This window comes from Sturnus vulgaris, chromosome 5 (genome assembly GCF_052056855.1).
Source record: "Sturnus vulgaris isolate bStuVul1 chromosome 5, bStuVul1.hap1, whole genome shotgun sequence".
NCBI lineage: Eukaryota > Metazoa > Chordata > Aves > Passeriformes > Sturnidae > Sturnus > Sturnus vulgaris.
In genome coordinates this window covers 65,952,741-66,241,098 of record NC_142247.1, presented here as the reverse complement: position 1 = coordinate 66,241,098, position 288,358 = coordinate 65,952,741, and the positions used below count along the sequence as shown (strand labels likewise).

The 288,358-nt window shown below is 37.4% G+C and overlaps 1 protein-coding gene across 1 annotated transcript; it reads left to right on the top strand.

The window, feature by feature from the left end:
- The first annotated feature begins 81,488 nt into the window (after window positions 1-81,488).
- On the top strand, window positions 81,489-246,458 carry SEMA3A (semaphorin 3A). The gene is made up of 17 exons (XM_014884314.2): window positions 81,489-81,663; window positions 129,147-129,304; window positions 131,929-131,991; window positions 148,181-148,300; window positions 178,866-178,959; window positions 185,818-185,937; window positions 208,523-208,665; window positions 209,793-209,907; window positions 210,005-210,074; window positions 211,149-211,293; window positions 216,829-217,048; window positions 222,144-222,235; window positions 224,870-224,911; window positions 230,443-230,600; window positions 234,691-234,758; window positions 240,500-240,642; window positions 242,156-246,458. The coding sequence occupies exons 1-17, from the start codon at window positions 81,552-81,554 to the stop codon at window positions 242,609-242,611; spliced, it is 2,319 nt and encodes a 772-aa protein (XP_014739800.1). The 5' UTR covers window positions 81,489-81,551; the 3' UTR covers window positions 242,612-246,458.
- Window positions 246,459-288,358: the final 41,900 nt, after the last annotated feature.

The following is a 288,358-nucleotide window of genomic DNA, read 5'->3' as shown; positions in this document are numbered from 1 at the left end:
TTGGAGTGAGAAAGAGAGAGATTACTGCATGTTTAGCTGTGTTGCTCTCAGCATGGGCAGAGAGGGAAGGACAGAGCATAAGATTATCTAAAGCAGGGCTGCCCTAAAATGTGTGTTCATTGCCAGGGCATGTCAGTAAGGATTAAGCACTGTTAACATGGCAGTTTGCACAGCTGCTTGAACTAAGTGTCATCTCATCTATGGCTTTTGGGGAAGATGTGGAGAACTCCAGCAGGGAAAATAAATGTCTGTGGTATTCAGTGAGGAAGTGTTACTCTTGGTTAAACTCTCCTGACCTGAGAGCAGCTTTGATTTCTGCATTGATCACTTGGCTCTGGTATTTTGCTTAGCAGACTGAGAAGCTGATTTCTTTAGGATTCCTCTTTTGGGAGACCTCACTCCCAGATGAGATGAAAATAGCCCTTGAAATCTGTCTTTAAAAATCTGGAGTAGCAGAGATTGCCCGTCTTCCTTCCAATGACAAACCTCACAATAAAATATTTCTTTGAGCAGGGCTCCTATTGCCAGACCATTTTCAGTCTTGCAGATTCAAAAGTCATTTATCCAGGCAAGTGTATTCCCTGGCACAATGAAGGCCAGAAAAATAGATATTATGTACTCTGCATCATCAGTTAGATCAACACTGTAGTTAATTTTAATATTCAATTTCTGCTGAACAGAGAAAGGAGGGATTAGGCAGTAGAATGAGATGCAGTAGATATACCGGTTCTTCTTGTGTTTGATTCAATAAGAGGTTACAGTAGGGATAAGTGAAATAACTCAATCACCTGTTTACTTTCTGATTCCTTCAGATAGCAAAATGCATCCATGTGTTCGTGGTTAAGGTGCCAGAGACTTTGGTATTCAAACAACATTAACATAAGGAAAAGTAGGCCAAGAACTAGGCAGTGTAGTTTACTTCCTTATTTTTATATTATCTTTTTTTCTTTCACAACTGCATGGCTACACCCAGAGAAGTAGTAATTATATCCAGAACCCAAAGAAGTCCATCATAACATGAAAATGTTTTGACATCATAGTCCTTGGTTAGGGAAATTATAATGATGGCAGAGGTTAAAGCCACAGTGTAGGGCAGGCAGAGAAAGAAGAATCTCAGAGGAGAGTCTCTTGCTCAAAAAAAGTACAAAATTCTCCCATTTCAAAGGAGAATTGTCACAAGGTAAGTCGCCTTACTTTTATTTTTTTTTTTTTGCATGGGGATGTTTTTATAAATGTTTTTCAATTGCTTTAAAACCACTCATGAGTGAGGTAGAGGAGAGGAAATAATGAGAAACAAAATCGGTGGAAAAACAAGTGTTGATGGTGTGACAGGGCAGTGAAGTAAATTTATGAACTGATTTGATCATGGATATTAGCACCTCCTTTCCTTCCAATGTGAGTCAGAATGAACATAAACATCACAGCTATATGGAAAAATGCAGCACTGGCGCGGGGGGATGGGGACAAAGGACAATTAAAAAACCTTACTGTTTTTGCAAGTTTTTCTGTTTGCATTTTTTTTAACATTTACTGAGAAAAAAAACACAAACTGTTGAAATAGCTTTCCCATTTTTCTTTTGACTGGGAGAAGAAAATAAGAGGACTAAACACAGTTTGTGACACACCAATAAATTTTGAAGATAAATGTTTCTATTTTTTTCATAGGTATACCAATGAGCCATGATCTTCTACGCTGTGAATTGTATTATGTCAGGATAAAAGTACTTTGTATCACATTTTATTAACTTTTCAAATATTCTTGGATTGATAGACGAAATGCTCTTCTTTACCAAAGGTGATACACTCTAACATTTTCAGAAGCCAATTCACATCTCTTATCTTTTTGTCTTTTTCTGTGGAAAGAGAAGACACCTTTATGATGATGTTAGTAATACAAAGCATTTGTCATGAGATTGTCTAAGAGAACCATGTCACCTGCAGAAAAACAAAATATGCTGAGTTAGAAGGCAGGTATTTCTATGATGAATTAGGTGTTCACTTTTCATCTTTAAGAAACTAAACTTAATTTAATAGGTTTCAAATACTAATGGACATTGATCATTTCACTATGAGTTCCTCAGCCAAATCTTATATTTCAATTGTCTCAGCCATGTGATTGTTCTTTTGTGCAATATAACAACCTTGTTTCTGTGAGTTCATTGCAACTGGCAAATAACGAAGGGAGCTTGGATTCCAGAGCACAGTCAAAATTTGCTTTATACCCATGACTAATGTCAAATCTGAACTCTATCTAATAGAAATATTGAGTAACCTCATGTTGATCTCTTCTTGATGCCAGCTCTGCCTAGCTATAATAGCTGAGGTCAGATCACTATCCCTGATTTGTATGCTCTCCTCAAAATTTTCTTTGGTGAGGAAGAATCCCATTTCTAGTTCAAGCTGGCCTAGTGCAGTGAAGTTAAAAACATCGTCCATATCCTGACATTTTATAGTCCTCAAGGCTGCAGGAATTCAACAGGGCTTAATTATTAAATTGCTATATATCCAAATATTTTCATCTATATATATTCTAAGATGTTTTTATCAAATAATTTTTAAAATATAAAATGTAGACATGTGGGTAGCAGAATATGCAATGAAAAAATTTTATCATTATCTTAGCGCATATGAGGACTTCCACCAAAATATATTCTTAGAAAGAGAACAAACAGATCCAGCTATGATTAGATTTTTCTTCATAAGAGCAGAAAATTGCATGATGTAAATATTGTTTTTATTGTACACATGTGCTGCAACAAAGAAAAATGCATGCAATATTACATTTTCTCTACTAAAAAATGAAAAAAGTTACAATAAAAAAGAGTAATCCTTAGCCTGTGTTATATAAACTTAAAGAAATGGTAATCAACCTTGATGCGTGACTAAGGCACACATCTGTCTGTATGATTTATGACAGAACACAATCAGAGAATAAACTGTTCTTTTTTTAAAAAAAAAGAATATCCTCCTTGTAAGAGGATATTCTGCTCTACAATGGAACATAGGATTTTGCTCCATATTTTCTTTTTCACTAATCTAACAGTTATAATACAACTAGGAGATGCAGTTTCTTAGCAGTCATTATAGAAATCCTTACCAATCTCTTCTGTATAGAAGCTAGGAGTTGTTTGTGAACAGAGAAATGGTTCAACCTGTTTTATTACAAAAGAAGGAACAAGCTTCTTCCTAAAAAACATAATTATAATTCAGAATTAAATGTCAAGGAAATTAAGTCTCTTTTTATTTCTATTAAAAAGATTCGTGTATGGAAATAAAGCAAGATATTTTCATTGTTATCATATATTTTTAATGCTCCTTATTTGAATAGGACTTTTCAAAGGGTTAAAAAGAGTTACAGCTTCCTGTTTATTTGATAAAATTTCCAATAAATTTTTCCACTAGTAAAGACAACATGGACATTATCGGTACTGGAATTTAACAGAGATCACCTAATTAAACCAGAGTAAGCTGCTGAACTATCACAAGGAGATTATTTTTTTATATAGATATGGACTGTGTTTAAAGAAATAAGACTTTTCAGAGTTTTTGGCCAGTGGATTTGATTATAAATGCAGTATTGCTTGAGTTAGAACAGAAGGACTTGAGATACTTACACTGAATCCAATGACAAGATTTCCCCTATACTCAAGTGTAAATTAATAAGTAATTTAATGTTATCCAATGGCCTGCAGCCCTATTATCAACTTAATTTTAGATCAAGGTCATTAATGTGGGTTGAAACTTCTTTTACTGAACGCCAGTTACCACCCTTGCAGTGCAGGAAATAACGTGGCATGATAGCAGAATATTCCACTGAATCAAAAAAAACAAACCCACTCAGTGAAGAACTTAAAATCTTTTCCCCAGTGTTGTTCTTTGTTTACAGTTCTAATGAATACTTTCAAAGGTTTATCTCAATTTATGCTGCTGGTGCTGGCTGGACCCGACAAACTGGCTGGCAGGGAGAATGATGCAAGAGACTCTCGTGCAAAATTTCTGGATCCCTGCCTCAGGGAGGAAGCAAACTGTGCTTATGTATTTGTCACATTTAATGGCCTTTTCAGAAGGAAATTGCGTGTCCTGTGACATCTATCAGCAGGAAAGGTGACTTAATAAAGAAAGGGAAGGCCTTGCATTAGTGAGAACAGAGTGGTCAATTAGTAATTCTGCAGTCATGACAAAGTTATGTGATGATGTTTATGCAATACTGGATTTAGATGGGCCTGGAGGAAGCCTAAAAAAGAGTAGGAGGCACAGGAGATGGATTCAGGCCCTGCCTCTGCTTTAAGTCAAATACCTCATAGCATTAGGTTATGCTAATCTACAATTATATCTGCATCTGTATCTTCTGCATCCTTTTCATTCATCCTGCAATGTTTAACACAGAGAGATCAGAAATGTCTTAAGCAATTTTGCATATGGAAGAAATGAAGTTACTCCACTTAATGGAATTTTATTTGGAAGGCATAAACCAAAAGAGATCAAAAGAGAATATTTATCACAATAAATTATTTGTCTGTATAACATTAAAAAAATTAGAAGATCTAAACAAGGACAACAGTTTAGAAAATACTCTCTATCCTTTTGAAATCTGTTACATGCCATTGGAGAAGGTTTTTACTTTTTTATCTATCTTCAAATTATATTAGTGGCCACTGTACTGAAAGGGCACGAAATTTATACCAGAATGATATGACAACTGTATTATTGAGTACAATTTTCTTCCCAAATACCAGAAAATTTAATCATCATCACGTCTTAAAAAGAGGAGAAATGTGTTTATATCTGCATAGTAGAGATGAAGTAGTAGAGAGAATAGTGAAGGGCTTATAGGTAGCAGAGGCAAAGATTTTAAAAATATGAATTAGATACAGAATGCCAGATTCTACAAAGTCTAAACTACTCGATTGTAAGACAGGGCTACTGCCAGTGCCAAAATATCAAATAGAGTGGAGGCCTCTGCCCAAGGATATTCCAAAACCTATTACAGTCAATTTAGATTCTCTGCTGATAAAAGAAACTTTCAGTTGTGCCTCATCTCCATGGCAATCTCGCTTGAGTGAGTTCAGGGAATGAAACTCATGGAACCATCTCATTGACTTTGAGTCAGATTTGGGAAATGCACAGCATTGCTCCACACCAATCCAAGGAAGAGGGAACTTAAACATGGCATTTTGCTCCTCTGGGATCTAGAGGTAGCCATTTGATTCTTTTCTTTTTTTTAATGCATCTAGAGCATAAAACAGGTTTTTATATTCTTACAAGACCACCCATGAAGTTTCCTCTTTCACTTTTACAAAGCTGTTTTTCATTGAGAATAATGTGTTTGCCCTTACATGTACCATCCAGGAAAAGCTTTCATTAATAAGTTCAGTTCTGAAAATGCCTGTGTTCGTTTTCACCCATAAGTTCTAAGACAAGGAAGTGTTTCTACATCTCCTTCCCTGCTGGTGGGTTACCAAAATTTTATGCACACACAGAACAGTATGCATAAAATAGCTTCTGAGAATGTTTATGTCAACTGGAAACCACAAAACCTGACTAGCAGGAATTCTATGTATTTTCTCCAAACACAAACTGGGACTTTGCCTTTCTGTGAGTCTAATTTTAAAGAAAACATGTTTTTAGAAAAACACCTTTTTTAGGTGACTTGTGGAGTAAAAATGATATATACAATAACATGCCATTTCTCTATTATTAGAATATTTGCATTCAAATCCTATCACTCATCATGTAATTATTATGTCTGGCATAAAGTTTATATCTTCAGAAGACAAAAATATGCTTTACATAACTTTCTATCTGCTTGCAGCTTATCTCAAGACTGTGAAAAACACTTCTAGCATTGGTTTAAAGCCAAATATCACCTCTTAGGGCTTCTTACTTATGCAAATATTGATGTTTAGTGCCATTGAGAAATATTTTTATGAAAATGTATTCACTTGTGTCTTTAGTTTTCTGTACATGATGAGATGCTGTGACAGGACACTTAAATCAGGCATAATTGTGATATGAGCCTGTCCAAACTTTTCTTAGAGTGAGGAAAAAAATCCCAGGCCTTCAAAGCTGCATTTGATTTGAGGAAAAAAAAAAGACTTGGGGAAAGCTCATAGATCTCAAGTGAAGGAAATTAAAGTAAGCTGGTTTGAAATCTCTCTCTTGCCCAGTACAGCTTTCAGATCAAAATCAAATCTTGTTCCCAGTCAGCACTGGGATTCTTGTTACCTGGGACAAATCTACTTTTCCATTTTTCTCCATATTTGCTCTCTGCTTTTTTAAGAAGTCCATGCTACAAACTCAGTCTTCCTTCTCATGCTTCCTCCATCAACCCAGAGAATTTCTCTGAGCTTGTGCCATTGGAATGGACTCCCTCACTTGGTCTCAGGAAACAGTTTCTCCTTCCAGGGGATCCTGTTTCATTTCAAGCTCAGTAGCCCAGACTCATGGAATTCTCTCTTAGGTATCACTAAGAGAGATATTCTCTCTTAGAATATCTCTCTTTCAATCACATATATTGTATATAAAATATAATAATCATAGGGTGAAAACAAGTTCAAACAAGGAAGAAATTATTCATCCAAATTTATTTACTTTAAGTAGGTATAAGCCCACTAACAAAAGAGCTACCAAAACTAACACTTCCTATGTGGAATGTTCCACAGATGAAACCAACCTAGTGAAGTGTATCTGAAATATCTGCTTAACTTAAAATTGCTGAATGTCTGCAAAAACTCATGGTTGAACAATTTGTTTCCAAATTGGACTTTCAATTGAGTAAAATCTAATCACATCCACAAAATGCTCTCTCTCTTCCTTTTGTCTTGTAAGAAACAATAAAGTGAATACAATTTCCTATTAAATTTTTTGCTGGTTCAACAGGGTGGTCTACTCCTTTCAATCCTAGAGCAGTTGTTAGGGGAGCAGGGAGCTAGAACTGGACTTGGCTGCTCGTATTTGATTATCAGAGCCAGCTGGAAAGGGGTCAAACGGTGCCTATAAAGGACTGAGAAACCTCAGCTGTAAAAAACAGCAGGAGTTTGGAGTTTGGCTCCTGTGATTGGCCCTGGAGCTGTGGGAGCACACAAGGAAAAAGCCATGAGGATCCTACACATTTTTAATAAAGATTAGTTTTACTTTCTGCATACCTGTATGTGTGTACATGTGGGTGGGTGGGTTGATCTTCACATCACCATACCCGAGACATTAAAAAACTTGTTAAATAAAATGTCTGAAAGAGGTGCAAGAATGCTGCCTGTCAGTCCTGGCAAGATGACTAGGAAAGATGAAAATCAGTGGTACTTGTTCTATTTATTACTGGGATGTTTAGATTGAGCTTTATATGCATTAGAAAGAAGTGCATGCACCTGCAATCTGAATTTCACAAGGGATTAATAATGTTGGGCCCTTAAACTTTCAATGCCCCTCCTGAGAATCTTAAAAAAGCCTGACATTTTCTTCATTTTTTTAGTGTCTTTTCTGTGATGCTAAAAAGTCAGTTGAAAAAAGAGAAAAACAATCTCTACAGTAAATAATTTAATTTATTTAATGGTCGTTTTGTGGCTTAGAGATAAAGCCTTTTCCATATACGATCAGAGAAAGAACAGTGTTTTTAATGAAGAGTTTTAATCAGAAACTTTTGTATGTTTTCTGCCAGCTCTTTTTGACCAAACGATAAAAATACAAAAATACAGCTGCTACTATATCTCATGAAAGTGTTGATAGAGCTGTGACAGAAGCATCACAATAATAATAATATTTCAATATCATTCAAATTCTGCCATAATTAAGAATATGCTTTATTCAGCTGTTGCATATTGAAGTGAATAGTTTAGTTAAGTACATACATACTGCAGGAAATAGACAAACTTTGAATATGGAGTAGTTTACAACCAGTTTGTTTTGGGATGAGTGTTGTGCAGCATTGTGCAGAGACTGGATTAGCAGGATGGTTACAGAGCTCGTGTAGTGACTAAGAAAACTTTAGCAGAATTGGAATGGTAAACCTGTTTAATACTCAGGACACCCTCTGTTGTCTTCCCATATAATGGGTTAGAATCAAGATAAGAAAAGATAAGAATCCATAGAGGTATCTTTTATGGCTTCTGCATCATTTTACTTCTTAAGTGGTCTCAGCCTCCTCAGATCCAGGGCCCTAAGGTTCGATGGTTTTGCATCAAATTTGGGTCTTGGTTCCACAATCCATTGAAATGTCTTTCTTCACTGGGTTTTATCCAGGTTTTTACACAAGGCAGAATAAGATCTGATATTTGTCTTAAGCCTGCAAAGAAGAACACCAGTAGGAAAGAAATTTTTAAAAAATACTTCTGGAGAGGAAATCAGCAGGTATTGCTCCCTTTAGAAGATAAAGTAGTTTATTTCATTTTGAATCAATGAAAGTCTAGGTTGCAGGAGATCAAGTATTTTATTTTTGAGATATTAAAAGTTTTTTTCTATTTTTTTTCCTATTTACTTCAATTGTGTGTGTTGGCTTCTGTTTGACAGTCGACATGGGCAAGATCTCAGCACTGGTTTCCTCCAGAACACTGGATGAGTTTTCTTCTGCCAGCTCTTTAAAGCTAGAGGTTAGAATGTCTCTCAGCAAACTTCTTATAATACATTTGCACAAGAAAATTGTCCTGTAATATAATTTGTTTCTTCCTTATTTCAAAATATTGTAGCATAGTTCCTCCTGTGTCAATCACATTTAGGAAGCCAGAACATTTCAGTGAAACTGTAAATCATGGTCCAAATATAGAAACTTTTTTTGAAAAGCATGCAACACACAAGACCTTGCCTAATTTTACGTGAGAATGTTGCTAGCTTATTTGCCAAGGAATGTTAGGCATTGTGCAAGCACATATTAAAATACAAACTGTATCCTAGAAATCTGTGGGGTCCCATAGCATCTGCCATCAGAAATATAACAAAATTAACCAGCACAGTCCACGCGTTCCAAACAGAAATCTTTAATTTTAAGTCTTCAGTGAAATGAGTAAACTGTAGATCCAACTGAGTTTAATTCCATTTGGATTTGATCTTTCATGGATACATTCCATACAGAGAGTATTGAAAAGTGTTTTTCTCTGCTCATCCATAGCCCTGCCACTCTCTAGCATTTTGACAACCAGGGTGTATTCTAGGTCTCAGAGCAGGAAATCACATCCCAGGGTGTCTGTGTTCATGTGATGGGTATGACAGTGGTAAGTTTGTGCCAGTGCTTGAAAAGTCCATTTATGTGAGCAAATTTCTTGTTAATGAGTTGCAGAATTCCTTAAGTATCTTTTCATTTACTTTATCTTCTTGCACATTTTCAGGTTAAAAATAAAGAACAGGCTGGATGGAGAGCATTCATATAGTTGTAGAAAGGCCAATTATTTGAGTTTTTCCAGTCAACTGTGAGTCTCTTTTACAAGTGAAGTTTAAAGTTAACTCCTCTGAGCTACTCCCATTTGAACTTGGTTTTCTGATCAACTTCCTTAGCTGGAGCTTGTCCTTGTGGATGCCCACACACGTGTGTGAGCAGATGCTGAAGTGCAGAAGTGCCCAGAAGTTCTGTGTGTGCCCAGGCACTGTGTTGCAGGTTCCCTGGCTGCCTGTGCCACAGGGCTGTGCTTGCAGAGCTGCACCCCTGCAAACCTGCACATCCCTCTGCCAATGGACATCCCCTCGCTCCCTGGCCTTCTCCAAAGAGGGATTAACTGAGTGGGACACAGTAAAACTGCACTGTAATGTTTCAAAAAGTGAGACTAATTTATTTCAGTGTCATCCATCTAGGCTTGCCTTCATGAGGAGATGTAACTTCATTCCAAGGAAAATCCATGCATTTAGAGGTTGGGGTGGAAGAGGTTGGGCTGGATTTTTCCATTAATGAGACAATCCCAACAAGCTCCAGTTGCAAACCAAGATGACTTCACTTCATTACAGCAAACAAAGCTGATGTAATATCACTGTGTTTCATCACAAGACTCCTGTCATGCACTTTCCCAAATCTTATTGAATTTAGAATGGTCCCCATTACATAGTCAAGACTTTGGGTGCTTTAAAGTAATGCTGTGATAATTGATTATGTTCTTACTTAGTGTTCAGAAGTTCAGAAGTAGGTAAGCTTTTATGTTTTTATTTCTGTAAACTGTTTGTATTTTTAAAAATGAAATTATTTTCTTTTAGGAATATCAAAAGAGACGTCAATCAAACTGGATAATTTTGCTTTGACCATTTAACACTTGTGGCTGTGTGAGGTAAGATCTTTTGTTCTTATTTTTCCATTTTTTTTTTTTTTTCCTTTTTTGACATGTGTTTAAATAAGTTTAAGCTAACAGTTCCTTTAACAGTTCCTTCCTCTTTGTTTCCCAGGGATTAAGAATTCTGTGAAAATTTAATATATTTCCTAAAGGGCCTAAGTAGTACTCTGAAATTCATATAAAGCATTTGAATATTGGTTTTGTTTAATTTTCTGTTAAAACCTCAGTTAGATGTTTATCCAGACACTACTGATCTGATGGAGACAGATAAATACTAGTAATAAGGCACAGGTAAAGCCCATGATGTGCCCTATAATTTTGGCGCTTGATTTGTGTCCTGACAATGTCATGCCTGCTTATTGAGGTGGGAGCTGGCACAACAGGACATTGTGCATGTTGATTTATTTGGGAAATTTCAGTGGATGGCCACACCAGGGCCCTTCCTCCTAGGAAGATGGGAATTGAGGTGTTTCTGCCTCTGGGGCAGAGATGTCCATCGTGTGAAAGTGTGATAGGATGGTAAATGCACAGCTGCTCTGAACTGTGAGTGTCGTTTTCATAACTGGTAGCCTTCTTGTGCTGAAAGAAGCATCATTTACAAGAGAGCACCCTTGCAGGTTCAGCCTTTGGCTGGACACTTGGATGTCTGGAATAGTTTCAGGTGCAAGAGCTCACTTCCTGCACCTATGATTGATTTGACTCACACAAAGTTTTAAAATAAAAACTTCAGATGGGAAAGGAAATCTGTGATGCCAATGCCCTTGTGGTTCTTAATGTTCCCTTTTTTATAGGAACTGTGACTGACCATGGGGTAATTTTCCTTGTATGAACTCTGGAGTAGTTACAATCACTATTTGTATAGGTTCTTTGAGCTATTTGTATAGGTTGGATTTGAGCACTAGTTTTATTTAGCTATTCTGAATTTTTTGAGCTACCTCTTTTTACCTAATTACACTGTGCTTGTTGGATAGATGCAACTTGATATTCAATGATGCAAATACTTATTTAAAGTTGCATCCTTCCAGTATATGCTTCCATGACAACACTAAAGTACTTCACTGTTTTCTTGGTGAATTTTTTTCTCTCCCCATGTGTCAGCTGTTGCATATGGAGCAAGGTACACAAGGGCCTTCTCATATTTCTGTCCTTTACCCCTGGAGTTACATTCACAGTGGGGGGAAAAGGGAGAGAAAATTTCTCCCTCCCTTACACAACCAAGAAGGAGTTATGATAATTTAGCCCTAAGTGTTTAAGCCATGCTCCAGTGCTGCTGAATCTGAGTTTGGCATCATTTGAAGGAGCTTGCTGAAGTGTGAAAGGCAGTGACGTGGGTATGATTAAAAAGTATTGAAAAATTATAGACCACACTGCAAGAGGCCTTTATTCAGGTGGATGAGGTCAAGGCAGGTTAATACACAAGGAACACTTTTGTAGCTGATGTCTGTGTGTGTCAGGCAAAGGCATATTAAGAGTTGTTTCATGGGGTGTATCCTCTCCTTCACCTTTCTGGCCAGACTACAACTGGCAGAACAAATTTTGCAGTAATAGAAGTTGATCTAGCTATTCGTCATCTTGGAAAGGTTTGCTAACACATAACCTGTACTTAGTTCTCTCTGTTCTATGTATTTGATAAAAGTATTTCATTTCTGGCTAGTTGAGAACATGAACAACAGAGAAGAAAAACTGAGAGTGGGGTATATGATGTAACCCTACAGAAAACACAGGTGACTAAAGTTTGAAAGGTATGATAAATTTTAAAGGGGTTCCTATTTCTTGAGCAACTATTTCCATATCTTAATTGAACCTATTAAAAGTGTAATATAAAGGTTTTACTTTGGGTTGTTTTAAAAGTAAAAGCAGTATGTTAGCAAGTGGCAAACTTCCAAGATAACCACACACTTTAGGATGGGATGAATGTCATTTCCAACTCTCTGGAACTATGATTGACCCCAATTTATAGATATTTTTTGATACTCAATAATATTTTAGTCCCATTTTCATGGCTGTATCCCAGAGTATAGATGAAAGCTAAGTATCTGTTTTCTTTTTTTGGCAAACAATGATGTCCTGATTTTTCCAATCTAAATTGCCCTCCAGGGCACTAATAAAACAAGTCATGGCTCACAAAGTAAATTTCCTGTGTACTAATTGAAAACGGTTCCAAATTTATTAAGGTTTCAATCATCTTCCCAAGATCTAATGCTTGCACTCATGGTACTCAATCTGACTGTTAATATACTTACCTGAGAGGGGAAAGAAGCATTTAAGATATTTCTCAGGTATTTTAAAATGAAGTAGAGGGAGAAGGGGGAATGAAAATAACAATAACAGAAAACCAACACATATCATATTGTTGAATGTGGTTTAAGACAACATCTGAAACTAAGCACTCATTCTCATGAAATATTTGGGTTTATTGTACTTGCCAAACCTTCTCTATACGTGTTCCCAGACACTGGCTGTAGTGCATGATCTACCAGGATTTGCTGCTAGACCTCCTTCTAAGGTGGTAGAAAAGGGAGAAAAGCCACAGCATTGATTTCTTCTTTTTTGCTAGGTTTTCTGTGTCATTACTGTGCAAACTGCAGGAGACGGAGAGGGAGAAGGGCTGTTGAAATGTCCCAACTTTCTCCCCCTTCAAACCACATCACAAAGAAGAGTAAGCTCCATGCAAACCATCCCACAGCAACCCGTAGAGAGCCTTCTGCTCTGAGCTTCCTCTCTCCAAAATATTGTACTGGGAGGGAAGGCACTTGTCAGATTTTCTGGCACCACATTTCATAGCAGAGTTCTTCTAGCAAGGGAACCACAACCTCTTGTGCAGACTGAATTAATAACGTGACAAGAGCATTTGGCCTCCATGTGGATGAGGGCTGGCTGGAAAACTAGAACTCTGGCTTCTGAAAGATTTTAGGGTTTAGAAGTTTGTTTTATTTCCTTCATCATGCTAAATCAAATTGTGTAAAGAAAAAACAGGGTAGGGAAAAAAACCCTCAACTCCTATCGCCTTATTTTCCTAAAATACTGATATATTAATGCTCTAAAATAGCTCAATTGTTATGAAGATCACCTCCGATTAAAAAGCAAAACGGACCTCTATTTCTCTCATGTCTCCAATAAAACTCAGGATAAAATCAATCTCTTTTCATTGTTTTTATTGCAATTGTTTTGGTTTGTGCAAATACTTAAGTATTGGAAAATAGACCGGATGCCTTGATGGGGATAAAAAAGTGAAATTTCTATGGGCAACTGTTCTGTGTCTCAGGAAATGTGGGGGACTGCAGCTCAAATCTCATCCATTTTTTGGTTCATGGTGATCCCTCAAGAAGAGACAGGGAGGTAAAACTCTCTTTGTGAAGTGTCTCCAAGGATGTCACTCTGTGCACTCTACGTCCTTGGAGAGATACAGTCTTTCTGTTAGTCATTGCATATTTATACAAAATTATCTTCACTGGACCATGACACACATGCATTAATTCTCTATCCTCATGTTTTGTCTAAGTAAAATACAGTCAAGGCAAACATGCTCCTTTGGGATAATCTGTGATGGATCTATCTGAGAAAAGTTTCAAACACAAATCTTCTCAAAAAACTATTCATTTTCATTAGAAGTATTAATAAAAAATTGTTCTAGCAAATCATAATTTTTGGATAGGAAAGGGACTTTCCTGGAGAAGTCCCATCCAGCTGTAATGCAGATGGCCTTTGTTCAGGCTGTGCATGGAGCAGCAGTAAATCCTCCTGAGGTGGATTGCAGCACCAGCTGTGTTTGTGCTGCTGTACCTGCTGCACCTTTCACCCACCCTGCCTTTCCCCTTCCAGCACAAGAAGGAGCACTCAGGCACCCCTGCTTTACTTGGCTCCAATTCTAAACACTGTGACTCCCCTCTGCTTGCAGAGGTGTGTTCTCTGCTGGTCTACCTAAAGGGACTGCATTAATGTCTGATAGCTCTTTTATCCAGCCACAGTTTCTCTGTCAAGACTCATGTTCATGGCAGAGACAGCAGAAGAGCAGATGAGCAGCAGTTGCAACGCTATAAACTAATTCCCAGATGTAGAAGAGTCGAGTTGTAATGGCTGTACTGTACATGTGGAAATTAAGTCTAAACATACTGCAATCCCTGTTCACTTGTGAGCCAATTAAAATGTCACTCATGACAGCAGCATAGTAGATACTGTGCTTCTCCTTCTGTTCTCTTGTATGCATATCATCTTGGCATGTTCATGATAATTTATGGGGGAAAAAGATAATATAGATATTTCACCATCATATGGTTTTTGCTGTGCTTAGTACAATACTACACTTAATTCCAAGAACTTTAAGAGATACCTATTGAACTCCAGTAATAACAATTTCTTTCAAATTGTTCTCACCAGCAGTTGCACTTTTTCAGTTTAACATACTAGTATATTCCTATAAAGCCGCAGTAGGTAATTTATCATTTTACAAATGTTATAATATATAATCCATGTTTTATGCAGATGCATCTTTTTCTTGGCAGGATTGTACTTCATGATTCCAGTCAGAATCATGATGTGATTATGAAATCTGTCAATAGTCAGATAATGTCTAATGAAAAAAATCTTGACACCCATTCCGTAGATTCCTTCAGATATGAGCCTAGTTTTGAAGTAATATCAAAAATATGTTTTATTGTAATAGACAGTTTATATAGAGATGATAACGTCTGATTTTCAGCTTTATTTCTCATCGGTATGAGAGAGTAAAATATTTTCAAAGTTAGCATAAATTAGGTCTACTTTTGTAATGTTTGCAGTGATGGAAGAGAATAAAGGTAGTTGCTGCTTGGGATTTTTTAATTTAAAATTCCTAATGTTAAAAAGTCAGTCCTCTAGCACAGGTTATTCTACATTTGGAAAAAGTGGCATTTTCAGTTCTGCTTTGCAAATATTCGGTTTCCTCATTATCTTTCCCATGAGAAAGAGTTGGAAAGGAACATTAATTTAGAGGGAACTGGGACTGAGAGAAGAAAGGGTCACAGATTCACTGTCCTCCATAGTACCACACATTGATGAGCACAGTTGCTGTATTTAGTGACAGGCTTTTATCTTTCAGTGAAGTTTAGCTTTATAAGCAAGTTTGTATTTTCTTTATCTTTAGAAGGGAAGTATTCTTAGACTAAAGCCATAGTCACAGTTTCCCAACCTGGAGCTTATTGAAAATGCTGGCAGCTGAAGGTTTCTTCTACACTGAAGAGTCAATGACCTCTATTTCTGAGATTTCTTCCATTTCAGCGAATTTTGATGATATAATTTGGTTAGTGAGAGGCAAACTCTTGAGAAATCATTTCCTAGAATTAGCAGTCTACGGCTCAACTGCCTGTGCTCAGAAAAAAAAAAAAAAGGATGTGATAATAACATGTAGATGGAAAAGGAAATATTTGATTTCTCTCTCCCCTTACATATCACATCTTTGCATCATGCTACTCATTTTCAAATGAGTAGTTGCAAAATTAACCGTATCCTTTCTTTTTTATATTTTTCCTTTCTTTTTAATTGAGAAGATATTTGTGCAAGGTGAGTTTCTGAACTAATGTGGCTCTGCAGGGAGTAGTTTAGGGGTCCTTTCTTTCTGCTGCCATTCCATACATTGTTGTTTCTCCTTCTTCCAGCTGAGCTTCACTTTCCACTTTTCTGGCTGTTTTGGTCATATATCTGTGGTGCAGAGTTGGGTTTAAATATGGGTTTTGTTATTCCCAGGATTTGGGAAATGGAAGAAGAGTAGTGCTAATAGGAGACGACTTTAATATTTCATATCATTATCTTGTGTACCATCAGATTCATTAGTGCTTGTCAGAAAACAATGTATTAATGTAATGTATTTAGATGGTATCCTTTTCCTTCATGATAGGAGTTTATGTGTGGACATTTGGTTACTTTGTGGGAGTTCCTATATAAAATCTAAATTTACATGAATATTGACTAAATCTCATTTCTGAAGACTTTTCGAAATGAGATGGGAAAATTAAAATAACATTGAGCATTCTGAATAGCAGATGAGTTTGGTCTCATGGGTTTGCTCTAGTACCTTTTATAATTACTTAATTCAATTGGCTTCCTCAATATTATGAAATTCACTGAAGGAAAACCCCTGCTTAGATAAATAAAGAATTGAGTTTATTCCCAGATATCATAGAAAAAAAAAAAGTAGACATCACTTCAAAAGATTTTAGTATTTGGAAGCAACACTTAAGAATATTAAAAATTGCTATGAGGTCACCAGTGCATTTCTGTTCCTACAAAACTTCTAGTTGTTCCAGTGGGGGTCCAAATACTTTGGAATCTGAGTTCCATATGAATGCTGATTAGAGAACTCTAAAGCAAATAAGCTATACCTTATCCAATTACTTTGGAGCTCTCACAAAACATTTCCCCTAAGAAAAACACTTTCACCAATCCACTTAAATTTTATAATAGCACTTTAATGATATATTAGGCACAGTCAAAAATGGATGAAATTACCAAAGGAAGAAGTATGTGTTCCAATTTAGAGCACAAACTTCTATAAAGTGGCTTGGAATAATTCTGCTAGATTTATCTCCCTATTGTGTTTCTTTTTGTCTCTGCATTCCTGTGCTAGGAATTAGGCCTGAGAGGGAAAGCTATACTTTTAGCCTAGCCAGGGGCCAAGTACCAATCAGGCTATCTGAACATTCCTCTTCTGTTAAAGGCAAACCTCACTCTAATAGAAAATCTCAGCTATGTCCCAGGACAATGCTACTTCAAAGGTCAGCATGTCATTCACGTCTAAGCTTCAGGGACATAGTAAAACTGACATTTGAAACCACAAGCCACAATGTTTCCTTGGGATTCTTTCTAACATGCAACCAGGAAAGGCTGCAGAGTCACAGAGTCAGAAATAAACTGTGGACTCTATGAGGACAGAAGCATCCAAAAGGAAAGCAAAAGAAAGGCAATGTGTGCAACAAAAAAATGTTTCTAAAATGCCAAAAGAACACAAGTTGCTATTCTGTTCTCAGTATAGGGTAGCTTGATTCAAGGGGGAAATATAGATTTTTAGGAATGTCAGCATGAAGATAAACATCACACTCGTAGGTCAAAAGGTTGAGGAAGAGGATATGTTCACCACATTTTCTGGCTTTCTGCCCTACCTATGAAGCTGAGCATAGTTGTACAACAAGTTATATGTGGTTATGATAATCATATTTAGAGACATATTGGCTATTTTTTTATTTAAAAAGTACATCTGTATCTTCCCAGGAGGAAATGCAGATTTGTTTCCAAGCCAGCTGACATAGCAAAATGAAAATCTGGACTGTCCCTTACTCAGCTGCACAGACATCTTTTTCTCCCTGCCTGCTGTTTTGAGTCAGTGTAGGATGAACTTCGTAGTTACTAAATTTGTGTTGATTGCTTTGAAGAGCAGCTTGGATAGGCCTGTATGACATTTTTAATGAATTAGTGTTAAGTCCTTTTCATTCTTTTAGTACATTGTCTTAGTTTTACATGATTCATAATGCCATAAAAATATTGAAAACTTTCCATGGTACTCACAGGTTATTTGCATTGTACATTGCAAAGTAATTTATCCTATCAGATACAATTTATATCACATATAAATGTGTCACTTTGCTTTGAAGAGGTATTTGCTTGGAATTAAGTCAAAATTAGGGAGGGTTCAAACTGGGATATTATTTTGTACTAGGAAAAGGTCCCTGTAATTAGATGTAGGAAGTTCTTTTTTAAAAAAACTATTAGAAGTCTTTTAGTCTTTTTTTTTTTTTTCTTTAAGTAGGATGTGCCTATTTTAGCTGTTTTGATTTTGTGTTTTCTTCAGTTTGAAAGATTGAAGTATTCTATAGGGTATTCTTTATGCATTTTCATCTCTACGTATAGCCTACCTTGGAAACTGGAAAAAAAATTAAAAACAAAACTTCTGCTTTTCATAATGAAAGTCATGCAGAACAGATATATGAGGTAATCTGTGATCACTCCTGCTATGCATTTTTAACAGTTTTACAGAGCATCAAGTCTTCCTTTTCCACAATTATAAACTGGGAAATGAATATAATTAAACACAATGATCAAGAAACTGTCTATTTATGCAGAAATCTCTGTATCTTGGTCTGATATAGATGGTAAGTAATGATTTAGGAAGGCTGCACAAACAAATGAATACACATTCTTAACTCCCCTGTCAGTGAAACAGTGGCAGTCATCGATTCCTTTTACTCCTCTTGACTTCTGAGTTGGAATAGACAATTAAGCAATCTCAGCTTTCTCATAAAGCTTGTCTTCCCAGTTGGAGCAGTGTGAAAGGAAGCTGTGAGAAATATTAAGAAAAATAGGGCAAAGAAAGAGATATAAAGATTGATTTCTCTTCCCTTAGTGAGTGTTAGCAATTAGGTAAACTGATTTTCAGTGAGGTCATCTGTCACAATTGGAAGCTAATTTGAAAATGGATTAGCTTAGGAAGTAGCAATTTCTGCTCCATGGGATTCAGCAGCAAGTGATTCAATTCTGTAACAGAGCTCATAAAGTGGCTGAGATCAATGCCCACCTAATGTGCCATTATACCCTGGGCACACTTCAGTGGCAGCACAGGCGGCTGTGGCTGCAAGGAGTTTCCCTGCTGGGTTTCCCCTGCTCCACTCTCATGTTCCACAGGTGTGTTAGCTGATTATTTTGCCTAAGGGAATAAACAGTTTAGGAGAATTGGATCGGGTGAAACTGTTTCCCCCTCTCTTGAGAATGAGCTTTGTAGTCTGAGATCAGTAGCAGCAAGTGAGAAGCATTAGTTAGCACACCCATTTCTTAGGAAAGGGCTGCATCTGCTGTGTGAGTGCAGGGCTCTGCAGCAGCACAGCTGACACTAATACATGATCTCCTGGTATTTCCAGTGACAAATGACCTGAGTCTGCTCAGATTTTGGGGGCTGTGTGTGCACACAGGTGGAGAAAGGTCATCTCCTCCCCTGTCCCTGCCTTGTCCCAAGAAGACTCCCAATACCATTCTGTCATCTTCTCTGAACTGTTTTGTCTCTTGAAAATCAGTGCAGCACTTTTACCCCATCTATCCTTAGTTCCCCATCTTCTTTCCCAGCCCAGCTCAGGTCCAGCTCAATTTCCCAGCTGCAGGTCCCTGCACTGTGATTCCAGCAGGTTACAGAGACTGGAGCCTGTGACATCACACGGTCAGCAAGCAGATGGTGATGGCAGTGACCTGAGGCTGCTCAGGCATTTACTACCAGCTACCTCTGATGAATATAAAGATATTTGTGTAGCTGCTCAAGTGAGAAACTGAATGTGTTAATTGCCATCAATCCAAGGATGGTGACCCGTGATGGTCTGGAGGGATTTAGGTGTATGGTTCAAGTAACTTTTGCTGGGACCTGATTGAAAACCAGGGCTAAAGTCCTCATGGAGAAAAACATCTGAAAGAGTTTTGCATGCTGCCAGTGGAGGGAATTCTGGAGTTAAAGATCAGGCTGAATTATTAAATCTGGAGATATAAAATTCTCTAATAGTGAGAATTTTTAAGATTTTGGAGAACTTTTTTCTCTAAGCTTGGTCAAAAGCTTTGGGCCAATATATTTAGAATTTCATATTGGAAGTCCAGTTGGATAAATGAAGAATCTTTGCTGTGATATACAGTGTTTCCTTGAAATTAATTCTGACTTCTTAAAATGGTTATAGGATAAGTGGCTGGCTGTAGAAGACTAGATTTTGAGACGGAAATTGATCTTGAGAAAAAGGAGGGAATCTTTCACTTTAAAATGTGAAAAAGACAACAATTCCAAAACTTGAAATGGAAGCCTAGAAAAATCACTTAGCTTTTTCTGACAAAGACTTTTAACAAGCTTTTTAAACCATAAAGACAAGTCATGATGATCACCTAATTATTGAGCTGTAGTGATAATATAAATTTGAAAGCAAAAAATGGTGAATAATTGAAGTAGATAAAATATCAAGCTTCACACCCTACTTGCAGGGCATGTGCAGTTTATGGTTACATTTTACAATGGAATAACCAGACATTATGCAAACACCAAGAATTAAGACTTCTAAAATTGAGACTCTGTACATCCAGGTATTTGTGGTTGTATGGATACCACAACCCCACATAAAACAATGAATCACATTTTTACTTCAGACCCTTAGATACAGTTGCTAGCACTTTCGTCAGAGAATTATTCAGAAAGATGTAATAGAAATCTTAGGATAAAATTAAAATAATTCTTCAAATGGGGTCCATAGGAATGTAAAACATTTCTATTGCCAGATATTAAACTCTTAGGAACCCATCAGATTACTGTATTTTTTAAGGGTAATCAGACAATTAAGTAATATGCATAGAGTCTGGTCCTACATGACCAAGCCTTTTTTAAAAGTGAGTTTTAATCTGAAAAGTGGCTTAGATGCCTATCAGAAATTTTTCTGGGTATTAGGAAAAAAAACAAAAAACAACAAAATCTGGAAAACCAGAATTATTATGGTCTCTGTCTATAGCATCAGAGCCATATAAAGATGACTCTCAAGTACACTTCCTTCCTTGCCATGCTTTCCTTGGAAAGGAAGCACATCCGCCTGGAACAGTGCAGAGTCATGGTGTGCTCTGCTATGTCTTGCTTAGCAGTCAGCTGAGGAATCAGGGTTCCAGAGAACAGCATATTTCATGCAGTCCAGATACATGCTTAGAAATGGTCTCTTGTGCTATTTTAGCTTCTGTTTCCCTATGTCAGTACCAATTTTAATCCGGAAAATTTCATATTTTCATGAAATTTCAGAGCAGATGTTTCATATAGGTGTGAAAAGAGTAGTTCCTTTGTTTTAATTGTATTTTTACCTATTGAATTAATTATAGTGTCAGGTTTCAGAAACAGTTATTCTGTGACAGTCTCTGAAAGAAACCTTAGTAATATCTTGGCTCCACTGTGCTTGGAATCTACCATTGAAACAAAAGAAACAAAATACCAAACAAAATGACAAAAAAAAAAGAAAATCAAATATTAAGGGACAAAAATCCAACTAATTTCAATGTGAAGGCTACCAGGTTTCCAAGAGAATTGTATCATGTCAATGACTGCAACAGCAACAAAGTAGATGTTGACACTGGATTCTCTCTGGTGCTTCGTACCCAGCTGTGCCTTTCTGCATCTTCACAGCAGTAAATCCATTTTTATTCCTGTGTCACTATTTCTTCATAAATTTTTCTGGTGTGATAATTGTAAGAAAGAAGCATAATAACAAATCCCTGGTTTGATTTCTGAAGTAAACACTACGTCTTATTCCCAGAACTGGCTTTGCAAAGGCTATGTAACCACCAAAACCTTGTAGCCCTCATTAGGATGTCTTTCTCTTAACAACTAATAATATCACTTAGAAGTTATCCAGCTCACCTCCTGTCTCACTGGTGCAATATTCAGCTTGCCTTTAGCAGCAGGGTGTTGAGTTTAGCAATTGGATGGGGTTGCACTTGTTTTCAGTGTAGGAAGGGGCATTATTTAAGCCAAATCTAACCTGCCAGTGTTTGCTATGACTGGACTCTGGGGTCACTCTCACACTGCAATTGTACATCACCATACAGTTAATAAACAAAGTGACACTTTGTGATTATTGCACAGCAAGTTAGAAGTAGGTGAAATTTCCTGCCTTTTCTGTAGAAGAAAATCTATGATGTCAGTGACACCAGCTCCCATTTTTTTTAACCATAAAAACTGAAAGAGGCTGGTTGGGTGATTAGATGTAGGAAAATTAGTTTTTGATGAAGTGTTGGCTAAACATGCCAAGTAAAATTCACCCCTACTATATCTCCATTGATCACATGGGAATAACACCAAAGACAAAATTTTTCTAACCTTAAGCCCCAAATTTTCTTTTAATTCTTAACTCTATCCTTCAAAAATCCTAACTGAAGTTCAACTTTTCAGTGTGCCTGATTCATCTACACAGTGAAAGAACTTTGCAGCAATGACTTCGAGGCAAAATGGCTTTTTAACACAAAGCATATTAGCAGATGAGAAATTTTGTTGTCCTTTGTTCAATAAAGTCACAAGTGCTCAAGTACTTTGCTGACATCTTGCAGAATGGAGCCATCAGCAGCACTGGAGTGGGAACATCCATCTCCACATAAACAGCTGAGACTTTATGACTCTTTACAGATGGGCATTGTGTCCATGGCATTTCTCAATCCTCCTTCTAGGCAGGGAGGATTTGGGATACTCAATCTGTAACTGACCGTGACTCGCCAAATCTTTAACTTAGCAAGAGTGTTGTCAGATGTCCTGGAGACAGATCCACAACTCAGGATATCAAATGAAATACATACACTGCCTGATCCATTTTGCAGAGAAGAAATGAAGGTGCCCAGCTTGTGCAAGCTGACCTAGTTTAACTGAGGTAGATGGAGGTGGGATGATCTTATAGCATCAGCATGTAGTCTGTGTGGTGTTTAGATTGAACGTCTGTTCTTGTGTACTTATCAGAGGTAAGAAAAAGTAATAATTAGTCTGAGATCTGGCCATACTATAGAATATTAGCCATGTACTATATGTGGTAAATGTTGAAACTTCAAAAGGAATGAAGGAGTTCAAGCCAGCCTGAATGTCTTCTTACCCAAAGGTTCTTAAAGAATGGGTGTGACTCACTCCGTAAATCAGGTTGGCACTTTTGTCATTTTACTGTGAGTATCACCATATTTCACTGAGACTGGTCATCAAATTAGGCTTCTATTGAATTGAAAAATTATGGGAGGAATGAAAACATATCACATGTCATGGCTGTATGTGCTCTGCCATACCTTCCCACCAGCTAACCACCCTGAAGATATGCCTGTTTCCTAAGATATTCTAAAGTCAAATTCTCAATGTTATTGTTCTGGTGTTTTTTTTTATTTATTGTGCCTAGTAACTTCAAAGAGACAATTATATCATGGCTGTTTGCATAAAAAATATTTCAGCTTCGTATACACATGGAAATATTTAAAATGAAATACTGGTTCAGATAGCTGGAGAAACACCAAGTTCTTGTTATGTATGCTTCTTGGTTTCTCTGTACAAACACAAATCTAAAGCAAACCAATAAGCATTTGTATATGAGATTTCCTCTGAGCTTCTTTAGAGACCATTTCAAATCCACTATGTGTATTAAATTATGAACCATAACTTACTTCCCCATATCGAATCCAACATCCACAAGTAACTGTTCAGTTATTTAATGCAACTCAGACGAAAAAAACAGCACATCTTATTCATGTCAAAAAGTATCACTGGAAAAAATAGTCCCCCACACTCTAAGCCAGCAGAATACTCAGCTTATGTTGATAGGTATAACTCAGAGTTTTGTATCCTATTGGATTACAGATCTTACAGGATCAAGTGAAATGCAGATTGTTAGTAGACATTTTTAAGCAGTTATGAGTCTCTTCTCTGTCCTAATAGGAAAAGAGTACATTAGGTTTCAGAAGGCAAAATGCAGAGACATTTCACTGACACCAGTTCCTCCAAGCTCTCTCTTTTAATATACCTTGAATGTTTCCATTACTTGAAGGAAAGCTAATATTCATACATTCCTTATAACCTCCTTTACATCGGGGCAACCCACAGGTATAACTTTTACTCAATTGCTTTTGCTTTTGTAGCTTCACAAAGTTTGTTTGGGGATTTGGCTTGTAGTCACTGAAGTCTTTTTGGATAGCCACGCTCGTTTCTTTGCAAATAATGACTCACCATGATTAATTCTCTGACTGACAGATAGTATTGAGAGTACACTAAGTGGGATCAGAAACCAAAATGTTAAATAATCACCCATTGGATTCAAAAGGGTTTTTCCAAGAACCTAGAACACAGTCTCTTTCCAACAGACTTAACCATGAGTCAGTCAAAAGATTTGCACATCAAGATTAGATATTAACTGGGTGTCCAATCTACAGCTACTATCTAAATCAGCATCCCATCGTGTATAGAAGGGATAAACACACCACTCCCAGTACTCAGTCCAAGCACACATAATACAGTCAGGCAAACTTCAGATTGTTTATACAGTGATTTTCACATGAATAAACTCTGGAATCTGCCCTGAGTTTAGCTGACTTAAAAGAAATGTGACAAAAATCCTTTATCTTTCTTCACAGATCATATTTTTTTCATTCAAACTAATGACTCAGAGCTCTGGCCTGCACCCTCAGGCCTGCCATAGCTGTGTTTAACACAAGTCTCTAAGACTGGAGGACAAAAGTATTCTTTTTCTTAGTGCTTAAGGAAGTGCTTTGATACCAGCAAAGACAGAATTTATATTCCACAGTCTGGTGGCTTTGTTTGGAGCAATGTGCCAACTGGGTATAACATGTGGCATGTCCCATTATTCCTTGATGTGTTCAGCTCCTCTCCTAACACACTGTAAGATAGGCAAAATTTTCCAAGCCAGGCAGGTCCATAATGGAGCATTACAAACTGCCTTCAGGCCTGTTCTCCTGAATGTTTATGCTTCCACGTGCTTGGGAACCTGCTGTGTTTTCTGCACATGTACAGCCATAGGTTGTCCAGAATTTACAGCCCATGCTTGCCTGGCCTGCCCAGCATGCTTTATCATGATGCGTGTAATTACACAGGTCTTTTAAAAGGTAAATTTTATATTTTTAATAAGCCCTTTGAATTCACTATTTCAGGTGATTTTCTAGTTATTGGCTGTTTGTTCATTATTTTGGGTTACCTCTTTTAAAAATGATGGCTGCTATGGACTTGTATTGCAATATTTCGTTTAGTAGTGGCTTTTTTGACATCCTATTAAACACACTCTAAAATATTACTTTGTTTCCCCACATGCAGGTGTTATGAAGGTTATTTGTATCCTAAAGCTGTTTATAGTACATACCTGACTGAAATTTCATATTCTCTTCTCCTTCCAAATTAAAAAAAAAAAAAGTTATTAATCATGGTTTAAATTTGTCTATTTAATGCATCTCCCAGGAACTTGAAACACCTGCTGTGTTAACTTATGCCTTATAAGAATAGAGAAGTTATATATTAGATTTAGGCCTGTGGATTAAAATAAAGCTTTTCTTTATAGGAGTTCCACCTGGGAATGGCTGCTCTACAATTCTATAAAAATCATGAGAAAATTTGTTTCCAGCCCAAATGACTTTGCAAAATAGAAGACATTAACATGAAAATGTAACAAAGTTGACTGAAAAATGAAGTGCCATGGGAGAATCACAATTTCACCCTGCCAATAACATTTTGAGACCTGCTGTTTTTCCTCTAGGTGTCCACATGGCTCTGATTTTCCCCTGATTAGAAAAAAACATAAACATTGGCAAAGGCAGTGAAGAAAGAGTGCTGACCCCACTCTGTGAACTAGCACTTGATGCTGTCTGCCTTGGTAGAGTCTCAGTTTGACTATAAAGATATATTAATTTGAGGAAATTTTATATTTCAATAAAATCAAAATTAAACTTCCTTTGTTCAGATTAGTAAATTCTGACAGTTGAATTTTACATAGATTTGTTGACAGTTAATCATGTCTCTGTCACTGCTTCAGTTGTGTTTTTTTTCCTTAATATTTAAACACAAATATATATTTTTGTTAAGAATATACAAAAAAAAAATTAAGGAAAATGGAGAAAATTTATAGAACAGTAAATCAACACTTTTCAATTTTCTCTGTAGCTTTCTTACAATGGGGGAATCAAATTTAAGGTCACATTCAGGTCTGTAGGCAGCTATTTGCAAGAGACGAGGTGACAAATTTAGTCTTAGAAAACTTTGGCCTCCTGGTATTGTGGCTGCAGTTGCTATTTGGCTAAATTGTGGTGTTGGCAGCGAGAACAGATTTATGCACGTAAAGCTGCCATTCTATCAGGGCTTTTATAACACAAAGTGCACTTCTCAAGTTGTACCTTGGTCTGAAAAGAGCTGAAAGAAAGAAGCAATTGAGCTGCAGCAGAATGGTACCAGATGCTGGCCTTTTGACACCAACCAGTGGGCCATGGCTGAGCACTTCCTCAGCAAGCCCTGCTCTCAGCCACTTCAGCTACCTAAAGAAACCCTCCTAATAAAAAACACTATCAAAACTAAGGAGTTTCATGGGCTCCATGTGACAACAAAAAGAAAAAGGGGTTAAAAAAAGAGACTTAACTAAACAAGAAGGTGATAAAACAAAGCATGCTGCTGTATTTGGTTTCCAAGCTAGCTGTAGGTTTCTAAAGGACTGCTTTTACCCTTCTAAGAGCTGTAAAAATCAGTAATTAGACTTACTGGCAGGGCAGTGGGAAGACTGCAGAGGGACTGTGCTAACTAGAAACTTATCTAAATTAAGCAGTTGAGATGGTCTTCAGGAGATCTGCCTTTACATCCCTGCATCTGCTGCTCCTTTTCTGTGCATCCTGAAACAAATATGTTGTCTGTGTTTGAGTTCTTTTTCTGTAAAATTCGGATGATAATTTGAAATTTCTTCTGGCCTTTCGTCTTTCTGTACTTTCTGCTGGGATGCAAGGTCTTTGGGGCTGAGTATGTCTTTTATTTCTCAAATTCCACAAGGGCAAGGTGAAAAACCTGCTCATAAACACAGAGATACACATTAGGAATTGACTCCTGTAATTTCAATTAAATTCTTTACACTTTTACAGCACCTTTTAGCCAAAAATCTCCAAGTAGTTTACAAGCCATGACAATGTTATGTTCAACCTCACAATACTCTTATTAGTTCATTAAAAATTATTGCAGCTGTGTAGATGGAAAAAACAGGGGCACATAGTCTGTGACAGAAAAATCATTAGGCCACAGATTTTTCAAAGTGCACTATCATAGTGAATGCTACCATCTCCCTTGCCCTCTGCCAAGATATTTGCAAAGTAAGGAGGGAGAGTAGAGATGTGTCAAACCATAACTGATGCTCTCTCTCTAATGAAAACCACAAGCATATATCACTATATTATTACACTACCAAGATGCAAATACTGAGTCATGAACTATATGGAAATGAGTTTCAATGGTTGAAGTTGAGCACCCTTCCATGGTTTTGACAGAGTGTGGTAGTCTTCTTAATGTAGTAAAGGCTCCCTTATGTAGTTGTGTCAACTTTATCCTTAGAATTAGAGGAGTAGAATGAAATGAAAATGGGTGACTGAAGGCCAGAAACAGAGTGAAGGTTGAGACATCCAGTTTATAACTGTTGGAAGTCTTCAACACTATTCTGTAGACCCCTACACAAAAATAGATACAGTATTTACTTTCTTTTCCCTACCAAAGAAATTTCTTTTCAGAGATGAGGTTAGATCATTATATTTCTTTGCTATACTATACAATCTTCATTACATACTCTTCATTATATTACATATATCCATACCTTTGTTATATATTTTGCACTATATTACACAGTGTTTCTCCAGGGAAAGAAATTATGTCATATTTAAAGCTGAAGTCTTGAGACCTGGGTTAAGCTCCCACATCTGCCATGTGCATCTTATGTCACTTAATTAAATCCTCTTAGGTTTTGTTCTTTTCTGCTCTGTCTGTTACATCGTTCCTTCGAAAATACTATAACCAGTTCAAGCTGAACAATATTTCCTTCTGCTAAAAAGACAATTCCAGTACAAGTCTAAATATATTCATGTCTATTTATCCATATATTTATCCGTATTTATCCATATCCAAGCAATCAGCAAGAAAACCCAGATGCATAGGTGGGTACATGCCTGCACATGTTTATGTATTATAGATAGAGACCATTTACTCCAATGGGGAAATTCAGCCAGCTCTCAAGACAGATTAGTAGATATTTTCTGCTAGAAATGTTTCTCAAGGAAGAGAAAGTGAAGAATAGCTTCTACAGTTAGGACCTCTTGGAGAATTTAAGGCAGCATAATATCATTACGTAAGCTGGAAGTAAGCCAGGACACTGGGGTTAACACCCCTGCTCAAGTGAAAGGAGCCAGGGGACCATTCACAGCTATAAAAGTGGTCAAGAGCTGCGGTTTTAGGTTACATCCTAAATATAGGTAACTCAAGGACATTGCTAAATGTATCTCATTGAGTACAAGCTTCACTTCCGTAGAATGGCATAGCATATTTTTACTATTTATGAATACTTGAAGCAAGTTTTTTCAGTCATTACTGTTTGTGATACATAAAACTGAAGAAGTTAAAGATAGAAGGAGAAGTTATATTAAGTCCAAGTGAGCATTCAGTTGTGATCCTGGTGAAACCACAGGGACATTTTCCTACTATTGAGAAATGCATCAGATATAGTTTCAGTTTTATTGTGCACTGTTAGAATCCTAGCAAATAGAATGTGAGTCTTTCTGTATAGACTTCCCTTTTTTTGAGAAATCTTTAATGATGAGTATGTTTTCAGTTTTATTTTCTGTCTTCTGCCTGAGTGTTTTCTAAACACACACAAAACTTGCTTGGTAAGAAATTGTTGTTATGCTCAAAGTGGCTGCACAGTAAAACTTCAAAGCATTTAAAATTTTTATTAAAAGTTTAGGAAGAAGATTCGTTGCTCTGTGGAGCATTTTCATTAACCTTCTTGCCCTTCATCAAGTGAACTAAGATTATTAGGGGTTCAGAAAATGTGTGCCCTAAATGAAGTATATTCATGGACTTGATTTGTTAGACACATTTAGATCACATCTAAGTGGATTTGTTAGACACAGTTAGATACATCTAAGTGGACTAAATTAACTTAAAGCAGTTAAAGCAGTTAACTTAAAGCAGTTGGCATACCTTCTGATATAATTACTAATCATTGCAGTATTGCTTCAGGAAAGACAGGACTCCTCATTCCCACACCACAGTGTAGTGCCTTCAGTTACTGCCTTTTGTGATGTGTTCTGGGTGAAGGCATTTTTCATCTATCCTGATAGATCATGACCAGAAATGCAGGAACAGGGGTTCATAATTCTTAGGTGTCCATATCTGAAAATCAGAACTCTCAGCTGGGAAGTGGAGTCCTATTTCTATGGTAAAGTCTTCTCCTCATTGTCTACATTTTTTTTTTCAACATAGTGATGTAAAATGAGAAAATAATTCATGTAAACTGTCTAATCCTGTCTATTCCAATAGGTACTGAATAGTACATTACTTCCTTAACTGACCTGAGTGATTTTGCTCTGAAGAGGATGCACAGCACTTTGTGTTCTGTTCCAGAGCCACTGGCTCACATTAGTGTTGCCTATAAAGTGGTGAGGACAATAATATCTCACAGTGGGACAGCTGTTTCCTCAGGGGAAGTCAGATCACAAGTTGCATAAACTGTGATGTGCAGAGCCTATTGTACTGATGAAGAACAAGGGATACTACACACTTTCAGAGAGAAGATGATTGTGCAGAAAGTCTTTGGAAAATTTCATTGAGTGATGCTTGTCTTCCACAGATTTGAACCTTGTTGAATTTTGCTGCCTTTCCCTTCTTTTCCCGCCAGACATGCTCAGGTGGCGGCATTCCAGCATGTGCACCATGGAAACTTCTTTAGTAGTCCATGTACAGCTGTGCTCAGCCCACACACAGGTGCTTCTGCCTGTACTTTCTGTCTTGCCAACACTGGCACTATATTTTTTTAAGGGTATTTTTGGCAGTCCCACTTGGATGTTCTGCAGCTAAATGACGAGTGGAGCCCACCCAGCAAGAACAAGTGAAATCATCCTTGTTCGTCACTGACTTCCTGGTCACTCTAAGCCTTTGAGGAAGAAGTCACAGGGGTCAGCTGAATCATTGAGGAAATGTGTCTGTATTAGCATGCTTATTTTGCTGTTTTGTAGCTCAGCCTGGAAGGCTTGGGGACGACATCTGTTGTGCAGTGAGGTCCCACCTTTCCCCCAGTGGTGCTGTCGGATTGCTGAGGCTCACAGAGGTCAAGAGACTGTCCACAAGGTCATCCAATGACTCAGGGCCTCAATTCAAACTCAGTCCCAGCATCTGCTTGACTCTTGATTTTTTGTTCTGACCAGGAGACTCACCCGAAATTAATTGGTGGGGAATTCAATGCTAGCTGGATTAAGTAGGTCCTTTTATGTTTGTGATAATAGTATGTCAGTACTTTCATGATGAATAGAGGAAATCTGGTATGCAGCATCAATCCTTACAGAAAATGCAGTCCTATTAGGATGATCAAGCTTCAGAAACTCAAACAACAACACACACAAAAAAAGAGAGACAATCTTGAATTCATTGATTGAGTCAAAGGCAAGTTTTCTTTGCTAATAGCTCTTGTGCTTCTGAGGCATTTTCTGCTGTGACCAAGGTCAGCATAACATGACAGAAATCACTCTGGTAGGAAAGAACATTGTCAGCTCTGGTTTGCATCTTTCCCCCTTTTTTTTCTTGTGGTGCTTTGACCCTGGATGGATGCCCATCAAAGCCTCTGTATCACTCCACTCCTCAGCTGGACAGGAGAGAGAAAAATACAGAAAAAGTTCATGAGTTGATAAGGGCAGGGACAAACCACTCATCAATTACTGTCACAGACAGAACAGACCTGACTTAGGGAAAATTAGCTGAATTTATTACCAATGAAAATCTGAGTAAGATAATGAAAAGTAAAACAAATCTTGAAAAACACCTTGCTGCACCACTCACTTCTTCCTGGGCTTAAGTTTACTCTTGGTTCTCAGCCTTGGGCAGGGATGGGTGCATCTTGATGCCAGCTGGTACTGGCTATGTTGGGCATGGAGGCAGAGAAGCCATCCCTGGACCTCCCTCCCATTACCAGACCCTTGCTGTGGAAACCCAATACATTTCTAAATCTTTCTTTTTATTCCTTCATTCTTAAAAATAAAGGTTATACTGAAGTTATGTCTAAAATCCTTCTTAAAGTCCTGAAAATGTGAATATTCAAAGTTTGAGAACATAATGCTTCTTCTCAAAAGAGAGTCTTTAAGGCACAGAAAAAAAGTACTCACCTTGATTTATGAATTTGTTATATTGTTTTATGACAATACTCAGCTCTGTTAAATGTGGCGTTTAGTAGTTATTCCATCAACAAGCTGGCATTGTCCAGAACAAATTGCTAAAGAGAAGATAGAACTGAAATTTATTTTATTAACAGAGTTTCTTGAAGTCTGCCTTTTAAGCCATTACACTTTTGATTAAATCAGGACTTTCAATCTTACTAGTATTTATTTGGTTTTTTTAGTGAATACTTTCAAATTGTTAGTGTCAGTTGGACATAGACAGGAAAGAGTTTTGGAGATGGGAGTTCCTAAGAGAATGAAGTAATTTGAAGTCATGTGGTGTTTTTTCATCGACAGCTCTCTCAAAAGAGAATTGCACAGGTTCATCATGTGGTATTGAAGACCTAGCATCCTAAATCAAGAATATTTTTTTCTTTTGTAGGAGAGGCAGGTAATCTTACACTTTGCCTATTGCGTTTAGATCCACCTTTTATTTCCATCTTTGCTGGAACCAAAATATTGAGCTCTATTCTAGATTAATCTCAGAGTGTAAATTACATGCACACAAACCATGAGAATCTCAGTCCTTTCCATTCTTAATGGCAATTCTCCTCCCTGCCTTCCTCCATAGGTTTTGAACAGTGTGGGAATCTAAAACTCTTGCAAAGCAACACACAACACGGCAGAGACAGTTCTGGGGAGAAGCAGAGAGAAGTCACCTATGGCAGGTGTTTGTTATTGTCTGATGCTATTTGGAGAGAGACTAGGTTCCTGAAATGTTAGGTAACAAGACTTAGAAAGATGATAGCAGATTTTCTAAGCCTTTGCAACCTGCTTTAACAAATAGGTAATTTTGATCATATTTTTCAAGCACATTTTTAAGGTTCATTTTTTTTGCTGCAAACACACCCTATAATCTTTTGTTATCCTCCTTGTTTTTAAGGAGATTTAATTTGGAGGTGTGTGACTAAGTTTCAAAAAGTTAGAAATATCTAAACTTTTTGTATTCTCAGATGATCCCAGTGCATAAATACTTTTCCCTCTTTAAATAAGTATTTTTAAGCAGTTTCTCATTCAACTTTTTACTAGGTGTTTTAAAATGCCTGGGAATGAAATAGTCTGCTTGAAACTAAGTGGCAGCATTTGTCCTGGAAATGAAATTCACATTGCTAAAGTGTTTATGGAATACCTGGAATGAGAGCATATAAATCATGGTCTCTCTATGTACAGTTCAAAACCAGTAATTTTAAACTTTGCAGGTATTACAGTGAGTTGTGCTGAAAAATAAAGCACCATTTCATGAAGGCAGGTGGGATGGTGCTGACAAAATTCTAACCATGTGTACCAAAAAATATCTAATTTTATGTACACATAAATAAAGAATACACTTGATCAAACTTTACTTGTGAGCCTCTTCTAAAAACTTCAGAGATACAGCTTATCACAGCACTGAGACATTGGTGGTCTGAAGATCACACACTCTCAATTAGCTCTTCATTTAAAAAGGGGAAATAAAACACTTTAATTATGGTAACAGAAATTACTAAATTTCCATGAAGAATGACTCAGAATTGAACATTTTTTCTTTTCTTATGTTGGCAAAACAGTCAATTAGTTCTGGCCTTTTGATCAATTTGATTTTTATAGCAGAAAATGCAAGTGGTCAGATGAGATTATAATGATGTCTATTCTACTGAATTTATAAATGAATTATACATTTCCAGAAATGGATTAGAAAGGCTGGCTTTGTGAATGCAGTTTTTAGCAGCCATAGCCAGATGGAAAGAAATAGCAGTTTCAATGTGTAGAAAATAGAAATTATTTGTCACGAGCTTCATATTTGAGACCCTAAAAGAATGAACTCCATTGTAGACATAAATATATCTTGTTATGGTATTGCTTCAAATAGCATAATTAGTTTATACTTTTGAACTAGAAGGTTGTATAGTCTGTTTTTTGATTCTCCTTATCTTTCATTTTTTTATAAAAATGGACTGCAGTTTCAAGCCAAGAATACCTGAAGCCAGTTTCCACATGCTGTTCCCAATTGCTGCTAGATAACTGTGTTCAACAGGAGAGTATTTGGCTTCTCACTGTACAGTACATAAATCTTATGCAATTGCTGTTTCAATTTTTCTCTTTCCTTTGAACTCTTGAATGGAGGGAAAGAATTTCTTAAAGAGTTCAGTAGGAATGTCCCATTACGAAACATCAATCATCAAATGCCTATTGTACATGGAAAGTGAGGTGACTGTAATAAAATTGACATAACTAAGCAAGCAGCATCTGACCTTTAGGAGCCAGAGCTTATGATCAGAAGACCCAGTATTCCAAACCTTTAGGAGTTAAGAGTTATCATCTCCCGCAAAAAATACCTCAGTAAATGAAGTGCTACATATGAATGTATGTGATAAAAGAGGTGGAATAAATTCTTCCCTGACCCTTAGTAGGGGAGTGTTGACAGAACAGAGGTAGAGAGTGATTTTTGAAAGGAAGGGGAAAAGGAATGTATCTTTGGGTCTAGATGGGAGCAGCTGCTCCCCTTATCTTACATCAGTGTTAAAGTAGTTGCTGTTCCTGCCATGTCAGCCAAGTCACAACACAGAGTGCAATGCTGCCTGCAGTTGATCCGAAGAAAAGACGCAACGGGTACCGTGAAAATGTTGTATCCACAATATGAACATAAATCTTTTGGTGTTTCAACCTGTTTGCTTTTGTCTATGCTCTGTTTTCTGTGTAGCAAGCTGTCACTACCATATTAGTCTTCTTGAGTTTGCCAGTTCTCCAAGTATTTCAAGGGCTGTTTAGAGAGAGAACTGAGAGTTCTGACTCAGCATCAGGCTGCTGAATTAATGTCCTTTTTGTTCCTGATTTTTTTTTTGTTTAATTTTTCCCTCCTTTGCCATTTTATTTAAGAGGAGTCAGCTATATACACAGCTGATCAGTGCAAACCAAACCATTCAATGTTTTAGAACTTATCAGAAGGTCCTCAGCTGTCCCTGGAAGGGATTGCTCTTCCCATTCAGGTGCTGCATACTTTTGTAAAAGTGAGTGACCGTAGAGCAGGATACAGTTGACTCCATGCAAATACTTTGCCAAGAACATAAATGTTACAGGGTTATACCAGTCTCCTCCTAAAGCTTTTGTGTATATTTATATTTTTGGTCAAATTAAAATGACAGGAATTTAGAATTTAATATTTTCAGAAATCCTTGAGACAGTTCTCTCCCCACATCGTGGAGACCCTACTTAACTAAACTCTGAGTCAATATGTAAGCTTTTGATTAGATAAACCAATTCGATTAAACCAATATAGAGTTGAACTGCATGGCGACTTTCACTGTAAAAATATCAAACATTTCAAAACTGTTCAATTTCTAGAACAACCTTACCAAAAAATCCCCCAAAATTAGATTTTGATGTGTGCTTGATATTTATTACTTCCCCTAGGTTAATCTGTTAGAAATAGTCTGGTGATTTAGGATGACTTGACTACTAGCTTCTGAGCTGGTAAACAATAGTTCCTTATTTCTTCTTGATCTGTGAAAGATAATGGAGATACCAGAGTGAGAAGAAAGTAGTAAGATTTAAATCTTTCTATCCTTCCACCTTGCTCTGAGAAATATTAAGTGCAAAGGAAGAAAAAGGGTATTTTGCCCTCTGTGTTTTTGCCTCCATCCCTCTGTCTCCATGTTTACACGACCTCCACTCTTGAGGTACTACAGGAGGATCTGACAGTTCACATAACAAATTCAGAGAGCATTTTCTGGCAGAGAGTTACTATGGTCTCTGTTTTGCAAACAGGAAACTGGAACTAAACTGCAGAGCAGATCATCCAAGTAAGCCATAAACAGAGCAATATGTTAAATTCTTCCTTGGTCCATCAGTAAAGTCCTACTTGGAAGAGCACTTCAGGAAGTGCTTATCTGGTTCTCTCTCTCCTTTTTCCCCAAACACGCTTTTTTCCCCCCATGGAGCACAGTATTACTAAAAGGATTTTTCACTTGGCCTGGCTTGATAGTGTTTCTGTTCAGGGGCAGATTATTAAGTTTCAGAATTACGTATATTTATATCTCACAAACAACCTTATGAACAAAACAAAAAGAGGAGCTAACCATATGCCATCTTCCAGTTTGTGTTTCCAAGAGCTCTTTGAACTTGAGAGCTAACATGCATTTTCTATTCTGCAGATGTTCCAGCAAGCTGTAACCCAGCACTGCTTCTCTGGAGTGTGGTGTACTGTGGCTTTAATTCAGCCAAGTACAGCATGTCAAATGTCAGCTTGTTATGACAGCAATAAACTTGTGATTCCCTTGAAGCAGATGTTTTAATTTGTTAGGTGTTTTTTGGGGAAAAAAATCTGCTTGCATTTAAATAGATGTTCAGATTGAGAATGGAATTTTCTTGAAAACATCTTTTCCACCTGTATGAAAACTTCATCAGGGAGGCTTATGACACATGTGTGAGGCAGTGCAAGAAATCATCACAAGGATGGGCAAAGTACAGAAATCTCCTTCACACCTGAATGATGACCTTTCTGAAGTCACTTCAGTATAGGAGCCAGAGCTGGACCATGGAGGACCCTGTTGAATGCATCTCGTATTGCAAAAGAACACTGAAATCCAGAGTCTGCTGAGGCATCTTGTTCCCGAGGTGGTCCTCGCTGCTGTGAATTACCACCATACTCTTCTGATCTTTCCCTTTTTAGTGTGCTATTGGTCTTACCCTTTTTTGTAGTGATCAGTGAGGACTGCAGTTTTAAAGCAAGTGCCAAAAGGAAAACCTTTGATGGTTTTCAAAGACAGGGAAGAATTATGCACCTGTTTGAGCTTCAGGTAAAGAATGTTACAGCTGTGGGAACACTGTTTCAAATAATTCATTGATCTTACTTTGCAGTGAAATATCGGACCTTACTCTGTCCTCAGTAAATGGTAGGATTTCCCCCAGGCATAAATTTGACATTGAAACTCATATCTAGCTGAATCCTCATGGAAAGCAAAAATTTAGGGGACACTTTGCTGCATGAAACAGTACACAAAAGATCAGTCTAGATTTCCTCTTTTTCTGGGATTCCATGTCTCACATGTGGTCATTATTGTGTCATATGTGTTGGCAGTTTACATTTTTTGCTCTAGTTCTTTATATGAGCTGGTGAAGCTCCAGCTGCTGAGGAACATATGCTGTTTAAATTTCAGAATTTTTTCCTTCCTAAAATCTGGTAACTCCAAAAAAAGTTAGAAAATTTAAGCCTAAAACCAGGCATGATCTTTTCTAGAGTTTCCTTGAAAGAAACATAAAACAAAACTAAACCCTGCTTTATTTAATGAGTCTCCTCTCTCTGATAAAATTTTTAAGAGTTCACTCCAGTCCACCTAGGGTTAAAACAATTCAGCAGAAGCAACTGTGCAGAGTTAAAGCCCCACGAACTAACATAATTTAGCCCAGTGCAGACTGATCCCAGAATCACACACTCAGCAGCATTGTAGGGGCAATGCGGATCCATCAGCAGTGGGAGTACAAGAATTTCTCCACATTATTTTGATTTATGTGTTGATATGACTGCCTACTAGATACTCTAATAACTAAATAATGGGCCAAGTTACCAGGCTGACTATATATATATATTTTTTTTATGTTTAAAAAATTCTTGCATGTTCTTTTTATCTCAAAACTTCTGACCATTCATACTTGAAAGGAATGGTTAAATCCTGCAGAGCCAGAACCAGAATAGCAGAAGACTTTGAAAAGAAACTTACATTTTTCTTGTTTTGAAATGTGTTTGAAAGAAGAATTTGGGTAATCTACAGCACTGATATTAATTTAATGGCAATTTACTGTGGAAACTTCATTTTCACCACACAATATGGCTAATAATATGTTTCCAAAGACAGCAGACTTGATGAAAGACAGACTTTAAGGAGAGGGAACTCTCTCACTTCTGCTTTCTTCCCTACCCAGGGATACCCACACATCTGTGGGAGTTTGAGGATTTTAAAACTTTACTAAATGGATGGCCTTGAAGATCCATGCATCATTGCTGCTTTTCTGTTAGGGTGTTTATAATTAAAAATCATGACATGTGACCTCTAGTCCATGGCCACAGCATAATTACATTCACCTTACCTTATTTATGAATGCAAATCAGGTCAATTTAACTCAGCATTGTGTTTACTCTGCATATTTTAAAAGACATTTCTTGCCACAGCATGTCTTTCTCCCAGCCTCCTGCACTTTGTGGTAATTGCAGAGCATGCTGTCCTGCTGGAATTGCAGGTATGGATAGTTTGAGTGGTGATGGAGTTTGAGTGTTCTGGAGATGCCTTGGATCTGTCAGCAGCCAAAAGTGATGAGATAATTTGAATGGCACAGCTTTTTCTTCGAATGGCCAACAGTACTCTAAAAGAAGCTTTAATGAAACTGATACACCTTGGCAATAAAACTAATACATCTCAACTGAAGTTATTTGTGCTAGTCGAGGATCTAACTCCCAGCTGCTATACAAGCAAGGAGAGTGCAGATTTTGGAAGGCTCTGCCCCCAGAACTTGTCTATGGAAAGCCATTCTTCATTGTGCCTTTGAACCCACACCATGCCTTGAGGTAAACTCCTCCCAAGTGCCAGTGGATTAAATAACCCTTGTATGGAGGTACACAGGGAGAAGCAAGGGGAATTTCAACTGGTCATTATCAATCACGGAGCACAAACAGTTTGGAGAAGTAATCAGTCTCTCTGTCCTTCACACAAAGAGGTTTACAACACCAGAGGAGTTTATTATTATTGCTGGCCTAAGATCATCAAAGTCATTTTGTTTCGTCTTGAACAGTAGTCAGAGGGGTTAAAGGGAGGTTAAACTGCCTAAACAAAATGGAAGCAATTACACACTGGGATCATGGATGACTGTTTGCTTTAACCCTCACTGACAAAAAAGGTACTATACGAAAAAGTTTCCCGACTCTTCACAATCATTAAAAGCATCTGTCTATTTAAGTTCATGCCAAGCTTCTTCACCTAAATCTTTGGGGGAATGCCACTGCTTTAAACATTATCAGCTTCCTCACGGTTCCCCACACAGCCCCCATTCAGTGTCTGATCTTTGCAGAATTGTCATCACTTTCCAAGCCACCGTGCAGGGCAGGACTTACACGGTGCTAGCAATGTGCCTGTAAAAGCTATGACTTGGATTTTCTACTTAGAGACTTGGCAGGAAAGAGCAAAACTCTGTGGAAGAGCAGTATGATGGGGAATGTAGATTTGGCCTATTCCAAACTTTAAATTGCAAAAAAGAGGTATTGACTCTTCTACTTCATTCAAGGTTATATCAGAGCTGAGTTGTCAAACTTGGCCTTCCACTGACCTGCATCATGTGAGAGGATGAGATCTTTCCCTCACTAGTTTTGGTTTTTTCTGTTCCTCAAATATGGAAGGTAGTAGTGTAAACAGCTTTCACTTGCAGCATGAACACTGCTGTATTGTGGGGCTAAATGGAGCCTTTATTGAAGTCTTTATTCCCTGTAGCTCCACCACTGTTAAGGAGAAAAGCACATTAAAGAGTCCTGGAAACATGACGTGTTTAAAGAAAGCATAGGAAAAAGATTTTAGTTCCATAAGCAGGCATTGACATAGTGTTTATTGAAACTTGTCTTTCTGAAAGGTAACTAAGGCTTCTACAGATAACCCAAATGAAGACTTGCATGCCTAATTTTATCATTATGTAAGACACTTGCAAAATGTACCCTGAAGGAGTGTTACTGAAATTGCTTCTTTATTGATGTAAATCTTTGCAAAGTTAATGGTGAAATATTTCTGTGATCCTGTGTCACACCTCCAAACATGAGGTGACTCCTTCAAAGAGTTCTTTGTGTCCTGTGAAGTGTTTATCTTGTTTGAGCTTGTTGCAAGGCTTAAGGAAAAAATCAGCAGGGAATAGGATAGGAGGAAAGCACTGGATTTACAATTTGTAAAAGAGCTTACAATTACATGGCATATCTTCTGTTGAAAAAAAACAACAAAAAACAACAAAACAACAACCAACCAACCAAAAAAACCTCAAACCTTTAAAAAAAAAAAAAAAAAAACAAAAAGAAGAAAGCAATGAAAACAGCTTGTTGACGGAGCCAAAATGTTCAAGCACAAAAAAGATTTAATAGATTCACAGTCATAGAAAGAGTTGCACAGGGATGAATCAGGCTCCTACTTTTCAAAACATTACTGTAAATGGTAAAGACTAAATAATATTCTTAGACAAATATCCGTGCATATCTGATAATTAACCACAGCTTGCACATGAAGGAACATATTTCAGTCTGTCTTGCTTCAGATTTAAAGGAATGGAAAGCTGTCAGAGTCAATGGGATTATTCTTTGTTTAAAACTCTAAAGCTGAATTATGCTATTAGAACAGAGCTTATCATTTGTGAGCATCTGCTATGAAAAGGTTGAAACTATAAATAAAAATACAGGTAAAGTCATCTAAAAGGCCACTGATTTGGCAGAGGTTCTGAGTGGATGGAGGAAAAGATTGGCACCTATCCTAGGTTATATGCTAAAGAAAATAAGAATTTGATTTTTTCTGACTTGTCTGAGACAAGACAGTATGAAGGCCTTGTGGAAATGTGCTTTCTGTTGCAATTCAGAAGCACTTGAATCTGAATAGTTAATACTAAAACGTCAGTTCACTGTGTAACAGCAGTGTTGTATACCACTTGCTTAATTAAATAAATTTCCTTTCCTTCCCTCAAATTAATAGACTACTGAAGCATGTCATGATTTATGAATCCTCTAATGCTGACTGCAAGAAGGACACAAATGTGATAGTGCAGACATTGTTTTACAGCCAAGCAGACAACTAGATATGAGAACACAAATTGGAAATGCTTCCATCATATAAAGAACCTGATGTCTAGATACTTGTTTGTATGTCATGTCAGTGTAGTGTAGGGGAGAGTCTTACTCTTTTTTGCCTCCAAAAGCAGGATATCTAAAAAATGTGTGAAGCTGCACCTGAGCTAGAAAACCTGCACAAGCTCATATTCAGCAGCTTGTTTAATCACAGGATCTTTATGTCACATTTCTATCAATGCTTTTTCCTTGTGCGGTCCTAAAATATAAATTTTCTTAACCAGAATAGAACTGAAGGCTACCCTGGAAAGCAATTCAGTCTGGCAGGGGTCAGTGGTGCTTAGTGACATTCAGGCTGTAACTTATTGTCACTGTCTCCCTGCTGACAGCAGAAAAAAGAGCTACTGAATTGCCCTGCATCTTCCTGTCACTGCTGCACCTCCTTCTGCTCAACCTACCTCCTTACTGCTGCCTTGTTTAGGTAAAAGACCTCTGTAAATTACTGTGCTGTATAAAATAAACTTAGGTTAGAAGAGGGTGCACCAGGAAATGTTGTTGTACAGGCAAAAATTACTGGCAGGAATCAATTCTTGAGGCATCTCTGAGAACAGCATCTGGGTACTGTACTCCAGTCTCACAAAGATGAAATTTCCCAAACTTTCACTGAGGAAAGCTGCTGGGTATCTGATGCTGCAAAATTAGGTTACTCTCAGCTAACACTGAATTAGGTTACTCTCACCTTACACTGTGTTACTAATTTTACTGCTCTGTAAGACCTGGACACCCATCTTCTGTAAGCAAGAGATCAGAGCTTTGTGCTGCATTCAGGATGAGGGACAGTATTTTTGTCCTTCGTTCTAGCACCAAGAGGATGGATTTATTTAGCAAAGAAAAGAAGGAGTAATTTTATCATTTGAGCTCCTTATTACTGAGACATACTAATTTGTGCAGAGAGGAGAGATGAGACATTTGGACTGCTCCCCAATAATTTGTTGGGATTTCATTCTTTCCCCTTAAATGGACAAGGAGGACAAGACTGATAGATATTTGCATGGCACTGTTTTGAATTAACAGTTTTAGTAGCAGCTATTATAAACAGCCAGTCTGAGTTAGGATTTCTGATCTCACTTTCTCTTTAGAAGTTCTGAGGCCAGCCAAATTTTTCTTCTTCTTTTCTTTTTCTTCTTTTTTTTTAAATATTTTATTTCCTTTCACAAACCAATTCCAAAGGATTCCTAAACTATAAAAATGAAATTGCTCTCTATAAAATATAATTGGAGCTCCATTGTAGTTCAAGTGACAACCAGATGCTGGAAAAGAAACCAACAGACTGTCAGTCCAATTATATAAGTTTCTTAGTGCTCACTGCACAAAGTCCAGTCCAAAAGAGATTTGCTTCTGCTAAGACCTCACTGGTAATTTTTATTCATTCTTAACAGCCTTTTTGATAGCTTTTCTCCTTCTGTATCTACATGTTTTCTCAATATACAGACACTAAAACTCATGTGTGTTCTGTAGGCTGGGAAGCAAATTCAGAAGTGCAATTGGTATGAGAGGAGTTTATACAAAACCAATAGTGGAAGCTACAGGGGCTGTATTCCCACCATTCCTTAAAACACACGAGCTACCTCACCAGGTCAATGGATTTCCATCCGTGTCTAATAAATGCAAACTAAAGAAAATCAAGTCACTTATGTTTGCAAATCTGCACCTTTTTATTGAATAAAAAAAAGTGTGGGTTTCCTGCTGATTAAGTACTGTGGGTCTTGCTTTAGTGTTCTGTGAATAATTCCAGTCTCTGTCTTTGAGTGGCTGCACAATCCACCCAAACTCTGTTAGAACTTATCTAGTTATCTAAGCTGAAAACAGAGTTAGAAAATTTGCTTACTTCCAGGTGATGGCAACAAGCTGAGTAAAATGGTTGCCCTGGCATTTTTAGCATCACTGCCCTGGTGGCCATTTTTTTTCCCCAAGATTTGGAGTTTGGTGTTCAGCTTTGGCACTGGATACAGGTATAACAGGAGGCAGCTGAAACAGAGATTTTTGGACTTCCTGTTGTCTAACTTACTCCAAGTTTTTTCCATTTGGTCATTGTATGAATTAGTAACTTGACAAAGGTTAGTGAAAGGGGCTGTAAAAACTAGATTGAATTTAAGTACTGGGAACATTTTGATGAGAGAAAACATTGGATAGACATGGGATTAGGCTCTTGCAGCCCATGTCCAACGACAGTCCAAGTGAAAGCAAATGTCCTTTCTTCAAGTGATAATTTCAAAGTAATTTCTTCCAAAGTTCAGTAGATTTTATCTCTCTTTTCAAATGTCTGAACATTATGACAGATACTCTAATTATTTATATGAAATTTCCATTTACAGAGATTGGGGGGTTTTTTCCATTTTTTAATCTGTGAAATCTGTTAATGAAAGTATTTGTGTATTATGGCTTTTTGAGGTTCAGTAACAGAAATATTGACTCACATTACCTAAGAAAGTATGTTTATTTCTTTGGAACCTCAATAGGTCCTTCTGTTTCTTGCAGGACAGCACTGTACAAATGACCAGGCTTCTTCAACAACTGGTATTACCTCAGGTCAAAAAGATAATATAAAAATATAACCTGGAATGCTTCAATTTGTACTTAGTGAGTATCAAAGTTGTTTCTGCATTAAATATTTCTTGTATCACTGCATTAGAAGCAGATTCAGAGTGCTTCATAGGCATAGTCAGAGATGAAGAGCTGAGCAATAATTCGGTTTTAAGTTAATAAAGACATGAATAATGGTTGGATGGTTGGAGTCCCAAAGCAGGTGTCACATCCTGTACCTGTGCTAAGCACATGTGTGCCCTTTACAAGCACTGCCCTTTGGATACAGCAGTGCAGTTTGCTGTGGTCAGTGGGCAAGTTCCAAGTCCTTTGGAGAGCTCAGGATTTCCTCCTTCTCATAACTGGGCGTTCATACAACCCTCCTCTGTCTATACAACCCTCCTGTGTCTCCTGAAGCACACAGAGGTGATCACAGCATCTTTCAGTCCCTGCAAACCTGGATTAAAATTTTTACTCCGAGGGGAAAATGTTAAAAATGGGTGGATGCAAAAAGAGCCTTTGGATGTTTTGCTTGGGCTGCTTTTGAATGAACTTTAACAACCAGGACTGCAAAACCACAAACATCAAGTTAACAATGAAAAAAATCAGAACCACTTGTTTTCTGGTGAATGAGGTGACTTGGTATCTGCTGTCAGAAGTAGCATTAAAACAGGAAAAATAATTCTAAAAAAACCCAAAAAAAACCTAAAAAACCCCAACAAAACAAAACAAGAAAAGCTAATTGCTTTGAATGGTCAGCAGTGTATGTGACATTTCTTTGCAAGTATACACCATCTGCAGCATGAGGTGTAAACAACCAAAAGCAAAATCAGGAATGCATTTGCTATATTTTTAACAGGACTTCTTCAGTATTTTTTATTTCATAGTTCTTGATCCTTTGAACAGAGCAACTTGTAACTTGAAGTGCAGACCAACCTAACCCTATCAAATACTGGCACTGGAAGACATTGTGTGTCCAGACATACATACCCTTTGTACCTGACCTATCTTCCTATTTCCCTCTAAAACTAGATGAGATTGGAGCTATAACACATTAAGCAATGTGACATGCTCTTCATGTCCCTGCAGAATTGCCCAGCATGTCCCTGGGGATATGTCTTCTATAAAACTCCCTCTCTTGGTAGGGGTGACTAGGGACAATGTCCAAACCCCTTTGGGGATTGACTAAATGATCTTTAAAGATGCATTCCAACCCAAATAATCCTATGTTTCTGAGCAAACAAAATCAGGGAACTCGGAATATTCAAAGCAGAATTTGGGATTTATTTTAGGGTGACAGCATCAGTGCCTGCATCCGGCTGGAAGTTTGAAATTTATATGTGGAAAAGGATCTTGCTTGACAAGATTTAATGATCATTCTGTTTACTTCCTAAAAGTCTCAATGGTGAATAGTGGACATACTTTCGTTTGTTTTTTCTGATTCCAAATGCTGCTACTGTCTTCAGCTTTCAGGCACAAGCAACTACTTGCTTTGATATCTATAGGTCTAAAAAACAGTCTCAGTTATGCCTTAATGGTTCAGAGGTTTATATTGCAAATTATTTGGGGCAGGAATTCTATATTCCTTGGTGTGTGTAACATCTGAGTCTCTGAGGACCCTGGGTCCCAGCATTCAGTGAAAACAATTGGAATATATTTTGCTTAACTGGGTTTTGGGTGAGGCTGTCTTGTTAACTGAAATGCAAAATAGAAATAGAATTAATAATTTTTTTCACTTACCTTTTCCTAGGAGTGCCTATAATCAGAATGTTCTTTGTCTTAAAGCCAGTCATAAATTTCATGACAGCATACATGCCAGAGAGCTTTGCACATAGACACATTTCTCTGTTGTCAATAGTGGTTTATGTCACAGTGGGAAATTTGACTGCTGTCTTCAACACTCAAATATAAGTGGCAGAATCACAATTCACAGTCATAATTTTATGAATAAATTTACCTTCTCTTCAGAGGAAATTATTTTGTTTGGACTGAGCACCAGTTCTTTTGGATGGCTTATATTTAAATTCAAGACAGTTCATTCATATGCAAATACTGTGCCAGGGGCAAGTGGAACAAAATAGCTGAAGTACTGTTTTGCTACCCAAAGGCTGGTCCATGAGGCCATGTTTCCATTCCTACTTAACAAAAGTGTTCCTGTAGCTTGTTTCAGAAATGAGCATACCATTCTCACACTTAAAAAATACCTGTATCCTTCTCTACATTCTGATATGAGCCACATGCCATGGACTGATGGCAATTCTCTACACAGGTCATCCTGAAATAAACAGCTTCTGAAAGCCACATCCTTGTCCTTTCCATCCCATAAACTCATAGTGTAGCTGAAGCACAGAACAACAGAAATATAATATATCATCAAGATGGTTGTGATTGCCATGAAATATAACAATATCTTGGTATGAATCTACCAGGATCATTTTTTCCCCCTCAGACATTCACGAATGCATCAGATAGAAACTCTTTCAAGTGTTTGCCAAGTGAATATAAATATGAACAGCTGGGGCCAGGGAGGGAATCTTTCCTTTTATTTTCCCCTCTGTTATGCATCAGCATTTGATTGGTTTGTTTATCTGGTTTTGAGCCGTTTGTTTTGCTTGTTTGTAGATGTATGAATTTTAATGAACAAAGGACTCTGGTATGAACAAAATATCTGGAGAGAGCACAGAGCAGTGGTTAAGAGACGGTGATGGTGTTCAGGTTGCTTAGATCCCATTTCAAGTCTTTTCACCTCTGAAAAATCTCTTCATTCTATTATAAGCATGTGCCCATAGCCATTCTTTCTCTCATTTCTGGTTTCACTTGTCACATTTTTGACAATTCCCTTTGTCCCTACTTTTTGCTACATCTTGTTCCACTGCTTGGCCTTTTCTTACCATGCCCAGTTCGAGTCTTTTAACCTAAAAGGGTATTGAAAAAGTCAAATTTTGCATAGGCCTTAGGAGACCCCAGCAAAATTACCAGCTAACACACCTTTTCTTAATGAGGTTTCTTTTTGAACAGACAAAAAAGGGATAATTTGAAGTCCAGTGCTACTGGATTTTGAGCCAAATAAGTGAAGAATAAATGGGATAAAGCAAAAAATCATGGAGAAGAGCCCTATCAGCTGTGCCCTCAGAAAATCTGATTATACTTTGCTGGGAGAATGGTTCCCTTTTTCTTTCCATTTTTCTTATATTTCCATAAATGTCTACTGATGTCTTCCACAGAGAGGAACTGGGCTCTTGATCTGAACAGCTATGGCAGCTTTAAATGTTTTAAGTACAGGAAGATTAGAGGAAAAAATGCAATGATCAAGGTGGGGAAGACATTTGATCTTCATTAAACAGCTATAGGAAGAAATCTTGCAAGAAAAACAAAGCAAAAGGAAGAAAAATTACAAGGCTCCACCAAAAAATATTCCAGTTGTCTTGTCACATACCCGGACAACGGTTTAAACTTATTCCTGCCAATAAATTTCTTATAAAGAGACCAAACTGAAACACAGATGTCCCATCTCATCAAATGCATATCATGACTGGCCTTAAGCCATGCTGGAGTCTTACTCATAACTGATTGGGCATTTCAGAAATCCCTGTGTCTCAATTGGAACAAACAGCTTTAGGAGGAGGAATGTGCGTGACCGGGAGCTGCCCTTCAAATACTGCTGCTGGATTTTTTCTTACAGTGGACAAGTGAGGCCAACCATAACCTGAACCTGAAGACACAGTACAGCTAAAACCTGGAAGTTAAGACCTGCACAGCCCTGACAAAGCTGTGCCTGGACTGTAGAGTTCGATTTCACAGTACTTTTTCAATGATAGCAGGAAAATACATTGTTTGGCTTTCCCAGTCTTTGCTGCAGAGTATTTGAGAGAACTTGTTCTCACTCCTACTCTTTGCATAGGCTGGGCCTACAGTACACAGCTGACTTAGTGGCACTTATGATTTCAAATGTCTTACAAGAGGTTATACAGGAGCAGAAACCCTTTTATTGTTTTTTCTTTTTTTCTGCAGTAACATGATTATCGGGGTGAACTTCTGTAGCACAAATAGTGCTTTTGTGGGGATAGAAAATGCCCCAGTAGGTTTCTCTAATCCTTCTTGAGAGAGACATCCTGGGGCAATCAACTCATTTATACATTCTCTACATTTTTCCCCCCCTTTTTGTTGAAGAAAAGGTCTGGTTTGCTGCCAAGACCTGTTTAAGTGGTAACCTATGCAATCCATTCTAAAAACACTCATTTATCATACCCAAATTAATCTTGTAACAGGATAGCTGCTCTTATTTTCATTGTCATTTTGCCCTTTGGATAAGAGATCACAAACACACAGATATCCAACTCAAAGATTCTAAAAAGCATATATAAAAGAGGGAAAATAGGAATGGCATTGCTATAATTATAAACAGAAACAAGTAGCCATACATCTTCATTTCTCACATATCACATCTATTAATAATAGAATGAAATGTAATTTGTGCTGAATATTGCTCAGAGTCTTGTGCCAGAAGCATAATTGTTTTCAATCAGATTGGTAGTTGGAAGCAAAAGGCTTTCTTTAAAACCACAGTAAACACAATTTATGCAAAATGATTAAAATATTATATATTCCATTTTTTCCTGGAACACAGAATGCATTTTGACATGAAAAATTATATAAACAATGAAGAGTTTGGTATGAAACTACTGTACAGAATTTTAAAACCATATATGCATGCTCTTATGTATAAATATAATATCTTGGCACTAGTAAGAACAGCTTGCTACAATGAAAAAGTTATAGATGTAACTTTTACTGCAAGCACGCAGCCTTTTTAAACCTATGTCTTGTAAAAGCATTGCAGACAAATTTAAACGAAGGGTCAAGGTTTCTGTGGCAGGTTTGGACTCTCGATTCTTCCTTTTTGGTGGGGTGGGTGTAAAATTTTATGGGTTCTGCTCACACACTTAGAGGCTTTTCTCTCAAAGGACTTTCTTGTAGAGGAACACACTGCAAAATGTGTGATTTCTGACACCTCTCCTGTTCCCAGCAGCACAGGCCTAAATTTATGTTCTCTGTCCTGCATCCCACTCTGCAGGGACATGAAGAAAATAATGTCTTATTTTTCCTTCATTTCCCCACACACCCCCTTTTCCCTTATGCGCCAACATATCTCTTCAAACTGACTTTCCTTGTCTGTGGACAAGATTGAATATCTCTAAGTATTTTGGAAAGATGGTCCATCTCCTTGCATTGTTGAAAGGGCTTGAAATTGTGGTTTTTCAAACAGACTTGAAAGTGGGAAGCATTCACCAAACCCACTAAACTGTGATTCTTTCCATTGACTACAATGAGCTTCAGACCAAGACCTTGATCTTCATTCTTCATCATTAATTTCTTCAAAAAATGAGTTTCCTCACTAAGTTGTGAGTTGTGATTCTTTAAACAGTTTATGCAAACAAATTTAAGCTCGTGGATTTTTTTATAATTTTTTTTTTTCGAGTGAGAATTTGCTTTCTTTCTCCATCACTGACTGCTCACTGGTTTGTCTGTGATGGGTCGCTGAGGTCAGTGGAACTTTTTCTGCTCCATGAATGGAATGACTCAAGTGTTTGAAAGAGACTAATGACTCTAATAGCCAACAAAGGATGAATTTGCTTATGTATAAACATCTTTGTTTGTGTGCCAGTTAGGACATTTATGCACAGTACATCTATTCTTCCAGCATAGGTGTATGCAAATTGAAATAAAGCTGGGGGGGAAATGGCAAATGGAGCTTGCATTTCAGATGGAGAGACTTGGGAGCAGCCCAACTCCCTGGCGTGGTACAGCAGGCGCCTCCGGTCCCCCTGTCTGTGCTCTGGGTTTCCCACAAAAGAAAATTGCTGCAGGTCCCATCCAGTCTGCATGTCCCAACAAGTCCCTAGTTAGGGTGTCTGGAGCAGAAGGACTGCAGGGCACAGCACCACACAGGCCCACAGGTCACATTATAATGAGCTGGAGATGATCAGAGAGATATACTGGACAACTCCAATTCCCGAAAACAGCTTGAGTGTGCTTCTGATGTGCATTAGAAAAAGGAAAAACAAGCACAAAAGCAAAAGCCTTTCAGAAGTCTGCCATACCTCTAGAGTTGCAAATGCTGTGAAACATATTTTCCTATCATAAGGATCTACTTTTCAGTACTTCCTTCTTTTTCTTCTTCTCCTTCTTTTGTTACTTTTCTCATCAGAAAATGACCACAGAAACCTTGAAATTTAAAAGCATCATCAATACAGAGATGCTTCTGTGGAACATCTTGGTTTAAATAGGTTAGCACATATTGACTAAATTCTCTGAGTGAAAGTGTTCCAACTATATGCAAAGGCAACCCTCTTCCAAATTTATTTTTCATTTGAAAACATTGAAATTGTCATTTTTCAGTCTCTTGTGGGTTATTTTCTTCTGTCTTTGCATAGTTTGAATTATTTGTATTGGTTTGTTTGTTTTCCCAGACATCTGATTTCTTTTAATAAGTGTGTCTATGCAAAAGTTACATAAAAAAGAAAAAATAGGAAATATCTTACTCTAGACCAGAGGTAACACTGGGGCAGGGGGTAAAATTAAACTTCAAATTATTGCTGCATGTCTGAGGCGGAAGCAGCAAACAAAAAATTAGACATTTTCTATTGAATAAATATTTGCACTCATTTTGCGTTCACTGCTTTCTGATAGGTTTTTGTCACATAGCAAAATTTTACACACCTTGGTAAACCACAAAGCAGACTTTGGAACTCACATCTTAGAACCTCCTAGGCTCCTAGGCCAGACAAAGCTTTTAAGAAGCAGAAGTGGAAGCAGCAGTGAAGGACTTGCTCAGGTGAGAGCATCCCATACCCTGTCCCCGCTCATGTCATCAGCTGAGGGCAGCACTGCTGAGGGCCCTTACAGAGGAAAAAATGGTGCCTGTTAGTGCTTAAGGTCAAACCTGCCACATCCTGAGATCTGTCTGAAGTCAAACATCTCTTTGGAGCTGAGCAGAGGCATTTACTAAGCTAAGCAAGAGTGCCAGGATCTGGGACTGCCCTCTCCTCCAGCTCATCAGGATGTCTGTCTGTCTTCACAGCACACCCAAGCCAGTGGGCTCAACACTCTGGAGCCCAGAGCTCCAGTCCAGGAAAGCTTAATGTAGATATTGCCATAGAATGTCTTTTCTTTCTTCAGTAGTGGTGATTCCAAGCTTCCACCCACAGCCTGCTTTAATGACAGTAGTGTGGAGGACAGTGACGCCCACAGTTTGGTACTAAGTCTGTTGTCAGCTCTCAAAGTTTCTCACAGAGTGTAGCTCAGCTATTTAGGGCTGATGAGATCATGCTGTTTAATAGACCAGAGACCACATACGGATGATTTACCAGCACTCTGGAGAACCACAGTTTGAAAATCGTTGAGCACAGCTAATCCCAGGACTTGATTCTGGCAGGTAAGATCGGTCACTGGAATTGCTCCTGTCTAAGAGGTGCAAAAAGCCTTGACTAAAGCAGTATTTTCTGGATTTACTTCTGTAACACTGTTATGACTTCGTTGATGTCTGTAGTAATATATGGGAAGGAGTGAACAAAACCAGCCATGATTACTACAGAAACTGTTTTTGGCATTGGTGCTTTCAGAAATGTACCCTTCTTGTTCAGTACCTGCTCTCAGTTTTTCTGAAGATGCTTCTTTCCTACAAGTCTCTGCTGTGCCTTGTCTATTAATGAATGGAGCTGTGAATTCCCCACAAGAAGGGACCTCTCCCTCCTGGCTGAGCAGATACTGCTGGCATTGTATAAACACACAACTATGGGAGTTACTGTGGTACAGGTGATTTCTCACAGCTCACTGAGAATGCTTGGTCATGCTGGGTGTTGAGAGAAGGAGATCAGGCTGGACTAATTCTTTCTTGCCAGCTGTCAGTGAGCCCCAGGGACGTTTCTGCAGCAGGATCACTGCAGGTACCTGTGCTCCTGCAAGTTTCCTTGCAGAGGTGTGAGGGCTGGGTGCATATAAAGCCACAGCCTCTCTGTTTGCCTAATGCTGTTCAGTGTAGATCCCAGCCAGGGCTCGGATTTGTGGCTGGGCTTGGAGCCTGCACAGCTAAGGATTCAGGATTTGGCCTGCATCTGTCTGTGTATTTATATAATGACAGAAAAAGCAAATTCCTTACGAGCAAATATGAGTCAAAACAAAAACACTGTGAAGGTCAGCTGAGCACAGCAGTGAGATGATGTTATCCTAGCCACTCTTCAATTCTTAAGCTGCCCTACTCGCCAGAGAAACTCCTGGGCAAAAGTCCTGAGAAGATGCCAGCTGGGAAACCACCCACGGACACCCAGCTGGCTTCTCAAAACAATTGGAGCCTCAATGTTTGACACTCTGCTCCAGGCACAGCTGCAGGGCACAGACCAGCCACAGAGCAATACCAAGGGTTTCTCATCAAGTTTTCCAACAGAAATACTGGACATGGGAAACACTGTTACAAATCCTAATTGGTGAGGATTTCCTTTTTTTAAATAAGATGAGCAGCAACATATTTAAGGCTAAATATTTTTTTTAAACTAGCTGGCATAATATTAATCCACCAAGTCAAACTCTGTTTTAGGGCTGAGTTTTTTTCTATAAATGTATTGGTTAGCATCTCGCTCTCAGCCAAGATACTATAAACAATTCACAGACACAGATCCAATCCAGAGTTAATTAAGGTTGATCAAAGCTTATGTGCAGCCCTCAACTCTAGGGCTGAGGATAAAAGCAGAGGTCTTTGTTAAGGATGTGGTGTCCTTGAACATATATATCCCCTCCTTATTTGTTTGGAATTAATTTAATTTCATTGTAACCTCATGTCTATAAACGCCCTTCCATTAAGTAATAACAATCTCCATGCAATTCTTCTTGGAAAAGTTTTGAAACTATCTGGAGGCATTCACCCTAAATGTGTATTTCATTTTTAGAAATGTAGCAATGTGTTTACTGTAGTAATTTTGAGAAGTTACATTGCATTGTGATCATTTTCTGGTAGAAAGGCTCCAGCTTTAACTGGTTCCATTGAGTTTAGGCACTGTATTTAGATACAGGCAATATCTGGAAAGATTTCAGGTTATGTGAACAAGACAAGCAGGAAATCCTGTGCACATGCTACTGACTGAATGGAGAGACATCAGGGCTGAATCTAGAATTAAAATCTCAAGTCCTGGCAGTTGGGCAATCTGCCCAACCCCCCAATCCATTCTAGGGCAAAGCCCTCATATGCACCAGCCACCTACACTCCTGTTTTTCAGGTGAATGAGAACCAAATCCAGCAAAGGAAGGAGAATTTAGCAAACAGCAGCTGTTGCAAATAATTTGCAATTTGTATGCTACATATTTGAGATTCTGTTTAGAAAAAGCCAAATGGGTTAAAATCTTGACTTTTAATAATACCTTTGTTTCTTCAGTGGCAGCCATAATAAGCTAGTCAGTGCCTCCAGTATGCATCAGCTTTGTCTCTAAACTGGGTTGCCTTTAATAGAGACTCTTAGTGCAGATGATAGGGCACTGAAGAGTCTCAGGTAACAATTCTAAGTTGTTTTATTTCCTCGTATTTGCAGGAAGCATTACCAGAAATCAATAGCTTCTGCATTTCTGCCTAAGAGGTCCTAAATCATGCTCATCTTTATGACCTTCAGACTGTTCTGGGCCTAGAACAGGTTTGCTCCTGAAGGGCTGTACACAGAGAATGAGCATTCTCTACTCAGGGGAGTAGGTTTTTCTGTGAGGGCAGAATCTGGCACGGAAAAGCCCTGTGCCCCATCCTTCGACAGGACAAGCTCTCATGTGCAGCAGCCCACAAAAGAGCTCTTTTGAGTTATGTATGACTATGTACCAGATATTTTACCCTGATAAAATGCAGCTCAGTTTACGTTTATGCTTATGTTGCAGGACAACTTCTTATTAAATTTGTGTGATACAAAGTTAATAATTTTGGCTGCATGTAGTCCTCTCACAGAAATGGAAAATGGAAAATCCTGTATCCTGCCTTGCTCACTCCTTGTGAATGGGGCAGGAAACCTCTCCAAAGACAGCAAAATCGGTCCACTTTTCTTTTACGTCTGTATGCTAAATTACACAGATATTTTGCTTTTCTTCTTCTTCACTTTTTTCCATGTGTGAGTTTTGCCAATCCAGTTATCTTCAGGACAAACTCTCCTTACTCTACAGCACAGGTAGAAGTTCCTCACAGTACTTTCATCATGTGTAGAGGTAACTAATTATTCCATTCCTACTATTGAGATTTTGCAATATGCCCCTGAGGGCTTGATAAACATGCCCAGAGTTTTTCCAGTCAGCACATGGGACACTGAAGGCCATCTCTAGCCCAAAGCTAGAGTTTCCCTCGGAAATGGAATGTGATTTTGAACTGGGAATCCAGAACCAGAAGGATTTTAATTTCTATTGCTCTTAGCCTTTCATTGGTGTTCAATTAGTCTGACTGTCAAGAGGAAAAAAAGATTATAGTGAAGTATAAAGCAAAATGCCAAATTTTATTGCCTGCCAGGTTTTGTTGTTGTAATGGGAAGTGAACAAATTGGTAATGGGTAGAAGCCTTGTGCTCATAGTTACTAGAGAGATAAAAGTATTGGTGAACTTTGTGTCCTACCTTAAAAATCACTCTAGGGTATGTGGCTACTATTTTATGTTGCTGTGTAGAAATAATTTTTTTTTCCTTAACTGTTGAAGCAACAGAAGTATTCTCCTCTTCCATGGGAAAAAAAATTAGAGTGATTCCATCACTTTGTTAACAGCAAATCTTAAGTATTTAATAAATTTAAATATTTCCCTTAGGTTATATTTGAGAAAATAAACCAACTCCTTGGGTTTGGATTAATTTGCACTTAGAAAAAGTGATTCTATTATCTACTGAATCTCATTCTGAGGATAAGTGAAAAATCACTAGTGGAAACATGACACAACAAAATATCATGTCAAGTTTCAAATTTGAAATAGAAGGAAGTGCCATTTTTTCAGCAGATTTTTTCCCTCTAGATTTTTCAGGGAAGACAACTTCTGTTGACTTTAAGGTTAATTTCTGGTTTGATTTTCCGTTACAAATGACTTATAATCTGTTAGTCATCTCTTCCCCATAATCTGTGAGAACAGCTCTACATACATGTGAATTCTTCTGATGTTTTAATTGCATGTGTTTCTAGTGTGATACTATAAGTCTCTCATTTAGCATCGGTGGTTTAACATCCTTTGGAGCAAAGTGAACCAATGACTTAATTAACTTCCACTTGGGCAGTTATCTGCTCTGGGAACCTGCAGGAAGTATTATTCTATTTGAGGGTGACAAATGAACATACATGAGGTACCACACGCCACCCAGTGGGAGATCTGACAAGAAACATAATTTATTTCATTAGTGGTGCCAAAATGGGCTTTCAAGCTGAAAACCTAAATATGTAGCAGTGTCTTAGAAGAGGAAACAGCGTGGGCTTTGTCTGAAATAATTGATTGTGTACAGTTCACAACATATATTTCCATGTGAAAGTTTAAGTTTTATGTCAGTCTTCATCCATCATACTGTAGTTTGTTAGGTGTCAACTTAAGTAATGTATAAAATAAACAGCCATAAATACTTTTGGATTTGGTAATACTTATCAATTACATTATGAAGTATAGATTTAAAAGAATATAACTCACCTTGATTCAGAATTAACTTTGGGATTTTAGAACATTTATAATTGCTCTAAGTATTGTAGATTTCAAAATATGGCTACAGTCTCCAACATCCTTGGCTTTCTTCAGATTTATTGTAATTTATAGAGTAAAAGTTAGTGGCAGCCTCTAATTACCCACAGAACCAAAGTTTCCTGAATGAAAACTTGAGATCAAAGGGCGTGAATAATAGCCTTAAAGGCATCTCCCCTTACACAGGCTACTCTTAGCCCCTCTGCTGTCCTTTGGTATAAATTAAGCACCTTAGGATGAATAAAACATGAAGCACAGAAGGTTTAGATTTCACAGAAGATGAATGGTTGGATTATTGATGGGAAAAGGAGCATGGGAAAGTATAAACCATGTAGATCTAAAAATTTCAAACTCTGTAAGCAATCACCTTTGCTTTAGTAATTTTTTAGAATTTATTTTTCATCATTTTGTTTAAGTCCTTTCTGTTGATAAGGCAGCTGGGTTGTTCTGTGTCACTGAGCTGCACTTTTAAGCAAGCTCAGAAGCCTTTCACAGTTCATTCTGTTGATTTCAGTGGGCATATGACCAGGCCATAAAACCACAAGAGCAATCACTGGTTGTTAAAAACCATACAAGCACTTACATTCAATTATAATGAAAAAGGTGCATACCTCTTGTGTCTCATGAAACTCAGACTTGAAGGCTGTTTGATTCCTCATATATACAGCATGAATCCAGTTCCTTCCTGATGTAAAGTTCATTGCCTTTCACTAGTGTTACACATGCTGAATTTAATTCATTTCATAGCCCATCATTGTATAAATGTGTGTAACTGTAGGTATTAAGAAAATAGGATCAAAACCCTTTCTAAGTACATATTTGTTCATAGACAAAGATTTTCCAGGATGAGTGGGTACATGAGGCAAAAGCTGTGTGTTTGTTTTGAACAAAATTCTGTATTTGCTTTCTATTAAGAACGCTTTATTTGAAGGGGAAAAAAATGAAAAGAAAAATCAATAACAATTTTGGGAAATGGTAAAATAAAATGTTTCTCCATGAGATGTGAACATGGCTGACTCTTCATCTTGGTCTTAATGTGTTAAGAATCAAAATATTAGCTTTCTGAAATTTGGACATTTGAAAAGCTATTTATTTTGTGTTTACCTGTATTGAAAGCAATCAATGAAAGCAGTCAAATGCCAAAATTACCTTCCTTTGTAAACGAGAGAGATGTATATTATATCTCATTCAATCCTATGGCCCAGGTTATCAGGGCAGTCAAGAAAAGGAAAAGGGGCTCACATACTCCTTATAGTTCATTAACATCTGGGCTTTGAACAAAGCTTATCTGGTTTCCAGGAAGTTGAGTCAGGCTTTGTCTCTCCTCTTAAGGCTGTTCCACTTTTTAAAATATCATTAAAAATTCATTGACCTGGGAAGGGAACCCAAGTGTCTCATCCCCTGGGATGGGTCTAACCATTGTCTTATACTGGCATTTTCACGCTCTCTTGCTGTCTTAATAAATATTGAAGTATTTTATGCAAAACGAAAGACCCTCTGTATGAGCAATAGAGAAAAAATGCATTCAGAGACTACTGTAGATTGTGATTGTTGCAGCAGCCATGGGGAAGGGGGTGTCCTTCCTTTGACCCTTGCCTTGAACCAGGAAAAGAGAGGTTTGAACCTCTCCCTCCTCATGTAGGACTGTGCTTATTTTTGGAAACTGGGTAAAAAAATAGAAATTTAAACAAAAATGTGCACTGCAAAGATCTCATGCTACCTCTCTGGCTTTCCTGATTCCAAGTGCAGAAAAAAAATACCATTTAGAAAATTGTAATGACAAGGCTAGGGATGTGGGGTGTTTTGGGAGGCATATTGGAATTTGGCATAAATTTTTGTTTGATTCAGTTTAGGCAAAAAGTCTTACAGTAACCTAAATAACACTTCCTCATATTTATAGTTATTTTTCTTTTAAGAAAAGAAATATGTAATCAACTAAAGAAATAGATCAAGAACATTCCCATGCTTTTTCTAAGATTTTAATTTTTTTCTCTCACATCCATTTATTTGAAGGAAGAGGTGTGAGTCAAAGTTTTTTTTATTATAGCCAAAAATTAGGGTTTTTTTCCCCTGTGAAGTATGACAGAGAAAAGTACCATTTTTCAAGTAGTTTTAATCTTATCTCTGAATAGGTGTAGTTGTGCTTAAATTGTCAGGTTTCAGGAAAACTTTGAGCTCCCAAAGTTGATCCAAAGCCCTCTGAGTAGGTGACAGTCTTTCTGTTGACTTAAACTGTCTATAGAGGGGAAGCTATCTGAGTTAAAACCTATGGATTGAGAATTTGTGCCTGTATTATCTAGTTTATTAAGACAGAGGTTTACAGGAAGGAGAGATACCTCAAAGTTATCTTAATATTGCAGAAATTTGATTGATTATGTTTTGAAGTAAGGATACTTTTATTTATTGCGTGTGTTGTTTTGAGGTTTTTTTCTCCCTGCTGTATTACGGGTATAACATATTGGTGGTGAGGACACTGCAGAGGCCAATGAATTCCAATCAATGTGAATGCTCAGAAACCCTCCGTGGTCAAAGAGCTCTGGCAAACAGAACCATTTTATAATCCATCAGCACAGACTTCACATTGCCCTGAGGAATAGAAAGGGTAGTTAGTTTAGGCAATCATGAAAAAATAAATCTCGAGGAGCAAATATTCTCACTTACAACAGTTTTCTGACAATAAGGCCATTTCTGAAGGGAAGGGAGTTCACAGGTCGTTCTTATTAAGTGCTTGACTGATTTATTTTAACACAACTCTCCCTTCTGCTGGAGCTGGGAGAACTGAGGTGTATTTTTTCCAGAAAAGCCTACTAATGCTGTGCTGGGCTGCTGAGTGGAAAGGGTGAGTACTGCTATCCCATTGTATCAATTGCAGTAAGCTTCCATCAATGCAGCCAAAATGCTCCAGAAGAGAGAATTCTGCAGCTTGAATCCACTCCCTTATGACTCTCCCTGACCTCTAGAGTTTGCCAACTGCCCTTTCAGAAACAGTTGGGTGGTAGTTGTGCTTGTCCTTGCAAACTGGATAACCTTTTCTCTCTACCCACTGAACTTTCCTACAATATTTATTTAAGGAATAAGGAGCAGCCCAATTCTCCCTCTAGAAGATGGCATTTTAAAATTTGCCTTGAAGCATTTGTGATCTTTCTCAAAGCCAGACTGCACTGAATATTAAAAACATCATATGGGGTGATATTCCTCACTCATATTATAAACTATATCTTTTGGGACACTAGCTTCGCTTTTAATTACATCATTACCCTAATTATCTTATTAACATACATCTCTTTATGGAATAATAAAATAAAAGCTTTTTTCTTTGCCCCTGCAGCAGGCTCACGATCAAATATTCGGAAACTATTACACTAATCATAACCATTAGCTTCCACTTTGCCCATCTGTTTGCCCACATCCACTTGCTTCCTGCCATAGCCTCAGACTGTCATCTCTCTGAGGCAGGATGTCTCACAGAGCTTTGCACCGTGCTTGTTTCTGACTGCAGTGCGTGGGTGGTAGAACTGTTATAGTGATAGATTTGTTTTCCAGATTATCAGTAACATAATTGCATTATATTAAGTTGTAATATTTTTGCCAATGTATTTTCTTACCTTATAATCTTGGAGTACTGTGTAGCATCTCCAAAACAATTGGGAGCAGCAATTTATTTATTAATTAAACAGATTGATAAATAGCGACTGAAGCAGTTTGGGTACAATAAAGGCAAACGTTCTGTCCTTTAATCATAGACAATCATGAGTTCAACACACTTTGCAGAAATGAGATAGGAAACAATGAAAAGAGAATTTGATTATGTGTTGTCACTCCAATTCATTCTTCTCACTTCTCACAATTAGTTTAGGCCCTTCATCTATTCATGTCATCCGTGCAACGCTTCTACACTTGTTGTTTATCACCTCCCTCTTTTATTCCTGCTTTGCAAATGGGAAATTTTTGCAATATTGCTTCAGAGGAAATTATAGATCAGACTTGACAGTCACACTTTTTTTTTTCTTTCCTTTCATTTATAGCAAGAAGAAATATGAATTGAAACCCATGTTCATCAAAGAGAGCACTGGGTTGAGAACACTGGATGCTGGTTGCAGTAGTAAAGGAGTACAAGCTGAAAATATGATACAGCTGTGCAGATAGCTTTGTGATTATTTTGAAAAGCTGGCTATCTGCCCCATCTGACAGTCTGTGAACATGGCAAATAATTTAACATTCACACTGCTCCTGTTTTGGCATTATATAAATGAATCATGTGGTCACCACTTTCCAAAATGGTAGTAGATCAGAAAAGAGTTAATGACTAAAGTTTTGGTCATGACTTGTTCCGTTGTTCCATAATAAAAAACATTGTAAAATGAAATATCGAGGCATAAAGGGCATTTGTGTCATGACTCATAGGTCATGAAGAGATTTTTTTTAACTACATCTTAGGAGTTATTTCTAATTTCAGAAGTTTCCTGAAGGGTTGATCAAATGCTGAATGCCAGGCATGGTCCATGGATTCTTTTTTGACTCCATAGGTTTCTACACCCCCAAATAACCAGACATTTACTATCACTTCTGTGAGCTGGAAGAGAATATGCAAAGTTGTATTTCATCTATGCTTCAAAAGTCAATAGAAGATTTGCAATTAGATTTCTTAAAAAAATTTTCCTATTTATAATTTGCCTGAAGTTTGGGGTTGATTTTTTTTGTGTAGCTGAACTATGTGAGAAAGGAAGCCCTCATTGAGTTACATGGTGAAAGTGTGGGGTTTTTATCATGATGGCTTTATTCTCTTTGCCCCAGCAAGGAGGTGGAGGCTTTTCATTACACTTAGACCATTTGTGTCAAGCAAGTTTGAGTGTGAAAATCCCCCTGTGGAGCAGCACTCTTGATCCTAAATCCACCTGGGCAGTGTGCTTATGTGCATGCCACTTTGGAGCAAAGCTGATTAAATAATTAGATGACGTGCTGGGCGATTCTCAATACAGCAGTGAGCCAAATCACCCCACCAGTTCCTCCTCCATGATCCAACATTTTCTCTGAGCACAGGGGTGACTCCAATAGTTGTCTTGAGATAAGCTTCTCTCTATCAGCATCAAAAATTTGCCCTCTTAGAAAATCATGAGTGTCTGCTTATCTGAATTTCAGCTTTAGCTCTTTATTATGCCTGATCTAACACAAGTTAACAGCAGGATTTGTGTGAAGACAGGGCTAAAGTTAGACGTAATGCCAACTAAACTTGGAGTTTTTAGGGCAGGGAGAGTACAAAAGGAGAATGAATACTGGTCCAGCTATGGGAGACATGGCCTGTACCTCTGTGCTTTGCAATCAGGTAAGTCATAAGAGCATGAGAGAATATCACATTTACAAACAGGGGCAGGAATAGGTTATCTCTATACCCATTAGTGCAATATCAAATTTCTTTCCTTATCTGTCCTACAAAGGATCAAACTCAGTCCATGTTCTTGAATGCACAGAGAACAAGGAGGTAGAAAATAGTGTCACCAGCCTTCCTAGATCCCATGGAAAAGCTACCCTGCATTTCAGACTAAATCCTGTGAGCCACTGTGCAAAGGCACTGTGGGAATTCAGATACTGTCTCATCACTACCCAAATACTTGTCTGCTTATTCTGTCACACAAGGTTCCTAGCTTGCTTGCTGCTTGTGCAGAACACATGGGTACACCTGCCAGACATTTCACATCAAAGGCATTGTGGAGCTTATGTTCCAAAGCAAATATACAACTGATAGCAAAACACAGCAATCAAAAGCAGACAGTTCTTCAATTTGATGCAATGTAAGAAACATGAATTTGTATGAACTACGCTGATTTTATTTTTGTCTTCTGCTGCTATACAAGAATATTCTTTTGATGATAATTTGAGCAAAGAAGAAGTCTGTTGAAATTTCTGTAGTTAGAATAGCAGGAATTGGATAACAGTTTTGGCTTGTGGGGTTGTTTGCTTGCCTGTTTTTGTTACTGGTGGCAACTGGAAATATTCATGTTACCCAAAGTAACAGTGAAAAACTGTCAGCAGTGCAGCAGTACCCACTGCCCCCCTCCATGAAGGAAAACACTCTCCTTATCCATCTTCAAAAATTCAGCTTTGATTGGAGATTTGCAAAGTCAGTTGCTTAGGATTAATAATGTTGCTAAGGATTTCATGAGAGGCTTGGAATCCTTGACTCAGACCTTATCCACCTCATACACCCAATCTGTTTTACCGCTCTCTAAATAGAAATTTACCTGTCATATCTAGGATTAAAATAACTGCTGGGCCATACAGTAGACATTAGAAAAATTTTAACATAAATGGAAACAGCCTAAAATTTAAGGGATCACTTTAGCTTCTTGCTGTAGCAAATTCTATGTCTGACTGGAAGGTTAATAAAAGGAAATAAAGATTTACAGCTTAGAATTTGAACAATTCTTTGAAGTTGTCTTTACATGGGGATTTTTTTAATTCAGTAGTTAGCTCTGTCAACATTTCCCTTCCAAAATATTATATTAGTGAGAAAATAGTGAGGAAAAAGGCACAATAAAGCAAAGGTTTATGACTTTAAAAATTAATCTCCATAGAAATATGGAATTCCCAGCTGAAATGAGTAAGAAATCAATAAAAGTACTGAAGTGATAAAACACAATTGACAGGGCAGGAGGTCTTGAAGTGCTATTTAGTCACTGAAGTGGGATTTTTTTTTGTCTGCACACAGCAGTCAGATGAATAAGGTTCTATACTATAGATGAAATGCAATTCATTTCATTTTCAATGTACTAGTTGGTATATCGTTATCATAGAGATACACATTAAACTGCAACCAGATCATCTTCAAACAGTTTTGAAACCCTGGTTATACAGCAGGAGAATGAGGATGACATAGTTTAACCACAACCAGCAACCAAGTACCATGCAGCTGCCTGCATGGTAATATTAAAAAAAAAAAAAACAATATGTATAAAGAAAAGGATAAAGAGACAGAAAGAAAACCCAAGACAAGTGCTGCACAATACAAGGGCTCACCATGCCCTGACCAATGCCCAGCCTGTCCCCAAGCAGCTCTGGACCAGCTCCCCCAGTTTCTGTACTGGACATGACACTCCATGGTATGGAACATCCCTTTGGTCAGCTCAGCTCAGCTGTCCTGGCCAGGCTTCCCCCCCAGATTCTTGTGCACCTGCTCACTGGCAGAGCCTGGGAAACTGAAAAGCCCTGGATTTAGACTAAGAATTACTTAGCAACAACTAAAACATGACTGTGTTTTCAACATTTATTCTCATACGGAATCCAAAACACAGCACTGTACCAGCTACTAAGAAGAAAATTAACTCTCTCCCAGCTTTGTTTTGTACAAAAGCAAGATTGGGCAGAATATTTTATAAATGGTCTAAGGAAGCAAAGGTAAGAGGTTATCAGTGATACTTCACAGCAGGATAAAAGCTCCAGTTATGTGAACTGCAGAAGCTACAACCTGAGCAAGTACTTCTGCTGTGTTTACAAAACAGCTGAGATGATGATGATGATGATGGAAGTAGCATACTAGCATATTTAACTCTTAGCTTAAATGCCAGTTTTTAAAAATTTAGATGTAGCTCAATATGACAGTGAATAAAAGCCCTGGAAACAATATATGAATGAACTGTAGCCATTCTGGTAAAGATGTTTCTATATAAAATTAGTGGCTTGAAGATTCATTTTCAGGAATATCAGAGTCAATAATCTATTCAATCTACACTACCAGCAATATTCATCAGTGGAATTTAAAAAAGCAGAAACTGATTCATCCTGCACCAAGCAGTTTATCCTGGTGATGTTAATGCTACAGAAAGACAACTGGGAAAACAAATTATAGAAGGAGTTTGCTAGGGAAGTCAGAGTAACATTTTTCAAATGTTTTCAGAAGGAGTACTAAATATTTCTAAAGTTATCAAGGGTATAAGGAAATTTTTTAGATAAGATTAGTTGTCTGGGAGACACTTAGATATTTCTATTTTCGTGTTGCCCTGGTTCCTTTATTTCTGATGTCTTAACCATAAACTTGAGTTTGTTAATTTACTTTTTTATGCTTTTCTTAAAACTCACTCTCGGATGGGCAAGAGATGAGAAATTATATCACCCCACCTCTTTGATAATTTTGTTACTGCTGTATTCTTTTGAAATTGCCTAGAGTTCAGATATTTGAGTAAATGGTGCATCATTTAGCTCCAGATGTTTTGAACTAAGCAGTACTACTTGTATCAGACATCATGTAAATTTAGCACTAGCTCAACATACACGTGAAAAGACTTATTAAAAACACAGAATCTCACTTCTTCTTGTCCCAGCAGAACAATAAAAACATCAAAAATCATCATTAAAATAATTCAGAATTTCAAATATGTATAACCTCTTTTTATTTATATTTAATTCATTATTTGTAAGTGACCTGCAGCCTTTGACATGCTGTCCCAGAAAACTTCGTGCCTTCCCTTTGGGACCATCACTCCCATTTGGTTATGCCATGCCCACAGGTTTCATTGTGTCAATTTTCTGCAACTCTTACTCAAGCGACACTTCCTTAGGGAAAATGACCTTTTCAAACATCTCTCCAAAGAATTGTAAAGACATAACCCTTACTCTAGAGTTTGTGTCAGTTTGGGCGTACAGTTTCACCTAAATCTCACAACATATTCTCATTTCATTTTAATCCAATGATCATTTCTCTTGATGGCACCAGGTGGAAGTAAGTTAGCATTTGTATTATTTCTACTTTTAGTGTTGGGTCTGACAGCCTATTAATGTCTTCTATTCCCTCTGGAACAAATAACACTTCATGGCAGACTCATCGTAGCACCCCACAAGTTAGTCATGCTTGGCATTGTTAGAAGCATGACTCCACAGGTTTTTTATTAGTTTCGAGGGTTTGGGGGTTTCATTTTGGGTTTTTGGGTGTTGTTGGTTTATTTTGGGGTTTTTTTTTGGCACCAGTTTCTTGCTTACCTATAACATTAGGGATTACATCAATTAGGGGTTGCATTCAATACCTGTAATGAAAGTGCTTAAAATAACATTAACTAAATTCTGGGAGAATTTACTATGCAACAGGTTTGTAGTAGATGTAGAGCTGGTTTAGCAAAAAATTACTTAGTACATGTGGCTACATGTTCAGCTGCAGTATTTTCTGTGAAAGTCGTCTCTTGAGAGTCAGAATTATATTCTAACACAAGTATATTTATCCTTGTCAGCTTAAGAAAGATCATCTATGTGTGTTTTCCTTCAAGGTGCTGATTTTCCTTTTTTAGCAGGAATTTATCACTCTTTCACTTAGTTTTGGCTCCTGTGGTAAACCCTGCCAATGTTCTTTACTTCACTGTTCACTGTGGGTTGTTATGAAATATTTTTGCCCTTCCTCTAAGGTGTTTTTGGATCATCACATGACTTTTACATATCCTTTTGAATACATATATTCCTGTAACACCCTAGAAATTATGAGGTTGTTTCCTTTAATGAAAAGCCCATCTAGAACTGAATAGTCTCTCTTGCAAAGCTCTTGGAAAGTTCTGATCCTACCATCCCATGCTGGTAACTTGGATTATTTCCCACAGTTCTATCTCACATGTAGTTCTGGCAATTCCAGACCTCATCTATCCCAGCACTTGAGTTTTTTCATGTGTTGGCAACTCCATAACTTAGTTATAGATGTCATTCCACTGCATGTTTGCCCCTACAGTGCTACTGTAGTTATTAAATATTTCCCCCTTTTTTTTCAGTTTGACTACATAATTCTGTATCTGAAAAGCTAATAATTTTCAGGTTCTTGAACACTGGAATATTTTTCCAGATCCCCATCTGATAGCAATAAATAATGGCTGACCGATTTCATTTTAAAAGGGCACACAGAAAGAACCAGTTGAAGCTTCTTATTTCCATTGCTTAAGGTCAATGCTCTCTTTTGAGCACACTGAATCTCAGTTTTGGTTAGTGGTTACTGTGGTTAGTGTGATACATGAGCCACTGCTGATCATTTTCAATCACACTAGTGTAAGCAGACTTTGCCAGAGCCCTTAGAACTTTCATTAAAAAACTAGATTTCTGCTTTCTGGCATAGCAGCTGTGTGTTACTGTGTCTTTTAATAAACCTATCAGTTTTAGAACCTCTTTAAGCTTGTCCTTGATAGTAATTAGATTTTCTTTGTAGAATTTAACTTAGTTAGGAACATTTATCACAAATTTCTTGATATGATCTAGCATTGAGAAGAATTTGGAAAGCTTTATGAGGCATCAGGCATTTTAGTGATGACTTCAGCTTTATTGCAAACTGCACATGTACCCAGTTGTCTTAAGAGCTAGTTGTGTTAAGATATGTTGTCTGATGGTGAATATTCAGATTTGGGCTACAATCTCTGTTTCTTTTCAACATTCCAACAGCTCAGAGATGTTAGTCATGGCTAATGTTTTGTTTTGCTTTTCTAAAGCAAATATTACTTGGGCAGGCCCTAGCATTATCTGTAGCATGGATGTACTACTTTTATATATAAACCAGCTATGTACAGCCTAAAGAAATATATAATTCAGTCCCTAGCCCCTTTATATGTTTTCTCTTTTCTGGGATAAGCTGGTAAAAGTCTAATGCAAGACAGAAGGATGTCCCAGATGATGCACTGGTCCAGGTCTTTACCTTCCTCAAGAATCTCTTGGGTCATCCTCTCTGTCATGTCATTTAATATGTGCACAATGAATGCAATTACTTTTTTAGAAGTGTTCTGTAAATCCATTTTTGGTCAGGAAGGCCAGTTTTAATGAGAGTTCACTGTGCTTTGGTTCTGCACTTATATAATAAATCTGGTATTCCTGGGAAGAGTGTACAGTATATCTGGAGAATAAGCACAGCAAACCAAGGTCTCTCATTGCTCATCTTTTAGGAGCAGATGCTACATCAGCTCAGTGGTGACAGGGACATATATTCAGATATATCCAAAAAAACAGCAGGGGAAGCAGGCAGACAGCTCCATGAATCCCCCTTCTCAAAAAAACTACTTTTCTTGGAGTTATTCTTGCAAGGGTAATAGGGGAATCTCTCTATTTTCACCAAAAATTTGATTTTTACTACCTCATGCTTCTTTGGGAGGAAATATTGACCCAAGCCTTTAGCAACCAAAATATATGAACTCTGGTATCAGTGTTGATTATTCTGCTAAAGTTAAAAATGTAGATTTCCTTCCATGTTTACATTGAAAAATTTTAAAAGTTTTGTGCTTTTGCTCTGATATACATGTTCAAATGATTTGTGAGTCTCACTGTGTAGGGCGGGAACATTTAATGTGAAGCCAATTTAAGAACTCTTCCTTCCTAAGTTTACCCACACCCAGATTTATTCAGCTACTGGAGCTGTACTGCTTATAGTTATTCCAGATTTCTTTGGCTCCAAGACTGCACATGATTCCTCTATGTCATGGGATTTAGGGTGAAAGTAAATGCAATACACAGATTATTCAGGGCAGCTTCAGAAGCTCCATGGTGGCTGGGAGGTTGCCTCTACCTCTATCCTCAAAAATTAGAGGTGTCTGCAAGGGCAGGGAGCCGGTTGGATATTGATGACACTATTTATCACAACTTCGATTTTTCTTCTGGTGTTTTTGGTTTCCTTTTCAGGTATCATGGTTTCCTGTTAAGGCTACTGCTCTTGCATATGGCAGGTGCATTATTTCTCTTGAGCATAAATAGGATCAACCCTCTAATCCTGCTATATTTTATATCCATATCTCAGATCCATCTCTACATACAAATGAACAGAGTATCCATCTATTTTTCAAGATAAAACTGTAAAACAGCTTTTACTCAAGCAATCAGATTTCCCTGATATACATTATTAATTGCTATTTTTCATTGCATTAGAGTGATACATAGAAATGCCACCTGACAGTAGTATTCTTTTTTGTTACATTTACATATGTGCTGGCTTGCAGCAAATACTTCACACAACATTTTGCTCTGCTGCTAAAAAGATATTACAGAGAATATATCATATGAATTCTAAACACAGGTAACTAAAGGCTGAAATTCATACAAAACTCTTTTAAAAATACTGACTAAATCCTTATTAGTACTTAAAGAACTTTATTTGTTGTGGTTCCAAAGGGCTCCATGTTCCAAAGGGTGTTGGAAGAAGACAAAAATTGTTCTTTATTGATGATTTTTTTTAACTATCTGTCTCCCCAGAGCTGAAGGCTGTTTATATCTGGTCAGCAGAAACAGAGAAGCTGGGGTAATGGTAGGAAGAGAGAATCTAGACGTGATTTTCTTTTCTCCTGAACTGACTTCTCATGCTCCTGAGATATTGGGGAAACATTATTACTTTTGAATAATAGGTGAAATGGAGTGTGTGAAATGTTCTTCCTAAAAACAAATTCAGTGAATCCAGGGTAGTTTTTGAAAGGGAATTTATTACTCACTGAAGAATAACAACCTTTTAAATATATAGTAAGAAGCAGCAGAAATATAGATAGCAGTGTAAACACTACATCTTGTCCCGTTCACTAAGTGTGCTGTGGATGCATCACCTTCTGCTAATACAGCATAAGATGGTGTTTAGGCTTGTGCAGTTTTTGTTTCTCCTTTCACAATCAGAGCTATACAGATTTTTTTTTTTTTTGTAGTGTGAATTGCTGTCACAAAAAAAGCAGAATAAAATCCTTTAAATTGTTAACTCCATCTGCCTTGGCCACACTGTAGCTGACTGACGATCTGTAATCCATACTACTGGCTGTTCTGAGTTGAAGTTTGTGTTACTTCTTTATCAGTACATTAACCTGTCCTCTTTCAAACACTGCTGATATTCTCCTTTACATGTGTATAACAAAGGCTTCCTTCTGAAATGAGAGGTGTCCCAACATAAATAGCTGAAATTAAATTACAGCATGTCCATCCACTAACTCCCAACTGCTGCAAAGGAGGCGGAACCCTCCTTTTCTCTCTAACACAATTTTCTTAGTTCCTGAAATCAGCTTTTATCTGATCCTAACTGTGGTAGTAAAAATTCCAAGTCGGAAGTGGATCACAGCCAACTCTTCCACTTGTGCACAAGATAAGTATGCCATTAACTATGTCTCCTAAAGTTATTTATCTCATGCAAGCAAATGAGTTCAAAGCCTTCCATTTACTGTTATATGATTGTAGATATCTGCTGTCAGGTCTTCACTGGCTAAAGCTGGGCTCTTAACAGGGACAGAAGCAGAGTTTGCAGTCCAGCATGTCCCACAAATATAAGTTTTTCTGCAAACTAATATGGCAGCTGGTAAAAAATGTATGCCCTCTTTCTGTCTTTTTTCTCCTCACTATCTAGGTATATACAAAGCACAGTATCAGCAGCAGTCCTCTCCTATACAGGTGTGTGTCCTGACATTGTGCTTTCCTCCATGAACTTGAGAGTTCTCAGAGACACATGATGGACCAATACATAGAATACTCACATTGGGTTGAGTTTATAGCATCTCATGGGAGAATTTCTTCTTCTCTGTTTTTCCCATCATCTCTCTCTTTCAGACTTTTTTCTCTTAGAGAATGTACAGGATATAGTACAAGTATCATCTCCATGCCATTACAAACCACAACATTCTCCAGAAAGAGCTTCAATTTGTTTTCCCACCATTTGGTCTCTGAACTTAGCAAGCTAGGTTTTGGGGATTTTTATCAATTCCTTTCTGCATCATCTTCCCTTCTGCTTTTGATGAGATTTCCAACTAGAATCCTCAGTGATGGTAAAGGAAGTGGACTCAGAGGTGTTTCTTTGCATTGGTGGCAGAGGTGTGAGCTCACACATTTTTACCATGAACTAAGCACAGACTGTTCACATAGTCAGATGATGCATAACAACTCACAGTCACACAGCACTGTACATCAGCCCTGCAGCCTAAGCCTCAAAACATGCAACCTGCTGAGTAGCCTAAAGTGTACCATATGGCAGAAAAATCCCCTATATATAACTATCCATGTACTAAGCTACCTGTTCTGCTCCCCAGGCTGTTTCCATACACCCAGAGCTGTTCCTGGCAGGTAATATTAAAGCCTGATGTTCAGCTTGCTACACTCCACTTAGGGTGAAAATATACTCTCAATGGCCTTGAAGGTATCTTCATGCCCTCGATCTTCCATGTCTTGCTTTAACCTCAAATTAGCTTTTGATAGGCCTTTGGTGCTCTAGCTTACATGAATTATAGAATCATAGAATGGTTTGGGTTGGGAGGGACCTAAAAGATCATCCAGTTCCAACCCACCTGCTGTGGGCAGGGACCCCTTCCACCAGGTTGCTCAAAGCACTACCAAACCTTACCTTGAAGGGATCTGAAAACCTCTGTGGGCAATGTGTTCCAGTGACTGTTCACTGTCATCGTAAAGGATTTCTTTCTAATATCCAACCTAAATCTACTCTCTTTCAGTTTAAAGCCATTCCCCTTGTCCTATCACCACATACCCTTGTGACAAGTCCCTCTCCAGATCCCTTGTAGCCACTTTAGGTACCAGAATGCTGCAATAATGTCTCCCTGGAGCCTTCACTTTTCCAGACTGAAGAATCCCAATTCTCCAGGCCTTTCCACATAGTAAAGGTGCTCCATTACCCTAATCATCTTTATAACCTTCCTCTGAACCTGCTCCAACAAGGCTGTGTCCTTCTTGTGCTGAGGACGCCAGAGCTGGATGGAGCACTCCAGGTGGGGTCTAACAAACCCCGCACAAGGAAATTCAAAGGAAAGGTTTCCACAGAAGGTATCAAAAGTCCACAGAGAAATATGTTCCTTGTAATTTCAGATATTGAAAAGAAGACCCTTCCTTATTTGTCTGCTTGCATACAGAGACCCCACAGGATAGAATTTTAAGTACCTTAATTCCCCAAATTTAAAACCATATTTAATGCTTTCCAAGAGGTTTCCAGAAATGGTAGCTAAATTTATTTTGGCTCCAAATGTAACATTCTATGAAAACCAGTTTTTAGGACACCTGTTATTCCAAATTCAGGATTTTTAAATTTGGTTCAGATGGAGGCACTCAGAATTAATACATACTTTTGAAGATGATGATACATATTGCACAAGAGCCGATGTGTCAAGGGGACCTATGTAATACATTTCTCAGCTGCCAGCAAGAGGATGTTAATGATATGATTGTCAGAAACTACATTGTTTTAATGTATCTGCTAAGGGAGTTTTACCTATAATATGGTAGATGCAACCACTATAATGCTAAGCAAGAAAAATGCTTGAAAGAACAATAACAGTAACAATAATATCACTTTAGGGATCTTTATTCCAAACGTTAGAAAAAGATGAGATCTTTTTCTAGATCACAGACACATACAAAAGATCTAAAATGTTTTATAACACAAATCAGCGCAAGATAAAATTGGGCTCAAATGTGAAAGGAAAAAATAGCGTGCACAGAAACTTGAAAACTATTTCCTAGTTTCCAGACTTGAAAATGGCAGAGAAGAACATGTGGCAATTACAGAACCACTTTTATTGCTTTAAAACAACACAGTTTAATTGGTTTGATATAAACATTGGAACATATCTCAACTATGAGCAAAGCAGTGTACTCAATCATGTTACTTTTAATGGAAATAGTCTTGCAAATAGATTGCTTAAGGAACATTTATCATAATGGCTTGGTCTAGCAAATGACGCGAGCACAACTAGATGAATAAGGTAATGTGTCCTGCCACTTGTAACTTAATCCTCCAATGTATTTCATTAGAAGGATCTTAATTTTCATTTGAATGTCTCCGCCTTAACAAGAATAAGACTAGAGTTTGGCTGGAGCCCAGATCAATTTCATGCAATAACAACAGTAACCATCTCAAACTTTGCCTTTCCAGTAATTGAATTATATAATATGCTAAAAAAAAAGAGGACATACACAAACAAGTGGACAGCTTAATCTCTATCCTAAACTATACTTTGAAACCTTTGTTTCAGAAGTCTTGAAAACGAGATCAGTGAAGAAATACAGTTTTTGAGGCAGTGGCTGTTTCAGATACAAAATGTTGGAAGAGATTAGTGAAATAGCTTTTGCATTTTTCATGCTGATTTCACTGGAGATGTGCTGAAAGCCATAAAGATATGCTTCTTTCTCCAACTCATTTATTTCACATATACAATAATTTGCGGTCAATAAATCTAGGATGGATTTGCATGGTAAGGCATTGGTGTGGCAAACAGAATGGATAATAACTTTATCCATAATGTGGTTGCGGTATTTTTATAATCAGTTTTGTAATGTGATATTACTGGAGAGTATCATCAACCAGTGTTCAATATGAAACAAAGTTTTCCAAAGCAACACATGCTATGTACTAATTCATGTCATCAGAGATCCATCTTCTGTTCTGTGAGATTCATCTTGTGTGCACATGGCTTTCATGGAGATGATAGCACAGAGAAATTTACTTTAACAGTTTTATAGCTGGGCACTCCAGATGGATCATTTTACCATAGCAGGACACCTTACCAAGAAGACAATAATTCCTTCACAAGTCAGAGTTCTCTTGATTTTGCAAGAAAAAACTTGTGGAAGGGTGGAAACTTCTGAGATCTTTAATGAGAAATAACAACTTAAAAATAGCAATTGCAGTAGAAACTATTAACAAAGTATTATTTACATCTTTCATGTGTTGATTTGTATGTTTAATGTCTTACAAAAAGCAGAATATTTAAATTAAGGAAGTAATTTCCTTAGAAATATCTGTTATACAAGAAAACATTGAAATCCAGTATTTTAAACCAACCAGAGTTTAATATTTGTTAAAAATAATTTACAGTTCAAATCTTGGTATAATGGTCTACTTAAACATGAAACTTTGAGATTCTGGGAATCTTGGTCCTGCATCCAGCTGAGTTAGTCAGCAGACTTAAGTACAGTCTTCAATTTTCAAGTACTATCAGTTGTCAAAAGGTAAGGTTTTGCTTATGCAGAATCTGATAACTTATTTCACTGGATACCTATTTTTCCCAGAAGTTGTTCCTTGAAGTCTGAAGTGCACTAGAGAAGAAAATTTGGCTCTCCTTGATTCTGGATTGTGCTGTCTGTCCTACTCTTTACAAAATTTCAACACACATGGGCGCAGATCCAGCAAACCATGTGCATAATTTGAAACCCATGAATAACTCCAGTTAAAGCTGCCAAAGATGGTAGGATGAACAGAGAAACCACTGAATTTCAGAGCAAAAATACAGGATGAAACTGTATCCTCAAACATAAGACTGCAAACCTTAGAAGGCTACTCACTCAGCACTTGTCAAGAAGGATGTTGCTTTTCAAGTTATTCACATAAATCACTATGGTATCTGAAATTCATTGAACAATTCATGAGAAATATATTTGCATTCGATTTTCCTTTCCTTAAGCTTCTGTTTGTTGCAACTTTTAACTCCTGTGGAAGACTGGACTGAGCCGTCGATGCAATGTTTTCTTCTTCAACAAAATCATTAGATTTGTATCACCAAGCATTGGGCAGAAAGTGGAAATATTTTTAAAGGTCAAATCATAAAGCTGTAAAGTCTGGAGGAATTTATCTCTAGGGAGTTATACCAAATGTACCACTCCCTTGTATAAAAAGTTAATTGATGTCACTTGGTTGAAATTATTATCTCTTGAGACAAAATTTGATATGACGTTATGTAAGATATCAGAGTAAAAGGCATTTTTTGGATCAGATTTTAAGTCCAGCTTGTAGAATCACAATTGGTCATTGTAAAAATGATTATTATATCACAGCCAGAGGATTATGATGTCAGGTGGGGAATGAGTGCAGAAGCAGATAAATTCCTAGGAAACAACAGTGATTCTGTTTTAAAACACTGTCTTCAGAAAAAAAATGACCAGGAGAAAAGAAGTACAGGGAAATAAACTGCACAGAAGAGCGCTTGTTTCCAAATAAGATATTTCATAAGTTTTCCATAAGGTGACAGCTGCTTTTTCAAGCACCACATTCTGCTCTCCGTTACATCAGTGTGAATCCAGAGGAACTGCATTTGAATTGTTTTGCTAGGGACTGACATCAGGATAACTGACAGTAAAATTTGGCTTTAATACATTTTCTCAGAAATAGAACCCATTTATTCCCTTCAAAATAGAGTAGGGAGAATTACCACACATCATATGATGTCATGTATCGTTCAACACTTTGGAAGAAAAATGGGAAGCAAGATTCACTTGAAGTATGGAGTGCTGTTTTTTTCCTGTTATACTTCCAAATTTCACAATTTATTGTGAAAGCCCCTGCTGCTGAGGCACAAAATAGACCTTTTGGGCACGAGGTCCCTCTCCTAACAGTCAGGCCTGCCATCATAATAAAACCTTTAAGGACACTAATTCTCAGCTTAGGCACACTTCCCTGTTAGCCACAGCACAGAAGTAGTTTCAAGGGTCTTTATCAGCAGCTAAAAGGGTGTGTTTAGAACAAAATTGTCATTGGCAAACTTAAGTCTGACATGGAACATTGCTGCAAGTGGGCAAAGACTGAGTTTTTGCATACATCCCATTTTGCAGTTTCATGTAAACTAACCTTCCTGGAGTGACAGTGTTTTCCTTAACTTTGTCCTGTGGTGGAGGAGGAGAAGAGCAGAGTGAGGTTTCAGTCACTAAAAGCAAATGACAGCTAGCTTCAGAACCTAAGAACTCACACACCAACCTGCTGCCTTCATTTGTATTCAACAGATGCCTCGATTTTTTCCCCCTCACTGCCTAGACTGTGTTGATCAGTATAAACAATGGAATTTTTGTCTTTATGAACATGTTTTTGCTCTGTTTCACTTGAAGGTAGAGACAAACATTAACAAAAAAAAAAAAAAAAGAAAGAGAAGATAGAAGAAAAGCAACCTTCATATAAACCTTCACTTATAATTTTAAAAATTGATAGGTAAAACTTTAAGAAAGAATTAAGATATTTAAGAATTTGGCAGAGAGATTCATGAAACTAGTACATGATGCTGTAAGGTTTAAACAGAAAGAAAAAAAGGCAGCAAAAAAGAAAACCTGAGAGATTAATCTGTGAGATATTGTAAAGTGCCAGGGGAAATGAAAATGGCTGATTATGCTAATTATGTTCTATTGCCAATATGGAACATGTATTGTGTTTTTGTGTATATATAGATACACAGTGCACCTATGTGAGTCCAGCCTTTTTCCATTACTATTTTGGTATTATATAACATATCTTTTAATTAAACTACTTTGTATGCACAGAGAAGCTGGCTTATTAGTATATATCTATTTTCCTTCCTAGTCTGATCACAAGTCACTAAGGTGTTGCTGAGTAGCCAGTTCTGGTCCAGAATTAAGAATTTCCGCTGTCGTGGGAAATATTTACTGGCAGTACCAGCATCTTTGTGTTTCCCTCTTCTCAGCTACAGGGAACAGGGCAGGCTCTGAGAGAGCAAAAAGATGTTACACAGTGTCAGCAGGTCTCCATTATCATACTATCTCCAACAAGGTGTCAGGCTGGCTTGGTGCAGTGCTCCTCCCTACATCTGGCCATATGTTCCCTTTCCTTTGCCACTTTTACACCTCTACCACTACTGTTAGTCCCCAGGCACAGGGTGAGATTCTCCAGGGAATTCTGAGCAGCTTCATATCCTGCCTGGTGGGAAAAGAGGGAAGGAGGACTGCAACCGTTCAGACTTGAGTTTGGCTACACTTTCTCCAAGACTAAGTACTGGTGTAAAAATCCTCCTTGTGGAGTCAGGGATGTTTGTTTAACTACGTGATGCTCATTGTAGTTATTCTTTCTGTGTGCACATACAATTGTCACAGTACCAAAGTATTTGAAGTATTTCTTATTCCTAGAATTCCTGAGAAACAGAAACCAAGCTGGGTTTCCAGTCATTTTCCTAGAAAATTGTTCTAATTGTATATGTATGTGCATGTGTCCAACCCACGTTTGGATTTCCACAAACAAGATTTATGTGACTGACTGGTTCAGCTCCATCATAACTTTGCTTTGGTTTGGATTTCAACACTTCAGGAAAGAGAAGGAATCTTTCTTTCCAATGTCTATATTTATCTGCCTAAAATATCATGAAGTCTGATGTCAGAAAAGCAAATAGAAAAATAACGTAGTGTAAAGATTTTCTGAAATAGTTACAAATGCAGTCTAGAGGAGGGATAAAGTTCCCATCCCCTGCTGAAATCCCTATTCACTGGGGATTCAGAGAGGGAAAGAGAGAGTTTAGCTAATGCTTTCTTAGAGCTTGTTTTTCTTTAAATTCCTCTCTCTCCTCTTCTAGCACACATTTGTACATATTGCTGACTCTAAAACCATTCCCAGAGGTCAAATTATTGAAAGCTCAACCAAGTTTTCCTAAGCTATCACAGTTTACTTACCGTTCCCAGTTTCCACAGGCTATCTAAGCAGTGATTAAATACCTATCAGTTTTGGAATCAGAAGCCTTAAACGGACTCTTTAGCCCCTATGTTTGTGTGATATTGTTTGATCTTCCAAAGACAATTTGCACCCACACGGTCTATTCAACAGAATCTGACTTGCAATTTGTCTATGAAATAAATCATCCTCATTAAAAAGTTTTCCAGTCTAGAAAGTCAAATAGGAAATTTATATGAAGATGGCAGTTGGTGATTACGTTTTTGTTGGGTTTCAGTCTTTGTCATATACTAATGAACCACTCAGTACAAGAATTTAAAAAAAAAATAGAAGAAAGTTCCAGAAAAGAATGATGATCACAGCAGATGCCGCACACACTTTCAGTTTGTGGTTTGCTGCAATTCACCTGGACTATTTAAAAGCCTGTGATGAATGGGTGGCACAAAAGATAGTGTTGTGTCTTTCAAGCCTTTGACAGTTGGCACTAAATGTAACTAAGCAAAATTACATAGGGCCAAAAGGTTGGCCATGATGGATCCCAGATACAATAGAACTGGGGATTTTCTGTATACTGAGTGATAAGGAGGGTCTTTTAGGGTTGACAGGAATGACTTGCATACTATGATAAATGAAGAGGTAAGGATGTGGCTGTTGGTATAGTACACGAGAAATGCAGATCGATTTCTTGTCATGTTAACGTCTTAGTGTGCAGCCTTGAGGAAATCCCTTAGGATCAGACCTTGAAAGGTATACAGGAGCCTAAAAATGCAAATCAGAACACGACTTTCAAAGACAAGCAGAAAATCCTGACCTGATCAATGTCTTATTTTTCTGATCATAGTGGTTTGTTGGGATTTTTGCAAGAAAATACTTTATGTATTGTCAGTTGTTCCAACTTGGAAAAAAAGTGTGTGATAAAAGCCAAAATTGGATTTGAAGGCCAAAGTAGCTCAATGTGTAATGTATTTGTGTATAATACACAGTTCAAGTTGTCTCTACAGCCAGTAGTAGAGAAAAGGACAGAACTGGTTTATAATCTATCTTTTCAGAGATCCACCAACCATTATATCTGTTGGGATAGAGGAGCAAGTGATTCTGCAGCTGGGCATTTGGTCATTCCGGTTTGATTAGACTTCCCCCAACAAGCTGCTGTTTCTTTGGTTTTCCCTTTCCCTTTTCCTTTCCCCTTGATTTTTCTTGAATTGGCTTTTTTTTTCTGAAGAATTAGAACATCAAATATTTCTTTGCATTTCCCTCATCTCCAGTAAAAAGAACATATGTCCAGTATTTCCTCAGCGAAGGCCCAACAGCCAATAAACATAAGCAATTAGAGGGACAGAAATCTCTGTGCTTGGAAGTTAAAAGACTTGGAAGTTTTGTTCAATTTGCATGAGTACCCTGGAGTTAATCCACTGTAAACAGAAGCTACTGACCCATACCAGGAATTGGGGGAAATAAACTTTTTGTAACTCTTATTAAAGTCACATGCCTGGCACTGAGCTGTTAAGGTGGGTTTCTTACCATGGCTCTGGATACCACAGGTGCTGTACATCTGTGTCTGAGATGAACATCAGGCAGCAGAGGCCAAGGGAATAGAAAAGATTTGTTTAGGTTTGAAGAGAAATCTGAAAATGTTGCTGTTCAGACAGGCATGTAACCTGTCTACAGAACAGGATGCAAAGAAAATTTTTGAAGAATTTAATGAGGTGTTTAATAGACCTGAATGCATTGTGAATAAAACACATCATACTGATACAGATCCCATTATGCTGCCAAAAGTACTAGCATCACACAGAGTACAGTCTCATTAGTCCTGAGAAATGAAGGAAAAGTTGATTGTGACAAGATGGTAAGATGCAGCGTTATTGAGAGAAAGCAGACACTGACTGGTGTGGTTAGCAACCCAATCACATTCAATAATAAGAAATGTTACGGATTTATGTAGATTGAGGAGATTTGAATAAGGCTACCAAATGCAACGTAGCCCAAGGGAGAGCTGGGAAAAGACATGTCTAGACTTCCAAAAGCAAGACTATTTCCAGATCTAAATGCAAGCCTGTGATGTTGGCAACTCCAGTTTGACAAAATTTTAAACTCTACACCTGTACATCTCTTTTTGCTGATGCATTTTTAAATAATTTCGCTCTGTTATTGCCTCAGAACCCAAAAGGTGCCACTGAACAGAATTTTAAATCCCCTAAAAAACAGGTGGAAACATATACTTATAATTGCTTGAGCTAATGTGATAATCACCAACACTGTAAAAATAATAGCTGATATCCAGTTCAACAGGTCTGCCTCTCAGAAACATTTTTCTTCCCTGTATAGGCCTTTTTCAGGTTTCTGCCTTTTGGGTTTTCTTCTTCCATGAGAAAAAGAGAACAACAGTGTCAGCTTTATGTCAAATACATTCCAGGTTTAGATTCCTGTCTTACATAGGCAAAGGACCTGAACTTCAGAGGTAGAGCTTCATGATGTGTTTCCTTCAGGAGAGATGCCAACATCCAAACTTCCTCTGCATTGTTGCTTTTCCCTAGCACCACTGGGTGACTTTTTTTTACTCCATTAGCAGGTGCAGGCACTGCAACTGCATGAGAAACAACCTCTTTTATATGCACAAAAGTTTTATTTTTAAACATTCTTTTCACCATGTTTCTCTTATGTTCCCACAATAAGTTTGTAGCTTCCCACATGAGAGCGTGGCAGCCTGTGACATAAGGGTAAAATGTGGTAGATGATGTCTGGATATTCTTACAGGAGAATTTGCTTCTGAAGTCATTAGGTTGTGACACTGCATTCTGGGTCTCTCACACATCACATGAAAAATGCACTTAAAATTGTTATCTAGACTAAACCTCCTTTTGGACCAATAATTATTCAATTATTTGAAAGCACTTTCATAGTATCATTATATATACAGCTGGAGAATTTCAAAGGGACCCTTTGCAGAACTGTAAACATTCTGCTTATCAAGCAATTCACCTGCTATAGACAAAAATAGCAGGGAGTGTATCTGAGTTAAGATTTCACATTTCCTGCATGAGTGTACTCTCTAAGGAGGCTTTTTAGCAATCAGATGCAGAATGAAAAGTTTTGGGCTTTTTTTCTCTGATTTTAGCCAGAAATTGGACACTTAACCCAAGAAATCTTTGTCTCAAAGATTACTGGATTAGTACCAAGTGTCAAAACCGGATTCTGGTAATTCCTGCGTAGTTTTGAGAAGGATCTGATCACATCCATATAAACAAGTAATGACTCATCCAAAACACAGGAAACAATCCTGAAAACAGAAGTGTATTTCTAAAGCACACTAATGGTTTTCTTAGAGCAGTTAAGCTTTCAAGAGCTTCTAAGCATAAAAATCACAGCAAGCAGCAAGGTTTGAAGTAATCATGAGTCAAGTAATACTATTTCTGTAATGAGAAGCACCAAACGATGCCAACTCGTAAGTGATTGTTAGAGTAATTCTGCATGGATGGTCAACAGTGAAAGCCCGGAACCATCCAAGTATAACTTTTTGTGAGATCTATCAATGTGAAGTTGCTGCACACACTGGAAGGTGGCATAAAATATCTCCAAATCATAATGCAACACAGCATGAGAGCAGAAATGTTAAACAGAGCCCACAAGGGCTGGGGTTTGAATCTGGGGTTTGAAACATAAAACACTATATAGAATGTCCTATAAATACCATTACAGAAAATAAAATCTGCAACAAATATGGGAAAAGATGCTGAAGAACTGTTATTCCTTTTGAACTTGCTTCCCAATAAAGGAAAAATTCATTAAGCTAATAACTGTGGTCTTCATTTCTTCAGGGGATAAGAGTATTATCTGAAGAACTGAGAAAGTTTGGATTTTTCTTTTTTGCCTCTCTCTAAATTCACCAGCTTTAAAAAGACCAAAGAAAAAAGGTGAATAGATTGTTATTTGAGAGTGAGTTGTTGCCCACCCTAAATTCCCAGAGTTGACGTTTCTGGCACTGGCTGTAAGAGCGTTGGCCAAATCATTCCTTCCAAGCAGAGCCCAGTTTTGCCTTGGCAGAAGCACCATATGGCAATGGGTGCCTTTGAGATATAAAGCCTCTTCAAGCACCACTGAAGTGCTGCCATTGCCCCTCTCCTTATAAGGGGGTGTAGCATATGCTCTCCTGACTAGCTGATTAGCACTACTTAGAGCTAAATAGCAGAAGGATCAGGTTTTACCCTTCTCTTCATCTTTGGACTGTCATATCCCACCGAGGAAGGCAAAAAGTGAGTGGTCTCTCACATGAAGGATGCAAAAAGTCTCTCTCATCTCTCCTTAAATAACTCTGTATTATATTTCTCAGATGCAATCTTGGATAACTTAGTATTTATTGTACCTAATTCACACATTTTTCTGGGGAAAATATGTATTGACTGGGAATGTGGTGTGTTTATTTGATTGATGTAAAATAGTCTGGAGTGTTACACTTTCATCCTACACAAGAAAGATAGGTTTTTAGCTTTGTGCTATCTTCTCCTAATAAGAAAAACAATAAAAAAAGAAGTAGCTGTGCCTTCTTTATGCAACTAGAAGTAAATTGAGTGTAACAACATTATTGTAAAATGATGTGCTTTATAAAGTCCTGAATATGGTGCATCTTTTGTGTTTTGTTTCTAATTGTTTGCTCAATACAAAAGGATAATTCATTAGGCCAATTCTCCAAATAATCTCAAAGTGACATGAATTCCTTTGCAGAGTGAATGTCTGTAGCAAGTAATCCATGGAAAACAGACAGGCGTCTCTTGTCATTTTGGAGCTCTAATCCACTGCCTGGAGCATGAAAATGCTCAGGATAACAAGTGTGGGAATGACCAAAATCAACATTATTTTTTTATTTTCTTTTCTTAACAATGCTGCTGATCAATAGAATTGCTGAATCTGGCAGATACAATGCCACAGGATTAATGAATTAAGCTCAGGAAGCAGAAGAATTTGTTAAAAAGGAGAGGGAAAAAGCCCCTTCTTTTCCACTGGTGTGTGAATATCAAGCAATGAAAGCAGCAATGACAGAATTTTAGCCCTTGTTTTACCATAGTACCAAGCCTTGTTCTGCATGAGTCTTTACATTTTAATTAGAACCATACTGACACCCGCTTTTTCAACTATGAACTTCACTTCTGAATTGAAAACTATTTCCTAAACGCTGGTTTAGCAGCTAGGTCTGAACACAGAAGAGAGATGCTATGTTTGTGTAATTCAGCGTGTAGTGTGGTCACCATCAGTTGGACTAAATAACTTTTTTAAACCACAGCAAATAGTGGTAAAAAGAAGGAAGAGAGTCTCACTGAAATGCCAAAGACTGTCACCATAAAGCACTTTCATGCTCTGGAAAACCACAGAATGAAATACAGAGGGGTCATCACACTTCTTTGATGATGCCAATGTTTTACAAAAGTCGATTGCCAGTGTTACTGTCAATACTGCATTAGGAATGTAACACGGGCTACATATCTGTGTAAGACAGCACATTCCAAAATACACATTACATTGATATGCAGCACAGCATGGAGATTTTAATAAACTATCACTCACTAGAAGGGGTTTGTTCAGCTATGTTGGAGGGGAGAGCTTGAGTTTGCTTATATGTTTGTATTTACACTTCTTTAAAGACCTCTGGGGATTTTGTGTGTCCTTTTGTCTAAACAAACAAACAAACAAACAAATAACAACAACAACAACATCTTTATTTAGTTTCATTGCACAAACATATATTACAATAATCACCCAGTCCTAGAAATTGGAAGGTTTGGAACATTTTCAACTTATAAGAACACTTCAGAGAATACTCCTGTGTAATTTACGAGCCCCTATAGACCTGTCCATGTCTTGAACTGATTGTTGAAGTGGGCTTTACTAGGAATTTCTTTTCCTGAATTAGAGTAGTGCTGGAGGTGGAGAAGGAAGGAGGGTTAGAGTAACCTTCCCTAAGAAGGCTTTAAAAGCTTCAGTGGCAAAGTTAAGCTGATCGGAGACTTTGTTACTTGTTTTTAACTGGGAACAAACCGAAGAGGATCACGCTACGGGCAGAAGCTCTTATTTAAGTGGGTGGCAACGTCGTGGGCTGTGTTGTGCTGTTGTTGTTTTCAAAGTGGGACGTGCATCTTTCGATTAGAACTGTTAAATGGTTTAAACCCCCCCCCCCCCCAAAAAAAAAAAACCCGACCAACCAACCAACCAACCAACCCCCAAGAAACCCAAACCAAGCCCAACAACCTGGACAATGACATGAAACAGCTGGTGAAATGTCTCGCTCCGTGCCTTCCCCAAGCGCGCGGCGGAGCGGAGGTTTCTGTTCTCTCATCTCTGCCGCGATGTGTTTCTTCTTTTCTTTTTTTTTTTTTTTTTTTTTTTTTTTTAGCTCCTTGCATGTGCTGTGACAGCCGGGGAAGGAGGAGGGTGGGTTTGCTGGGGGGGGGGGGGGGGGGGGGGTCGCTCCTGCGGCCGCTCCCATTGTCAGGCGCTCCGGGAGCGCGGGCGGGCAGCGCCGCTGTGCCCCGCGCCCGGCGGAGCAGCGCGGGGAGCCGGGGCCGCCCCCGCCGCCGGGACCCGCCCGCCGCACGGGGAGCGGAGCGGGACCCGCCCCGGCCCGGCCCGCCCCGGCCCGCCCCACCCCGGCCCGGCCCGGCCCCTGCCCCCGGCCCGCGCCGCCGCCGCCGCCGCCCGCACCATGCCGCCCCCCCGCCGCACGCCGCTCCCGCCCGGGGGCTGCCTCCCTTTCCGGCCCGCGGCGTGTGCGTGAGAGGGGCTTCAAGTTGCCCCGGCGGCGGCGGCGGCGAGCGGGGGGCCGGGGCGGCAGCGGGCGCGGAGCGGAGCGGAGCCCACCCCCATCACCTGTTACCTCCGCTCCCCAGGTTGTCTGAAGTTCCCCGGCGGCGCCCGGCAGGACGGGGAGCGCCACGGCTGCGGCTGGCGGGGACCCTACAGTGGCTGCTGCAGCATGGGCTGGCTCAGGGGGATTGCCTTGCTTTCCTTGGGAGTATTACTAGCAGGAAGAGTCAACTGCCAGCATGTGAAGAATAATGTGCCAAGGCTCAAATTGTCGTATAAAGGTAAGTCTGTTGTTCTCTCTTATTCTCGGTTTTCCTCCGAACCTCTTTTCTCCTTGCCCCGTCGCTCCCTCCCTGCTCACCTTCCTCACTGCTTTTCCTTATCTTCCGAAGGGGAAATTGACATTAGGAGAAATTTCTGAAAGCATTTACTTAAAAAAACCCCTCCGTGCTGCGGTCGGTACCAGGCAGTTTAAGCCCAGACAAAGAAGAGTTAGTTGCGATTGCAGACGAGGACTCCGGATCGTGCTGATCCCTGTTAGAGCATTTCCCAGTCTTGTGCTATTTCACCGGACTTTACTCTTCAAAACGATGAGTCGCGTTTGGCCACCCAGCTCACCTCCCCTGTGCTGGGCATGCAGTGCAGCCACAATTCCAGATCTGCTTTAAACATTATGGAATGCATAAGGATTTATATATATTTTTTATTTATTTTATATTTTAGGCATGAAATGGTTAATTTTCAAATCATGAATATTCAGTTCGTACGAATCTGACAATCAGATGCCTAACATAAGCAGTCGATGGTGGGTTTGCCAAGAAACTATAAACTGAAAGGAGCAGATCAGTCCAGAAAAGGAGGAGAGGACTGCTAGGCACCAGAATATGCTGCCTATGGATGTTTAATGCAGCGCGATTTATTTGAACCAGGGTTGTTTTCGGTGTACTCTGATGTGTGTCATTAGAGATCACAGGGAAGGTGTAACTGAAGAAAGAGAGCTGTGAGATTACGTGTATGTTTGAAATTGTGTAATGCCACTCACACTGCAGTTGTCAGTAATTAACTTTTGTATAATAGTGCCAGTATTAAAGGAGAACACTGAAGTAGACAGGCTCTTCTCTTTATCAGCATAGTTCCACTCTAAGTACATTTTCAGAAGAATTCATCAAATCTGTAGAATGTACAACTGGGAAAGAAGTTTAAAATGTAAGAGCTGTAGAGTATTTTTTTTTTTACAACGGAGAGCTATACACCTAGGTACATACACATGTCTCTGAAGAGCTGCCTCCTCATAATTCTCAGATTATTGATGGCTGAGAGAAGGAGCTGCAGCTACGGTTCTGAAAGGAGAGAGGAAAAATAACACAATGCTTCTACAGAGGGAAAAAGAGAACATGTGTGTGCATGCCTGGTCATAGATGTCAATCTCAGTTTACAGCGTAGTGTCAATACACCTCTTGCCAGTAGAAATACGTTTTCCTTTTTTCTTCATCTTTCTCATGCTGCAAATGAGAGGGGGGGAAAGTCCTCTCTGATACAGGGCAGGCGTCATTTTCACACTCCAGATGAAATAAAGAATTAAGCACCTGCAAAACTTGGATGCTCTGTGTGAAATAAATGCATGTGCTGGGTTTTCTTAAAGAACACATATGCGCATATTTGTGTGTATTTAAACTTGAAAATATATGAATGAAAAGAACAGTTTAAGGGCTTCAGAGTCTGTTAATGAGAAAAAAAATTGTATTTAACACCAAAAAGATTATTTTGAGTAATAGAGTCTAAAGAAATCTTCTACAGGAACTACATGTCATGTCAAAAAACTCATTAAAAAACTTAATTGCTTCCAAACTTCTACAATCATACTGAAACTCAGATTAGTATATAGAAGCATAAATGCTATAAAAATATCCTGTAAAGGGGTTTAATGGCTAATTATTGTTTATTTTTTTCACCCTTTTAAAGTTTATCTGTGGCTCAAGTCTGCTACCCCTGCTCAAATTGGCTAAATGCACAGAAACTAATTTCAAAGAGTTACCAAATGTGACTGATGGTGGTTTTCTTTTTTTCTTGTTTCTTTTGTCTCTCTCTTTTTTTTTTTTCCATCCCACTGGTGCTGTATCTATGGACCCTTTAAAAAATATTTTGCTACTCTGCCGATTGATTGTTTTCCAGTTCTGCTCTTGCTGGGATAAAGAGTCTGATTTTCATATTTTAAAATATCAGATATCAAATTTTGCTACATGGTCAGTTCTACAGGAAACTGAGCTGAACATCAAAACTGTTTTAGGCTTGGTGGATCACTGTGCAATAAAAATGAGTTCAAATGGTGAGCAACCCTGTTTCCTATCTAGTGAAGATAGTAAATGCGTACTTAATCCAAAGCAAGTTGAAGTCTGAAGACTTGCAGGAATTCACACTGTAGCCTTTGAGTCACATATTTGACTTCAAGCATGTGTAACTCTAAAAGTCAGGTCGGACTGCTCACATGCTGAATGTTAAGTACTGGTGTAAATGCTTGGCCAGGTCAGCAGCAGAGTGCTGCTGCACTGATCCCCAGGTATGGGGATATCATTATTAGTCAGGGAAGACTAAGTCTTGTCAGCTGGTGCTTTTCCAGACAAATTTTGCTTCCAGCACAGCACTCAGTGCACAGATCAGTGTTAACACCTTGCGTAGGAACATCCTTAAACGCTGTGGGTATTGAAAATGCATCTTTTAGGCACTGACAGAATACCTCACATGCTAATACTTATCTCTTTGGATGTACTTCACCGCCATGTGACTACGTGATACCAAGTGATTCATCTCTATTTAAACTGTTTGCAAGTAGAAAAAGAAGCTACTCAGTTACTTACCCATTCCTCATCTCCATGAAGAGATGTGGTTGAGTAAAATCAACTTACAATATTGAAAAAAAAACCCCAAGCATGCAGGGTGAAAAGAATGACCCAGGTGACTTCACTTTTCTGTGACCATCATTGTGCTTTCTTTTAAGACTCGTGCTTGTTGTTTGTCCTAACAAATACCTTGGAGCTAATTGTCGGTGCTTATTTCAAAAGAAAATCAGGGATGTATTTTAACTTCTTGTTTGTCTCAACTAATTAGATGTCAAACATGGTTAAAAAGCTCAGGCATTTGCTTTAAAAGTTAGTAAAATGAGTCATGAAGGGTTAAATCCCTGCCAACCTTGATTTCCTATGGTCACTTGCTTTCAAAGGCCTAGTATTAGCTCTGCCATTTCCCCATTTTTCTGGACAGAAGTTTTGGTGAACTCCTGTTCTTACTTCCTCTTAACTTCTTGCCATTCAATCTTGCAGAAGATTAGAAGCATCCTATGGGGCATGGTATGGATAGGAAATGGCAGAGAAAGGGTATAAATGCATGTGTTAAGGCTACATCTGTGATCTGAAAAGATTCTTTCTGTTTATTGTGAAACAGAGTTCTGGTTATTTGGTTTACATCACCTTGATTCTGCTGGTATATTAAAGAAAGGAAATTTGAGGAGAGCAGTAGGGAAATCCTTGTCCATCTGAAATCTGTGGTGAAACTCCTGTTCAGTAGCTTCTGGGTTTTGCTCTGTGCTGTATGAAGTTTCCAAGCATTTTCATCTCTGTACATGGATTGGAAAGGTTTTGCTCAGGTGATACTCATCTCCTTATTTCAGTCAAAATGAATTAATGTGATTAAAAGCCTGATCCAAAGTTCATTGAAGTCAGTAAGTGCTGGATCATAGCCCAAATGTGGTAAAACCAGCCATAAAACTGAAAGCTCAGTTGAGCCCTTTAACCACTGAGCTCCTCTTTTTGTGTCCTTCAAAGACTTTGATTCCTTATTCTAGAGTAACAAGAAATGTCATTGTTGATATATCAAAAGTAAAAGATTCTTCTCTTAAAGAGTGTAGGAGCCTTTGTTCTTGCCTTTTTTTCTTTTTTGTTTTTTTGTTATGTTTTTTTCTAATCTCATTGACTTCAGTTCTGATGTTGCTTGTAAGTCTCTATATTGTGTCACCAGGTCACAGATTCTGTTCAGGAAACTCCTATTGAGCACAGAGTTCTCAGAAAGATGGTGATCAAATTGAGTGTGCAAAGTTTAAAACAATAAATATAGCCTTAACTCCAGATGGATTTCTTGTATCGTTTATTGTTTTGTATTTTCTTTTGCTGTCCTCTGTATGGGAAGGTAACAGCACAAACAGAGATGGAACCAGCTAAAGTATCCCTTAAATATAAACAAATAAGCCCAATGAGAGTTTCTATTAACAATTCCTTGATTTGCAGATTTTTTCAATAAAGCAACCCTGATTTTTGCCTCCACATGAGTAAATCTTGTCAACCCAACTTTCTCAAATCCATCTGTCACGTCTTATTTGTCTATTGAAAATTACTAAATGCTATAAGTATGTTTTGCAAGAGTACATGTGTGGTTCTCCTTTGTTATTGTTGCTCAATTGGATACATATTACTTGAGAAAAAGTAAGTGGAAAAGCATTGCACACAGATTTAGCTCTATTACTCCCTGGCTTCAATTCAAGCCATATTAAAAGTAAGTGTCTTGTTTAAAGTTGCAGTGATAGTGACAACTACTCCATCCTTGATGTGCAGTTGATTTACAATTTTATAGCATGGATTTTTATCCAGATGAAATCCTGGCCCTAGTGAAAGCAATGGCAAAACTTCTGTCTGCTTCAATCTGTCCCACGTGGGATGATGAGGGAGGAATGGCACCACACTGAATTACCTGCATGCACACTAATGTAAATATGATACCTGGCTTGTAGTTTGTTCACCCAGTCTGGTTGTAGTTGATGACCTGCTGGTGGGTTTGATTGTGGTTTTCCCTTTCCTTCAAACTTTATAACTCACAATTCAATACCTCTGCAAATATTGGGAAAGCAGGACAAAGTGGGAGAAGGAAATGGGGAGAGAAATATTGGCAAGGGAGCCTGTTTCTCTTGAGCTGGGACCAGTATTGGAGTTTGTCTCAGATTTCAAGGTATCTGCTTTAAAACCTTTGCTTAAATTATCTTGTAAGAGTACTGTCTGAGGGCAAAGCCTCTCTGACATGCCTGAAAAGGAGAGAACAGCCCTGACTTAGGAAGAAGAGTGTGAAGGAAAGTAAACAAGGGACATTTCCATCTCTGCTTTCCACCATTTGTGACAAAATTCCTGCCCGCTCCAGTGCTCTCAGACCTCACAGTTCAGTCAGTGCAGGAGGCTGCAGGACAATGAAGGTACCAGATACGTCCACATCCCTTTTTTATCTTTTTTCTTTGCCCCAAAATAGCGAGTCTTTCAGGGAAGATCTGTGTGTTGGTCTTTCTATCACTGGTTGATTGGAGTCTTCCCAAGAACTGGGAGCTCTCAGGGAGATGCTGGGACTACCCTGCCTGGCTCTGACAGCTCACGGGCTGACAGGAGGGAGAAGCTGATGAAGGAAATGCCTAAGCTCAGATCTTGCCTATATAGGGAAATTTTCAGCTAGCTAATTAGGGCCTGAGACAGGCAGTGTAATTGGAACAAGGAGGGTGAAAACCTAGCCCAACATTCTCATTTTGCATTTTCAACTTTCCCTTTTAATTCCAGTGGAAAAAGTGGTTTCTGAATTACAGAGCCTCCCTTTTCTGTGAAGCTGGAGTTCTCTATAATTATTTTTACTGTACGGTTTGCAAATGACTGAATTATTCATAGAAGGTGCTGTATTGACAGCCATGGAAACTCTACTCTTGCTGCAGACAAGGTGTGCAGCACATACTTGTATTATTTGTAACAGTATCTTTAAAACTCTAACCTAGTGAGGAATTTATATATCCATAGTTACACTGAGCTCAGTGAATCTTCTGATATGTGAAATCTGCCTTAAAATTTACTTCTGTGCTTGAAGCTTTTGATCAGGACTGAGGTACCTATCTATTTGCTTGGAGTTTGTTCAGGTGTATGCTTATTCCGTAACATTTAGCAAAACAGTATTTAAAATAAGAAACCCAGTCACAGCAGGTCGTTACAATTTAAAAGGGTTATTTTTTATAATCCCTCGTGCATGTGAGTGACTCTATATGTACAGAAAGCATTTCCATGGAGTTCCCACCTGAAAAGAAACCATGAAATTATTTGTATTTTTAACTCATTCTTTTTTCTTGGAAGTGTTTTTCAGTTTTAATTTAATGCATTGCTATACTGTGATCCTTTTAATACGGTTTTAGTTTGCTTAATCACTGATTCTGCATATGGCTAATGCCCCCACAGCTGCTGCTAGAGAATCTTCTTTATTTACTTCCTCTGGTTCACAGACTTTTCCCTTATGGGCATACCTGGAACACTACAATGGAAGCGCCTGCAACAGAAAGTTGTTCCAGTATTTTCAACATTTTCTTCATCAGCTGGAGCCTGAGTTGACCTCAGTTCAATCTGAAGCAAAATCACATCTTCACCTGAGGCAGTGCCTAAGTGACTGAGAAGAAAACAAATCCTTCTAAGTGGTGTCAATGGTTGTGACATTTTCCAGTTGTTTGAAAGCTAAAAAGGGTAAAATTGTTTTCAGGCTCCCACACACTTATTTTTAAGCAAATGTGTGGTGTGGACCCTGGGAGCTCTATGTCAAACTTTTAAAAGGAGGTACTGTAACCTGTTATGGTGCTCTTGTTTAACTAAGGTTACATGTAAAAATTGTTACTGCTGTTGTGCTGGTGGGCGATTCAGCAAATTCCTTCCCTTGCAGGATTAAAGCTCCCTTCTGAAATGTCTGCAAGTTCACAGTCCTCCCACATGCAGCCTTCATATAGGTTAGCTGCTCTCTTCCAGTAACAGCTGTGGATAGCGAGAATAACTGTGGGGATAGTACTTTTACTTGACTTTTCCTATTTTTTCTAAGTGGCATAGTGTCTGAATATACAAGAGAGAAAAGGATGGCCACAGCTGTTGAGAGCTTCAGAAATCTTAAGTCTTGTAACCTTTCTCTTGCACCACAGGAGGTTCTCTGTGGTGTCTTTCTCTTTCTTTGTGACTGACACAGTCAGCCACTTTAGGCTCTTTTCACTGTCAGGGGAAGGAGAGGTACCCCCAGAGAGCTAATCTTGGGTTAGGCAGAGTGAATGAGACTTTAAGGGTGCTCATCACTTCTCATTGACTGTAACAGGAATTAAGCTTCTTGTTCATTTATTTAGTTTCTTTCTCTCTGAGAATGTATCAAAAGAAGGTGCTAATTAACTGCTATGGCAGAACTGAGCCTGTATTCTGATCCAAATCTTCCTAATTTAAGAAACTGCTTTTGACTAAACGAGTATTTAAAGCAGTGTAAAAATTGAGCTGATTATACATATATACATATGACCCCAGTATCTGTCATCTTGAGGTCACCTGTGACTCTGTCCAAATTTGCACCAAACTTGTAGTATAGAAAGAAATAAACAGTACCACTACATTTTTCATATTCTTAAAACAATTACCTAATTTACTTCTCACGTTTCCCATATCTCTCCTCCTTAATAAGCTCATCCCAAATCCCGTGACACATACTGGAAGTGACTGTGTGGGGCTACAGAGCTTTACTAATTTAATGACTTAATCATTTAGAGCTTTCAATAAGCTGTCCCCTAGCCTCCAATAAGCTCCATTACCTTCTGAACGTTCCTGCACTTGAAAGAGAAAAACATATTCAAGAGTCGATTTCATAGAGTATAGTTTGCAAATAAAAATCCGTGTGTATATGTGCAGTTCTAAGGACAAGTGTCTTGACTCCGAGTCTACACTTTTTTCAGCTGAAGTATTTCAGTAGTCAGAGTGGGACGAAACCGAATTTATTAATTTCTAAAAATTCCAAATAGTTTTACAGTTTGGGGGATTCTTTTCTCCCTTTGGGGATTACAGATCCCCCTTGAACTAGACATATCTACAGCAATCCGTGAAATGTGTGAGCACAGCTCTACTTTGTGTCACATCCAGTTTTCATCCTTTGCTGTTTGATAGCCAAACACAGTAAAGTCAGAAGTTTTTGCCATTCTTCTAATGTTTTAAAGTTGTTTGACATTTATTGGGCTGCCTGCTTATCTCTCCAGCTGGATGTTGCAGAAACTTTAGAAGCGAGCAGTCAAATAAAATTCTCATCTCTTATAAATATTTTCATGCAAAGTTGGATCTTGCAGGGAACAATCTGAGGAATGAAGTAGTTATTTGCTTTCATCTAACTTGTGGAAGGAGGAAAAAGAAAGCTCTTCTTTGCTCCTCACTCTAATGAAGCAAAGCTCGTGTTGGTTCTGACGGCCCCTCTTGGCTCCTTTTGAAATTCCAGCCTTGTATGAGAAAAGGACACAAAAAAGCTCTCTGAGATAATTTAAAGGATTTAGAGCTGCCTTTCAAGGGGCATGGGTTGGTGGCCTTTTCTAGAGGAATCACATGATAAATGCAGCTCACCAGCATCCAAAAGAGCTGCAGAGAGTGCAGGGTACAGCTTTCATCTCCAGCTGATGCTGGAATGGCAATAACTCTCCTTTGCTAGACACAGATCCCACGTGTGGCCAAGGCACAGAATGAAGTCCCTCAAGATGAAGTGGTGATTTCAGGGTGTTAATATTACTTTGACTCATTTAATGGATTTCCTAGTGCAACTTCATTACTTTTGCATAAATGTGTAGTCTGAAATGGTTCTAACTCCTAAGGAAGCTCTCTTCTCAAAGCACAACATATTAGGAATGGTTAGTGTTGTAGGCTAATTTTGTCTCCTTTCTACCACACCAGGTCCTTTCCAAGATCCCCATCCTGCTAAGCCCATGTGATAAATCCAGCTCCTGTCAAGTGATAGAAGGGACAGCAGAAATGATGTCTGGGGATCTGGGAAAAACAACTTTACCTTCAAGATTACATTTTTCCCCATATTCACTCCTACTACAGCAGATGAATGACTTTATCAAAACTTCTTGCTCTGATGGCCTTGTAGACAATAACATAAATGTATTCCTGAGGTACCTGCAAATTGCATAGTTAGGAAATTGCTTCATTCTGAATTGCTGCTCTTCCAAGAAGTGTCAAGAGTCCACCCAACAAGACCAAGTATATATTCACTTGTACAGGAAGGTGTACAGCTGAATATTACAACATTTTCAGAGAGCTCTAGTTGGCACTTCTCTGCAAGGTCACAAACATCAGCAAAGCAGTATTCCAAGGTTGGGTTATCAGCTGGTAAACTACTATTGGCTGTTGGGTTATCAGTACAGTAAACCTCAGTCTATATTTTTGTCCCAAATGTGTATCCCTAATTGTTTGTTCTCTAGCTCTGAAAACTGACCTGCAACAAGTTGGCAAGATTTCATCTGAAGTGAAGTTTCAGCAATTTGTTAAAATTGAAGGAAACTTTTCATAGCTCATTTTAAAGGAGTTTTATGAAGTAAAGTATTAACAACAATATTATATGTTGAAAATATCACTTTTCTCTGCCGCCTGTAGTATTGAGGTCGAAAATTACATAAATTTCTAAATGTTCAGATTTTTTTTTCCTCAGCTGTAATGGGAAACTACTGGATATTCCACTTCCTTTTTTTTCCTTTTACAATTTTGTGTGTTTCATCATTCTTTAAACCTGCATTGTGACTCAGTTCTTTACTGGACAATAGTCGTAAATCAGGAAAGTTTTGTTAATCTCACCTACATCACCTACAAATGTTAGACATCAACAGAAACCCAGCACCGCTGCTGATGATACAAAGGAACTCTGTACTGTAAAGAGAATCAAAGAAAGTACTGTAAATGTGAAATCCTATTAATTCCTTGGCTCTTCTCTCTCAGCTTCTTCACCTGTAAAGTGGTATTAAGTGATTTCATGAGGAATTGCTGGAGGTCAGAGACTTGCCATGCTTATTCAGGGCTGTATCCTATTCTCAGAATAATCCCATTAATGTGTGTATTCAAAGTTCAGTCAGAACTTATTTTTGATCAACATAGAAAGGCCTTACAGGTACTTTAAAGTGATTATAATAGTAATAGTCACAGCTGTGTGTGCCTGTGACATGAAACACATCCCTATTATCCAGAAAGCATATATAATTTAATTCCATTTGGATATTCCAGACAATTTTAGACAGGAGCCCTTCAAAATGTTTTTTGGAGTAGCCACCTCTATTTCAAACTAAACACACAGTCAAGGTGATTACAGATGGCTCTGGAGAAGAGCCTTTGTGTTTAGTCTTTGCAGTATTGTCTACCAGTGGTGTGTGAGTGCTCGTGAGATTCTGGCCAATTTCTCTTGAGTTCAAGCTAGGATTTTTTTTATCATGGCTGATAGTCATATTTTAAAACTCAGAGGGGATAAAAAGTGTTATTTGGTTTTTTTCCTTGTGCTTATCAGACAAAACTGAAACCTCTCTGGGGGCAATTTTTCCCTTTCTACCCAGTCTGAACATACCTTACCAAGCCACTGGTCTAGACGTTCCCTGGCTCCTTCAAGTGTATGTGTTTCCTTCCCAAGAGAGTCTGGACAAAATCCTTCCCTTTCTTTGGGAACACATCCTTTTTTCTGACTTTCCATACCCCAGATATTCCCCAACCTTCTCCAGGATGAGGGCAACTTTTCCTAGATACTTGGGGAAGTATTCAGTAATCAGTTGAGTCAGTTGTAATTGCCTATCATTTGTGACTCACTCACTGGAAAGCTGTTGCTTGAGAGCAATAGTTCAGACCTAATAATGAGGATAAACTGCTATAATAAATTCATAAGTAGAATTTTGCATCTCAGAAAGATTCACATCCTCATTCCTAAAATAAGTAAGAAAGCACCTGTTCCCTTTATCAGCCTGGCCTATGAAAATAAAATTGGTGTTTCATGTATTCCACATACCTTAAATGCAGCATTTAAATATTATCTTCAGTGAATTATCTCAAGGAATGTTTTTCTTTGCTTTTATACTTCCTCGTGCCTCTTACATGATGTAATTGTTGTTTTGAATAGCATTCTTTTTCTATAATAAGCTAACCATTTTCATGCCATTAATTAAGAAATGCAGGGAAAATATAAGCTTTTGTGTGATTTTGATGTACTTTTGAACTTCAGACAAAAGTTGGTAGTTTAACATGTTAAACCATGATGTCTCAGTTGACCACATGTTGCATAGTTTTCTTACAGTTTTGCAGGTGCTAGAAGAGCGAAGTTCAGTTCTTGAGGCTGGCAAACAGACCAGCTGAGAGCAATGGAAAAGGTCCTGTTTACTGGCGTTAAAAGACTTTTTCATGTGTTTTCAGAGACACAAATGTCCTGTGTCTTATTATTCTGTATTAGAAATTTTAAGCAGTCATGAACTATTCTGGTATAAACCAATTGTAACATCACAGCTGTGCCTGCAGTGCTGCATGTTTAGACCCCTAATTCTGCTAATTGACATTTTACCAAAGGGAATGAGGACATGTCTGAGCAATGCAACTTGTAGATTTTTAATACAATTTCCATAGCTGAGACCATAAACAGCCCCTTAAGTTTGTTTCTCATAACTGCCACTCTCTTAAATTTTTTTCTGCCAGTATGTAGGAATATGATAAATGCTGAATTATGTTTCACTGTAGGTTCACCTCCATTACTATGCATAGAAACTATTTTACCTTACGCCAGACATATGGAAGTGATCAATGTATTTAAATTGTATGAAGAGAGGTGAAATACAGCTTTCTAGACAAGGAAATGTGTACTTGTTTCTGGCTATAAGATACTGAGAGCACATCAGAAAAGACTTTAAGTCTTAAGACAAGTTTTCCTTTAAAAGTAACAATTGGCAAGAGGGTAGAACAGCGATGATTTTTGATAATCACCATGAAACCACAGTTCTGTCCTGAGCTGAACTGCCCAGTCAGATCTCTTGGACGACAGGGTTTAAGAGGCAATTGCTTGCATGTGCAGGGCCAGACCATGGACCTCCTCCTGAAATGCAGAGCTGAACTGTTCTGGGACCCACTGTGCTCAGTAGTACAAGTCAAGTTTCTTCAAACACAGGCTTTAACTGGCAGGGCCAGCTTCAATGTTTGCTTTTCATTTTCCTCCTCTGAAGTCGTGGTGCCCACGGTGCAATGAGTTGAGCCTAATCTAAAAATCAGGCTTTGAGGGGCTGAGTTATTTTTTGGAGGCTGGATGACCACAGGAGGAGAAACCAATAGCTTAAGTCAGTTACACTTTTCAAATGTGTTTTAAACTTACTGTCCCTTAGATGGTGGCTAAGAAATCAGTACTTATTTTATGACTAATAGGAATTCACTGTGCTCCCCAAATTTTCCATTCCAATAAAGTTGGATTTTTTTTTTCATATTCAGTATTGCAGAATAAGAAACTAATCTAGAGTCTGGCAGGCCTTTATTCTAAGTCATTGTCATATCTTTCATTCTGAGTTGAAAAATGGACAGATCATTGGGTTTCATAAATGTGTGGAGGAGCTGTCAAAGTTCCAATTTGCATGTGAATGGTCAGCTGAGGTAGGAAGGGGGATATGTAAATAATTCTCTAGCTAGCTCCTGGCAAAGATCATTGCATTTCAAAGTACTGTGAAAAGCAGCACCATAAAACTTTAACCTATTCACCAGTATGGAAACTCCCACACCTTAAATTGAACTACTCTAATAATGACCACTTGGGGAAAAATGAATCTTAAAAAGCAATATCAGGTCTCCAAGTACTATACATTTTCTGCTTCTTTTAATATTTCATAATAGATAAGCTAAAAAAGCCACTCTTCCTTCTCCCTGAATGAAGGGGGGAAAAAAAGAGGAAAAAAAGCACAAGATCTAAGCAGTAAGCAGACACAGACCTTCACTGAAAATCTGTCAGATAGGTGTGATAGGAGTAAAAGAATTGTAAAAGATTTGAGTATTATTCTGTATTATGTCAGTATCTGACCCAGAAGGCACCCAAAAAAATCATTACTTTAATCTTCCTTAAAAACTGCCCAGCATTTCACTATTTTGTTCTGCTGCTGTACTTTAATACATGGTCAGCTAGATAAAGCTGAATGTTGTAGCTTAAAATCAAATGCGTCCTTCAAAATACACAATTCTTCATTTATCCAGAAAGGCAAAAAAGTAAAAGTAAACAGAAGAAAAATGAGGAACACAGAGTAAAACAAAATCTTAATAGGCTCAGAGTCAGACAGTTTTCTACATATTTTATTGTGCCTCATATCTGCTTAGATAGAATTGGCATGTGTATGTTTGTGTGTATATTTGGAGAGATAATGATTTACTAAGCCCTTTATGCCTGAAACAGCTCCAAAACCTGTGATTAGGGAGGCACAAGGACTAGAAAATATTTCCAAAGTAAAGTTCACCTCCAAAATTGATATGGGTTATGTACCTTCCCCTTAATAATGAGATAGCTTGGGACTGTTGCTATAGTTTACCAATATAATTTCCTTGGTACTGTTTTGTAGTCTCCATCTACTTACCTCAAAATACAGTGATGTATTTCATTCTGTATTGCAGAAAATAATTCATGTCACCCCTGTAATCATTTACAGCACACTCTCACAAAACTTCTGTGCACTAATTTGATCTGGTTACACTGTTCCAAAAAACTACAAAGTTAAATGCAATTCAGTTCACTAAATTTACAAAGGCCAGTTATTCAAAGGCTCTGGGATTTGCTGTGTCACATAATGTTCCTGTAATGAAAAGTGATTTGGTATTTAAGAGGCGAATAAAAACAACCAAAAAAAGGACTGATCTTACGAACTTCTACTCACATGAGTAGTCCTTTTGATTTCAATGTACCTGGCACCTGTGGTGTGAAGTGCATTTTTGAGACGCTATGCAAGTTATTCTTCACTTAGAAAATAATCAACCAACAAAACCAAGCAATTGTAGGGATCACTTGAAAATTTTGAGCTCTACCCATTTAATAGAAAAAAATGATGCAAAAACTGTTCAAAATGTAGTTCTACTCAAATGAGAGTTTTCATTCAGTAATCCCTCTTGATCTGTCTTATCCCATGTTTCTGCTGTGCTCTACCACAAGAGAAACATTCCCTGCCTTGCTGTGGTTCATTGTATCCTCATGTCCAGTGGGACAAAACATCAGTTAAAGTCGCTATCAAAGACCCTTAGTCTGGTAGATATTTGAATATTAATATGAAATGTGATCTGAGTTTTTGAATGGCCAGGCAATTTTAAACTGAGTTTTTGAGGAAAGGAATGTCATATCTTATCCAAGCCCTGTCCCATTTTCCCTGTTAACAGGTCTTTCCATTAAACGCTCTGTGCAGAAGCCCATCTGTGTGACTGTACGTGGAGCACACATTAGGCAGTTCTGCTGATTCAAGCACAGTAACTTTTGATAAAGTAATACCACAGTACTGGAATATGGTTTCCACAATGCAGCAGTTCTGTTTCAATAACCCTTCCCATCCATCAAAAAAGGGCACGGCATTGTGGAAACTTTTATCCTTTACTGGAGTATTACTTATTTATTGTAGCTATGGCTCCAGGCACTTCGAGTGAAAGTTGCTCTGACTGCTTCTCACATGAGCTCGTTGGAGAGAGCCCAGGAGATCCCCCCACAGCAGGAGACTCCAGAGCTGCTTTCCTGCCACTCCAAATAGCTGCTAACGCTAGCAACTGAGCAAGGAATCCCTGCTCCTTTTCAAACATCAGTCTGACAAAGTGGGACAGCGAGCACGGGGCCATGTGCTCCCTCACCCCAGACATCTTGTCAATGGGCTCTCAGTGCTCTTTGCAAAACAGCAAGAGGAATCTCAGATTGCAGCTACTCAGATGTAGCCACTTGTGCAGACACTTCTATTACCCTAAAATTTATTGTGGTCTGTGTCACATGTTAAAGAAATGCAGAAAGTCTGAAATGCAGTAGAGGGTGGTGAGGCAATAAAAATTTTAATGTTTTATGATAGGTATACATTTAAAGAAGGAGGCAAAAATAATGTTTTCTATTAAAAATAGGAGCAGAAACCATTTGTGGCATAGAATCCAATAGGAAACACATTTACACAACTTCTAGTTATGCTGCAGTTGGCTGTGAAGTTCTTCAGCAGGCTGTAAGGGGCATCAATTTAATTAATGGGAGCTATTACTTAAATTATGTTAGCCATCAGTGAACAACCCACGGAGTAGCTCATGAGTAAGTTGATGATGTCTTGGAGCAGAGGCATCCTAATGCTTCTCTAATGCTGGCCATGGATGATGTTGGAAGGCAGAAATTGCTTTATGTATTTCCATACGTACAAGAGATTCATATATAAAAAAGGCCACGTGCTGTAAGGGAGCCCCTGAGCCTGTTCAAGTGATAACTAAAGGACATGTGACTGCCAGACACCTGTACAAAACTGTCAGCCCAGTGGGTGATGGAGTACATCACCAGGGTATGTGGAGTGTAAAAGCAGCATGAGAACCTCCTTCCTTCTCCTGTTGTGTCCTACTGAGACCAGAAGCTCTCTCCCACTTCACTGCTCTGGCAAAGGGATTTTTTGGGTCTGGCTAGGCTCAGCCTATCCCTCTGTGATTCCAAGCAGAGGGAAGAAACTTACCAGATTTTGAACTGTGGAAATATCCTTAAGTGCATGCATGCATTTACCGACATAATGTATACAAATATGAAGCAATTTACACACCCATACTTGGCCCACATCCACAGACAGTGCAAAATTACACCACACCTGGCTGCAAGTTATTTTTAGCTCATCCTCAATGTAAATGTCTAGTTCATAATTAAGTTTCAAAATAATGAATGATGTGTTTTGTGTTTCAGTAGGTATAAACGTTTGCGTTGCATAGTGAATGATTTAAGCATGAAAGGTCTTGCATTCCTAAATCTGTTACAGAATGTGGGTGGGAGGTGGATCTTTGCTCATACCAGGAAACAAAGACTGAATGAATATTTTTCACGATGTTTCATCAAGGCAGTGTTAATGTTAGTTGAAGATACATTGTAGCAAGACTGACAGCTTGCTTGCCATAAAATTTTCTGAAAACCGGGGCATTTTAGTGTTTATAAGGGGTGTTAGCAGTGTTGATACTGTAGCCACCCAGCCATGAGCCTTGTGCAGTAGGCAGTTAATTAAGCCAGAAGTTAAGGAGATCAAATGCTATTAAATAACCCCCCAAGAAAACCACCAAAATTCAAATCAAACCAACCAAACAAAAAAGTCCAAACCCTAAAAACAGCAGCAAAAAACCTAAATCAAACAAAAACCCCCTCAGCTGAAAAGCCAGCACAATTTTCTCCCCATAAAGGCTGCCAGGACCCTTCTCTTGTCCTCATGTTCTTTCCTTAATCATTTGTGGCTAGTCTTCAGTGTTATGGTGGTTTCCTCATGAGGCTGACTTTTTGTCTGGCTGGATATCCCTGTTCTGATGTTCCCGTCTCCAGGGTCAGCGTGGACGTTTTGCTTTAAGTTCAAGATTTGTGCTCAGTCCTGCACCTAGAGACAAGGTGATTCTCATGTACACCTGCTAAAAACCAATTACAAGACCAAAGAAAGAAAAAAGAAAAGAAAAATCAAGAAAGAAAAGGAAAGAAGGGAAAAAAGTATAATAAGAAGAAATAACGAGTTGTTTTCTTCAGCAGCATCTGTATGTCTTAAACTGGAATTGTAATGGAATGTTATCCTTACGTGCATTGAAAAAAAGTACAAAACAAAACACAACAACAACAAAAACCCCAAGGAGAGCTATTTCTAATAAAAACATTACTCATACTAGGATCATAGCCCTGACCTTACATTTATTGGCATAAATGCGAACTTACAAAGCTGTGTGGATGTTTGCCATATGCAAATCCATCCATCCATAAATCAGCGTACAGACTGGAGACTGCACAGCTGAAGTGACTGTAATGGTAAATGAAACCTTTCACCACCAGGTCAAATGCAGTTCAGCATATGTGGTAAATGGAAAAGCACTATCATGCAGGAATTGATGTGCAGCGTGTGTGAAACAAGTGACTGACCAGTTCTCGCTGTTCACCACCACACCTGGCTCCCCAGGTCGGAGCTGGCAGAGAAGTTGGAGCTGCAATGGCAAAGCAGTGAAGCAACCTGGCAGAGAATTTGCCTTACGGGACTGTCTGGTAGTGTATTACAAGGATTAGGCAGGCGTTTTTCATCAAAATGAATTGTCAATGAAAAAGGAAGTTTCCATTTAATCCAAATTTTCCACCAGTTCTATCCAAATGAAAACATTACTTTGGATTGTGGTACTGATCTGAGGCACATAATATTATATTCATCTGAAATGAGCCTCTGTGTTCAGGGTAGCAGCAGGGTTTGTAAAAGCTTTGTGTAGTTTTCCTGCTTTCTTGCCCATTCTTTTCTCAACAGGACAGTTAATTCCCATTAAAATCTTTGAGAGTGCTCAGAGATCAGCATAAGGCTTATATGATAGCAGGATAGCAAAAACCATATAGCTTTGTCTCAAATCCTGGGCAAGAGGTCCAAATCAGGGATGAGGCAGGTTTATCATTTGTATAAGGCTCAGTTCAGTGTCAGAAGGTGCCATGTGAGACAGGACACACCTAGCAGCATTTCCAGGCTTGTTGATTCTGGGGTAAGACTTGGCCATGGCTGAACTGTGGAGTGTATTTTTCCTCCTTATAGTCTAAGGAAGTTGGACACCCTGACCAGAACAAACATAGATAAAATGATAAAAAAGCAAAAGTCACACATTCCTGGAGTTATTATTTTTTCCTAAGTTGTCACTCTGAGAAGTTCAGCATTTTGACTGTTTCACTTAATTTGAAAACAGATGTTGGAATATTGTAATTTCTCTTGAGACAAAAATAAAATCCTTACTTTTCTCAGCTTTCCTTATTTCTGCTATGAAACCATGTTGTCACAGAGAAACAGTGCTTCATAAAGCTCCTGTGTGAGTTGTGAAGCTCCAAACTAGCTTGACACATTCAGCTATGTGTTAATGTCAAAACATAGTTCTCAACATTTACTGCAGCTACAACAGCATTAAAAATTTATGTCTGATTCCTTGATATAATTTAATACATTATTTTAAAAATAAATATTGTTATTGGTTATAGTTTGCTTAACAGGACATTTGCTCTACTTTTAAAGAATAAATAACTGAAGACATTGATAAGCTGAGCTATGTGTTCGCCTCCCTGTCTCAAGGATGTTAATAATGCCAGGAAGATTGGTCTTGCAGCTAAATATGTGCATAATAGACATTCTTCAGTTCCAGGACCTTACTCAAACATTTTAAGTACTGTCAGATAATATCCCTGTGCCTCGGTTTCTAATCTGTACAGGCTTTTTGTACATTGTTTTATTTTCAGTGACATTGTATGTGTTTTGAAGGCAAGGACTACGCATTTGTGCAATGAAATTCTATCTGGACTTTTCAGAACAAGTAGTACAACTGATAAATAACAGAATTACTTAGTTCAAGGCTCAAAACAAACATCTGAGCACTAAGAAAATTCTTACTCTTGCTTTCTGGTATAAATAAATAAATAAAAAAATCTTTGAAAATTCCTTAACAGTATAATTAGATTAATTCCACAAATCCAAGAAATTTAGTTACTTTAGCAACTTCAATTATGTTCATTGCCTGATACCTTTCTGACTGCATTGTTTCTGACACTGAGAAGTGAATGTCTTTAGGAACTTATTCCTTTTAGGGGGAGAAAAAATATGTTTTTAGTTAAAAAGGTCACTTTTCCTCCTGTCTTAAAGATTCTTTAAGTAATAATGCCACAACATATAAAATGCAAAAGCTGACAACTTTCCTCCTCAGAATTTTTCACCTTACATGCCTTTTTCGTGTTATGCAATTCTCTGGATATAAAGGCTGCAAAATTATTCAAGTTTGTTGCACACATACATTCATTCCAATATGAAGAGATATGTCTGTCTTATATTTCTGGTGAGGAGAAGCAGTTCCCATCTCATTTTGATTGGTGCTGAAACGCTTTGTTTGTGCATTCTCTTTCTTTTTCTCTTTTTAATTTTAGTCTGTGGTTTCAGGTGTAGTTTGTCATATCAATTGACTGGAACACTATAGATTATCAGGGGACTTCCAGGTGTCACACAAGAAGAATGACTGTTTTCTAAAACAAGCTGTGTAGTCCTCTAGGCTCTGGCATAGATGAATATGTGAGTGTTACTAGGCATAGAAAACAGTTCTGAAAAGGTAATCCCATGTTGAATTTGAACGTTAAGGAAACCATCTACTCATTCTGAGGGGCTTAACCTTTCTTCAGGAGGTAAGTCTGGAACAATGGTCCTTATTTGCAAAAGGTTTCCTTTATTTTCCATAAGGAATACAAAACCAGAATTTCTCCTGTGCTAGAATTGCTCCTTCCTTGCTGTAAGAACGCATTGCCATTGTTGATTCATTCAAATACAGATTATTACAGTAATAATAAGTGACAAGTTATGTGCTATTTTGAAATAACACACATTATGGTTCACATCATGTCTTCAGGGACCCAAGCAATGTGTTGTTTCACGTTGACAAATGCTAGAAAGTGTTTGCACTTATGAATAAAATATTGTCCATGCATCTTGACTTTCAAGTGTGCTTTGTGCAAGAGCATTAGGGTGTGGCCTCATCACAGGCATCCCAAACCTCTGTCACCTCCTGCCTGGATTACTGCTCTCCCTTCTGTAAGACTTGTTGCAAGCTTTTGAAAAAGCATCAGTGGACTTTGATCAGTCCTGTAAACTGGTTGTGCCTCTGCCATGATCCATTTGAGGTTCTGGATGGGATTCAAGTCCTTGGTGTTCTTCTTTGGAGGTGCAATCTGAAGCCTGTTGAATTCAGTACGAATTTTCCTACTGATTTTGGTGCCTTGCAAAGCAGGCCACAGTCTTTAGTTACAGCTCTTTCTGAGCTTGCCTTACCTGCAGGGACAGCCCAAGGTGTGACACTATTTCCTTGCCTGGGCTTTCTGACAAAATCTTTTAGGTGATACATCAACAGCTATGCAAGCTGGAAAGTGCTTTAACATACAAGAATGATGCAAGTGCCAATTTTTGCACATTCACTTGCCAGCTAAATGCAGCCCTTGGTTTGGTCCCATGAAACTGAGCTATTACGTGTGTGTGACAGCTGAAAATTAAGAATGGTAACATAAAGCAGTGCAGGACCTGGTGTTACACAAGCCACCTCAGGGCTGGAGTGAACTGTGTTGTGTCACTGTGTCTTTCATTAGACTGCTCAGGATGCTGCAAGTCTGCTGGGGCAGATCAACCTTCAGTCCAAGCAAGGCCAGTAGAGCCTTTTCCATTGGACTGCTGGCAAATTTGTTCTCACACAAGAAATATCCAGGACTGTATTTTGTAGCAAAATCCAGAAAAAATGTGAATCAAATCATCAGCACATCTTTTCCAGTTCCAGTGCAATTTACCTCCTACATAATGTTTCGAATATAGAAAGTATTTCAAGAGGAAAATCTCACATGGATTAATGTTTATTGGTTGCTAAGGCAATAGTTTGGATACCTCTCTAGCACAAAACAGATAATATTATAAGCAGAAGTAGATTAGTATGAGTAGAAAATTTATTGATGTTAGGGAAGACAATGCTCTGAGTATCTGCTATACCTTTTAGAGATCATACTAATTTTGCTTTGGTCAGTTTTCCGCTCACTTACATACTTCTGTGCTGCTACTTGAATGTCAGGAGAAATTAAATCTCCCCATGAAGGCTGGATGCCACTGTACAATGGAAAACCTGACAGTCCATTTAACAAGTCAGCCCTAAGGTAGGCTGGGAACTGAGAAGCTGTCGAAATAATGGCCATGCCAAGGTCATACTGTGACTCCTTGGGAGACATGGGAAAAGGACACAACCACATCAGTCTGGAGTTATTCAGTCTTGAACAGTCAAAAACTAAAAGAGCCAAACTGAAGCCAACCAAAACTAAAAAAAAAAAAAAAAAAAATTATCAATCTATTTTAATTATGATGAGTAAAACGTAAGGCACATTAGCAGATGCTACAGATTGAAAGCAGACAAAAAGCAGTTGATAAATAAAGGTGGAAAATAAACTCTGAGAATTTCTGTATTTATTTATTGTTAGCAAATTGTGTCTTTAAATTCTCTTCTGTAATCATAAAAGAGGTTCAGTATATTGAACTGTTCCAAATCAAACATGACCAGGGACCTTACCGAAAGAAGGCATCAAGACAACATTCACTCAATCATTTCAAGCCTAGCAAGAGATTACAAGGGCATTTCTGATAGGGATGGGAGTTGTATTCTGCACAGTTCTGTTCCAGAATATGTCTGTACCAGCTCTTTTCCCCTTTTTTTTCATACCCTCCCTACCATCATGATCCAGTGCATGTTGTAGAAGAAGGTGTGAAGTAACCATGTTCCTTTGTAGCTGAACATCCCTGACTCCTTGCCAATTACTGCTCGGTTTTGTCTCTGCCATCATACCTCTGCAGGTCTCTTTGCAATTCTTCTAAGCAAAGTCAGGACAAAGTGATAATGAATTTTTAGATTCTTTGATTGACTGATTTCAAATTATATTCAGTTTTATCCATACCCTTTGATATTTCTAAAGCATCTCAGAACCTCAGTTTTTCAAAGGTAGCTTGTCAGCAGAAGTGTTGGATGTTTAACACCTTTGAAAGTACTGTCTTTTGAAGGGCAAACCATATCAAAATAATATTGTTCATCCATCCTTTGAAAGTTACATGTTCCTCTCATCTCTGCCCCACACTATACATTTTTAAAATCAAGTCCATAGTTCATAGATCACTTTTTATCAGACGTGCCAGTAGTCTCTGTACCTTCTAGTGCATATATGCATGTGTATATTCTGATATATATATTATAAAGTAAGATAAAAATATTGCAAGTATATTTTATTACAATGTCTCCTAGAGACACTAGAGAGAGATAGAAACAAAAAAAGAATAAAATAAAAAATAATCTTGAGCCTTTTGCCAGAAATCCAAGGCAAACTTTTCAGACTTTGAATCATGTGACCTAACGTTTTTTTCTTCTGTAGTAGTTTCTTTTACTTGCCATAGTGGTTTTCACTGACCTGAAGAAGTGGGCCATACCAGTTTTCTGATATTTTTCACTCCACTGGATCAGAGGACTGCTAATCTCTCTTGCCATGAGATCTATTTGCATCTCAAGTAGGAATTTTCTGTCTTGTCATCTTAATTATTTACCTGAGAGAATTTCAGGTGATATTGTCTCACTGCCTTCATCAGAGACATCTGGCAAGGTGCTAATGTTGTCTAGCATTTTCTAAGGATGATGCACAGACGTTATCCTTACAGAGTCTAACACATTTTGATATGTAATTGTCAGAGAACTCAGATATCGGATGCTTTCTAACTCAAGAACTCAAGGTTTTACAAATTTTATTCTGTACAGAGGTTTCTTAATTGTTCATTACTGTGGTCCCCTACTCTTCAACTGTAATTATGTTGCACCAGTGGTGTTTGTTTTCTCCTGCTGCTTCTGCCCCAGATGAATTTGGCAAATTTCCCCTGGAATGTGGGGGGCTGTTTCTGTTTCCATTGTGGTTTTGGGTCAGGGTCCTATGTGGACAATCAGGAGACAGTGGCACCAGGCATGTACTGAAGATAGAAGTGTTTGCACTGCATAACCCAGATGTCCTGTCCTTAATCGTGATACTTTTGTTAGAGGAGTTTCCCAGCATGAATGTCTGTTATGGATTATGGCTATTCGTTTTTTTGCTGGACAAGTAAGATGGGTATGAAGGTCACAAGGATTCCAGACAGGGCTGCCAGAAGAAACCTGCATATAACAGTGGTCTGGGAAAGCAGTTGGATTCAGGATCCATTCAAGCCGCTGTTAAGATCCTGTGTGTGCAGTGAACATGAAATTTTCTTGCATGAGGAGTAGAAAATTACCCTAGATGTTCGTCTGTCATGCTTGGTAGGAAATGTATATAGGCATGTTACAATATTCCCTGTGATCACAAAACTCTCAGGAAATGTGTGACATTATGCCAGCTGCATTTGGTGCAGCTGCAAAATGCACTCCAAGATCAACCATGAGGTTACCAAGATGGCTCATGCAGTTGTCAGGATGTTTTTGACTACAAAATGATCAAGAATAAGGAATTCTTTCTACTATTCTTTCTGTGAGCAGGCATACTAAGCCCAGAGTTTTGAAAATTGTTCCAGTTATCCTGCATCTACTGGTGGTCTGATGAAGTAGGTGTTGAGTGATGGTCAGGGCTGGCAATACATATGGACTGACACTGATTACCCCATCCCTGTGGGGCATGAGATAAGGAAAAGCAGCAAGAAGCAAAATAGGGCACCAGTGATCTGTAATAAAATATACAGGCCTAAAGTATTCCTAAGCACGTGAATATAGTTTTTCTACATAGGTCTTGAAATAAAATGACTTTTAAGAAGTAGAAATGGGTAGTGTTAACTTTAGGAATATGGTTCTATATTGTAAAAATCGAGACTAAAGTGAAACCAGACACTGGATTCTCCATATTTCTATTAAAAACAAGTGCAAAAGGAGTGTGTGGGCTTTACAGTATGAGTTTTCCATGGAGGTTAAAGCAGCAGGCTCTCAGAAGTAGAGTGCAAGGCTTCAGACCAGTTTTCAGGAAGAAGAGCCGAGTCTCAAACCATGATTTATACCTTCAAAACCAAATTTAACTTCATGTTTCAAGTGTTAAGTGGAGCTAGGGTTACCAGATCATCTTTGAATCATGTCTGGAGGCTAAAGGGTGAAAAGTATTGATATTTTTTTTATAATAAATGATAACGATAGACATTACAGAGGATTTGTCTTCACTAACTTGACTAAAATTCTCTTGAGGCAGCTACACTGGTATTGGACTCTGTTTTCCACATAGTGCTGTGGTGTGGAGGAACACTAAGTTAAAGAAAGAGGAGGACATTGTGAAGCCAAAGAATTTACAATATCTGAAAATTTAACTTCTCTACCACAATTGATAAAGTGCCAAAGTGCCTGTCACTTAAATGCTGATCAGATCACATTAAAAAATGGAAATGCTATTACTGAAGAGTTAAACTGTGAATTCGTGAAAAGTTATATATCTCTTTACCAGGACAAAGTTTGGCACTAATTTTCTTCTGAAAATAGGGGTACCTAGCACAGCATTCACATGAACACATCTTACGCTTTTTTTTGAACTGCATTGCTTTTTAACATTAACAGTTTATTGTTTCCAAAATCTAAAGATATAAACAAAGCAAGATCTTGAGATGAAAGAGAATTTTTTTTAAAAAAACTGAAAGGATTGGAAAATGATGTTAAGGCTTCAGCCATACACACACACAGACCTTCAAATCTTTCGTAAGGAGTAAGGACTCTTAAAAAAGAAAAGTGTAAAGTTTTTGATTGATTTTACAATACTGTACATTTTAGAACATTACTAGAATGTCTGGCTTGTGGGTGAAGACTATGAAAAGGGCCTTTTTACTTTTTTTGCATCTCTTTTACATTGCCTTGGATTTCTGTTTTGAATTCGTGTCGGGATCTGTATTGAAAATAAAAGCTCTAAAAAAATAGAGTATAAACCAAAATAATCAGATATGAACTTCAACAATATGAACCTCTTATACTGGGTGTAAGAGCCTATTTAACGGGATTTCTGTTCATCATGCTTTATAATTCAGTGTGATATTGTATTCCATCACCAGCAGCTTAATTTATTTCTTTCACCATCTGCTCTTTTTTTTTTATTCTTCCATGCCAAAAACTCAATAGCACTCAATGAGCAAAGTGAAACTATTCTGTGTTTCAGCTAAACTGGTTTTATGCTGTTGTTATTCAGAATATATTGGCCTATTTCTTACACTGGTTTTGTTTAGCTAACCAAGCCTTTTGTTTTCTAAACCTGCAAAATGTGAAACAGTAAATACTGTGTGAGCTATTAATGCCAGCACTTCTGTAGCCGTTACTTTATGAGACAAATATCAGGCCAGTTGGTTTTTAATTACAGGCAATAGCTGAAGCTTGATAAGTGTGACTGTCCTTGCCACAGCTCTGTCCAGCCCATCCCTTGCACAGAGCAGGCTCAGCCACTTGCACAAACACAGACCAGTAGCCAAAGCACTCTCCATGCCAAGCCATGTTAATCTATCAGTATCTCAAAATGTCCTTGTGTGTTCCCTAAGCCGCCAAAATAATTATGTAAGTTTTGTGAGCTCCTGGAACTACAACTGTGCTCTCATTAACACCTTCTGTTCCTGTGGAGATAGAGAGATGTACGAGTCTTCAGAATACAGAGTTTTAGATTGGGCCACTTTGCTCAATGCAGGACCAAATGAAAACTAAAATCAGTAGCACAGAAACTTTCTTGGAGGTTTGAGATAGAGCAGTGGTAAGGACCACATCAAGGTGGTGTCCATCCATCTGTGGTAGGCTTACATGAAGGGTTTCATGCCATATATTGCAAAAACATGATGGAAAATTAGTTTAGAAGCTTTGAATTTGGCCTTCCAAACTGTAGTTGCTGTTCTGGTCTAAATTGGAGTATATTGGATCTAGGTAATTTAATCATTCATGTCCCACAAAGCACTATAGTATTTAGGCTGGGTTGGACATTAAATTCTATAATCTTAATCTTGTTACTTCTTTTACATAAAATGATGTCATTAAATTTCACATCATATTATCTTTAAGTTGGTACTTTTAGTTGACTAGTTCTGAATGACATGCAAATGATGGAGTATATGATCAGCCAAAAAATCCCCTGGCAAAACTCTCATAGTTCTTCCAAGATAGGACTCATGCTCTTTTGTATAAGAAACAAAGGATAATAAAATATGTTTTACTAGGGAAAACAGAGCTAGCTGCACAGAATTCCTTTCCACAGGCACTTATAATTTAATACAATTCTTTCTTCTACTAAATACTATAACTATAATGCCAGGAATTATGTTGGATTTTGGGTTCATATCCCAACTGTACAATTCAGGATATGCTTCAGACCTGTTTATTCAAATAATTTTATGCAGAATGTGGCTAAAATAAACAGAGAAGCAATTTAAAGAAACTTGAAGCAGGTTATTCTGAAAGTCTGGTAGACATAATGATTAATATTTCCAGGAAGCCTGATGATTAGACAAAATAATGATATAGAGAAGAGCTTTCAGAAAAAAAAAAAAAGAAAAAAAAAGAAGAGAAAAAAAAAGATGGAAAAGTACTCTTACTGAAAATTATTGGTAACCTAAACCACCTGAAAAAATAGTGTTTGCAGTAGAAGCCCTTAAAGATATAACAGAAGTGAAAATAATACAATTATTAAATTAAGGATAATTGAGAGATAAAATAATGTGATTGATAAGTGCCTGTTGTTTTTCCTCTCTTATTTCAAACAGAGCACAATATTAATTTAGAATTCATCAAACACAGGTGATGAAAGACAAAGAACTAGTAGGAAAAATGTATCATGCCTTACACAGTCGTCATTATAAGATGTAGCTCTTTGTCAGCTACCAATTTATCAGTACTGAGTGCTTTCCTGCTGCACCTAACAACATCCTCATGCCAACAGTGCTGTTTTCTCTTGAAGTCTCATTTATCTTCCTACACAGGTCATTAAAGTTTGAACCTGTTTGCTTGAAGTTGTGTCTATGGTTGCCACTTTCTCTGCATACACCCCCACAGTGTTCCTGTGCTCTTGAGATATCTTTATTTCAACAACAGCAACAGCAGCAAAATTACTGGCATTTTCACTGACAGAAAACTGGGGAAAGATTTTGTGTTAGTTTTATCTCAGTTTGTAATTTTAACTAGTTGCAGTAGTTTTCTCTGAACTACAAGATTTCAATTTTAGGGGACTTGATCAACCTTAGAGTTTCTCTTCTCAGCTGCATAACACATGGCACACATGCACTGCTATTGTCTTGGGTGTTTTTGCTTGTTTTACCCCACTGATTCTGCTTTAGGTGCCTGTGTGCCCTGACAGAAAACCCTAATTCATCATTGTGCTTGTTCCTTCCTACTCGAGGAAAGAAGTTTACCATGTAGACTGCTGTAGAAGTCATGGGATATATACTAAAAAAGAAAATGAATGCCTGTGTGAAGACAACAGTAGCTGTTAAAAAAAGAGAATATAAGTAAGAGCCTTTACCCTTATAGATGATGACAGTGGGCAGGTGTATCATTACAAAATCAGAGTAATTTAAGTTGGAAGGGGCTGCTGAATATCCTCAGGTTTAACATCCAGCCCCTGCCCCAAGCAAGGCTGACTAAATCAGGTTGTTCAGGGCTCTCTCCAGGCAATTTTTGAGTATCCTCAAGTTGGAAATTCTACAGCCTCTCTAGCCCTCTGTCCCAGTGGTTGACCATCTTCATGCTGAGGAAGCTTGATCTGGTTTCTAAGTAAAGTTTGCTGTGTTGACTCTGTCACTGGGCACTTCAGGGAGAGTCTGTGTCAGTCTTTCCTGTAGCTTCCCATTCAGGAGTTCAAGCCAGCAATAAGATGTTGTTGTAGTAGACAACCAGTGTGTGTATTTAGGGATCAGTACTGCAATATACTCTAGCAGAAAATAATTGTAAAGATTACAGGAGATCAGCTAGTACAGAAAGTGCCAGCACAATTTCTGACTGGGAAAGAATAATTATACATGTTCTGTACTGATACACTGACTCCTGGATGACATAAAAACTGAATTCCTTGACTTGAAAGCAGACAGCATTTAATTCTAATATAATTCTATATTATTATTATTTTCAATAAAAATGTAACTGTATTCCTGTAAAACTTAGGTATTTGAACATTTTCCTAGACCTCCTTTGTTTTGATAGACACAGTGTGTATTTTGATTCCATTCTTTTTTTCCTAGTATTGTGCTACTAGAATTGTTTGGCACATGACTGTTCCAAATGACTGGCTACCTGTATTCCATCTCTGGATCACATATACTGTATATATGAGATCTGATTATTCTGGCACTGCTGGGACTGTGTCTGGCTTCTGGGTAGCATCACCTCTTCCTGAACATAAATAGTATGGAGTGAAACCAACAGTCCCTCCGTTCCTTCATGCTGTCATAGCTCATTTTGACTTCTCTGTGTGCAGTGTAACTTTTGATACCAATACCTGCAGGGTGGACAGTAGGGTTATTGTGGCTTGTGTGTCTGGTGTGGAAGAGATTAATTCTTACAGTTTTCTCTTTTACTGCACAGCTTAGTTAGGTAAAATGAAAATAAATCTTATTAATAGTAGAGACAGGTTTGTTTCTCATTCTGGCTCAGAGTTCTGGAGATGCTGAAGGAAGACAGCTGGTGTAGACATACACTCCAGTAAGTCAAGGAATTGAGGAAGAACATCTGTAGGAGATCCGAGAATATTTGATTTCAACGAGGCAGACATAGCAGTGTCATCTACTCTTCTTAGCCAAATGACTTAAGAAAAATTTGAGAACATTACTATATGTTATGCCCTTTGGAACAGTATGTAGGAGTAATTCAGAGGAATCTGAACAGGCAAACTGAGTGCTCTGCTCTCCTCCACGTTAATGCTTTTTTAATTACAAGTTACTGGAATAGGCAAAAATGCACAGCAAAATCTAGCTTTTGTGGCACATTTCTTTAAATGTGGTAAAGAGGAACTCAGGTGTGCCTTATTAGAGCTCTAAAAATACTACACACTCAAAGCATTCCAAGATTTCTTGGCTTTATGAGACCACAGTTGGCACACATCACATGGAGTCGGGCTTTATTTCCTCCTGTCTTCATTTGATATCCTTTGTTCAGAAACCCAGCTAGGAATGCTCGTCTCCTAGAACCACAGTACAATTTTTTTTTGTGTAAAAGAGCTTTTACTCTCTAGCAGTTTGCTTTTTTCTACCACTGAGATTTCCTTTTTAGTAGGTAAAATGATCACTGGAAGAGCCTTGGAGATTCCTAGTTTCTGCTATGATCCTAATGATGATGTTACCCCATACTCTATTCTATTTCCCAACAAAAAGTTAGAGGTTTTGATTTTTATCAGTCATCTACTTCATATTTTTTTGCCACAAATCATGGAACTTAGTTCTCCATGGGGAAAGCAGACAGCTAAATTTTATTTATTTTTAAAATCAGCTTAAAAGAATAAGAGATCTTGAGAGCTTCTTCAGATTGTTGATACAAATCAAGTTGATGCAATACTGATGAAGTACAGCTTGATTACGTTTATTCTAGGCAAGACTGGAGCTGTGAAGGCTCAGATTTTGAGAAGCCGCTGTCTCAGAAATTTTCAGGGGAGCTATGTGTGAATCAGTCCTTTCCACCTGGTATTGTGCCTTATCAGATCCTGCAAGCTTTAAAAAATTTCCTTAGGAGCCAGATTTCCATTGTGAGGATTTGCTGATCACCAGAATTGCTGTCCATGGAAAATGACTGTAGAAACATTTATTAACCTTGAATAAATCTGTTCCTTCAAAACATATCTCTCTAACTGTTGCTATGAGCCCTGCTTCCACTGCTACAGAATCTATGTGGAGTCTGAACTGTCAAAGGAATTTAAGACTGGTTGAGCCTGCTCTTCCCTGTATACCTCTGTGTGTGGGAGTCAGGAGAGAGTGAGATCATTCAGTGCACAGCAGAGCCCCAACAAAGACTCCTGACTTACCGGGTCTGAACTGACATTTGTGGGTCTAACACACACCCCTGAGTGAAACTGCCAGAAACAGTCTCTTAGCTTCTTTTGCTAAGTGATTCTTCTTTTGGTATCTCTAAGGTAACTGGAATCTTCGTGCTCCTTATCTTCTAGCACATCAAATATATCAGATAATAGTTAAGTCAGAACAATCAGAGATGAGATGCTGTGTCAGCATGTGGGCTGCAAATGGAACAAAAGAGTTTTCTTAAATTCAGTGTGTTCTGAAAATACAAAGTAAGTGGCAATGTTCAGCCATGCAGTAACAGACCATTAAAGGAAAAGGAGTTACTCTTAACACTGCAGTTCTTTTGTCTTTCAATATCAACATTCCCTTGTTTTTTAAATAGCCACAACAAATTACACTCTGAACTCTGTAAGTACCTTCACTATTTCTTCCAGACTATTCTTCTGCAAAATAGACTGTGAAACAGTGTTTGTTAAGTCTCATTGTGTTCTTTTATGGCTGTGGTGCACATGCTGTCCAGCAGCTGGAGTGAGATTTGAGGAATGCTGAAGTCAAAAGGACACAAATTTTTTCAGTGTGCTGAGATTGTTAGTTAATCACCATTAAGGTGATGTTTACCTGTGCCCCTTTTATTTGCTACTTACCACACTGTCTCACGAAAATTTTTCACAGGGATCTTTAATGTGGTCATGCAATAAGTGCAAACAGCACTAACACATAAAAGACTATTTTGTAGAAAATATCAATTCAGAGGAACTATTGCCTGTTCATGTTTGCATGATTTAAAATGCTGTTACTTAAAAAGAGATTGTATTGTGAATATATGAGAGCACAGCAAATGAAAATGTGATAAGTAGGTTAACATCTACATAGCTATATTGCCGTCTTTTATGATATTTGAGAATCTGGCCAAAATTGCATCTGAATTCCTGTGTTTGACATATCTAACATGCATAAACAGCAATAAATTTTACATTTCAGTCCTCTGTCTTTTAGGGAAAGCTCGTTTGCTCAGTAAAGCAGAAGCAGTAGTATTTATGCTCCACTGTAGCCCCCAGCTGCTTTACAAGAACCAAAGTGTACCGTATCTCCTGTTTCCCGTTTGTTTGCTTTCTGCTCCTACTTACTGTAAGGGAATTCTTACCCTCCGGAGTACCTCAGGAAAAATCAGCTTTAAGAGAGATTAATAAGTTTTGGGGAATTTTTTTGTTTGTTTTATTTGTTTTAATAACAGAAGGAACTTGCCAATAATGTCCTGGGTTTTGGGTTTTTTTTGGTTTTTTTTGTTTTTTGGCAAGCTCCTAATTTATCACAGCTAAATCAGTATATTTAATACATAGAAAAAAAATATGATTGGAAGGTTCTAATTCAACCTCCTGCTCAAAGCAAGGCTATATTCAGAATTAGATTGGGGGGTTTGTGTCTGATTGTGTCAAGTTTTGATGGTATCCAAGGGGGAAGACTGTGTAAACTGTCTGGTTATTGTTCCAGTTAAGAGTTTTTTCTGTGTTTCTCATTTAGTATTTCCCCTGACTCAACTTGTGCATGTTATCTCTTGTTCTTTCACTGTGCCCAACAGGTAATCAAAGACAGCACTTAGATCACCCCTTAGCCATCTCTTTTTCTCCACAGACATTACTCACTCAGGCTCACTAAGTTCCAATCTTGTGGTGCTGTGTCAGCCTGAAATGGCACTTGGTTTTTGTGGTTCAGCATGGTTCAGGTCAGCACAACTTCAGGATTTTTTTTCTTCATGTCATGGAGATAACCCACAATTAGGATAGTAAAAGAAAGGTTTAAAACATTTATTTCCATCGTGAAACCCTTCTATATTGCCCAAATAAGCGACTGACAATGAGACTTGGGTCCTGTTGTTTATTAGACTGCGGTTAGATCTTTGCATGAAGGGTAATGCACAGTGTAATTAGTATTATTAACTGTGAAAATACAGTTGTTTACTAAACTGGCATCTAATACATTTACACTTAATAGGTAGTGGTAGTGCAGATAAACATTTCAGTGAATCAGACTCTAGAGTGGAAGGATTGGACACAATTAGAGTATTAACTTTAGATAGTAATTGCCAGCATAGTTAAATGTTGGTTTATTTAAATATAGCCACCAAATTATAATGGGCTCTAATGCATGGGAATAAATCGTAGTCTTGTTATGTTCAGTGAATACTTAGCTATAGCCTTTATGTAAACATCCTACTCACAGTAATCCAGTAAGGACATAAGGTAGAGTCTGTTTATTTCAAGAGGTAAACCACTCAGGATTATACAGGAATTAGGATGTGCATGCATATAGGGAGGTTTCTGATGTGAGGAAACTACAGGTTGTCCATTTCACTCTGCTTTTGCTCCATGGGAGAATGTGGAGTGTGTTCCCCTATCAAACAGTCCATATTCCTGACTTGCAGAAACATTTTAGTGTGTAAAATCTAAATTGGGATTTAAATTCTGAATTCCGAACAAAGGTGTGTTAAATAAGTTTTAAGACTAGAAGTCATACATTTCTTCATAGTAAATGCCTTATTATTTGAACACTAATTAACTGCCTGGTATTTCCTGTGGTAAATTAATGGTTTTAGATTCTCAAAATATGTAACACTCTGGACTGAAAGTTTGTATGGTGAGTGTCTTGCTTCTTTCTATTTGGAAATTTTCAGCCAACACATTCACTTCTGGATGTGAATCTGTGATGCAGAGCCTGGACTACTAATAAGTCTGAATTCCAGAGATCCTTTCTCTCTTCACACAACTGGAGAATTCACCAGCCCATTTCATATGCAGAAGTACCTTGCAACCTTTAATTACACTTTTTCCCCTGTTATTTCTATGCACTTTTATGTCTCTTGAGCAGAATGGGGCTGGGTAAAGCAGCAATGTGAGATCTGTTATAACACCCTTACTTCATTTATTGCAGATTCTAGTCTGTGTGATGAGTGAGACAGATTCCCACTATTCTCAAAGATCAGGGCTTGATGAGTCAGATCAAATACCTATTGGTTTAGAGTACTTTCGTTTTCTCTCTTCTTGTGCCTACATAAATTAGGAATTGGAACAGCTTCTTTTAAAATTGAATCATGTTTCTGACACAGATTTTTGCCTTAGTATAGGTAAAAAGCAATTTAATAATTCCCAGTTCCAGACTAGCATTTGAAGGGTATGTTGTCATTAGGAGAAATACTGAAAAGCTCAAAAAGAAAGATAAATTTGATGTTTTGTCCATTCCGCACATTGAACAAAGTAAGGATAACATAAAAAAACACAGGCATTTTAATCTTTCATGACAATAAATGAATACCTACATTTAAAATACTGCATTCCAGCTTAATGCTGAGGTCTCTTTTGCAGAATAAAATGGTAGTTGATTAATTTATGTTCTTAAATATAGGCAGACTTGATATCTTTGTATAGATCCTCAGGGGCACCTCGTGACTTCCACTGACCTACATTAACACTTATTTTCAGCAAACTGCTCTGTGACATAACTAAAACTAGGGCCCAGATCAGGTATCCAGGTTAGGTGTAGTGCACACCATTTGTTATTTCAGCATTATTCTGAAATTGAGTTCTCAGATAGCATGGTAGACAGTGGGAAATGCAAGGTTCTGCATGAACCAACACCAAATCCTGCTTCCTAAAGCCCACTCTCAGCTCAGATGAGTTGGACTAAGGCAAAATAGAAAATTCCCGCTGCTTATATTGTCCCTACAGAGATCATTGCAAAGCATGTCAGCTTGAACATTTAATCACAAAATAAGGAATGTATCTGGAGCTCTGTGCATAAGAGTGTTACCTAGTGACATCCATTGGGACCCTGTATTTTAGCTTAAAGTACATACTTTAAAAAAAATGTTTCTGAGGTTATAAGGGTAAATGTTTTGGAGGAAGTTCCTGAAAACATAGGTCCTGTAGGAATCATACCCTTAATCCATTGGCTTGATGCAGTTTTCAGCACAATCAGTAAAATCCCACTGCCTTTGCTTGGCTTTGGATTAGACCTCAAGGGTCACAAACTGGTTGAACTAAGCAGTGGAGCAGATGCGAGCTTCCTCAACTTGCAGACCTTTCTACCAGATTCCTGTTCAGACTTGTTAGCATCTGAATCTCAGGAGTGCTTTCTGGAATATACATCTGCAGAAACCAGCAAATGTGTAAATTATTCTCTTAAATCTCGAAGTTTTACTTCTAAAAAGGGCAAAAGTAACTTTCCTTTTAAGGAACTCAGTACTAAGTTCACTTACACCTCCAGGCTTGAAGACCTCCTCTTTTGTGGGGTGTTTATGCACTCCTTGTGCAGCTGTCATAGAACATTTTAATTAAGCAATACTCCACTTAAACTGCAGTCAGCCACTATGGCCAGGGTATGTTTCCTCTGCCCACCGTGGAGAGTTGGCTGTTCTAATTTCATTTGTTCAAATTAATGTGTTAACTCCCTCTGAGGAGGTAAGTAGTGTGTCACAGCTTGAGGCAGGACCTCTGCACACGAATCCTTTTAGTTCATAGCAGGATTCAGGCATGCAAATGTTGACATTTTGAAATTGTTTCCCCAGAAGGTCAAATTAGTATAACTGGCTACAGAAAGAAAACACATCTACCCTGATGCCTTTCATAATTAGACTAGCTAGAAATAAACCCAAGTGTTTGCTATTATACTCAAAGCTGTGTCAGCTGCTACTGGAATTACATTTGTTTATGGAAAAAAATAAAACAAAATACTTGATTTTGAATATTTATTTGACATTACAGGGAAAAAAAAGGTTGAAATAAGTTTTGAAAACTTTGTAAAAAGTAATGTATTTGTTGTACGTGGATTGGTATTTCACTGTTTTCAAGACTGTGAGATATGCATTCTAGAAGGTTTTCAAATATATTTGTGTCAGTAGGAAACCTCTTCATCATCAGGACAAGGAGTCATTTCCCAGCCATCTTAGAAGGATGAATGTGGTCTGCAACAGAATGTCATGGTACTGCTTTGTAATGTCTTTCTTGGGTATTATTTAGTCTTCAAACTTTATAAACATGTAGGAACTATATTATGGCATTAGTTTATTCCAAATTTAATCATAATCTTGCTAGATGATAAGAAGTTTAAGACATGTTTAGTACATTTCACTTAAAGTGTTTAAGTTATATCCACATCTGCTGTAAATTAATTTGGGTGTACTAAAAGCAATAGAGCAATAGTAATATCAGTTTCTAGTCTGCTGAAATGTGTCTTTAGAACTTATTTGGAACCACCCAGTTCTCCTTTAATTTGGAAACACTGAATCAGTGTCCTGTTCAATTTTAGGTGAATTGTAACTTCAATTTTTAATTTTTTTTCCCCCCCAAATCTCTGGAGTGTACCATTAACCACAATGTGTTAGTGTATGAGCATCAAGGAAAAATGTGCGTTCTCCTTTAACTTTCAGCAGGGATTTTGTGTGAATGTTCCTCATCTGTCAACAGTGAGTCATGGTGTCTTGGATCAATGTGGGCATTTGGAAGCCTGTGTGGCAGTTGACATACACATACACTTGAATATTGCACCCAAAGGAGCGTTCTTTTGGAGAGAAATTAGCAGAGTAACCAGTGGAGCTGCCGAGAATGAATAATATCATTGGGTCTGGAAGGGGAACTGGAAAGTGCCCTGCCTTTTCCCCCACAACATTCCAAGTTTTAATGCGCCCTTTACATGAACCAAACTTACACTGAGGCTACACAATGTGTTTATGAAATTCATTAAATTCACATTGTGCTGGCGTGGCAATATGGTGCCAGTGGACAATTTTTCCTAAATCCAGGTGAAAAATGGTCCTGCTTCAAAGTGTACAAAGTGTAAATAAATGCAAAGCATGGAAAAATAAACTAGGTTAAAATTTGCAGTATATTTTGCAAAAATTGTTACATTTTGGTAATTCTCATTTTACATAATAAAGATAAGAAGGCAAACCCTGCTTTCCATTTCAGTGTGCCTGGACCATTTCACTGATACCTTCAGTCTACAGATCATTCTCTAAAGGCTTCTGTTCTGACAGGGACACAAAGTAAATTATACGAATGTGATCTCTGATTTCTGTCCTGGTAAGAAATGTGCAGTTCTTCTGGCTTGAGCAAAAATGATATAATGATTCTCATTTATATTCCACTGGAGCTCCAGAAAAAAAAACAAAAAAACCTTCCATTATTTTTCTTTCCTCTTGCTAACACTGAGGATAATGATGCTATTGTGTTGATGCAAGAAGAGCTACCATTTATTTAGATTGATGAGACACATAGGATCAGTGGTGTAGACTAGATCACCCTTCTGCTAGTTCAAAGAGAGTGGAAAAGTATAAAACCTCTGGGAAAAGGTGGATATTTAGCATGGCAGGCAGCCACACCAGCTTTTCCCCCTCCAAATTAATTTCATTGAACAAAACATTGCTTGGTTTTTGTTACTTTTGGAACAGTATTCTCACTTTTTCAGCTCTAATTTGTGTGCTTGTCACCTCCCTCTTACTGACACTTGCTGCAGAAGGTGGAGATGTGGCTGGACATGCTGCAGTTGGGCCATGTCAGCTGACAGCAGCCACCAGGAACCTGCTACGAGCCAGTTCAGGTGGGACTGGCCAAGTGGTCTTGGATTAAAACTTCATAAAGTTACTTTCAGCTGTCTTTGGATCCCCTTCTGAGGCTGCTCCTAGATAGAGGCTGATGTACCAGGTGATTTGTTGTTCAAACAAATCCAACTGTATTTACACTGACATGTCTTGGAGCAAGTGACCCTGTGCTCTGGGGTCAAGCACCCTGAAGTTGTGTCCATGGTTTTTTTTCTCATTGTGCATTAAGCCCAGCCAGACAGGAGGTGCTACCTGAGTGCTGTTGATAATCCACTCTCTTTTCCTCTTCCACCTCTACTGGAAATTGCTGATGGGTCTTTCTGAAGTTCACTTAAAAGATTGAATAAGGACAGGTTATTTCAAAACAAAAGGCATTTAGAAGGAACTAGGGGTTGAAATGCTGTTACAGAAACTGAATTCAGTCAATGTGAAATGATGCTGTTTGCAGAAATTTCCACTCACCCAGGGAGGCCCCAAAGGCTTTGAGGAGGGGAGATGAAGTGGGGAGGAGGAAGGGTGAGAGAGGCACCATGGCCAGTTGAGAAGGGAGTTGCAGAAGTAATTTTGCTGAATTAGATTTCAAGTTTTGCATCTTCTCTTTCCTTGTCAAGACTCAGGTCATGGCTGCACTTTTATCCACACACGATTAGGAGGGGAAATATTTTGTCTCCAGCCACAGCCAAAGCAAACACATAATATGGTGTTTCCATAACCAGAGTTCTCCATAGAAGAAGATAACAGGGTTAGTTCAATCAAAGAGAGTGAGAGTTCCCCAGAATACTCTCTAAATTTTCTACAATTTGAATTGCTTTGAACTTGGTGAGCTAGAGGCTGTGTCTCTAAATTTAATAGCCTCTTAAATAGTTCTTTTTCTTTATTTTGCCACTTTGTCCCTTGAAACTATAACCAATTTTACCATTTAAAACAGCTCATGTCAAGAATTTCTACAGCTTAACTGTGTGTTGTGTGAAGTGGATTAAGACAAATTTTGTGTGGTTTTAAAACTAGTTAAAGCTCTTCACAGTGTAGTTTCTTGGTGTTGTCAGCATTACAGTTGCAAGTTTGCTTCTATGTAGTGAATTGTAGGTAGAAATGTATTCCCCCCAGCCCCTTTAGAATATGCTCAGTATCCAAAAATTAATGTAAAAATTGTATGTAAAGTTTACTTTCCATTTTGAATGTAGCAGTTAATTATAATTTTCTTGTTTCTTATTTGAGTGTGTAATAATTATAAAAATATGAAAAGTAGCTCTAGTTTGGATTGTGTAACTTGCAAGACATTTAAAATTTTGATTGATAGAGCAGTATGAGGCATGAGAGAATTCACTTCTGAATGATTAATTATTATGTTTATGACATTTGGATGGAAGGGAAAAACTGAAAAATCCTTTTTGATGTGCAGAAGATTGTAGGTGCAATTGGAAACATTTGATAAATAATGTTTACTAATTTGTTCTAATAAACAAGAAATACATTACACATATTGCAGAACCACCACAGTCAGAATCTTTTATCCATGGTGTAAGTCCATTGATGTTCATTAGGATAAATTAAGAGCAAACTTGGGCATTATCACTTTATTTTGGCATGGAAGTCCATGCAAGGAGGGTCAGGGGTTTGAAGTCCCTGCTGTGTTTTGCTGCAATTAAATTGCACAGTGAAGCTGTGTATCTGTATGTGAGCTACACAAGCTGCTTAACTGCAGTTGTTGCTTTCAGCCCCTTGCTGAAACTCATCCAAAACCTCACTTACAGATTAGAAGAAACAAGAGCTATCAGAAGAGAGAAGGATGTAAATCCAAGCATGAGTTTTACTCATCCGTTCTATTAATGTTAAAAGACAATTCCTCAAAGTGCTGGATATGCGATCAAAGTGAAGGGTGGAACCATTCTGGAAAAACAAAATTTTAACAGAAGGAGTGTTGATAGCTATGTCTGAAATTAAGAATATGAGGTCACTGATATGTACCCATATATGAAAACCTGGACACAGTCCATCTAAGCCAGCTGCTATATAAATTATAATGACTATAATGATTTACCTACTAGCAGGACTAACCCAAAGCCCTTTTTGCATCTTATTAATCAGAGGACTTTGAAGAGTTGTTACCCAGATAGAGCCGAGGGTTTCATGATTTCAAGCATAAAAAGACCCTTTTTGAAGAAGGTCAGGTGCATTTTCCATCACAAATCTGCTGAAAACACAAGTGTTACTTATTCTATTTTGCAGTTTTGCAGATGCAACTAAATTTCCAGGGAAGGTTCCTAACCCTATTGTTCATATCACATAATTCACCTTAGTAAAAAATTCGTGCAGTTTTATATTGTCAGCTCGGTAATAAAAATAAAATACATCAGAGAATGCAGAGAAGGACTTTATAGAAGCATAGAATGGTTTGTGTTGAAAGGGACCTTGTAGAACATATAGTTCCAGGAGTATGGGACACCTTGCCCTGAGCAGGAGCATCCTGCACTACACCAGATTGCTCAAAGCCCCGTCCAACGTGGCCTTGAACAGTTTCAGGGATGGGTCATCCCCATCTTCTCTGACCAACCTGGGCCTCTGTCTTACTACCTTCATAGCAAAGAATTTCTTGCTCCTATCAAATCCAAACCTGCCTGCCATAATTTTAGGGCTGGTTTAATTTCCTACCTCTGCTGGATTTCCTCCACCCCAGTGTTTGAAGCTGCAGGGACACTCTCCCTTGCAGCCTCCTAAGCCAGTGGAAGCACAGACACTCTCACTTACTGATGGCTCACCCTCTGCAGGTCACCCTCATTCTTACAGTGTCTCAATTTTGACATCTAAATCCTTTACAGACTTACCCCCATTGCTTGTCAAACAACAAAGTTACCCTTGAAAATAAAACCACCAATCTTTAAAAAAATTTCCACTGATATCCCTATGAAACTTAACAGCTTGTGTTTGTTTGTTCTTCTAAATGAACTAACTTATTTTTGAAGTACATTGATTTGGTACCTGAAAGCAGGATTTCTTTAAGAATTAAAAAATACTTTAATACTTTTTCCCTGGGAAAGGAATACACTTGCATGAGGATCGGTTTTATCATAATTGCAACTCCACTGTACATACAGATATTGTTGTTACTTTTGACTCCTAATAGTCCATGGTATGTAAATCACAAAGACACTGACTGGATTTTTGACTTTCAGGTTCAGTTGTTAGGAGGTTCTCTTTTCAGAAGGGAATATTCTAAAACACCATTGTATTTAAGTAGTTTTTCTGCATAATAGTCCCCGAACATCATGACAAGTTCTGGCATTATTCAGACAGTTTCACTTTTGTCTGAGTTTTTACTCAGAAATAATGGTTCTTTGGAAGATGAACCAACTTTAATAATAATAAATAAATAAACCTAAAACTTCTCAAATTGTACAAAAGTCATAATGTAGACATATTGTCCTTGCATTGTGTATATATTTCATTGTCATCATTATGACAAAATATAATCATGTCTTTTGAGCTGACTTCAAAATAGCTTGCCTGAGAAAACATCCTAATAATTCAACTTGCAGCTTCGTTGAGTAACAATTCGATGAAGAGCAAAATCAATTCATCTTTGCTGGCTTCTTAGCCAGTGTTGTTGGACACTGTGAGTACAAAAGTGAGTTTCAGGGTAACTCAGGTGCACTTGCACTGCAGCATGGTCAATGTCTGGAGCAAGTAACAAACCTAGAGGGAGCAGCAGCTCTTTTCCTGCTTTGCTGTTGTTCTGGTAGAAAAAGTTAATGAATTGGAAATCTGTGTCTTGCTTTATTTGGGAACAATCAGTAGGAATTGTGCTCCATGCTACGCTTGTAGCTCGACCATGCAGAGGATGGGATGTGACAGTCTTCCCACCTCATTCCTGCTTGGCCAAATTAAATACATCCCTGCCCTGGCAAAACAACTGTCTGTGTATTAGTCCCTGCAAAGTGTTTGTGCCTCTGTGATAAGGATATTTAATGAGACAAGGCCAGTACTTTTTATAGATAAGGTAATCACTCCTTGAAGTTACAACTACCCACAAATTTACTTAATTGATAACCAGTACCGGTTCTGCTTGCTGGAGACTAACTTCATAGAAGTATCATAGAGAGAGTTGAAAATTGATTAACTTCTAACTAGATCTGATAACTGAGTTATTTAATGAACAGGATTTAACTTAGGATTTAGATGGCTGTTTACCTGTGCTAGCTCAGATGGTGCAATTTAAGGTCACGCGGTGCCACATTGGGCTAACCAAACTCAGAGGGCTGAGTTAATATTCCTGCAGTGATTTTAGTATTTGAGTTAGACTGCTTATAAACTTTGCATTAGATCATTATTTTACTGTATTACTGCCACATTTTAAAGAACCTTGATAGTTATAAATCTCCTTAAGACCTGGGTGCTCATTAGTATGATCCACCACTTTCATTATTTCTCCTGAGCAGTTCTTATACCAGCACAAGTGGGAGGTAGCAAAGATGTTACCTACTCAAATCCCAAGACAGATGAATTTTCCCTTAGACAGACAACATCTTAGTAAAAACAGATTATGGTCTCCGTTTGCCATCATATATTCCTGTCTTATACATCACACACATACACACAAAAATGCAATAGGTAGTATGGGTAATGGAAGTCTGTGATTTTGTAACAATGTTGGCCTTAAATACTTGTGAAGTTCATGGTTAAATGTGTGCCATAACCTTTCTCACAAAGCTAAATTCATAATATGAGATGTTACAATAATTTTACAAATGTATGAGATCAAGCTTTACAGGTCTTTGTTTAGCTCACAGGTTAATATTTCTCATGTTTTATAAGAAAACAGCTTATAGGGAGCAATAAGGGTAATCTGGATTCACTTTCAGAGACCAAAAGGACAAATAATACAAATAATAAAGGGAAAACAGGTTGGTTTTAAAAATCTAAATGCTTTATGTCTTTGAAATATCATGTGACCCCTTCAATTGCTCAGACCAAAAACACTTTAAGGGCTGTCATGTAGCTAAATAGTGCTGACATTAATGAGCTAAAATCTTCTCTCAGTTTTACAGTATAAAAAACATGCATCAGTATTTTGAAGTCAAAAGATTCCATGCTTATACTGGTGCAACTGAAAGAAAACATGGGTGTAACATTCCTCCTTCCAGGTATCTGGTTTTAATCAAACTATACTCCTGGCCCTCAAGTTTTCTTTGCTGCAGTGGAAGGTAGGCAGGAGTGTTTCATTTAAAATGCTTGGTTTACATCATGATTGCACAAAAAACTGTATATCTTGTCCTAGCTACCTCTAATTGAAAAATTGTAATAGTTCTCTGAACTGTGTTTCTGAACTATGTGCTCTCTCAGAAGCAAAGTTTTGCTCAAAAACAAATACTTTACTGTTTTTTTTCCTCCTTTTAGCAGAGTTCAGTGAAACCAGGTGATTGGCAACTGTTATGATAAGGTAGACGAAGAGGATGAAAGCTAGGACTGATTGAACAGCTGTGAGGGGCTCTGTTCCAATTGTATTTTGATTACTGATAAGATAACCTTCCCTTTTCTCCCAGTGATTTATCTCATTCAAATTACAATAACACTGAATTGCCATCAACAACAAACGCTGTGTAGTTTCAAGTTTCTGTGACTCAGTCTAGCAAAAACCCAAAGGTGTTGATTACAAGTTTTCATGTTACATTTCTAAAAAAGGATAAATCACTTATTGCACTATGTGATCTCATATACTTCATAAGCCTGTTTTTGGTTTCATTTGAGATAAAACTGATCACCTTCTGGTATTTCCAAGCAGCATAATTCTAAAATTATCTGAAAGCATAAGTTGTTGGGTTTTTTTTTTTTTTAGAGGGGAGGGTGTTGATAATTTGTATGTCTCTTTATTCTCCTACTCCTAATATAAAATCAAAGACTTACTGGTAAAATAGTTTGGAAATATTGCAACAGTTTGAATATCGCTTGAAGTCATATAATCTGACCAATTAAACTAAAAGATGTAACAAAACAAATGATTCTGCAATTATTCTCCTCCCCCAGGTGAAATGCCAGAAAGACAAAAAAAGGATTAATTAAATTTCCTTGTTTTATTTTATAGAAGTTTGAATTGTACCACAGACTGTTAGTAAGTTTTTTTTTAATTAGGGTGGGTGACTGAACCATCCTCCTCACTAAGGACTAGATCTTAAGGTCCCAGTGATATCTGAGGTGTCAATAAAAGAAAATAAATGTGGTAAAAAATAGTTAAACCCTGGGTGGGGGAAAAGGAGTTGTTATCTTTCAGGCTATTGGCCATTTTTCTAAGCATTAGACCTGGCATGGAGTCAAACTTACCTGATTTCAGATTAGTTTTCCATTATATATGGAAATAGTCCACTGAAGTATCTCACTGTGTTACAAGGCCATTGTCATGCCTGGGTGGAGACTGGATTCCCAACAAGTAGGATGCCTTTTCCATGCTTATATTGCTGGTTTTACCACATAGCTCTTCTGGCTCATGCCTTGCAGGAAGCTGTCTTGATTTCCTGCCAATCCCTGCCTTTTCCATAGCTGTTTGAGTGGGGCAGAAGTCACCATCTGCACTCATAGCAATGAAATGGGGAAGCTAAAGGAGAGGTTGGATGTTAAAATACCCACTCCTTTCCTTGCATGTATCTAAGAATTCAGCAAATAATTACTCAAAGAGTAATGACTAATTTACACCTGGGATTATTTAGAAAGATACACATGCTGATATACAGAACAGGCACAATATGCATCTGAGTAAGCAAGAAATGCATGTGCAAACATGCAGCCACCTGATCCTCTGTAGCCAAAGTAGAAGCCTGGCGAGAGAAGAAGGAAATGTTCTAGCATGACACTGTGGGAGGCACTGCTCACAGTTCAGCAAAATCCCTGTTTGATGGCATAATGGCATTGACTCATCTTTTATGTGCTGCTGGGAGACCTGCAGCGAGATGTTATCGCTGCTGGCAGAGGAATGCAGGTGGGGAGCTTTGTGCAGGCACAGCCCACTCGTTGGCTTGGCGCGCGTCGCCAGGCGCTCTGCACGGCCACCAGCAACGGGACACGGCCAGACCCGAATCCTGCTGAGGGAACTAGGAAACCTTCCCTCTGGGTTTTAGAGAAATTGATGTGCCCTTTTGACCCTCATCAACAAAAACAGTCTTGGTGTGTGTCATTGTGAAGTCTGTAACAGGGACCTAGGCCAAAGCCCACAAATTTTTTAAGTTGTTGCACAGACAAACTCCCTCTTTCTAAAAAGATTAGATGGTTTGCCTGCTAGTAGATAAGTGAAAAATAAGATGGTTTTCTTTTGTTATGTTCTCTTTCTGACAAACTCCATTGAGGGAACACAGACATAAAACAAGATTTACAGTGGAATACCAACCATGGATAAAGCAAACTTCAGGATCTGCATGACTGTATTCATCTTAGCTATAGCTGTGGTTTTCTGGCTTATTCTTAAATGAAGAAGTGTGATAAAAATAAACCAAATCTACATTCCTTGCACATGCATATCTCCATGGATTTCACAGCAGGAATTTGGCCCTCTGTGTGTATATATACACTATTAAGTTACAATTCCATTAGCAAATTAAATAACCATGTATTAAAACGAAGGCAAGAGTTAGGGACTGGTTTTCTTCTGTAAATTTGCCAGCTCTATCTGGCAAAGTGAATGTTCTGACACAAGTCAGACTGGATCAACAGACACATCAGTTAATAGAAGACCATGCAGAGTCTACAGAAAAGCACATGGAAAAAGGTCAAATACTTCAAGCTCGGACACTGGCAGAGAAAGGAGACTAAGATGGAGCAAGTAAGTCAGGAATGTTAATTAAAGCTAGTTGAAGTGGTTATTAGGGGCATCTAGCCTACAAACCCTGAGAAATTAAATCTCTATCAGGTTTCAGCAATCATCACGTTAATTATAATATGATTATTTTTTAAGATATGGTGCATTTGAAACTGTTAGTTTGGGTCACCTGCAACACTTAATAATTGTGGGAATGAAGCACCAATAGCAAAAGCAATGACATCTCTTTTATCTTCAAAATACCACCACCCACTTTAAATCTACCTCACAGCATTTCATAGTTGCAGTGTGCAGTGGGTAACTGTATAGGGCTCATTCATTCCTGTTCAAAGCTACAGACATGACTGCAGCTGAGGATGTGTCAAAAGGAAATGAGAAAATTATCTCAGGGCAATTACTGAAGAAATTCTCTGGGAAATTACTGAAAAAAAATGGTAATGTTACATCTTTGCAATAAAAATAACTGCATAGATCATAGAGGAAGTAGGAAAAAAACCCCCAAAGAACTTTAAGAACAGGCAACCATTACCTGTCTGCATAGGTCATGGCTCGGCCAACATTTAATAATAAGGAAAAAAAGGGAAAATATTTAGGCTATGCTGGTAGACAGTATTAATTTCATTGATTGATTGAATGCATTCATCATTTCCTCTTGTCATTACAATGCAATCTTTGTTGTAAATCTTGGTTTATGTTATCAGTGATCATCCACTAACCTTGCCAGCATGAGTGATCAACTCTTAGTAGAATTGATGGATGCCAGTGCCCTTCTGGGATTGAGCCCTGTCTTTGCTCTTTCTCTCAGCAATAGTCACTCATTGGATACTGAAGACATGGGATAGTAAACACTTTAAAACTAATGAATTTGAGGAAGTGGAATACTTAATTTGTATTGATTGTGCAAATGCCATTGCTTTGCTCTTCAGCACCCTGTTTCATAATGGACTGTAAAGCCACATTCATCACTGGATGAATACATATATCTTAGAATAAACAGCAGAGGAACTGCAAAAAATATTTAGGATTTCATCTCTTACTTGTGATGTAGCTCAAACCTATCTGAATTAGTAGTGATTGTCATCAACACACAAATGACATTTTTCTCCTCAGCCTATATTTTCAAACTGATTCCTGACAGAGAGAAACCTGATGTCACATGATTTAAAATACACTGCTTGGAGCACGTCTAGGCCTAATCTTTTGGGCAACAGACCCTGGAAATCCTGTTGTTGTCTGAAAAAGTCAGTAATGTGAATATGACACATACTGAATTAAAACGTAGAAGAAATGTCCCATTCTTAGAGAAGGCAATGGTATTTGGCTTTTAGTTTGGCTTTAAATTGCATGTTCATATAAAAACTCAATAATGTTTGGGTTGCATGCTCTCAAAGTCACGGAAAATTAAAAAAAAACAACAAACCTATATATATTTCCCTGCACAGCCACACCTGGTCCTTTTAAGTTTTAGTGTGGAGACTTATGTACAGTGAAGATGATGATGTAATTTACTCTTGGCCATAATAAACCTTAGACTCCAATGCTCTGATCTCACATTTTTCATTAATACTAGAAAAGAAAATGTCAATCACCGTCTGTAGATGTGAATATTTAGAACTCTGCATTAGAAAAATCATATCAGGCTTCTTTTAAGCCAAGTAGCTGTGTGCCTAACTGATCTCATTTTCATTTTTATCAGTTTTACCTTTGTGTAACGTCAACTTCAGCAGACATTTGTCTTTACGCTGCAGTCACAAAGGGCAGAATCATACGCATACGAGTTCAAACCAACAAAGATGAAAAAATTACAAAGGTTTTTGACAGCTATATTATAAGAAAAATGATCAGATACAGATGACAGCAGAGCATTTCTAGCCAAGAAAGAGTTTTAAGATGAGTTAAGCAATCAATCATCTACATCACTCACTATTCAGCAAGTCGACATTCAACATCTGAATCAGTCATTACAGAGTAAAGAGAATTAGTAAAGTCTCTTACAAAATGCAAATAAGTGAACTGGAGGACAATAGAGTCAAATTCTAGAACTTGGCAGGAAGCCATAAGAATTATTTTGACAAGACTGCTTGAGGTAATTTGATTGTTACATTTAAAAGAAAAATAATTTTTAAAAAGTGAGCTTCAGTCTTGAGCAGTATAAGTTTGTGATATAAACGTATAGTTATATTTAGTGACAAAAAGTGTAGAATAAGGAACAAAATATGGTGTCTGCTCTGATGCTTTGCTGCACTGCTACATGAATTAACTATTTTTGGTGGTAGAGAGAGTTTTTCCAAATATGTACAAAGAATACTAACACTAAAAGCTATCCCAAATGGTATGCAACTAACAGTGTTTGTCTTCCTTGAGTATGTTGCCTACTAATGTTTTTGCAGAGTTTCAACCTGCTTCAAAATCCACCTGGTGTAAGTGAACATCAAAAATAAGTTTAACATCTGCAGAGCTGCAAAGCTGCAGGTGTGAAATTCTGTAAAATCCTAAGTATCACTATTACCTGGGTCCAAAGAATCCCCACCTAACATCTTCCTTGTTAATACAAAAGGATGAAGGAAAATGGGTTGAAAATTAGGCAGAAACTTAGTTTTAACAGCAGTTTCTTCTTGATTTCTATCAGTATATGATATGGTATCTTACACTCCTCAGTTGGAATAATGGTGGAAAACGGGAGTGATCTTACTGAAAAGTGAAAAGCCATAGAAGGTTGCTGCACTGTTAGATGAATCCTAGACATTTGGGCATTTGGCATGTGGTCTGAGAGGAGTTACATACATCCTTGGCTTGCAGATGTGGCAGAATTGATGCAGACATTACATACCTGAAGCTCTGGCCATGTCCTCTGGCCATCAGCCCTTGGATGCTGATGTATTCACTCCTTTTCTCATCTGTCTTTATGGCTCCACCAATGGAACTGCTCCTGCTCCTACAGCTGGATGTTTGCCTTCATAATTCACAAGCTCAGGGCTTGAACCATGTAGGATTTGTCATCATCAGGAAACTTTCTTGTTGATGACTTACTAGTGGAGACATGCCTTTAAATGATAGAGATGGTTCAGTTTTGGTCGTGATATGAATATACATAGGCATAAAGAAAGTGCATTCTCATGCATATTTATACTATTATGGTTTATACTAATTTATAGTAAAAATATTTTTCAGAAAAATGTGTATGACTTGGTTAAAGTTTGAATAGATAAGATGATTCTGTGGATCCTTAAAAAAATTCTGTCCTTAGTAACTGCAAATCTCTGTGAGGAATATCAGAACTAGAAAATTGCCCTTGGGTTAAAAAAGAAGCAAGATTACTTTCTCTAGTTAAATTCTTCTTCCAAGCAAGGGAACAACATGCTGCTGTGTGAGAAAACTCAGAATATAATACATTTAAGAATAGGTGCTACATGTTATTTTATCTCATCAGCTAGTCATTCTTATCCCTTTTCTCATAACTTACAGATCTTTATGAAATAGTTTCTTCTGCTGGAAATAGATTTTGTGTTTAGATGTGGTTGTCAGCCGGTTATCCCCAAGTTTATCCTTTCAAATCTCATTGATTGGACAAAATTGAACTTTGACCCACAGTTGATGAGATACATGGATAGAATTTTGCCATCTAAAAACTCGTACAGTTTTTTAATTGGTTTCACTGTTGTTTTGACCTGTTTGTAGAGCTGAATCTCACAAGCAGTTTGGATGCTTGAAATAAAAACATTCAGGGGCCCAGCATTCACTTGTTTCTACACCATAAGCACAAATTCCTAAAATGATATCCGTACAAGTCAAAATACAAGTCTCTATTTCATTTGAGCATATTAACAACAGAAGCATTACCTTTATCTTACAGAAATGTTGGAATCCAACAATATAATCAATTTCCATGGACTAGCTAATAGCTCCAGTTACCATACTTTCCTCTTGGATGAAGAACGTGGTCGGCTGTATGTTGGAGCAAAGGATCACATATTTTCTTTCAACCTGGTTAACATCAAGGAATATCAAAAGGTATGTTCATTCATGTTCTGTACAATGTAAATATGTACTTTGAATGTTAAAGACTCGTCATTACTCAGACTGTGTTGTGCACTGTTGGAATTATGTAGTAAGTGTTTGGATTTCAGGAATACTGTTGCAACAAAAATATTTGCTGACTCTATGAAAAGCAATTTATAACGAGCCTGTGACCTTTGACTATATAATCTACAATATATTTCTTTCAGACTACAAAAAATAAGTAAATGATAAGTGAATAATCCAGCTATTCCCCAAACAAGACATACTTTCATGGCAACTGCTAAAAAAGCCAAGCATCTGTTATGACAGTTTAACCAGAAAGGCCTTACTGCTCTGTATTTGTCTGCAGATAAAAGAACTTGGTAGTCCAAGTGCTGATTTCTCTTCTTTAACCCAGCACTTGTAGATACTCTGCTCTGCTGCTTAGGAACCAAAACAGTTCTAGTATTAATAAAAGAGAAACAAGTCCATAAAACATTGCTGTTCTTGATGGAGATTGTAATTTTCCAGTAAAAGTTGGTGACTAATTAAAAGCTGACAAGCAGTTTAGTGTCATTCTTCAGTTGGATTCCAAATAAATAATTAAGTTTTTCTTTATTTTATTAAGACAAAATACCAAGAAAGTAAACAGTGAGATAGAGGTTTGATTTGTTATAGTAAGTATTTCGATGGCACATTTTAAAATCCAGAGAGTACTCTTTTATGAGAGATATATTGCTTCAATACCGAGGGATTATTTTTTTTTCTTAGTGTTCCTGACCTTTTGGCCTTTTGACTATTAGCTTCCTAAGATGATAGCAATAAATACTTTGTGTTTTCTGTTCAGAGGGAAGACAGGCTATTCATTTGTATTCTCTAAGGATAACAGGATAAAAGGAAAACTGAGTATTTTCTTTTCTATTCTCTTTAGAGCAGCTATAAAGGAAACTAGCTATTTATTTGAATTCTCTGAGGGATCAATAGCTTAATGTGCAAAACATCTGGAATAATTAAAGGAAAGAAGGTGTTTCCATTGCAGAAAACAGCTCTGTAAAGTGGGAGTGATTGTATTTTACATCCTTACATATTCAGATACTTTTAGAATGCTATTTGACTTTATATACAAATACTAAAATATTAAGTAAAGAATTGCTGTCAGTAACATGGTAATGTGTGTTAGCAACAGACTTAGAGAATTTAAACTAGATTTAAGAATAGGCAAAAGGCATTAAGAGTTTGAGGATCTGTTTATTATAGACAAGAGAGTCATGTAAGAAACTTCAATCAAAATTACAATGCAGCCAGTGCTGCCCTTGAGCTCAAACTTCACCAGTTGCTGCTTCTACCGTCTAAGAAAACTCCTCAGGTTTCTGTCTAAACGCTGATGGCAACATCAATACTCAAAAAGCCAAATTTTTCAATGTACTGAAACTAGTTTTACTTAGCTGTCTTTTAAACCAAATTAGAGGAAAAGGTTTTACTGTGAAACTAAGGAAAAAGAACATCTGGCTTGAAATACACTGATTTGAAAAATACTGAGGTTTTTGTCCAAAACTTGAACTAAACTTGAACCAGTCCTTTTGGGATATCTGAGAAGTTTGGTTAATGTTTTTCAACCTAGTAAATTTAAATTTTCACATCTCTGCACATTTTAAACTGAGAATAGCAACAGGAAGTAGTGGGAATCCTCTGAGAGAGAATGTGCTCATAAAATTTTCAGCTTTATTTTATAGACTTATGATATTCAATTGCTGTTTGGATTTCATTAAGAAAAGTTTGAATTTAAAAAATGGTGCAAACTGTATTTTCAAATATCATCTACAGCATCTCCTTTGACCCCTTCAATCATCCACATTCCATCTTTTTTTTAATTATTTTGCCTTTTGCTTTCTATTAACAAACTATATTGAACACCAAGACTGTAATCCAGACTTAAGGCCATTCATATTGCATTATCTGAGGCTCCCAAATGAATAGCCTGGCATTTTATGGGAAGATCATGTTTTATTCTATATGTAATTCCTAAAAGCTTTTCAAAGAAACATGAATAATTGACTGTGAGGGTCTCTGGATTTTCTCTGTATGAGGTGAGATCCATTTTCTGCTAAGCAAACACTACAGAAAACCCAGGTTTAGGATTAGTTGTGTTAGGGTGGCTCTATAGGAACACCATAAATATTTCTAGTTTGATGGTGTGATACTTGTCAAATACCATGGATCCTTTTTTATTATTTAATTAACTGAACTAGCAAAAGAGTGAACTATTAGATACACTGGAGAAGCATTTCTGGTGCTGGGACTCTAATGTGAGATTGTATTTCCATTACATGAGATTTAAAAGATTAAAAGAATACTCAGTCAATGGAGAGCCAACCCTTTTATCATTAGGACTGGAGATTGACAGCTGAGATTCACAATGCAGACTTAAAGATTGTTTTTACTATAACACCTATTATTCCTGTTTTTGTTCCCAGTATTTCATTTCTTGGTTGTGAAATTTTAAGAAAGAAAATGAAATAAGGAAAAGAATGGGGGGAAGATAAACTGGATAAAGGGGCTGTGTAAGCATTTGGCCTGCAATTTGTAAATGGTGAAGCATGAAATAACACAATGTGATTTTTGTTTTGTGTCTTTAGATTGTTTGGCCTGTATCACATTCCCGAAGGGATGAGTGCAAGTGGGCTGGAAAAGATATTGTGGTAAGTACAAATCTTTTTAGCTTTTTTTTTTTTTGTTTTATAAAACATTGTAAATATTTTATTATGTCCTACTGTGTTAATTCTTAAAGTATTTTTCCTACTCTGTAAGGTCACATGTCCGATCATAATTTCACTCTTGAGCTTTCTCAGTTCTCTTATTCAGAAAGTTTGTCTTCTTTACCAAAGGTTTCAATTTATAAATGGAAATCATGCAGATGAAATAGAATTTGTATACCAAAGGAAAAAAAATCAGTAAGAAAGAAGAAATATCAGAATTAGAAATGTTAACCCTTCCATACTAATCTCCTGATGAGCAGGTACATAATGCTTTGACCCATTTTTGCCTTGCTCCAGGTCCCAGTCCTCAAGGGAGTTTCCATGAAGTGCTTTCTCTTTGTAGCATCTCTCTGGAGCCAGTGGGTTCCCCAGAGCCCTCTCCTGCATGGAGTTCACAGCAATATTGAGGTCAAAGTGGTGTAAATATTCTGCATCAGTTTTGGTGCCTCAGTAAAGACACTGCTACACCAGACGTTTTCTGAACATTTTCCTTCATTCCTGTGCACATCCTCTTTCCTGTATTTATGAGGTAAGAGAGACATAGCCAGTAGCCCCCAAATAGCAATCATTCCACACTGACAGTAACTGTCTTCTGTATAGGAACAGTGTGAGAAATAGGGCTGAAGAAGGGGAAAAACAGATAAAAAATACATGCATGCAATAAGCCAAACAAATACTTGCACAGCAAAGCCAAATGGGAAATCATCTTGGTTGCCAAGGTATAAGTGAGAGTGGAACTTGGCCCCATGTGTGTATGCTATTGGCCTGATTTTCAGAGATGATTCTCTAAAATATTCATAATGCCAACCATATGCCTCTGGAGAGCTCCATTTGAATAATTTCCTAGGTCATAATAAAAATAGTCTCATCAGTCTTTACCTAGGCTATAGAGGAGAGTTGTCTTCAAAAAATGCCATCTGGGAACAGTAGAGGTAGATTGGGTAAAAAGTGGGAAATATGGGCTAAGCTAAATATGTGATGGGACAGCTGAAATGCCAGATACCTAGACAATCTCATTACAGAAATAATGAATTTAAAGTAATCCATAGTCATGTCCACAAATAATTTTCAGGAGTACTTTGCAAGGTGAAGCTTAGAATATCTGATATTCAAGGTTAAAAAAAGGGCTAGTGTTAAATATATGAGCAAATTAACTAACCTTCCTGCTTCATTTCATATGATATTACATTAAGTAGATTTCTGGAGTAAAAACCTAGAAAACTAATAAGAGATTCAGTAGCTAGCATGAAAGAATATTCTGAATTTTTTTAATAATTATTTTTAGAATTTCACCGTAGTAAGAAAGAGTATGCTTTATACACTTCACTAAGCTGATTCTAATTCAGCTTAGTTCTTTGAAATTGTAGAAATACACATTCTGGGGTAAGCTGGGAGGGTCAGGTCCCCATCTGACTGGGATGAGCTTCAGAGGACTGCTTATATTGTAACTTCTATTCACCTTGATTCTTTTGCTCACAGTGATAGTAGAACAGGTACAACTGCTGATCTCATTATGATGACCCTGGCAGCAGGTCCTGTAAGGTTATTTGGGGTGGGGTTTTGTTTGGTTGTTTTTTTTGTTTTGTTTTTGTTTTGTTTTTGCTTTTTTTCCAGTTTTAGAGTTCTCCATAGGAATAGGTGATAAATAAAATAAACACATAGGTGACTAGAAAGAGGGAATACATATCTTGATGTGATTAGAACATTGTCTTTAAATATTTACAGCTACCTTGCCATAAAACAGTGCATTACAAGCAACATATTTAATGCAACTGCTTTAACTCGAATTACAGATAATTAAAAAAACTTATTATTCCTCCCTTATTTATTCCTTAAAGCCATTGTCAGTACCTTGAGAGTGTGAAATATAAAGGCCAACAGATTGTCATTAGAGGGAACAGGAGAAAAAGAGGACAAATAAAGTGACATACAAACCAGACTTGATATAATACTGCTTTCAGCATGTACCACTGCTGAGATATTATATACTCCTCACTTGTGACAGCTCAAAACTTTCTACATGACAGTCTATACTTCTGCATTGAGGTATTTTTTTTTTTTTAAAACCCTCCTTTTAATTATTGATCTCCAGGGTAAATCGGTGCTGAAAATGCAAGACCCCACTAATGGGCCAGGTGCACTGCAGCAGCTGCAGCACAAGCACAACCCCGGCCCTGCCCCACTGCTAACCTCAGCTATGACCTCTGAGATTTCCTCTCATAATTATAAGAGGTAATTCAGCCTTGTTTTCACTCCTTCAGAGGGATTCCTTGTCCTGGTGCTGTCAGTCATGCCCATCTCAGCACAGCAGGTTCGTGGCTCAGGATGGTCCACATGGGATTTGAGGGGAGCAACCAATGGGGCCCATTCCTGCTACCCCTTTGTCACTTAAAAAGTCATTTTAATTTCTGCTTTTAAAGGGCTTAGTGTATGTTAATTACTTAAGCTTTACTCACTGTTTAGGCAGATAGAAGTTTTAAAGTGTGCTTTGGATTTTTTTCTTTATGAGTAAGCTGAGAAGAGTTGCTCAAAGACTCCCCCCCAGCTATGCAATACTTACTTAGAGCAGGACTCCTCTGAAAAAGGTTAACTGCTATGCCTTCCCTCAAAATACAGATATTTTTCCAATAAAATTGTAATTACTGACCCATGTAAGTACTTAGTATTACAATATATTTCCATTTCCTCAGTACAGAGTATCACAAGCACCAAAGTAACATTGTTCATGAAAAATTAAAAGCTATAAATAATAAATAGGATATTTGCTTACGTAATTCAACTAAATGAGGAATTCTGTGAGGATTTCTTGCTATTCTGGACGTCAGTGTCTTATTTGATCTATTCTGGTTTCTGTTAGTCCTGTGAATATTTCTCATGATTCCTGGCCAGACCTTGGTAATGATCAAAGAAGACAAAGTCTCTACAGAATAATTCTCAGCTTTTATACTAAACTTACAGAACAGTCATGCTGCTATGACTATTCCTCACTGGTGAGTCTCAATATTTCATTTAAAAATACAACAGTCACCTGGGCCCCTACAAATATACATGGCAACCTCTGCATTAAATGTGGGATAAATAACAGGTAACTAATAGGAAAAAAAAAAAAAAGTGGCTACAGTTCCATTCTGACATTCCTGGGATATCATAAATCAGCAAAACAAAGCTTGGTGGTTTTCAAAATTATCAGAAACACTAGTTTCTAGACACTAGAGCAAGGATACATTCCTGACTGGAAACCTCATTTAGTCCTTAAACTGTTATTTGCCATTGCGTTGAAAATTTTGGCGGCTTTGGCTTTTTAGTTCAATACATCTCTGCATTAGATTTGCACTGTAGCAGTAGTTCACAAATTACACAATTAATCAGAGGATTTCCTATCAAAGGGTACAATAGGTTTCTGTGACCTGAAAGTTTAAAAAACATGTTTCTGAAGGGCACCTTAGGATGTTATTTTCAAGTGTGATTTGATTCTGTCCAATTTATTTAGCCACTTTTAAAGATTCCAGGTCAAATTAAATTGTTGAAACAGTCCCTTCTGCCCTTGACATGTATAAATGTATACAATTTTAGCAGGTGCTTTAACAAAGTCACATAGGACAAGCTGCACGGTGGCAGACACACACTTTGCACGCTGTAAGGTATCAGCTGCTTCTGGTGAGAAATGGACATTGATGCACAAACAGATACAAAGAGTACCAAGTACTTTTACTTGGTTCCAGCAGGTTTGTACATCTGCTCTGTCACATGAGCACAGTTGATCCATACAGGTCCAGAAAGAGTCACACTTTTGTGTACACAGCTGAAATGTACCAGCACATTCACATGTGGGTAAGCACTGACTGTGTTGTAATTTATAGGAGATAGGCATCTACCTGGGCTATTTAATTGCAATTAAATTTTACCTAGTTATTATCTCTCACCCGATTCCAACTGTACTTAATTTTTTTATACTTAATAGTTCTCTTGACAGTGATTTGGAATCACTTTAGATCAGAAACCTATTTCCAGTGACAAAGCAGCAAGGCTCTTTACACATATTTTATGACAGAGCCATATTCTGTGCATGCTTCTTTGCATTCAAGTGTGGCTAGCACTTAATTGTTCAATATATTGTTCATGCAAGTAGAATGACATGATTGTAATTTAATTCACCATTTGTTACAGTAATATATTTAAAGTCAGAATGTTCATATGCGATCTTGGTTTATGCTTTCTTCAAAGTTTTCCATCCCCTCCCTAAAATATAGGAAGGCAGAGGATTGATCTGTAGGCTTATAGATCCATCAGTGTGCAATGATTTAATTTGGAAAGAAAGAAAAAACCAAAAGAACCCAGAAAGTAAAAAGTGACTGAACAAGTGTCCCACAGCCATATCTGGTGATACTTTGGAAAAAAATATAGTTGGCAATAATTGAACATGAGTTCCTTTAACTCTTTTTATTACTGTTGTTGCCTTAGGGAAAATAGAAGAACATAGAGGCAGAAAGTAAAAGTAATTATTTTCATCTGTTATTGTAAACAAAGATCTAAAGAGGGAATCTGAAAATTAAATACACAATGCTGGCTGGATCTAGAAAGCATGTTTCTGAATTCATCTGACAGGCACAGTTTTTCCAGTCAAATTATCTCTGGCCCTTTGGGTGTGCCAAATACAAGTTCATTCCTTTCTGTCAGGGTCCTTCCTTTGGAGGACATCTACAGCCAAATTTCCAGTTTTTCCACCACCAGCCTTTATTGCCATCCCTTTTTCCTTTCTGGCTTCCTGTCTCCAGCACAGCAGTAAAATTCTTTAGCAAAGCCTAAAGACCCAGGATGCCTATCCAGCTGGGGAAAAGAGAAAGGTGAATGTCTCCTGGGAAGAAGGGGAAAATGAGTAAACACCTGAAACAATAGGTCTCAAATGAGTTTGGGGGCAGAATTTACGCTCTGTATAACCTGGTACAAGAAGAAGAGTGTTTTTTGTGTTAAGTGTAAGATACATAATGCCAGAGCATATTCCCTCTTACTCTATCAACTCTTCAGTTTTCGTAGGCTGGGTTTTTCAGCTCGAGAGCTGCTCACCCCATCTTCTTGTCCATGTTCTTTAATGTGGACACGATTTCCTACCAAAGCATTCCTTACCATTTGGGAGATGAAAGGGTGAGACATTTGTAAGCAGTGAGCAGCTGCAGTGCTGCTGCTTTGGAAAACTGTTTTGCATAGATGGCAAACAAAAGAGAAAGACGTGGGGAAAAAAACCTCTCAAAACCTACAGCCACTTCACTCAGGGGTGAACTGAGCTTGGCAAAAAAGGAGTTAAGGACATTAGCATCTTTCAAAGGCCTGTGGAGCTCTCAAACAATCCCCCCCAGAAACTTCTGGTAGTGCCAGCTCCAGATCTTGGATGGACCCCCACAAGACCCCAGCATAAAGGCTTATTTATGGTATATTTCAGATGTTGATCCTACAGCTTGTGTTCATTTAGGCATTTGCATATAATTCTTTCTGTGAACTGACCAAGGAAAATCAGTTACTCTAAGGTAATAACTTGCGTCCTTATACAGAGGAAGAATTAAGTTGGCAGTTGTTCATCTTTTCATATTTTACCCCTTTATGTATCATGGGAAGTCATTTAAGTCTTTCAGTATGGGGAACAAATCGATATAGATCAAGGACAAAGCTAATTTTCCGATTTTGGGCTCATTTTCCTGTTATAGGTGTGACTATAGAAATTTGCTTCTGAAGGAAATTTAATATTTGGAAGATTTAATACAGTCTTGCAGAACCGTTTTCTTTGTTGCTTTTGAAATACAAAGTCAGAGTTAGAAAAGGGGAAGTAAAGGAGAAATGAAGGAAAAAATCTTCCCCAAATTACGGGGTTTAATTTTCTATCAATATGTGTTCCTCATGAGCCCTCATTTGGCCTTGGCAAAGTCTGAGAATTATTTATGGCTGAGTTTCCAGCTATTGCTATTTCAACTGTTGTTGGGTAATTCCATGTTATGATTTACTGCACCCCAAGATAGACAGAGTAAATTTATTCTTCATACATTTCTTTCCAGAAAAACACATTAACTGTATGACTGGTAGAAATGATAGATAAGTTTAGTCCCTGCTTTGTTTCAGGGCTTCAGTCTGAATCTCATGAAGCTAAAGAAAAGCCTTTTCTTTGGTGCCAGTCCCTTTTTTTCCCCCAAATTTGTTTCATATTGTGTCTATTTTCTTTGTGATTATCTATTGTTTTAATTAAAGTTAATTTTAAAATTAAGGATAGGTCTGCTCTGAAAGATCACATATCACAGTTCCTTTATACTCAAGACGTGGTCACTATGTAACTATGAATTTAGGTCACAACTAATTTTTTCTGTAGCTCTCTTGCTTATATCTACCAAAAATAGGTCTGCTGAATTTGTCCGTGCTGCACACAAGTTAAAATATTGGGGTTTTTTTGTTTTTTTTTGCAGTAACTCAGAGAACTAAAGGGAAATCTCTTAAAATAACCTAGGAAATAAATGCTTTTTTTCCTTACTTTTTTTTGTTTGTTTATTCTTCTTCTGAATGAATGGTGGAATCTCTGTTATTTTAAATGATCTATTCATCTCTTATTCCCTTAGGTAATTCCTTTCAGATTGACATTTTCCAAAAACTTTAGGTTACTATACGTGTATCATAAATGTATATATAGACAGAGAAAAAAATCCAACCAACAAAAAGATTAAAAAAGCCTACCAAAACCACTCAGCAAATTTACATTTCAGCAATTTTACTCGGGTGCCAAATTTTTTACTGAGTGGGAATTTTAAGCTTCTGTCACTTAAGGTTTCTCTGGTTCAGCATCTCTCTGTGGTGTCAAAGCAGTTTAATATCCCCACAGAAATTTCCAGCTTCCCACAGTAAGACACGTGTAACCTCCCAGAGCAGCTTACACAGTGTATTTATTTACAGTCACACACACTGCTAAGCAACTGCCCCTTGGAGATGCCACAGTCTTTTATTTCATTTCAACACTTCATGGCTTTACCTTCACTTTTCAACACACAAGTTTGGAGTATACTTATCTGAGGTGGCTGTGAGTGGAAGTCATTAGAGGATATGTCTGTACTATACTGAAGAAGAAAAAAAAAAAAAAAAAAGAGTCAAGCTGACTGATCTGGAGCTTCAGTATCTTACGTGCCTGTAACAAGCTTGGCAATCCGTTTGTCTGAAATACTCCACCCAATTAGCAGGTGTTGATCCAATTCGGAAAGGCGGGGTGTAATCTGATTTCTCCAGGAGACAGGTGATTACTCCACCCAGATGGAAGAGATAGATGAGAGAGACTCCTTAGATCTAGGCTGTGGTTGCAACTTAAATTGCTGCTGGGCTTGGTGAGACTGCCTGAGCTGAAACCCAACATTAGTGTTCATTTCTTTGCTAATAAAGCTGTGCTCATATTGTGGAGCAAGTTTACTCTATAGAACAAAAGTTATGGTCAGAAAAGAACTGGCTTCTGCTTGACCTCAGAGCTTCCCAATATTTTGAATTATTTCTAAAATAAAGGAAGCTTGCTAGAACTCATGGAAAGGTTTCATGTAAAACAGTCATCCTATGCCTGCAAAACCCAAAAACCCACTTGTTTGCTGGACTGCATCCACAGAAGACTTTGGTTTGTCTTCTTAACTGTGCATTAACCAGATGTAAAAAAAAAAATGACATAATCATTAAATCAAGTATTTTTGCTGAAGCCTTTTCTTGGCATCCCTCTAGCTGTTCACAGGTCTGGACAATTTATTATATGCATCTTCTGAATGAAAATTTCAGGGCTTGAAGCATGTCTTGTAGTTTGAACATACTGAATGCAGAAAACATAGAAATTTTACTTCCAAAGATCACTAGGTCAAATGGTTAGTGCTAATGACAAAGGTTTAGAGGTCTGATGTGTGAAGGGAGGCATCTACAAAGCATGGCTTCTAATGACTTCTTTTAATGGCTCCTGGATTAAGATTGTTTTCAGGATGGACCCTAGAGAATATCCCACCCAGCTCAGCCACCTCCATGCTTAGCCTTATTGGTAAACCCTGGGCCAAATGGCCAAATACCAGTCAGTGGTGACCCAGATTTGCAGGTGGGTAGTAGAGAGGCAGGGAGACATTTTGTGTTTTGCCCTCACTAACACAAAGGCAGAACCAGAGAAGCTTTCCATCTGCTGTGCAAGTGTGCTGACAGTACAACTGTTTGCTAATATGGCTTGCAGTTTTGTGGCTTGAAGGAATCAGGATATATCTGCCCTTTTTTTTTTTTTTTTTTTTTCTGGCTTTTTTTAATCATCTGCTTTCTTCACTTTGCTTTTCTTGTCTTGATGCTTTAATGGTTTAAATTCATGCAGACATCCTGCAACTTGAGTAAATTATACACTTTAAATATTCTCAAGAACTCTTGTCATATCAAAAATCAGACAGATCACAGGCATAACTTAATTGGAAAGATAACTGGAAGCACAGTAATCTGTACTATGCAGCCAAAAATGTCTTATCAACCCTCATCAGTCTGGAGTTTCTCAGGGCATATCTTGTCAGAAGAGGAAAATTTAGGTATGAAACTAATCAATGGTTCCTGTGCAATCCTGGCAGTGGTCACCATGCCTAAGAGTCGAGTCATTTATGACATCTCCAAAGGATTCAGATCCCCCAAATCACAATACCATATAAAGTCCTGTAGATCACAGGCCTGAATAAGGGCCACTGAATTTGAGGATCTGTCAGCTTTGAAAAATTAGGTGTAATCTTGGTTTATATTTGACTTGTATGTGTGTGATGAAATGCACACTGCTTGTAAGGCTTTGAAAAATGGGGGATGGAACTGCTAAGAAGTAAGTTAATAGAAACCCCTTTCTGTAACACAGATCCCAATACTTCAACTGCTCAACTTGCTTCACTCAGCACTGCAGACTAGCTTTTTCAGAGGGTAAGACTATAAAACATTGATCCTGCTAATTGCAAGGAACGATAATGACATGAAGGCGACGTAAATGATGGTATTGATCCCAGCTGCAAGGGGTACACAATCATAAATCACAGTTTGCAAATGTTTCCATGCCAGCTGTCCTCCCCCACTCTAAAACCATGCACCTGCCTATACAGGTTCAGCTGGAATGTTATCTCATGGAGTACAGGTGCCAGGCAGGATTTCCCCACCCATTAGGGCTTGCACACAGCTCCCAGTACTTGGGGACTTTCCTGTTCTGCCAACATTAACACAACAGCTTTGCAGCACTGTTGCCAACCAGCTTACTCCAATAAAATAAATTTTTAAAAGACCATTTCCTTTTAACAGGACGCAAATAATTTGCTTTGTTCATTGCTTATTCTGGGCCCGTTTAACCCAACTGTCCACTTGGACCAGTATTTTTCCAAATGTTACTGTAATAAAAAGCGGGCACACAGCAATGATTTTTAGAAAATGTTACTGCATTTTACAAAATCTTGCACCCAAACAGCAGGAGCTGTGAAAGCACACATGATGCAGAGCTCACCCTGCAGAGGCTTCCTCGCCCGTGCTTACTGACATGTTGAAGTCTTTGCTGGGCCTAGCTGAGAATCCATCATCTGTGTGCATGGCAATCACACGTATATTTATTGCACTAACACTTCAGAAATATTTTCCTTGCAACAATACTGCTCCATGCTGAAAAAGATAGCTGCCAGTACTGACTGAACTGATGGCAGCAGGCAGTAGCCCACCAGCAAAAGAGAGAAGTTAAAAAGCTCCCTGATAAGTCCAGAACATCTTTCAGCCATGTGATAAATTTGAATGACAGCAGTAATATCGGGGATTACTTATTCTCCATGGATATCCCTGACCTCATCACTTGAAAATTCAACTAATGGGACAGAAGAAGGAGAAAAAAAGTAAACATAATAATTAACCTCATGCATGGGACTTTATATGAAAGATGTCCATCCATTTTGATTTAAGACACAAAACACATATTTATTTTGCTTTTCCAGCTGTCAGATGATAGTTCTAAATCCTCCTGTCCATCCAGTTCAGACAAAATCTTATGATATTTTAATCACTTGGCTATGTGGGAAGACTGATACAAAGGAAGAATGTATTACTGGGTCTGATGCTTATCAGGATTAAATCAGCAGAAAACTGTTGAAGCTAATGATACTGTAAAGGATCATTTAGCTTTCTACTTATTGCCCTGCATAATCTGGCCATTTGCATTTGCTGCAATATCTGAGAAGCAGTATGGACGTCACTATTGGTTTAAAAAAAAAATGAAACCACTTTCTTAAACTAAGGAGAAAAATCTGGATATTAGTTAGTCAGAGGGACTTACCCTTCAACTTAAAAAGATGTCATTAAAAACTCTTTGCTGCATTAGTAATCCAAATCGAAGGACGTAACTTCTAGGCTTCTGGAGGAGAGATAATTACTGGAAACTCATAAAACCCACCTAAATTCTGTTTTAATTTTCATACGCGGAGCAGATGTTTTGACAGATGGATGGACTTTATTTTTGTAACTGTCCGGGAAAAGTCTGCATAACACAGCCTAATCAGTGTTACATATCTTTACTGTTTGTTTTTCAATCTTTCTGCATTTGGCTCTTATTCTTTTGGTTGCAGACATTTTCTTTGTAATTTATTTTTTCAGGCTAATCTCTCTCAGCATAAGCCCTTCTATCAACTTGATATATAAATATTAGAAAACCCTTAAAAAATAAATCTGTGTGTTTGGTTTGTAAGTCAGATACATTGATCTTCATATAGTGGGTGCCTTTCTGGAAAACCTAATTAACACTTTATCTCCTCTTTAAGACAGGCCCTCTGCCCTTATAGCTGGTATAGTATTTGGAATTAAAATTTTGAGTTAAGATACCAGTCCAGACATACTGGACCTCTTTGACTTTAATTCACACTCTGAATGTAAGTGACAGTATAATAATTTCTTAACTTGTTTTACAAGTAGAACTTTAGCACAGGAGAATTTGCAGCTGAGTTGGTGCTGTGGCTGCGTTACCATAGTATGATGCAAACTCTTTTAGCCACTTTCATTTCAATAAATTATCAGCATGGAACTGAGGATCTGAACCCCACAGCTTCCTCAGTCTAGTCTAGAGGAAGTGTGAACACGTTTATGATACCTGGAGTTCAATCCTTTTTCTCACTCAGGAATGCCCAGTGAACTTCTGGGGCATGTTCCCTCGGGTGGCCAAACGAACCTTTAACTCCCAGATTCAAGGTGGAATGGCTTCATTTGGATGCCCTGGTGCACTTATGCACCAAACTAACCCCAGGAAAGCCTGTAGGAGCTGCTTGGGCTTTGGTGAAGTTTTTGGTCCACATTCCTTCAAACAAACTGGATGGTGCCCGAGGTTTGTGGTGGCTGCTTCAGCTACTGCACATGTCACCATTTCTTGGCCATTCCTTGTAGGTTGCTGGCAGTCATGCCATCACAACTGTTTGCAGACACAGATCCAGCAGTCATATACATAAAAAAGTAGCTATCTAAAGAAGTTCTCTGTGTGCTGTGCTAAAAGGTCTCATATATGATGTAGGGATTTAGTTTCTTGGATTTTAAGATAGAAGCACTTCTGTACAAGGCCAAAGGCAGAACCTACAGCTCTTGTGGAAACCTTAGAGCATTTATTGAAATATAAATGAAGATTAATCCTCTCCAGGTGTAGGTAGATAAATGAATGGGTATTTTTGAGGACTGAAGTAACTCCCACATGATGTACCTAATTTTCCCTTTGAATATCTACTTCAATCATTCTATGCCATATGCAAGCAGTTATGCTTTCTGTTCTATGTATGTATATATAAACTCAAGCTTTAGGGCATAAAGCAGTGTTTAGTTTCATATAGACAAGAAAAGTTTCCTAATATTAATGAACAAGATTATTAGGAGCAAGAATTTAAGATGATTCACTGTGATGATCCCAGTGCTTCTCTTCTTTAACGTTTATTTTCATAACCCATCCAAGTAATACTTTCCTGCCTACAGAGAACTTTTCAAACCTTGCATTCATTTTCATTCACATTATTAGACTAAAGTGTTTAAACTCCCACAACACCCCGCTCTCGAGTTTGAAAAAAAAACCTTATTTCCACATGGAAAAGAATTTTTTAAGGTTTAATTTTCTTTCTTCGTCTGTTTTACTTGACAAAGATCAATATCCAAAGGTTGTGGATATGTCCAGTATATATTCCCTTTGAACAACATCCCTTTCTTGGGGAAAATAAAAGTGGATGCAAAATCACTGAGTGGCTGAACTCACATGCAGGCACAGTGTTGATCTTCCCTTCCTTACAGCTTCTCCCTCTGGGTTACCTTCTTTTCCTCTGGTGGATGCTTTTCCTGTCTGCTGTGTTTTCTGAGATGCTACATTCCTTTTGTTGTCTCTGTCTCCCTTCCAGCCTTACACTCTGCACTCATGCAGTGAAATGCCTCATCCTGCTGGCACAGACCTCCACTCCAACAATACAGCACTAGCCTGGGGGTCTGGCAGGGGAAGACACTGGTGCCAAGTGGGACAAGCCCAGTTGGAGACACCCAAGTCATTCCAGGCCTCCTGCCAAGGGGGCTGGGGAGCTGCTTTGTAGTGGAGTTGGTGTAGGCACCAGTGTTGAGACCAGCAGAGCTCCCTGCCAGGTTTCACAACTGATGGTGCCTGAATGCCACTAAAGCAGCTGTCCTGTGAGGGCAGGAATGGGGAAGCAGAATGGCACTGGGGATCAGTCACCCAAGTCTCATGTAGTGGCAGACCCAAATTGCATTCAGTGCGCACACACTTCCCCTGGTATCTTCTTTGTCATACCCATGTGCTGAGATTTAGACTCTGCAAATCATTCAAAGCTGTTAAAGTTGGTTTATTGCAGGTTTGTGGGAAGCTTTTTTGTCCCAGAGTCGCATAAACCAGGAAAACCCAATATTCACCAAAGCAAACTCTTGCTAAGTTCAGAATATCAAAGGACCAGATACGACATTTCCACACATAATGGTGTACCTGTGCAGCTGTGCTTGAGCACAATTAGACAAAGGAAGGAGTCTGAGATGGAAATCAGTGTGCCTGTTGCTATTGTTCCAGGGAGAATAGCACCGTCTCCCAGGCAGGGCAGAAACTTCACTTTGAACTTCCTGAGTTGACAAGGGCTTAAATCAGAACAGTAACTTTACTTTGATGTCATTTATTGTAGTTTAATACCCCTCTTTATTTATTTTTTTACTACCATGTAAAATATATAAAGAAACATAATCTGGTAGAGAGGTGTATGAGAATTTACTGAATAGACCTTAATGGTTCCTTTATGCAGCTATAAAACAGAGGGGAGCTATAAGAGCAGTCTGAACTGGACTAGGAACTTTAAATGTTATATAAATTTATTCATCATAGTCAAAGGTTTATTGCTGTAGGTATTTACCTTCCCCATTGTTTAACTAGGTTGTGTATTTCTCAGACATCTAAGGTAAAAACCATCCTGTACAAGGAATTAGGAGACCTTGAAAAGAAGGATGAATAGGCTAAATCTGCTTTTGGAAATACATTGTAAATTTGAAGTCACTCGACTGATATTTACTCATTTACACTACTACCAATCATGAACACTGGATGTTCAGGCATGGCTACGATAGGGTTAGTTCACCTTCTCCCCCAGGCTGATCTGGAATAATTCAGTGAAGGTGGTGATAGAACTTTTCCTAATTTCATCTGCAGAAATCAAAGAAGACTCCTGCCCCTAATCTAAGTAGGGTTTTTCCATCCCACCTTTAAAGCATTAGCTATCTAATACCTCCTTGCTGTGTGTTACAGATAAGCAGCTGAGTGGTCTCTGAGGGCTGGAGAATGGTGTTAATAACACCAAGGCTGTGTGCTCAGACCCCGTGTGGGCCATTCACTGAGGAGCTGGACTTGATGATCCTTGTGGGTCCCTTCCAACTCAGAATGTTCTGTGATTATGTGATTCTGAGTGCATATACAGTCACAGGTGGTGTGTTGCTGTAAATCAGAATAATTCCTCTGAAATCAGCACAATTTATTCACACTAGCTGTAGGTCCAGCCCATCTACTCCCAGCATTTTGTCTGTGGCCACCAGCCTCAAACACTTCATGTTCTTCAGGTAGGTTATTTTAAAAGCTTTAGTAAAAGGTAATAGTAGACCATAAAGACATTTTTTTAAATCATGATACATTAAACCTGACAAGGCAAAACACTGTCCTAGTGAAACAGTGTTGTGTTTATATCAGGCCAGATACAACTCTTAAATGAGAAACTTCTGATTTATTTAAAAACACACACACATCATTGCTCAATTTTAAATTATGTGGAGTCAAAGTCAGAGGCTCCATCTGAAACACAGAATGTCAGAATTTAAGAAAGGATCTATTTCAATTTTGTTTCATGAATTTGGGGTATTTGCCCATTTTACTCTTGTAGGCATTGAATTTTTAATACACTTTCATGGGTTTTCCATATTTTTTACTTAAAGCAGAAATTAAAAACAGAATTAATAAAAAATAGAAACATTTGTTTTTATGATTTATGCCCAGTATTTGCTTATTACTCTACCCCATGACAGTGCAAAGCAGTCTGTGGATAAACATAAATATAATAAATGTATGCTCATTCTTATACTTGTGTGTGGGAAGAATAAGAATGGACGAGAAATTGTGTGTGTTTTTATTAAGAAAGGTCAGAATGGAAAGAATTAAGAGTAACATCGATCTTTATTTCTTTCAATTTCCTGTTGGATTACCTTAACTATCTCTATGTTTTCTCTTCCATCTCTGTTGAAAAGATAAGTTAACAGCAGTAGGTCAGGGATGCAGTAAGAATCTGGATGTTTTTCTCTGGGTGCTCTTTTTAATACATTGCCATTATCTGTTATGCAAATATACAATAAAATTGTGAGAGCAATGTCATTCCAGTACAGTCCTTTATGTGAGGCAGGGAATCAGTGTTTCATCTGTGTAAGTTCATTGCTTTTCCCTGTGGTGGCCTAAGGCATGCCTCAAACTGCACGTGCATTTTCCTGGCAGAGCCTTTATTTTGTGTTTGGGAGTATCTGGTTTAATTAGCAAGCAAGTTGCAGAGAGGGAGGATGCCAGACAAGGAGATTTCCGTGGGTGCAGTAGCTCAGGTGGTGTTTCCATGGGCCCCAGTCTACTTGGAAAGGTAGAGTTGAGCAGTGTACCAAAAAAGTCATCAAATATGCAGAGAAAAATGTTCCTCATCTTAAACACAGACTTTACTGGAAATACTTAATTTCATTGTTCTCATTTTCCTTCTGTTTGAAATCCATTTTTTTCAATTGTGTCAGTAGACTGACTCACGGGCATTGACATGTTTCTTTTCTATGTTAGACCTGATTGAAATAAAAATATTAAACAAATGGAAAAAGTTGTCATATTGACTATCCATTTTAATAACATTAGGCATTAATTATGACAGTTTTGTTAACAGATAACAGATAATTGTACTAGGGACTGTTAGTGTTGCTATTAAGCTTTTATTTGCTGAGAATTAAAATAACTCATGATGTATAATTTACTTAGGAAGAAAACATAAAATCCAAGTCTCACAAAACTTGTATTCTAGGGGCTGTCAATGATTGTATGGAAGTTTAACATATGTATTCATGTGTGTAAGACTGGCCAGTAGACACAGGCAGTGGGAGTGAGGCAGCATTCATGTGATTGTTAAATATGCTCTATCAATGATTTGGTTTTCATCAACTCCTTCCATCTGGCCCATTTTTCTTCTAATTGTTACTTAATTGAATACAAGCAAACAGTTGGTCCATTTTTCTTCATTATTTCATTCTGACACATTTCTATAAATGGGTTTTGTCTTACAAACACAGCAATAGCATAAATTACAAAGATGAAGCATGTCTGAAACAAAAATTAGGATTTTTTTTCTGTAATCTTTTCTTCAGGGTTGGATGCTTTATTAAATAGCAACCAAAGATATTTAAATGAGAAATTAAATCAGGCCATTTATTAAATGCTTAGCAGTAAACAATCTTACGAACAGCATGAAATGATCACACTTTACAAATCTGTTCATTCAGCCATATATCTCTAACATAGAAGAGCTCCCATTAGTCAGAATCACCGAATTAACTCTATGAATAATTTTTTTTCTCCTTTTCTTTGCAGAGAGAATGTGCTAATTTCATCAAGGTGCTTAAGGCTTACAACCAAACCCACCTGTATGCTTGTGGAACAGGGGCTTTCCATCCAGTCTGCACCTATATTGAAGTTGGAAGCCATCCTGAGGTAAACTGTCTTAAAACAATATTTTTCTTTTTCCTCTTTTCAGTCTTTACTGGTGTATAGCCATGATCTCTTTCTGCCAAAATGCATTCTTACCAGTTTCTGTGCTTGGGAAGCAGATCTGGTAAGATCTGCTCCTGAATCAGGTGCTGACGTGCTGATTGATAAATCACAGCAGAATCTCTAACTTTTCTCCCCTCTACTGAATCTCTTCCCCCAGAGGCTTAAATAAGTACAAGTAAGCCCATTCTACTGGTCTTATACTTCATTCTGGCTCATGAAATTAAAAAACTTTTTTTTTTTTTTTATAACTGGGACAAATACCAGGAATAAGAGGGTTAGTTCAGCCGCTGTGTTTATTCTGGGCCAGACAGCATCTTTAGTTTCCTTCCAGTCTGTACAGTCTGACACCACCTCAGCTTTCTCCCAGCTGAGAATTAAAATAGTGTCACACCTTCATAAATTAAATCCTCCGTCTCAGATTTATCCTAACATACTGACAGTTTTTCATGTCACCTAGGTTTTGTTTTCTTAGTTTTTTGTGAAAAGTAAACCACTTTCTTTTTGCCCATTTCTTTAATCTCTTGCTGATTTTTGCTTAGTGAAATTCTTGCAGAATTCTTGCAGTTGCTCTTGTACCATTTTGTCAATGATCATCATAACTAAATAGATAAGCAGGATCTTCCCTGGTAAAAAGCAGAATCACTCACAGGAAGCCATGGGACTAGACTGGTTTTCTTTGCTGAAGATTTGACTAGAATGTCTCTGTTCTGACCTTCAAAACTTTTTCTCTCCAGAACAGCCAATTTCTTATTTTTCACTTGCGCATGTAATATGAATTAGTCTCCTTACTGTATATTCTGTCCGGCTTACCTGAGTATTGCTCAATGGACTGTTTCAGATTAGCAGTCAGACTGCTGATGTGCTTTCAGCATTTATGGATGTGTTTTGCTAGTGAATCCATAATTGTGTTACTTGTAGCTTCTGTGATCTTCAAAAATCCAGCTCTTTCAAGTTATCTTACGCTTTTGCAATTCAGATTTACAGATTTCCTTGAAAATAAAGACATCATTGTTGAATGAATGATGACTGTTTATTCTCATAGAAAAATTAACAGACCCTTTGAGTGCTGACTTCATAGTCTGGGAACGATTTTTACCTATGAAAATGTCTTTTGATATTTGAAACATAAGTCTTTAAAATGTTCTAAGGAAAAGGTTTTGAAGGGATAAGGGAGCTGCAGAGCAGAAAGGGTTTTGTTCATATTCTTTAATGCTTTATTACAATGCATTCTTGGCAATTAGTGATTGTCTCTTGACCACACACAGTATGTCATTGCTCACTGCATTAAACAGATTCTCTGCTTCCTGAGATCCATTTGGGAATTGGTAGACATATTAATTAACTCTAGTTCCGTAAGATGTGTGTCAATCAATCCTTGGCTATCTGCCAAGGGAATCTATCTGCACAGAGATAGCTCGTATGAGGTCATTTACTTCTACATTTGGCTGGTTTATTGCTGTACCATAAAACTAACACACACTTTATCAAGGATTTATAGAAAGGATGATCAGAGATGAGAGGCCAGATCTAACCTTGGTTTAACATTCTGGGTTTTTAAAGTCTTGAATCAGTCATATGTTTGGCCCTGGAATGAAAGAGGACTCTTGTTTTAGCTTCTTTTTAGCCTAATTATAAACAAAATCTAAATTTTGGGGGTTTTTTTGGTTAGGGTTTTTTTTTGGGTTTTTTTTTCATTTATGCAGTAAGTTTGTAAGTCTCCTTTAGCCTGGATCATTCTTATGACCCTTTGTTTCATCATCTCAAATGAGGGAAATCAGGAATGTGTTTATCTGAATTTCCTTGGATGCCATAGGCTTTTGTTTTCCTTTTCATACTTAAGATATGAGTGAAATAATCTTCACCTGCCCTTCCAGTGGCACAAGTTTCTGTATCCTCTGAATGGTTGTGCAGGAGGGTTTACTGCCTTCTCAGGTCAGATCTGCCCATGTGGAGAGAAAGTGTGGCAGGCAGGATGCAGTACCTACCTCTTCTTGGGCTTTAACAAATCCAACAGTCAGCCTGGGTTCTGTCCCTTGAAAGAGTGAAAATCAGACAAATATATTAATTTATTATATCTGCAATGAAAAATACTCTGTCCTTTCTCTCATCTAGCTCTTTCCTCTCCCATACTACCTAGCCAGGAATTTCAAATGTGCTTCATCTGTGGGAGATGAGGAAGAGGAGGGTGCTTGATTGACAGTAGCTATTAGAGACACGATGAATGAGGGGGATACAGTCCTAACCCCTGCACTCCTGCACAGTGCATCTGTGAGAGCCAGATGGTTTATGTTCTCATGTCAGACAGCAGCACTGGACGTGTCAAAGGGCTGTTGCTTCCGTATCATGTAGAGTTTATACCTCCCGTGCATATTAAAGAAGGTAGAAGTATAAGCAAAGACAAGCAGTTGATTATGAGTTAAAAATTGCCATCCAACACACTTCCTGAAGATTTCTTTTCTCCCACAACGCTTGTGGAAAATTAACTGATTTCACCATCTGCTTATTTATTTTTCAAGCACTTAGAAAGGTAAATGTGAACTGATTAAGGGAATAGTCAGGGAATGTACCTAGTCTGTAATACGGCTGCATGTTTATCTGAGCTCTGAATGTAACCCACCTGCCTGAATCCAAAGAAGAGGAAATCAGTGTGTGCCAGACTGGAGAGGGTGGAGAAGTGAAATTTAAAGAAAAGAGTGGCATAGAGGATAGAGGAGACTCTGGAAGCAATTGGAGTAGGCTGCAGGAGGTTGGAACATGGTACAATTTTTATGACTGGGGAAAGGAAAAAAAATTACTTTGTGTGACAGTCATAAAGTAATGGGAATATGAATTGTTATATCTGTTGAATATCTCTTTGATATGAAGCCGTGTATCACAGCCCCATTCCATACCTGAAGAAAGTAATTTCTGCTGATGGAACTAGGCAGGTTTCATTGAGTCTGATGAAGTACAGTATCAGAAGTAATAATAAAAAGCTAAAAGGATATGAACGGCATGCTGTGCATCTGATTAAAAATGATGTGCACAAATGTATACAACCTAATATGTTGTGAATTACACCGCAGTCTGAGGAGTAAAACAGACTAATCTTTGCTTAAATCCATTCCAGATGTGTAAGCAAATAACCACAGCATTTAGAGGGAAGAATAAAGTTAATGTTTCAATAGACTTTAAGCACGTAAGCCATGAGGAAGCAGGAAAGAACATATTCAGAGAGGATGTAGTGTGTGGATATGCAGAAAATACCTGAGGGCAGCCAAATTTAAAGCTTGATATCATCCATTTCATGTGCATGAGTTTAAGGGAGATGACCTAACACAGACACCTACACAAACTTCACGGATCTGGGGTTAGGCAATATGTAGCATTCTGTCCTCATAATGCAACATAATACAAGAAACCAATTACCAGACAGAACAAGAAAGTGATTAGTAAAGCTGTGTTTTGCACCCACTGACTTCTGAGGAAACAGGGCTGGATGTGTAGGAATGTTGCACTTAACGGTTGCAAAATTAAACAAGTCAGATCTGTGCTTGAAAGGAACAAATCCAACTGCAGGGAGACACAGAGGTGCATTAAACCCCCTAGAAAATCACAACAGGATGCAGAATGCACCTGCCTATGCATGCCTGAGCAGGGGGAAGGAGCCCTGCTCCCTTTTCCCGGGGCTCCCTTTGGGGTAGTTTGAGTGAACCAGCAGGGAACAGTCCTGTTTCAGTAAGAACAGGATTTTCCATTTACTTAACCCTTGCACAGAGGTGGAGGTGTACAGAATGCCCTACAGTACCTTTTTTTTTTTAATGCTCAGACAGGCACTGCAAAAGCTTTACAAAATTGTTTGCCAGATCCTCAGAAGGAATACATTAGGGTTTCTTCAGCAGAGGTAAAGGTGCTGTCTGAAGAACCAACCCAGCTTCTTTTATTGTCTCCTAATTCCAAATTTCTTGTCATTGTCCCAACAGATTAAAACTCATTTTTAACTACATGAACTTAAAAGATCTGGGATGACTTTACTTGCAGGTTATTTCTCAATCAATAAAGAAGGTTTAAATTCAGTTTAGATTTATGATGTACATAAAACATTAAGTTATTGCATATGAAGGTATATAATGCTACCACCTGTAACATATTTGCTTTTTCCGGACTCTGTGTATTTTAAAAATCTTTGGTTCAACTCATAAAATTTTGCTGAAATATACTTTCCACTCTTTTTTATCCCTTCTTTTCTTCATATTAGAAGAGGTCCAGAGTGCATTTCCTAAGTAATGGACATCCTGTTCCGACACATTTATGCATCTATCATTTTGTCTCTCTGTATATATTATATATATAGTGATGGAAGAACATTTTTGTCTTGAAGGAATGACTTTGAAGAAACTTACTAATTGAAGGATCAATGCTACTGCTGGTACTAAACATGTTGTGTTTATCTAATGTAAAAATTCAGGATGAAACGTTGATTTCAGTAGTAGTAGACGTGGCATACTTCATCGAAGACAGCAGACCTGTGTCAGTTTACTTCAGTCAAGATTCTGTGCTGTGGTTTTAAGTGAAACATTAGAGCAAATGTTTTTTTAAGTTAAAAATCACCTGAGGCTAGTTTTCTTTCCATCTAATCAACTATACCTTTATATGGTAGTTTTATGCATATGTAGAGAAAGTATGAAGGAAAAGATACTTTTAAAGGATTATTCTCATTTCTGATGGAACTGTTATGTGTGACATACTCGCTCTAAGCATCACTGTAATTACAGAGAAAAGCCATTAAAAGATTATCTAGTTTACAGACTGCAATAGCCTTCTTTAGTTCATAGGTGCCTTAAGCTTTCAAACTTCTAGATATCCTGTTACTATAGTACAGGAAAACAGAATTGAAGAGCCAGCTTATGCACAGTGTAAATACCTTCTAGAGCACTTCTTTCCATTGCATGAGTATATTTACCACGGAGAAAAAGAAATATCTCTTAGATCTTTAAAGACTGGTGCACTTCACCTTGTGTTGTTAAAAGCTGGAAAGTAGTTTCTGCTATACAGAGAAATCCCAGGCACTATAAAATATTGCTGTACTGATGTCCTTGTCTGTGGAGGATGGCAGGTAACAGGATAGTCAGTGCTAGGCACACATCTGTCCAAACACCTCACAGGATCAGTGGCCAGAATCAAAAAACAAAGGGGCTGGATTCCTCTGGAGATGATGAGACTGTAAACCATCACTTCTGCTCCACGTGACATCAATTTCCAGTCCCTTAGGGTACCCTGTGTGAAAATGCTTCACGCAAAATCAGGCTTTTCACACATGTACAATTTATCTCCACTTGTTAAAAAAGAATAACTCTTCTTAGCATTTTTTAAGTATATAGTTTTATATACAGTTATATGTAGCTATACATGGCATATAATTTTTTTCCAAGCCATAATTCATTATGGTACTTTTTGGGAAGAGATGTGATTGATATATTTACTTTTCAATGACCAAACTTATAAGAGTAGTAGAGGAAAAGGGCAGAGAACATGACAGTCCTTTCTCATATGACAATCTAAGTGAATCAGTTGTTCTGATAATGTCTGACCAATATTTCAGTAAGGAAACTAGGATGTGTTGCTGGAAGCTCTACACTTTTTAAGCACCATCATGCAGAAGCACACAATTCTTACAGGCTGAGTGCTACGTCCAGAATGGCACCCCTTGTTACATTGCATTGTTATGTGATAAAGTTACAGAAGTAGAAGGTCACCATAAAGAAGTAACTTGATTCCCATTTAAAAGACTTTTTGAAAAACTCCATAAACCCCTTTGTAAACAAATATTAATCAGGTTCATGGTTAAATGCTATTATTTATGAAGGCCTGTCTTTGAATACACTGCAGATCTCCTTTGACTTTAGCTGTATTTTGAACACTTGCTTTGCTAAAAGAGAAGTTAAACCAGGAAAACTCAGATTTTTCAAAACTTCATCCTGTCATCCTCAAGCAAAATATATTTCCGATAAACATTTATTTCCAGAACAGATCCTTTAAAGTAGGACTATTAGGCTTTATGCGATAATTTAGCTGTCGGAGTAGTTTAATTTATGAAGTAAACTTCTCTCAACTGAATAGCACACATGGCAGCAATGGCTGACATCTTTCCTACCCCTCACTGTTGGGAAAGTCTACACAGCTGCAGTGGATATTTCATCCTCAGCAAAATGGGACTCTCAAAACAAAAATTTAGATTTTTTTTCCCCAAGTATCTTATTTTGTCAAGATAAGAATCTATTTTCTAATAAAAATTATAATGCATACTAAACTGTTAATGTAAAAAACACAATGAGAGTATGATAAATTAAATATATAGCTACTGTTTTTCATCCTGGTATGTTCAATTAAGGAGGATGTGCCTTTATGACAGCTGAATTCTTGACAACTAGCTGATCCATTTGATCTTTCATTTACCTATTTAAAGGTGTATTTGTAAGAACAGGGATATTCCAAATGATAAGTATGCAAAGGATATGGCTCGGTGTCTTAAAATTCAGATTCGGTATGAATACCATTTTTGGAAGTAAGGTATTTAGCAAAGGGGTCATGCTTTAATCACTGACAGGAAATATGAACATTGTAGGTTTTCAGCTGTCATTTAATGCATCCAGTCCTGCCCTTGCATATTTCATAATTACACCTAAGCAATTTGGAATATATTTATGTCTAAAGTGACAAAGTCACTAATTATGTCTGAGGCTCACTCTGAGATTTACAGTTGAACATTTACATGCAGGAAATGAAATCAAGTTTTAAACTAACACTAGTGAAAACAGTGTGGTGGCTATTTTATTTCTTCACCTTTATTCCTCAGACTATATGGCTGAGGGTAAAATGGAAGCATGGTTCTTTAGTAAGTCATGCTGAGGAGAGGTATAAGATATGATGAGAAACAGAACAAAGACATGGAATTTACAACTGCAAAGGCCATTTGTTGCACAGCAGAAACCACTAATGAAACTGTAATCACTATTCAAGTCTGATCATTTCAGCTATTCAGCAACTAACTTTTGTTTAGGACTTGATAAATTTATCCAAATTGCTATGGCAGACCTCCCAGTTTATTCCTAAGAAACCAAGCCAAACCAAACCAAACTTAAAAAGTAACTCTAGAATCGTATTAACTTAATATTACTTTATACGGATCTTTCAAAGAAAATGTAAGTGGAAGTCACTCTGCAGGTGATGTTCCAGCATTCTGCAGTTTGGTTTTAATTGAAACAAATAAAACCCTGAGATGAGGAAGAACTAATAAGGATATGGTCTGGAGACAGCATCAGTGTTTCCATGGATCTGGTCTGGTCTCTACAGGTATGCAGTGGCACAAAAGGAACTTTGGAACCAGCAAGGTACTTGTCTTGTCCTGCACTTTCGGGAAAGAAAACCCTCTAATTAAGTAATTGTTAACATGGGAATTTTTTTAATGTTTTCCCAATGCAAAAAGAGTCCAGTGTGAGTGATAGTGTCAAATTTGAAAGCCCAGCCTCCTAATGAGAGGAATCTATGCACTGGTATGCTTCCAGTGAGATAACTGAGGAGACCATTGTTCCCTCACTGTACATGGCTTTCGTCCTTGGTTGATTACAGTGGAGAGCTGTATACAGTGTGCCACAGCTGAATGGCTTCCATGAATAAGAAACCAAAGCCAGTCAACAAATTCATTAGGTTCAAAGAAATAAGTCTCAGAGCTGTGGGAAAACTTTTGTTTATGTTGCTGGAGGGGAGAAACAAAGACTGAGATAGAGAGAGACCTCCATGGAAGTGAATTTGCAGAGTGGAGTGTGCACATGTGCACAGGCAGAACCACTGGGTGGACTTTCACTTATACCACATGTGATGTCTTGTTTTGTGAGTCTGTGTCTTAAAACCACAGATAACTTTGAATTTGCTCAGATAATGAGTGATTCAAGTTAAAGACCCTCTTAGGATCTGGGCTTAATTTATTCTTTTAAAGTATGGGGTGTTTTTTTCTAGAACTATTTGTCTTCAGTGGAGTTCCCTATGGCTTATACTGGGGTAGTCCCTATGACTTAAAACTGAGGTGCACTTTTCATTTTCATAGTCACAGGAAAAAAACCACAATAATTTCTGGCATTGTTAGAAGGATTACTCAGAATTTTGTGACTACTTTAAGGAAATTAATTCTAGTAATGGCTACCAGAGGAGCTGAAAATACACCCTCTGTTTGCATTTGGATGTTCATTATTTCTCCTATCAGTTAAAGGATGTTATGATTAATTATTTATTCCCATAATGTAAATGTTCCCACTGACACATGGTTACCTTACTATACCATGAGACAATACAAGTTTCCTAATTCATTACAGACATGGATTGTACTTTTAAGAGGTATGGCAGTCACATTAAGATGTCGATCCAATTTTCTGGGTGGGAATATTATGTTGGCTCATCAACAGAGCCTATAATGTTTCTAGTAACACAGAAGTTCAGCATTTGCCTCTTGTTAGAGCAACAATTGAAAACATTAACCCAACTTCACAGTCATGGAACATATGCAAAATTTCATCCACACACCTCCTGAAACAAAAGACAAGTATGGCTAAACCCTTTGATCTCTTGACCAACATGGGGGAGAAAAAATAAAATAACAAACTACCATCTGTTGGGAAACCAATGTAATAAAAACAGTGGAAAGCCAGCTTATCGTATAGACTGACTTAATTGAGGAAATGACTTATAAATAGAATTATTTCTTGATTTAGAGGCACAGGAGGAAACAAAAATGAAAGAAGGAGTTGCTGAGTTCAGGTTTGGACATATCAGCACCAAAGCAGCATTATTCATTGTGGGATTGATGTCACAAAGCTTCAGTTGACAGGGGCTGACCTCATGAAGAAGAATCGTAAATGTGATTTCTGCCACTGAAGGAAGTGACTGCATTGTGTTTGTAGCTCAGTACCAACATCTTGTCAAATAATCTTTAAACAGCCAAGGTCACAATGCAGCAGGTTTTAGCTGTGAATGATGCTCCACACACAGACCACAGTGCTGTGAAATGCTGAACAGCAAACTAGCCAGTTATATTAAATATTCAGACACAAGAATGTAAAGAAGGCCTTATTGGTGAACTAATTTCACTGGTCTTTGCTTAAAATTTTATGACAGCTGGCATGCTGTGAAATGCCTTTCAGGCCCTTTTTAAAGTCTGTGGGATATATTTAACTGTCAGAGACACGTGAGTCTGAAAACTGTGCCTTTTCCCATGCTTTCAGACCAACCTAATATTCATAGTTTCTGCATGTTCACATTGTGAGTTTAATGGTACACTGGCATGGTGGCTGGCCTGCAGTTAGGTCCAGGAAGGGTCCAGGGAGGCTGTGTATGGCCATGGCACAGGCTGCTCAGCAGTGATGGAGACGTTCATGCCTGATCTCCTTCAAAACCTGTTCCTGATGTTGCTTCTGACCACGAGACTCTCGCTGATTCAGAATTCCCAAGAAAGGGGGACTTTCCCCAAAGGAAAAATGAGAACACTCTTGGATGTAGAAGCTGTCAAACAGATTCAGGAAAGAAAAAGTCACTTTCTACAATGGAAGGCCTCCTTGGTGTGTTTCAAACCCCTTGAACATCTCTTTCATCAGCAGCTGCAGTTGGCATGACAAAAATGCCTTCTCCACAATGATTAAACCTTACCTCTTTTTTAATAAAAAGCAAAGCAACTACAGGTGAAACTGCTATTTCTGTGAGTAAACAGCAGGACACAAGTATTTCCAGCAGTTGTCTCGTGGAACAGGAAATAATTGTTCTTCTGCTATCTTGACCATCTTCACTTTTATGTACATACTCACGTTGATATAAAAAAAGCTTTCATAATACTTTCCAGATGCTTCCTTACCTTTAAAATATTTTGAAACTGAGTCTCTTCTCTACCGTGTTATACGAGGACTGTCTTAAATTTGTTGCCATGTAAATTCATTAAAATCATAAAATTTAATTAAAAACTACTCAATAGTTCAGCAAGAAAACAGTACTTACTTGACTACTAATTAGTACTTTCCTTCCTGATGAAAAAAATTACTGAATTGTGTAAGGAGTGAATAAGAATTAATCCCATATATACCAGACAAACAGAGAAGATGGCTGGAAGAGGAAGGATCTCTGCAAAACAAGAGCAGATAGAATGTACCCACTGTACGTTTTGTAACTTTCCTAAATACCCTTACGAAGTATAAAGAATATGTTTCTTTGCCTTAATCTTTTTTGCATCTTGTGTTTTGCCGGCATAAGAAGACAGAAATAAACTAACAGTCAGTTATTTCAAGATCTCTAAAGTCTTCCGAGAGAAAAAATCCTTCATCCTTCTTTAAACAATACTCTTGTGAGTATAGACAGCAGGTACAGGAATGTATGCTTGATTGCTGAAATACTACCTGTCAGCAGGAAGAAAATGCGGCTTCAGTAACAGGTCATGGCTTAGACAAACACTGCATTTTGTGCATGGAAGGAACATGGGACTGTGCATAGAATAATCTAAAAATAACAGATACAAAAGCAGTATATAGACATAAATAATTACCTCCCTTTTACATTAGTCCATATATTTTCTGCAATGAAGACTTAATCAATTTACTGCTGAAATGCTATGGGAGATTAAGAATAGTACTGAAAAAGGCAGTGTTTTAAATATTTGTGCTTGTCCCATATGCCTTCGGCTTGTGTGATGCTGGAAATCAGACTGAGTGATTGCAGCAACTCTTCCTGGTCTCAAAATCTAAGAATAAACCCACTGGAAGTCACTTAGAAAAAAAAATTGTTTGTACTCTTCCATTCATGCTGAGTTCCAGTTTAGATATCTTGTAACAACTTGTTTTCTGTTTATGGCACTTGGTAAGTCTGGAAATGTGCTGGCTTCTCTTGGAGCTCCTGAGCATAAGCCATATAGAATCTCTGCATCTTCCATCAAATACCATTCCTGTGAGGGAAGTGTTCTGTGCCCTTCTGTTCCTTCCTTCACCTCTCCCTCGTTCATGTAAGAAAAATAATTTAATGAGTATGACCTGACTCAGATGAAATACATGCCTCTGACTCTTTCATGCCTCTGTGGACTTGGAGTAAATTAGTTATTTCCTAAGTAACTCATTTCATTGGAAAAGGGTGAGTAACTTTGCAGTATTTCTTGGGAACTCAAGGAAAGACTAGTTAGTGCCCGCTTTTTCTTTTTCTTCAGCTTCTGTGTTATTTGCTGTTGACAATTCACATATGGTTATTTTTATTTTTTCCCAGAAGAAAGCTTTGTTTTTAAAAATATTTTTTTCTGTAGCTCAGTGAGTCAGAAAATAATGTGAGAAACATTTGGATGAAAAAAACAGTCACCATCAGAAAACTTAGCTAAAAAGAAGTGTTGTGCAGAATAAATAAATGTTATGATGAATTCACGCCTATTAGAATTGGCGATGACTTGCTATGTCATCTAATCTATTCTAATTTGTGTCCGTTTGCAGTCATCTACAAATCTGGACTGTCTTCTCACCTTTAGTGATATAAATCACAACTAGTGATTCTTGCAGTACAGCATTAATTTGCATTTTAATTATTTCAGTTTCAAATATTGCACTGCTAATCATAATTGTACACATTGTCCATCCCTAAGCAATTTCCTATTTAGTGTTCATGTCAGAGAGGTCCAGAAGAACTGGACTATTGTACAACTTCTCTCCTATATGATTGTATATAGTTTAGTTAAGAAATGCTTCCTGATTTATGAAAATCTGTGCATTCTACCAAGTTGCATGGTCACACTCAGAGAGATATATTAGTAAGTGTTTGCAAGTATGTAATCAGATAAGAACACAATATTCTCCATTAATGAAATATGATCCATAATGAATTTTGCATAGGAGTGCTAATAACTACCTTTAGGTTAAAGTGCTCAGATGTCACAGTATAACAATATCTGTCTTAGATGTGTATCATTATGGCAAGTAATTAAAGGTTACTTAGCTGTTAAATGGTTACCTTGGAGGAATCCTTCAGTAACATGGCTTCAGACATGCCTTCACAATGAAATGAATTTAGTAAATTAAATATCAGCCTCGTAGTAGTTATTATATACGCAGAATATCAGGTATATAAATATATAATTGGTCAGGGGACTTGAAGATGTATCCATTTGCTATTAAGTATAAAACAATCTTGGTTTTTCTTATAAGTAGAAGAAAGCTGATGCATGTTAGAAAGAACAGTGACAAGACTGATGAAGAGAAGTGGAAAGTCAGAATTCTCACAGTGATGTTCCATGTGCTGCATAAATGCAAAGCTCAAACAGCAACACTGATGAGAGAAGTATTGAAATTCACTTGGTCTTTTTCACACCTCTGATGCTACATGGAGTTAAAACCTGGTACCAAACGACTTGAGTTTTGCTAACAGCTCAGTCTGACTCATCACAAAGATGTTTTCAGGGATTACTGAGTTGCTGCCTTCTGTATTTAATATAAACCACACCAGAAAAGTTGAGCAAGCAGCTTGATGTGGATATAAACATTTTTTGCCACCTCTTAAAGCAGAAATACGACATGGGCCACATCAGTGACAGATTCTGACTTAAAAAATAATTTCCTAGCATTATGTAAACCGGCAGTGACAAATACAAATAAAGCAGTACATTCTGCTTTTTCCCCCCCTTTGTTTAAAGAGAAACAATCCACTAGATAAATAGATCCTTCATTTGAAACCTTTTCATATGTAAGCAAGAAGATGTGGAGTTCAGATCCCTGCTGTCCTCCTGAAACATTGGCTTTGCTCCAGGCAATGACATGATTAACATACCTTAAGTTTACTCTGTAAATGTTTTGCCTAATTATGTCTTCTGATGAAACAGATTTTTTTTTTTTTAAGTGTTATGCTGCAGAAAACTTTACTCACAACACAGCTCAGAAAGTATTAGCAGCAGGAAAGGAAACATGAAGTGTTCGTGATAGAAATCTGGGATTTTTTTTCATGTTCTGATATATTTTTTATGCCAGTGAGTTATTTAATAGTGGTGGCACCTTCTTATCAGTGATACAGAAAACTGCTGCACATTTTGGTTGAGGATGACAACAGGGTTGGGGTTCTTCTCCAGGCTTCTGCCCAGGGCAAGTCGTTTGGCCTTAATTGGTTTTGCTCTCTGCAATTCAGATTTCTTAAAAGTTGATGCTTCAGTGATTGTCATGTGAAAATGGTCCTGTGTCCCCGGGCCAAAAAGAGTCCCCATAAAGGTAACTAGAAGTGGTGGGACTATTTGTCCACCAGATAATCTTTAGATGCCCCTGTGCACACTTAGGGCCAAGCCTACACGAAGTTATCCTGAAGGAGTGAAAAAAAGGTCTTAATACTCAGATTCTCATAGAATTGGTCAGTTCTCTGTGCTCTAGCTTCTCAGATAACACAAATTTTTACCTCTAAGGCACAGCAAAAATATACTGACTGATTCAGCCGGATTTCAAACCTGGAGAGAGTTTTTGAAGAGGGATTAGAAAACAAACAATGTAAGAGAGGAGGGGAATTAGAAAATCAACAGTGTAAGAGAGGAAGATTATCTTTCAGTGAGTTCTTTTTGCCCTGAGGTATGAGGCGTTTTTTGTTGTTGTTTTTGTTTTTAGTTCCGAACCAGTAAGTGTGTAATCAGAAAAACAAATGGCATTGATTACTTTTTCAAAGCAGTGACTCTGATCATTTCATCTATACTTCCAGCTTGTTTGAAATATGGAACCTGAAAGCATTTGCCATTTGTATAAGTCAACATTACTCTGCATAGCCAGTGTTTATTTACAAGGTTGCAAAGGGTTTCATAAGCAATATTCCTGCACCTACAATACAAACCATGTGTCAAACAGCAGAAAACTGCAGAGCAATTGCACTGTTGTTTTTTGCCTTTACTTGATCTCAGTTTCATTTTCTGTTTGGCTAAGCATCAGTGATCATGAAGGTGGTATATCAACAATAGTCATGGTGGCATATTTAATTTAATTATAGCTGGTTGAGGTGCTTAACTTCATTTACTCAGAATAACATTTTATTTTATTCTGTTTTAACAAACCTTTCTGTTCATGCATTTCCTCATCTTTTGTTATAAGAAACAGGGATCTTATTTCATTATTTAAGTGTGGGAGTAATGGAAAAATAGGTCTTCATCAACTTACTGTTGCTGTACCAAGGCTCTTTTTCTGGAATACTTACCAAAGAACGAGTCTCTTGAAGTCTGTATAGTCTACACCATTAATTTTGATTCCTAACTAAAAATCTGTGAAACTCATACTGAATTTAGAATATGGAAAGTTTTGGCATCATTTTTCATATAATGGTTTGGGTTGAAAAGGGTCTTAAATAGCATCTGTTTCCAACCCCCATGCCGTGGCACCTTTCACTGAGCCAAGTTGCTCAGATTCCCATTCAGCATAGCCTCGAAAGAAAATTACTGCTGTTTAACATAGAAAAAGGCTGCATTCTTCCAGCAGGTATAGTATACTAGTAAATGATTCAGACTCAAGTACAAGAATTACGTATTTTCTTAAAGACTGATGGGGATAAACAGAAAATTAATGGGTAAAGTTGAATTTGTTTAACCTCAGTCAAGAAAGGAAACTAAAAAATGAGAGTTTGGACAACGAAGTGGAAGGTTTGATTATGAAAGAGGTCTCTGCAAGACTTTGGCCTTGTCCATAAGGAAACTTGTGAATGTCTCATGAATTCAGTGGAAATCCCTGCACAGGCATTCTCATTTCAGTTAAAGCAGCATTTCAGATCTGGTCTTAGCTGCCTGAAAGTAGCTGAAAATAAGCTGCTCTTAAACTGAGCTCACTGTGTCGACACAGAGTGCATGTGTTTACTGGAATCTCATTACATTCAAACACAGGGATACAAGTCTGCAGATTAGTGTTTGCCCTGAAAAGGCTGTTTAGCCTTTCAAAGGATTTTGCAGGAAAGCAAGCTGGAATACAAGCCCTTTCTGCTTGTCATTTGTAGGTTTCTGAATTTGGCTTTTATTTCTTTGTGCAAATGTGTTTTCATACAGACAGTGAAAAGCCATGACCCTCTGTAAAAAGGATTACCTCGAAGGGAGATAGTAAGACTACAGTGTAAAGGATGGTTAATGCAGAAATGCTAAATCTTGCTGTACAAAGATTATAGCACAATAAATTTTTTAACTCAAGGTACTTTCTTGACATTATAAAAACATTCACATATCAGAATCACAAAATAAAAGTCTTTAAGAGAGGGCTAAAAGAAAATAAAGGAAAATATCTGCTTTTTTTTTGTAGAAAGATGATACAGAATCCCTTAAAAGTGTGTTTTCTTTTAGCTGACATTGTAGCAAGCAGTTTAGATAACACTTAGTGACTTAGATATTAACAGTCAGTGTATTTCATGGGGTATTAAAGATAATAAATAAGGAAATACTTTAAAACAGATAATAGAAGAACGTAAAGAAAGCTGGCGATTTCAGTTGCTTACAAAAAGCTTTGCATCTTACTTATATGGAGCAATGACCCACTGACACATGACCCATTTGAATAAGAGGAATCAAATCCCAGTCCAGAATTATTTCTTTGGTGGAAAAGTTCCCAAAAAGAAGAGGGGTATTTTTAAACTTACACCTAGAATTATTTTTTTTTGTCTGAGTAGTAAGCAGCACAGTGATAAAAAAAATCCAGAATTAACTTGTCTAAAACTTCCCAAAGAGATAAAAGCAATATACTTTGGGGCTAACTAGGATTTCAATTACTGCAACAGTTAAACTGGAGCAGTAGTTAAATAACTGTGGTGGGTTGCCCAAGCTTCCCTACCTGCTTTTTTCTCTTTTGGGACTGCCACTTCTAAATCACTTGGTCTTCTCCAGGCTCACAAAGTAAAGGAAATTTCCAAAAAAAACTGCAACAGCAATTGCAACTGCACCCAAAGTCTTCACCTAAAAAGAAGAAATAATGTTGTAGTAAAAGCCAGTTTGTTAAATGGAAACAAAAAAAGGTTGGATTTGAAGGTTCGTGCTTGATGTAAGGAAGATTTTAAATGTAGTAGGTATCTGGTAAGAAGTGAGATGAAATGTAACAGAAAGCATAAATAGTTACTACTCTCATTGCATAGGTGAAGGAATGAAATGTAATAGTGAATTTAATTATTATGACTAAACTTTCAAATTATTTCATTAAAAAGAGATTGCAATATTTTTCCAAGATATTTCAGTGAATAGTTGAAGACAACGAATATGAAAACTGCATATTTGCTTTTAAAGTGGCTTTTACAGTCAAATCTCTGATTCTCTGTCATCACTGACCAGGTTTTGTTTTCTGTAGAGCTAGCATTAGGCTTTATGTGCCAATGTCAAATTAGAGCATTAATTACCTATGCAGTTAAGTGTTCAGTAAGCTGCTTTTATAAAAAGCAGTCTCAAAACCTCATTCAGAAGGAACGTGAGTAAATTATTACAATGTTTTCAGGGATATTGCTCATATATATGAAGTAAAACTGACACTGATGAGTTTCAGCCTTTAGAAGCTTCAAAAGAACAACTTAGTTTTGAGTTTTATAGGGTCTCCATAGGCAGCATCACAGACAGGACACTCTAAACAGCTAAAGGAGAGAGATTTGGGGTTGCTTATAGTGCCAGAGAACACAGGTCATAAAATGGAGGGAAAAGGATAGTGAGAAAGATGAATAGATGGCAGCAGGGAAGTATTTTGAAGGATTGGAGATGTTCCAGATTTTGCCCTTTCCTGATGTTAAGGCAATTTATTCCCTACAGACTTAGAACATCTTATTTTGGAGAGTAGAAGTCATTTTACCTGATTTAATTCACTTGAAACATACTCAGTTCATATAGTCATCCAGCCTTATCCTTGGGCAATGTAGAGAATTCTGCATCTTCAAAAATAGTGCTTATCCTTTACATCTACCATAGCACCTGAGATGTTCATGACCATGAACTAAATATAATAAAATAAAATGAGGCAGGCACTTAGAAGCAGTGCATTTCAGAAGAGTTCCTGTATATCGATATATATTTCTCTGAACTAGAAAGAATAAAATTATACATATTGAATCCAAGAAGAGAACTCAGGAAGCAGTATGAAATTTCAGTTACAATTTAATTGTACGAGACTTGAGGCAAATTATTGTCCATCTTAAAACAATCCACACCAGCCATCCGAAAACAACATGGACTTAGGTATTCTGTCAAATTTAGATTTTAAGGTTTGTACTCTTGACATGTAAATCTACTAGAAGTCTTTGGAGTTCTTCCATAGACACTGTCACCTAAGACAGCAGATCAAGTCCCCATGCTTAATATCATATAAATAGGTAAAAACGAATGTGTTGTCAAGGTAGACAGCAGTCAAAAGGTGGTAATGCAGCAGAAAGAAGAAAGCATATGGCCATTGTAAGCAAACCTGGTCTATTTTGCATCCTGTTCTTGTTACTTCATTTTCTGTTTGCAACTTGCAGTTATTAATTTTCTACCAGTAATCTTCTACTTTAGCTGCTCTATGAGTATCCTCTCACCATAGTGCAATCTGTAATAAATGAGTTTTTAACTTCTTATATTGGTTAAGAAGATTAACAGTGCAGAATTTAAAACCTGTGACCAAAATTTGATGAGACGACTTAAAATGAATGACATTTGGAGATAAAAAGAGGCTTCTGAATACCAACAGACAAAATCCAGACAGCAGGAAAATAAGGTTAAAACATTCTATCTGAAGCCATTTCACAAAAAAAGAGAGGAAATGTGTGACATATGGTATCAAGTGAGGCACTTGAAGTTAAGTCTAAAATTGTTTAAAAAGACAGCTGTTAGTTTGCATGATTAAAAAGGGAAAGGAAGGATATTATGATACATCAAGAAGCAAGGAAGTTATGAAACCAGAGGTGGACTTGTTGGATGTTTGTTTGCTTTTCTTATCCAGTGGTTTCTAATGTTTTTATTAAATTTATCTTCAAATTCAACCTCCACCTCTATCTTCCGTTCTCTTTCTCCCAGTGACATCAGTGCTGGCTATTAACACAAAAACTGGGTGGATCCTTGAACCCTGAAACCAAATCAAAGAACAGTTTAGGGAAAGAGATAATTACGTATCAGCTCTTCTTCCCTACAATGTGTTTAAATAGATTAGATTATTTTAATAAGCATTTAATAAGTGAAGTGATGGTAACATTTAGAATAATATTGTCACATGCATCTCCCCTGGTATATGAATCATAGAAGTCAGTGAAAAAAACCCAAATTTGTCTCTATGAAATGTTGTTGTATGCATTAATTGATCTTTATTCTAAGCTAAATTACTTATTTCTTTTAAATCTTTGTTTATATGATAGTTTGGTTAATGAAGTTGCTTTACAGCAGGAAATCTGTGTGAGGGATTTTTTTGCTTCTGATGCTAGTTCTTGTAAAACTCCGGTGAATAGAAAACAAGTGGCAATTTGCATATGGCAATTTGTCCATGCATGGGGAACCCAACAGAGATATTCCTTGGGAATCACAGGGAGACTAAAGGCTAACTGGGCACAAAAGCTGATGTACTCTCCCCATCACAAGTGATCCTTACCAATTTTACTTGGCACACTGTGCATAGCTTTGCATGTGCTGAGTAAGCTCAGTTGCCGTTCGCTTGACTGGGATTTGAGGCAGGACTATGTACTTTTGTTCATGGCACTGGGCAAGGCTCAGGAACTAGAACATTAGCTTTTTGCTTTGGCATAGATTTCCTGGCTAAATTACCTAATTTCTCTCCGCCTCATTTCATGAGAACAGTCCAATCTGTTCAGACCAAAGGCTCTTTTAGCCCAGGACCTTGGTTCTCACCAGGTCCCATAATGAATGTCAGTGGAGGAGAATGAGTGGCGAGCAGGCAGCAGTGCTTAGTGATATCGTCTCCCAGGCTCCAGCACTGGTTGTTCAGGGATTTCCTGAACCAGGGGTGGAATCTCTGTGTTTAATGCTTTTCAATGACTTGGTTCTGATAAATTAGAAATGAGCTCATATATCTTTTAAGTATCCACAGCATCCCAAACTCTACAAATTGCAACATGGGAGGAACATCCCTTTATTTTATTTTAAACCTTCTGCCTGCCAGTTTCTCATTTTGGAAAAAAAAAACCTAAGAATACTCTTCTTTTTTCTTATTTCCTTCAAAGGGCATGTTTTCTGAGTTAGAGGACTGTAACTTCATGCAGCACTGAAAATGCAGGAGTGCCATGCATTTAAAGAGGCATAAAGACACTGTTGGTTTTGTTCTTTATTTCATTCCTAAAAACTTGTATGTGAAAGTTACTTTTTCTGGCTGTTAGTGGGCATTGACATCATTCATTAAAAAAACCCCCAACTTTTTAAAAAGTAATTGCAACTTTAAGAACTTGAATTTGATCTATAAAATATGTACTGCACTAGTGTTTCTAGAATTACTTTCTGTGAAAAGATATAGAAGGAAACCATGAACACAGCTGTGCATAAAGTGCACAAGTTGTTCTGGTCTATTCTAGCTGAATAGAAACACTGAAACATGAGAGGAGAGTGCCCTGGACTGAATGGCTTTTGGGGAAGATGCTTAGTTATTGGTATGAGAATAAAATACCAATCTTGCAATATAACTTCTCTGCTACTGCTAACACCTTCTGAAACAGGAAGACAGCTGGGCTATTATATTTCAAATTCCATTTGTGTTAATTTTAATGCCTTCATACAAAAGGAAAGGAAGGGGGAAAGATGCACTTCCTTCCCACACGTTTTCTGTGCATCTCCAAACATACAGGGTGGCCCCAATGGGCCTTTCTGGCCCTGTGAGAATTGTCTTACAAGGGATCTCCAGCACCTTCCAGGTTTTTGGTCACTTTTCCTACAAGACCATAACTCCAAGTTCTTCACCTTCAAGGGACTTACATTTCAGGAAGCAGTTATGGTTGACAATGTTTCAAAAACTGTCTCCTATTTCTCAGGGGCCTGTAATCAGTGTTCAAATCTGAGGTAAGCAAAGTTTCACCTCTAAAGAGAAGATAAGCTTAGCAGAGTTGAGAAGGTGCCTCAAACAGCACAAACACCTTTTCCTCTTGAAATGTTTACATCCAAGGTGATGGAAAACTGAGCAGCATTATCTTGCAGATGGTCTGAGAAGATTTTATTAAATAAATACAAAGGCATGTGTTTTTAACCTACCAATTAGGTTCAAAATTTCCAGATTCAGGGCTAAGTTACATTAAGGAAACAGTCTAGTTGTAAAACTAAGACAGGAAGCAAGCAAATAATTTAGAATTATTTATAATTATATAAATACCTATTATTATACCTATGCTGTGGATACGAATCCTTCTGATATTTGTTCTTGATAATCTTCAAAGCTCACTTTGTTCTTTAGTTCTTTTGGCTTTCACTGGGGTTGCACAAGCGTTGCTGAGGAGAGAACCCAGATTATTGTCTAAAGGTGCCTTTGCTCATGAATAACAAATTGAAAGGGTGATTTGGCACAGCAGGTGAGATGATTAATATTTCAGGTCTTACTATTTTTGTTTGTGCATGTATGTGTTTGTGTGTAATTACACATTTCAAAAATGAACAGCTAAATGCAGTTAAACATTTAATATTTATCTGAATAAATGCAGATGAAACTTGCATTGTAAAACAAGTAATTGGTATGGATTAAGAACACATATGATTTTTCTTCTCAGTGTTTATTGCCATTACTTTGATGATGACAAAAAACAGAAGGGTGGTGGTACAGATGCAGGTTTAGAAATCGTATATTCATCAGTTCAAACCTTTTAAATTGATGGTGATGGAGAACAACTGTTTTAATTCATAGTCATTTGGAAGGATTTGCTGTGACCTCGAGTTAACATGTAAACATGGCAAGGGATATGAGAGAGATTCCTCTGGCGTTCACTGAACTTGAAGGGAATCTTTCTGTGGCTTCAGTGGGCTCCATGCTGAAGCCCTGAGAGCAGGGCCACAGAAGATACCCATGGAAGTCTCAGGGATCAGAGCACATCTGGGATAGCACCAGTCTGTGGTGTTTAGTGCTATGGTTCTTAACCCTGCACAGAGCACAGGTCCTGCATGGCTCAGTTCAGGACCACGACCACTCCTCACCATGTCTGTGATCTGGTGGTGGGGGCTGAAAAATGAAGTAATCTGAATGCAAGCGTTCTTTGTAAAAAAAAAAAACCAAAAAACAAAACAAAACAACAACAACCCCAAAAACCCCAGCAACAGCAAAAAGACAAACGATTGGTGTGTTTGTCAGTTTGTTTTAACTGACAAAGTCAATCTATATTTTGCTGTGCTAAACCATACTAAACTATACTGTACTACACTACATCATAGTATATAATGAGCCAGGATTTTGAGCCAAAGTTCTGTTAAATGAAAAGCTGCATTTCTTCTTCAAAAATACAAATATCAGTAATTGGGTTACCTGGTTGGATGCTGATTAGCCCTGCTGACACTGTGCAGTCCTATTTGTGAATATACATATATAGACATACAAGCTGAGTGTATCAAATATTCTTGCCAGTGTCACTGACTCTCTCCCCTTCTGGGGACTCCTGGGTGCTAGAAAACCAGGGAAGATAGTGAATAAAGAAGTGAATTTTAATGGACTTTTTTCAGTTACCATGAATCAAAACCACTTAAATCCATCTGTTACTGTGTCAGCGAAGTTTTTGTTGCACTGGGAAAAGAATATCAAACATTCTTGACTTTTTTAATAAAAAACCACCCCAGCCAGTGTGAGAAATGCATTGCTCTTAGACACAGTGCCATGAGGAATAATTGCAACTTGTCACAGAGAGAGGTTATAATTATGTCTACTGTTAGTTATGTCTCCATGTGCACAATAGAAGTTACCTTTTCAAATGCATTGTTCTCTAATGCAATACCAGTTATTAAATTTTGACGATATTATTACTTGCTAATGAAGAAAAATGAAATGAGGCTGCAGAAAGGCTGGGTGCTGTAACACTGAAAGCATGTGGAGGGAACAAAGAGGAAAGAGAAGTGCTTGTTGCAGAGATTTCAGATCTAAGCTTTGCCTCAGGAAAAGCAAAATTGCCCAAAGGGTCAGAATTTCAGCTTCTGTACTTCAGACTTTGTTTATGTCTTTTAAAAAATCTGAATATGTATCAAACACCCATCTAGATCTGACACTTCATAGGAACCTCTGCATGGAATGCTGCAAACAGATTGTAGTATCTTAGAGACAAAAACAAAGCTTTATAGTTGCAGTAGTTGCTGTGGTGTACTTCTCTGCCCCTTGGTTACTTGCACAAATTCTCTGAAAGTATACTCACGAAGTCTTAGTTTAGGGAGAAAGAATTAATTGCATTTTTCCAGGCTTGCTCCTTATTCTGTCACTCATTTAGATTCAGATTTTTGAAGCCTTTAATTTAGGTCATGTGCTCATATAAGAGACTACTTCCTGGGAATTAAAAAGCAGATAGATAGAAAGCAGTGCAGACATATGCCTTCATTTTCAGAAGTGACTAACAGCTCCAAGTATCAGAATTTTAAATTGCCCAATAAAGTGTTTGCTGAAAATCAGAACCCTTGAGCAAGTTTTAAATTGGGTGCCCAACTTGTGAGTGTGCAAAATCACTTGGGAAATTAGAAAATCTTGGCCATATGCTTATATCTTAACACCACTTGACTAAAGCCTTTCTGTATGTTGCTTCCACAATTTGCAGTTGTTTCTGCATTGTAAATAAGATATCCTTGACTCAGATGTGAAAGTTCTCCAGGAAAACTGGAGAACCCTTCTCCTGTTAAACAGCACCCTAATTACAGAAGCAATTTTACAAACAATCCCCTGGAGGAAACATTTTTGTTCTCATCAGGAAGGCTCTTGAATAAAATAACACCTTTGCTAACTTCATTTATTTACAACAGGACACAAGACTGAGGCTGGGTTAGATTTATTGCCATTACATCACTGATGCTCAGTAATTCATAAAACATTGGGTCTAGGAGTCAGCACTGCTGTTATTTCCTCTGATGCCTGACCTCACCACAGTCTAATAACATACAGGAAATCCAGAAGACAAAGGGGGAAAGAAGTGGTCTTGAATGCTAAAAATAACCACAGAAAACTTGTACAATCATGTAATAGAGTATGGCCCAATCATTTATTTAACATAATAGTAGAATCTGCTAAAGCAATTAGAATTTGTTCCAAATGTTTTCAATGGAAAATATGTTGGGGGTAAGAATAAGAACACTTAAAGAATGGAGACTTTTAGGTTATGTAGTTCAGTTACATGTACTGGTTTTAGGTTTGTATATCTTATTTCTTACATATGCAGACCACTTAATAACTTGAGTAGAACAGACAGTCATTGTATGGTGGTTATATTTCCAGAGGTCATCCTATATGAGCCAGACAGTCATCTTAGGTGATGTATTACACTTGACAACCCAGAAAGTTGCAATACAAAGGCATTCTAATTCTCAGTGTCCTCTGAGAATTGTCCAATATCCTTGATGGTATCTAGTGTCTGGTATGCCATTGGGATGACATTTTTGGTGTCTTTACTAATCAGTCAAGGTTAACATGTCATTCATGTTAACTGTGTGTTTAGTTTGTTTTGAGGTTTTTTCTTTTTTCTAATCACTCCATACTTGCAAGTCTTTCTAAAGCAGTAAGTAGTATAATGGCACTAAAATGAAACTCATGTCTGCTCATTTATGTGCTGTAGAATTAGAACACATTATCCAAAATCGGCAGATCTTTAAAATTGGTGCAAATAGGTAAATGACATCATCAGGGAAAAACAAAACCAATCCCAAAAAGCTGTTGCATGAAAGTCAGGTAAGTCTGGTGAATTTAGTTTGTGAAATATTGCAAAAGCAAGTTCACAAACGTACATTTCTTTTTTGAACAGCTGCTCAGTTTGACTGTGCCTGCCCTCCTTTTATTTACATATGTTGCACAGTGATTTGAAAGAGGCTATTATTCATATAAATACCAATATTAGTATGCAGACTAGTGTGTTCAGGTGTGAACAAGTCTTCACCATTTGACATTGACACTTGGTTTCTCTCCCAATCAGAAGCAGAAACACTTACTGATCATGAGCTACGAATAATGAATAGGTTGAACCAGCTGTTCCTGAATAGCCTAGTTGGCTGTTTTCCCTTCCATTAAATTCATTGGATTATTATTATTAGATAGATAGATAGATAGATAGATAGATAGATAGATAGAAAACATTTCTCTTTTTGCAGAGGTGTATGGTAAATTAATAAATATTGATAGATTAATTTCAGAAGAAGGCAAAGTAATGTGGGATGTTTGATAATTGACTGAAAGACAGTTATGGAAAGGGTAAGTTGTCCAAATTCAGCCTGAGGAGTCAGGTTTTCAAAACTTGTGCTTTCCAGAACTGTCTGCTGCATTTTAAAGGAACTTCTGAAGACCAGAAGCTAGGAAAACTTTCCAGTAGAAGTGATGTAAAGGGATAAAAGAAGAAACAGAACCCAAGAGTCCTGTTTTTCTTTCATTAATCTGCAGACATGAAGCATGGAGCTGGTCATCATCACAACAGCTCTTTTATCTTGATATCGAAAGTAAGATTTTCAGGCACCAAAATGTCAGTGAATATCTACAAGTATAGAGGAAATTATATCTCTTGAGTCTTTAGAAGAGGACACAGATTAATGCAGAGACTGTTGGAGAGGTCTTGGAGTGATCAGGAAACTGAGCAAACTGCCTGAGGGAGGCACAGAAAGGTGGGCAGATCTTCATAGCTCATGATCAGTTTTGCAGGTAAACACTTCTCAGCAAAGTTCCTTCTCTGTGCCTTTTAGCACAGCACAGCCATCCCAGAACGTTCAGTTCCAAGTCCTACAGAAGCTGGAGTCCTTTCTTTGGGAACACCATTTCACTAAAGATCTGTCACTTAGAGTGATTTCCCATAGGATTATAAAACTGATTTTCATAACTCAATTCCGCTAAGCCTCAAGTTGGAAAAACAAAATGTAATAAAGGTGTTGCAGAGCCTAGTGTCCTCCAGATGTGTGCAGGTAAAACTCTATAGCACATGGAGCCTGAAGACTAAAAGTCAGAAGCCTACTGTGTGCACTTATTTTCTTTTTTCTTTCTTCTTTTTTTCTTTTTATTTTTTTTTCTTCTAATAATTAATGATTTAAAGCAGTTGCATTATTGCTTCAATCACTTTTCACCTATTTCCCTAATGGTTACCACTTGCCTCAACATTTACATTTGTTTTAATATTTGTATTTTTTGCATAATTTCTCACATTATATTTATTTGCACTTGCACTTTTTTTAAAATAAAGCATTCCATGGGGATAAATTTAATAAAAGTTTCTCATTAAAAGTTCTGTAACAGCATGATTCCCAAACCTGAAACCAAAGTCCTCATATTTAACAGTTTTCATGACTCAATAGATTAAGTGTGAAATAGGAAATATAATAACAATAACAACATAGCCATATCCTGCACAGTTGTTTCACTTAAAATGATTCTTGAAAAGTAACATAATTCATAAATAAATCAATTCTCACAGAGTGAAATTTACTCAAAAGACTCGCTGAAATAGCTTTGATGTGACATTATAAAATGTGTGCATAGAAAGTTGTATGGGCAAGACGCAAATCAAAAATTCACTGGTATTAATATATTGGAAGGCAGGAGAAAAAAAAAAAAAAAAAGAAAAAAAGGGGGAAAAACCCCCCAAAGGGTACAAATCATCAAATTTCTGTTTTGCAGAGTCAGGTGTCTCCAGTCAGCTGCCTCTGCAGTGTTCATTTCAGAAAGATTCTTAGCTCAGACCTAAATTCGTATGAAGGTTCCTCTGTGGTCAATGACGAGGTCTTGCCCTTGGGAGCTGCTGTTCTGAGCTGCTCTGACTCCTCACTCACAGGAACCTGTGGCATTCTACTGTGACCAGGGCAGCAAATTCAGCCCCCCAGGTAATGCCCCTGTGTAGAGGGGTTAAATCCAAACCTTAAAAGTCTGAAAGTTTTTCCCTTGAGTGGCAAATGGAGCTTTTGTTCTGCACTTTCCAATACTGAATAATACAGAGAACAAAATATTTCCATACCAGCAACTTCTTAGTCATTTAAGAGATATTGCCACTGGCTTTAAAGTCCTCCAATGCACAATGGATGCATTGTAATACTCCAGGCACTCTGGAAATCGTTTGGAGCTATTTTTTCTGGGGTTTTGGGTCAGGGGTGTTACTTTTGGGGTTTGTCTCTTTTTTTCTTTCCCTTGATCAGTTTATTTTTAAAAAAATACTTCATCATAGCACAACAGAGTCTGTGTAAATAGCAAGGGGAATGTCAACATCAAGAATTCTCACAGCTGTGGCCAGCTCTACCTTTTTTATTAAACTAAGATTGTGATAGTTCCTAAGGCTCTTGGCACATTTCATGTTTCTGGACCATTCTTTGTTCAGCAGCTTCTTATGGAAATCAGTCCCTGAAAGATACCCTGGAGATGTGCTCCTTTCTATTTATGGTTTGGGGGTTACAAGAGTAAGGATATGAGTTCATTCCATTGCACTAGAATGGCTGGGGAGCTTCACTGCTGTCATTCCATGCCTAATAATTTAAGTAGTAACTGCATAGTAGCTGTACACAGTCCATCAACAAAGTCTCTTCAGATCATTTGCTTGCACTGTATTTATTAATTATTGACCAGCAGTGGTTTCACTGCATTAGGCTTTGCAGCTCTGGGATGATTTCTGTGAGAATTGCCAGAAAAGTTTCAGGAAAAATCCTCCTGAAATTCAGCAGTCAGCACTGTCTGGACTTAGTGCTTCCTCACTGGTCACATGTTCACCTGCAAGGCAGTAGTACTAAACTGGGAAATAAAATGTATATTTACCAATAGCAGCTAATTTAAGATTTCATCTCCCTTATCTTTGTTATGTTGAGACAGTACTGGATGGGCTAGGTACAGGCAGGCATACGAAAAAAATTGTTTAAGAAGTTATCACACTGGGCATATATATATACACACATTTATATATATATATATAAATAGGTATAGACTGTTATGTTTATGTATATATAGGATTATGTTTTATTGGCTCCCTGACTGACTGGAGCTATTCAATAACAAGATGTGAAATGTCTAGGCAGATAGCAGTGTCTTGTCCCCACTCAGTGTCATGGTATTGTCTCAGTCGTGTTTCAGCAGTTTGAAAGCGAGTCTCTGCAGCCTGGAAGTGGCAGATCATCAGGAATCCTAACAACTTTTTCCTTCGTTTCCAGGACTGAACTGTAGTTCTTTTTGGCTAAGTCTTGCCATCCATCATACTATCTGCTACAGGAAAACATATGTTTTAAGGAGCCAGAAGCATTATCTCCTACCATGCAAGGCATTTACTAGGTGAAACAATTCATGTCATACAATGAGCCAGCAGTCAGTTGTTGTCTTTATGGGTTTGTGGAATTTCAAGACCTAAACAATCTCATTTTCAGTGGTTTTACTATGGATTATAAAGAAGCATCAATGAGATATAAACTTAGTGTTTAATAACCCATAAAACATGCTACAGCAAGGTTTTTAGCTACAAGGATCTGTAAAAAAGGTTTGAATCACATTGTAATGTCCTTTTGGGCTGCCAGTGCAACTGATTAAAGGGTTTAGACAATAAATTGGACTAATTGTTGAGTTACAAAAGCCTTTCTTTGAATTTTTTTTCCTTTCTTCTTTTTGCATTTCTAGAAACTTTTTTTCCACCTGGCAATCTTGCTTTGTCATGAATTCCTGTCCTTGATTCTATAATAGTCCTCATAAAACTTTGCAACACTGAGCATTTGTCTAATACAGAGTGGGTTTTGCTGTCTATGGCTCAGGCATTTGCTGACTCACTGCAGTACCATTCTTTGCATTCAATTAACTGCAAAACCCAAGAAGCAGCAAAATTATTAACGGATCAGAATTTTTCTGAAAACAATGTGCAATCTTTCCACCTGACAGCTCTTGTCTGCAATACTGTGCAAAAGAGAGCCCCACTCACATAGTCCAAAGACCCCCCTAAATCTCTGAGCAGAGCCTTGTTCTTTTCTATCTCCAGGCAGACTGATAGGTGGAAATGCTGCAGACAAGTGACTAGTGTGATCAAATACCTTTCACAAGTCATATTGCTTCCTAGGCTTTTAAAATGGGAGGTGGTATGTAGAAAAGAGTTTATTCCTCTGTTGCCTGTATGTTCTGTTGGTTTGTAGATAGAGGTAGTTTGATTTCAGCACCCAAAAAGCTGTTTGGGCAAGTTGCCCTGTTTGTGACAGGTTAGACTTCCTACAGCATGTTTATCAGAACTGCCTGGGGCCTCAGACTAACCATGATATATTTATTTGGCACTTAACATTGATGTATTTATTGTCATTATTACTCACCCATAAATTTGGAAACTTACAGTACGTGTCTCTTTACTGCTTTTTAACTGAAATGTGAAAACACTGTGGGATTTCCCTTTCAGGCCTCTTATTTCAAATGTTTTATACCAGAAACACAAAGAGAAAGGTAGATCATCTCTGACTTACATTGACCCGGGTCTCCACTTGTTCTTGCCTTCTACACACCAATATCAATAGAGTTACAGTGACATAAACCAGAAGAATACAGTCAAAAATCAGATCCTTCCTACACCAAATCACTTTCCACATCTGTTTCCTATTTGTCTTATAGTGACACATGGGATTATTTTGGGAATATATTCTGCTTTAACTGTCATGCCACTGATTCTATAGCCTTATCAGATATCCATTGGTGTGCAGGTTGAGCAATTATAATCTACTGAGAAGAAATGCCAAGAAAAAATAACATTTTTCAGTAATAGCTTGTAGCATTAGTGCTACATTCTATTATTGGAGTTGAGGCTAAGCATTCTTGTCAATTTACTACTTTCATTTATTTTGCAAGATCTAGATATGGACCCTACAGTAGAATTCCAGAAATGTTTTTCTGTTGGATTATTTATTCATAATTTAGGAGGAGCGGTTAGTTAGCTGGAGAGAAGCAAGAATGTGTCTGGATTATTAAGAACCAGAAAGAAAGACAACAGGAAAGAGAAATGTAATACTGTGTCAGATACTACAGATACAGGAGGACTGTATAAACATAATCAGGCAGGCTACATGTACGAGAACATACCTTAGGAGATTCAGCTTGAATTCTGGGACCAAACTTCATGAAGCTCTGTCCAACCTTTTTATCTTACAGTGCAGTAAGCCATGGCTGACTATCCTCCTAACAGTTCATTTTCCCTTTTTTTTTCTTCAGTGAATGGCAGGAAAGGTGAAATCCATCTCATGCTTTTTTGAAAATATGTAATAAATGCACAGAGATATGTGCTTGTGTGGTGTAATTGAACAAGCCTGTAATAAAATCTGTAGCCTGTGACTTACAGAATCATGGACCCAGTGGGTTTAGATTAAGACCATTTGGAATTGTGTTTGGTCACTAGCCTGGCCCATGCCTGGATTCAGTGTGGATGAGCAGAATAGGGAAGGCAGGGTGCCAAGGAGGATGCTGCTGCCAAGGTGGAGGTCGATCTCTTCTCTTTAGGGCTCCTTGCCTTAATTAAGTGTCAGTACAAATGAACCACAGTGCAGGTGGGAAATGGAAATTGCAGGTTTTGCTGAGGTGTTCACAAGTCTTCTGTGAATGTTGAAGACTTCTGTGCAAAGAGCATCTATTCTTCTAGTTTTATCCTCAGTGCAAAACGTAAGATAAACATACTATTCAAATTGATTGGCAGAATTGGTCCCCCAGTTAAAATTAAAGTAATTAAATATACTGAAAAGCCCATTGCTTTAGATTTATTTACCTTCATTTGACTTGGTGTTGACTGAGGCCCTTTTAAATCTTGGTTTATATTCCTCTATGATTTGCCCTCAGCCTGTATATTTTAAAAGTTTAATCGCAAGGTACTGAATAGTAATAATAGTGATGATAATAAAATAGAATAATAATAACAATAATGCTTTTCTGATGCAGTTGGAATTGGATTTAAGGATGTATATAAAATAGTAAGTCACTAATACTCAGGCTAGGAAAAACAGAATTTAGCATCATGCTATGTACTAATATACAGTGGAGGCACATTTCAGAAAATAATAGTCAGTAAAAAGTAGATTTTGTCTTTTTTCAGATAAAAGTTTCAAATTCCTGCTTCTTCAGTTACTATTACTCAAATGTATTCTCAGTGAAAGAAAAAAAAATTCAATAAACCCATGACAATTAATATGAAAATAAATTATTTGTGAAGTGGAACAGAAGAGACACAAACTGTTTTTGTGTATTTTGCCTTTGACCAGCATTCAGCACATACTGATTAGGAGATGGGCACTTTTACCAGATCCTCCCCCAGTACAATTTGACTTCCCTGAAGCCACAAACCCCACTATGACTCACATACACTGCACTCTTTTTAGTTCAAATTACTTTAGTGTTCTTTCATCAAATAATGTTGCTTATTCCTTCTTTATAATTTCTTTTTATTTTTTTTATTTATTTCGCAGGACAACATTTTTAGAATGGAAGAGTCACATTTTGAAAATGGGCGGGGGAAAAGCCCTTATGATCCCAAACTGCTGACAGCTTCACTTTTAGTAGGTAGGTGCCACATAACAAGTTCAATGAGATGTGCATTCACTGTAAATAATTTACCATTTTTCTGCTCTTTTTTTTCTCCTTGCAGCACCTATGATAGGCGTTTGTTTTATGCAATTTATTTCCAGGTTAAAGTAATTCTGGTTGACTTTTAATACAGTTGACCCAAGTGTCCTGAGGTATAAACCAAGATTCAGGTGTCACAAGAGCTGCTTTATACCCCTGCAGGACCTTGATTCTGCTCAGTGTTTTTCCTCCTCACATCTTGGTGGAGGCATTTTAATCACCCAGTTTACTGACTGGCCACACTGGTGGTCACACAAGCACAGCTGAGAGCTAAGTGAGAGCAGGAATAAAGAACTCCTTGTTTTTCTGCCAAGGAATGTCTGTCACCCAACTTTACCTTGCATGGGAGCTGGAGATCAATGAACAGCCACAGGTCTAGGCCCTAAGGTGATGTTTCAGTTGAAGAGATCTGTCTGACAGTAAATAAAATTAAATTCCTGGCCAGAACAAAAAGAGTTAAATAAATGAAGTGTTTCTGAATTGGTAATACTTAATTTCATGGCATATGCAAATATGGAGCAACTGGACTGTGTCAATCTAATTGAACTAATGCAATTGATTGAATTTATCAAATTGATTTAACTTATCTAATTAAAATAAATATGTTCATTGTTATTACTTCACCTTCACAAAAAAGGCAAGAAGATGTTTTGTGAGAGTAAATTAGGAGGAAACAGATTCTTCTTTCCCTACACCTCTGCCTAGGTGTAGCCACCTTATCTTTAGCATCCTTACATGTAATTTTCTGGCAATTTATTACAACTTCAAATCCAACAATAGTTTCAGAAAACTGGAGATTGTCTTATCTCAGAAGTCTTCAGGAAATGACACAGAACGAGATACATTGGTTTCTTCAGGCCTTTGTCCATATTGTTAGCCTAAGGCCTTGCCTACCATCTGCCCTTATTCTATTTACATTGCATTTAAAAGTTAAGCTATTCAAAATAGACAAGAACAAAAATTTAGTCCTAAGTGTGCCTCATTTCCTCATCTTAGAAGCCCATAATGATCCCAGGTGATGAGCTAACCTGGGGACACACACTTTTTAACAGGAAAAACAGGAAAGATATCCACATCTTGCTCAAACTTGTACCCTGTACAAACAAAAAGGAAAAAAAAAAAGGAGTGTGTGTAAAAGGCCAGCGTATAAATTAGTGCCTGGAGCAACTTGAATTTGTGGCAGAGCTACTCTCAAGCGAATAGCTGTAGTATTTACTTTAATATACAATAAAAAAGAGAATGATGACAAGCCAGTATTACATGGTATACCTGGTATGCAACTGCACAAAGTCAACAGCGTCTAACTTTTCACATTCCTTTTTTTTTTCACTCAGTCCATCACAAATATGATTATCTTACTTCCCTTGGCTTAGATTTCATGTCTTTAAAACATCTTTGCTTTCTTGAGCCCGCTTCTTGTCACTATAATTTTCACTCCATGTATCTTTCTTTCTAATAAATGATAGACTGAGCATGATCATTTGTTTAGAATCAGGGCCCAGTCACTGGGTATAATAGCACAGTAGAAAATAGTACAAATTGAGCATTCAAAGCCAGTGACTAATTTCTACTTCAGTCACTTACACAAAACTCAGGGTGTAGCTAAAATTAGCATTCCTGCATCCTGAACACGAGCAGCCTTCTTTCTCTACCTCCTTATAGTTGCCTCACAGCCACACTGCATTACTAATTATGATGTTGCATTTACTTCAGCCCTTTTCTGCAGAGTGTGTATTGCAGAGAGTGTATTGCACAGGGTGTATGTCAAATTCACCACTGGTTGTTTGCCTAAAAATAACTTCTCTTTGCCAAAAAACCCTTGTTTTTTATGGCAAAATGATGACCCAAGGCAAAATAATTTCCCCCCCCCAAAAAAAACAGTTGAGAAGCAGGGAATGAACTGGCCAAGCAAGGACTGCATGGGGAGGTTTGGTCCAGCTGCTCTCCAGAGCAGGGAGCACGGGATGCAGCAGTGAGTGTGAGCATCAGGGCCAGAGGAGAGTCCAAACCACAAAGGTGTCACACCAAGGACATGGATACACTGCTGCTTCTCTTCTCCTGGGCTGAGCTGTAACTCAGCTACTCCTGGCCCTTCACATGACAGAATATTTGTCCTCGTAAGTGACCATGGCTTATCGAAGATTTAAGAGGGCAGCTATGCAAAATAATTCCCCAGCATTCATTAAAATGCAATGTTATAATCAGTAATTCCAAGTAACTATCAGGAAAGTAAGAAAAAGGCTGAGAAGAGCAATTTAGATGGTTACATACAGGAGGGAAACACTATCTCTCCATCAGAATCACTAAACAGATATTTTGCGAAGTGTGGAAGGAGAATACATTTTTGACACCATAGCTAGAAAGTAAATTTTTGGTAAGTGAAATGTAGGAATTTGGGCAAAGCATGAAGGTTAATTTGCAAAAACTAACTTAAGGTCTTTAATAGCCATTAGTACCCAGGAGACCTATGCTATATTTCAGCTGAAACAAACTCTCACCAGTGTAAAGAGGATCTTCAATTTTCCCTCTCTCCTAAAAAAATCAATAGTATTTGAAAAAAAAAAAAAAAACCCACACTAAAGCAAGACGAAAATAAACAGTTCATCATTATTAAATTGTTCCAATATTTTTCCAGTATACATTCCTTGTTCCATCCACCTGCAAACATTTTTCATTATTTTTTTAACAGTTGTTCATTAAAGTTGGTTATTGCTACCCTACTCTAAAGTAAATGCCAGCTGGGAACGTGATATAACTGGTTCCTAGTAATGTAAGACTGTGCAGCCATTCCCATCTATGTGCTGCTAACTAAACAGTCTCCATTTGAGTGGGCTAATGCATGAAATGTAGAGACTAAGAAATCCCTGGGCACCACTCATGAGTATTCCAGTGCAGGAGGAAAATGAGAAGCAGCATGGTTTCCAAGGAATATAATCACAGAAGAAAATATCACTGAATGTGTTAGACTAAAAGAATTGTATTGGGATAGCTGGAAAAAAAAAGAGAAGGAAGAAGGCAGCATTCTCCCAATATCAGTTTGTTTAAGGAAATTATCATTTGCGATTTTCAAAAGCCTTGGTTATTCAGAATCCTTAAAGCTTTTTATTGCTCTTGTGTCTCACTAATTTTTATTTCCTTTTACAATTCACAATTCATTTTAGACATTAAAAACTATTTAATTTTTCATTTTTAAATATCAGTTTAGGTGCCTTAATGCTCCCAAATATGTATTAATATGATCTGAAAGACAGTGGCTTTTCACCAGTTAAGAACTTTAGTACTCTGTTTCTCAGAAATTAGCTAATAAGTACATATGAGGTTCAAGATTTTAAAATTACTGTACTTTGTGGGAAATTTTAGTTACTGACTTCAAAAGAAGTGAAGTCGAACCACCTCTATGTCTGAAAATCTTAAGTTTAGTGAATAAACCTTTTAACCAAGGACAGAGTTCATTTGTGAACCCTTTTACCATTGAGTGCAATTGTGACAGCCAAGACTTTGTTTTGCCTCTATTCCTCGTTCATTCAACTTCCTTACTACTTCAAAAGGAAAATTTACAGTTCTTTACTCTCCACACATTTTTTTCTTTCAGAATGCAATCTTATTTAAAAGCTGAATAGAAACAATTTATCAAATGGATGCATGTTGCTTAGTTTTCAACATCTTTGTATCTCATGACCTTTGGGAGTTATTCAGAGTTCTGTGCTGTTTATGTACAGTACAGACAAAAATAGTTCCTCCCCTCCAAAAATCAGCATTACTATAGACTTTAATTGTTGCCTCTTTATTTAGCAAAGTCAATATATGTATTTCTGTTTACATTTGTGTGTCAGCATGCTAATCCCTTACAATAGGTGCTTTTTGTCCAAAACATATTTTTACCTATGCAAACAACTGAAGGCCATCCTTAGTTCTGGACAGTAGTTCCTTTGTGCTGCTGGGCTGGAAATACAAAGTGACTTTTTGTGTTGTTTTTTTTGTTTGTTTGTTTGTTTTGTTTTGTAGGGGTTTTTTTTGTCGTTTTCTTTTTTTCCCTCCTTTATTCTTTCCTATTGATAAATGTTTGTCAGTTTTCAAACTATTAATTTCCACTTTCTCTTGAAAGTTTGTAAAACTTCTTTTAAAACTGCTGACAAGAGAAATAACACAGTGAAGACTATCCATGACATTAAAGAATAATTTTCCAGACTAGCAATGAGTAAATTTCAGTCCAAAAGAAGGGATATGTGCAGGGAAATAAAGATAAATGTACTTCTATCTAGACAGGAGGCAAAATCCTCATATAGCTTTTGCACAGTACTAACTCAAAGGATGTACACATCTGGGACATGACTTGAGGCTCACCCTGAATTTTGCAAAAATTATCTAAAGCCTTACAAAAATAAATGGTATTCCTTGGTATTTCTGTCTGGAAGAAGTCAAAATCCCCTTTTTGCATGACTACAGCAGATCAGTTCAAACTGCAGGCACTGGTCTAGGTATGCTGAAACTTGGAGGGGCCATAGTAGGGATGACAGAAAGGTCAGACAGTTTTCTACAGACCCTTCCCCATTTGAAACATGATGAAGCTAGTTATTGGCAAAACTTCTATACTGTCACCACTGAAGAAAATGTGTCACCCACAAGAGCCTTGTAGTGTCCTCTTGGGTTGAGCTGAGTCCAGCCTGGAAAATAAATTCATTTCCAGTGGTGTTTATATGTCAAGTTTTAAACAGAGGTGTCAGAAAAACCTTGCAATTCTAAATATTTCAAATTTATAATTTTAATTAGTTTTCAAACTCTATTTGGTTTAATTTTAGCAATATAGTATTAAATATAGATTTTTTTCGTGACTGATTGACCTTTAGATCTGTTGATAACTAAGAAGAAAAATAGGCCTTGTTGGTTTTTCCATTCCCCTTTGATTTCTATTGATTTATCAGAACTCACTAGGGATTGAAAGACAAGAAAATGAAGATAAGGTTAAAGAAAGGTTAAGCATAGCATCAAAGCCCTTTTCACAGGCAAAAAGGTTTTATGATCTTTAAAATCTCAGCTGCATACTCTGTACATAATAATAACTATAATTAAGTGATTGTCTCCCCTTCAAAAAAAGTTGAAAATGACATAGAGGAATGGTAAATCGTTAATTAATGATATGCTGTTCTGTTTCCCTTCTGATTACACCTCCTGCTGGGCATGACTGGTCTGTTTGCTTCCAATGTCTGCTGTGAATTCATTCAATTCCACGCCTTTCCGCTATCATGTTTTCACCCTTCCTGACTTTCATGACTACCATATGGTACAGAGCCACTGTAGGTTCACTTGGTGATTTCATGGTGTCAGTGTTCAGGGGAAAAGATGCCAGTGATATCCAACAGACATGCTTGGATCTGGTTGTCCTGCCATGGAAATACCTAAAATTGCCATGAAAATGATAAAATTGTTTCCTAAAAGGCTTTTTTTAAAATGGGGATATGGTAGAGTTCATCATGACCATGAAAAATGTATTACCTTAGCTAAAGAAAGAGTTATTTTATCCTCAAACTTGTCTTTTTCACAAGGGACCTGTGTAATATGGGTAGCTTGAAAGTAGTAGTTGGAAGGAATAATGCTTTTTAATTCCATTTTAACAGTACAGGGTAGGTTATCTCATTTCACATACAGATGTAGAACACAGTTTTAAAAATGCATTTTTAGCATTTTTGATTCAGAGTGATTTCATGGACAAGCTCTAAATTAATGTCAGAAAGATATGTGCTGTACTTTAATCCCTGGTTCTTTTCTGTGGGTCTCATTACAATGTCCTTATTATTATTACACTCTCTACCAGCTGGCAGGTATTTAACTTGACCTGCTCCTTTAGAATTTAGACAGTCTCCCTCTCCCTCTCTCTGTCTCCTCTGTGGCACTTCTAGCTGTCTGAGAAAGGAGACACTGGGATGAGTTTCATCTCCAGCTAGGCTGTGTATGAGCCATTTTTGGGTTGAAGTATCATAGGTCAATTTTTAGTTCAGTTTTTCACTGTGAAATGCATGGGAGTCAAGGTAGCAGGGAATGATCTCGTTTATTCTCTCCCTTAGCTGTTGCCCTTTGCCAGTAGCACAATTATAAAGGTGGCCAAAGGTGAAAGGCATGTTCTGTCTTTCCTGTAAAATATACTGTTCTCTGAGGATCTGCTCAGAAAAAAAAAGAGTAAAAAACAAACCAAACCAAAACAGCAACAACAAAAAAAAATCCAACAACAGCAATCCCAAAGCAAAAACCCAAAACAAAAAAAAAAACAAAAAAAACCCCTCAAACCAGACAAAGTAAAAACCACATAATTTCTATAGGAAAAATGGAAGGGACCTAAGGACTTTCTGAACCAAAAGTGACTGAGCTGGACTCTTCAGTTCCCAGGGTCACATAAACCCAGTCGGTTGGCAGGAACCTCTGGAAGTCTCCAGACCAAACTGCTGTTCTAAACAGGGAAATTTTACAGTTAGGTAGGTTTTCTGACCTGAGGCTGCATACTCCTGCCTGCCAGGGTAGGTGCACTGGCTGATACTGTTTCAGCCTAAGAATTCAAACATATTTTTGCAAAGTGCACCAGCAGTCAGCAGATACAGCTCATTTGTGAGAGGTCGCAATTAAGCTCTGCAGTGAGAAATTGGGTCTAATCTCCATTTTCAATGACAATACATTGCATATGGCTTGTTGTTTTGTAATTTACTCATTATCCCTATTAGTGAAATATGAACATATGACAGCTTTCTCTGACTTACCATGACTGGAAAATTGAGGAATGTTGCTTACAATTATGTCCTCCCACAGATGGAGAACTGTACTCTGGCACAGCAGCAGACTTCATGGGCAGGGACTTTGCCATTTTCCGAACTCTGGGGCATCACCATCCCATCAGAACAGAGCAGCACGACTCTCGGTGGCTAAATGGTATGTAAAATGTACATTTCTCTGGTTACACTCATCCAGCCATTAAAGACTAGCACACAGCTCCAGCAACATCTGTGACATATAGACTCCTCTTTTATTAGGAGCAGAATTCTGTCTTAAACCAGTTAAACTAATGAAAATTGATTTATAAATAAGCATTTTTTTGGTTTAATTACACTGAGATTTGTGAGGGTGGTTAAATTTAAAACACACACAGGCACTATGAGCAGCACAGTCATGCAAGTTGGACAGAAGCTCAAGGCTTGAGGCATCAACCACACGTGAACACAAAGTAGCTCCAGAGCCTTGGGCAGGACTGTGCCTTGTACAAGGTTTAATTTTTACTGGGTTGAAGGAGACACTGGCCACACCCAGCAGAAAGTCAACCAGCAGAACTTCATTAGCAAGCCAAAGTTGTCAAGAATTCGGAAAAAGAGAAAAAGGTCCTGGGGATTCCAAATGATTTGGTTTCAAAATACCCAATAGTTTAGCAAGGCACAATAGCTTATATTATTGTATGGATAGTAGTAATTAAACCTGTGGTTGTTTATTTGCATGTCTGAGGAGGGAAAGATAGTTTCAGAGAAAATCTGATTTTGGCTTCGTGTACCAAAATACTTTAGAATGCATCTGAGTACTTTATTCAAGTTCTACTGAAGTCAGGTTTCCAATAGCTCAAATGGAATTACACTTGGCTTTAGCTATACAAGGAAATGAGCATTTTGGAAATGAGAATTCATTGTCTGAAAAAGCTGACATTCAAATTAAGTAATACTAACTGTAGTTGCTGAGTTAATTTAAATTTTAATTTTTTAAGAATTAAGTAGCTCTATTTTGCTGTACATACAGCTTTCACCTGCACTCCTGTTTTTGAATTCACAAATTATTTTATTCTTAGACATTTTTTTGCTCCTAGCCATATTATTTATGTCTCTGCTGAGGCTCAGGCTTTCTTATGTGGTTTTGCAATTTAGTGCAAACTGTTCACACAAATTTTAATGTGTAAGAGCAGAGTATGTTTTAAAACACAGTTTGTAATTAGCTAGTGAAGACCTTCTGGTATCAAACTGGATATCGCATCAGCTGTATATACAATCCACAACATCAATCCCTTACTCATAATTAAAACCACAAGATGCTATTGCAAGTTGGATTAACTCTATATATAGCATACATTGGATACACATATCATGTAATTGTGTATATGACAACTGTGGAACCGTATTTTAATATGAAAAATTTATGAAACTGATGTATATCCCGTTGAATTTAGTTTTACTGCAATTCATGTGGACTACTATCTGTCTGGAGAACTGAGTCAGGTCTACAATGTCTCAGTTCTACAATCTATATTTACCCAGTAACTCAAAAATTTTATTCATTGGGTGATGTTATTATGACAGTAAACAAGACTTCTGGACTTCAGGAAACAGTAAAGTACAAGGGTTATAGACATACCCATCTATCTTGACAGCTGGTAGAGTAATAATGTGTTAAAGATGATCACCATCAACTTTTGTTATGATAGTCATGATGACATTTTAAAGCCCAGTCATGCAAGCAAAATCTGCTTTTGTGCAGTAGATTTGCACAATGACAGCTGAGTCAGGAGGATTTATGCAGTGGGAATACACAGCCATTGTCCACAGACCCTGTACTTCACTGCTGAAAATGTCTCATTCCGTTGTGGATGTGGTTATCAGTCTTTCAGCACTAAATGTGAGAACTGCTTTTCCCAAATTAGCACTAAGGTTACATCTGACAGAGTGCAGAAACCTCAACTGCTTTGTGCTCAAGGTGGGGAGCTGATGAACCTCAAGCTTTTCTTGAATTTAAGTACTTTACAAACTAAGCATAAAGGTAGAAAGACAGGGGTGAAGGTGATTTCCAATCCTAAGTAAAGTTCTTGCACTATATTCCTGTATGGAAAGTTTCAAACTTAATTTAAAACAAGATAAGAATCAAATTGAAACCTTTAGAAATTATTCTCATAACTGTACATAATTTAATGGAGAATGATCCTTAAGTACATTTTTGAAATCTCTCTCTCTGCTGCAATTTAAAACATTTACTTTCCTATTATGGAAAGATTGGCCTAAAATCTGAGCTACAACATTCCTGTTAGAGGTTCTGAAGCTTTACTGTTAATTTCCCAGTGATAAAATCCTGGCAGCCTTTCCACACAGCTCTCCTAATTTCAGCATCTAACGTGGAAATCCAAAAATGATAATAGTTTGGGTTTGAAACTCTGCAGGCATGCCAGTCTTTTGATTATTGCTTTTGTCATTTTAAAAATATAATTATAAAAGAAGCTCTGTGTTTGCACGTCTTTAAAGTGGATATGCTTTTAATAAGTTCTCATTGAAGAATGAAGTGTTCACTGCTTTCTTAAAGATCTATACAAACTATTTTTGAACTTTAAGTTTGCAGACCCTGATAAGATTTTTAGTAAAGACATGTATTTCTACGCAGTGTATTTCTAGTGGTGCTTTCCTAGTTGCTTTTTACAGTGTACTTAGCCTCTGGTGAAAAAAACAGTATTCTAAGGGGCATATCCTGAAAGCTGCAGAACAACAGTTCTGATAAAACTTAGAGACAAATTCTCATCCCTGTAGAGTCTATTAATTAGATGATGAGGCATCCAGTTCTGAGACCTTGCTGGTGTTTACTTCAGTCAGAGAAGGAGCTAAGCTGCTTTTTCCATACTAAGGCTAAGGTCAGAGCTGACAGGGTGCAGAAAGCAGAGCTGTTTGGTACCAAAAATGGAGAGGAGAAGACAGTTGCATGTGAGGAGCTTGCAAACTTTTCCCAGAAATTGTCTTGCCCTGAACTGGCATCAAAGTAGAACAACATTACACAGAGTGGTTAAGCTTATGGATTTAAGCAGGAACACAGAGTTACTATAGAGATTGCACGGTCACATTCTGGAGATGCTCAGCCTTCTTACAGAAATTGTATGTTTTGGGGAAAAGAGCTGTGCCCAGCCCAAGGGAAGGTGCTGACCAGCAGCTCTTAAAGACTTCTTAAGTCTCTAAGAGATATGGAATACTCACAGGCTTCTAAAGCTTTCATTTTGTATAAATAATTAAACAGTCACCAAGCCAAATAAAACAAGAGAGACTGATTCTATAGCCATGTAGTCAGGGCATTCATCTAGAAGCTAGGGAACTATACATCAGTCACTGCAGCCGTGTATATTTAATTATTGATATAGAGTTGGCCAGATGTGACAAGGAAGCATTTGCAAAAACACAGTAAAATAAGCTGGTGCTCAGGGAAGTCATGAACGTGAAAAGCTGCAGTTCAGTGCCCCAGACTGAATCACATGCTTTGTTATAAGCCATGTTCATGCACACATCGAACATTACTGGCTCCTGTGGTATGTGCATGGAGTTTACTCTGCACAAAAGAAGCTCTGGCAATCTAACTCAGTCCCAGTGAGGGTCAAGAATTGTTCTGAACTCTCAGAAAAAAAAATCTGAAGTTGAAAAAAATCTGTACAGCTTTACTATAGGGAGCAACGGCCTTGATGTTATACATATATCTTACAAAGTCTTGCCTATCAGCAAGTACATGATTCCCTTTAAATGTGCTGTTGCCTCTCATAGTTCAGAGGCATAAAGTTATTTTCAAGAAGCATGGATCATGTCTTGCATCCATGAACTGCTGCAGAAGTTAAAAAAAAAAGATGAGTAGAGGCCTGAGCAGTGGGAGCAGCTTCTCCTGGTGCCAGGGAGTTGCTGGCTGCACAGCAGGCAGCGTTTGCTGTACACCATCCCCAGCGCCTTCGTGCAAGGGCTGAGGGCATGGCTGGAGGCAAGAAGGCAGAATTGGCAGTGCAGTCTACCAGAGCAAATGCTGAGCAATGCAAAGGCAATGCACCCAAGGCAGTTTTCAAGCTGAAGATTAGAGGAGTGGAAGGAGAGAGCTTAAAGCTGCTCTATCTTCTCTGACTTGAGCACAGGGGATCTGGCCTTAAATTGTTAACATTTTGTAAAATGAATAATCATAAACATTTATTTTAAAAGCAAAGCAGGATTGGGCTGAGCAAAATCTGAAAGGAAATGAAATCACAAAAGCTGCATTAGGATAGTACTATGAATCTGGTTTGCACCCCAGAAATACTGGCCTCGCTCACCCTCTTTACTAGACCTGGGGTTAAGGGAGATTGTCAGTCTGGATTTCCAGACTTGGCTTGGAATTTCCTTGCTTTTTATGGGTTTAAACCATTCTGTGATATTATTTTAGCATACTTTCCATGGCTTAATTTTTAAAGTGGAGTAGTAACTGTGCTTAGTCCCCTGAGGTTATTGTCCTTGGTAATCTTTACTTTACGGTTACATAAACAGCTGAGAATTATAGAAGCTGAGCGACTGTTCAATAAAAAAGAAAATGCCCTCTTAAATTTAACAGGGTCCAAGGCAGGAAACACGGACTTGATAGTTTCCTGGCATTCAAACAGAACTGTAGACATCACTTTGTCTTGTTTCCACTTATGACACTTCGTTCGTTGAATGTCCCAGCATTGGTATTACACATTCATGATTTTGAGTATATATGTATTGCACAGTAGACTAATGTATGGCAACAGAAAGAAAAGATTTCAGGTAGTTTATAGGATTTTTACCTCTCTAATAACATGCATTAAATGTGTCAAAATGTTAGAAATTAATTACTCTTGCTGAGACTTGGGTGTGTACATACTCTGATCCTTGAGCCTGTACTTACTTGGTCAGCCACACCAAACCCTTTTCCTACCTATACGTAGCCACTGATGGCCCCCTCTGCTGTGCCACTCCCTTGTCCATAAATGCCTTCCTAGTTTTCCATTTTCCAGCTCACCTCTCAATGCAGATATACAGCATGCAGTAAAATACAGGTATGATCTGTGGAACAGAGACACAAAACACAACCATCCTGAACCTGGGGGTGTTTCATAAAATACATCTAAGATCTTATTGGAGGAAGGAGATGATGGATGCTACAAATACAATAAATCTTCATCAAGAGAAGAGCTATTTAAATAAAGGACATATTTTTTAAAAAGTGTGAACTGCATATGATTTTATTTAATCTTCATATTAGAAGTCTTAAACTATGATGGGAATGAAATTAGAAAAAGCTGTCCAATAGAAGTAGTCAGTGAGGCTTAAGTGGTCAGTGATTTTAAGAGGAACTCAGGTAACATTTTATGTGTTATTGTATAGCACACTTGCCTGACATCCCAAGAGATTACAGTGAGTAGACTAAGAAGTCCTTCCAGGTCTGCATTACCATGAATTTACAAGCACATGTTTAAAAAACCTATTGAGTGAAAACAGTGAGGGAAATTTTTTTGTGCATGTCATTTTTTTGTTGTTTTTCTTTTGGTGTTAATTTTCCTGTGAAAGGATTTCTTGCATTTAAAATAGGCATTTCTATATTTGAACAGCTGATACGTCCTATCATGCAGGCTGTAGTGTGGACTGAGTTTTCATTTTCCCACCACGGCTTACAGGAGCATGAACAGCTCCAGCCCTTGTAGAACAAAACATGTCCATATATGCAAGTCTCATTTCTCACTCAATAAGTCCTCCCACCCCCCATTCCCACTATCTTCATTGCTAAGAATAGTAATAAATAATTTCACAGTGATAAATTCCATGTGTGACAAATGCTAATGTCACCTAACACAATGCTAGGGAGTGCTCAGAAACTATGGTGACGATGGCATAATACTGTGAACAGAATGGCACACAAACTCAATTTACAAGGTTTTTTTTCCCCTTAAGTCTGTAGATCCATATTTGAGAGATCGAGTATGAATTTTAAGTTGTTTTTCTCATTGCAATCTAACAAGCTTTTTCTGTACACATATTTTGTTACAACCCATTCTTTTTTCTTTCTTGGAAGAAACGTAGAATTTCTGAAATCTCTCTAATTGTTATTACTTGACATTTATCCTGTCACTCACCTGAAATGGTTACAGATCAGGAAGCCAAAGGCCCTGCTGAATACTTGACCAGAAGATTGAACCAGTATTTGAACGAGTTGATTCAGTTGAACCTGTCAAATAACTGTTCACTGTATCTTTATACAAAGTAAAAGAAGCATTTGGTTCAGAAATGAAAGAACAAGTATCAACTAGAGAATGTGCTTAACAATTTCTCTGAGTGTGAGAAAGGTCATGAAGGTGGTAGGTGGAGACAAGCAGAAATAATAAAATCCTTCCATCAAGTGAAATTATTTTAAATCTTTCTAGGAAAAAGATCATCTCATTCTCTATCCCTCCCTTGCCGCCTAGGATTAGGTAATTTTCTTCATTAAATATCAGTACTATGGATGATATTTTGTTCTGTTTAGGTTGAAAAGATGGTAAAAGTAGCCAAAGGACGAGTTTCGAAGTTGGAGAGGAAAAAGCAAGTAGGAAAGATGAAGCAGCAGAGAACATTCTCCTGGTCTGACTGCACATTTTGAGGGCTTCCTGACACTGTAGAGAATATGACCTGGAGCAGGAAGACTTGCATCAGTAAACATATTGGTCTGAGCTATAGCCACAGTATGCTCCAGGAAGTTAGGATACAAGTTAGTCCAGGAACCTGACTTAGGATATGTGTATATTACATGGTTAACCATAGGGCCATTTCTGGTTTTAACTTGATCAACCTTACTATCCACACCAAAAAATGTAATAGCTGGGAGTGTAGATTAGAAGCCATGCTTTGCTTCAATTCATTCATTCTATGACTCTCTTTATAGTACATATAAGATCAAAAATAATGGTAGAGCTAAGATTTCTTTGTTCACTGTTTCCACTGGAGACCAGAGAAGTTTCTCTGCTGCATAAAGTACAATTTTAGGAAAGAAGTTCATAGTTCTTAAAACAAGCAGTGTGGGATATGACCTCACTCCCAACCAGATCCCTGCAGCATAGTGTTTCTAAAAAGAGATTTGCCAGTGATAGCCAGTTTGAGATCTGCACTCTTTTGCACTGAATTGGTCTATTGATGATGTGCCTTAAAATTGCTAAATTTTAAGATATTTCAATTGTGAATTGAAAGGTCAAAATATCAACATGTATCAGGTTAACAACCCAGTAAATCCTGATGAGTCTCATTTGGGGTGAGATCTGAGAGTGCAGCCATTCCCATCGCCTTCTCTGGAAGGCAGTTGGATGAAAGAGCCAGAACAAGCTCTGGGTAGATGCTGGATGTGGATAAATCAATGTTCCTTTGTACTGGGAAAAACTGGTGATATCATTTAGGTGTTCAGATTTAAATTTGATTATGCAGGTGAGTTGCTTTCTATAGTCATCCTTTATAAAAATAAATCCAAGTCTCATCTGCTTCTTTCAGCAGAAAGAGCTGTGTAAAAATCCATCAGCATGATCACATGCTGTTGGAGAAACAGAGCTCTGTGCCCTTCTCACATTGATAAAAAACATCTGCAATTTTCCAATTATCAATAATCCTAGTGATATTCTATCTCCTCTAAAAAGCATTTTTTCTTTTTTTTTTTTTTTTTTTTTTTTTTTTTTTTTTTTTTTTTTTTTTTTTTACCCTAAGAGGGATTATTTTTTTCTATGGATTTGTTTCAGTGGATAACTTACAGAGTTGCCAGTGGATAGCTTTGTAAAGTGATGGTCTCCCCACTTAAGGTGGGCAAACTTAGTATATTATTCAAGCAGTGGTAATAACCTCTACTAGAAAGCTTTGTGTAGTACCTTCAGTTAATGTATGATTAAAAAGACATTATTTATCTATCTAGCTATCTATCTCTCTATCTGTTACCCACATGCATCACTCCATAGGAAGACTCTCCCTTTTGCCTGGATATAAATCTCAGTAGGAAAAAAAAGAGTCATTTGTCCAGAAAAGGAGTAGTGTTCAGGTTCTAAGTTTGCATTTTGCTTTGCTTTTGGTGTAGAACCCACTTTACATTGCACATCACCAGTTTCTTTGTAATTAACATTTTTGCAGAGATCCAAATCAGCTTAAGCAAAAGGGAAGTTCAGATTAGGTGGTGGGATTCCAAAAACAAAGCCTCTGTGTTACAGACCTTGCAAATTCAAGTAGGTTTCCCATGATCTCTGTGAGAGCTCATCACAGTTCTGATGCTTGAAAACCAGTGCCTTTTAACTACCAAATTGTGCCTCCTTTCTTGTTCACAAAAGTCACTAACCAGTTTTTCAGAAAAGTTAAGCAGAAATCTGTTTGTAGGAGTCACACAGCAGAATACTAATTGATCTAAACAAAGGAGGAGTGGGTCTGTTACAGCCCCCTTTATTGGGATATGACATACATCCGAATTTTCTTTTTGCATTCTTGTGTTGTTTTGTGTTTTTTTCCTTCTGCTCTAGCCATCAATTTAATGAGTGTTGACCCTGTCAATACCAATTTCCTCTTCTCAGGCCACCACGTTCAGAGTTTGGTGGGCATTCAATAGAGATTTACTGTTGACTGGGTAATTTGAGTTCATGTGTGTGGTGAAAAATTAGTGAGGAGAATTACCCAGAAAAGTGGATGCCATGACAATGCATGTCACCATGGTGTGACCAGCTCTGCTGACATAGGTTTCAAAAGCTCTCCCCCTGTGAAAATGGGGCCTGTTTGCAAATTAATTAGTTTCTGGCAGCAGCTTGATTGTTGACCCAAAGTTTGTAGAGTGGAAAAACAATCAGATTAGTGTGTTCAATATAAAGGCCCAGCGCGGTGCTCGAGTGCGATTTGCCAAACTGTTCAAGCCATGAATAGAGTGAAACAAATTCTTTTTTGAGAAGCCAAGGCAAAGGTTAAGTGTGATGTGACTGGAGCACGCTGGCCGTGAGGCGGTGTGGAGAGAATTAAAGGTTTCAGCCACACAAAAATAGAGAGTGCTGAGCGAGTTGCATTGAATTTAATGAAATTCACAGCTTCAGAGCAAAAGTGTTTGGCAATGTTTTAGTCTGTGTTAACGGGAGAAATAAGATGGCTTTGTTTTAAGAAGTTTCCTTTGTTCATCCATGTGGGACACCAGGGACTGAGCCTCTAAAGGGTCTTAGAGAGACTTCCTGAGCTTGCACGCTGTTTCTAAGCACCTGCAGACTGAGGTTTGTACCAGTTCCTCCCACTCCCCACCACACACTGACTCCCTTTATCTCTAATGATTCAATCCAAGCTTCCCATTCATCACCTCCAATATTTGGGCAGGGCTCTTCTTCTATATAGTGCTGGTGTGGAGGCTAATGGACAAATACATTAGAAATCCATGCTTATGAATAAATGACTGGCTAAAGCTTATTATCAAGGTAGTGAGTCAAAAGATACTAAAAAATGCAACAGGCCACATCTGTACCTGATAATACATGACAATGACCCCTATGCAGCAGAGAACTGATTTCTACTCATTATTATTATTATACCTCTCATTTCATTATTATTCTTCATTCCTTCAATGGCTGTTTTTTTATATATGCTTGCCCTTCATCATCCATTTTTGGCACTCAGTATTACTATCATCTGTATAATATTTTCTTTATATCAAACAATCCTTATGCATATTTAAAACTATTGTTTTCCCACTAAGAAAAATAGAAAGAAAGAAAATACCAACTATAGTGAAGGAGCCCGTGTTCATGGGTGGTTGAGGTATCTTCTCTTGGACCAATGTCTTAGCTGTGTTGGCCTGGATCAGAATGCCTGGCAGACCCAAGGGAATGGCAGGCCAGAGCTGCCAAGCTGAAAATATGAAGGGCTCCACACAGCCTGCCACATAGCCCTCACCCCATCAATTAGCTGAGATGCCCAGCAGAGTTAATGATGTGAGGACACAGCCCCTTAGTCTGTTCCCACCTCTTTCCCCCATTCCATAAAATTCCAACTCTTAGCCTGCGACCTGTGCAAACTCTGTGATTTGTTCTCGGTAATGGGGCTGAACCTACCCCCTTCACACTAACATTCCTGAACCGTGAATTGCTTGTCCCAAAAGGCATTTAGTGTTGCTTGCAATTAACACAACTGATTGCTCAAAGCCGGCACCTGAGGTGGCATGGAGCCAGCTGGAAGCATAATTGGCTCCTTAGCTGGAGAAACATCCACTTTCACAGAGGAGTCTGTGGTGACGGAATTATTAGTTCAAAGTAGGGCAGGTATGTGAATACCTGTTCTATACATTAAAGCCTCACTAGCACTAGGCACAGATGAATTATCACAGACTCAAAGCCTCCCTTTCTCTCTGTCTCCGGAACTTCCCCTTCTCTTTGTTCATGAAATCGCGCACGTTTCAGCCGGAATATTTGTAGGGCTGAGTAATTGCTTTTGTTCTTTGGGTTATTTAATTACAAATCTCAGTAGATGACAGGTCCTCTGCTCTAAAGGAAGACATCACATTTGCACAGTTACAGAATCCCAACACAAATGTGTGTGGCAAATCAGTGACTGCAGATTTATTCATGCCCTCTGGGACCTGCACTGCCTTTTCAGCTTAGCATGCAATATGATTTAAATTACAGCTTGTGCAGAGCTGTGCCTTGGGATTACACTCCATGTTTCCAACTGTTTATAGTTCAGTGAGCTTTAACCTCTGTGATTCTGAAAATTAAATAATGTCACGGCTGATATCAAACTTATGTTTGGTACTAGATTGCTAAATACTGTGTAGTATTAAAAGCCTATTTTTACAACAAAGTGGAAACGTCAGTGTATTTAAAACATTGGTAACACATTCAGGTAGTTCAAGAACACAATTCAAAAGTTACACTAGCAAAAAATGGCAAAGCTAATATTAAACTCGATTATCAAGGATGTTGTTTCAACTCCTGTATTTAGCAGAGTTGTGGCTGTGGACTTTACAAGAGCAGGACTGAGCCTAACGCTTTGTGATGACACAAAGACTTTGTAAGATCAAGAAAAGTAGGTAGAGTATCTGTTGTGGTTAAATTCACATTTGTTAATTCCTTGCAGAAGTTCATTATTTCTGAAATATTGTGATATGTCAAATGTTACATCTGGAAGACCTTTTTGTGCTGCAGCTGTGGATATCTTAATATTTCTGTAGTCTTTGAAGAGGAGCAGAGGAAACACCTAATTAGAAAACCTTGTATTTAATGTGACATGTAATTTCTCGTCAGATTATAGTTTGTTGTTTGCAGGGGTTTCATTGATGCAAAAAAATTTAGATTTTTTTTCTCCATTTAGTTCTGCAAACCCATGTTTCCAGGAAACTGTCCCAGTCCCACTTGAGTCACTTCACTATGGTCCTTCCCAGGCTCTGTCAGGAAACACTGTAAAACAAAAGGGTGAAACTGATGTCAACAACAGCATCATTTAGGCCACAGAGCCTCATTCATGACTGTGGTGTAAGAAAGGGGGAACAGGAAGAGAAAAGGACAAATGGGAGAGACAAATGGATACTTATTTTTCACTTGTAAAGACAGCATGTTGGACTAAATAACAGAAAATAAAGAAAAGTTCACACAATTTCAGTTATCAGATATGATGCACAGATCACAGATACACAAAATGTTTGACAAATGGTTCCTCCTTTGATGCCTTTAAATTTTGATAGTGAAATAGATCCTGAACTTCCCATTTTGCTGCGTTTCCCAAGTGATGCTTCTTTTTCCCCTTGATCTTTAATATGCCCTATACTACTTATTTCAGGCTTCAATGCCCAGCTCTTAGTTATCAAAGTGTTGTCAGAAATATCCCATCCCTTGCTGTTGCATAAATTCATCAATTTTAAAAAATGGCTGTGATTTTTTAAACATGTAGCTAAGTTCTTTTACAAACCATATGGTTAAAAAAAAAAGATATGGTAAAGTGTATAGAAAGTGTATAGTAACGTCTAAGAGGTCAAAGTAGGAAGGTGATCACCAGCTAATAGTTGACAGTCAGAAGCAGTGAATGCCACAGATGATGTGCTGTTGTACAGATAACGTACAGTGTTATTGAAATGTGATAACATTTCTTTTAAGGAACTCAATATCAGTCTCGAATGTAGCAGTGTTGTCCAAAAAACTGTTGCACGTGACCCACCAAAACTGAGGCTGATAAACCTTTTTTTAGCTCTTTCTCCTCTCTTCTGAGATCACTGTATCACTGGTGTTTGTAGGCTGAATGTTTCTGTTAGTAAGGTGAGCTGCCTTGTTGTATTATCAGGGAAAATTGCCTCTTTCAATGGCAAGGGTTAAACTCTAGATCTTTGGGACTGCCATTTATTGTACAACATCCAGCAGAATTTGTTGTTCCAGAGCAGTTAGAGTTGCCACAAACACACTGAGTAAATGAAAACAAAATTGTTCCCTGTCTGATTTACCTTTTAAAGTGATAAGCCGGACTATGTTTTCATTAGGTTCTTGGATTACGGAAAAGAGTATTTTTAACATATCTTTATATTTGAATAAATTTAATTTCCTTTTGGTAGGCTTTAAAGATTTCTGTTCAGATAAGTACAGCAAGATTTGTAGGAAGATTTTGTTCGAGAATTTGGAATAACAGAATCAAGATAATCTTTCAGAGACAGCTTTTTTACAGATGATCATTCAGAAAAAGCAGAAGAAAAGTTACTTTGAAGACTGGATTACATATTTTTCCCACTCACTGCACAGGTTTTATGAAATAGCTGCAAGCATTCAGTGATAATACATTATATCCGTGAGTATTGCCACATATCTGAGGATTGGTGTTTATTGATTCTTTTACAGCTATTTGGGCAAAATTCAATATCCTTGTAAGTCAGAAGTGTTCCAGTGATGTCAGTGAGATTATTCATATTTCCTGAGCTCTATAACAACATTTGTCACACTGTAAAATTTGGTAGTCATGGGGCACAGCTCTCTTCAGTTACCCGCTCCTTCAATCTCTTTATCCTGTTCTCCTGTTTCTCTAAAGCAACTTCCAGTAAGGGCAGAAAAAAGCTCCATGGGACAGAAAGGTACAAAACCTTTCTATGTGGTATTTTACATGGACTTGTGAGTCATCAGCTTTTTCACAAGATTGTGTAAATGGATTGTCATTATCAATACTCAGTTCTGTTCCATGTTTGACATACTGTCAGCTTTAATATTTTGTGCTGGACCTGTTGGTAGAAAGCGTTCTTTAAAAAAAAATCCAGTTTCCCTCTTATTACAGGGCCTATATTTTTTTATTGCATTTCTTTCTTTTATTACTTTTTAAATACTTCTGTTAAACTTTCTGCCAATTCTTCTCCCTGTGATTTATGTATCACAAGCAAGCGCGCTGCAGTCCTCCCTCACTGCTTTTAACAAACACTAAAATTGAGTCTGATACAATGAAATTTTCATTCTTAAAAGTCACAGAAATTATATCAAATATTTTTGAACTTCTGTCAGTGAATAATAATAAAAATTAAAATAGAAAAAATAAAAAGAGTTTGCTTGTCCAGAATTAAAGTGCAAACCAATGAAGCAATGTTTGAGAAGAAAAACTGTGACAGTCCAGAAAGTTGCAAAACTTTCTGTCTGAAGCAACTTCACAGTTTTCATCTCACCTGTGCTCTCAAATGTTTTTTTTTCTTTTTTAATGAACAGAACTAAGTTTCATATCAACAATAAGTGAGTGCATTATTTCAGTTGTGTAAAACTCTGTTAATTCCTTATGTTGACTGAAGCTAGATAAAGTTGGAAACAGGCAGTGCTCACATGATTACTGAAAGAGATTGTCATAACTGATGCTATCACACTGAATACCTCAGGTTGTGCTGAGGGTTTTGCTTCCTCTTACAGATGCCTTATTGCATTTTGTGTTGCTGTGCTGCACTGACACATGAGCTAAAGCCAGTCATTCATCCAGCTCTTTCCTCAGTCTTTGCTGCCATCCCTCATTAATCCTACTTTAATGGATTTTGTGCCACGTTGCTTTACACTAGCTGTAGAAGTTCATTATACCAACAAAATGTTTCTTGTAGTTTGACAAAGTTACCTCGTTCTTTAGCCAAATCTAAAGGATTTAACAAAGAAATCGAATTACAGGAAATAGGAAAGGTTAGGAAATTGCTGCAGGAGAGTTCTCTACTGGAGGACTCCTTGGGAACTGATGTGGGCTGATGATCATTTCCAAATGAATGAACATCCTTCACTGAGAGCTGAAACTGTGGTAGAGTCCTGTCCAGTTTTTGATGTGACATGAGGGAGGAAGTTTTCTCTACAGCTACACAATCCCTTCCACACACTTCAAATTGAACCTGGCAGTACAAAATTTGGAGATTTTCTTCCTGTTTTCAAAATAGATGATTTTTGACACAAAGGACATATTTGTTCACTTCTTAGGAAGAAAAAAGTAATATTTCTGTGGGCAAATGGCTCTGGAGTCAGGGTTGTGCACTGCATGGAGCTGACAGAGAAATATTGGGAATTTAGCTTTCAGCAGACAGAGGCTGAAGATACGATTTTCAAGCCAGTGCTGTTCAGCTTTTGCTAGTGATAGTGCTGAGGGCTGTCCCATTTTGCCTACACTGTAATATGTTTGCCATGTTAATTCCCAGCTATTCCTCACATTCAGCCAGGTATTTGCCTCCTACAAAGTGCTGTGTCATGAGTTTGGCTACAGCATGTTCCCTCAGCCTTCAGGACACCTTTTTGTACCCTTAATTTCCAGGTGGCAAAGAGGAAGAATATTCCACCAAGACATAAACACACATCTCTCAGCATTCAAAAAGGCCTGAGAAAATCATATTAATGGAGAGGAACAGGTTTTGGTTTCTGACTTCTAGGATCAACTGCCATAAACTGCTTCAGTATCTCCAGGGACTTGTGCTCCACCTGTGAATCTTCAGAGCTTACAAAAGGCAGGCCTGTAGCATGAGTCTATATGCCAAAAGTCTGTAACACCCCAAATCAGAAACATCTTTTGTCTTCAGAGCCTCCACGCTCCACTTCCTCTCCTAATACATCACTTCTTAGCATAAAGACTCTGGTATTTAGTTCTTGTCACTCATCCAGAGCTCTAAAGATGTAGGTTACACAGTTAAGGCACAGGCTTTCTAGTGTTTTTATTTCCAAACATCAATGTCAAAAACTTCAGATAAATGACTGAGAGAGGAAGAAACAAGCTCTTAGCTGGAACTCTCATTACCTTTAAGAAATACGGAAAATTGAGATTAAAGTATTCCTAAATGGAGACAATGTGCTGCAAGCATCACTTTCTGTTCTGTGATGGACACTAGTTTTCTCAGTTGCCCAATTACTCTCTCTGAGGGACAAGTAAATAAGTTTAAAATTAATTGTGTCGATAGATATATAACAACCTTAAAACACAGCCAGTAATGGAAAAGAGGTGTTAATTTTGCTTGTTGTTCTGTGAGGAGATAATAATCACCTCTTTTAAATTAAGCAGGGTGGATAGATCATAAGCATTGTTTTGTGAGAAATCTAATTTATGTTGAGCATTAAGCTATAATTTTACTGAACTTTTGTATTCACTTTTCTTCACCATATAATTAGTCTTTAACAGGAAATCCAAACTATTGTTGTCTCTTTAGAACAAAGGCTTCAGAAACTGATAATTGCATCAGAGATCAACATTTTCTCCCTTCTCTTTCCTGTGGGAGCTAAAATGTTATTCCCAAAATATAGTCATGCTGAATTATGCCTCTAAGGCAGAGGAGATGAGGGATCTTGGGGTGGTGGCATTGCCTTGGCAGGTACTCAGGGACTCATTTACACAACTCTAGAGGTGCTGAGCACCCCAAACTGAGGTTGTGCTCCTCTTAGTGTCATTTGGCCCCGCATCACTGCCAGCCCCTGGGAGGGCATCCCTGGCTCAGTCCCCAGCCTGGCCTTGCCAAGTTTTCACTTTTCCACTTATCCCCTGCATGGAGCCTGAATGCTTTAGGATGTTACAACACACTTGCCCTTTTTTGCTTTTGCCTCAACTGCAGATCAGTAATTCCTTTAAAAAACCATCATTTAAATTCAGTTTTGTTGTTTCTCACAATGAGAACGATGCATGGATAACGCTTATAGTCGAGCCACTGTAAAAGCCACAAGGGCTAGACTCCTGTCACTGTATGTGTAAGTGTACCATTAAGATGTAGAAGAATTTACATGTCTAAAAATATGGTGTGACTTTTTAAATGCACGTCTCTTTGCGTGTTACATTGCTGCTGCACCCATGTATTGAAATGACAGAGGAGTGATATATTGTTGCTACTATTAATACCTTTCATCCTTGAAAGTCTGTAATCTCTTTGTGTCACACAAGTCACCACTGAAGCATAGCAGTTGGATTCTGCAGAGGACGGGTTTGTTGGCTTGAGGTTGTTTGTTTCTTTTTTAATTATGAAAAGAGTTTGGAATATTTTTTTTTAAGTAAACTATTGAATTTAAAAGAAGCCTTAGTTAACCTTACACTTATTAGCATGTTTTATAATCTGTCTCAGAAAAATTGCCTTTACTAATCTTTGAAAAATTGATAAAAAACAGGATATCACCAGCTGACATAACTAATACATACTCTAAGATCATCTTTACTCAGAGATAAACCGCTTGATGAATATCATCAGTCCTTAAAACTCTTTTCTGATGGGAATTTCCATTGCAAAATCAGTGAGGGACTGTAGGGCTTCTTACCTTGTAATAGCTACTGACAGCTTGATCATGCGTGGCCTGCATGCCACACATCCTCCTGACTTTGTAAATAGCATCTTTAAATGACATCTCTACTCTGTGGTCTGTCCTTTCTGTGTTAGCATCTGACAATAAGTTACCACAAAACCCTCATATTAGCTCCATAATAGCCACAAGTTATCCCTTGTGCAAACAGTTCCTGCGTTGAGGATGTGGTCTGATGCCATCCGTGTTATTGAGGAGCTTCGCTAGAAGCAGTGAATCCATGAGAGCTCTGCTGCGTTTACCTGAGTCAACAGCAGCAAGAGGAATGTGGAAATTGAGGAATTTAAATGAAGGGACTTTGAGAGAGCAGCACTAAAAGCTTTGGTGTTTTGTAAGCTACATTCGAGTGTGTAAAACCACAAACCATCTTAGCTCTCTCATCACCACATATTAACAGCTTTGTCCTCTGGTGACCTTGCTGAGGCAGAAGCTCTGCTCTGCACATTTGTGGCTGGAGCTGCAAGTCTCCTCTCCGTGGGTAGTAGGGCTCACAGTGAGAGCAAGTCCCGATTTTGTGAGGACAGTGTTTGGCTCTCTGCGCTGGGTCTCAGTGGATGGGTGCTGTATGTGCTTATGAAGTCTTGAGTAGCTGTCTATTTTTGTTGTTAAATTTTTAATTTCATCTTCTCTAGTCTTCCTGTCCTCAGGGTCCCAGTCACCCTCCAGTACTTGTCATTAAATTACAGCAATTGCAGTTTTACTAAGCATAAAATTTCCCTAGTTTCTTAGAATCTTCTTGCTGTGAGCTGATAAATTAGTCATTTTGACCATAAATATACAATAATAGGGGCATCCAGTTCAAGCTCTTTACAAAACATTTTCTAAGAGAACTGCCCTTTGGCTCCTGTCAAGTGATGAAGAGATGACCCCAGCTTCTGTTCCTTCAGCTTACTCAATCTTGACAGCTAAAGGTAATTTCTGTGCCTTCAAGTTTATAGATCTTCATTAAAATGCTAATACAATTCATTTAGAAAGCCAATTTATGACTTTTATTGTTCTTGCTCTTGGGAGTGTGTGTGTATTTGTATGGTTGTTGTTGCTAAAGAGTAACATTTGTTAAAGAACCAGTGCAGATCGATTTACCTTTGCTTTTCCTCAACCCAAAATGCTGAGACAGGCAAAACATGTTTCCATTACTTAAATAAGCAAACAATGGCAAATAAATCATAGAGGCAGCTGGACCAAGGTGTCTTTTTTATAAAGAGCCAGATTTCTCAGGAAGGACAGTTTAATGGGCTGCTGCCAGTGAAATATCTGAAGAGCTGGTAATTGCAGGAGGGCACAAAAAGTGTTGTACAAAGGTGCCATGTGGGATCTGAGAAGCAGCACCACAGCCAAGACAACTGGAAAAAGGAGACTGAAAAAGGTGTGGGCTTTAATAATTTGCTTAGTAAAGGCTGATTGTTTTAAATAAAAATATGAGTTTTTATTTTTAGCTTGTTCACTTTGGCTGCAAGATCAGAGAAGTGTTTTTAGCTGTAATTTTATTTTGATCGTGTTTATGCTGAGGCTTTGTTTCTCCTTTGATCATGCTTAAACACGTTTCAGAAATGTTTGTTTGATGTATACTGGTTTTTAAAGCAGTCTTCCACATTGTCTGCCTGTGTTTTTTAAAAGCAATGAATCATTGCAAAATATTTACTGTCAAATTATTTCTTAAATCCATTTTCCCAAAACAAGCTTTCTGGACTTTTAGCCAATGGGAGACTCCTTTCAGACAAGAAAGTGTTGAACTGTTGTAACAGCATTTCTGAGGGCTACGTGGATTGGAGGCAGTTTTAGGGTTGCAGAATACTCCATAATTCATACTCAGAAATTTGAAGTCATTCCATCTACCCCCAATAGCTTCAGTGCACTGACTTTTACAATTGTTAATGGTGGGTTTGGATAAAAGTCCTGCTTCCCATTCAATAAAACTTGCTTGAAGTTCATTCCAGCATTTCTTTTATGACTGTGTTGTGTTGAATGCATGAAATAGGTCAACCCTGACTGAATTATTTTAAACTTCCCATGGGGACCCCTTGATACCAAACCTGTTTAATTTTGCAGGGTAGGGCAGAGCAGTCTCCATACTTGAACATACACATTCATGGATGACATTCTTTCTTCTGCTGCATGGGTGAGCAATTAGGAGAGTCAAGGAGAAGTCCCTAATTCCCTCATCTGTGGATATCTCCCTTCTAATCCTCAAAGAAGAGCAATAAAAAAGTGCTGTGCAGTCCATGGAGAGGGCTGTGTTGCGTGACTGCTGGCCATCTGGCTGGTTGATTCATCAGGACCCTCACCAGCCAGTAGTGAGCTCTGAAGCCCTGGGGTTGAATGCAAGTGTGCATCAAGCCTCAGGAAAGTCAAACAGCCCCTGTGCTAGTTAAACAATAAAGAACACACTACAGATCACTGGTTCTTAGCTTTATAACTCATGAAATTATCAACCACTTTTCTCTCCCTTTCCCCACTCATGGTAGCATGATGTTTCTGTAACAGTTACATTCATGCTGAACAGAAATTAATCTATTTCTACATGCAGCAGACACATGTAACCTGCTCTTCATTTATTTGATTCACTGCATAGACATAGATCTGTTTGATGGAAGAGGGTAAAAACCCAAGCACCACCAGGTAACAAGAGCAAGGGCCCTATAACATGAAGAACCACTCTTCTGTTGACTGAAACATATCAATTTAACTAGATGGCAAAACAATCAAGGTGTGCTCAGTAGGAAACATTAGTGTTGTTTAAGAAAAGCTGTTCCATGATGTACAATGGAAGCGTTTCTAATATGAGGTTGTGTTACTACTTCGTTTGCAGGGATGTAGATAGGATTATTAATCACCCATTGAAAATCTGAATCCGTCTCAGATGAGCACTGGTAAGAAGTGTATGCAAAGCATACTCACACGTGCTCTGGCTGTGACATTAATTTTATCTGCCTGCCTCACAACCCTCTTCTATGCTATCACTCTGACAGAATCATTTTAAATACATATTTTCAATTTATTCAACTCACTATTCGCTATTTTTCTATCATTGTTGTGTCAGTCCTGCTTTAATACTAAACTGTCTTACTATTTCTGGTTCACTTGCAAAATTATGAGAGGGAAAGAAAAGTATAACAATAACAATACACTAACCGAGGGCAAGTTTATATAACCAGTGCTATATCAGCAATATTTTTGACTGAAATGGGACTCCCCACAGTATCTTCATAGGCCAATGTAAAGTTAGATTTTTGATGCCTGATAATATAGTGATTTATTTTAGAACTTGATACCTTGTGATTTACAAAACCCATTGCGCTAGAAACAAATCATTCAACCGTTTGGGAATGTGTTTAAGTTTTGGTGGAATATTATTTTTTACCCTTTTTCATTAAGACCTTAAGGATGTAAAAACAACATATTCAGAAAAGAGGTTCTCCAGATCCAGTAGCCAAGAACAGTGTCTTATAATGGGTATCCTCTTTCTCTGCTTTCCTCAGACTGCAGTGCAGAAATCTTCAAGCTGTAACCCTTGTTTCTTGAGATTCAAGTTGCATGCAAAGCCCTAGTATATCATATAAAAAATAGTTGAGATATTATTTATCTTGGGTCTCATGTTAGTGTAACTTGAAGGCTATTAAATGCATGCTAGAAAGAAAGGAAGGACATTTAATAGCTTGCATTACTGGGTTTGGGGTGGAGAGCTTAAGATCTCAGATTTTTCATGTTCTCAGATGTCTAAAAGTGTTTACTTTAAGAGACAATAGGTGGTAGACACAGTTTCACAGAGATCTGTTGTGTAGCCTGTGTTGTTTAGCACGTTCATAAATAACCTGAAAAAGAGGTTGGATGAGAGGTTGGGGTTTTTTTCACATGAACCTTAAGTTATTCAGCACAGTGAGACAAAGAAAGACTGTGAAGGATCACAAAAGGATCTTATGCAACAGGGTAGCTAAGCAATCAAATGACAAATTAAATTATTCTTGATGAATGATGTAGTGATAATCCATGGGGAAAACTATGAGGAAAACATGCATATCTTCACTTTTAAAAGAATGGGCTGTGGACAGAGCACCACCAATGAAGAGTGAGGTTCTGGAGTTATGGCATGTAAATTCCCTGGCAATTTCAGGTTACTGTTTAGGAGCTGTCAAATCCGTATTAACTGTTAGGAATTCACAGAGAAAAAAAATAGAACAAGGGAAAAATAGCTCCAGCCGTTGTTAAAGAGTAGTTCATCCACGTATTGATCACTGAGCATTTTTCCAATACAGAATTGAGAGGAACCAAATGAAGTTATTAAGATCAATGTTCAAAACAGAAAATCAGAAGTAAATTTTAATTCATTGCATTGTGTAGGTGAGGAACAAATTCCAAAAGGACGTGTTGACTTCTGGAAGTTTGCATGGGTTCAAGATGAAACTGGACAGATAGCTGGATGAGAAGTCTATTGAGAGTTGACTAAGGACACAGAAAGCAAGGAGGCTCAGGGAATCAGCTACACTGAAAACAGTTGAAGGAAGGGACTTCATTCTTGGAGAGTATTATTTGTAATCACTATAGTCTTTCTTGTCTTGAATAATTATTTCTGGACAATCTTGGAGGTTGTGTATTGATCTAAGTAAACTTTGGCCTAAGCCAGTAGGGTCATCTTCTGTACTTACATCTATATATCTATATATATAGATATAGATATATAGATAAGATATAGATATATAGATATACATGTATGCACCTACACACACAAGTACATGAGAATATATACATTTATATATACACAGAGTACATGATAACACACACAATATTATGCTGTATATACTCATATAATAAAAATGTCTAAACTTCTATGTTCATAACCTATCAAAGTATGTTACTTAAAAACACTGCCATCCTTAATAAGGCAATGTGTTACAAAGGCCAGCTAGTGCAAACTGGCAAAACATAGCAAAGTTCATTATTTCCATGACTATATAGCAATAAACATACAATGAAAAGATGTTAATACAGACACTAAAATAGCTTACAATTTCACACAGGAACAGGACTCTGAGTAGTTAAATATAGTTCACAGTTAATTATCCCAGCAGGATGTAGAGTGGTTATAAAACAGATTGGTAAATCTGTTGGATATGCCTTCTTTTTCCAAATATAGTGAAAGATACCAGCTGAAGTATCTCTGTAAAATACAGCTATGAGCCAGATGCACCACTCGTATGAATTTATTGATGTGAATTCTATAAAATTCTCTCTCCCAAAACTTCTTAACAGTATTTTTATGTAACCCATGAGTATGTCAACATTATATGTATTTTCACTTGTTGGTGTATCTTTTTTACCACCAAATAAAGTTGTCACTCTAATCTCTAAGAAATAAAGTATATAAAATAAAACTTTACAAAAATGGCAAGACAAACTATTTCAATAACTTGAGCAGAAATTCTAAAATATATTTCTCTTCTGAAAAGAAGACAAAAATTTGGGAATTTAGGGTATCATGTGGAAGTAATATCAATCAAAATGTGTTTTTCAACTTAACTTTTTTTTTTAACAGTAATGCACTAACAATTTTCTAGATGTAAAATATTTTTAATTGCTAAAATGAGAACTTTACATTTGTCTCCATAATTCTTTCATTTTAATTGTGACTTACATAGAAAGATTAACTGAAGTCCAGACATATGAAGAACAAGAAAAATGTCAGTAATAAATACATGGAATTATGAAACCATGCTGTAATGTTATACAAACATTTGTAAAAAGATTTCATAAACATTTAATTGCTCCAATAATAAAGTTTTGTCCATTGAATGCCTGTAGCAAACACCTCTCTGTATTAAAGATAAGAGGAATGTAAATACCTGTCACATATTAACAGGTGATGATGTACCTAATACAGAAATATTTGCCTTGGTATGCAATTATTTGGTCTTGGGAAGAAAAATGATAGTCCATTTATGTAAGGAAGAGGAATGATCCAGTTGTTGGAGTATTAACGTGCAAGTGGCATTGTCTTCTCAGATCCCAGATTTGTCAGTGCTCACCTGATACCGGAGAGCGACAATCCAGAAGATGACAAAATCTATTTCTTCTTCCGTGAAAATGCAATTGATGGAGAGCACACTGGAAAAGCCACTCATGCCAGAATAGGGCAGATCTGCAAGGTAAGATGATGACTTCTTGGTGTGATTCTGAATGCACTTGCAAAGCAATTTTAGAAACTGCATTTTCTCGCCTGTGAAATATTCAGTATTAATATTGGCATTGTACTAAAGCAGGGGTCATCCCAAGAGACAAATGGTGTGGGGATGACATACTGAAATGAATACTATTCAATTCTTTTTTGGGGGAAGGAACTTCACAAACTATGATGTTTGGAATAAAAAGCCATAGGTATCTTCTGAGGCTTAGAAAGTGTCTGCAAAAGAAAGTCTTTTACAGGAAATGGGGTACTTCCAGGTAGGACAAAAACGTTTGAAGAATTTTCTTTTTAAATGTCAATACCTTTCCATTCACACATTAGTGAAAACCTCTAAAAGAGAGGCAAAGGAAGACACAGCAAAATAATTGTTCAAGGTTAGCTATAGAAATGGGCAGCCTCTGAAAAGACCCTTAGTGACTGCAAGATGAATCATTTGTCCACACTGATAAATGTCCAGACGGTTTTCTGATAGACTTTCTGCTAATGAAATTATATTTTAAAATGTCGTAGCTTTGGCAAGTGTGGTGTTTAAAGTAAAATTTCCTGTTAATCCATAAGCACAACTTCAGTTTATCTCCTTGAATTCAGAGGTTCCTACTTTAAAACCAATTACCCCACAAGTATGAAGTCCTCGGGGCCCTACATTTCACGGCTGTACAACTGATTCCACTGTTCTGGCACTTTTGTCTACTTTGTTCATTTCAAATTTCATTTCTACTTTGTTCCTACTCAGTTAAGCATAATAAACACCCTCAGCTTTTCCAGGACATGGCAGACTGGGAGCATTGGAGCAAGATATTCTGCCCATTTCTTTTTTTCCAGTGTTATATATGTATAAAGGTATATAAAGAGATGTGAGGGGTTTGGTTTTTAAATTATGAACTAGTATGAAATATGACACAATACAACGTAAAATAAAAATTATTCAGATTTCATGTCTTTGCAACATAATATTGCTTTTGTATGTAGAGGGTGAATTCTCTTGTTTTCTTTAAATGTCATCTTATTTGCTGTATTTTCTCTGTAATGTGATGATCCTTCAAACAAAGACTGTTGCTAAATATTAATATAAAATACTTTTGTTACTAGAATGACTTTGGTGGACACAGGAGCCTTGTTAACAAATGGACAACTTTCCTCAAAGCACGTCTGATTTGTTCTGTACCAGGACCCAATGGCATTGACACACACTTTGATGAACTACGTAAGTGGCAGCAATGCCTGCAATATAGAAATGTCTTCAGGTATTATCTGTATGAATTTAACCTAATTTTCTTTTCATTTTCTTGTTATCATTACAGAGGATGTGTTCCTAATGAACTCAAAAGACCCTAAAAATCCAATAGTCTATGGAGTGTTTACAACTTCCAGGTACAGAGCATATCGTTTTACTTGCATGGAAACTTGGGTGGCTGCTTGTTTTAAAGAGGTCTCTTTGTTAAAAGTGTTTTTAAAAAACACAAAATTTTCTTAACCTTTGAACTGAAAAGTCAATGGCAGTAAGAAGTAATGAATTAGGTTTCTTTCTTATGAGCAATGTACATCATCACTCTGAAGCTAGCAGACACAAAGACTATCAGTTTCTCAGGCTAGTCTTGCATTGAATTGGCTTTTTATAGCAGGGATCAGCATTTGTAGCCCTTTCCACACAGATTTGGGAAAAAGAACACAAGTATAAATAAACCTATTTGGAGGCAATGAAAAATAGGAAATCTGTGGAGTGAGAAATTGGCTAGTCAAGGAGATATTAGTAAAAAATACTGCTGAAATCTGGAAAGTCTAATGATCTTTCAAAAGTTCTGTTATAGAATCACATATAACTGTGACTTGAATGTTTTTGTAACATTGTGCTTTCACCAAGAACAAAATATACTTGTAGCTTTGGCTTGAGGAAGGTTTGCAGTACTGGTTGTATTGCCACATTTATCTGTGAAGGAAACAAGTTTTAGTTTCTAAACAGAAGGAATGTTTCTAGTGATACCAGGCATAGAGGAGGGAGATTTACAAGTCCTTATTGTCTTCTGTAAAAAATGTCAGGGTAAGAAACAACAGTGAAGTTTGCACTTGTGCTGCCCAAGTGATGGAAGAGACTGCAAAAAAAAAAAAAAAGAAAAATGTGGAGTGTAGGAAAGAATGGAATAGTTCCCTAGGGAAAGCCTTACTGAAATTTATTCAGATTTGGGCTTTGGCCTTCTGGGGACAAGATGTTTTAAATAGTGAAATAGCAGCCATCTGCTTAGGAAAATGTCTGTGAGATCGTATCAGTTTTGCTGAACTTTCACAGGAGGTGAGTGAGGATTGCTCTGAGACCTGTCAGAGGTTTGATAATCAGCACATGCAATAAATTAGAAAGCATCAAGCTGCTATTCCCATAGCTCTAGCACCTGATTAAATCGACTGATAATTTAAAGAAACTGTTTTGATTTCTTCTCCCCTCATTTTCAGTAATATCTTCAAGGGATCAGCAGTGTGTATGTACAGCATGACGGATGTGAGGAGGGTGTTCCTTGGTCCTTATGCCCACCGAGATGGCCCCAACTACCAGTGGGTTCCCTACCAGGGCAGAGTGCCATATCCACGGCCAGGAACTGTGAGTACCCTAAGAAATCTGAACTGGGAAAACTGTGGAAAATATTTTCACACATTACATGGTCCTTGAGCTGAGATCCAGGAAAGAAACTGACACAGATAACAAAATGGATAGAGTGGCAGAAGGGAAAACTAACAGTTCCTCCAGGTCCAGAATGTACTGATTTTCTTGTAACATATGAAACTGCAGTAACAACTTCACTTGGCTTTTAATTTTGGCATTCGTATTAACAACTTCAAAAGAAGTTTTGGTAATGGCTGGAGAATTTTACTGAAAGTCAAGTGTTTCATAAATTATATTGCATTATCCTTTCCTTGGAATTTGGTTTTTTTTCCAAATACTGGCTGAGCCATTCTTAATGAGAATGAATGGAAAACAGTGGATTTGCCTGACTGGTAGGAACTTTCAGTGAACATTAAATCTAGGACAGCGAAACAGATATTTCTGCAATAAATTATAGAATCACTACAATAATTTCTAACTTCCACTGGGAATTTTTTTAAATGTCTGCTTTTACCTGATTCTCTAAAATATCAAGCTTTATAAGACATCCATATTTCAACTGATATTATCACATTCTAAAAATATTTAACTGCCTCTGAAATTTCCAGTAGTCTAAAAAGATGGGACATTTATGAAAAAAACATTAATTGTATACATTGAGATCGCTTCTTAGTTTGTATAAGTCAGCTTGGCCCATTTATGTTGAGAACTGTCATTGCAGAAGATTAAATATATATATACACATGTATACATATAAATGTATATGTGTAAATAATATATATGTCTTCAACATTCTTTTAAAAGTCTTCTTAAATATGAGGCACAAAAGAAAGCAGGAATAGCTTTGATTCTTTAGTTCATCATATTTTCTACTTTTCTCTGGTATGTTTGAAATTGTCCTTTCAAATCTGATCTTTCAACTGATATATATGCTCAGCTAATGAAAATTACTTCCTAAGTAAAAGAAAACAGTGGCTCCCTGACAGCTGAATTCCTCAGCAATCCTCACTCCTTCACCGCAACTAAAGGAATTTCTTATATTTTCCAGAGTTAAAAGCTGCATAAAAGCTGCAGCATAAAAGAAGTTTCATTTCTCATCTGATGGTGAACCTTTTTTTTTCATTTATGACAATTAATTCTGTTATGTCGGGGAGGTGGTTTTTTTTTTTAATGTTCTATTGTTTTACAACTCTGTAGAAAATGTGAATGAGTAGATATTTTTGGTATTTCTTGTATAGCTAATCTCACCTGTTAAACTAAGTTTAATAGACTTAGTGTTCATTGTTCTGTTTCTTTATATTTCTCTTTGATTCCAGTATCAATTAACCTTTGTGAACAAAACCAGTTACTAGATATTATGTAGAACTATGGACAAAGAAGAATGTCGCATGTTTCTATTACAGAAATAGACTGAGATAAAAAAACTGACTGCTGCACACAGGCCCTGTTGTATTAATTCCTCTGCAGAGATCCAATGCAGCTCTGTTGAGATTGTAAATGCACAACTCAAATGTTTGCTCTTAAGACGGGCAGTTCTGTGTCCTGTGATCCAGTTCTGGCCTCAGTTCTGCCTGGGGGTTACTCCAAGACTTCTCTGAGGGTCTTGATCTGAGCTGCATATGAGAAAAGAAGAACTTGATAAACTTCCTCAGAATAAGCAGAAAAACAAGGACCAGAACTCAGCCCTTAAGTGGCAAAGTGAACTAAGACACCAGAGCCTTTGTCAAAGTAAGGAAATGCAGTTAGGTTACAAATACTTTCGTTTCTGGCTATCTTATCAGAATGGAGTTTACAATTTCATTATAAAATGCTTTTATGAAGATTCACGAAGTGCAAAGATGCTTAGATTCCACTGTAAGCTGTTTTCTTGTCTAAAGGCAAACGTGATCCCAAATTTTACAGGTCAGCTTAGCCCCGTGGATGTAGTGCAGGAGGCCATGCCACTGTAAATGTTGTTAGAATGGCTGAGGCCAGCAGTTTGTCCTAGCCCAATGACAGTGACTCTGATCCTGGGTTCTGCCACTCTGAAAAAAGAGAAGCCCCTCACACTGTTTTATTAATAGGATAAAACTGAATTTTAAAATGAGGTGCATTTCTGGCTGGAAAGAAGCTTTTTGTTTTTAAAGTGATAAAGTTGTGTGTGTTTTCAATGATTTGAAGATCTGAGAATAGAGAAGAAAAAAATTTTTGAAGTTCTTTAGATGTCAGACCTTTAGACTCCTTTTCCAAGAAATGCAGAAAGATGGGAGAAAAAAACCTGATCTTCGAGTAATTCATTTCCAGATTGCACTGCAGTTAAACAGTACTGAATTATCTCAGGAATTTAATAGGTGAGGTGCCAGTAAGCTTCTTGAGCATCTGGTGATTTGCCCAGTATGAGTAAAAGAAAAGTAAATGTTTTTTGAATAACTAGAAACCTTTGTAAACAATTGCACATCAGCTTCACATGTGACAAAGAAGTTGCCAGAATTTTTCCTATAAGATCTACAGGACTTTTTTTTTTTCTTTCTTTCTTTCTTTCTTTCTTTCTTTCTTTCTTTCTTTCTTTCTTTCTTTCTTTCTTTCTTTCTTTCTTTCTTTCTTTCTTTCTTTCTTTCTTTCTTTCTTTCTTTCTTTCTTTCTTTCTTTCTTTCTTTCTTTCTTTCTTTCTTTCTTTCTTTCTTTCTTTCTTTCTTTCTTTCTTTCTTTCTTTCTTTCTTTTTCTTTCTTTCTCTTTCTTTCTTTCTTTCTTTTCTTTTCTTTTCTTTTCTTTTCTTTTCTTTTCTTTTCTTTTCTTTTCTTTTCTTTTCTTTTCTTTTCTTTTCTTTTCTTTTCTTTTCTTTTCTTTTCTTTTCTTTTCTTTTCTTTTCTTTTCTTTTCTTTTCTTTTTTAAATTTTCTTAAATTATCTGTGAGAGAGGGAAGGACTTTTCTGTATACCTCATCTTAACTCATGTACCTCATCCTGAATTCCTATCCAACTTTCTCTGAATTCAGCCAGAGAGCTTTTCTCTGCTTTATGGCACCAAGAGTTATGACCAAAGAGCTTTTTCTTCCTACCAAAATGTAGATATTGATTTGTTCTGTTGGATTCCTTACTGGGCCTAGTCCAGGTAATGCACTTTAAACTTCATATTAAAAGACACAGAGTTACAGTAATTTTTTTATTCTCAGAAAAGCAGGGGATCCAAGGAGTAATAGGGGTCTCAGAATTGAGTCTTATTCAAACACACAGAATTATTACTCTAATTCTAGTTTTATGAATTTTCTGTGCAAAATATATCCTGGTCCCTAGAATGATAGAATATCCTGAGTTGGAAGGGAACCACAAGGGTCTCTGAGTCCAACTCCTTGCTCTGAACAGAACAGCCCCAAGAATTACAGCATGTGCCTGAGAGCATTGTCCAAACGCTTCCTGAGCTCTGGCACTCTTGGTGCTCTGACCACTTCCCTCAGGAGCTTGTTTCATATTGCTGCAAGTAAAATCCTTTGTTAGAAAATGAGCAAGAAAGTTTCAAGCAGTTGAAACACAGCTGAAATTCATTTGCCTAAAATTGAAATGAACATTCATTTAGTATTTTTTTCAGTGTTTGCCCAGCTGCAATTAACAATACTTCGTTCTTGTGTAGTGATTTTTATACATAGAGTACTTTACAGCTGTTATCTAATTAATTGTTATCTAATTAATCCATGTAATTAGTATTGAACTGTAGTTAGAATATTAATTTCTTAATTAATTAAGCAAACTTAAAATTTAAGTGTAGCATTTGAAACAGTGTCTTTGAGACAGACAATGGTTTGACCCATAATTATGAAAAGTCCATCTGATTTTCTCATCATAACATTTTTGTTCAAAAGAGCAAGAACATATAATAACAAGAAAACGGTTGAAAAATCTTGAAAAATAAAATAGATAGCTAGTTTGCTTTCTGCTTTGTCTGCTCCACATGCCTTAATCAAATATTCTTCTTCACTATATTCTTCCCTTCCATACAAACAGAATGCAGGAATTTGCTTACTAACAAATATGCCAGCAAGGGACAATTTACTTTATATGTCCATGCTGGAAGTATCCCTTTGCTGAGTATAGCAACTACTAGTTTTGACCACATTGATTTTTAAATTTCATTTCTGTTGAATTATTAATAATTTGGATCAAGGTGATAGCAAAGACAATTGATTTCTTCTGTTGAGCATCCTGCAAGGTTTGGATTCTTGCTTAATAAGATCTTATCTGCTAGGTTTTTAATTTAATTGGAAGGTATTTTATACCTGGATATAAAGGGCACATTATCTCAAGCATTTTAACACCAGTTATTTATATTTGAAGTTCAAATACTGCAAAATAATTATTTTCAGCTTGGATTCAGTGTTTTATATGTCTTCAAGAGTTATCTGAACAGATCAGCAGTTGGGGTCACCAAGATCTTTGACAAGGATCTTTAGCCTGATGTCATTGTGGCTCATTTTCTTTAGCCATTCAACAGTACTAATATACTAGTAATGCTTATGTTAGTGTTACATCTAACTGTTCATAAAATACTTACCAGTTCTACAGAAGAGATGATGGCAAAATGGTGGTCATCATCCACAGTCTCCTGATGGGGATATGTAATAGCTGAAAGTGGAGAAATACTTTTGTGGCTACCAATACCATGGTCTTACCTCTCATTTCCAGCCTCTGGTTTCTCCTTAGAGTGGGAAAACGTAAGCTAAATGTGAGAAGTAGAACCCTGTGGTTCTCACAGATGAGAAACAAAACTGTCTGGCACACCTCTGGGTATATACAGGGGAAAAGTGACTTTTTTTTGTCTTACATCATGGACCGGACTCATCCCAATGGGATGCCAGCTGTTCTGTCACTGTGCAGGACAGTGAAGAGTTACTGCAGATCCTTTATGAAACTCATCTCACCTAAGAGTTCACCTGGATGGTATGATGAGTAACATTCAGAAAGCCTTCTTTAGAATCCAAGGGGAGAAGAAAAAAGATACATTTAAGACATGACTCACTAGATTTGATTTAGTGTAACACATTATTGGCACTACATGGAGGACACAGAGTTGTTGAGACAAGCAGGGGTTTGAAAAGTCAGTAGAACTGGGCATGTCCCAGGACTTAAGGATTTGGTTCCTCACGTAGTGATTTGGACTTCCAGTCAACTTCTGAAGACAATACTTTGAAACAAACATGATGGCATAATTAATTAATTCTGTGTTGCATATATAACCAAGCACTGAATTGCTTGCCTTGTATCAAATGATTTAGATATTTCAGAATTTCTTCCTTCTGACAATTAAAGACTAATACTAATCACAACTGGACTTAAAAGCTTTTGCACTGGAAAGGAATGAAAAAAGTGATATATGAGGATCATTTGCATTCTGTTAATTATATTGGTTTAATTCCAAAATAAATTTAAAAATAGAGACTATGAGTGACAGAATTAACTTCCGCAAAACACTTAGATTCCCTGACATATTTAATTATAGACTGCTGTAAATGAGATAATAAATAATAAAATGTAAAACATTTCATTTTTTTTTATTTCTAGTGCCCCAGTAAAACATTTGGAGGTTTTGATTCCACCAAGGACCTTCCTGATGAAGTTATCACATTTGCCAGAAGTCATCCTGCCATGTACAACCCAGTATTCCCCATCAACAACCGTCCCATCATGATTAAAACAGACGTGGATTACCAGTTCACACAGATCGTGGTGGATCGAGTAGATGCAGAAGATGGCCAATATGATGTGATGTTCATTGGCACAGGTGAGAGGTCTTGAATCTACATTGTATGCTCCTCCAGGACTGATGGAAACCTAGAGCAGAGAGAAATTCATACTCTGAAACTCAGAACAATGATACTTGGAACATTGACTGAAGAACGGTGTAAACCTGTGAAAATTTGGGGCAGGACCCAAACTTTGCATGTGGAGAGGTTTTGTTACAAATATTCACTGTTACAGGTTCAGGCCATAGCCTGCACCTCTTAATTCTTTAGGAGCTTTGCCAGCTGGATTAAGATCAAACCACCCTCTTTCCAACTACTGCTATTAGAGATTTTTATTAGAAATGTCTTGCCTTATTAATTATAATTTAGTATTAAAATGAGGAGGTACCCATTTTGAAGTGCAGCATAAATATTATTAATGTGAATGAGGCAGATATCCAGGTATGGTAAAAGTCTTTTGTGCCTTTCAAGTATTTCAAGTATTGTCTTAAGATGCTCAGCTCTTCAGCCAAGAGGGTACATCATTTTGCTTAAGATGAAGATAATCTGGCACAAATGGAGCTCTTTTCAGAAGAGCTGGTATTCAGATAGAAAGATGATATCCTTTCCAAAGCATTTGCAGAATCATACAGCTTGGGCATCATAGAGAAGTGTAAATATGCACTCAGAAAAGACATTTTTTCCAGAAAGGTAATAATGAGAAAGAGTATCCAAAAATTAGCTGACATGCATTTTCCTAAATTCAGTGGTTTCAAAACTGTGATGGGTAGCAATTGGTGGATCTGTTTCTTCATCTCTGGAAGTTTTGCCTTAGTTGGCTGATGTTTCAGTTACTTTGAATAAATGTATTTTAAACTTTTACTGAACATAATTACTAGCAATTAGACATTGGCATCTGAAGCCAAACCAAATCAAACCAAAACCCTACTGCTTCTTTTCAGTTTGGACCAAAAAATCCCTCTAGGTCTGTCTTAAAATAATCCAACTTTTTATATGCTTTAAATAAAGTTCTGGTACTCTAGACCTGGGGTCAGATTTCCAAAGCAATAAATGTAAGAACTCTTTCATGTTGATGCCTGAAATGTATTATGAGTAAACTGAGAGCTGATGAAGCTTTGTGTACCAAACACAGTGCAAGCATAACAATTCAGAACATTTACTGCAGAAAACACAGCTCTGCAGGAAGGGTTAAAGCACTTCAAAGCTGTAAACTGAGTTATTAGATACCAATGCTGCAGTATGTTCTTGCATAAAACACTGAAAAGTATTTTCATATGATTTTACACAACATATATATTTTCCATCACACATTAGAGACTTCAATGTCATCCACAATTCACAGTGTTTGGTGCCTTTCAACAAGTCCTCTATGACCTGATTTGGCCTACAAAAAACAAATTAGTGGCATACACGGTATGATACTGAACAAACATAAGGAACTTATTTAAGTATATTTCTTGAGCAAAAGAGGTGGCATTTAACTCTCCAAAGCTTGGCCTTTGGGCTATGAAAGATGCATTATTTTCTGCAAGGGAAAGCAAAAAGTTCTTCCAGAGACTCACTGTACTTTGTTCAAGACTTCTGTTAGAGTAAGATGACAAGACAGAAATTCTTGGCTTTTTTAGACTGTGAAGGAAGATTTGCTTAAAACTGAGCTACAGCTTCTAGATAGTTACCACTGCATATGCTGGTTATTTTGTTTTTATTATGTCTAGCATTTCTCATATATAAATCAGTCAGGCGAGATCTCCCTCTAGAAGAACCTAAATGATAACTTTTACCTATGAGTTGAGAGTTTAGGGTTTTTCTAAACCACTAATGTGTAGGTGTGTGATAAATGCTCAGGATTCCATCCAATGCTGGTGATAGCCCTGCCCACAAACTATAAGAAAAGTGTTGAAACATTATTACTTTCAATAGCCAAAAGATATTTCAGCACCAAAATCCCATCTTTCTAATGCAGAGTTTTTTATTATTGTTTTTTGAAATACTACTTCTGTCCATAGAAACCATTATTTTTCCAGCAGGAGGTCATACCCTCATGGGACAAGAACAGGCATTGCAACACCCATGCCTGGAGCTGGAGCACAAAAGATGCTTCGTGCTCCTCTGAGCTCACTGTTCTTATTGTGGTTTTCAGAATCAGGAAAAGGTGTATTCAACTTGGGGGGAAAGGTAAAGAGGAAATACCGAGGCCCTGCCTGCCTTCTGCCAGAGAGCTGCACTGAGCCAGCTGCTCAGAGTCAGAGGAATCAGAAACAGATACACAATCACTAAATATTACTTCTTCCCAAGCAAAGAACTAGCTGGGAAGCAGATTAGGGACTCTAGTCACAGTCCATTTTCCCACTTGGTGATCTGAACCTGTGACAAAGCCAGAATTATGCTCCCTGGGGTATGACTGGGTTTTTCTGTGCAGGTCTGTCCCATCAGATTAGATAATATTTCTCTGTATTTTCCCATTGCTGTTTGAGCAATCTACATTATTCCCATGTGCTGCTGAACTGCAGCGTGTTGAAGAAATACTTTTTTTTTCCTTTTCATTGAATAACTGATGATAATTGAACACAACATAATTAATGGCCATCCAGTGTGGTCACATTTTCCTTTCCTGTGGGGGAAATCTTGAGCTGAGCAGTTTCTTTCCCACTGTGATTGTACCAGTGTGTTTCACAATGAAAATAAAATCCTATCGGCGCTCTTGAAAGCAATCAGAAAAAACAGGATTTCATGCATCTCCTGATTGTCTAATATTTGGCATCCTTTGGCACAGTTAAAGTACCTCTGTCAGTAAAGCAAATTAATAACAGTAATCTTATCTTACTAAACAGAGCCTATTGATCCTAAAGGAGACGCCTGATTCCATTTGTGTGAAATTGTTGGAAATACTACTCTGTAAAACTTGATGTAGAGCTCAGATAAAGCCCCACTTTGGTACCTGTGGCCTGACCAGAGTCTCCACAGTGATTAACTCAGTGTACCTTTGACCTCAGAGGCTTTCTTGAGATCAGGCAACTGTAATTGTTGCAGGAGCCACTTAAAAGTCTGACCTTTTGTTGAAACAACATTATGGGAAACTTGTGTCTGCTTAGTGCCCACTCAGTCTGTCTTATGAAAAATCTCCCTTTATTTCTAGGATGTTATTTAATGGATTATGACTGAGGACAGTCCTAGTCCAACACAGAATAGAGTTGTGACACTTGGTTACATTTATTAGGACAGAGTTTCCTGTTTTTCACCTGTAAAATGTGTTTTCCTCAAAACCACAGTCATCATATTATCAGGACAATTAAGGAAATTACCTCATCAAATTACAAATATAACTACTGTTAGATTATCTCTTATTCTGAATTATTGTGTTGTAAAAACGTGGAATTTTTTCTTATTATTTTAAAGTTTATATTGCGTTTGTTCTGTTCTTAATATTTCTTGTTTTAAATACAATCAATTATTACCAGTGACCATAATGAAAACCACTCCAAAACCACTTATCTAGTATATTTTACTAGCTTAATTTGTACGTGTAGATACCTGTGTAAAAAGAAAGATGCACTTTGCTTTGTAGTTGCTTAAAAATATAACTGTTGGTTTGTGTTTTTTAAAATAGTATATGAATTTGTGGCTAGTGAAAGAAAACAGTGATGTACATATTCTGGAGGAAAAGAATTTGCTTCTTTCTGAAATTCTAAAAATATGTATCTAGAATCCAACATCTGCTTATAGGGAAGCAGATGGAAAAAATGAAAAATCTCAGTTCCACAGGATATTCCAGGTTTTCTAGAATATTTAAATACAAAATCCTGTAAAGAAGTACCAGAATTTTCTTATTGAAGCAATATCTTTTAAGTCAGTTGCCCGATAAAAACATTTCTAATGCATGTGATCTCTTTGTCTCAATTTTATGTGCATTATAGATATAGAAGTAGAGTTGTCATCTTTTTATTCAGAAATTTCAGCTAACAGCCACAAATTATACAGACTTATTTTATATATATATATATATATATATATATATATATACATATATGGTTTTGTGTAATTGATGGTTAAATTCTTGTTTTAAGAATGTCAACCTTTGTAGTTATTTGAGAATTTTATCCCCTTAAAATGCCTTGTGTTTTCCTAAACCATTAAAGCTGTAGGATGTGCAACATGAAAAGTCCTTAGGGACATAGTTATTCTACCTGTGGTACATTTACATGGCACTACACTTGACTGGTTAAAAAGAAAAGTTGCATACAGATTGTTTCCATTTCAGGGAGTCTGCAGTGATGTGTGCCAGCCTAGAAATGGTTCTTTGTGTTTTTGTTGTTTCCTGGAAATTGTGTTCATAGAAACAAAGAAATAAATCACAGATGCAGAAGCTGAATAACAGAGATGGTCTTTAGTCTCAACCATGTTCACAGAACCAAAGACAGTAGCTCTGGAATTTGAAGTGTTCGCCTTGTTCATTTTAAAGCTTGTTGCAAAACTCCAAAAACGTAATTTGATATAATACTAAAATGCTGGTGCACACCTATTTCTAAACCAAAGGCACAAGTTGTATGCTTTTCACCCCTCAGTGAAGAACCAGCATCTTACACACAGTGAAATACAGATGCCTTAAGGGGCTTATACATCTTAGGTACTTTGTTTGACACAGGGAAGATCGCATGTACTTAAGAGACCTAACAGCTTCATCTGTCTAAGAACGTTTGTCCAGATGGTTTTACATCCATTCTGCAGTATCTTCACATGTATTTTAAGGAAGACAAACATCATATCTAAAATGGACAATAAAACACACCTGCATAAATTTGGAGCATTTCCTTCCCCAGTCATGAATCTGTCATTTTATACTGTCACTTAAATAGTATTTCAGTCCTCTCTATTCCTTAATAACTATAATAGTATGTATTTTCTTTGTTGCATTTTGATAATTGAAATACTTAAATATCCTACTGAAATTCATTGTATTCTGAGGTTATTTTAAATAACAGTTCTTTTGAATGAGTGCTGAGAGATATGTAGCTTCATAATCTTTATATGTGATATAATTATATATTACAAGAAATTCTGGCTGCTATAAAGCAGAAGTATTCATCTTAAGCACCTTTTTTTCTTTTTTTCTTTTTTTTTTCTTTTCTTTTCAAGATATTGGAACAGTTCTTAAAGTGGTTTCAATTCCTAAGGAGACTTGGCACGAATTAGAGGAAGTCTTGCTGGAAGAAATGACAGTCTTTCGGGTAAGTGCAGCTAAATTTCAAGTGTCAGGTTGTAGATTTCTCTGTGGACAGCTGCAAACTCAACTTCTTGCAGTCTAGCCAAGGAATAGCCTGGCATACCCCTCTAATTAGCTTGTCATTTAGAGACCCAGACACTAGTCAAAATAAACCTTGAAACTTGCAGTGCGAGCTGGAGGTTAATGATAAAAGAAATGGCATTCTGGGCTCTTGTTTGGTGGTTTAAAAAGTAAATTAGTATTTCTGAATCTTAGAGCTCTTGCATGCTGGATTTAAATATCTACCTGTGCAGTTCTGGGAACAATGCCTGTCTGTTTTCTCCCACAGAGATATGTAATATACAGATTTATAATTGCATCAACTCTCAAAACCATTCAGACTATCAGCGTATTGTAACTAGGAAGATGCTTTAGGAAAACCAGTGATCTGCCCAGATTTCTTATGCTTTATAATCTGAGGAACAAAGTGTTTATATTTTCAAAGGTCACTTTGGGGTCTCATTTTCATGGTTTGACACAAGGCACCATAAACACCCTCTAACTCTAGTACTTTTTGGTGAAATCAATCTTTTCCATTTTTACTGTTTGAGCCACCTAAAAAATACAGCATCCCATAGGCAGCCCTGCAAGGCAAGGCTGAGTAAACCTTTCAAACACTTCCCAGACAGAACCCAGGGATGTCTTGTGTTTTGTACACAACAACGAATCATTTACATTCCCCACGTTATTCTCTCTGTCAGTGCTGTCTTATGGCACCATTTCCCTGTCTCCAGGGCTTGATCCCTGGCTGGGAGCACGAGGTTGGTGTGACAGTGTGGAGATGCTGCTGGCACGCTCTGGGATCCTCTTTTGTGTGTCTCACTGCAGCCGTGCTGCCAGGGGGGCCCAGCCACCACATCCTCATCAGACTCCATTGCCATCCCTTCACCTTGTTTTTCTGAGCAGAGACAAAATAGCTTAACAGAGCTTCTGCCATTACTGGTACCAATCTTGCCCAGAAACCTCTGTTTTGAGTGCAAGACACCTCTGAAACATGTGTGTCCCTGTTCTTGCAATCCACAAGGTTTTATAGAGACAACTTTTTTTTTTCCTTTTTTATACATGCAAAAGTCAATACATAAAAACAGGGTAATTTGGAATTTGTTGATAATATATGAGTCTCTTCCCTGAAACTAATAGAAGTGCCAAGCTAAAGGAGATCAGAAAAAATATGATAGTGAAAGAAGGAAAATAAATGGAATTAATTTTAGTTAAGAAAGGTTTTACAGAAGTAGAATAGTTAATGGCAAATTCAGATTTGGACTTTACTTTACATGTGTATTTTTTCATCGCATAAAAGTATTTTGGTGTTCTGATTTACTTGAAAGCTCAATTATCTCTTTAGGCATGTATTTAAGCCTTAAAGAGGGCGTTAATGTACTTCAGTGGAATAAGCAAAATTTGTGTGCATAAGATATCAGTCTTTCAATAGGGAATTTCCAACAGATTTTAAATGTACCTCATCCAAATGTAAGTTTTCTTTAGTTGTAAAGAGTATATATGCATCATGAACAATGAATTTTGATGTTAAGCTGCAATGTGCTGAGTACAGTGCTTTTCATTTAAAATTCCACAAAGCTGAAAGTCTTTCATATCTGTTACATTGATAACAAATGCTTCTTTAAACCCCATTTCTGCAATATTTCTCTGAACAGCTGAGCAAACAAACTAATGAGTTGAATTTTCATTCAAATGTTACACTTAATTGATGGTTTTAAATAAGGTCTATTAACCCCTCTGCAAAGGCAAGTCTATGCTTACCATCCACTGACCCGTATCAAATTCTATCAGGATAAGCAAGTTGAAAACCATACAAGTGTAAAAGCTTAATAAGGACTTTATTAATGTACACAACCAAAAGTATGGTGTGTAGGATCAATAGAAGATTTCTAGATGGAATAAAGTCCATACAGAATTGGGTTGCACACTGTCTATTATGCCACTTTTGCTCTTAAAATTAAAATGCATCCAAGAACCCAGACCTAAAAGTTGTAACAGTTGATTAAATAATGGATATTCCAGAGTGCAAAGAACCTCCTGCTCATTTTGGTTGCATGTTCTGAAAATGCATGTAACCTCTTTGTAAGTGAATAGTGTGGAGCAGTTTAAAAGATTATACCTGGGATTAAAACTTGTTATGAGTAAAATTTCACAAGAATGGGATTTTCACATTGATAGACTTAAAATTGGTTGCTTATTTCAGTATTATTACCTTTAATAGATAGTATCTGTGAATTTTCATATACCCATTATTATTTTCATATAACCTGGGAAGTTCTTGAAATGCAATTTTAGTATTAAGTGTAGATAACAATTTCAAGACATGGAACTAGTGACAAAGTGATCACAATTAAACTGTATTAATAATGGAAAATTAAATATCTACAATCAACATAGCAATCAAAGATGCACTCAGATATGTACATGCATTCTAATTCATTTACAGCTAGAAATTATTCCACTGCAAAAGATAACAAGAAGGACTATTACTAGGGAGAGTCTAGTTTAATTTCAGGGTTTTCTACCTTGTGCAAATAGTATTGTAATAGATTTTTTATGTTTATAGCTCATTTTATATTTTAACTCTATTTTTCCCTAGGAACCCACTGTTATTTCAGCGATGAAGATTTCCACAAAGCAGGTACTATGTGCACAAATGTTAAATCACTTTCAAATATTTATTGGTCTCTGTCTTCTAGAGACAGTAACTTGGCAGTCAGCAGAGACATATTAATTGCAGCAGCAGCATCCCATCCCTTTACATAAACAGCAGTAGTTTCTCAGGAAAATGTGACGTGCAACAGGGAAAAGAAAAGCCTAGTTTGTGTTACTTACTGGTAAGGTGGAAACTAAACACAAACTACCCAGCTGTCTGGTGGCTCTCTAGAAAAAAAAATTAAAAATCCACATTATAGAATGCTTCCATGAGAGAGAGACCATTCAAAGGGAGTGGCCAAACTTGGTCCTTTTCTTTAATGGGACTAGTTCCAGTAGAATTCCTGTAGAATAGTCTGGTACAAAATGCAGATGGTGGAAGCAAAGGATGGAAGTGAGACATCCTCCTGTCTCTCTGTCCTCTGCCCATTCCATTCCCGGGTGTGCATCATTCAACTCTAACAAAAGATCAGCAGACCTGATGCAGTCCAAATTTTCCATGGCCTTCTGGTTCAGTGATGTGGTTAGAATAAGGGTTTCAGACTCCAAAATTTATATTTCCTGTTGAGTACCCTGAGAGCTAACTGCTTATAGAAAAGATACATTTTATAAAACAAGACTGTAACTAAAATGAATTGAACTTCTTGATAGATAGAGGTAAAGTTTTGTCTGACTTACAGTAAAGGTGATTCCTGCATTTCTAAGCAAATTTGTGAAGCAGTTGATAAATTATGTGGTTGTGCTATGAACATTGGTTTGCAGTCCAGGAACAAAGTGGATATTAGGGGCCTATCTTCCAGTTTTGCCTGGAATTAGGTGGATGGATCCCAGCCACTGTCATTTCCTGTCTCAGGAGTCTAAGACATAAAATTTAGTGTCAAATTTAACTTTTTTTCCTTTTCATATATGTGCTGTTCTGGAGGCTAATTTGGTAAATACAAAGAATTTGTTTTCGTTCATGTCATGGTCAGGAAAGAGGAGATTTGGTATTAGTTTCAAGACTAGGTGCACTAAAAATTGTGCACATTATAAGTACAATTTGGTTAATTTTGCTACCTCACTCTCTACATTATTAGACAGAAGTTGAATTCATTCTGTAATGGACAGAGCCAAATGTAATTTAAATGCTGCATATTTAACTCTGAATTCACTGTCTTTAGGAAAGTTGTCTGAAAGCATTCATGTATTTGACAGAAAATGTTTAGGGGGGACACTGTTCTAACAGTTTACCACCTAAACCAGCAAAAATGGCAGAAAGGCAAAAATGACAAAGAAAAAGGTAGTATTGAATACTGGGATATTTAAAAACAGACCTGTCAAGTTGTATATATGTTCACATCATTCCAAAATGCTCTGCTTTGGATTATTTTTATAAGTACATTCCCTTAAAGCAGCCAATCATAGTTGAAAATTGATCATTTTCATACAGCTTTTTCTCCAAAGCATCTTCAGTTATTCAGGAGAGATTACAATTTTCCCTGAGTTTTCTGAAAACAAATTTATACTGCTAAAATTGTCTAAAGCTAAAAAAGAGCATAAACCACAAGTTATTCAGGCAGAGTAAAACTCATGAAAAATCAACCAGCCTCAGGCTAAAAATGACAGAATCATGATACACTATGACAAGCTTTTGGCAGTATGTATGAAATAAGAATATGGCAACATGTTTCCATTTTACATTTATGATTTAAAAATACTGTAGTTCTGTAACTCAAACACTTTACTCATTGTGTTCTGATAAGCAGGGTGGTTTTTGTATAAACAGCACGATAATTCTATGCATTGTGGAAAGCCAGAGCATGAAATGTAAATAGTAAAGCCAGCATGTTCTATTGAATGCCTTCAAAATAATCACTTCATTTTGTTTTTTCACTAACAAATCTTTCATCCAATTGTAAAAACATCATACAGGGAGTTTCTCCTTATTTCTAAATGTTTTACTACTCTGGTTGTTCAAAGCTACCTCTTTTGCCATCATGCCAATACGTTGTGTAACAAATTACTCTTCCTAAACACCAAAATCTACAAATTCTTCAGGAGCGGAACTTAGCCTAAGTTTTAAATTATATTAAGCTCTAAAGCTCCTGTCTCTTTCTCTCTCTGAGTATGTATTTGGCCCTTGAGCAAGAGTGGTTTTGAGTAAGGAAATTTAGCTTTTATGTGCAAGACTAAGCCTTAATACATTCTTTCTCCATTCTACTGTCTTTAACTCACAGGAATTTTGTCTATATTTTCTCACTGAAGCTACACATTCCTCCTGATTGTGTTCAGAGCCCTAGGCTTGTGTAACCTTATCTCTTAAACAGTTTATGCTTCGTTAGGAATAGACACAAACCTTCAGAGCATCCTTGAGCCACTGCAACACCCTGCAGCTGCCTCAGCTCACAGTTCTGTGGGAGACATGGCACCACTTGGCTTTGAGCATGCCAGGTGAAGCTCCATAATTTTTCCCTTACAAACATGGAAGCAGGCCAAAAAGTCCAGCCTGGATTTCAATCAAAGGTGACTTTTTGCAGAGCAACCTCTCACCTTTTCCTCAGGGTCAGCTTTGTGATGCTCCTCCAGAAAGCTGATGGATTCCTGGTGACATGGAAAGAGGAGGAAAAGGACAAGGAGATCCTTAGCTGAACAGACCAAGTCTTTGTCTGGTGAATTGCTACAAAGAGCTTCCTTTCTCTTGTATAAGATTTTCAGGCAAAGGCAAGGCAGATGCCTTCAGAAATATCTTAGTGACTACTTTTATAGTCTATTTCACCAAGTACTGAATTTTATTCAGAGATCAACATTTCTGTCCATAGCGGGCATATAGAAAGGACCAGCTCAAAATGAATATATCACTTAAACAGTGTGCTAAATTATTCTGAATTACTTCTCAAGACATTAAATTAATCAAATGGTACTTAAGTCTCATGCTCCCAAAAGTTCCTTTAAAAATTCTTCATGAATTTCCTCTTAAGCATTACACTTTTCCCATTCTGTCATCCCTTTCTCTGACTTTGGAGAAAGACTGCTTTTTTGGGCAGCACAGTGGGACCAAAAGAAACCACTGGATTGCTTAAAATATTAGTTTCCTCAGTTTTTCTTGAGTTCTGATACTTCTGCAAGAATTTTTAGAGGACATGTTTTTTGGGTTTTTTTGTTTTTTTTTTTTTACTCTGGTTTGATCTGATAATCTCACTCATTAAATTAACAATGTCTTGGAAGAGACGGCTGAAAAGGCAGTTTGACTGTGGTATGGCAAAGTAAGGTCAGAGCACTGATGCAAATAATTCTATTTCTATTTTCTGAATTTCATACTGCCTGGATTTTTTATATTGTTAGTGTCCACAATAATGATGACCAGCTGGAGTCTAAAACCATGATCAGAAAAGCAGCAAACAAGGCAGCAGCCTTAAGGCTGTGCAGCACCTGAAACATATGCTGCAGTTCACTGACTGAACTATGAACTTATCTACAAGGAATATAGTTTTTAAGTAACCCTATTTTGGCCTCTTTTTTTTTTTTTTTTTTTTTCTTCTTATGTTTCTGGTCATTCTTTAATTCTAAAGACATTTATTAGAAATCAGGGAGGGGATTTTTACCAAATGAAATTGGTTACAGAGGTACATAGGAAACCATTACACCATTCTTTATTTTCCCATGTGCATTCTCTGGGTTGATTTTTATATTAGCTGCACCACACGTTCCTACATGCTTATACAGATATTAATGCCCCAATTACATAGGACTCAGATCAATACCATCTGGACATTTAAGATACTTAACCGAAGCTCTAATTTGACCTATGCTGCCTCCATAATCAGTAAAGAGAAGAGGCTTCCCTTGAGAAGCAGTTAGGTCACCTAAGATTTGAATTGCTGCTCTTTTTACTGCAGGAGGGTACTTCACCAAAGGTGGGTACTTGATTAAGTCACTTAAGTTAGAGAGAAGCAGATCATCATGTCTGTTGCCTGTCATCTCTTCTCAAGGCTACAGCACTGACTGGGATGGGATTGTACAGTCCAGGCTTTGTGTAAAGCCCTGTGTGGTCAGAGATTTTTGCCTGGAGAATGTGGGTTTACAACCCAGCTATGAAACTATAATAGATGGAAGCAGCTGCTTAGAAAGGGTTTAGTTTTCAATTTAGCAGTGAATTTTCCTTTGGGGGCTTTCCTTGTCATATTTTCCTTGAGAAAATACTCGTGTTTATATAAATGCACGGGATGTTTCTGTTACAATTAATATGTCTGTATAAACTGCCAAGCTGCTGTCTCTGAAAGAAGTTAACACAACACCTCTTAGCAGTGTTTTTGGTGTTGCTGTCTCCTGTGCTCATTTTGTCTAGTAGGTAGGTGACCACAGCCATCTTCCTTTGCTAAATTCCCTGAAAATGGTGCCTCTACTGCAATGCAGGAGATGAACTTTTATAACACTTTTTGAAAACCTATTTTTTCACACCACGTTTATGTTTTCAAAGAACGAAAAATACAAATTTGTATTTTCTTCATGAGACTGCTTGGAGTAGGACCTTGAAGAAAGATATTCATGGGTCCAGTGTGGGTGCTGAGTGACAAGATTTAATAGCAAAATGTCAGTGTTTCCAAACCAGAGGGATTCTGCCCTTGAATTTTTGTGTATCTATTTATTTCATGTTCCCCTAGTTTTGCATCCCACTAATACTTGTTTTCTTTGTGAATTATTCCTAATCTCTCTCTTTGGAGTTTCACATGGGATCAGAAGTTCAGTTTTCTCATATCCCTCTCAGGGCCAACTTCCCTAGTGGACCACATGAATTTGATATCAGAGAGGAAATTGAGAGAGACAAGATATTCTGTTGTGATGCCATGCAAGGCTGTATTTCATTTTGTATGCATGTTTTTTTATTTACTTCTGCATTTGAACTGCATCTTCTACTCAACAGTGGTTTTTATCCACAATAAAACAAAACCTCTCCCCACATTAAAGATATGTTCCAATTAAATCATGTGACTTATAGAAAAGAGTACAAAACATTGGAATTACCAAAAGTGCAGAGAAGTGCATGCATAGCAGCACTTCCAAACTGAAATATCATAGCATCAGTCTGAAATAATTTACTTGGAGTTTCCCCTTCACAAACATAAATTGAAGTAATGCTTAGGAAATGTATGTTGAAGTTTTTATTTTTGTTCAAATTCAAAGGCATGTTCTCTGTTGTGTTTTGTCACTGCCTGGTGTTTTCCCAGTGTGAGGATCTGAATATAAAAAGAAAAAATTAAGAGTACTTTAATTTTCTTGCTGTTTAGGGAACCCACCAAGAGCTTCATGAAAAAATAAAGCTTTTCTTATTTGATTTTTTTTACCCTGGGGACAATTCTGTTGTCATTCCTTTAGCATGCATCCAGGATCATGATCCTTTATTGTATTTGAAGTGATCCTAACAGATGACTATATAACATTTTTTATGCTTTCCTAGAAAAATAAAGTTGTAATTTGCAATATCTTTTGAACTGTTGTTTTTTTGTTTGCTTTTTTTTTTTTTTTTAACTTTTACAACAGCAACAGCTCTACATTGGCTCAGCCACTGGAGTTTCACAGCTTCCTTTGCACCGCTGTGATGTGTATGGGAAAGCTTGTGCTGAGTGCTGCCTTGCGAGGGACCCTTACTGTGCCTGGGATGGCTCCTCCTGCTCACGTTACTTCCCCACTGCTAAGAGGTAGGGACACTTCTGGATGCCTGCATGCTTTGCTATTTGTTTTTACTGATGGTCTCAATATGACCAGAGGGCTTTGGAGGTTTTTCAGGGGATGGTTTTAACTGGAGCCCTTTCTCTTCCAAAGAAAACATCGTTGTGGGAGCTACATGCATGAAGTCTTGGTTGATTTAAAGTGACCACTGCTACTTCTTGGGCTGGCTTAAAAAGCTCCTGTAAGAAAACATTCAGACAAGAGTTGTCTCTGAAATTAACTCCTAACTTTATACGCATTGGTAAACAGCAAAAAGAAAAAAAATTTTCTTTAACATGAGGAGGGGGCTTAAAATCAAAATAAATCACTGCATACCCAAGTAAATTATTCTGCATTTTCCTGAATTCTGATTCATGAGAAATATTCCTAAAATATTTGGACATCGATAGAAACTTAACTTTTTCAGTGATATATAACATTATTGTTATTATTCAAAAGTGTAACTTGTATGTGCTGATGTGTATCCAAGTTGCCAGATCAGAACAACCACTGTTTTATAATTTTTCTGCATTGATGCTAAAATCTTTGCAATGCAAACATTGGTGGAAAGCTGACTCCACAAGTCAAAAATACCAATTTTATTAAAAATTTACAAGTCTAGTTGCCTGATCTGAAGGTTTAAAGTACCTTCTTTTCCTCCCTTTATCTTTGAAACTCTTTCTCTAAAAGTACACAAACTAGTTACTGAAGGGCTCCTGGCTATTGAAGTAGAAACTAGGAATGACTGAATAGGTAAACATTAGCAAATAGAAGCAGACATTGGTGTAGTTTGAGATTCCCTTGATAAACTGAGTAAAATTATTAAAAAGTGCTCACATTAAATGGAATATGCCAGACATCTTGCACGTATGAAGAAACAAAGAATCCAAGGGTTTATATACATAAGGGTTTTTATACATGAAATTAATTGCAGCAAATACTTAGCTGAGAGTGTCAGAATGCCAAATTCCAGGTTTAGATTGGTCGTTGAGAGAGATGAAATGTGGTAAAGGGTGAGAAGTTGAATAAGTGTCACGGATGTTTCAGATGGAGGGGATTAAAATTTTAAGGTTTGCATTACAATGTATGTATCCTAAACAAATACTGATGACAAGAGTGCTCATGGAACAGCGAGTTCTATTTTTGCACCAGGAAACAGTTAATCAGAGAAAAGCTTTTTGTGAAATTCTTTAGAAAATAGTTAAAGAACCTATCCCAAGAGAAGAGCCAGTCAAATTTTCTCAGCTACATGGGCTAAATTCTTATTTTTGCTGATAGTATGGCAGCTTCTCTGGAAGAAGAAGGAAAGGAGAGGGAGCAGTGAGGTTTTCAAGGAAACTCTAAAAGATGTTCTGAAAAGATTTTAGTATTATTTTAATACTAAAAACTGAAAAGTTTTTAGTATTAGAAATCCATATGGTTGAGCACTACCTCTGAGTTCAAGGAGACAATAAGATCAGGAGTCACTGAATCACTGTTTTCTGCCCTTTATCCCTGAACCTCATCTTTTCTCAGCATTCCTAGCACACATTCCTACTCCCAGCCAGTCTCAAGATCCATGGAGCACATCATCCTGTCGTTCCTCTGCTTACACTGATGAAGAAATAGGTCTCTTTGTCTTTTCCTTATCTCCAACTTACTGCTGCACATGGAGCTCATGTTTCCATCGGGGGTAAAGTGACTGGGACCTCTTCTTACAGGGGTTAAAGGGATGGGAGCTACTGGGCCCAAACTGGGTTGCACAGCTACAGGAAAACTTGGGGTGCAGAATTTACTTTTCTGGAGGCCAGTGTGAAATAAAAAGTTAGTGCTGGGAAGCTGGGATCCGAAAAATGCGTAAGAAAAAGTTCCTGTCTCTGCCACTTCCCCCCAGTTTTCTCTTGGCAGCAGCAGCAGAGTAGAGGTTTGTGCTAGTGGGAGAAGAGGATCCTCTGTTCACCTGGTACCTGCTCTACCCATTGCCTCAAGCCAGCTCAGAATGCATCCATGACAAAATTAGCATTGCTGGAAACAGCTTAAATAAATTTTCCTAATAATAAATTATTGTAATTTTAAGCTCCAGAAATATTGGGAAAATGGATTCATAAGGCAATTGTACAGTTGCTTTACTAGTAGTTGAGTTGAGGGTTTGGCGTTTTGTTTTGTCTTGTTTCTTCTTCGTTTTTTTTTTTTTAATGAGATTTTGTAAGCCATGATTTTATTTGCTTTTCTTTCTTTGTGTATTTTGCATGTCTAAATGACAGTTCAGAGCTCCTGTAGTGTGACCATTTCACTTTACCCCATGCAGATGTGTTCTGGTTCATATTTCATAAATCATTGTGTTGATACAATGGTGATATGTGCGACATTTTCCTGAGATTCCAACTAAACATTTCATTCAAACTCCATTGACAGTAATGAGTCTTTCCATAAACTTCTTGTCCACAAATTGTATCCTATAATATGCTGTTTTAAAATGTAGGAAGGAGTAGCAAAATTTTATGGTTCCTTATATCTTGGGTGTGTTTTTGTCATTGGTAATGAGTAATATGAAGATATTGGAAATTATGATTTGTACATTTTTTTAATCATATATCATTCAGCAGAAGATTCTTACTGAAGTGTGCTAAGATGTCCTAACTCATAATTTTAAAGACGTTTTTATTCAGAAAAAGATATAAAAATGCTCGTCTAACTTTCATTTTTTTTAAAAAAGCAAGCTTTTACTGTACTTAATGTAATTAGTTTCATGTTTAACGTTTCAGTAGCTGTCAGTGGAGAAGAGTATGGTTAAAATCTTTCGGGCAAGAGGACTCAGCTGTGCAGTTGTGCCTCTGTGAGAACTCTTGCTGATGCTGGGCTGTTAGAGCCTGCAAATAGGGCTGGTGTAGAGTAGAGAGATGGTCTCTGCTGCAGAACAATGGCTTTTAAAAATGTGAGCTGTTGTCACAAGGGAGTGACCAACAGCGCTTTTTACAAGGCTACTTGACTTTTGCATATCCGTTGCTGGATACCATAATCTGAAATCGCAGCATTGTTCAGCAGCCTAATCCTCTTTGTTCTCCTCTAATTTTGCAAGCCCTCAGGCTTTCTCCGATTCTTAAAGTAAAGTACTCACACTTGAAACACATCTTTGTTTGCCTCGTTCTTTTTTTCTTTCTTTTTCATATGAAAGGCTTTTCTTTGGCTCAGTTGAAGTTTGTGTCACAGCTATTTAAACAAAACTAGGAGCAGACAAAGAGAGAACAACATATGCAAAACAAAACTGTATTAAAAAGCTCTCTTCAATGAAATACAACATTTTTTCAGCACAGATGAATATGTTTTTCAAAAGAGCCAGTAGAATTCAAACTGGGAGAAGAATATACTGTGTCAAAAAGACATGCAAGCAAAGGTAGAATTCAGACTCAAGCTACTAAAGATAGAATAAATGACATTTCAAAATCTTCCTTATCAAGTTTTTATTTTTTTTTTTTTCTAAAAACAAAACCATTTGCAACAGTTCTGTAAAAGGTTTTATCAGAAATGTTTTGGTGAAACCCATGGTAGCTGAAATAATCTATGCTTTTTAATTTACATTTTGTAGAAAATACAGCATTACAGCATTCTTTCAAAGCCACCCATCTTAATATTTCATCTATCTAATAGATGCTGCAATACTCAAAGTATTCTGTACTTGCACAAATGTGTACTTTTGATGCTTGTTAAACTCTACAGCATATATTTTGATCTTCAGCAGTCCCTGTATCTTGTGAATCAAGTAATGAATTTATCTATGACCAGTATTGCCCACACAGTTAAAATAAATTTCATATTTTATTTTTATATTTATTTCATATTAATAATTATCATTAAATATTATTTATTTATTTACTATCTCAGCACAAGAGGTATGTGTTTACCAGTTTATGAGGACTTCAGCTGTAAGAGTAAAGCCTGATTCTACAAAATGACAATGCACAGAATACAGCAGTAACAACATGATTTCCTTCCTAGTGTTGTTTATGTGCACTTGTGGCCGCTGTAATTATATAAATGTTCCATTGATTGCTGTTGAGCGCTGAGAAGGGCACTAAGAGATTTCAAATGTGATCTCTGCAGGCGCACCAGACGACAAGACATCCGAAATGGGGACCCGCTCACCCACTGCTCAGACCTGCAGCATCACAGTGAGTTATGGGCACCACCGGAGTGCAGCTCATTTCTATGTCATTGGCAGACTGTGCACGAGTAGAGTAGGAAGCATGTGAATGATCTGTTGGTGAAATTGTCTGGAACATCTGCAAAAGATGAATATAATACATCATTATCCCAATTTAGATAGCTTACAATGGCGTGGATCAGACACTGAATTCTGTTTGGGTTTGGGGTTTTCTTTTTTGTTTTCCTCAGATAAGCAGTTTAAGCATTGTAATTTTCCTGCTTCTCTTCTCTGATAATATCATACCATCACATTAGGCATACCATATCAGAAAAGAATTGTACTTTCTTCATGACATCAAGAAATAAGTCCATGTTGCTGTACATAGTTTGCAATAAGATGATAACCAAATCAAATTACAAACCAAATGTGTTTGTAATTTTGCAAAATATGGAGTGACCTTTGTTCTAAGTGTCACACTAAAAGCTCTGAAGATCAGGACGTTCCTACAGCAGGCATGTCCCCGTGTGCTTCAGCATGAGTTTTCTTAGACGTATTTCAGTTTGCTTTTTTGTCAGCTGTTTCATTTTCACAGTGTATTGATCCTTTCTTGACTTGTTTGACTGACAAACTTCTCACAGTTACTAATTTGTTGCCAAACTTTTCAGAAGACCTTCACTCAGAAAATAAAAATGTCCATTTGCTGTTAGTGAAGGCAATACTTAGGCAATGCTTCCCTCTGCTGGTGATTCCTCATGATTGTGGCACATCTGCAGGAGCTTTTCACACAGAATATTCTGAGTTTGAAGGGACCAAATCCAACTCTTAACTGAATGGCCCATACAGAGATCCTCAACCCCTCAACCGTGGTGTTATTGGCACCATGCTCTAACCAACTGACCTAATCTCAGGGTTAAACCACTGTGCAAAATAAGGAGGTGACTGAAAATGGAGATACCTCAAAGCTCTCTTGTCCTTCCGTCCATGTAATTTACCAATAATGGTAAATAATCCTAAATTTTACTTTTGAGTTAGCTATCATTCACTACCAAAATGTTTCAGTAATACTTTTCTCTATGTTCATTGCAATCATTTGAAACTCACAGCTGACATTAGTATAACTTTTTATTTCTGATTGTCAGACTCAGGCCAAGTTACTCAGAGGGAAAAAGGAGTTTTAAAAGTGCTTGAAGTACTGACCGTGGTCAGTATGAAATTGTCACATTTTGAGAACTCATGAATGTACAACAAGTTTAGATTTGAACTAGTCAATTGTGACTAGTAGAAAGCTCACAAATTTCCCATTGCATAATATCAAGTAATACTTACACAGTGAAAATAAGACCATCCTTATGTTGAGAATGAGATTTTCAGTTCCACAACAGGAAAGGAATGAGACCATCCTTATACTGAGAAGGAGATTTTCAGTTCCACCAGGCACTAACCATTGATTTTAATACCAGTAGAAGCATTTCTTATCTTTACATATTTACTCTCTGAACATTTTACTCCTGAACAAAACTGTGAACTGGTCTACCACAGGTCTGTTCATTTAGTTGTTCTATAGCCTTCACTAGCTGTGCTTTATACAACTGTAGGCCTGTTCTTTATTTTCATAGATGAAAAAAGAATTTCAAAACACTTTGGGTTTATGTCTTCCCTTATTTGGTAAACATATATGTCTGAAAAAGATACCTTCTGTCCAAAGGGAAGAGAGTAATCCAGTTTCACAGTAACGTAGAAATGCAGTTTTTTCATTAATACAATCATGAGAAGTCAAGGTCTGGACAAAGTTATTATATGGTAGACCTGATCAAAAGTAGTTTTGATACAGCTTTACCAAAATGAGCAGAGCAAATACAAAACAAGATAAGATAGCATTGGAAGGATCAGTAAGTTACAAATTATAATGAGGGAATGCAGTTCTGGATCCTAGACTTGAAGGATGCACTGTGATAATACTTAATGAATAGTTCAGATTGGTCTTAAAAGAAATTTTCTCTAAAAAACTTGAGTTGTAAATCTATTACATTTTCGTATATTTACTTGGCGTTTACACATGATCATACATAGTACAGATGACTGCTTGGCCTATACATTGCCTATGCCAACATACGCTGAGTTTTTTCCTTATTTGTGACTAGTACTTCCCTGGACAGCAAATGAAGAATTGGTTTTGTCCATAGCCAAAAAAAAAAGCTTCAAAAATCATTTACTACTTGTCTACAGATTCATTTGCAAGAAGTGCCAATTGATTCTCTTTGTGAACCAACAAAACCATGAAAAAAGAACACTGTCTTAATGTATAACTTTTAACGACATTGCAGAAACCAACTTAGCAATCAGTCTGAAGCAGTAAAGTTTCTAATAAGGTTATGCAGCGTTTTTAGTTGCTATTTGGTGCAAATGTATAAGAAGTATAAAATGACTGCACAGCAACATTAGAGGGAGCTGAGGATCTTCCACTGTACAGCTGCTTGCCCAGACATTAATGTTTAAAAGCATGGTTACCTTTGTGGCAGCTAAAGGAGAATTTTTGTTAAAGTGTAACATACTAGAGCTATCAAGAAATAATCAAGTTTGAGTTTTTTTCAAGAAGAATTTGTTAAAGAGGTACTTTTCTTTTAGATGATTTATCCCAAGGGAAGTTCAAAGAATCACTCTGAATTAAACTATATTGTGTGATTCATTCATCTGCAAAGCAATCTCGGTATAAGTACTTAGCCTTTCATACTTCTTCAGTTATGTCAGAAATTATGTACTTAAAGGATATTTATCAGGGTAGTAAACTGATACTGCTGTTGGGTTCATTTTGGGAATTACTGCTTTCAGACAGGATTTTGGGCTGAATTGCATTACCAACTTCATGACTTCTATAATTTTCTAATTCCTCCAGCTGCTTTTCTGAACTTCTTAGACTTTCATTCTTCCATCCAGTCTCCTCAGCTTCTCAGTCCCAAAGCTGCACTCTTATCCTGTGATTATTCCATCACTGCTTACTTTCTTGCATTCCACGTGCTCAATATTATATGAATTTTATAGACATTCCAGGACCTGCCTTCTGCTCCTTCAAATCATGAACATGGAAATTGAAGGATCTCTAAAAGGCTTTCTGTCTCATTACATGTCTGTCACCTATATTGTGTTTTCTGCAACTGTGAAGAAATGCAAAGAGGACTTCACCCACTTTCCACAATGTTCTCTAAAACACTAGAATGTTGTATACCAGATACAAGGAAATTCTGTTTCCTTGTTTGAAATGTGTCAGTGCACAGTTTCTAAAAAATCCTGTGACTAGCTTCTTAGATACTAAGAATATTCTAGGTACCTAAGCTTTCCAGCAGAAACTTCTCTATATATTTAAAAATAATGCTGCTACTCATGAGCCATAGAACTTTTACCAAAGAAATACCTGGTTTTGTCCTTTATACTGATATTTATGATTTAGAAAACTGCCTCCTCTAGGTTTATTGGGAACAGTGTAACGTGCTCTGCCCCTGTGTAATTCACTTGAACTAAACCATGTTCAGGAGAATGTTATGATGTGGAGCTGCAAGCCTACTAATGAGTAATATGCTGGTTAAATCATCTTTTTAGGATGCTGGAGATGAACTTTGCTAGAGCCAAAGTTCACTTAGGCTTAGAAATTTGACCTGATATTCCTACTTCCAATACAGATACCTAAACCATCAGATTGCTGTTGTTGAAGATGGGCCATTCTGCAATTACGGTTCAGGGAACCTAGGAGAGGAATTGAGACAGAATGTGCATCCTAGGATGAAATCCTTGTGTTTCCATCCTTCAGGATGGAAGCCTGTAAATCACTGTTTCACAGAAACATATCACTGGAGCAGTAACATATGTGTCTCAGGCTATAAAAGAAGATGTTTTCTACTAAGTCTCTTACACTGAAGGCCTTTATGTGCTGTCTGTTGTGGATTCCAGTTCAGATATCAAACAGCTTCTCTCTGTGAGGATATCTGACTGCCTGCTCAGCCATGTGAATTTTGTTCCTTAATTAGAGCATCTAACTTGAAACAGAAGAGTACAGTACATCAGTCAGCCATTCACAGTGTTAAATCTGGATCCATCAGTTATAATTTCCAATCTTTATCTTATTACTTCTAATTTTATTCAGTCAATCTCTTCACATACTTCCAGTTCCCCTGTTTCAATGACACAAATTCACCTGTACTTCATCTCAGACCTCACCACCTTGGCTATATTCTATTCCAACTGTTTCACCCGTCTCTTGCTCCTTTGCTTTCTATTTCATTCCACTTCTCCCTATCTTTCTGACCCATAGCTGTACTGACATTATTCATGGGAATGTAGTTTATGAGAGTTGTCATTGTTTCACTCACTTTTCAATAGAACACCCCACTCACTTGCTTAAAAGGTCCACAATCCAGCAGAGGAAGGCAAGCAAACCCATTTTCTATTTGTTTAGTGTTAATAGGCCATTTGATGTTTTCTGAGAACTGGGCAAGCACAAGTCCTTATTGTGCTCTACATCCCTTCTGCCATCCTCTCTCAGGGCTGAAAGTCATTATTGAAAGTCACATGTGATTCTGTATCAGTGTAATCCAGGACCTCAATTTTACTTTTACCTTTGTCACAGTTATCTAACAAACAGCCTATGTTTGCTAAACAACGTGGCCAGTAGGAGAAAGGCACATCTGGGAGCAAACAAAACTGGGCAAAGGATTTCTCCGACAGGGTTTTAAATAGACACAATTTTCCTGTTAAAGCATATCAAAACTATTTCCTTAAATATTTTCGTTGCTAAAAATCAAACGTGAAAAATGGAAAGAAAGACAAAGAATAGCAAGGAGTCAAGATACCCCAAGAGATCAACAGAGTGTTAAACAGCCTACCCACCCCTTCCTCCTCATCTGCTTTTCAGGGTTATTGTTCTGTTGCCACTTAAGTCTATACCAGCATTTTAAAGAGCTGAGGTGGAGAGTTGAAACATGATGCCTTAAAGTCTCTATGGTATTGGAGAAGAATCAAATACCATATAATTCCTATAGCTATGTGATATTTCCAGCAAGTTGATGAATATCTTGAAACGTTGTTACAAAAGGAAGTAATTTATTTAACTTTCTCTTTCCCCTCCCATAATGTCTGGTTTATTAACCTCATTACATTTCCATAAATTATATCAGTATGAGAGGAAATGATTAATTGAAGATCGTTTCCTCAAAAACATTATTCCTGGTCATTAACAGCTTCAGCAAACTGCAGTGCCATATAATCTAAACACATTATTCTACTTTTAAATAGTCTCATGTTTTATTACTTTGCTCTAAAGTATTATGATCATAGAGCCCAGGAGGCATCATTACAAACATTCAGCAACTACACCCTGTTTTCTCATTGCATACAGTTTGCTATTAAAAATTCTTGTCGTGTCCTAGATGCTTTCCTTGATGAATAATAATGAGGCTTACACGAAATTTCACAATTAAATTAATTAACTTCACATATTGAGATGTTAACAGCTGTTAGGATTTAAAATACAATTAAAAAAAAAAAAAAAAAATAAAAAAACCCGAAACAATAAACCAGAAAACCTACCATGGGTCCTTACAAAGATAGAGGTGTTGATGGAGATTTTGAAATGGTATATGATATGGAGAATTTTTTTGTAAGTTTTTATCTTTAAACACTCTAAAGGAGCCCAAATTCTAAACAAAAAAGTACCTATCAATTAAGGGTTATTCTCCTGGTAATTAATTTTTTTTTCTTTTTTTTCATGCTTTACAGATAACCCAAGTGGTCATGCCCTGGAGGAAAAGATTATCTATGGAGTAGAGAATAGCAGCACTTTCCTTGAGTGCAGTCCGAAATCTCAGCGTGCTGTTGTCTACTGGCAATTCCAGAAGCAAAATGATGATCGCAAGGAAGAGGTACAGTAGGAAAAAAAAAAAGAGATTAAACTAATTTTCTCTATAAAGATAGACTTCTATAATGATAGTCTGAGTCTCTCTCAGAATAATTTTAGTTGAGCAGAACTTTCCTGGAATATATGATTTCCATTGTTCTTCAGCATATTCTCACTCTTATTACCATAAAATCCTGTAAGCTTGCTAATAGATTTTACAGATTGTTACAGCAGCAAGCATTCGTATCCTCTCCTTGCTCAGACTCCCTGCAAAACACACTGGTTTGCATCAGAGATCCAGAAACAGAAAAAGCTAGCATTCTATCTAACTGTCACCTGAAACATCATACAAAGATTATATGAATTTAAATATCATAAAGGTCTTAAAATTGCCTCCCCTAATCATATTGTGTGACTGAAGCACAGGCTGGCAGGAGCATCCCATGTGCTGCATGCTCTGAGACTTTACTGCAGATAACAGAGTCAGAATGAAGAACTGAGAATGTAGTGGACACAAGAGTATGGAAGCTTTTATTTTCGTCAAAAGCAATATTCATAGAGGCAGAAACACTTACTTCCCCTGTTTGCATTACACTAAGCTGATACTTTGTTTTTCTCCTTTTCTTGTCACCAGCATTCCTATGTAATTAATCACCCAAGTTTTCAAGTCATATCAAGCCAGGTCACATATATCTTAGGAGAACAATCTACTCTGGTAGGTAGGGGGATCAAGCTAGGGAACAAAAACTTTTCTGTTGCATTGAAGTATTTGTAAGTATACGTACATATATTTAAAGCATGTTCACAATAGTTACATTAGCTGCTTTAATTTTTTTTGTTTTGTTTGCATAAGTAGTAAATTATTAGGAATTTATTCTCGGTGAGAGAACCACAAACAGGTTTGTGCCTTTTCTGTCTGCAGCAACATGTGCATTCAGAGAATGGAGTTACATTCTAGATACTAATTAATTCAGAAAAAAACAGTATTTTGAGCAGCTGCTTTTTGAATATTAAAATTTTTAGATTTGGTCCTTAGTTGCTTGTTTGTAAATTTTCCACTTAGGCAGAGCCCACTTCTGTGCATGAGGATTTTTATGGTAAGGAGCAACAGGAAGACAAAGAATCTTTCCTGCAAATGGATCTAGATTTGGCTAAAAAATAGTGGTGAATGAGACCTCAGTAATACAGCCAAATGAATCCATGTTGACTCTGCTGATTACAGTCTCAGATCTTCTGTAATCTTTCCAGCAACTCCATCTGATGTAGTTGAAAAAGATCTTTGTTCAGCAGCAGTAGTTACTAAGGAGTAAATTCCTAATTCCCCAAACTCTTGGCATGATATCAGTTTTTCCAAAATATTTGAGCCTTTCATGAAAACAGATGACTGTCGAAGGGTTTTCCGTTTTTGTGGGTTTGGGAATTCTTGGCCAAGTCTTACCAGTTAAAAGGAGCAGTAACAAAGAAGCAGCATGATCAGAGGGTAATGTGGCACATATATGAAAAATAACTATTGGAATGATCACTTTTTCCCAATGCAGATAAAAGTGGATGACCACATGATCCGGACAGAACAGGGCCTCTTGCTACGAAGTCTGCACCGGAGAGACTCCGGTGTTTATTTCTGCCATGCTGTGGAGCACGGCTTCATGCAGACCTTGCTCAAGGTGACCCTTGAAGTGATCGACAGTGACCACCTGGAAGAGCTCCTCCATAAGGAAGAAGATGGTGATGGCTCCAAGATCAAGGATGCGACCAACAGCATGACCCCCAGCCAAAAGATCTGGTACAGAGACTTCATGCAGCTGATCAACCACCCCAATCTCAACACAATGGATGAGTTCTGTGAGCAGGTTTGGAAAAGAGACCGCAAACAGCGCCGGCAAAGGCCTGCCAACGCGCAGGTGAACACAAATAAGTGGAAGCACCTACAAGAGAATAAAAAAGGTAGGAACAGGAGGACCCATGAATTTGAGAGGGCACCACGTAGTGTCTGAGCTACATTACCTCTAGGAACCTCATCCAAGTAGAAACTTGTATAGACAGATAACTGGAAAAAAATGCAATATTCATGAACTTTTTCATGGCATTATGTGGATGTTTACAAGACTGGAAAGTTCAAACAGTTTCCACTAGGTTTAAATAAAATCCATTTCTAACCTTCCTAGCAAGTCCTTCCTCTCTGCTCTGATTCTAAGACCAGAAAGACCAGAGTTTCAAGGATGATAACTCACCTGGACCTAGCTTACTGTTCAAAAACTTCTGCAAGTATTCAGCAGGCAAGTTTTGCTTTTTCTTTTGACGGAGATATAAAGAAAATGCTGTATTTCATGCTGTCATCTTACAGAAAAGAAAAACAAGCCCCACCTTTCATCATCAGCACTACCATTTCTAGACTTATATAAAACTGCATGAACTCATTAAGCTGATGAACGTCTAAACATGTGATTGGACACAAGGATTTTGTTCTTGTTTTGTCTACCAGTTCTCCTGTTTATATGTGCTAGAAGAGGAAAAACAATACTGAATGAGATTGATTGTGGAAATCTGAACAACATAAGCCATCCATCATGGAAGAAAAAAATGTGGAGTACACTGGCCTACTACTGATGACTTCTTTCAGCTTTGATCTAAAGATGTATTTTATTAAAAGTATAATTTAAATGTACCATGAAAAAATATGCAGCAAACATTAGCTCCTTTCTAAAATAGACTAGACTTTTTGTCTTAGAAATATTGTACTTTCTAATTATTGGTTTAGAGGAAAAAAGACAACTTCCAATTATGACTGCTTTACTCTTTTGTTTGGGAAAACTTCCAGGGGAGCTGGTCACATTGCAGTTAACCTCCTTCCCTGTCAGTAATCTATATGACATGTAACTTCAAAGCAATTTTAAAACTAAGCTATTTTAACATGAAAGTCACTGTATAGCATGGAAGTATTCTGCATTCTGTTTTTCTAAGTATGGTATTTGAAATTATTCAACTTGTATAATACCTTGCTATAGACTGAACCAATGAAGAGGAGAGCATTGATTTTCAGTTGTATATTTTTTTTTTTTTAATTAAAAAAACAAATAGCATTAAAATACCCTCTGCTAATTACACTCTTGCTTTCTTGGTTCGTATTTATGAATGCTAATATTTAAATACTGATGCTCATAGACTGTCATATATCCATGAGCAAATCTCACATTCAGTTTAAGGAGTTGTGTTCCCAGCTCTGTGGTAGAGATTTGTCCACACTGCTGACTCTCAGTGCTCTGTTCTTCCTGTTGGCCAGATCACCGAAATGCAAAGAAAGAGCCACGTAAATAACAACCTCAAAGCCAGCTCCCTGTTTTAAGATCACAGTTTTATCTGTAGGTGAAATCTGCTGAAGCAGTAAATTCATGAAGTTCAGCCTAAGACTAGTTTATACTAACAGAAAATTTGATCCTGCATTTCTGTCTTATTCTATATACAGGAGAGCAACAGGGTAAAACAGACAATGTATTTGCATCATGAGTGTCAGTTTAGGGTTATAAGCAGTGGATTTATTCACCTCAGCACAGATGTGCCTTTGGTCCCCAGTTCTATGGTGTCCAGTTATTTTGAGATCATCTTTCTCCAGCCTCCCATATTTTACCTTGGTAGAGTCTGTAAATGACATAATTTTAAGTAATGTCATTGTGGGGAAAATTACTAGAACAAAATCCTTAGTTTGCTAAAGGAGCTTTTATATAAAAGTGTGTCTGCACTGATGACTGATCTGTTTTGTTGTTATTAACTCTGTGGTATTTAATTTATCAGTTTATTGCTACACGGTCAATAGCCTTATCAGATACAATATAACACAACTGCTGTGGTAGCATCTCTCACAATGTGCCCCAGTCTCCTTGCCACTCACTAGTTCAAGTATCCTTCTGCTTAGTGAAGCCTTGGCTTCTTGCCTCCGTAGAAATTGGATTTTCACTAACAGCCGAGTTACTTCAGTCCCCTTTGAATCCTTTGGAGGGGATGAACTTGCAGGATTTTTTTGTAATTCAATTCTTCAGAAAAAAAAAAGTCATTGAATAGACTAGGACGAGGCTGTAGGGCCATGATTTAAGAAAGCACTTGGGAATTTATTTTTAAAGCAGCTTTAAGTCTCTTTTATATTTAACCTGACTCTTGTGAACTCCAGTATGCTGGTAAATTCCCATTATTTCATGATGTGCTGAATATGGATGAATTAAAACATATGTTCATGTGCTTTTCTGTACAGAAGTATTAATTTTTCAGCTCAGCTTATGGTTAATTTCTGAACACTGTTGTCAAATGAATTATTTTAATCACAGAATTTTAATCATAGAACATTCTTTAGCCTTTTGTGAAAGGCAGTTGTGTACCATCTAGTTACTACAATACTCTTCCTTACGAAAGGAAACAGTTCTAAAATGAACCTCAGAGAATTCAGTGGGAAAAATACAGATTGATTTCAATAGACCCCAAATCACTTTGTTTCCATTTTTACAGATTCATGGAATTGCTATGTAACTTTTTTTTTTCTCCTCTATGTTCATAGCAAATGTTTCTATAGCAATTTGCTACAAAAACACTGAACCATCCTTTTTCACAATGCCTGGAGAGAAAACATATTGAATAAAGTCAAAATTCTAAGTTATGTTTTTCTATACTGAGAAAGATAATCTGTGGGAACAAAATTATGGAAGTTGCAACATTTTTACCATGACCTGGCAGTCTCATTGAACAACTGATATGACCATATCTTACAAACTTCAGCCCAGGCCTCCCTGACATGAGTAGTCTTGTTTAAGTTTTTGTATTTATTTATATAAAGAAGAGGGCAAAAGCTCAAGCCAACAGTGGAAATTTTTGATTTTTAGGTTCATGTTATGGTCAAGTTAAAGCAACATTTAATACCGATGTGAAATGAACTTTTTTTCAAAAAGCATAGGCCTTAATGAATTAATGTATAGAAGGATGCCCTGCAGCTTCAGTAAGATTCATACCCCCATTTATGTCATTATTGTTTAAAGCAACATAAAGTTTGAAAATAAAGATTAAAATGGTATTTCTGTAAATGGCCAATAAATAGTTATAGACTTTAGAAAAAGTAAGTAAAAAGTTGTGTTTAAGCTGGAGAGAAATAAAGGATTTCATTTATAACCAGAAAGATCTATTTTCATTTGTTTTAAGATACCCATCTGCAAGGAACAAAAATATATTGAATCTTATTCTTACTCATCTACTCTTTGCACTTGCACAGATACTGAAATGGGAATTCATTCTATGACTCCTGAAAACTGTATGGTTACATTACACTATAACATCAAACTGAGAAAATGTTCATCTTTGCAAAAAAAAGTTAAATCTTCATGACCCAATAAAGTCACTATGTAAAAAAATTAAATTAAATGCATGTGAATGCGCATTTACTGTTCCTTTTTATGTATTATTTAGTGAATATCAATGGTATGTGTTTAATAGTTCAGTTTTTGCTACCTACACATTAGTCAAAAGAGATGTAAATATTTTTGACTAGATAAGGAGGTACAGTGTAAAGTACTGTTATCTAGAGGTACTCCATTTCGGTGTGTTCAGCAAAATACTAAAATGCAAGATTTTGCCACACAGGTGATAAGGTGGTTGGTTTATTTGCTAGCTCAGTGTCTGAGTTGTGCGCTTATTCTTTAAACGCATTCCTCACCGGGTAGTAAATAATTCCACTCCTCTATTTATCACTTCAATTCAGATGGGAACTAGAAAACTGGAGAGAAAGTGTAATGAAACTGCTGCTGTAAATTATTTCTTTTAGCATGTATTCAGTTGTTAAATAAACATTTCTTCCAAATATTTGAAGTTCAGTGTCTTGACTGTTTACACGGAAATGTGCCCTGTAACCTTCATGAGCATATGGAGTGCATTGTTGACAGTATAATGCTATCGATGTGTATGAGCTCTGTTTATTAGGCCAGAAGGATTGCTATTTGTATTAATGGCATTTTTTGTTTCTTTTTTGAAGGCTACAACCTAATAAGCCTGAAATGAAAGGCATGAACTTATCTTTAGCCTATCTTTTGGCACAGCTGCTGAGCTTGTGCACATAAAGCCACACATATGCACACCCCCACTCTCCACTCTGCCCATGAACCAAACTGTAAATCAGCCTGGAAGCCATGTGAATATGAGCAAGTTGGTGTACATGATGAAATTTCACTCTGTGCAATGCTAATGGCTTAGGACAGCTATGCTGCTTCCCTTTGGAAACTGGCTTGCACAGAAAGCAAGTGGAATAAATCAAGTTCTGTCTGTTACCAGCATACCCTTGTATCCTTAGGTAAACTTAGCAGCTGTTTGGAAGTGCTTAGGGACTCCATCTACAAGTAATACGCTGTGGCACTAAGCATTGTGCAAACAGCTATTCTGGAAAGCATGAAGTTTAAATATACCAGACAAGAAGTGGAGGAAGGAAAGTATCATTGTTTCCATTTGGCATATACAGAATTGAAGAATCAACCAGTAGTACTGAGCCGTCACTAATCCATTCAGCCTCATCCGTGCTCCTTCCTCTAGAGCAAGGAAAAAGGAGTCTGGTTCAAAAGGATATTGTAAGGATATTTTATGGTCACTACTGTTTTCTGAAAATTGAAATAAGCCCTCAGCAGCAGCCAAGCAACTCAGTGGGTTACAAAAGATGCTGCAAATACAAAAAGGACAAAATGAATATGGAAAGCCATAAATCAACTCACTGAAAAAGCAGTAATTTTGTATTCTGTGACCAGTGCACGCCTTATAAACAAAGAGGAAAACCCTTGTTTCTGGATGCAGCCACACTGTGTCCTTTGCTAGAATTCCCTGCAGAGCACAGCTAAAATGAGTGTCTTCTGTTACTGCTCTGTACATTGCCAGGAATGTACAATGCCTAGAGGTCACCTTCAATGACAATGAGTGGGAAGAAAGAAGAAACATTTCAGATTTTATGCTTATTTGTACTTACATACAAATGCACAGATAGGTAGATATAAATTTAAACATCCAGCTTTCACTGAGATGAAGTCCCCTTTTCTCTGAAGGATTTGAGGCTCTAGATGTAATTCTAGTACATCTCTGAATACATTTGGTGGCCTCAGCTATAAATTGTTATAAATGGTTCCTCTGTGAAGACTGAAACACACTATTTTGTTTCCTTACAGGTCACATTCACTGAGCTCCCCATCAAACATCCATTTAATGGCAGGCAAAGTTATTATGTTTTTTCCGAAGCATAAAACAAAAGGACTATTATCCCTAGAATGCCCAGTAACAGGATGCAAGCAAATCAGAGTATTAGTGATTCAGCCACCTTCTTTGCTCCCCATAAATACTTGCGTGAAAGGTTGGAGGAGCTTCATAAAAAAACTAGAAACTGTGGAGAAGAGGCTTTATTTGGGACCTTTTTGTCCTGAAATTTATAAAAGGCTGACATTTTGGAGAACTTCAGGATGATCCGAGCTAAATCCCAAAGCTCTAGTGAAGCAGTATCCAAACTGAAAAAGTTTCACTTAGGTTAAGAAAACAAACTCCCATTTCTCTCTCAGCCATTTTTCACCCCTCAGGAAATGGATTTCTGCTTGCCTCAATATTAACCTGAAGAAGTCATTATATGGTTTCTACAGTCCTTGTTGATGTCCTTGTTGCTCTCTTCTTCAACACAGCTGGGGAACCCCATTCTGATGTCCTTGAGCTGCTTTTGTGTGCAGGCACTCCAGTCAAACTATCATGCCATGTACTCTTGTGACATCTGTTAATACAAGCCCTAAAAATGTCATGTTCTCATGCACAGTTATAAAATCAGGCTTTGGTGGGCAGCAAAAAACATGTCATCATTGAGCTGTGAGGTACCATGCAAGAAGTTCCTGTCAGGAAGTTTTAAGGGATGGAAAGTTTGTGGTGTGGGGGCAGTAAGGGGTCTCTGAGGACCTGCCAGCCTGACCCCACATCCAGGACAGGGCAAGCAAGGGGACATCTGGGGCAGCTCCAGCCCCTGGCTTAGGCACATCCCCTGAGCATCAGCCCCCAGGTGGATCTGGTTTGGCACAGCCCATGGGCAGGGTTGTGTGGGGTGGGAGATGGAATCCTGCAGTCTCTCTGGGGCGGGCACTGAGTGCCAGGGGCTGCAGTTGGGTCTGGGGCTGTGGGTAGGGTGGGATGAGCCCTGGGTCACTGGGGCTCCTGACTGCAGTCACCTGGACCTGGTGCTTGTAGCCAAGGAGGCTCAAACAGCCTTCCTGAATTGTTTTTAATCACCTGAGGTCACTTGTCTTCCACATTCAGAGTCAGTTCTCTGCCTCCTGAAAGCCTACAATAAACCAACAGTGCTGCAACAGCACAATTGGCTTCCAATTTGATTGGCTCAGTTTAGCTGATGTTAAAATAAAAAGGTAAATGTACACTAGTTAGTAAGAATTAATGTGCACAGGATGATAACACTTCTTTAATCAGAGATGACCTCATGAAAATAAAGATCTGGCCTTCTCCCCACATGTGAGCCTGCCAGGTCTGCCTGTGCACGGCCACATTCCACAGAGCAGCATCTGAGGCACCTGGGACAGCTTTTGAAGGATGAATCTGATTCCATGAGCAGGCCCAGTAGTTTTTCAGGCCATTCCACCTTACATCCTGGTGTAAATTAAATCTGACACTGTGTCCTGGGAACAAAACTCTTCTTTTCACCTCTCAACATGGGGTACCCCTGCAGCCTGGATTACTTTTATGCTTTATCCAAATATATTGTATTCATTTCTCTGGGAGTTTCATGGTCATCTTTTCTTGTAAGCATATTATGATTTTTTTATGCAGACGCAAATGAAGATGCATGTTTCTGCATGGAAAAAGGATAAAAAGACTGGTAATTCTGTTAGATTTATTACATCAAGTAAATATCAAATATAACTTGAACTTCTCATTTTTTGTAATAGCTGCGGGCAGGAGAGGAAAAGAGCATACAAAAGAAATGCAGATATTTCAGCTAAGTTTTGCAATCATAATTTCCTTAAGCCCTTAAGTTTCATATGTCATTTTTTTCTGGGTTTGTAGCACAACATAGAATGCATGCATTCCTACAAACTTCTTTTGCTGAACAATACTACGTTGAATGGCTCCATAAATCAGAACAAACAGATGGACTGTGCCAGTTCCTCTGAAGAAGGCTTAACTTACATCTTCTCTCTGTTATTTTTATTATTATAACAGGATTACAGATTCCCTTTGGTTTTGTCAGCACTTTTATTCTAAAGTTCTACTTTTAGGGCTTTATAATTTTGTCTACAAGTTAAAGATTTTAAGCATCAGCTTTCAATCAACAAGTAATTTTACAGTACCTTAAAATAAATTGCTAGACTGTGATCAAAATTCCATTTTGAAAACAAACTAAAAAAGATTATGACATTAACCGTGTCAGGTAGTTGTTTCAGTGACTGCACCACAAAAAACATTATGACTGGGGTAAAGCTCAGTGAGCACAATGAAAAGCTGCTCATCTCGCTGGACTTTGTGTTTGTTTTTGAAACATCTGTGTGCTTATCAGAGGTCCTGAATGGGACAGCAGCTTAAGTAAATTGTTCTCCTATTATTTGTGACTTAATCTCACGTTGCTGTTCCTAAGGTACGTCCTGGATTGGAACGTTTTCTTGCTTCATGCCTGAATCCTCATTTAAGCTGGTTTTTAGTTGTTGTTCTATGTGAAGATAATGTAAGCTCAATTCTTTCCCCAGGTTAACAGATGTCTGATGTCCAGTACCAATGAAAAAGACTGACTATGCTGTTTTGCATTCTAGATAGCAGAAGTGATGTTTTTTGTTCTGTAATATTTGAAATTTAAAGGATGGAACTGTGCTCTGTTAGACCACTGTGGAATTTTTCACTGTATTTCTCTTTATTAATGAAAGATGTGCACACACCACTCTTATAAACATGCCAATGCTTCTAGAAATCAGCAAGTTGTATTTTTTGTCTTTAATGCTAACCAGTATACTTAGCTAGATCCTCACCCAAATAAACAAAGCTGTGTGCTCCACCACCATTTCTGTTGACTGGAATCCATCAAACAGTCAGGGTACTGAAAGGCACGAATTCAATCCTTGTGCTATTCACTATGGCTCAAAATGTTACTTATGAAAACTAAACAGTTCGATGCCAGTGTAAAGCAATTGAATATAACAGGGCTTCAAGCTATGATAAATGTTTCACATATGTATTTGTGATCTTCACAAGCTGGAGGGGGAGAAATGGCTGAATGTAGAAAAATTAAACTACTTGTAGTTAAGTTCATGGTTGCATGTCAAAACAGCAGACATAATGCAGCTGAAAAAATCTTCTTTGGACACAGAGTGGATCACAGGCATGCTTGGCATATAATGTTCTTCTAAAAAATTTTGTGTTTGGCATCCACTGTGCTTTGACAATATGTTGGCAGTTGTACATACTGTTGCATGACAGAAAAGTATTTCTGCAAATATTTGGATCTATTGTTAACACTAAATACTTTTTTTAGCTCTTGGATTTGGAAGAAGCTGAAACCTTAAGTAAAGATCCAGGGATACTTCCAGGTATGTATGTGCCATCACAAATTATAGTTTCCTTGTAATCTCTGTGTAAATCATGAGACATTCCTAGGACCATTAAAGGGTTAGAGGTGGTCTGTGGATGGAAATGAAAAATACCACAACATAATATCTGGATGCTTTTTATTGAGAAAAAATGAAAAAACCCATCATCTTAGTATAAATAGGAAACAAAACAAAAAATGCAGTTTCCCTTTCAAGCCTCACTGTCTTCTGGTTTTTTGGGTTTTTAAGTTAGAAACATTATTTTATATTTTGTCACAAGTATGAATGTTGCTTCTGTTACAAACATTGAACATTTTTGTGTTCCTTGCTAGCCAGTTAAAAATAAATGCCACTAAAAATAGAAATGCTTACCAAGTCCATAAAATGGACTGTTTAACTGTTAAACCTTGACTCTTACACTACTTGGGTCAGTTAGATTTATATAGTAAAACCAGCACATACATCAGAGAGGTAATGTGATCTCTTAAGGAATACTCACACATCTTCTCAAGGCAAGGCAGTGTATTACTATTTCCTCCATTCAACTGACTTCCCAAAATGGAACTTAATTTCCTAGTGCCAGTTAATTGCATCCTTAATCCTTTATTCCAATGACTCCTACCAGACAGCTGATTCTGGATGAAACCTGCAATATTTTACCTCTGTCACTCCTTCAAGCCAGAATTTTACTCCAACACCAGAGATCTCCATAAGGATTTATACAAATTATCAAAATAGTATTAGAACTACAATGCTAAAGTATTTAAAATATCAAATATTTCCATAATAAATATACGAAGAAGAAGTGGTTACAATTACTGGTAACTTCTATAGACCCAGTTTTCTATTAGAAGGATAAAGGGGTAGATGCACATGCACTGGGCTCTTCCAGTTCATTCGAGTATTACAGGCATCATGAACTGCTAAAAACCGGGAAAAGTTCTTGGAAATGAGTGAAATCTGCTTCCATCATAGCTCTTGGAAACTCCACCATTGTCTTTAATGGAATAGGATCGAGCCAGCATTTGCATTTCTTGCTATGGGTCACTAAAAGCAATGACTTGAGGCATTCAAAGTCATGGTCGGTGTGGAAATCTGTTTTGGTAGCAAATTAATAGAAGGATTTGCAGAAACAGTGCTGCATTTCTAATAAATGAAGTTACTATAGATAGGACATGTTTTAGCCCTGATTTTGTGTTTGAATTTTAGGTACAATGGCAAGAAATGTTAATTTGAACTCCCTATTTGATTCACATGAAAGTTTACATTTCTTTTCTCACTCTGGCGTTGTGTGTCAGCCTGTGGTCACACATAAAGGTGACTGACAACACTTTCAACACCACACAATGACCCCACCCAGATCTCTGCAGAAGATCTTGATACTTGAAATAGACTTGGAGAAGAAAACTAAAGAGAACTGTCAGTTTTTCATATAAACACCTCTAGGGAGTATAAGCTTCTAGTATTACCAGGAAGGGTATTTTCACATCATAAAAAGGGCTCAGACTGAATTTTAAGCCTACTGTTTCAAGTCTGGGTTTTCTTTTTTCAGCATCTTCCTGGAAATGATGCTTTATAAGAATGGATTAATATAGAAAGTACAATGCTTGTCTTAAATAATTGATGTATGTCACTCAGTTCCATGTTTCAGAAAAGAAGTAAAAGGTGCCTCAGAGAAAAACTGTTCTTCAAAGGTAAGAAGCAGATAAGCTGCTCACAGCAGAACTTTGTTTCTAGTGCTCATCATGAGGGTACCTCATGATTTAAGTTTTCAAGGACAGTTTTCTCTTTCTGGAGGAATGTGGGAATGTAAGTTGTTTGGATATGTTCAGGGCTATTCATTCATTAGAGTTAGACATAACCATATTAGAGTTTTGAGAGGCTGAAATAAATCTGCAACATATTAATTAGCTCGTGGGTTATTATGAAGGTACTGTAAACCAAGGTTTCTTCATGCTGGACTGCATATCTTTCTGGAAAACATGGTAAATTTCCATATTGTTTTTATGAAGTATGTGTGTCTTTGTTTATCTGTTTCATCAGATAAATGGTGGTTTAGGCTGTATATTAGTAAAAATGTCTTCACTGAATGGGATGTCAAGATTCAGAGCAGGCTTCAAAGGGAAGTGGTTGAGTCATCATCCCTGGAGGTATTTAAAAGATTTGTCGATGTGGTGATTAGGGACGTGGTTTAGTGGTGGACTTGGCAGGATTTGGTTTACAGTTGGACTTCAAAAAAACAGTTTCCAACCTAAATTACTCTACAATTCCATAAATTCTAAGTTGTTAAGCTTCACTATTAGGTCCCAAGAATTCATTCTTAACTCTTCATAACATAAGAGCATAATGAACAAGTGTGCTGGGTCGGACCAGAGATCCATCTTGCCAAGAGACCTGTCTGAAACACTGGTAGAAAGTCAATGTGCACATAAGACCATAACAAAAACAAACAAACAAAAAACAAACAAAAAAAAGAAAAACAAAAACCCAAACATAAAAAACCAAAACAAACAAACAAACAAACAAAAACAACAAAAAAAACCCACTCAAACAAATACAGTGATAATTCCCCAAAAACGTCTCCTAGCATTCAACTGTTTGATACATTCTTAAAATGCCCTCCTGTTACTTTTACTGGGACAGTCCTTGAGTAATCCATCTGCAGTCATCCTCTGTTTGCCTTCTTTAAATAATTACATTAGAAGATTCACTTAGGCTTAGTTTTCTACCCCACATACAGTAGTTCTAACCTCTAATTTTTTTATGGAGTTTGCTAATTGCATTCTGTCTGTCTGATATTCTCAATGTATTTCTGCTTAGGTTAAATGCTAATTTGGTTCTTGCTTCAGCATTAATAATATTTGTTGTAGTTTAACAAATGTTCTGCTTCAAGTTGAATAATCTGATTCTTAAATATAAGACTCCAAAGTACACTCTGTTTCTCCACACTGACAAGTATTTTGCAGGTAAATGCATAAACATAACTATCAGATATTAAGAGGTTACAGATATTTAAAACTCCTATGTAGCATTCAGTGCTAGTTTTTATTTACTGGTATATGTTGTAAGATTGTAAAAAGACTTATGAATTGCAATATTTAATCATACAATACACAAGTAAGAAGATGACCTGTACCAAAATCGTAATTACAGCCTAGAGCAAGAAAGAGCAGATCAATACAATAGTCAGCTGGGAAGAACCACCAGACAATACTGAGATACTACTGATTAGTCTAATAATTGCTTTATCACAACAGCTAACAAGCTATTGCTGAGCATTGTCTCATGAAATGCCAAAGACATTTTCACTGAAGACTGTGAGAAAACCAATTGCACAGCTGAAACTCTGTAGAACAATGCAAAAGATGGGATTATACTCCTTCTATCATTATCCATTTTATTTTTATAAGCATGATGGGAAACCAATTATGATGACAGCTGTGATAAGTCTTCTTTAAAAATTATACTGATTATGTCTTGTTTCCCATTACCCATATGAGGAATAACTAGAAAGGAAAATAAACCTGATCCTAAATGCACAGTGCAGCCTAGTGTCATCCTAATTCACACTAACAGCTGTTTAAAAACAACTGAATTCAGTGAATAATCAAATTAAAACTATATAAGTAGCCACTATGTTTCTAGAAGTATGATTCAAATCAATAAAAGTTGAGATTATTTTATGTCGTTTATTATATCCATTGTTCTTCCTACCGATGCGACTTCCAAAATACCCTCTGGGATTCACTATTTTGTGTACGAGCCTGTGTGTTTTCCATGATGGGGATGAAGGTTGCAGTGGATGTCAGTGTATATATGTGAACATTTAGCACATTGCCCACAATCAGAATTTGGGATTGGAATGGAATAACAGACGACTGAAAGAGGAAAGACATCTGTATATATTTGAAACCACAGTGATTATTTATCTTGGCGTTTATTCATAACTAGTAGATTAAAAGTACCTCTTCCATAAAAAGTCGATTTTTTTTAAACTAAATTGAAGGATTATTTATTAGATCCTTATCAAACATTAACTTTTTAAATTTTTATAGAGACAGCCAAAATTATTTCAATATTTTATTAAAAATAATATATGTTTTTCTTCTTTTATGAATGGTCTTTCATTTCATGGGCTCCTTTTAATATTAGAAGAAATGGCACAGCTCTTTGTAGGGAAAGAGTAATCAACTGAAAAAATCCCTCTTTAAAATACTAAAATTTCTCCTAGAACTTTTTTTAAGTATTTTTATGTATTATTTTCCTCAAACTATCATATCTTGACAAAACTAACATTAGTTTTTATTAATTATAAGCAATCATAGCAAATTTTTCAGCTACATAACCAGAATGTGACTTGATCTATAAAAACATTTAGACATCCTATTTTGTCATGCCTTTGGCAAGAGATTTCTTTCTTCCTTGTGACATGTGTGGCAAATAGTGCTGTCACTGCTCTACAGCTGAGAGCTCAGGCCAAGGGTAACCCAAGTGATGGGTAACAGTGCCTGATTGCCTCAACCAGAAAACGAACCCAGCTTTTCCAAGCCTGAAACCACAAAATTGTTTGTTCTTCCTTAATAAATGGGCTTGCAATATATATTTCCACATGCTTTGTGTTTGCACTACCTCAGAATCATTCACAAAATAACCTAATCATCTACAAAATAACCTAAATTCCTTACCACAATTTCTGTTTGATATGAAACTAACTACTTTTTTTTTTGTATATAATGTAGCCTTTCAATTTTTTTTCCATATTCTCACTCATTTTATAACATATCTTGTTCCATAGGAAAAATTATATGTGGTCTGAGTTCAAGCCAGCTCTGTTTAAACTACTCAGTGTCTTTCAAACATATGAAATATATTTGATCAACTATCTGGGAAATATGATTTTTCCATATGGCTTACTTTTCACATAAGGGAGTTTAATGTTTCTTTGGAGAACATAATATGCTCAGACAATTATAATAGGTAAAGAGTTGCAAACCAAAGAGTGGGAGAAGCAGGTGTCCAACTGGATTTTCACATAGGAAGGTCTTGAAGGTCACTGATAGTAATGAGGTCTCAAAGATTCCCAAATCCTCATAAAGCTATTCCTTCCTTTCCCAATACACTAATCTCCTACTACTCTTGATAATCCAGTGACTCAGGAAGCAAGGCCTGTTTTTTTTCCCTTTTGTTTGTCAGAAGCAGACTGAATGACAACAATTTTCTGAATTACTATTTATTAGGGTAGGACGAGAGCATTCACAAAGGTCATCACCCAGAAGAATATTCATTCATTGATATATCAATATTTGTCTTCCTGCTGTCAGACTAGAGTCTCCAGAGAACAAAAACATAATGGTAGTAAAATTTACAGCCAGGTATGACTTTCCCCACTGCCCTAAAATGGGAACACGAACAATTTGATACCCTTGTCTGGCAGAGAACTGAGTGATGTCAGCCCATTATAAAGGGAATACTTGATGGTCACTTCCTTCTGCTTTCCATTTCCCACAAAGTGATGACTTTCATCCACATGAGTTGCTTGATCTTTGTCAGTTGTGTTTTATACTGTCTTGCCTTTCTTTCTGTTTATATGATTCAGCTTTGGTTATGATCAAAAAGAAGTTTTTTCTTGTTTTCTTTTACCTGCTCTCTTTATAAATTACCCTTCCCCCCATGATGTCCTCAGCTATCTTCAGGTAAGAATTGTTGCCACAAAAGAGAATGCAACCACTGAAGGGAATTGTCTGAGGAAGAAGTACCTTTGATCATTTTACTACTGTTATTTCTCATTCTCAATGTGGCAGACTTGGAATAACTTGTGAAGATTAATGAATGCTAAAGTTACTATGTTAATTGAGCATTGTAAATAGTACTACTTTTCGGTTTCATAGAGGTAATATATTAAGAACACTATACAGATGCACAGCTCTCTTTTCAGAGAGCCTCAGTTAGCAGCATACCCATTTGGCAGACTTTGATGTTTTCAGATTCAGCCTTTGGTAAATCTGCATCTGGTGAATATTCTTCCTCACGTATAATAAGAGAACCCACATCCCTACAGAAGCACTGCCCTTTGAAAGGAAGATGAGCAGATAACCCACATTTCAGATCAATTGGGATTTGAGGAATCACAGACAGGGACACTGCTGGAGAAGAGGCAGCAGATCCAGGACATAAGAATCAGAAAGATACTGCTCTGTCTCATGAATGGGATTTGCACTGTGTCTGTTATTAAGAAGTTCTGCTGTTAAGCAGTTCTAAATAGCCACAAATGAAAGTACAGCATCAGTGGAGGAATACATTCAACTCAAACCAGAAAAGAGCTGAAGTGGAACAGATGGGCCACCAGACCCCTGTGAGGGAGAAAGCTGCACTGATGGGGGTCTTGGCTTTGTGTTGACAGGACTCAAGAAAGATATGCAAGAAGGTATTTTCTGTTTCAGGATGTTTATTCATTTCCACGTTTTGTTACAGGGTAAGTATAGTAACAGCCTTTCCCTTATAATAACAATAAATTAGGTAAATTAGTTCACTTAGCCAGATAGGGTAAACAATCTCAAATTCTACGCATAAAGAGTGGAGGTGCACACCTTTGCCCAAAACAATGACACAGTAAAGACATCTTATGGTCTTGGCATTGGTTTTCTTAAGTTTGGAAGAAAGAATCAGTGAAAAATCAAATAGAAGAGCAGAAAAAGCAAAAGAAAAAAAACATTTTTAAAATAAATTCTTGGAATGTGACTCAAATCTTATAAGAAACACTAATTGTTTTCAGTGTTGTGGTGTTGTTTCTGTTTTTCTAACTCTTATTCTGTTGTGGAAAACAAGGCTTTGAACATTTTTTGTAGATTATAATTACATTTGAAGACACAAAGAAAAAAGAAAAAGAAAAGAAGGAAGAAAATGAATGAAAAGGAAAGGAAAAAGAAAGAAAAAGTGAAGTAAAAAGGAAAAGAAAAGGGAAAAAGAAAAATTTTAAGAAAACGTTTTTAGTATCATTGATGACTTACTCCACTCAAGAGAAATGATGACCTGGGCTCTGATCTTGGACTGGTGACCACTCCAGTAGCCCAGACTGAGAGGCCTGCCCTATGTTAAAAAAAAGAAAACTAAAGGCTGAACCTTGAAGCAAGGGGTTAGTTGTTTTCACAGATCCCAGACACTACAGAGCTGGCTCAAAATTTGAATAAGTAGCATTTCTTGAAATGGAAATTTTTATATTCTGGATAGTCATTGTATTGTAAATACATTTTATTATGTGGTAAGAAAAACTAGACCAAGGATCATAGCTACTACTAATAAAGTCTATTTTATATTTGGTTTACTAAGTTATGTGTCCTTTATAGTCATCATCACTGCCCTGAAGGAGTGTGTTATTTACTGATGACTTGAGCATTTTCACTATTTTTGAAAAAATGTTGTTGAAAAAGTTATCCCTTGTCACTGCCAAACCTTCTTTAGCTTAGCACAGCTGATGTTTAGAGTAAGCTAGGATATTAAGGGTGAAAAGTGAGTTTTTTGTTATTTCCGTAAGATTTTATCACCTATTGTTTACAAATAGGTTTACTATGAGGCAATGGCACATAAGATCTGATGAGATTTTTTTAGCCTTAGGCAGAGTGCGGGGTGGGTGATAGATTTGCCTCTTCACATGAAGTGTCTCAGCCAGGTCAGTGTGGGTATGGACCCCTCACCAGGCACGACAGGCATGAGCCTAAAAGAATGACAGGGGCTCAGATTTCCTTTAGCACTTCTTGTGCACCTTACTTTGTGGTGTGCTGAATGCTTGGAAGGAAGCTGGCATGTGCTTTGGACACGTCTCAGTGAATGGTTGTTGCTTGTCTGGGGTTGTATTTCAGGTGTGGTAACTGCCCTTTAAAAAGGGTATTTTTGTACTCACTAATGCCGAGTTAGGCTCCAGGGTGGTGGCTTGTGTTCAGATTGCGTTGATAAAGCCAGAGAGGATTGTTTGCTCTCAGCCTCAGCTGTGCTGAAGTGTTGTAGTAACTTGTTGTGATTTTATATTCATCTGATTTTGTTTTCTGCTGAGGTTGCCTCCAGAGGAGCAGAAGTGATAGCTGCATATTCCACAGGCAAATCCAAAGCTCTCGAGAGGCAGCCACCTGGCCAGGCTTGAAGTTTTGAACATGTTACATCTGCGGCACAGTACAGTACTTTACCGTGTGCAAAACAAATGCAGAGGAACAGAAAATCAGTAAGCATCACAGAAATATGCAGTATGATTTGGTTAGAAACATTCAGATCTTGACATCTTCATAAAATATGTGAAAAAGGAAATAGTCTTCACACTGTGGTTTTAGACATCTAATTTAGGCGACTAAATGATACCCTAGGCACTCTTCTCCACTCAGCAGAGGTCTGGGTCACCAGTTCACTGCCTCAAGCACCTCATCTGCATAGCTCAGCTGAAATGGTGTGAATTCTTTACATTGTCTCAGGCCTTCACCCCATATGAGAGCTATGAGATACAGATACTGAATGTTTTTAAAATTGCCGTGTCCCTTTCCCAGTAACAGACATTTCATTTTACAGGCCCAAATGAGAGTAGAACATGCTTGTGTAGCACACACACATTATTTTGTGAAAACTTTATTTTGCTAAAAGTGTTGCTTCTATGGCAGCGGGTTGCCATAAAGTGGACCAAGTGTGCATAAAACGGAACAAATATTTTCCTCCCTAGTCTAAGGCTTGGAAATCTGTATGTCGGTTCATTCTTTGATGCAGATTCTCCTTCACTGGGAACAGCAGACTGATGTTTTTGGAGCAAGGCTTTTTCAAGGGTTCATAAACAACCAGGAACAGTTTTGCTTGGGATTTTTCATGAGCTTGCTGTGTGTACTGGCCTTGTTATGTGGGTATCAGCTCTGGAATTACCACCACTACTAAAACATTTAATGAATTCCCATTACATGCCACACACAAACAAAGGAGGGTGAAAAGCTCATTCACAAGCAGATTACTTGTTCCTTCAGTGGGAAATGGATGGGGAGACAGGGCACCACTCTTCTTACTAATCCTCACTGATTAAGCAGTGTCCTTGCTCTGTTGGGAACAACTTCTATTAAGTTCTGCATAGCAATGTGAGGCCACAGAGGAACACGCAGAAACTTTTACTGACCATGGATTTGCTCTAGTAGCTCGGAGAGATGAGAAGATTTAGGAACAGGCTCTACTTCCTCAGGGCTGAAATGCCAAACTCCAAAAGGTCAGCAGACAGCAGCATGGTAAATCAGAAAGTGATAATATTGCTACTTACAGGGTGACAGACACAACAGGGAAAGCTTCTGTGCCAGCTGGAAGAAGGAGGTCATGCAGGAGGCTATCTTGGTCTTTGGCAGGGGAAAGCAACTTGGGAGGGGTAACTGAATACACTACGTGTCCAAGGCAGTAGAGATGAGATTTCTTCAGCTATAATGTTACCAACATGCTGAGAACTGCACCAAGATCACATTTATTACTGAGGCGCCTGGATCCTACAAAGATTTGCATTTGTAGTATCTTACTCCACCTGCTCTGATCTATCCTTTGCCTCTATTTATCCATCTGGAGAAAGTAATCTCACAGAAACCTGAACAAATCTAACTATTGTAGAAGGAGTAGATTATTGTTGTTTCAAAACACATCTTTCTCTACAAAGATTCAACATCAAACTCAGTAGGGCAAAGTTCCACATTGATGCCAGCAGGTTTGTGGGAACAACAGCAATAAAATACGTGGCACCTTGGCAAAACTCCCCAGCTGCTTCAAGGAGAATGTGGAAGGGAACATTTGGTCAGCTTTTTCCAAGAAGTCTGGAGAACTTATTCCCACCTGGGGGAACTTGGTCCTACCAACTAATTTGGAGAACAGGAAAAAGGAAATTGCACACTGGCGGGGTTTACGGTAGACAACGGAGCAATCTCCTTATTGCTTAAACATTCAAGCTGGATACTTTTGACTCTACCTCCCTTTTGTTTTGCATCCCCTTCCTCCCCCCAAAAAGCTGAATAAACATGAAAGATCAGCGGACGTATTACATTTTACACAACAAAGTGCGGCTTTATAGGGCTTTGTTACATCTTGAAAAGATTAAGTGCACCTGCATGTGAAGAGTCTCGGTGCCTCTGCACAGTCAGGCAAGGTACCTCGGTGACTGAGGGCACAGGGCAGGGACACGCTGGGGCTGCAGGTTTGTAACAAAACCTGCTCAGCCAAGGCTGCAGCTCTAATTTGTAAGGAGCAAGGCTGCCCTCCAGTGGCTCTTCTCTAGCGAAAAACTGAATTTGACAGCAACCAGTTTGGAGGAAATGTCATGTTTTCTTGATTTAAATGGGGATCTGTCAGTCTGCTAATTTCTCTTTTGTTTGACGCAGATAACACACCAGCAGCAAACTGCATGGAGAAAAGAAAGGTTATGAGCCTACTTGAAACCATCACTAGCTTTTTTTCTTCTTGATTTGGACTTTAAATAACTTGATAATCGTTCTGCCTACATGAAACAGTAGACAAGCCCAAAATACTTTCTTTTAAAAAATTCCTTCCTGTGAAATTATAGTGTTCTATTAGTGTATGCATCACGTTTTAAAATGGAAGACGCGTTTATGAGTAATTCAAAGTTGGTAAGAATAATTTCATTCCTCAACAGGCTTTGAATCAGTCCTGCTTTGAACAGAAAGGAAATTTGAAGTTATGCAATATGGAGGAAAATTATCATGCATATTAAATATATTCATCTCTGGGGACTGACAGATCTACAGGTAGCATTAGATGGAAATTTCCTGAAGTTTATCCCCTTGCAGATCCCACTCAAACATAAATGTTTTTATCTACTGAAAAGCTGAAGCTCAGGCTGGTGAATAAGGCAGAAGGATAATCTGCTCCTGAGGCAAATCATATAAATTCCCTTTGCCTCCATTTCCCCTGTCTAAAACAGGGATAATGCTTGCCTAGCTTCCAGGCAAGATGTGAGATTCAATACACTGTGAATTACAAAGGATTTCAAGCTCCTCAGAAACAAGAGAGTATTTGTGTACTTCTTAATACTGTTTACACAAGACAAAAATCTATCAAAGCCTTGAAGGAGGATGCATTGCCCAACTTCTTCCACTCTGCCTCTCCCCACCTAATACCTCTTAGCAGACCCTCTGTCTGCAGGGCACCAGTGAAGATGGGGGTCTGTCCTTTTTAAATGTTATTATTAACTTAAAGTGCTCTTGTTTCAATAAACTCACCAACAAAGATGAATCAATCTGTTTAGTTTAACCAAAAGAAAGCAAAGACAGTTTCACCGCAGTTTAGGGGCTCTTTATTGGGAGATGCAATTCAGCTAATGAAGAGCTCTCGACCACAGACTGCAAAATTATAGTAACATTCAGTACTAAGATAAAATGGGATAAATTCAGATGCAAACAAGGGCATGAATGCCAGCAGTAAGAATGCTTAAGAGCCAAGCTAGAAGGAGATGTGATACATTCAGAGTCAGGACAGATGTTTGAACCAAATGTGGATTTTTTTTTTCTGGAAATCATTCATTTGGAACATGAATTTACTGGTAGAAATCAGATAACCTCTTTTACCCCAAACAGATCAAATCAGACTATCATAAGGCTTTCTCTGACCTTAGGATGTATTAACACGTGGGGCAGTTTTTAAAAATTGATTCATTGCTATAAATTCTTGTTAGGAGTAGAAGAATTGTTACAGTTGATGAAAGGAAAGAAGAAAAACATTTAAAGTTTAAAAATGGAAATACAATCTAAGGAACATCTGCTAACTTACAGGGAATTAGTAGAATGTTCATAAATGTGTCATATGTGAAATGTCAAAATATTTCAATCAGTCATGTATTTAATAACATAATTAGGAAGGCAGGGTTTTTATTGGGGAAAAAAAGTTACTCCAAAATACTTTTATATTTCCTACAGAGACCACGGGGTATCTTGCTGTATACTTTTTGTTCATACAAAGGTGGAGCATTAAAACTTGTTTTTGATGAGCAACATTTCTCTCCCATTCACTCCACCTTTGGTCCCAACCCTTCAGATGGAAGAATCTGATTAGAGAGTGAATATTTCGTAGCTGAAATGAATGAAATTTTTTATTTCAGCATATTGGGATGGTAGCACTTTTTCTGAGTAATTTTGAGTGAATTTACACTGCTTCTCTTTGGACATGTAAAAATTGTGAGGCAGTTGCCCTCCACCTTCTTTCCAGCACCATCTAAACAAGAATACAAGTTTATGTCAAAATCCATACTTTTTTTGTTTTTGGTTTGGTTTGGTTGGGGGTGTTTTGTTTTGTTTTTTTTTTTTTTTAATGTATTACACTTTTTAAACATAAAAGCAAAGAAAATAAAGCATTTTACCTCTCATGGGTCAAAATCCAGTCTATTTGACTTAGGGTAGCAATCTTCCTATTGAGCTTGAGGTTATTTAAATAGTTTGCTTCTAAAAGACCCTCATTTGTTGGAAAATTTAACCCAGAGGAGTGGAGCAGCTGTATCTCTCTCATTCAAAATTTACTACTAAAGAATTACTTTGCAATTGCTACACCATCAGAAATTAATGCCCATTTCATATATCAGAGATTAAGAATCTATGCAAGCTGTCAGATACCAATACTGCTCTAATTTTGAAACATAACTTCCATCCTTAAATACAGAATTCTCTCTAATAACACGCTCTTATGCATATTTCATTGGTTATGCTACAATCATGTTACAGTTTCCTAAAATAAACAAGTTATTTGAAATATGTAACTGTAAAAATTATATTTGTTCAACATACAACTTCACAGGCACTTGCTGTCTATATTAATAACCAAAATGTAAAAGATGATGATTTTGAAGAGCAAGCAAGCAAACAAAAAATCCAAACCAAATCAAAAATTCTGCAAATAATTCTGACTGCTGCACTATAAGGAAGATGCAAATGGCCTTTCTAAGATGAATACTGACATGGCAATAAGAATCTCATTTTTCTTTTAACATTTAATGAATTCTGAAGCATTATTCTATCTGTCTATTTCAGCTGGGCTCTGGAAACAAGAATGTGCACCTGAATAAGTACAGCAGATTCTATTTTAATAGCGTGGAGTTTTAGCTGCCTCATGGAAACCTTTCAGACCTGTGCACTGAGAACAACTTGGCAGATGCAACCACACTTAGATAACTTTTATTTTGCACTGTTTTTTTCTTATTACTCTGTGATTTTACTTGTGATCTGGGATAGTCTCAGTTGGAAATTATTGCAGTGAGCAAGAACACCCTCTAGTGGGAATCCATAGCCCCAGACAGACCTTAGCTTGGTTTTGCTTGTTTTTTCCATTAAGTTTTATTTATCTATTTAGCACCTGGGGACCTTTGATTGTTTAGAGGCACAGAGGTACCACATTTGAGTCTAAACTCTTAAAATAGCCTCTGCCTCTGTGTTGCCTCACCTATGTCTCATGCATAGGGCATAGCACAGCATTCATGAGCTCTCATCCCCTCTGGATGCACCTTCTGACTGAAGCAAAGGGTGCCCTTTGATCCGTCCTGCTAGAGCTGGGAATTATACATACATGCATGTATAAAAGGTCTAGTGGCCCTTTGTGATCAGAGGAAGGCTTTTAAGATGTGCCTGTGCCTTTTGCTACCTAGAACGTCAACATGATCCAGTATCAGTTTGCTGCCCATGACATGACCTATTGTGTGACAGTTTGCACACTAGAAAAGTAGGTATTTAAGACATCTTAGATCTTGGTCACAGACTCAAAAAAACTACAGGTGTTGAAGCTGACCAGGCCTGCACGACAGTGAAGACATCAAATACTATATCTGAAAGCCCATTTTATTCTGTCATAAATCTCCATATAGAGCTGACATTTTCCTGAGAGGTTAACTGCTAAGATGCTTCCTGGAAGAGATCTATGACCTATCAGGGAAAGAGCATGGATACCTGAGAGAATGCTGCTCTCCTATTGGATTTCCAGGGGTTTGGGTGCTTAACTTTGATGGTTCTATAGTGTCAAATGCCATCTATAGGTACTCATACAGCCCTTGACACTGTAATGACCAGAATACCCAGGTGACTTGGAAGGAAATTCCACACATCAAAAAAAGTTCATAGAAAAAAAATCACATGGAGTAGCACATGTGAAACCATCCAAATGTGTTTGAAATGTAAAGCTATTCCAATACATGTAAGTGACAATAAAAGAACTATTTATCTTTGAGTAAAAAGAACAGCTGTGAAAACATCAGTTTTTCTCAACAGGGGCTTCTTCCAGGTGAGCTCAAATATTATCCATAAGCATATCAGAGCTGAACATTTATTTTTGTGAGATTTACCAAGTAATTCCTGTGGTTACTATTTATTATTTTTAGACCTACTTGAGTTTTTAGATTTTTTTTTCTTAAAGGCTGACAAATTTCAACCTCTGTTAAACTGAAAAATGAAAGTTGATTTATTTTTTTTCTTTTAAATATTATGCAGAATATCTTAAGAAGGAATTCTATAAACATATCATTGCACCATTTCTTTGAGCTTTTCTAGAAATTCTATCTGCAATCAGGTGGTAAATGTATGAAAAATACAAGTTTTATAAAGATTACATTCTGACCAAAGTATTTCCCTTTTAATAAAAACTCATTTTCATGGAACAGGAGGTTTGGGCAATTGTACCCAATTTTGAGATTTATGTTACTGTATCACTAAGAGATTCTGGCTGAAAACTGAACTAAACTGTACTAAAAACATATATCAGTTTACAGTAGAAGGTCATGCTTTAAAAAAAAAACCAAAACAACAAAGGCCTATGTCCCAATAATCCACGGAAGAAAAATCCCAGGGTATTGTAATAGCCATGATGTATAACACAGAAGAGATGACAGAGTCACTCACAAATTGGGCTTCAGAAACTGTCCAGTCTGACTTCTCAGAACCTTTGAGCACACATAATCCTCACAGACATGAAATAAAAAAAGGTATAATTTTTTTTTCAAAATTAGCACATAGAAGATTTGTCCAGTTCCTTTCAAAGAGCAGGAACGAGTAGAAACTTCAGTCCATATTCTATATCCAGTCAAGTACAGTAAATAAATAAATAAAAAAATCATTGCTCTCTAAAGCAATCCTGCTTTGTACTCTGAGTAGTTGCTCCTTTGGTTTATGTACTTGAGTTTATAATTTTTATTACCACACAGTGCCACATTAACTTTCCCCAATACTCTAGGTTACTTATTCTGTTCTATTCAGAAATATCTTGTTGACACTAGATCTTGGCTCAGTGGCCTAAAGAGTTTTACTTTTCTTTCTCCCAGTTTTCTAACCACACTGTGAAGAAGAGATGGGATGTAACTGAATGCCACCTGGCTTTTGAATGTCTCCAAAGCTTTTATCTGTTCATCCAGATGGCTCAATTTGCATTGACAGTTTTTGTGGCCACTTCAATTAGCTTAAGCTGCTTCATGGTGCATCCAATTATCTCAGTATGCATTTAAAAAGAACCTTAAATTCAAGAGCAGATTTTAAATGCTAGAAGGAAAAAAATCTCACATAAAAAAAAGCAAAACCTCCAATTGTCCCCAAAATGTTTAAATATGTGTGGTGATAAATTTCCAGTCCTGTAGGCTACATAATGTTAGATGACTTTGTAATATATATTATATTATATTATATTATATTATATTATATTATATTAGTATATATAAAACTTGCTGTGGCACAGAAAAGATCATTAATCTTTTTAATGTTTTTCTAACTTGTTTGTTCTTCTCTCTTTTAGATTGTAGCACATTCAACATTCTGAAAGCAATATTACATATAGGCCATTTTTATGTAAATACTCATATGGAGTGAATTTCATTTTTGTGGAGGTTGCTATAAAAAGATTAATTGTAGATCAATTTTTACTAATATAGAGGAGGTTATTGTTCGACTGTGTTGAAATATATTTGCTTTCTAAGGTTCAAGGAAAATACACTGGAATTTTTAAATTGCATTTTGAAGATTAACCAAATTCCAAATATTTCATGAGATAAATTTTCCACATAGTAGGAAAAGAGTCTTTTTAATTTTTCTCGTCTTAGAAAATAATATAAAAAAAGGCTTTGGGTCAGATTTATTAGGAAGACAGTATTTCATTTTTAATATGATCAACAAAATGTTTTTGGTGTGTCCCATGTAATCAATTTGTCATCAGCCTGACCATGCCCTATTTGCATTTGCCAACATTGACTAATATGGCACTGGTTATACTTTGTCAAACTTACACCATGTCAAATCTGCTGCAAATGTGTAACTGGTCTGTATCACAAGTTCATCACATCCTAAAGACTTCAGATTTACCATCCATTCCAATTATTCAATTTTGTAAGCTATGTAGAGGCTTCTCCTGGAGTTCTGATCTATCAGCAAATAGAGATTCCTGCTCAAAATTTTAGCTTATCACACAAATCTCTAGAGCTGAAATGTTGCACTGTGACTTCAGTGTATCATACCACAATCTCTGCTTCATTGTCTTATTTAAACTACAGTTCTCCTTTAAGTTTACCTTAATTGTGGAGGTGCTACTTGAAGTTATAATGAAGATATACAACTGCTTTTGTATTCATAAACAATTGGAAAAGTAGAATGGAGAAATGTAAATGGAACAGGGAGAAGAGATAATATAGTGAAATTGTTTCAACTTTATTCTGGTTTAAGAATAATAAAAAACCCCAAAAAACAGTAAGACACAATTTAAGTGAAAAGAAATAGTCTGATTTGTAATTTGAGCTGAAACTGGGTTCTACTGCCTTAAAGTATTTGTTTTTATGGATTTGTTTGGTTTTTATCAACAGTGTGCTTGTTTTTTACCCACATAAAATGAAAATTATAATAAAGTAATAATGAAGTTATAATAAAGTTATAATAATGCACAGAAATTGCTTAAGAAAGTTAAATGGGCAAAAAGAAAACCTTACATTCATAAGAGTAAGGAAAAAATAGCATGACTGGTATTTTTCCCCTCTGCTATTCCAAAGTAGATTTCACATCCCTCCAGTAATCCTGTGTCATGTTTTAGTTTGTGATTAATTTGACAAAGCTCCCTGACCAATACTTTCCACTAGAAGGTGTCGTCTCCTCAGTCATGTCTGTGTGACTATTGATGTATTTGTAAGTCACTGTTGAGACCTACTAAGATGTTGTATTACTCTAGCTTCTGGTACAGAAATCAGATAAACACATTGGGACAATGATTATTTTTCAAGAAAAGCCTGGAATTAGCTTAACTAATACAGCTATATGCTTTTTCCACAGGTTTCTTTTAATGATCACATTTCCTTTTAGCTCTCAATTTTTAGAGTCCTGCCTTATTCTTTAATGGATGCAAAGCTAGTAGAGAGTGCCCAAAGGAGGGTCACAGAGATGGTGAAGGGCCTTGAGGGGAAGGCACAGGAGAGCCTGAGGTCACTTGGTCTGTTCAGCTTCAAATAGACTGAGGGGAGAGAGACTTCACTGTGGTCTGAACATCCTCGTGAGTGGCAGACGAGGGGTAGACATTGATCTCATCTCTGGTGACAGTGACAGAACCCAAGGAAATGGCCTGAAGCTGAGTCAGAGGAGATTTAGGTTGGATAGCACGATAAAGTTCTTCACCCAGAGGGTGGCTGAGCACTGGAAGAGGCTCCCCAGGGAAATGGTCACAGCACCGAGCCTGGCAGAGTTCCAGAAGCATTGGGGCAACACTCTCAGGCATGTTAAAGCCGCACACTACATTTAATAAAAATATATCCCTGCTTAACATATCAAAAAACAAAACCTATTCCCATAGATTTACAGACAAAAGTATGACAGCTTTAATCCCTATTTAATGTGTAAGCACACAACAAAAACATAATAATGCAATTTGATAGGTCATGCAATGAAAATGAGTTAAGCAAAGCTACTGGATGTTTTGTTGCCATAGGCTAAGAACACAATTACACTGGTTCATTGCATGCTCAGAAACTTGTTGAGCAGTGGGAATTTGAACATGTGTCTGAGCCTTCTGTGCAATTATTTTATATCTCACATTGCTGATTGATTCTGACTAAGCAGTTTTCCTTTCTGTTATTTGCCATGTGCAGCAGTACATGTTCATTCTTCTGTGTTTTCTATGCTACATTCCTTATTCTTCAGACTTCTTTTCTTCTTTCAAGATCCACACTGTCCTTTCTGAAAATTCCTGGTTTTTAACAGTGTATTCGCCCCGGCAACAGACAAAAGAAGTCCACATCTTACATAGCCAAATTGGAAAAGATCCCAGAATGAAGAAAATATTAAATAGAGCAGAAAAAGAAGTCACCATCTGGATGCTATTGGTGCAGGAGAATAGCCAAGTGCACTGTAGAAATTCCCACTCGGAAGATACAAGGAAGCAGTGTTTGTTTAGCTCACACTGCTGCCAATCCAAAGGACTGTCATGACCTGTAAAGTAAACCCAGGAGGTGGAAGGATTGTCTCATAAAAGGAAATACAAATATTGTAAATTCAGTTTTCATTGTGACCAAATGTACATGAAGAATGAATTAAAAATTTGGAGAATCTCTCTCAGTGCTACCATATGTGAAAGTACGAGTCAGCCCAAGATCCAGCAAACTCAAGGTTATGAGGCACCTCCAGTGACAGACATCTTCAATCTAGAAAGAAGTCATAGAGCCAACAGCTGGTACAAAGGCAAAAATCATATCAATTTGGACTGGAAGAGAGACCCATGTATTCAAAAACAAATTAACCATCATTAACTACCATCTGACTAGGCATCATTAATCATATTTTAATAATACTGATACATTTACATCCCTGTGGGGATTGCATTGAGATCCTATAGGTTCCATATTGAATTTCCTAGTGAAATATGTAATGATCTCTGAAAAATCACTGTAAATTGCATCTTTGAGCTATAACATTAGGTCTGTAAGAGGATGGAGGAATGAATGAAGTATGAGTCCATGAAGATGACAGATGCTGTACTCCAGTGAGGAAAGAGCCTGAACTTTAATTTAAAAAATTGTGAAAGAAAATCATCCAGAAAAAGGAAGAGAAATCAGAACAGTCTGTGAAGTTGACAGTTGCAGAAGGAAAACTTAATCTCTGTCTACAGTTTAGCTGGGAAGTTATTTTACAGTAGAATTGACTCATTATCATATCTCTCTTCTGTACTGAGTCAGTTTATTGCAGTTTCAGAAGTTGGTGGAAGATAAAATTTTAGTCTTTTCAAAGCATTATCACTTTTAGCTCAAATACTTATTTAACATGAATTTAAGGATGTGTGTTTCTGTCACAGTATCCTTGTTTTATAACCTAGTTTTTTTGTAAATTAGCTGAGAAAAAGATTCAAAGGAATGTTTTGAAGTTGAATACATGTTACACTAATTGGGGATACACATACATATTCTACCATCTTTTTTCACAACTTCAACTGGCTTCTGGTATTAAGTAACACCTCAAAGTCTGGTACTGATATAATACCTGAGCAGGATCTTCAAAAAGTGTCAACCTTTTCTGATGAAGATCAAATAAAAATCTCACTTTCTCAGTCACCAAAGAAGTAAAAGTGGTTTGTGTAAATACAAAAATACTGCAGATCATAAAATAGTGGGGGAAAAAAAGCAGCTTTTTAAGCTTTTAATGATCAAAACTAAATGCAATCTGGTAAAAAAAATCCTTAATATGTATTCTAGCATTGATGACTGCATTCTGTTTTTTCATTAATTGTCAGGCTATAAAGGTCATCTGTAGGACTTCCCTGCAGTGAAAAATAGCCACAGAGAAATGTTAGGTCCAAAATTATTCACAAGCATTTGCACCTTGTCCCCTTTGCCTCAGAGCACCCTGTAATCCACAAATCATCCCTGCTGAGCAAGGACAAGTCTGAAACCTCTTATGTGTTGTCCCAAAGATCGGGCATTAAACAGAACTTGAATACTTTAAAATTTAGCTTCATTAAAGCATATGAACAATATATTTCAGTCTTTGGTACTGAAAGACCTCAGCTTTGAGGAATTTTCTTAAAATTTGAGCATATATAATTTATATTCTTGTATGCATCATTGTATACAAGAAGCTGCAAGTAAACAAATCAACTAAAGCAAGCAGCATAAGGAATCACTCAGTATTATCTTGCTTGACAGGAAGTGCATATAACTAGTATAAGAATAGACAACATTACAATTTAGATTGTATTAATTCTGTCTGTCAAATGCAGAACAGTTTTAAACTTGCTTTAATTTGGGTTTCTATTTCTGCTGTTTTGATACAAGGTAGCAGTTAGGACATGGCTCTACTAGACTTGGTGCCTATGAGAGCCCTTATAATCCAGGTATATAAAGAAGTTGGGACATTCTAATAGGTTACACAGATAGTGACTACTATACATCCTTTCTTCAACTGCTGTTAGTGAACTGTATAAAATTGTAATTTAACCCTCTTTTCCTGAACTTTGTTACTCCATTTAACTTCATCTTTGCAACAGTTTCAAGTAAATCAAGTATATCCATAACAATGATATAAAAATTCAGTTTCTGAAATTTTTTTAACTTGAAAATTGATTTTTGTCATTCTAGAAATAATCACTTCCTCACCTGGAGATATGCTTAAATCTTAAAACTTGAGTAGTTCTAAGTCTTTCTGAAGTTATATAGGGAAATTCACTGTGGCTGCTTTGGCATTCTGAATTAAATAAATGACAATCACTATTTGAGGAAGTTTATTTTACCCATTTCCTTCCTGTCAGCTGGAAGTCAAGAAACCCAACAGTTCTTTGAAAGATGAGATTTAGAAGCTGTTCCAGTTTAAATGGTTCTGGGTTCATATTCTTTTATTATTTTAGCCAAGAATGGTAGTAATTAAACATCCATATTAAATGTGTAACAATTGTGCTATTGGAAACATTTCAATTGAAAATGTTATTCCTTTGTATAATGTAAACTACACTGATTGAAAAAAAAATTTAAAATTTTATATATTTCCAAAAATGTCTATAATTGTAATATACAGCATACTGCCCCAAGTCTATTTTTATCAGAGTAGTTAAGAGGCTTAATTTGTTTGCCAAAACTGGAGTTCTGATAACTGTTTCCCATTTTGATTCAAATAACTTCTTTCAAAATAAGGGATGAACATTAAAGAACAAACAAACAAACAAAAATAACCCCACAACAAACCAAAAAACTTTCAATATTTTGAAACCATGTCTGATTTTCTGAAAAACACTTTCTCCTGTTTAATGACAAAATGGAGATATTAAATGTCTAACCAAATTTAAATGTACATTCAAACATATTAAGACAAAATTCAGTATCTGTAAGTGTAACTCATTACACACGGATAACTTATTCGGGGTGTTACAATTATTTATTTTCCTTTCTTAATTCCATCCATCAGGTGTTTTTTGTGATTTAAAAAGTTCCTGAGAGCAATAATAAAAGATATGATACCCCAGGCAAGGTTTCTGCTTGTTTATGGGCCTTTTTGAGGAAATAAGGAAGGTTTTGACATCTTGAGGCAGTACTTGTAAAAGTCAGGTAGTAAAACAGAAGAGAATTTTTCACTATCTATATCAGAGTTAAATGTGATGTGGCTGATCTGTGGATTCAGACTAGAAAACAGAGCATGGGCTCCTGCTTCCAGGGCTGTACACAAAACTGCACCTCATTCAGCCTCCAGCCACAGTAACCACAGGTAAGGACAGATTTTCAGAACTTTCCCAACTGGGGAAGTCTCTCTGTGCTCAGCAAGCAAGGGAAGATGAGCATCCTACCTTTTGACTTCATCCTTAAAGAAGGAAGTTTTTTACCTGGATTCAGAGTACTCAGAACCACGCATGTGGCTCAGGAGGACAAACAAGCCTAAATCATCAGACCAATATCCAGAACAGATTGTGACTTTCTGAGGAAGGTTTTTGCTCATAATGCTGCCAGAATCTCTCATATAGAATATTTAATGTTAATTATCCACCTTGAAAAAAAGAAAAAGCAAGGATAAAGATATTCCTAAAAGATCAAAGTAGGCTACAGTTGGTACAATTCTGCCAGAGAAACATGTCTAAGACATCTGGACATGAAGAAGTAACATATTAAACTTTATTTTAGCTCCAAGAGAAAAATCAAACAAAAAATCATGACTGCAGCAACAAATCCTGAGTAGAACTAAAGAGGTGAGATTATTTTTATAATCTTACATTTCGAGTTCAAGGAATGAGAAATTCAGTGCGATGTTCATCATTGTTTGTATTATTGCTTGGAGTCATGGAACAGGCTCACAGAGACACTGTAAACACTGATGGGGAGCAAGGTTCACAGCTTCTTACCAAGTGGTGTAACTGAACAAGCATCCAAACAAACTCATATTAAACTGGCTGAAGCCAGGTCTCTGATGAGACACAGAAATAAGGATTTAGCCTCCACAAAGAGCACTGACACAGCTTAAAGAATTCTCCAGTGTGCTGAAGAAATTGGGATAAATACAATGTAAAGGCATTATTCATTTTCAAAAAACATAACATTTCTGATATTATCAAAACAAATAATTTGAAAAATTATATTCCGTTAATAAATTTGGTACAAGCAATAAATCCAGTGGCTATCCATCTTCTAGTTTATAACGTTAAGAATTCTGGGAATTCTAGTAGAATCTCCTGAGGATGTCAGAAGGGCAAACCTACTTACCATGAGATTGCTTTCAGTAAGAAATCTTGCACTCTTATCCTTTATTTCTGCTTAACATCAATACATACATAGACAAAAAGATTTTTCTTGAATTTTCAAAACATTTAAAATGAACATTTGCTTCTAAGCAGCTGGATTACTCAGAAGTCATATCTGTGTCTCTGCTGATGCCTTTTCCACATCTCAGAGATGCCAGTATGCAGCCCACATTCAGCAGTCAGTAGCCCACATTCAGCAGTCAGTAGCCCACAGTCCAGCAGTCAGTGGCCCAGCAGACTGTGACCCAGAAGTGCAGTCTAACCAATATCCACTTGGAGAAAGTACTAAATTAATCACTGTAATCTTTTCATTAGGGCTTTGAAGGCTTAGAAAAGAAAAATTGTTTGGTGGTCTGTTTTGATGCTTCTTTTTCTGGTCTTTTAAAAAGTCATGTTTTATTTTGAATAAAAATATCCCATGGCCTGTGTTAGGAATAAAGATACTTTCTTAGAATAAATCTTTCTGCCTTGACAATCTCTTCTTATAGAAATAAAGTACAGCATTTAACAATGCACATATCCACCTCTTTCTCTTGACACTTATAAACCTTTGATCTATTAGTTCATGCATTAATGCACAAAAGATATTCGTTTCTAGATGTGTACAGCTTAACTTTCTCTTTTATTATTCATTAAATTTCATTTTCCTTCCCCCCAGCCAGTCTCTTTTCTTGATTATGATGGACTCCTGCAGTGCTGTGAAAATGTTAACACAAAAAATATGCCATTGCATGAGTAATAATTTGTAATTCATTGAAAACGTTTTATATGATTTATGAATTTTTTACTGTTACAGCTTCATATGAAATGAAACCTGCACTCTGGAGGCATAAGACAGAGGAATGATAGACCATTTCCTTTCAGAATTCTGTATTTAAAATTCTGGTGGGAGTTGTTGCTCACAGGTAGCATTCGTCTGTTTCTGAAAAAGAGGAAACAGAAGCAAATTTGAATCTACCTATTCACCAAAGACTTTGAGATCTCTGATCTGAATGATAGTAACCAGAAACATATGTAGGATAAACATAAAGGGCAATTTGTGACCAAGTGTTCAATAAGAAAAGTTAACTCAAAAGATCAACTTTCATGATTCATGCCACTGTATGTGCAAAAGTCCCTTAAGCAGCCATCCTTAATATAGTATATCCTGAAAATACCTCTTTTTTTTTTTTACAAGTAAAATAATCCCATATTTTTTCTTCCCTGTCTTTCTTCTTCAGCAGTTCTAGACAAGCCAGTAGCACATTTTTCCAGTTACTGTAAGAAAATCACTTAAGAAATAAATAGTGGGCAAGTATTATCAACTTTTTCATAGTGAGTGCAAGGTACACAGCTTCTAATTGAACCTTTCCAGGTCACAGCTGTCAATAGTATGGAGTACCAAAGTGTTGCAAATGCCTTGCACCAATCAAGTGAGTATCTCATGTGAACTAAAATGGGAATAATTTTGTCTTTGTCATTTGTACTGTTTCTTTCTGCTCCCTGCCTCTAATGCAATTTTGTGACATAGTGGAAATTTCTGGGGACAGCTAACCAGACTGCCTTGAATGTCTGATCTCACGAAGTTGGTTCCTTCACTCCCCTATAATGCCAAACAGCAGCAGGCATTGAGTTATTTCTTTGTGTTCATACTTGCCAGGAGTTTTTCCGAGGATATAGTGTACTTCAAGAAAACTTCTGGATATTCAGAAAATCTTTAAAAAATTTATTTATGACTGTTTTTGGATGGTAGCCAAACAGAAATGCAAATCCTATCTTCTAAAATGATGGAATAATCATAGTCACCAGAGGTTTGGATCGACCAGGGGTCATGTTGAAGCAGAAACAGGCAACTGACCAAACCTGCCTCACAGGCCACTTTGTTAAGAAATTACTTACACAAACTACATTAACTGGTGGTGAAAGTCAGGGCTGTGAGGCACTGTAGGAACAGATGACAACTAGGGTGATGGAGGGAAAGATGGAGAGAGGTGGTAGCTCCCATAAAAATCTACAGCAATGGCTTCTTGAATTAAAATTGTACATCAACAGTCTTCTCAAATCCCTGGGTAAATAACATCTCATGCAATGATGGAGCTACTGTCCTGTGTCCTGAGTTCAGGAACTCACCATTATTGAGGGACAGTACTTAACCACAGCCCAGAGGAGGATACATTACTAGAGGCAGACTTGTCCAGCTGGTTACTCTTTGTATGTCTGCAAAAACTCCTTTACCAGTGACAGCCTGTAAATGACAGTAATTCCTGCTAAGAGCCTGTGTTTGGGTATGTACAAAGCAGGAGTATATCACATTTGCTGTGATAGTGGTGCTCTGTGCTTTTGTTTTTCATGGAGTTACACGAGAAGTGGCTGGATAGCATAATGAGTGCTGAAATTATTGGTCCAGCCAAAGGATAAGGATAACTTCAGAGCATCAGGCTGCTACACTACACGGGCTGCAGCCTGAAAGAAAGAAAGGTCATGTTTATCTCATATTGTCTGCCATTTCAAGGTAAGCAACAATCACAGAATTTTCTTAATTAGGACAACAATTTTTTTTTGCTGTCATTACACCTTATCTTTTTTTGTTTTTCAGAATTATTGGAAGGCTTTTCTTTGTGTAGCTGTAATTTTTTTGTTGCTATTTTGGTTTTCTTTCCCAGTTTGGTCTAACTGGAAAAGCTTTCTTTCAAGGTTGTCTCTAAGCAACACTCATCAGAGAAACCAGTTTGCACCCCTGAGCCAAAGCACATAATGAAACACAACTTTCTCTTGAGAGGACAGTGCCAAACAAATCACCTTTTATACACTAATATTTGTTTAGTTCAGATTCTGTCTTGGAGAGACAACCCTCATCTGATTGCCTGTCAAAAAAAAAAAAAAAAAATCCAAATAAACAGGCAAAAAAGTAAGAAAAAAACCCCCAAAAACTGCTTTAGATGTAGTCTAAGTTGTCACATGGAAGAACAGTCACACTGCCCTGGCAGCCATCACTTTGCTGTCCTCATGCACCATCTTGAAAGAGAAAAATCCAAACCATGACCAGAGCAGCAGTGCAAATCTCTTTTCAGATGTTCTTCACGAGTGTATCAGTACTTCTGTAAGGGTAAAGTGTACAGCTATATCCATGCATAACTACAATTTCATTCATATGTAGTATATAGCCCATATATAACATTTATTAAACATCTCCAGTGTTCATTAGAATTGGTTAACTAAAATTTGTGCAAGTGATTGTGACCTATAAGTCTAGCAAAGGATGAAGATTTTTTTTTAATAAAAAAGCATTTTAAAGTGCTTTTGATGCAGTTAATGTTCCTTTCATTACTGTTCTTTCCTGTTTCCTGATATTGATTTACATCTTTAGTGACCCTCATTTGGTACAAGTCAGCTATTTTTTGCTGCAGCTGTCATTTTACAGGAACTGTGCGTCACACATCACAGATGAATCACTTTTCCAAGTTTTCTATACACTGCAACTTAATGCCATATCAGGCAGAGGAGTATACATAGGAAATAGACTTCAGGACTCAAAAAAGTCTTTGGATTCTTGTCACTGCACATAGATGTCATGTTGATTTATCTGGCACTTTATTTCAGATACAGTGATTTTTCTGCTTACAAACCCTTTCTTCATAAGGTAGCTCAGCTTGGTAGCTCAGAAAACTCAGGCTGTTTGCACTAAAAAGGGCATAAGATGTTTAACAAATCTTAAGAGTCACAGCAGGTAATGGTGAACTTCAAATCTTTTAGCATTTGGCTTTGATTGAGGTAAGAATCAAACAGCTCAGGTAGGTAACTGAACCAGTCTGACATCTTGATTTAGTGATTTGAGGTTGGGAGTCTCCATTTTCAAGCTTTCTCAAAATGTTTTTATCCTTTTGCTGTGTTCCTGGCAGAAAGTTGCAGAAGAACAAGCTCTATTCATGCAAATTACAAGGCATCTGTGGTTTCTTTGCAATAAAATATTATTGAGGCCAAAATATTACATGATTTAAAACAAGACTAGACATTTATATACAAAGCAGAAAAAATCGGATCCTTCTAAAAATTAGCTCAAGTATTGTATAACATATGAAAAAATTGTACAAAAAAGGTGAATTCTAATGAATGGCATAAATGATTGCTTTATAAAAAGTGATCAGCAAGAGTTGCCAAAGGAGCCATTAGGAAATTCCACTAGGTTATACTGTAAATACCCTACTGCAATGCTTCTTTTTCTTTCTTTTCTCTGAAGTTGCTTAAAAGGTTGTTGGAATATTTTCCTACCAACGTCCATGTGTGAGTAACACTAATTAATGGAGAAGGTGAGTAGGAAGAGTTGAGTAGAAAAGGACACATCAACTTCCCAAGGCAGATCCATCATCAAAAATTCAAATGAACTTTGCTCAGGGAAGTTTCAATATGAAACAATTTAGGAAAAAGAATACACATAAATGAACAGATATTGTTCAAATAACCTTCCTCAATTAAAAAAAAAAAATCAAAACAAAACCCCCTCAGAATTTATTCAGTTCTATCAAATTAGTCCCTTGCTTTCTTTGGGCACTATGTAAGCATGAATTCTTTCTTCATTGTGTTAAATACTTTCTCCCTCTTTACACCTCTAATATGGTATGTCACATATCAATCCAAATAGTATATGACAACAGAAACAAAACTTCAGAGAAACATAATGAAATCATCACTATATGGCTCTTACCTTGTGCTAATGAAGAGCCCAAAACTGGATAAGTAAAAATCCTCCTAAAATTGTCAGGTGATGCAGAAAGGAATAACCTGGGGAGTTTAGAACAAGCTTTGTCCTTCTCTATTGAGTCAGCAAAGAAGCCAACTCTGTTACAGTGTGAGGTTAGAACTCTGCATTCTGGGGATAATTCAGACCTAGGCTGTCGTTTAGACTGTCCCGTGTCGAGAGTTCCCCACTGCTCCCCTGCAGCTGCAGGGAATGCAGACCCTGTTGATCTGCAGACAAGCCCCTGGTGCAGCAGCTCTGTGCAAAGCTGTAAAGAGAAATGTGGCCACAGAGCCTCTCTTCTTCTTCTTGAGACATCACCAAAGTCTTCATACCTGTCCCTTTATGGTGACATACAGACACTTCACATGTTTTACTGAGGAGAAAGCCTATGATTATGGTAAATGAAAATATTATTTTTCTAGAAAAGGGACTTGAACTGGAAACTGTTCATAGATACTGCAGAAAAATGAAGGCTGGAGACAGCTGGGTGCAGAAATGGCAGATTAAAGTATCCACACACATTATTTATTTCCCTGATAATAATTTTCTTTCAATCTTCTCACTTTTTGATTGCCGCCTCCAAAATGAAATTTCTGGTTGATTTAAATAAGTACTTGGATTAATATAAATGCACAAAAATCTAGGATGAATATCCAGAAAAACTCCTGAGAGCAAACCAAGAAATCAGCCAAGTCTCCCAAGGGAAGCTGTAGAAACTCTGTTACTTGGGACTCTTACATTAAAAGGTACTCTGGGGAACAGTTTTAGGAGATGGGCTTAATAACTTATTGGGACTTTCCTATCATTAAGCCTGGAAAGGCAGTCATTATCACCCAGAGTAGGAGCACGGTTCATTAAAGTTTATAACAAAAGCTGAAGTACCTACCCATGTGACATGAATGCCTATGAAACAAAACACCACCAGACACTGAGGGAGCCCCAACTCTCCTTTAAAGAGTGGGAGAAGAAAGGTGAAAGACGTTTTGTTCTTTTTGTTGTTTCTGTGCACCTCACGTACAGACTGACCTGAGGGTTTAGGCAGCTGCATTCCACTCACCTCTGTGGGCACACGGGGCTGTATGTCCATATCTTTATATTTTCATGTTCCTAAAAAAGGTAACATATTTTATATCAGTGATTTATAGCCAGCTCAGCAGGTTGTAAGACACACTGAAAAATTATGCTAAAGAAAACGGGGGAAAAGAAAGAGCAGACACGAAATCAACTTAGTATGTGAAGTTCCAGAGTAGACATTCATGTTTTCAAATTTATGAGTCACATTTTTCTACTCTGCTGTACTATCTCCTCTTCAGATTTAGGCTTTCTCATCTAGGACAGCTGATGCTGGGGCAATTAGAAGACAACATGTGGCAGGATCCACTTCCAAGACAGAAGTCCCTTGTTTTGTCTACTTTAAAGAACTTGAAGGTATTTCTGGACTAAGATGGGTGGATAGGGATTTGGCTTAACATTAGAATAATACACCCATCACAGCTTTTGTAGATCTCATAAATCATTAAAGTATAGGTCCACAAAGACATGTAAGAGCCTCACTTCTATAATTTCAGACAGATTTAACTGTCTAACACCCTGAAGGATCAAATATTAATTTCTTTGTGCCTAATTCTATATACAGAATGGGAATAGTAGTACTTCCCACCTCACCTCATATAAATATGTCAAGATTTAAGACATTTCAGCCCTGTGTCAATAAACCCATATAGTCTCTAAACTAGCTAGGTTGTGCAGCACATGCTGACAGTAACACAAAGTCTCTGGTCTGGTGACTCTAATTCTGCATTGCAAATTGTGATAACAGACTCATTTAACTCAAAGAGAATTTTACTTAGACACTGTCATGTTCTTACCATGTTACAGAAATATTAAGCAAGTCTTAAAGAAGATTTAAAGCAGAAAATACTACATTTTGAATGAAAAATATAGAATTTTAAAAAATTAAAATACCTTAAAGTAATGAGTTAGTCAACCCTGAATCCTGAACTAATTATAGCTACCTGCCACTACAAATTCTTCACTGTCCAGGTACCATGCATAAAGTACATAATATCAATTTTGATTTGATTACAGTTTAATTTTCTACCGTAATTATATCAGGCAGGGCTAATCTGACAGTTAGAAAGCTCTATGCACAGTAATTTTATGTAGGGGATTTAATTAAGCCTAAGGAATGGTGTTTTAGTTAGCTACATAAGAGTTACTAGAGTTGGAAATTCATAAATTGACTAGTGCCAGAAGCTGTGTGATATTTGTGTTGTTATCAGGAAAGAAGGGAATGGGACTTGTTTTGGAATTAATCCTCCCTGAAATACAAAGTAACCCAAAAATCTGTGCAATGCTGATTCAATACCTGTGGCTATAAAGATCCAGTGACAAAAATCTTTCCTGACTGGGGGAACTTCCTGCAATGAGGAGACAAGAGAGCAAGAGGGGGCAGATCTGATGTGTGAGTGCTTAATTGTTAACATGCCAAATGGCACTCAGCGAGACACAGTCCAGACACAATTTAGGGAATAGCTTGCATTAAGGACTATTTAGAACAAGCAGTATGGAAAAACTTGCTGTGCTGGTTTTGGCTGGAGGGAACTCATCCCTGGCCACATGGATGTGATCTGAGCTGCTTCACTTGCTCGGGGAGCCCAAGAACAGATCTTGGCCCGTTTTCCTTACAACCATGAATGTATCTTCTAGATGTGCTCTCTGCCTCCTGTCTCCCTTCACTGAGCATGGGGAAAAGCTGATGACAGTAAGAGCATGCTGCTAAGTGAACCTGGCTCTTGTGAGGTTTTGGCAAGAGAGAGGAGAAAACTGGCAGCAGGGGCAGCCCTGACTTCACTGCCCTTTTCTTTCCTGGTAGAGCAGGTGCCCTTTCTGCCAGCAGCACACTGCAGACTGCAGACATCCCTCCCTGCTATAGATCCTCAAACCGTGCCCACAAGACCTTGATATTGCACCTCACTTGGTCCCTCTTTGTTTTCCCCACATCTCTCCAGTTTTGCAGCAGCTGTTTCCAGGTCTCCCCCAATGCAAGTGCACTCATTCCCCATCACTCTTGGGGACTGCTGGCACCTAGTCCACTACAGAGCTCTTCAGCAAGGAACAGGACACCTGGAAGATATTAGTCAATAATTTTTAATGTCTTTGGGTCCAGAAAACTGGAGGAACTGGTAGTTCTGGTTTCTTTTGAACTCAGGTAAACTGGTTCTTGCAGAGGTTTGCTAGAGGCTTACAAAAACCCAACAGTTTAAAAGTTGTGCCTCAGGCTAAGGTGAAATACAGCAAGCTCAGTCAGCTATTAAACTTATCAGTGCACCTATCTGCTGTTACCAGGTGTATTTTTCAAGTGAAACTTAACAATAAAATATCCGGAGGCTACTCATTAAACTCACAGCAACAGCTTTGACCTGACCACAAAAGCCACATTTTTGCTCTAGAGATTGAATTCTACATCCAGTTATGAAAAAGGAGATATTTTGAACTTATTATCCAAGTATTCTCCTGCTTAGGAAACATCTTTCTGTGGACATCTATAAAGATGTGCTTGAAAACACTCCTTGAAATTGTAAGCATGAAATGCATTCAGAAGAATGTGAGACTTTCTGGACTGACACAAACTCTGCAGCTACATCAATTTCAGTTGCCACCATGGTAGACATCATACCTGAAGTCTAGTATTTGGAGTAGAGATTTATAAGATCCAAGTATGTAGGAGGAAATTAGAGGTTCAGTAGGTAATCTATAACTTATTTTGCAGTAGATGCTAAGGAAACACTGCTTCTAGTGTTTCATCTTTCAAAAAAAAAAAAAAAATCTTGACTGAATATCAGAAAAAAGCTCAAGGAAAATGTTTGCAGAGCCTTTTCCTTGATGATCTAGCTAAATTATCTTTGAGTGATCACATTTTTAAAAATGAAAATTATCCTTTAATTTCATTGGTTTACATTACTCCTAATTTCCTTTCCTAAACATGGCATTTAAATCTGATGGCATGAGATGTCACATTCAGTATCCTTGCACATAGGGGGATATACACAAACAAATTGCAAAGAGATTCATAGTTCTATTGAGTGAAAGTTGTCCAATAAAAATAATGTATTATATTTTAATGTGATTCTTACCAAATGTAAGGTCCCAGAATGATGCCACTCTTTTAGCCAGAAGATCTTGGCTGACCTGGTAATGCCATTACTGGAAATTTAAAAGTAAAGTAAAACATGCAAGACTGCAAACAATTCAGCAGCGTTCGATGGTTTTGTGATAAGGTAGATAGATCATGCATAATTCCAGTCTATTTCCTGCCAAATGTTAAGTCATATTGATGTTAGGTAAGATACAACAATGGATTTTTAAGTCATTGCTTCAGAGGATTATTTCTGCACTTTATACAAATTGTGTGTGTGTCTTTGTGGGAAATATAGTTCTTACGAAATTGTGGAAATGATCACACCAGACATTATTAGTGAATCTTGCCACATCCAAATGGTTCTGAGCAAAGTCTTTTACTCTACAAACAAGAAAAATTGTTTAGAAGTGAAATTCTGTGGTATGTTTCATATTTGTGCTGTCTTCAGAATGAGCAATTACAAGTACATAAAGCACATATAAATAAAAGTAATGTTGGAACAGCAAGGTATCTGTGTGACTGTCACTGACAGTGACTACTGCTAGTAGTTTTTTGTTAATGCTATGGAAAAAGCTGCACAGTAAGTAATATTTCATAATCTGTCTATGAAGAAATTTTATTCCTGGTTTCCATTAGTTTACTGAAACTTGAAAGATGGTACCCTACTTCTTCATGTACTTGGTTTTCATATTATCTCTTCTAAATAAATAAATATTTGTATAATATGTTTTGACTTTATGAGTTGGATTTGTTCCACCATAACTTAGAAAGGATAATGCAAATGCTAAGATTTTGGAGAGGTATCTGAGAGGTATTCTGCTGTAGCTTGAGGCCTTATTTTTATTAGAAAATGTTTTTTGTTCCTGTTTGAATACTTATTTTTCTTCCTATTTGTTTTGGAAGTTTCATATTATTCTGTTATACAGGAAGAACAATTTTTAAAAAATTGTTATTGTTATTTTTATTCAAAATAACTTTATGAGAAATTCTCAGCATGAGGACAATCTTATCTATACTGCAATAAAGTTGATACATGTCTGGAATACTGAGCTTCTTCACTTGCTAAAGGCCTCTTCTAACAGGATTCTTTCTTGTGGAAATATCATCTGATACATATCAAGTAAAGGACACTGAAAAAAACATTTACTTATCAATACTGACCATCAGATCCAGCTGTAAGGATAGGCCAAAAAAAAGCTATTTGTCTAAAAAGAGCCCTCTGGGAGCTGTGAAACACCCCTATATTTGCTATGGAGCTGGAGTGACAGGTCAGGGTTATCAAATAACCTGTACCATCAAGTGAAGATGCAGTGAAGTGAAGCCTCTACACTGAGATTCAACCTCTATGTGGTGACAAGGCTGAGCTGTTTCTGTCTAGATATGATTTTATCCTGTTGATGCAATAAAAGATTTGCTCTAATAGAAGCTTGGCTGAAGAGCAGAGTGGCACATAGCAAGGTGCTGATGAAGACACAGATTCAGTGAGCAGAGCTATAGTGAGTGGGGTGAGAGTCAAAGATTCTCTGTGGTGTTTGCAACGGGACAGGGCAATGCAGGGAATGTGCAGGAACACCACAAGTCAGCCAGGAAGGGGTTACTGTCTACCTGCCTTGTGTATGACTCATGTCTGGAGCTAAAGCTGGCCTCTTTCTCTGGCATATGAAATACAAGAGAAAAATTGTCTGGAAAACTGTTGCATCATTTTGTTAGAGCAATAAATTGTTTTCTGAGAGTGGAGTCTGAACCAGTGCCAGGTGTGGTACTGATACCTTCCTGAGTGAGTGTCCTGCACCCAGCAAAGGCAGAAGTAAGCAATAATGACTGCAGGTTCAGGAAGGGCAGACAAGGGATGGACTGCAGGAGGGAAGTCAGAATGAGTTTTTTCCATGCAGAGGACAGATTTACACACGACAATGGCAGAAACATCTTGATGATGTTTGAACTCCAATCACAAACAAATGGAGAAGTTTGATAATATTTTTCCTATGAATATTTCATATGCTTTAATGGCCCGAATTAGTGTTTGCATAGCAAAGCTCAGCCCCTTCAGCACATATATGCTTCTGAAACCTTTGAAGATTTCAGCAGAAGTGACCATGTCTGTTTTCAATAAGGGTCAAGGGAGCAGATGTGTGCATCAAAATGCCTTCAGAGGCATCAGCCTTAAACTTTAATCTCATAGAATCTTGCTTGCTGCTTAGAGTTCCCTTTCTTATAATGGTCAGAAAGGTCCAGGAATTCACCATTAGAGTGTCCCCAACTTGATTTAATTATTGGAGGAGACATTTCTGTTTTTTCCTTCAAACTTCTTTTGCACAAGTGGCATGATCTCTCCTGCCTTTCTCTGTCCTGTCCTTGTCCCAACCACATGGTTGTCATGAAGTAACATGGGCTGCTCAGCACTTTGGAAATCCTGCCTAGGTGCCTGGCACCTGTAGTTACTCTGTTAGTGACTTGTAGGGTATGGGGAGAGTAGCCACTATGGGTTTTGCTGGTTTTTCTCTCTGCATCATCAGCATCCTAAGACCAGATGTCATCCGTGCAGAAATCTTCTGATACTTGGTACCATAATGACTTTTTGATCAAGCACCCACTGTAGCCACCTGCTCTAGGAAGTTCACCAAGCTAATAAACACATCTTGTAAATCCACGTGGTTTTTATACTATCAGCTGGATTGTCCAGTTGATGTATTTGTGTTACTATGCCTAATATTTACAAGTATTTTGGGAGCATTAATGTTAAGTTTTCAGAAAGTGCTAAAAATTACGTCAGATCAATAATCGTCCAAAATTTAGAATCACATTTGAAATCCTTTTATATAAAAAACAGGATGGAAGAAACTGCTTCCAAAAGCTGGGGTATCACAGAGGCTAGAAGTGAAGGTAAATTAAGTTGTTGCCTTTGTCAGGCCCACAAAAAGAGAATCATAGCAGACCACCCAAGAGATTGGTTGATATTGGTTGATATCTCTTGTGTGGATCCAATTAGCTGAAGGGGGAACCTTTTGATTGGAATGGCCCAACACAGACACATCAACATTGTATCACAGAGTGGTAACTACATATGGATTTAATCTAAAACCAAAACCTAACATGCATCTGCATCAGTTGTTAATGTAATTCACCACATCAATTCAAAGTTCACTGAAGCAAGTTTCTCACAAAAACTAAATCTTCACCTCTCTTCATTTTATTTTTTATTTTCGTCTTCCCCCTTCAATGATTTTAATCTGCTTCAAGTTTCAACACCTCAGTCAAGCAGTCCTGTGATATCTCAGCTTTAATACAATTTTGCCTTTCAAATATATAATACAGAGGTATTAGGTTTAGCTCACTAGGGTTGTCTGATCTATGTGATTGCACCATCCAGTTAACCAAAAGCAATGCTAAATGAGAGATATTGTTGTCTTTTTATTGATCCAGACAGTTTTGCCTTAAAATAAGGAGAAACACGCTCTTACCTTCAAACTTGTACAGATACATATTCTATAATTTTTACAGCTCCAAAAACTGGACAGGAAGTAGGGAGAATGCTATTTATTTATTTTATGTGAGGAGATTGACTGGTTTGGTTGGAGGAAAGAACATGACTTGAAGATTTCCATAGAAAAGAACCAAACCCAAAAGCCTTTTATTAAAAAAAAAAAAAAAAAAAAAAAAAAAAAGAGTTTGAAAGCCTTCAGTTAATTTTTTATTGAATGAGTTATATTTATACTTCGCTATATGCAGGAACTCAAGTTTCAGACTGCCAAGAGCACAGGATGGGATCGTGTGGTTATTGGCTGGTCTACCCTTCAGTACAACAAAGTCGTTATTGATGCTTTCACTTTTGAAATGGTTCCGTGTATCCACATCAACCAACACTGGTTTGTGTAAATGGCTCAGTCTGCCCACACATGCCACTCACAAAATTCCAGACACTGCTCCTCCCTTTCTACACTGAGCTTGGTGTTACTCAGGATATTGCATTTTTAATAGCTTTTTAAGGAATAAAATTCTATTGTCTTCTGTTTCTAAGTATTATGTTTGTAAAGAATTCTGAAGATTCTAAACAAAAGTTGAAATAATTTCAAACTCACAATGCAGAAGAACATATTCTTACCAATTTTTCCTGAGTTTCACAACTTTTTAGATATTTTATTATGATTTGGAGGATGGAGGTTCGTCTCTCTGCTTTGCTGCAAAAATATTTTTATTATCTTAGGCAAGTCAGTTAGGTATGGTGAAAAATGAATATACAACTATAAACTGAAAGACTATAAAGGAATTAAAATGAAGTGAGAATAATTATGCAAAATATAGTAATATACCTTATATTTTCACAAACATCATATTGTGGCAGTTACCAAAATATACTGTGTCATAGTGATGACTATGTTATAAGAAAAAATAAAGATTAGCACTGAGAAGCTATTTGAGAACTAATCTCTAAAAATTGTTGATAATCAAATAAATTGCATCTTTCAGGATTTGCTGCATCAAACCCAAATGAATTCTGCAATGTAGTTGATAGTTTGAATTGCTATCTTTGTTACCCTTGGAAACAGCTGTTGAAGGGCAGGCACTGTGAGCCCACTCCGAGCACACTGGTTGGTCTAATAAATTTACATTTCTGTTTAATGCCGCTTTTAATGCAGAGAAGCTCTGCTGCAACACTTAAGACAGTGCAAAGCCAGCTCATTGAAATAATACTTCCTGGACTACACGCTTCCAGAGAGGTTCAATGAGTGTGAAATATTGGCATCTCCTGCATCTGGACTCCAAGGATAGGATTCATCTCTCCAGATGTAGACAACCTGAGCTGTTCTGCTAAGCTGCTTTCTGGCTAATGAAAGACACAGGCACTACCGTCTCATGCTGTAATAACTTTCTATCACTTCTAGACCCTTTTCTCTCTGCTGTCTTTGAGGCGTAATACCAAGTTCAGACAGAAAGTTTACATTTTTGGATACTTAGAGTAGAAATAATGAAATCCCATGTTCTCCTCGCTTACAGATCAGAAAAGGACAACTGGAAGTTAACATAAATAAGTTTGTAACCGCCCTTCACTGAGCCAAAAAAAATCACAGTTTATGCACTTTTGCTAATGAGGTCTTGTGTAAAAGACTCTCAGATGCTTTAATTGATGCTCTTGGGATAGTCTAAGAGCTAGAAGTGTTACTAGAGAATAACAGCAAAAAATGTCCCTAGAAATGCTACTTGCTGCCTCTTGTGTATCTCATTTCAACATTGCGTGATAAGTCAGTGCTGCAACTCTTGTAGTGTCTGTTTTATCTGAAGCTATCATAATACTTTGTGACAATGGGTTCAGTTCATGGAACTGAGAATACATCTCCCGATTTCATCTGAAGCATCCTGGACTTGGAATCACTGCTGTCCTAGAGAAAATCCTGCAGGGCAGCTGGAGGGGGGTCATGCAGCCTCTGTGTCTTTGTCCAACAGCATGTCTGCAGGCTCTAGGACTGCCAGGGCAATCAAACTAACTCCATCCAATCTGACAACCTTCAAGAGAGGTGCAAGGACTTCCTTTAATATGCCAGGAGGCTTCCTTCCAGGCTTTATCCAGATCTCTGGCCAAAAGCAGACATGTCAGCTGATCTATAAAAGA

Coding starts and splice junctions, on each gene's coding strand:
- SEMA3A (XM_014884314.2), top strand. CDS start 81,552: ATGGGCTGGCTCAGGGGGATTGCCTTGCTTTCCTTGGGAGTATTACTA. Junction 81,664..129,146: donor GCTCAAATTGTCGTATAAAG/GTAAGTCTGTTG, acceptor TTTATCTTACAG/AAATGTTGGAATCCAACAAT. Junction 211,294..216,828: donor CATATCCACGGCCAGGAACT/GTGAGTACCCTA, acceptor TTTTATTTCTAG/TGCCCCAGTAAAACATTTGG.